Below are 286,569 nucleotides of genomic sequence, written 5' to 3'. Positions count from 1 at the left end.
CTGGTCCTGCCACTTGCAATAGGGACAGACTGGCTGCTTGGAGGTATGCCCATCTGGGGAGAATTGGGTTTCTTTTTCTTTCCAAGTGGCAGCAGGGTCCCTGTGTCAAGCTGTCCCCCTCCCAGCACTGTCTCTTTTCCATTTTATTTTTCTCCATAGTCTGTGTTTCCCTTTGCTTCAGTTATCCGAAATGCACTAAAAAATAAAACCAAGATTAGTGCCTGAACATAGCCATCTTTATCATATTCGTTCACAATTCTTCATTTTGAGCAAGGTTTGTAGGTTAGAGGGGAGGGCGTCAGCCCAGGGTAGCGTGACACCCCCATTCTTCTCTATGTGATGTGGCTATGTGTGGGCTTGGGCTTCCTTTCAACATGGGTCTTGATGTAGCTGGCTTCATTATGAGGTGGCGGCTTTCCCCAGAACACAAAAGCCAGAGCTACCAGCCTTTCTTCAGGCCTAGGTCTGGAGCAGGTATACTGTCAGTTGTGCTGTGTTTCTAGACATCTGGTTGCACACCAGGAGGCCTGGAGACTGTTCTGCCCCAAAAGGTGCTTCTGGAACAACCAGAGGCTCAAAATATATGAACCGTTCTGTTAGACAGCCCTGCGCTGTCAGCCTCCCAACTCTTAACGACCTCATGTGTGACCCAGCCGAGACTCAAAGGCTGCTTCAAGGTCCAAATGCAACAAGAGATTATTAACTACCAAGACCGGTGTGGGGCCAGAGGAGGCTGGGCTTTGGGGTCTTCCCTCCCTGCAGGCCCAGATATCTGACAAGACTTCTGGGGCAGGACCTGGGGTACAGAGGAAAGGCCTGGCTCTGCTTCCTGAGAGGGCTAAGCTGGCCACCATCAGGGACAGTGGACAGAATCCAGCTGGGCACAGGGAGCCAGGGGGCTAAATTTGGTGGAGGGTTTAAAACTTACCAGGGCTTTTCATCTGTGTGTGTGTGTGTGTGTGTGTGTGTGTGTGTGTGTGTGTACGCGTGCGCGCATTAGTGGGATTGAGCCCAGGGGCACTCTACCCCTGAGCCACATCCCTGCCCATTTTATGTTTTGAGACAGGGCCTTGCTAAGTTTCCAGGGCTCTCCAGCTCTTCTGTCATTTCTCATGTGCCCTCAGGCCACTTCTGTAAGGCCAGTGGTACTCTGGCCCCTTCGACAGCTGTCCCCATGGCGACACACATGGCTGACTGACAGCCAGGACTCCAACCTCGGCCTCCTAGCTCCAAACCCCGGGCGCTTTTCCCACAAAGCTGGCTGGCGAGAACTTCTCAGCAGAACACTAGACTTTTCCTTACTGTGAACACTGTCGGCTCTAATTAGATTAATTTTCACTTTTATTTTTTGCCTCTGGGGGTTTTTGAATGATGCAGTCAGATCACAACACTGCTCTGTGAGCAGAGCTGAGGGGGGTGTGTGGGGACTGCCCTGGCCTGCAGCCACTAGGCGCGTGTTCTGGGCATCCTGTGGCCCTCTGAGAGGCTCCCACTGCACCGTCCAGGGGAACCAGCCCCTTGTTCTGGCTCCACTCTCCTGGGACAGTCTCTGCCCTCAGACCAGACCTGGTATTGATGCTCCCAGCCTGGCTCACGTTCCTTTATTAAAAATGGCACTGGGGATTGAACCCAGTGGCATTCTACCTCCAAGCCTACATCCCCAGCCATTTTAATTATTTTTGTTTTGAAACAAGGTCACCTCACCATCCTCCTCGTTCTTGGCAGTTCTATGCTCCAGCCAACGCAAATAGCAAAAATAAGTAGGCGGGAAGCCACCTCGGAACCACGAGTCCCCTCTTTTCCAGATTCACCATGGCAGCTGGGCGGAACTGGTTAATCGCTGACACCGAGTCTCCAGTAAAACCTAATCAAACAGGGTTCCATGGCACCCCACGTGCGGGATGTGTGTGACGAAAGACCAGGAGGCCATGGGTGGGGTTTGGTCTGCTCAGATGCACTTTTTAAAGTTCTTCTGTTTAGACTGTAATTCCCTGTCTCACTTCATAAGCTTGGTGTTTGTCTTTTGTGTGGTTTTCTTGTTTTGTTTCCTGACTTTCTTCATTCAGAGAATATTCTAAGAGGTTGTAATTGCTAATTAGTCTTAAAACCTCGAGCCGAGAGTGTGAAATGTGTGATATTGGAGTGCTGTGTACTGCCGCAGTAGGGAGGCACATGCTGCGCTCCAAAGGGAGTGTGGCAGGGCGGGGAGGGGTGCTGGGTGGAACCCGGGGGCATTCTACCTCCGAGCTACACTCCCAGTCCTATTTTATTTTTACTGGAAACAGGGTTATCACGTCCCTAAGGCTCCGTCCTGCAGAGCCCCAGGAAAGAAGACACAAATGCTGAGTCTGCTGATGATGCTTCCTCTCTCTCAATAATAATGCTGCTTCTTCTTCTTCTTCTTCTTCTTCTTCTTCTTCTTCTTCTTCTTCTGCTAATGCGCACAGCAGGCAAATATATATCAGTCTCATAACCCCTCCCTCATCACTCCACCAACCCCAAGCTTCCCGCAGCTAGGGCATGTGCATTTCTAACCCTCTCATAGGCGGGCTGGTGGTAGCACGAGGCGCTGCGTCACTGATCATCCGTAGGGCGCCTGATAGGGCTCACTGCGCAGGCTCAGGGCACCGCCAGCCTCGTGAGCCTCGTGACTTGGCTGCAAGCCTAGGCGCCATCTTGAGTCCACGCTGGCAACAAGCCTGGATGCCATCTCGGTCTAGCCGAGTGGGCCCCGACATCTCCCCCTTTTTGTTTTATTAAAAATAGGGCTCGGGATCGTGCTGTCTTAGGTTGTCGACCCTCAAGGATCATTCTTGCCCGTCTTTGGGAGAACAATAGCATGATTGTTTCCCTGTCTTAGGTTGATATGATCCCGGGGACGATCTTACCCGTCTTTGACTACCGATCCAGCATATTGAGCCAAACCTGAGGAGATGAGCCAACATCAAGGGCTGCCATAGCTTGCACCAATATGCGCTGTTGTTGCAGTGTGCGTTGTCGAGTTCGCCTGATATATCCAACCAGGAAACAGCATGCTACCACCAGCAAGAATGCCCAGAATGCCATGCCACCCCAATCTTTTAAGAAACCCAGTGTTCCATGTATCAAGTCCATTCATTGTTGTACTGTGGCGACTTCTACATGGGTAGAATTAATTGTAACAATAGATGCTCGAAGCTCAATCGTGGCGTGTTCAAATTCATGGCTCCAAGTTCCTAGAAGCATCTTGCTTAATTGACGAGACAAATTGCCAACAGAGTTAGCAATATCCATTTGTTGCTTGGCATCTTCCATTGGCTCCTGTACATGGCGCACCAGTCTTTCAGGAACCCAAATCGGCGAGTCTTTGTCCTGTGGGAAAACACACACCGACCCTCGACCCCACGTTAGCACTGGATCCGGACCATTCCATGCTCCTGTAAGAATATTTTTCCACATTGCTTGCCCTGCATAGCGCTCATGAGGCCTGTAATGTCTTTCTGCTGCCGTTCGTCCATTGGCATCCAGCGTTAAAAAATTTAGAATAAATAATATAAGATTTAGTTTATCTTTTGGTGTGCTCCATTAAGCCCCTATTCCCCCTTTTTGTTTTATTAAAGCAGACTTAATAGTGGCATGGGCTCGTTCTACTATGCCTTGGCCCTGTGGATTATATGGTAATCCATGATTTAAGTGTATAGCCATTTGGGCACAAAAATGAGAAAAATCTCTGAGAAACATAAGCAGGTCCATTATCAGTTTTAATTTGGTGAGGGATGCCCCAGGCAGCAAAAGCCTGCAAACATTTCCACTGAGGAGTGTTAACATATCCTTCCTCTAAAAACCACAGAGCTACAGTTTTAACTGTGCTAAGAAAATTTTCTAAAGTGGCTGCTTTCACTTTCACTCCCCTCTTAGACAAAATGTTACGAAAGGCCTCTTTAACCTTCATGGTAGCAACCTTAGACCCCATGATAAGTTTTACTTCATCGCAAACTCCTACAAACCTATCGTCGCAAATTCCTGCGAACCTATCGTCGCAAATTCCTGCGAACCTACACAGCGCTGTCCCTCGCTTATCTGCGAGCCTTATCTTATTTTATCACTTACCTGCGAATTTTTTTGCTACGTTTTTTTTTTTCTTTTCTCTCTCCCGGGTCTCGGCACCACTTATCGCGTCCCTAAGGCTCCGTCCTGCAGAGCCCCAGGAAAGAAGACACAAACGCCGAGTCTGCTGATGATGCTTCCTCTCTCTCAATAATGCTGCTGCTGCTGCTGCTGCTGCTGCTGCTGCTGCTGCTGCTGCTGCTGCTTCTGCTAATGCGCACAGCAGGCAAATATATATCAGTCTCATAACCCCTCCCTCATCACTCCACCAACCCCAAGCTTCCCGCAGCTAGGGCATGCGCATTTCTAACCCTCTCAAAGGCGGGCTGGTGGTAGCACGAGGCGCTGCGTCACTGATCATCCGTAGGGCGCCTGATAGGGCTCACTGTGCAGGCTCAGGGCACCGCCAGCCTCGTGAGCCTCGTGACTTGGCTGCAAGCCTAGGCGCCATCTTGAGTCCACGCTGGCAACAAGCCTGGATGCCATCTCGGTCCAGCCAAGTGGGCCCCGACACAGGGTCTTGCTAAGTTGCTGACAGCCTTACTAAGTTGCTGAAGCTGGCTTGAAACTTATGATCCTCCTGTCTCAGCCTCCCAAGTACAGGGTTTACAGGCATGCGCCACCATACCTGGCTCCAAGGGAGTATTTTGAGGGGACTTACTGAAGACAGCTAACCATACCTGCTCAGGAAATGCCACGAATGCACGGATGCAACCAGAGGGACATCTGTGAAGCGTAGGCGGAGGTCACCTGCAGGCATGGCATCGCGGCTATCACGGCCTGTGGCCCCCGGACTGACTCAGAGAGCGGGATCTGCTCGGGACCCTCAGTTGTGGTGTGACACAGAGCTTCCTAAACTGGCCTGGGAAGCAGGCAGACTCCTAGGGACAGGAGGAGAGCACTACACGCAGAGACCGTGGCTCTAGACAAAGGCTGCTTTGGCCACCTGGGGCAGGGTGCGGTGGGATGTGGTCTGAACTGTGTCCCTGCCTCGGGACAGGTGCTAGGGAAGGAGTTCAGGTTTTCAAAGCCATGTCCAGAAGGAAATGGTCTTGTCTGGCCCTATTCTTTCTTTTACCCTAAGAGACATTGGCCCAGAGACAGTGGCTTCTCTTTCTATCTTATTTTAACTAGGACACCAAAGGACATTGTCACAGGCCCTGTGTGGCCCTCACTTCCCTTGCTACCTCTGGAGAGGGCGGTTTCTGAAATATTCACAATATTGTGCACCCAGCACGGCTATCTAACCCCAGGACACCCTTCTCACCTCTCCACCGGCTACATTACTCCCAGTGCTCCCCTGCCTTAGGCGGCCACCAATCTACTTTCTCTATAAGTTTATCTATTCTAAACATTTCATGTACACGGAATTATACAATACGTGGTCTTTTAAGACTGGCTTCTTCTCATTTAGCTTAATAATTCCAAGGTTCATTCATGTTGCAGTAGGTATCAGTATTTTATTACTCTTCGTTGCTGAATAATGTTCTTTTATATGGTGATTCCACATTTTATTTATCTGTGGATGAAAATTTGAGAGTTGGTTTCATATTTTGGCTATCATATGACTATTCTAATACAGGTCTTTATGTGGCTGTATGTTTTTAATTCTCTTAGATATATACCTAACAGTAAGATGGCCGAATCATACGGTTGCTGTATATTTAACCTTTGAGGAACTGGCAGAGCATTTTTTTTAAGTAGTAGCACCACTGGATGTGGTGGCGCACGCTTGTAATCCCCGCGCTTGGGAGGCGGAGACAGGAGGATCGCGCAGGTTCGAAGCCAACCGCGGGCGCTGGCTTAGGAGACCCTGTTTCCAAATAAAAATGTAAAAATAGGTCTGGGAGTGTAGCCCAGAGGTAGAAGGGCTTCCGGGAACCCAGTACCACCAAATAATAATAATAATAAAATAAAATAAAAAAATAAATAGGGTTTCACTAAGTTTCAGAGGGCCTCACTAAGTTGCTGAGGCTGGCAGTGAACCTGCAATCTTCCAGTCTCAGCCTCCCAAGTAATGAGATAACAGTCATGAACCACCATGCCCTGCTCACCCAAGCCCTTTTTAAAAATATTTTATTTTGAGACAGGGTCTCGCTAAATTGCCCAGCCTGGGCTGGAACTTTTGATCCTCCTGTCTCAGACTCCAGGTATCTGGAATTATAGGTATGCACAACCATGCCCGGCTTCTTTATTCTTTAATATTTATTTATTTATTTATTTATTTATTTATTTATTTATTGTAGTACTGAGGGTTGAACCCAGGAACAATCTAGCTCCAAGCTATACCCCCAAGCCTGTTTTTATTTTGTATTTTGAGACACTGTCTCAATAAGTCACTGAGGGCCTTGTTAAGTTGCTGAGGCTGGCCTTGAACTTATTATCCTCCTGTCTCAGCCTCCCAAGTACTGAGATTACCAGTGTGTGCCACCCTATTTGGTACCTTTGTTCTTTAATTGCTTGTGCTTTTAGTGTCATATCTTAAAAAATATTGTCCAATCAAGATCACAACAATTAATTATTATTTTTCTTTTAAAAGATTCATAGGTTTAAAGTGCTCTGACATTTAGGGCCATGGTCCTTTTTGAGTCAAACTTTGTATATGGTGTGAGGTAAAGGTTCAATATTCCTCTTTTGCATGTGGATATCTAGTTGTTCCAGTGCCATTTGTTGAACAGACTATTTTTTCCCCAGTGAGTTGCTTTTTTTCCCTTAGTTGCCTGTTTCCTACTCAAAAATAGCTATACCTTCCCTCCCCCACCCCTAACTCCCCACATCACTGCTACTTGCCCCAAAACGAGGAAGATTCCATACCAGCCCAAGGTCTTGTCCCTAACTCCCAGGATCCCATCTTAGATGGATCTCTGCTTACTTTGAAGTCATGAGAGAGGAGCTACACATGACCCAAACCCTATAATAATGTTATCATTTCATATCTGTATTTATGGCTCCCAAACTAGACAAGCTTTTCCAGGTACAGCTCTCTTGGAACCCCTCCATCCATTTATAAAACATTCACTGACTGGATAATTAAATACAAGAACTGCACCTTCTCTGGTTCACAATGATTCGCTAAAGTTGTCATCCCTCCCTCCCTCTATCCATCCAGGTACTGAGAAAGAAAAGAACTGGCTGCGTGGTCATCTGCTGGCTGGGTTAGAGTTGTGCTAGAGGTCTGTAATAGTGTTATAAGCTCAGGTGTAGACAACCAGTCCACTGGGAGCCAAATAACCAGTAAGCCAGAGTCTGAGGTTCCTGTGGCTGCTGCCATTGGCAGGATGTTTTGTGAGGTGGCATGTTTTTGGTGAATGGGTTGCCTCAGGCGGCCAGTGACATATTTTCAATCTGGAAAGCAAGTTAGAGCAGAGGGACTAACTTGGGGTCCCCTTCCTCTAGTCCAGGGATATTTCTGTCTGGACTGTGATCTCTGCTTATTGGAAAAGAATGGAAGGGGAGGCTCTGAGAAATTCTCACTCTCCTGTGTCCTTTGCAGACCAGCAGCAGTCCGTGATAACATCCTTGGAAACTCTGATTTCATGACATCTTATATCAGGTGCATTCTCTGTGTCCTAAAATTTGGCACAACCTGGACATCTGTGGATCCATGACCCCTTGGTGGGGGCACCTCATTACCTCCCGGGCCCTCGGGTCCTATCTCTCCCGGTGTGCCTTTTCCTATCACGGGGAGTTGTCTCTTGAATTTCTGTCCTCCTGCCCTGCAGTTTGGTCTGTACGTCCACACTCTGCCTCAGGTGTTAGGCTTCTGGCTGAGCCACAGTGGAGTACAAGTCCTTTGGGTGGTTCAGAAGGATGTAGATTCATAGGGAATTGGATATCAATTACCCCACTTGCTGGAGATATCGGAGCCTCACTCAGCTAACACATCCTCTTCTACCTGTAATATTGTCCAGAACTGAGATCTGTCTTGTTTTAGTCAGCTTTTTCATTTAAAGCCATAATCTGACAAGAATTACTTAAAGGAAGAAAGGTTTATTTGGGCTGAGAGTGACCAGTTCATGGTTGGCGGGCTCCAGGGCAGAAACATCATGGTGGACACTAGCTCCTCGATTCATGGTGGAGGAGCCAGAAACAGATGTTGTCCTCCAGGCCACATCCGCCATGCCCCACCGCTGATCTTCCCTGCCCTGGGACCATGGTTTCAACACATGATACTTTGGGGATATATTCCAAACACAAATCCTAGCACTTCTGCACTGTGGTCTTCCAGCCAACTACTTTCTATCAGACAATGTGTCTCCACGGCTTTGCCGGGCCATTTTCCGGGTTGGTCTCTGCACCACCATTCCAGCACTGGATCTCTAGTATCCATTCTTACAGCTTCCCTCTTATGTAAGAGAAGCTATGGCAGCAATAGCCTTAAAACAACAACAACAACAACAACAACAACAACAACAACAACAACAACAACAACAAAAACAAAACTGGACCAATAACTGAGTTTGATTTTTTTTAAATCTAGAAATCTGCCACATCCCAGCATGAGTTGCATAACATACTCTCCCTATGCCCCAAATTACAGTTTGCTTCTTGTATTTTCAAAACAATCCTTGACCTCATCTGAGGTTTCCAGGCTGGCTTGGCCCCAGCCTTGTCTCATCTCCATGTTCCCAGAGCCTTCCTCCTCTCGTCTCCTCCTCATGCTACTGTGCTGGGTTGGATTTGAAGGTTCCCCTCTCTTCCCTGGGCCCTGACAACTGGCATTTCTCTAAATACTAGCACATCCCCTGAGAGAATGAAGGAATTGAGATGGGTCCCCCAGCCATTGCGCCCCTGCGCTCAGCAACCAGGGGCCCCCTTCACCTCATTTCTTCCTTTTTGATGCTGTATTTTGCAGTACTGGGGATGGAACCCAGGGGCATTCTACCTCCAAGCTACACCCCAAGCCCAAATTTTTTATTTTTTATTATGAAATAGGGTCTCACTGAGTTGCAAAGGGGCAACACTAAGTAGCTGAGGCTGGCCGCGAATCTCAGTCCTCCTGTCTCAGCCTCCCAAATGCTGGGATTACAAGTGTGCCCAGCTTCCTTTTTGATTCTTTAAAGTGCTTGAAAGCTGGGGTGGGCATCCATTCTGCAGGTGGTTACTGAGCCCCATGTGCACACCTGGCGCCAGACAGGTGTTACCCCAGATCACTAAGGGAGAGGTAGCACATATCTAGGAGCTGAGACCCCACACAGGGGCAGATGTGATTCAGTGGCAATGGGAGGGTACTGGAAATCAGCACCAGAGGGCAAAGAGGAGGTCCTGCGGGCCACAGCAGGACAGACTTGTGTCAGAGGAAGGTGTGGGGTTTTGAGGGGTGGGTGATATTGGGAGCCGGGTTAGGGGAAGAGGATTTCACTTTTGTTCTCCCTGAAGGACTTTCTGTGTGACTCAGTCTCTGAAAGGCTATGCATTGAGAGGGGACCAGAGTGGAGCTCAGGTCCCAGGAAGCAGGAGATGGGGTTGGGGTGAAGAGTGGGGATGGCCCTTCTGACCAGACTTTACAAAGACAGTGGCCAAGGGCTGTTTGAGGAAGAGTGCTGGGGCCCAAGGGTAGAGGCTCGGAGAGACAGCAAGGGTTAGGAGGGCCATTGAGAGCCGGCCTTCCTGTCTGTGGCAGGGAGGGAGATCACAGTGCGTGGAGGAGGCAAAGCCATCATGGGAACAGAGGGAAAGAGGTGAGACTCGAGAGTCATTTTGCAGATGCCCCCCAGGGCCTGATGGCTTCTGGGGACAAGAGGAGCTGGATGTGGTGCTGAGTCTGTGTAGTTCTCAGGGGGTCTCAGCTGAGGACGCCCCTGCCGCTTGGTAGTGCCTTCCTGCCTCAGGTCCACTCCATGTAGGATGGGCTTCTGAGGCTCATGGGGTCTGTGGACCTGCCCTCTGTGCCCGAGTGTATCTCCACCCAGGGACAGCCGCTTGCCCTCAGGGTCTCCGTGGCAGCATCAGGAAGCAGGTGGAGGGTGCATGGGCACTGGTGCCCTGCCCGGGTAGGGGAGGAAGACACACCCGTGGGGCCCCAGCCTTGAGCGCCAGGCCCCGCGCCCTGGGTCATTCCACCCCTCTCAGAACAGGCCTCCGGGACCCTGGGACCACATCAATTGTACCGTCTCAGAGAGGACAGATGGAGTTGGCACCTGCGCTTCACCAGGGCCTGTGCCACATCCAGCCTCCCGCTTCTGTCTGCCATGGTAGGAAAGAACCAAGGAGAAAGGACCAGGAGAGGGAGGATGCCCACGTGGGAGATGCAGCCGGGCAGCGGCCTCTGCCCAGCCTGGCCCTGGGGAAATGGCCTGACCGCGGCTGGGTGCATGCCCATCTGGCCGCGTGTGGGGCCGACGCTGCAGGAGCTGGCGCGGGACGCCCGTTCTCTGCACTTCCTTGGAGTGTGAAGTGTTCCGGCATCTTGGGGAGGAGGGTGAGAGCTTCCTTCAGCTCGCTGTATTCTTAGATTTCTGGATCGGCGGGGAGGGAGGGAGTGCAACTATTTTTAGAGGGCGCCGTACTAGGTTTGTAATTAACGTGTGCCCTCCGCTACACACTCCTTACTTACCCACACTACTGTAATTAGTGTTTTAATCATCTTTAAACAAGAGCATCAGGTCTGTGAGGGCCAGAAGGGAGCCCGGCTCCTTGCTGGCTGTCCTCTATCCTCTGTGAGGGCCCATGAACCCAGATGGAGGAGCATTCTGTTTGGAGGGCTCGTGGAAAGTGCCCGGGAAGGGGTCAATGCCCAGGGAGAAGTGGTGGGGTCACAGGAGCAGGATGGCCAAGTCATGGAGGGACAGAGGCACGTGGTGTCCGGGGGACAAGCAGTCAAGAGGTGAAGTCAGGGAGTAGTGGAGAGGCAAGACAAGCAGCCTCTTCAGATGTTTTTGTGTTTAGAAGCCTAGGCTGATAAAAACACATGCTCTGTAGAAAGAACACGAATGTTTTCATGACCCTGGTCTTCTTGTAGACTGGGTCTCTACTAGCCCACACAGCACCTTGGTGAGACTTAGGTCGAGACATCTCTTATCTTGGTGGATGAATTTGAAAGAAGCAGCCTCCCCCACTCCCCACCCTAGTGGCTACAGCATCACACAAGGACACATGGTTTAACAAATACATCATGGATACCTTGGGGCAGTATACAAACTGTATATGGCTACCCTCTTTTTTTTTGTGCGGCGGTACTGGGGTTCCTGGAAACCCTTCTACCTCTGGGCTAATATATAAAATTTGGACCTAATATATAAAATTTGGAAACAGGGTCTCTTAAGCCAGCGAGGCTGGCTTTGAACCAGGGCGATCCTCCTCTCTCCACCTCCCAAGTGTGGGGATTACCATGCCTGGCTACCCCCCCCCTTTTTTTTAAAGGTACTGGGGTTGGAACCCAGGGGCATTGTACCTCCGAGCAACACCCCCAGCCCTATTTTTTATTCTTTTTATTTTTGAAACAGGGTCTCACTGAGTTGCGAAGGGCCTCACTAAGTAGCTAAAGCTATCTGTGAACCACGATCTTCTGGTCTCCACCTCTCGAATGCTGGGATTACAAGCATGCGTCACCATGCCCAGCTACACGGCCACCCTTTTGAGATTGAAGGCTGGGTTTAGGCTCCTAATTAGAGGCAATCTAGTATTATTTTTCTTTCAAATTTGGCGCATTGTCACTATACATCATTATTGGAGTAGGGAAAGACAGAAACATTCATGTACGCGACTCTTAAAGCACTCCCCCATCCTGGACATCTTTCCACAGAAATTAAAATCAGAATATTATAGCAATATTTGCATATCCATGTTTGTAGCATCACGATTTACAATAAATTATGGAACCAGCAATCTAATATTAACAACCTTAAGGCAGCATCGCCCTTCCTCTCACACTCAACTTTAATCATCTATTTACACGGCTCTCCAGGTTCTGTGTTGCTCCCCTTCCCACCAAGAACCAGGCACGGTTAACAGCTCTAGGTCAGAACCTGTCTGAGCATAATGTCCACAGTTCCCAAATGCTGGTCTGGACTCTGACCTTTACCATCACCCAAGGATCTTATCCAAATGCAGATGCTTGTGCCCCAGTCTCAGGCTGCGCATAGTTCAGGAGGTGAGCCTGAGTCTAAGCCCAGGAGTCTGTACTTTGCATAAGCTTCCCGGGTAGAAACCATAAATCTAGCCAGTTGACTGATAAGAATACAGAAGCCCAGAAAGGAATGTGATCTGTCCAGGATCATGCAGAGCAGCCCCACTCTGTGGTCCACAGTGCCAGCTTCCCTGTCTCTAATGATTTCCAAGGCCAGGACCCTGGCTCTGTACCAGCTGTGCATATCATGTCCACAGATCATGCTTCCTGGAGCCCTCAGTGGTTATTTTTTTCTGTCTCAATATTAGTATTTTCTTAAGTATAATTTACATAAAATGAACTGCATAAATCTGAAGTGCACCCCCTGAGGGATTTTTAAAATATATATGTATATTTTTATTGGTACATTGTAGTCATGCATCACAATGGAATGCAAGACTTGTGAGGACATACAAGCCCACATCACCCAATTAGCCTTTATCCAATCCCTATCCCATTCCCTTCCCCTCCCTCTATCCCATGCTTGATTGGTGATTAACTTTGATACATTTGTTTATGTACATCATGAGTTTTAAAGAGATTCCATCCTCTCCCATCTCATCCCCTCTGATTGGTCACCTAAATTGCTCCTCTATAGGGCCCTTTCTTCAACTAGATCTCCTATTACCTACTTCTTCCTAGTTTTTGCATATTAGAGAAGGCTTCTGGTTTTTTATTTTCTGTGATATTTCTCTGCGTATGCCACATTGCAAGTTCCGATCCCACTCTTGACAGCCCCGGCACTGGCCTGGCCACCCGGCAGACTCTGATGCGAGCCTCACTGGTTCCAGTACCGGCCTTGCCTCATGGCAGGCCCCAATTCCGGCCTCGCTGGCCCCGGACTAGCCTCTCCCCTCGGCAGGCTCAGATCCCGGCCTCAGGGGCCCCAGCACTGGCATTGCCTCACGGTAGGTTCCAATCCCAGCCTCGCTGGTTCCAGCCCTGGCCTAACCCCTCAGCTGGCTCCAATCCCAGCCTCGGAGGCCCCAACCCAGCCTTGCCTCATGGCAGACTCTGATCCTGGCCTCGCTGGCCCCGGCACTGGCCGCACCCCCCTGAGGCATTTTGACAATGCTTTCCCCTTATACCATTGTTGCCTAGATCAAAGTGAAGATGGTTCCTATTTCCCCTGAGGTTACCGGGGGTCTGAAAGGACATTCGAAAGGCTGCTTTGGCCAGAGACACCTGTTTGGGGACCACCTCCCCTCTGTTTGTTCTCTGTGCACCAGTGTTCCCTGCAATTTTCCTTGGAAGGGTGGAGCTACACATGAGGCAGGGTGGGGGAGCAGCATGAATGGCTTATGGCTGAATCTCTCAGTCCCAGAGCATCTTCACTATAGGGGCAACAGCGCGGAGGATAGAAGTGGTGCATCTACAGCATTAACACGTTTGGAAGGCTGTGTGGGAAAACTGTCTTTACGTTAAAACAGAGGGCTGTGATAGAAAGCAGAATGCAGAAAAGTGCTTTGGAAGCTGGAGACAAACAATTCAGTCACACAAAGTGCCAGCTTGACCTGGGTTTCCCCTAACTTCACCTTTGGGTGCCCGAGGTTCATGCAGTCTTGCTTCTAACTCGCCTCAGCCTTGGGGAAAGTTTGGGAAGGGCCAGAGTGTGATATTGCTGGAAGCACTGAGCAGACCCAGTTGCATTCTTTGTGGCTGGACTGGGGCCTGGAGACTTTGAGCACCCAGCTCTCCTGTCCCTGGGGCAGCCTGCTGGGAAGCAGGCGGATCCCGTTTTCCTGTGGGTTTGACAGGTGCTCGTTTTCCAAGGCTCCCTTTGGAGAGTCCACACTTGCAAGACATAGAGCGGTGGACAGAGACCTGTGGTGCTGTCATCCAGCCCCTATCTGGAGCTGCATCCTAGAGTGGCCATCTCCTTCCACCTGGAGAGGCTCTCTGGGACCCTGCTAAGGGGCTCAACCCCAGCCCCACCTCTCAGAGGTGGAATCAACCTGTTACCCCATCACTGAGAAATCCTTCTACTTCTACCCGCCAATGTCCCTTTCCCGGCCTACACACTCTTCTTTTATACTTTTATTAGTGAATTATAGTCTCACATTATAATGCAAATCATAGTTAGGCTTTCCCCTGGTTTCCTCCCCATTCTCCCCCCTTTCCCATACTGAGTATTCAGATTGACATCGGTGTTATCACATATGTGTATAATGTTGATGGAATAGATTCCTTCACTGATCCTCCCTCTCCCCCTCCCCTTTCTCTAGGCCACCTCTCTGGCTCTACTGAAGTTCCTCCTTCATCATCTAAAGATCCAGTGGTGTCTCGATTACTCCCTAGCTTCCGCATAATAGAAAAAATATATGACCCTTCGCTTTCTTTGACTGGCTAATCTCACTCAAAAGTGTTTTCCAGGTCCTTCCATTTTCCTGCAAATGTCATTAATTTTTTTCTTCTTTATTGCTGAGTAGAATTCCATTATGTGGATATCTCAGACTTTTATAATCCATTTGTCTGTTGATAGACACCTAGGTTGGTTCCATAATTTGGCTGCTGTGAATTGTATTGCTATGATAATGGATATACATATATTACTGTGCTCCTCTGATTTCAGTCCCTTTGGAAAGATGCCCAGAAGTGGTATAGCTGGATCACTGGTGGGTTCATAGTTTTCTGAAGAATCTCCATACTGATCTCCATGGGAGCTGAACTAATTTGCAGTCCCACCAATAGACACTCTCTTTAATGCCTTCTTTTCCTGCCTCAATGTCATAACATTTATACCTGAATCAGGAAGAGAAAACAACAGCAACCTGCAGATGCTGTCCATTTGGGTGAACTCTTGCTTCTAAGCATGATTACGTGGCTGGTATCAACTCTAAGAGGTCAGGTGCCCGAGGACACCTGTCCTGTGGGTAGTGGCCTCTGCTCAAAATTTCATGTAGATATACTTGGAAGTGAACTGTCCAGGCTCCTTTAGATAGTTGCAGGTCATGTGACCACTTAAACAATTTTTTAAGATACTTATGCCAAGCCAGGCACTGGTGGCAAATGCCTGTAATCATAGTATTTGGGAGGTTGAGACAGGAAGATTGCAGGTTCAAGGCCAGATTCAGCAACTTAGCAAGACCCTGTATCAAAATTAAAAGTAAATTAGGGCTGGGAGTATAGCTCAGAGGTAGAATGGCATTATGTTCAATCCCTAGCCAAAAAAAAACAAACACCACCACCAACAACAAAAAAACACAACAACAGTAACAAAACTTATACCAAATGGACCTGCAGAACGTGGGTCGTATGTGTTTTCATTCTCATTCCTAGATTGAAAACACCTTTTTCCCCCACACGGAAAATTTGCATTCCTGCCCATGCTTCCAAATTTGATAAGGGTAAAGTTGCATCAGTTTCCTTCCTGCATTTCTTTGATGACTGGTGAATGCGAAGACTTCAAGAATATCTAGGAGGCTGTGCGTGGTGGCGCACGCTTGTAATCCCAGCATTCAAGAGACTGAGACAGGAGGATGGCGGTTCGTGGGCAGCCTCAGCTACTTAGCGAGGCCCTCTGCAACTCAATGAGACCCTGTTTCAAAATAAAGAATAAAAAATAGGGCTGGGGGTGTAGCTCAGAGGTTGAATGCCTTGGGTTCCATTCCCAGGGCAAAAAAAAAAAAAAAAAAAAGTAGAAAAGAAAAGAAAAAAATCTAGGATGTTTCTATTTCTTCCTTTGTAAATTTGCCTTTTATGCCCTCTGCCCATTGTTCCATTGACATATATTTCTTTTATCTTAGAGTCTCAATGTATAGGCCAAATCATTGGTCTCCAGTTTTATAATAAATACTGACCTCCTCCTAGACCTGGAGGCTTAACATAAATGGAATCCAAAAAGCCGGGCATGGTGGTGCATGCTTGTAATCCCAGCATTCAGGAGGCTGAGACCGGCGGATCATGGTTCATGGACAGCCTCAGCTACTTAGCGAGGCCCTCTGTAAGTCAGTGAGACCCTGTTTCAAAATAAAGAATAAAAAATAGGGCAGGGGGTGTGGCTCGGAGGTAGAATGCCCCTGGGTTCCATCCCAAAACCTGCAAAAAACCAAAAAATGGAATCCAAAGTGGTACCAGGCCACTGTGGACCTGTACAGGCTCTTTGGAAGAGTCAGCAAAGGTGTCCCTTCCCTAGCAGCAGCTTCATTCCTGAGTGTAGGGCATAGTGAGTAGTACACAGGTGGCCTCCAGTCTGTGCTGTGTCCCCAGTACAGAACATAACACACAACCCGTACCACTTGTGCTAGTCAGCTTTTCATCACTCTGACAAATACCTGAGATAATTTATGAAGAGGAAAGCTGACTTTGGCTCACAGTCTCAGAGATTTCAATCTGTGGTTGGTTGGCCCCATTGCTTCTGGGCCTGTGGTGAGGCAGTATACTCTGGTGGGGAGTGTATGGCTGAGCAAACTGCTTATCAGATGGCTAGGAGGTAGATAGATAGATAGATCAATCGATCGATCGATAATGAGAACATGAGGGGCTCAGAATTCCATAAAGGGCTTGACCCAATGATCTGAAACATCCCAGTAGACTCTACTTCTTTTTTGAGTGTGTGTGTGTGGGAATTGTACCCAGAGGCCATCCCCCTGAACTATACCCTCGGCCCTCCTTATCTTATATTCTGAAACAAGTTCTCACTAAGTTGCTGAGGCTGGTGTTAACCTGGGACCCTCCTATCTCAGCCTCCCAAGTCCTGGGATTACAGGTGTGCACCACTTCACCCGACCTAGATCTTCCCTCTTAAAGTTTCTACCACCTCAGTAGCACCACAGGCCAGGCACTGAGCCTTCGAAGGGCGTTCCAGATCCCAGCGAAAGTACCACGTGTGCCACCTCTAAGGGTGTTGTAAAAGTGGAACTGAGCCACTTTTAACAAATAGTAACACACATCCCAAGGCATCGATGGCACAGTGTTTAATATAATAAGCCTCCCATGAGGGACACCACTGTGTTTTGAGTGGAGTCTGAATTCTGCCAGCATCGATTTGGCTTGTGATGCAGGAGCGGCAGTGACAGAAGGGGACCTTGCGGTGGTGCTGAGTAATGGCGTGACTTTGGCTAGCCTGCTAAGTTCCAGACCTCATTTTTCTCAACAGCAAAACAAGAGGCTGCAGCTAGATAAACTTTTAGGTCATTCTCCACTCTAAATCTACATTCTAGCCATATATATTTTTTTTCCTCACGAAAAGCTAATGACATATTTAAGACAGTTTAGCTTCATTTTTTTCTTTCCCTTTAGTATCTGGGTTATATAAAAACAAAAAAAAAATTTTAATTTTGTACATATGCTGTTTTGTATGTCACCGAGTTTCTGCTTGATTTAGTTCTGGTCTGTTTCAAGTGTGTCTGAAAAGAGGAACCCATCCCCATCACCAGCCTCTAATCTGTATTTTGCTAAATGGCATCCTTGGGTCCGTGAAGTGGCTGGGAGATGGCACAGGGGCGCGTGACAATGGGGACTGTGTTTAAATGAATATACTTGCTAACTGGCCTCACCCCTCTTTCCTTTCTTGGTGACTATTTATGGGGTGTCTCCTGGGAAGCTCAGAAGCAACCAAGCCTTTGAGGCCCTGATTGCCTTACAGGGACCCTGAGAGTATGGGACCCTCCTAAGTGCTGACTCAGTGGGCACCTGCCTCGCTCACCCAGCTGTCAGCCTCTCCACGAGGTCACCTCCCTATGACTCTGGTGGCCTTGGGCTCCCCGTCCCCTGGGATCTTCATGCTGGCCAGCCTTCTACCTTCCCTGAGGCCTGTGAGAGATGGGGCACTGGGATCCTAGTCCCAGCCCCTTCTACCCTTTTCCTCTCCCTAGGCCCTGTCATCCCTCAGGTGGCCCTGGCTGGGACGTGAGTACTCACAACAGCCTGGCCTCTGGTCCTAGTCCAGCCTCACAACTGCCTGGGGCACTGGGGCCTCAGGCATCTTGGGCCTTGGATTCCTAAATCCGGCTCCTGATTCTCATCCACGTTCCCCACCCTGGTTGGCTTTCCTGTCACCTCCCTCCAGGTCCATACCACTGGGAGGTACAGATTACCATATTAGGGTGGCTTAAGACAACAGGAATGTGTTATTTTGGTCCTGGAGGCTGAAAGTCCACAACCAAGATTTCATGGGACTGGCCCTTCAGGGAGAGTCCACTGAGGAGCCTCCTCTGGCTTTGGTAGCTGCTGGCAGTCCTCGGCATTCCCCGCTTCCTCCTTCACATGGCCTCCCCCCTCTGTGTGTGTCTGAGAGCTGATTCTCCTTCTCTTTCAAAGACACCAGTCACTGGATCAGGACCCGCCTTATCCGGTATGGCTTCTTCCTCACTGGCTTCCATTGTCCAAGACCCTCATTCCCAAGAAGATCACATTCATGGGTCCCTGGGCTCCAGCACATCGTTTTGGGGTCCACACCTGAACTCATGGTCGCATGCCAGAAGTCACCTGTGTTTGTGCTAGAGAGGAGACACGAGGAGGGCATCACACGGGGTCACCCTTGGGCCTGGCATTTAGGTTGAGAACTCTCATTACTGTCCCGGTAAGCCTGTGATAAACAGTTTGCTAGTCCTGGGACACTCCTGTTACCTGTGTGAGGCTGGAGGACCAAGTCACGAGGGCCTTCTTTAAAGATGTGATTAAACATGTCAGCCCAGAGGAGGGAGAACCGCCCCCACAGAGGCATCGTTTTATTTTTGAACTTTTAGTGTCATTGTTCCCCTTTGGAAAACAGACTGACCCGCACTCTGGCGCTTTGAACTGCTCTCTATTCTCTGCTCACTGAACTGGCAGGCCTGCTCCTATTTTCCTTTAGAGGCAAGTGCCTTATGCTGCTGTTTATTTTTTGATGGCTCTGGAAGTTCATTGTTGCTCGGGCCCTCCTGACCTGCATCCAGCCTTTGCCTGGGAGAGTTTCTGAGTCAGCGTTTTGAGTGAGCCAGAGTGTGGCAGCGTGACAGGCCGTAGCAGCAGAGGTTGGAAACTCTGGGCCTGCAGGTTGGGAGAAGCCTGGCTCTGGGCTCCATGTTTAGTCTGGAATTCACTCCCAGACACTGCTCTGAGGCCACAGTGGGCGCCAGGAAGGATGGAGAACTGGCCCCCATCCGGGGCAGCCATGGTCCTTGCAGCACCGCCAGGGTTTGCAGCCTGCCTGGGGCTCGCCTGCCCTTATGAACAGACATCGCAGAATCACAAGGACTACATCTGAAAAAGTCTGCAGAGATGAAATGATCCAGCGCCCTCTTTCTACAGAAATAGAGACCCAGGTGGCCTAGAACAGAAACTTGCCCAAGATGAAACAGTTAGTTAATAGCACAGCTATTCGATTTGGGTTTCAGGAACCTCAAACCCTTTGCCTCTCCTTGGAGCTGTGCTACTGGGAGGCCACACCATCATCAGGATAAAGTTTCCCCAGCACCAGCCTTACCAGAGACCCAGGAGAGAATGACCAGTATCCCAAACAGTGCCCAAATTGGGGAAAGGCAGACCTCCCTTCCAGATGTCTTCTTGCCTGTGGTTCTGTGCACCTTCCAGTTCCCATGGGCGGCTACCCCTCCTGCCCCTCTGTCCCCCATGTTAAAACAGACTGTTGATCATTTATTCCGCAGTGTGGACACCAGTTCTCAACCCCAGGGAGATCACCAAAGAGTGAGAGTTGGGATCAGACAGATCAGCATTTGGAGGCTTGTTGTAAGGTGCACATGGAAACAAACAGCAGATGCCCTGGGACCCGCTATTTCTCCGCGCGCTCCCGAAGCATCTCAGCTCCCATCCCCCGCCTGATCTGTCCCTTTTGTCCACACCCTGGCTGACTGACAGGCGAGTAAATAAGGTAGCTGGCACCTCGGGTTCCTGCATCGCATGCTTTCCACTACAGCACCGCAGGAGCGTCTGTGGGTTTCAGTAGCAGTTCTCACCTTTGCCCCAATTGACCTAGACGCCAGTGAGTAAATTCTCCTGTGACCCTCCAGCTGCCCGCCATGGGCTTCCAGCGTGGTTTGGAAATAGCTCTCCTGGCGGTTGTTTCCATGTGGGGCCAGGAGCAGATGCGATGGCTAGGCCCTGCACAAGTACAGTGAGTGGATTAATAATTGGTGTGAGCCTGTCACAGAGCCCAGAGCTATCGTTCCTGTGACACGTGGCACTTGTCACTGTTAACAGTTGGAGGCTGTGTGCCACAGAGGGCCCCTGGCGCCGTGGACAGGAGGGCTTGGCCGTGCTTGGGACAGCAATTAGCAGGCCTAATGAAGCCGGCACCCAGCAGAAGCCAGGGCCCACTCATGCGCATCTGCTCCCGGGGCCCCAGGGATGGGGAAAAGAAGTCACCGCCAAGCTTCCTGGGGCATCCCCTTGATCTGGAGGGTTGAGTGCCACAGCATGAGATGGAAGCAACTGGACCTGGAGGGCTCAGAAGAAGGTGACGCCACCTCCAGCTGGCTGACTCCCCTGTGCCACGGCCCACAGCTCTCCTGCAGATGAACCCGCAGTTTGTAAACGACCCCTCTGAAGCCGTCTGCTGTCCCTCCCATCCTGGGAAACCTTAGTTCCAGAAAGACTGGCAGCGTGTTCTGGGTGGGAGTGTGGCACCTCTCAGGGCTGGGGAGGGGCCCTTGGGGCAGTGTGTCCTTGGAAGCAATGCTCACAATGCTCAGGAGACCCTGGGGCGCTGGATGGGGTATCAGCACTGCTCTTGGAGTCACCTGGGAGGTCACAGGAAAGGACAAGTGAGTAGTGTACTTGAAAGGACTTGGTGGATCAAAGCAAAATTATTATCTTTGCCACCTTTATTACTATTAATAATATGCATTTAGAGTTTAGAACTGATTTCCATCTTCTTCAACCTTAGGAGATTAAAAAAAAAAAAAGACTTGTTCTTGACTATAGCTATGGAAAGGAGACCTAACGCTGAAGGCAGTGTGCGCGGGGATGGCGCAAGCAGGCTCTTGCCTCCTGTGTGGCCACGCGGCACCAGCAGCGCCTTCCCATTCTATTCTAAACAGTTGGCAATAAAATTATACTCCATGTGAGCGGGGCGTGGTGGCGCACACTTGTAGTCCCAGCATTCGGGAGGCTGAGACAGGAGGATCGCGGTTCGCGGCCAGCCTCAGCTACTTAGTGAGGCCCTCTGCAACTCAGTGAGACCCTGTTTCAAAAAAAAAAAAAAAAAAAGAATAAAACATAGGGCTGGGGTGTAGCTCAGAGGTAGAATGCCCCTGAGTTTCATTCATCTCCAGTATCACACACACAAAAAAATTATACTCCTTGTGATAGAAGTGCCTGAAAAATTATTGAGGGGACTGGTATCTATCAACCAGGTGATGTGGACCAAAGAGGTTGGTGTTACCTGCCCTGTGTCCCCTGCTTGCCTCCCCCTCTCAAGATGCACTAGGGTCATGGCTGTGATGTGGCCTGTGCTCCCCAGGCCCGCCTGTGCTGCTCACCCAACAGAGGCCCCAGCCCCATGCTGAATGACTTAGTGCCTGGCTGGTCCTGCATAGCTAGTCCTGCTTGCCCCAGGTCCCACAGTTGTTGGGTGTGGGAGGCCCACGTTCCCCATGGCCATGCCTGGAGACTTCCACTGGCCTTGAAACTGTGGAGTAGCCGGCAGAGGCCAAAGCCTGCACGGTGGAGCCAGAGTGATGGCAGCTGCTGGGCAGCTGGGCTGGGCAGCTGAGAAGCTGAAAGAGGCTGAGGGAGAGTTCTGGAATGAGGGCTCACACATTCTCTGACTGCCACTCCCTTCCCTCCTCATCTGGAAAAGCCCAGGTGCCCCTCAGCCATGCTGGCAAAGAGTAAGGGACCAGAAAGCCCCAAGCCCACACATTAGCCATCTTTCTCCCCCGTCCCCAAACTCCCACTGGGGCTGATTTTTTATTTAGTAATTTTTTGTGGTACTGAGGATAGAATCCAGGGCCTTGTGCCTGCTAGCTAAGCACTCTACCACTGAGTTACACCCCCAGCCCAGGAGTGTATTTTTGATGGACAGGGAAGATGACAACTTTTAGAGGAATGAGGACTGTCCCCTTCAGGGGCTCCTCCTCACCTGGCGGGTCAGTCAGGTCAGGCCCGAGCACTTTCAGAAAGCCAGGCTGGGCAAGCTAAGACCTGAGATCAGAATTAGGAATTCTAGATCACGGGGACTGCAGGACTTAGGAAGGGATCGTGGTGGTTCATGTGATCTCCCAAGTGGGGCACAAAATACATTGCAAAAAAGTATTGCAATGCCTATGTATCTATTTAAAACTTTAAAAATTTCTATTTTGGTGGGGTTTTTTTTTGTAATGCAGAGAGTATATTACCAGGGTGAGTATGTGCCAGTGTGTATAGATTGCATATAGTGTGTGTGTGTGTGTGTGTGTGTGTGTAGCCCCAGTTGTGTATTTGTTTGCCAGGCCTGCCATAATAAAGTGGCAACTTTGGTGGCTTCGACAACCACAACATACCAGGTCATATCTTGAGGCTGGAAGTTCGAGGTGCGGGTGGAAGCTGGCTCCTCTGGGCACTGTAGGGAGAGTCCGTCTCCAGCTCTGCCTGGCGCTTTGCTGTTCCTTGGCCCTTGATGCCTTTACTTCTCTTCACCTGGAGTTCTCCTGTGTGCGTCTGCCCAAATGTCCCCTTTTTATTTTTTATTTTATTTATTTATTTATTTATTTTTGCGGGTCTGGGGATGGAACCCAGAGGCATTAGACCTCCGAGCTATATCCCCTGCCCTATTTTTTTTTTATTCTATATTTTGAAACCGGGTCTCACTGAGTTGCAGAAGGCCTCACTTAGTTGCTGAGGCTGTCCGCGAACCGCGTCCTCCAGGTCTCAGCCTCCCGAATGCTGGGACTACAAGCGTGCGCCGCCACACCCAGCTCACATGGAGTTTAATTTTATTGCCAACTGTTTAGAATAGAATGGGAAGGCACTGCTGGTGCCGCGTGGCCACACAGGAGGCAAGAGCCTACTTGTGCCATCCCCGTGCACACCGCCTTCAGTGTTAGGTCTCCTTTCCGTAGCTATAGTCAAGAACAAGTCTAAATGTCCTCTTTTTATAAGAACACCAGTCATACTGGATTAGAGGCCCATCCTGCCCCAGGCTTCCCCATTTTAACTGATCATATCTTCAATTATCCTTCTTCCAAATAGGGTGACACAGTGGGGGCTTTGTGTTGGTCAGGGTTTTCTAGAGAAACATAACCAAGAGAAAACATATATAATTATAAAAGGAGGTATATTAAATTGGCTTGTGGGAGCAGAGGCAGGAGGGACCCACCATGGCTGTCTGTAAGCTGGAGAGCCAGGAAAGCAGTAGCTGCTCAGTCCACGCAGCTGGATGCCTCAGAACACGAGGGACCAGTGATGCGGCCCCAGCCCGAGGCTGAAGGCCAGGATGCTCCCTGGAGAGTGACTGGCGCGAGTCCATGTTCAAGCTGGAGTCTGATGTCCATGGGCAATGGCGGCAGCAAAAAACGCACCTGCTCAAGGAGAATGGCGCTGGGTGTGTGGTGGAGCGCCCCCCCTGCCCCCCGATCTTTGTTCCATCTGGGCCTCTTGGATGGTGCCACCCACATCCAGTTGCTGACCCCCATGCCAATCGCCTTTGGAAATACCCTCTCGGACACACTCGGAAGCGTCCCTTGCCAACTTCCCCAGTGTCTCTAAACCTGGTCAAGTTGCCAACCAAGACTGACCATCGTAGGCTTCAGCATGCGGCTTTTGAGGGGAGACAGTTCAACCAGTCCATGGGCTGGATTAGTAAGCCACCTGCCCCCTGTGGTCAGCTAGCCTTGACCTTGCTCCTGCACCTGTTTGCCCAGCCATCTGGGGTCCTCATTGAGAGCCAGGTCAAGGGGCCATCACAGCAAGAGTCAAACCTGGGCTCGCTGGGGCCTGTAGGCTCATCTGCAAGGACAGGTAGCACTGTGTGAATAGTTGGGGCCCAGAACCAGGCACAGATGAGTGACTTGGCGTCTCCTCACCTGGAAGATCCCATCACAAGGGTCAAAAGAACCAGCACTAAGTGGTCCAAAGCTTAGCAGCTTTTTTTTTTTTTTATTGGTGCACTGTATTCATACATCATAGTGGGATACAAACTTTTGTAGACATACATGCACACATCGCCCAGTCAGCCCCCACCCGATCCCCACCCCATTCTCTCCCCATCCCTCCTTCCCATGCTTGGCTTAGTGGTTGACATCTAGTATTATAGCAATTTATCCAAAATTAAAAATGATAATTTCACATAACAGTTTCATTTGTCTGATACCAAGCTTTTGATGACTTAAAGATAACATTTCAATATTTCTTTTTGCTTTCTTTCTTACCAGAGAATATTTTTTTTCTATTTTTTTAGGTGAAACTATCATATATTTATATATTTATTTTTCAGAAAAAAATCTATCCTAATATGGAATATGGACTCTAGATACCCAAAACGATCTTGAAAAAGAACAAAGCTAGAAGATATATATTTTCTGATTTCAAACCATATAAAGCTACAATAATTGAAACAGTGTAGTACTGTTCTAAAGGCAGATATATAAACCATTGGAGTTAAATACAAGCCTAGAGCTAAATTCTTCCCTATATTGTCAAGTTATTTTTGACAAGGTTTCCACGAACATTTGGTGGTGGAAATAATAATCTTTTAACTAAATATTGTTGAAAAATAATAATTACATGGAAAAGAATAAAATTGGACCCTTACCTAATCCCATATACAAATATTAACTCAAAATAGATAAAAGACCTAAATATAAATCTTAAGACTATAAACTTTTAGAAGAAAATCTGGGTCATAAAACCTCACAACATTGAAATTGGCAGTGATTTCTTGGTTATGATTTCAATGGCACAGGCAACAGAAGAGTATACAAACTCCCTAAAAAATAAAAAAATATTGTATATCCAAAGACAATGTAAACAGAGTTAAAAGTTACTGATAGAATGGGATAAAATATTTCCAAATGCTATATCTGAAAATATATTAATATTCCAACTAGAAATCCTAAAGATTAGCAACAATAAAAGCAAACAATACAATTTAGAGATAGGTAAAAGACTAACATAAATAATGAATCTCCACAGATAACTAATCTTATTTGTCTGTTGGATGGAAAATCTTGTTTCTCTGGTTCTGGTGTGTGTTACCTAATTTTTCTTTGTAGTTAATCTCTTTGAGTATTTTCTCTAGTGCTGGTTTTGAAGACATAAATTCCTTCAGTTTCTGTTTGTCATGGAAGCTTCTTATTTTTCCATCTAATTTGATAGAAAGTTTTGCTGGGTAGAAAATTTTTGGCTGGAAGTTGTTTTCTTTCAGAGTTTGGAATATGTTACTCCAAGCCCTTCTGGCTCTCATGAGTTGGTTTGGGAAGTCTGGAGTGATTCTAATTGGTTTGCCTCTGAATGTCACTTGGCCCTTTGTTTTTGTTGCCTTTAAGATTCTCTGCTTGGCTTCCACATTGGTCATTTTGACAATTATGTGGCATGGGGATCCTCTTCTCCGGTCCTGTCTAAAGGGAGTTCTATAAGTTTCCTGGACCTGTGTATCAACCTCTTGCTCTAAAACAGCACACATTCGCCACCTCATGGTCTAGCTTCTGGGCTCCGCTCAGCTGGGTCCTCCTGCAGGTGTCCCCACTCAGGCCTCTGTTCCTCACTGGCTGTTGGCCAGAGGTTGCCCGCAGTGCCTCGTCACACAGGGCTCTCATCCCGGCAGCTGCATTATCAAATGTGCAAGCCAAGAAGGCAGTGGAGCGTGAGCAAGATGGAAGCCACCACCTCTTGTAACCCAATCTCAGAAGTGACGTATTCTGTTTGTTAGAAGCAAGCCCTAGCACCATACCACACTTGAGGGAGAAGATTATGCAGCAAGCGTGGTTAATGGCTGCCTCAGAAAGCTGCTTACCACAGTGGCGTGTAACAGAAAATCCTTGTAACAGGGGTTTAAACAATACTTATTTATTTCTTTCTCACATTTGCATGCAGGGAGCTTAGAACTGATGTGAAAGACCCATGGTCGTAAGGGGCCCAGAATTTCATCCATCCATCCATCCATCCATCCATCCAGGCTTAATATTATTATTATTATTATTATTATTATTATTACTATTATTACTATTATTATTATTATTTTGGTGGGACTGGGGGTGGAACCCAGAGGCTTTTCTACCTCTGGGCTATACTCCCAGACCTATTTTATATTTTATTTGGAAACAGGGTCTCACTAAGTTGCTGAGAGCCTCACTAAGTAGCTGAGGCTGGCTTCGAACCTGTACGATCCTCTTGTCTCAGCCTCCCAAGTGCTGGGATTACAAGCATACACCACCACGCCCGGGCATCCAGGCCTTTTAAAGAATTTCCCACTCCATAACTTCCCTTTATGTCTCCTTGGCCACTTCTGTGAGAGAGGCTGGGAAATGTAGTTTTTATCCGGGCATATTTCCTCCAGTGTTATAAGGTTCCTGTTAACAAGGAAAAAGGAGAAAATGGATGCTACCTATTCAGCTAGAGGCATCTAGTCTCATGGCTTCACAACCCAAAGGTGGCAGAGCTGAGTCTCCGCCCTCAACTACACTGTGGGACCTGCTCCCAGTTCCTGGTCTCCTGGGAGCTGTGTGGCAGAGTGAGGACCCAGAGTTGGAGGATGCCGTCGAGTGCAATGTAGGCTGAAGCAGGGAGTGAACACACTGGCCTGTCTGCTCCCTCCCATCTATTCGCTGATCTCCTCTTCTGCATCAGGCAGCAGCGAAAGGAGGAAGAAAGAAAATCAAGGGACCCGAGCATCTTAAAGGAGACAAACAGGTGAAGGGATGTGAGCAGTTTATTCACCAGAAACCAGTCCTAGAAGGAGAGCCTGTGGGCTGGGACACGAGGGGTGGCTGGGAGTGAGCTGGGCAGGAGTGGGCTAGGGAGGCTTCCTGTGTGCTGGCCTGCCGCTGCAGCCATGGTTTGAAGGAGGGCCTTGCTGGGGGTGTTCTTCCTCCTCCAGCCTGAGCACTGGGGCTCAGGTGAGGGAGCCAGTGCACAGGACAGCCTCTTCCTGCAGTGGGGCCGGGATATGGTGGAACCTCAGTGCTCTTGCTTTGCTCTTTCAGCCTCTCCAGCCCGCCTTTGGCTTCTGCACCCTGCAACCCAGTCCTTTGCCCTTCAGTGGGCATGTGTTAAGCTCTAGGCCCTGAAACAGTGGTCAGGTGGCCGGGTTGGCCAGGGAAACCCCAATCGAGGGTACCAGGGAGCTAGGGGAGGTTCTGAGGGCCTGATCAGGGTTCTAGATCTTTCCTGTCTAATAATCTAAGGACTGCCACAGGCTTCCTGTAGTTGTCTTTAAATCATAAGAGAACAGTCAAAACTACCTAAATTATGCTGGGCGTGGTGGCACATGCTTGTAAATCCCAGCATTCTAGAGGCTGAGTTAGGAGGATCGTGGTTCAAGGACAGCATCAGCTACTACTTAGTGAGGCCCTTTGCAACTCAGTGAGACTTTGTTTCAAAATAAAGAATAAAAAATAAGGTGGCGCACACTTGTAATACCAGCATTCGGGAGGCTGAGCCCTGAGGATCGAGGTTCACGGACAGCTTCAGCTGCTTAGTGAGGCCCTCTGCAACTTAGTGAGACCCTGTGTCAAAATAAAGAGTAAAAAATAGGCCTGGGGGTATAGCTCGGAGGTCAAATGCCCCTGAGTTCCATCACCAGACCTGCAATAATAATAATAATAATAATAATAATAATAATAATAATAATAGATGATGATGATGATGATGATACGGTATAGCTCAAAGGTAGAATGCCCCTGGGTTCCATCCCCAGTACTAGAAAAAAAAAAAAACAACACCCAAATTAGCCTTTGAATTCCTACTAATTCATGCATTCATGGTTTAAGATGGTTTCAGAGGCTTCGGTGCTAAGGAAGTTAGCAGTGTGGTGTTGTTAGCAAGGAAGGAAGGTGTGGCACCCTTCATCTTATCTCTAGGGCTAAGGAGACACCTTCTGAGGACGCTCAGAAATGCCTGAAGCCCATCTGCCCTCCCTCATCATGCACAGAGCCCCCCAAGCGAGCAGGAGCAGTGGGGCACACGCAGGGCAAGGAGCCGGGGATGAGCTCACGGCACTGCTGTCTGTGCATTGCAAGTTTTATGCTCAGAACTTGAGAACTTATTTCCCGTTGGTGTTTGGCCAGCCAGGAGAACCCACTGCCGTGGGGATGTGGAATGGTGTGGGCAGGTGTGGACAGCACTGTGGTGTGGACAGGCAGGCTCTGGTACTTAGCACAGTGGTAACAGAGCAAACTCTTTAGCAACAGCAAGAGCAAGAACACAGATGACAGAGCCAATAGCAACAGCAGCATTGACTGAGCGGCTGGTGTTACGCATGCGCCCAAAGAGCTTCTTGTGCTTTTCTTCTTATAAGAACCCTGGGAGGCATGCAGTGTTGTTGGAGCCCACCTGCAAGCCCGGGCTTTGTCTTGGGCTGGGGAGGTGGCACCCAGCAGTACCACCTCCCTCCTCCACCCTGGAGGAGCTGAGCTGATTCCAGCTCCTGGTGAGGGAGGCACAGCCTGCTGCTGGCACAGAGGCTGCTCGCCTCTGCACAGAGGATGGCCACCAGCTGTCCCCGCAGGAGGCTCTGAGCAGACACTGCTGGCTCGGCAGTCCTCATGCCTCACAGCGATGGGTGCATCGCCCTTGGAGCCAGTGCCACATCCAAGAGGCGCAGCCCTCGGAGCCCGGTGTCTAGCCAGATGAGCCCTAGCTAGCCTTTCCAATTTTTTTTCTTAAAGTTTGTTTGTTTTTATTCTTGATTATAGAAATGCCAAAATCTCATTTTGGGGAAATAAAATGAAGAAAAATACAGAGAGGGAAAAAGAGGAAAAGTAGTCCCAATGCTGCGTGAGAGCCATCTTTGGATATCCATTGTTTCCAATCCTGCTACACATCCTCATGCAGCTGAGGCCTAGCATAGACAGACAAATACGGTCTTTTTTCCTCCATCACACGGTGCCCTGGACATTTCCAGGTTGACGGCATTCTTCGTGAGTAATTCCGAGGGAATCATTTTGCAAGGAGACAGACCACTGCAGACCTTGTTCCGTTGCCGAGTGTGACGCCGATTCGGGGCCCAGAGTTCTGTCCCCCATGGGCTTCTCCCGGCTCATGGGTCTCTGTCCTGCTGTGGCCACAGGGCTCTGACAGAGCTGGAAGGAGACCTTGTTCTCCCAACATTGCCGCCCCCTCCTGTCAGAGGGAGGAAGGGCAAGTCTGGAGTCCTGGGCAGAGGGACAAGACCCCCAGCATGACACACGATGAGGGTTTCTAGAGTCCTAAAGAAGGTGTCATCGCACCTCCTCACTCAGGCTGTCGGGGGGCTGCCTTGAGCCTGCTCAGCGTCCCCCACAGGCGGTGGCTCTCCGAGCTGCTGGCTAGCTGGCTAGGAGTGCTCTTTTGCCTTGGTTCCCTTACTGTCAGTTGGGGGTAGTGATAGCGGCCATCTGACAGGGCCGTGGGCACTACATGGGATATGTTGTGAATGGTTCCTGGAGCGTGTCCAGATCCACAGGCTCCTGGTAGGTGTGTGCCGTCCCTGTAGCTGCTGGGGAGCCCCCAGCCCAGTTGGCCGGGAGCTGGGACTGGCCAGAAAGTTAAGAGGATGTAGCAGCTGAGGAGACCAAGGCTCAAAGAGGCCAGGACCTTACTGGGGGCCACACGGGAGAGGGGGACGAGCTCTAAAGCCCTTGTTTGTGTCCTCTCCAGTTCTGCTGGGCCAGCTCCGCAAGAGTGCCCGCAGGATCCCATGACGTCCTTGTCATTTTATAGGTGGCCTCCTCCTCGACACCCTGAGTAGTGTCTTCAGGTCTCACTCCCCTTGGGACCCCAGGGTCTAGCACGGTACCGGGTAGGCCCTGAACAAGTGACTGGTGTTTGCCTTGCGTCAAGGACAGAGCCAGTACAAAGGGCACAGGGTGAACTGAGCAGAGCTCTCTGGAGCTGTGACGGTCAGTGTCCCCGGCCCTCTTCTCGGCTCGTCACCGCCTGCCTGCCTGAAATGCTGGCTTTCTCCTGACCACTCTCCTCTGTGATGCAGTGGACAAAGTCTCTGTTATCACTTGCAGAAAAACTGGTCCCCCTCCCCATTCCTGGCCAACCAGAGTGGCCTCCTGCACATCAGTCCCCGTGTGACTTGTCTCATCTAAGTGACATTTTACACAGAGGGCCTCTGGTGAGATGGCGGATCTTGCTGACATCTGAGTGGTGCCTGGTTGGCGCTCTGCTGCGTAGACCCGGGGCTTCTGCAGCCGCTGGTCCCCTCTGTGTTGTGCAGGCACGTGGCCAGTTCAGAGGACTGTCCTTTCAGGCGTGGCCCTGCCTGTAGAGCACGTGCCTCCACTCAGTTGAACCGAGGTCTGCCCTCACCGCTTAGGCTTTAGGCCCGTTCTCTACCCGGCTCTCGGAAAAGAAAAGGGGTTTTGTGAAAGCGACGAGGATCTGGCCGTGTTCATCTGTGTTCGTGTCAAAGGGCCAGCTCTGTAATGCCAGGCTCACAAAAGAAATGTGTTATTACCCGTCTGGAGCCAGCGCCCCTAAGGCAGTTGTACTGCCCCGACACATGCAGCGGGGCGGGCTACTGAGAGTCGATTTCGCGGTCTTTGGAACCTGTGTCTTGATCTTTGGAACCAAAGTCAGGCTCAGTTGGGGTGCAACCAGACTGCTTGCATGCCATCTGGTGGGAATGGTGCTTCTCTCTAAGGGCCCCTCCTCTGAGGAGAGCCATGTGAAATCCCTGGTCAGCCTCATCTCTGAACAAGGGCCAATATGGAGAGGCTGTAGAGGGACGGAGCAACCTGAGGATGTGAACTCCCTTGGGGACTCCCTAGGCATCTAGAAACTAGTGGTCCTGCTCTGCGACTCCCCAGGATGATGTTGAGACAGTTTTCCATCACCCATCTTCACAGCTCACTGGACCAAGACTGGGCAGATATATTACCCTCACAGTGCAGGCTCTAAAAGACTGGTGTGGTTTTTTAAGGGAGAAAGTATAAGAGCCGCTTATAGATGCTGAAGGCAGAGGGAGTGGAAAAGGCATGTATTGGCAGGGATCTTGGGAAGCCAGAGCTTTGGTCCAGGCCCTGCGATACCAGGGCAGCGCATCACAGACCCCGCCTTGTGTTTCCTCACCTTTGATATCATGGCTTGCTGTTTTGTGGATTCTGGGAGGCATGTTCTTCTTATAGCCCAGTATCTCTTAACTCAAGGAGCATCCATCCACACCCTTGCTGTGGCCAGATGGCAAGTATGACAGCACCATCCTTTCCCGAGCCGGTGTGAACATGGTTGTCCTGTCTACACTGCCACCGCCTCAGTTGAACTAGGTGCGTGGTGGGTAACCTAGGTGTGGAGTGTAGCTGCCGTTCAGTGTGTCTTCAGAAAGATCTCACCATGATTTTTTTTTTCAGTACTGGGGATAAACCCCAGGGGCATTCTACCTCTGAGGTACACCCCTGGTCCTATTTTTTAGTCTTTTTAATTTTTTAATTTTTTAATTTTTTAATTTTATTATTATTATAATTATTTTGCAGGTCTGGGGATGGAACCCAGGGGCATTCAACCTCCAAACTACACCCCCTGCCCTATTTTTTATCCTTTATTTTGAAACCGGGTTTCACTGTGTTGCAGAGGGCCTCACTAAGCAGCTGAGGCTGGCCACGAAACACGATCCTCCAGTCTCAGCCTCCCAAATGCTGGGATTACAAGCATGCACCACCAAGCCCAGTTTCTTTTTTATTTTTTGAAACAGGGTCTCACTGAGTTGCTAAGGGCCTCGCTAAATAGCTGAGGCTGTCCATGAACCGTGATACTCCAGTCTCCACCTCCCAAATGCTGGGGTTACAAGCATGCACCACCACTCCCAGCCTCATGATTCATTTTTTAACCACAAAAGTTCCCGTTGTGCAGATGGCCGTGGAGGCAGAGCAGAGGCCACCAGGAGAGAAGCCCATATACACTGTGGGAGGCAAGACTGTAACCTCAGAATTCCTTGCAAAACAACAGAAATTGCCAGGCTCATGCTTGCTAAGTCACACCACCCAAGGTTCCCAAGGTGGGAGAAATCGCCAGCTCTTTCAGAAGGAAGCCACAGCCTCAGAGGCAGCTGGGCCCTGCATGACTGTTCAGTCTGTGGTCAGGGCTGTCCTGAAGGCATGATGGCACTGTTTCATTGCCAGCATTTTTTCTTTTCTTTTCTCACAACCTAATGGTGAGTCTTACCATCTACAACTTTACTCTCTAATGTCTTGTCTGGTTCTAATACCTAAGAGTAGTGTTTGCATTTATCCTGTTAGGTAGAGCAAGCTGATCAAAAACGTGTCCAGTGTTTCTTCTACGTGCCGATGCTGCTCCTCAGGCTCCTTCCCCTGTCCCCTTGGTTCAGGATAGTGGAGCTTCCTCTTTGCTTTTCTTTCCTGTTGCATCCCTGGTGCTAACACCAGGCTTGAGTTGATGCTTATTGAATGGATAGGTGGGTGGATGGGTGGATGGGTGACTGGATGGAGGGATGGAGGGATGTGTGAATGGGTGAGTGGATGGATAGCTATATGGATGGAGGGATGGGTGGGTGGCTACCTGGATGAGTGGATGGATGGATGGATGGATGGATGGATGGATGGATGGATGGATGGATAGCTGGGTGGATGGCTAGATGGCTAGATGGCTGGATGGGTAGGATGGATGGAGGGAGGGAGGGATGATGGATAGCTGGATGGAGGAAGGAATGGGTGGGTGGAGCTGTACCATGGGGTGCCTCCCCATCTTTGTTGGGGCAACAGATTTATTTTAAGGAAGTTGCAAATAGTTCTCCTCCCAGAATCAGTGTGAAACAAGAGTTAATACAATTTTTAGGCTCATCACTGATTTTTTTTTTATTCACTTGGTCTCCATTGTTCTCATACACTCAGTTTTCTCTGGCAAGACTTTTAGGCTACCCAGTCAGAGAGATTAATCCAAGGCAGTGATCCTGGAGACAACCCATGTTGATATATGAATTGTTTAATTGGTCTATTAAGATATAATTCATGTATTATGCAGTTCATATATTTAGATATGATTCATGTATTATGCAGTTCATATATTTAAAGTGTACAAGTAGTTTTCAACATAAGCAGGGATATAGGCAACCATCACCACATTTATCACCTGAAAAAGATCCCGGAGCTTTTAGCTATCACCCCTTGTCCTGTCTCCTTCCTGCCCCAGTCCTAAGCAAATAGCAGTCTTCTTTCTGTCTCTGTAGAATTATTTATTCTGGACATCTTATGGTTGAGGCTCTAAGTTCTGCTAGGTAGACGACACGACTTGCAAATGTCTATGGTTTGAAGAGCTTACCTTTCCCACACGTCTCCAGAAGAAGTCTTTGCAGCTTGTAGGACCTTCTGTCCAATCCCGTCCCTTTCCCCTTCACCCTCTGAGCTCTTGCCCCATCACAGATCAACCTGGTAGGGGTATACAGTGACTCACTGGCTCAGGTCAGAGGCAGTAGGACCCTGTGATATTGCAAATTCTGGGGCTGGACTCAGGATGCCTGGGTTGTCATCCTGCTCTGTCCATCAGGACACACTGCTCCAGTGTCCCCATCCATAAAAGGGAAGTGACCCGTGTTCTTTCTGCCTGCAGCCACAAGGATATGAAGAGCTCATTGGCTGGCAGGATGGTACAGCCCCAGGGCATGAGGCTCAGGGCCACCCAGGAATCCTGGGATGACCCCCATTACCTGGGTAGCTCAGAACAGATGGTAGTTTACTCTGTCACCCCATGCAGGGTCCAAAGTCTGGACCTCCAAGAGTGATCAAAGGGGATGCCGAGCAGGGGCTGGAGCATGGAATGGTGGCACGCCGGGCACCTCACCTCTGTTTAGTCAGAGGAACTGTATTTTGGAGCCATTTTGTGTGGGCTGCAATTCTTCCTCAGCCTCTTACTAGCCAGGTGACTTTGGGTAACCCCGACTGCCTCAGTTTCCTCATTTATACAAGGAGGACAAAAATGGTGCCTGCCTCATGGATTGTCTTGCAGATTAAATTAATCTAGCACAGGGCCTGGCATATATAGTGAATGCTCAGTTAATGAGGGTTGCTGTTACCTTCTTTATGTTTGGAGGGAGTCATTTATTACTTCATTTACAAAAATTAGGATGATGGTTTAGAAATCAGAGATCTATGGGGGACATAATGTTGCTGTTTCGCTTTATTGCTTTAGTGAAAGTCAAAGGGCACCTGCCACAGAGCAGGAGTAGCAGAGGCAGCCAGGGGGGCGCTGCCTCTAGGCCTGGAGGCTGCGCCAGGAATCAGGGGTCCTGGCTCATGCTGCATGGTTCTGTCTCCCTGGGGCTCATAGCAAAGCCAAGGAGACCTATAGGAGCCCAGGACACAGGACTGAGTTAGGGAATCCTGAAATTTCTTTCTAGCAGGCTTCAGGCATCATGTGGGGTATACAAACGCTCCCCAGCAAAAGAGGAGCCTGCCTACAACCAAGCAGTTCAAGCTGGCTCTACCTAAAATGTGCCACATGTCTCAGAAGCAGCCAGCAGCAGCCAGCTTGCTGGTACCACAGAGACAGAGCACCAGTTACCTTTGGACCATTTTCTACTTTCTGCGACCTTACACTCTTAAAGATTAACAGAACATCCATGGTGAGCCCGATCTTGACTCTCTGGGGCCAAGAGTAGGGGCAGACCGCTCCACAGCCGCTACGAGCTGGCCATTCAGTCCACAACAGCAGGGCTGAGCTGGACTGGAGCAGGTATGGGGAGCAGCGAGGCATCCGAGGTCCTTCTTCCCTTCCGGAGACACCCCTACCCCAGAATAGAGCTTGGTGGGTGCTGTCTCCTGGGGTTACATTTTCTTTGGTCCAGCACAGGTCAATCCCAGCAGAGTGACACCGTCCTCTGGTGATAGCTCTGTGGCTCTCTTCCACCAGGATAGGCTGAGTCACTGGTCTGGGAACCTTCCCTTCTTTGTCTGCAATGACTTTGCATCTTTCTGTTTCGGTCAGTCAGGTATTGATGTCACATCATAACTCTAAGGAGACAACCTTTGTTCTTGATTCATTTTCAAGTTCTTAGGGGCACCCCTCATTTTTGTACTCAGAGGCCATCTCTCCCCAGACTCTGGCAGTCTCGAGCTCAGATGCTCCTAAGGTCTAGGCAGAGGGCGTAGTGGGTGAGAGGACCCAGTGAGGGTGATGGCTGTGGGTAGTGGGGAGGTAGGAGGGAAGGCTGGGGTCTGCGGAGTACTGGAGATCAACTACCTGGTCTGAAGCGGTCCTTAGCTGTAGCTGACGGTTTCAGTGTGGGAAGGTGGGCCTATATTGCTGGATCTTTCAATCTTTTTGAGAAAAGCCATAACAGTAGATTTTTACATGAACTCCTTTGATTTACAAGCGTTGGCTGAATGTGTGTGTGTGTGTGTGTGTGTGTGTGTGTGTGTGTGTGGTATTGAGGATGGAACCCAGGGGCTTTCTACCTCCAGGCTACACTTCCAGACCTATTTTATATTTTATTTGGAAACAGGGTATCACTGGGTTGCTGAGAGCCTCACTATGTAACCGAGGCTGGCTTTGAACCCGAGCGATCCTCCTGTCTCAGCCTCCCAAGCGCTGGGATTACAAGCGCACGCCACCACGCCCAGCTGGAAATGTTTTTAAATGCCTCCCCAGACAAACACGTATGATGGTCCAGATGTACCCTAAAAATGGACAGGAGCAATCACTGTTTTGTGGGTGGGCTCCTGGGCAGGCCAAACCTATCACCCAAGGGGCTGGTCTCTGTGTGTGTGTGTATGTGTGCATGCACACACGTGTCCAGTGAATAGCTGCTGCAGCTGTGCTGAGGAACTGCTGGGAGCTGGGGGTCACAGTGGCTCCCAAAAGTTGAGCTTGTGCCGCCCTTGATCCTGAGGGGGGAAGGGGGCGTCACCAGCAAGGAAGGCCCCAGCCCCTCTGAGGGCCAGGCCATGTGAACCTGTTCCAGGCTGTTGACACCCCCACAGGCTTGCAGAGGCACCAGGTACTGTCGCCGATCCAGCTGGACTCTGGTTGAAGACCTGTTGCCAAGAGGGAGAGCTGACTGGGGACCTTGGTTACCCCAGGAGGGATGTTGGAGAGAGTGTCACCTGAGAAGGAGGGCCTGGGGTGCTGGGGCCACCACTCCTGGAGGAGCTCTCTGGCCTTAACCCAAGGTGCTCTCATGGGCACATTGCTGGGTTCAGAGCAGGACACGCTTGGTCCGCCTTTCACATGCCCTGAGTTAGTTTTCACCCTTAGCCAATAACCCAAAAGCGGGTGGTGAGGCCCACCCCCCACCACCCCTGTGGCCTGGGGAGGCGAGAGTGGGTCCCCGTGAGTCCATGCAGGTTGGCAGACGAGGGGTTGGAGCACGGGAGAGGTCAAGCAGGGCAGAGGGAATTCAAAGTGGGAGACATTAGGGAGGGCAGGGTCTGCAGGGAGCTGTTGTGGTCAAGGAGAGCCTTGGGGGAGAAGGGATGTAATTTGGCGAGACAGATGGGAGAGAATGCAGGAGACAGAGGGGGACAGCAGGGTGGGTTGTGAGGATGAGTGATAATTACACCCGGCAACTGCGTGCTTGCTGATGATACCCGGCTGTGCCGAGCACGTTTCTCGTGCGTTATCTTGCTTAATTCCCACCACAGTGCCGAGGAGCGCTTTCATCTTCAGGCTGCTCTAGGGGTAAGGAAGCTGGCCGAGAACTGCCCACAGCCACACAGTTGTTAGCAAGTGGCTCAGGAGGCCCCGGAGCGCAGAGTCAGATCCCACACACCATGTTCTCCTGACTTAGGAGTGGGGACAGCGAGGAAGCCATCTGGCTCCGGTCAGGATGGGGCTGTGCGGTGGCCTGGGGACTGTGACCTGCACGCTTGGTCCATTTCACCTGTGACTTCTCAGGCCTCTGGCTTCTGTGGGGCATGGGATACAGCAGGTGTTCAGACCTTCTTATCTGGGATGAATTGTCTTGAGAAGGCTTGAAATGCTGTGGGAGAATTTGAAGCCCCGGTTCTGGAGGAGATGTTGGGCAGGTGGAGCCCTGCATCCTTCGGCTTTTTTGCGTTAGCTTCTGGGAGGGGTGGGGAGAGCAAGGGGCCCACTCTCAGGTGGGAGTGTGCTGGGGCTGGGGAGCTGTAGGCCAGGCTGTCCATTCTGGGCTTGAGGTAGAGACAGGTACAGCAAAGAGCAGGGCCCTCAAAGTTCACACAGTCCTGTTAAGATACGATAAAAAAAAACAAACAAACATAAAAGCTAGGTGTGGTGGCACACTTGTAATCCCAACATCCCGGAGGCTGAGACAGGAGGATCATGTTCACGGACAGCCTCAGCTATTTGGTGAGGACCTTTGCAACTTACTGAGACCCTGTTTCAAAATAAAGAATTAAAAAAATTTGAGCTGGGAATGTAGCTCGGAGGTAGAATGCCTCTGATTCTGGCTTCTATTCCCAGTACCAAATAAATAAATAAATAAATAAATTTCAAGAGCAGGCCACAGCATGGAGGAGGATGGAGTATCTCGAGAAAACCTGTGCTTGGTTCCGGAGGTTGTGGGTGGTCAGCGCTGAGCCCAGCAGAGGCCCAGGAAGCAGGCAGACCTGGACCACAGAGACATCCATGGATAACACAGGGGCTGGGCCCCCCAGAGCCTGCCCTGGACTCTTGGTTGCCTTGAGCCTAGCTGCTACTGCTGCTAAAACTGCTGTTCCCCCTCTAGGAGGACATGTACTCAGGCCTGGGATCCCAGGAGGCCCCTTGTGGGCCGCTCTGGCCCTCCTCTCAGGACCTCCAAGCTCAGGCCTCTCCTGGTGAAGCTCTGGCCACAGGGGGCACAGCATCTCCCTTGCCTTCCCAGCTCCAGCCCCTTCTCTGCCCTTGCCCTGCAAATGTGTCCAGCTCTCAGACACTCTGACGCCGCTCTCAGGACAGAGTAGTGTGGCCTGGGGCCCCCAGGTCTAATTGCCTTCTCCATGAAGTTGAAAAGGGACTCCAGGGCTTAGTCCAGACTCTGCACAGAACGGGGCTTGAGGAGTGGGGTGTGAGGGTGATATCTTGGGTGTTCTCTGTTATTTAGGAATTTCTGTCCTGTCGCTACTGCCTGATGTTAATGGCTATAACCCAGAGCTACACTAGAGGCAGAGGTTGACGGCGCTGGGGGAGGCAGAGGCAATGCTCAGCAGGGTCTCTGGGATGCCCCTTGTTGAGGGCCTGTGTCCGGGATGGCTCTATTCAGTGGCTCTCAGCCAGTCTGCTCCCTCCTGGGCCTTGGCGTTTGTATCTGCACAGCAAAGAGGCTGGACTCTCAGAGCTCCACTGATGTCGCCTGGCTTGGATTTCAGAAGCCCCCTCCAACTTTCTCAGTCCAGTGTATGGCTCTGAGCCCAAAGCATGGCCCTGCAGGACTCCAAGCAGGTGCTGTTCTATGCCTGCAGCTCTGAGAGCTAGTGTGGAGGTGAAGCCCAGTGTCTACCCAGAGATAATAACTCAGCCTCTGAGGTGTTGTCTGGTGAGCTCTGCCCCCAGCCCTGAGTGGACCATCAAGGTGCGCCCCTCCTCCAGCAAGCTGAGCAGCCAGCTAGATGTCAGGATAAAGCCAGAGCAGGATGGATAACGGATGGGAGGGATGTGAGAGGGATTTGGGGGATCTGGGCTACACCAAGTATGGTCTTCTGACCAATGGTAACAAGCTCACCTGGGAGCTTGTTAGAGTTGGCAGCATCTCAGGCCCCTCCTCTGAGTCACTGACTGAATCTGCACTATAAAGATGCCCTGGGGTTCGCATGTGCCTTGAAGTTTGGGCAACAGTGCGCTGGGCCATTTGATTGCAACTCTCTTGGCCACGCCTCACAGAAAGAAATACATTTTTGCTGGCAGATGAAACAGAGTCTCAGGAAACAATAATTACAGTGTGTGGGACATGCTGATGTGTCTCCAGCTTAGTTAAGCATTTTTTTAATGCTAAGATGGTGGCCCAGGAAATTTGTTTTACAGCCCACTTAATTGCCCAGACATGCAATTTGGATAACACACTGTAAGATGTTTGAGTTTTGACAAAGGGTTAAACTGGTGGTGGCAGTGGTGGGGGAGTCAGATATTTAGACGATAACCAGAGATTTCCAAGAGTGAACATTGTTGATTTCCACCTGTCTCCCTGGCTTGTGCTTCTGAACTTTCCACTTTTCTAGGGATTGGGGACCTGAGTGAGGCTCCTGCAGGCGAGGCCTCAGCAGGACCCTTCTGCTTCCCTTGGGCAAACAGCAATGTGGCTGAATCATCAGGCCAGCACTGGCCAGAGTGGCTGGACATCAGGGGTGCGAATTGTGGTGGGATTAGTGTTCTCTCCAGAGTATGGGCTCCGCAGGGGTGGAGCCTGTGCTGTGCTGTGCTGGGGAGGTGAACAGGCCCCCATGGCTGCGGGCATCTTCAGGAAGCTGTGCCATCTTCCTTCGGGCCACTGCTCCTTCCTTCTCCCACACGCTCTGCAGGCAGCATGGCTTCTGGGCCAGCCCTGTCCTGGGAATGCCTGACAGCTGGCAAAGGAGAATTGCAGCCTGGCTGTTTGCTCCGGGTGCTGTTGCTAGCACTCTGTGGAGACAGCGAGGGAGAAAGAGCTGGCGAGTGCCTCAATATCCAGCAGCCAGCTTTGTGTGTGGCAGGGTCACCAGGAGTAACCTGCTGGCAGAGGGCCCAGGCGCATAGTGCTGTGGGGCAGCAGGCAGTGTAGGAGACCTTGTGCCCAAGGTGGGAAGTGTGGGGTTAACAGGAGGTGAACGGGGGTTTTGCCTGGTCCCCTGCCCACCAGCTCAGAGGCTGCTTAGATGCAGAATTGCCATCCTGCTAGGGTGGGGGACAGACCTGGGAGACCCAAGACTACTGAGCCCAGGAGCACTGAGCAAGGCCCCTGCAGCACCCCTTGGTCATTGCAACTGATTTGGGGTTCAAGGGAAGGTAAGCCCCCTGTAGCAGCCTAAAGCCAAAAAAAAAAAAAAAACAAAGAAACCCTATGAGCTAGAACGCAGACATCAACACCTTCCTTGGCTTCTTTCTGTGTGAGGTCCCAGAAGGGCGTTGTACCGGGGGTTGTCAGTCCGATGCTGCAGAGAAGGAGCCTGAGGAAGTGGGCGGGGCCCTCTGGGTACAAAGGAGCCTGAACCCAGGGCCTAGAACCCTGGGTTAAGGGGAAGGGCTGGCAGGCAGCTGAGCAGACAGGTCTCATCTGGTTTGCAGGTCACTCAGCTCATCCCTGGGGGATTGGAGGGCGGGGTAAAACCTCTAATGCCCGGCTGTTCTTAAAGGGATTGGCTAAATTTACAGCTCCTAATGCCATTTGTCCTGGGCGGGTGGGGAGGATGCTGAGAGTATGGGCGGCTCCAGCTTATTGTCTCTGGATCCTCAGGGCCTCCCTCCTGGCTGCCTTACCTTGTCCTTCAGACCTGGGTCCCTGGAGCTCTGTGGGCCTCTGAGGCTCAGAGCCAGGCAGGGCCTGAGGGTGGAGAGAGAGACAGATATTTGGACAGAAAGCCTTTTTTTTTTTTTTTTTTTTTTTGCAGGTCTAGGGATGGAACCCAGGGGTATTCAACCTCCAAGCTACATCCCCTGCCCTATTATTTATTCTTTATTTTGAAACAGGGTCTCACTAAGTTGCAGAGGGCCTCACTAAGTAGCTGAAGCTTTCCACGAACCGTGATTCTCCAGTCTCAGCCTCCCATTGCTAGGATTACAAGCGTGCGCCACCACGCCCGGCTATGTGCAGGTTTTCTAAGGAATCCACACAGCTCTGGGCCTGCAGTAGCAGCCCGTGGTGGGCTGTACAGGTCTGAGCCGGGGGAGAGGATACCAAATGTGGGAGAAGCACCTTTCATCAGAGAGTTTCTCGTGGGCATGTTTTTTTATTTTTTATTTTTGGTGCATTATGATTTTACAATCTTATCGGGGCACAGAGCATCAGAAAAGGCATGCACACAGCTCTTGGTGCCCTCCCCACCAAGCTCCTTCCCTGCGCATGTCTTTGAGATTGGTTTTATATACATTCATAGCATTATTTCAACTTTTACATTCCTTTTTTTTTTTTTTTTTTTTTTTTTTTTTCCTGGCCTTAAAAATAGGCCACTGGGCTCCTGGGGCTCAAGCACCAAGCGTGATTGGCTGCTGCAGGGGGTGGTGCCCCTGGGCCACAGGGCGGGGCAAGTCCTTTAACACAGAGACTCAGCCCCAGAGGGAGCTTGTGCAGCCCCGTGGGGAAGCTTGATGGTCCTTTTCCCCAGACAGCCACTGATGTGGCCAAGGCTCGCTGTCCACAGCTCTCTCTCAGAATCACAAGCAACCCACCAAGGCCTGTGCCCGCTGGGCCGCCCTCCTGCCTGCAGCCTCAAGGCCTCACACACACCCCTCAGTGCCCCTTACAGAAGCCCCTCATGCCTGGCTCTCAGCCGCAGCTGTTCGGGGATTTCCTCTCAGATCTGATGAAGGAGACCCAGAGCCAGGGTTGACCCCCAGGGCTCAGGCTGCAGGGCAGCAAAACCAGCTTTTGAGAGAGCATCACTTCTCCTGTATCCCCACCAGCCCGAGAGAGTGCCGCTCTGTCCCCCTTCATCCTTCTTCCCTTGTGAGTGTGGTGGGACTTGTAAGTAGACGCCCCAAAGCCTGGGACACAGTGACGCAGACTGATGTTTTTGCACACCCATGTTCACAGCAACATATTCACAAGAGCCAAAGAGGGAATCAGCCCATATGCCTATTCATGGATGAATGAGTCGATAGAGTCCATGGTAAATACATACAGCTTTATTGTGACACTATGTCTTATTGGCCATAAAAGGGCAGGAAATTCTGACACGTGGCGCAGATAAACTTTGAGGATATTATTATTATTATTATTATTATTATTATTATACTGGAAATGGAACCAGGGGCTTTTCCATCTCCGACCTACACTCCCAGACCTATTTTATATGTTATTTGGAAACAGGGTCTCACTAAGTTGCTGAGAACCTCACTAAGTAGCCAAGGCTGGCTTCAAACTTGCGCGATCCTCCTGTCTCAGCCTCCCAAGCACAGGGATTACAAGTGTGCGCCACCACGCCCAGCTGAACTTTGAGCACATTATGCTAAGTGAAATAAGCGTGTCACTAAATGACAAATATCGTCTGTTTCCACTTATACAAAATACCCAGAAGAGACAAGTTGATAGGGACAGAAGAAAGGCCAGTGGTGACCAGGGCTCAGAGGATGAGGAGCCATCGTTCAATAGGTACAGACCTTCTACCTGGGCTGATGAAAGTGTTCTGGAAAAAGATAATGAGGATGGCTTTTTAAACACCGTGAATGTACTTGAAGCCACTGAATTGGACACTTAAAAATGTTTAAAATGATAAGCTTTATGTTACATATATTTTATCATAATAAAAATTCCCTAGGGCTGTACACAAGTGCCCAGGCAGACTTCTAGCCTGAGGCTGTGGCAGGAACCTTCTCATCTCCCCTGCAGAAGAAGGAAAGCCCGGAGCTTTTCTGATGCCCTAAAGGAAGGGCATCAGCTCCCTGTCAGGGACCCATCATAAAATGTGGGGGAGTGGGGACTCCCAGGAATGGGCCTCCCCAGGGAGAATGAGAAGGAGAGGAGGGAGGGCAAGCAAGGGGTGCTGTGGACCAGGTCACTGCCGTGGGCAACTGGGGCTCTATCCACTCCTACACACTGGGGGACCACAAGGAGTGTGCAACAGAATTGTCATCTGAAATCAAAACAAACACAAACCGGCACCGTTGGTCCCAATCAAGGGCTGCCAGTGGGGGGCTAGCTTCTCCCAGCTCCAGGTTGCAGGAGCCAGCTGGGGTCCTGAGGCACTTCATGCCAGGGGAGCCCTGGGCAGGAGGCAGCAGGCCCTGTTTGCCATAGCACACACTGTGTATCTGCTGGGCAGCGGTGACTGGGCTAGGAGGGACTGAGAGGACATGAGGATGCAAGAGGGACTCAGGACAAGGGCCTGTGGCAGGGAGTTCTCTGGGATGGGGCTCAATGCCAGTCCCTGTCTTCAGCGAGCCAGTGTGGGTTTGGGGTTCTTTTCATGCCCAGTCTCCCTTGCAGGACTGTGGTAGAGCCTATGAGATTCACACACTCCCGGGGGGACTCAGCAGCGCGAGCCGGAGGCTACTTCCACAGGCATTTGATCCACCTGGAAACAGGGTTGAGTTCCTGGAAAACCCTTCCTCCGATGGTACCTGTCAGGTGCGCCAGAGCCTTTGATAAGATCTGAAGTCTCTGAGGAATCGTGGGCGTGGCCTGAGGACTGAGTCCGCCTGCAAGTTGCTTTTTTTGTGCCTTCTCTGGGCAGCAATCTTATCATTTCCCATCCAGCTCAGGTGCCACCTGCCCAGGACCGGGCACTGAGCCTGCGTGAGCCGCCCTCCCTGGAGCCTGCACCCAGCTGGAGAGAGAGAAGCGTGGCCACGCACCCATGTACCCATCGCCGCTGAGGAGCTGGGGAGTGGGGGTGGGAGTTGAGAGGCGTCCAGCCTTGCTGTGTGCACTTGGGCAAGCTACTGAACCTTGCTGAACTCCCTTTTCTCTTCCGAGTAGTATAATTATGCCAGCTTCACGCTTCCCAAGGGCTGAGAAGCCTGCCCTGATGCGCCATACGGGTGAAGTAAACATTTGCATTCCTTTTAGTAGTAGAAGTCATGGCATTCGCCTGTAGCCATGGCTGCGTGAATCTTTTGCCTACGAGTCTGCCTTTAGTTAGGCTGCTGCCGATGGCCTCCGAGGCACTTCATAGAAATGAGGACCTCTAGGTTAGGAAGAGGAGAGAAGGGGAAAGGCCCCGGGTCCAGTGCAGTGTGAGCAATAGCACAGAGGCAGGAGCTTCCTGTGTTTGTTTTCTGTTGCTGCATAACAAAATACTATGATCCGTGGCTGCTTAAAATAATACCTGCTTATTATCTCTGGTGTGGTAAGTCTGAAGTCCAGTGGTCCTTTGCCATCTGGGCAGTTCTCCCTCCCCATCCCCAGCACCCTCTGAGCAGGTGGGGAGGGGGAGGAGAGGCCACGCCGTTATCTCCTGGGCCCTGCCCTGGGTCCATTACAGTTACGCCACTCAACCAACCCTTGACTATTAGCAAATAACTGTGTTCCAAAAAAGTGCTTAGGAGCCCAAGGTTTTGAAACTCAAACGTTCCTTTCAATACTGTGGCCTTTGCCTCCCTCACCTGCAGCAGCACCCATGCATTCAGGTGGCTTTGTGCTTGTGCCAGGCGGTGGGGTGGCTCGATGGGAGACCTTTCTCCTTGTTCTGTTGCTGAGCCCCCAGGCATTGTTTTCTCTCCCCGAGTGGGATCTTCCCTGGAGATCACAGTGCTCCAGATAATAAAAGAGACAGGAGACAAGAGTTGGCCCAGCCTGGTTATGGGAGCCGCAGTCATTGATGGGCTTGAGCCAGTATCCCAGGAACAGCTGTTGTGCCTGCTAGGCGCAGCCAGAGAGAGGGTCAAAGGGCTACTGGGGTGGTCACCACCAGAGAGTATCTATGGCTCAGCCACATCCACTCAGACAACCCGCCAAGCCTTTCGCGTTCTGTCAGTAAAAGCCAGTCACATTCCTATAGACTGAATGCCCAGGAGCTGCTCCACCACAAGACTGTAAAGTCACACTGATAACCTGAGGCCTGAGGCTTCCCCTAATTCAAGGGATAGTCTGGTGACCAGAGAGTGGGAAAAAGTCTTTAGAAAAAGGCATGTTCTTGGGGGACCCAGGCCCATCAGATGTTTGCATCTGGGGGTCCCCTGTGTCCCCTGATTTTGGAATCAAGGACATAACAGTCTATGGTCTATTTATTCTGTTTTGTGGTGGGTTTTGTTCAGTCCCAGTGCAGAAGTGGGACTTGGGTGCTGGTCTGGGTTCAGCTACTACTTTTACCTGGGCACGTGCTCACCCGAACACCGCGCAAGCTCCCTTGCTGGCCAGTTAGGCCAGTTACTTGCTTTCTCTGGCCTCAGTTTCCCTCCCACACATTAGGAGTGTAGCATATTCTTTAAGCAGTAGGTGAGCCAGCACCGCACCAACCTCTGGCTACTGGAAGAGTCCACAGTGCTTCCAGGAGTATAGAGTGTTTCTCGAGCGGGCATCGCCCTGGCCTCTGGCAGCATCTCACAAAGCCCGTCTGTCCTCTTTCCCACCAGCCCGCCCCAGGCCCCTGAGTTGGAGGAATGGAGAACTCCTCTGCAGCGTCGGCCTCTTCCGAGGCTGGGAGCAGCCGCTCCCAGGAGATCGAGGAGCTGGAGCGCTTCATCGACAGCTACGTGCTGGAGTACCAGGTGCAGGGCTTGCTGGCTGACAAGACGGAGGGCGACTCTGAGAGCCAGAGAACACAGTCCCACATCGCCCAGGTGAGCACTGGCCTGGGGCGGGGGCCTGGCAAGCTCAAGGGGGGACCCCGATTCCAGGCCGTGTCTGCTCACCTGGCCCTGGATTGGCAAGATGTGCATGTTCCCAACTGGCACGGCACCTGGAATCCTGTAAGAGAAGCGTTGAGATCCAGGCAGGAAGCCCCCCACCCCCCAGCTGGACACGCTCGGCCCCTTGAACCCACCCCCACCCCTTCCTGCCCACGGGCAGCTGAAACTCAGTTGAACTCGTGAGTCTTTGAACACATGTTTGTTGAGCATCTACTATGTGCTAGACTTGTTCCCTGTCTTATACAAGCTTCTGTTCTAGAAGAGATCTGGTGATCATAGCTTGTACACAACGCACACCATCAGAGAACTGTGACATGTGAATGATTTTCTCTGATTTTTTTTATTTTTTGCAGTATTGGGATGGAACTCAGGGGCATTCTGCCTCCAAGCTACACCCTCAGCCCTGTTTATATATATATTCTTTATTTTGAAACAGGTTCTCACTGAGTTGCAAAGGGCCTCACTAAATAATGCCTGAGGCTGTCAGCAAACCACCATCCTCCTGTCTCAGCCTCCCAAATACTGAGATTACAAGCATTCACCACCACACCCCGCCTTTCTCTGATTTTTAATGCAGACAGTTGGCACCCTAAGAAATGAGTCTCCCAGGCTGCTCCCCCAGGGCTCTGTAGGCCCGATGTACTTAGATGCATGAGGCGCTCTAACCAGAGTCCCAGGCTGAGCTTGCCCTTCCTGGACCAGCCTGTGGCCACCCTGACCTTGGATGGGAGGTGACCTCAGCTAAGATCCGAAAGTCTTGAGTTCTCCTGAATAAAGTATGAATGTGTATCGCATGTCTTTGCCCAATACCTACATCCCCGGTAGATACTTTCTAGAGTTGATACCAGATTTGCTTCTAGCTGTCCATGTGACCTTGGGCAACATCCCAGTGTCTCAGAGGCTCAGGGTTTTTTGTTTGTTTTTGTTTTATCCTTCAAAACACATAAGGGCCTTGTTCCTGTCCAAAGGCAGACTTCCAGAGCCCACCTCTTGTCCTTGTCCCCCTTGAGCCGGGGACTCCTGGGACGGGTAGAGCCAGCTGCTAGGGAACCCTGACGTGGAGGAAAGCCGAGGCGGCCACCTGGCCCCTCTCTGGGTGGGGAGAAAATCCAGTCCTCCAGCACATCGAAAGCCAGAAGGAGCCCGGGCCCTTCCCTGTGGGAGGTTTCCTTCATGTCCTTGAAGCTGTGCAATCACAAGCCTGTAACTTGCTCATTGCACAGGCCTCGGGATTACTGAGCATCCACCCTGTGCTGGGTGCTGCTCATAGGACTCAGTATCTGGGGGAACAAAACTGCCCAGAGCCCTGCCCCCGGGACTTTTCCTGTGGAGGGTGGTCATGGTGATGGAGAAAAGGCAAGGAAAGGAAAAGGGGATGGGGATGAGGGTTTGCAATATTCATTCATTCATTCATTCATTCATTTAATGCAGTACTGGGGATTGAACCCAGAAACATTCTGTCCTTAAGGTACACCTCCAGCCCTATTTTTAAATTAATTCTTCATTTTTATTTATTATTTATCCTTTTTTTGCGGTACTAGGGATGGAACCCAGGGGCATTCTACCTCCAAGCTATACTCCCAGCCCTATTTTTATATTTTTATTCTTTCTTTCTCTCTCTCTCTCTCTCTCTCTCTCTCTCTTTCTCTTTCTCTTTCTTTCTTTTTTTTGGGGGGGTACTGGGCTTCCTGAAAGCCCTTCTACCTCCGGGCTACACTCCCAGACCTATTTTTATATTTTTATTTGGAAACAGGGTCTCTTAAGCCAGCGAGGCTGGCTTCGAACCTGCGCGATCCTCCTGTCTCCGTCTCCCAAGTGCGGGATTACAGGCGTGCATCACTACGCCTGGCTTATTCTTTATTATTTTGAAACAAGGTCTCACTGAGTTGCAGAGGGCCTCACTAAATAGCTGAGGCTGGCTGCAAACCGCGATCCTCCTGTCTCAGCCTCCCAAACAAGTGCTCACTAAGTTGAGGAAGGTTTTACTAAGTTGCTGAGGCTGGCTATGAACCTGTGATCCTTCTGTCTCAGCCTCCCAAGTCCTGGAATTACAGGCATGCACCACCATGCCCCAGATGCATTTGCAGTTTTAAAGTGTGGACGAGGACCATATCACTGAAGGAGGGGAAAGGGTGAGCCATGCAGATACCCAGGGGAGAAGCATTCCAGACAGGGAGAGTAACACCTGCCAAAGGCTGGGCTGGAAGAGGATCCAGGGCCAGCCAAGAGGCTGGAGGAGCGTTAGCAACACTAGGAACAGAGGAAGAAAGGAGCCCTGGGAGGAGCCATCCAGAGAGCCCAGGGAGGCTGCAGGAAAGCGGGCCAGAGTGGAGTGCTGGGTTGCCAGGGAGGGAGGCACTCCAGGAAGCGGGGAGAAGGCTGAACAGCCTCAGATGCTGCTGCTGGACCATGCAGGAGGAGGACTGACAGCGACAGAATGAGAGAGCAGTGTGGGCCATCGGTGGCAGTGACGACAGAGGTCCCAGTGGAGCCACAGAGGTGGCGGTCCAGAAAGTGGAAGGATGCTTGGAGGAGATGCTTTGGAGGCAGGGCCTGTTAAGCCACTGTCTGAAAATACTTAGCTGTAAAGAGGAGAGGAGTGTGTTGGCACTGGGGAAAATGAGGTCCAGCGGGATCATGAGCACTGTGGGTTGTGCTCCAGCGGAGAGCAAGGGATCGCTGGAGCAGTGGCCCTCTCTCTGTGTCTCCCAGCGGCTCATCCTATGGCAGGTCGCCTGCAGCACAGCTGTCAGTTTTCTCCAGCTCCTCGCAGCCAGGGCAGGATGGTGCAGTTACAAAGATGACTCAGTCCTAAGCTAGGATGGAGCTTTCCCAGGGGGACAGGATGAAAAGAGGGCAGGGTGGCAGGGAGTGATGATGGTGACCTGCTGGCGACCCAGCCCGGTAGGAAGGAGCAGTACTGGGCAGACAGTGGACAGTCGGCATGGCGGGGCAGGGCGTGGAGATCCCAGTGAGCTGAACACTTGTTGGAGTTCTGGTGCCGCAGGAGTGGGCTGGAAATGGAGGAGGGGTGTCCTGGAGCAGGGTATTTAATGTCACAGGAGGAGGGCTGCAGGAAGTGGCAGGGAAGGGGCTGGTGTGAGTGTAGGGGGAGTGGGGAGAGGGGGTCTTGGACCCAAGGCAGGGTGCTGGAACCATCTCCTGGACCTTCAGATCCCTGAGAAAGGACAAAAGGGTGATGGTGATGGGGGCCTACAATCCAGTAGGAAAGCAGGGGGTGAGGTGGTGGCTGGTGACCTGGTGAGGAGGGTAGTCAGGTCTTATTTGAAGATGCACTGATTTAATTGTGTGGCTTCATTTCTTGATTTAAACCACCCTGTTGTATAGTTCGCAATATTACAACCTGGGTTGAACAGAGGAAGGCAGGCAGGAGACCCTGGGAAATTTCCAAGGAAAGCTTACCTCTGGGTTGACTAGGGCAGTAACTAAGAGAACCAGCTCTCGTGGCCCCTGGAAGTATTTAGAACTGACTGCTCCGGGAGTCGACTTCCCTGGACATGGCCTCTGGTGCTCAGTGGTCTCCTCCATCGAGTGAACCCCTGGCCTCCGGCAGGGCATCCCTGGAGGTTCCTGCAGCCAAAGCAGGCTCCTGAAGCAGGGTCCAAGGGAGCTGTGAAACTGTGCTCCAGCACAAGGTTTGGCCAGAGTAACCATCCGGGAGACCGTTCAGGAAGGAGGGGCCCTGCACCTGCTCCTTGAGTCTGCCGGTGGGACCACTGAGCACCCTGTACTTCTCCATTCTGCTCCCAGCTCAGTGAGACCCGACTCACTCTTTGAGGACACCCAGACCTGGGAGGAAGCCAGGGCAGGACTCCAAAGGGACTTCTAAACAGATGTTTGTATGAGGCAGGCTGTGGGGAACGCCACTTGTAACGCTCAGATGCATTCCTTAAACTTTCTGAATGCTCTGAGGTTCCCCGGGAGAATGCAGACATGCAGCAGGATTTCAGATCAGCCTTCTTCGTGCTGCTGGAGGAGGGGCATTTCTGTCCTGCTCCCACCAAGCCCTGTTCCCCCACGTCCACGGACACATCTGGGTACAGACTCCAGAGCGTAGGCAGCTGTGGCCAGCCCGCGATGATGTCGGGGTTACACACATCGGCCTCAGACACTTCTTTCAAAAAAGAATCTCTATTGACACAGCTTTATGGGAAATAGTTCTGTTAAAGTACTTTGCTTGTTTTTATTTAATCTGATGACTATTTCAAGTGGAAGCCAGAAAAACAAAACAAAACAAAAAAAAGCACTCAAAGAATGTCCCTGTCTGCCTGTCTGTGGCGGTGTTTTGATGTTTCTGGGAGAGGAAATTTGTTAAGAATCTTGGAAAGCTTGAAGGAGGAGAGAAGAATGTTACTCTTCAGTTGATGAGGTCGTTTTTTTAGGCTCTGAGAGATGATGTTGGACTCTCAGGAAGAAAAATACTTGTAGTGCTTATCTAGGGTTCCCCAGTCCCTGATCCAGTGATAATAACAAGAATGAAAAGGTAGCCAGGTGTAGTGAGGTGGCACATACCTGTAATCCTAGTACTTGGGAGGCTGAGACAGTAGGATCGCAGGTTCGAGGCCAGCCTCAGCAACTTAGTGAGAATCTCAGCTACCTAATGAGACTCCGTTTCAAAATGAAAAATTTAAAAGATGTAGCTCAGAGGTAGAATGTCTCTGGGTTCAATCCCCAGTACTACAAAAAGAGAAAGAGAAAGAATGAGAGAAAGCAAGAAAGGGAGACAGAGAGGAAGGAAGGAAGGAAGGAAGGAAGGAGGAAGGAAGGAAGGAAGGAAGGAAGGAAGGAAGGAAGGAAGGAAGGGAAAAGAAGATGGATGGGGGAATGGCTGAACAGACAGACAGATGGACATATAGATGGAGCTCCCCTTCCGTTAGACCAATAGCCAAGAGAAGGTATGCTTGAAGTTTCTAAGCTCATTCCTCACACCACATTTAAAATCATAACCTTAAGTATTGCATTCCAATGAATCCCAAGGCCTCAAGGCCACCTCCTGACACTTGTCCTCACTCTGTCCTTCAGATGGAAGAGAATTGCAAGTCTATTCTGCAGCAGGGAAACTGGGGCACAGATGGAAAATGGCCAAACCACCCTGCTTGGTAGAGCTAGACCCTGAACGGAACCCCTATCTGTACCTTACCTGCTTCTGGTCCCTGCTGACTGTGAGCTGTGACTGATAGGGTGTTGAATGATGTGTGTGTGTGTGTGTGTGTGTGTGTGTGTGTGCATGTGTACGCGTGTGTGCATTTTATAGAAAGAGAATTAGGATTCCAAATTTCAATTGGAATGTCATGGTGGGGAGTATTTGGCACTTTTGATATTAGTGGGTGACCTGGTGAAACATCAGAAAACTTTATTGAGTGTTCCTAACTGGCTGAACAGAATCACTCAGCTCTGTGGAACCTTGATGCACAGGCCCCACCCCAGAGATTCAGTTGAATGGGGAGGGGTCTGGGTGCTGGCACTTTAATAGGCCCTCATGTGACTGATATCCTGCTTAGATTGACACCCTCGTTGGGGCATAGCTGTCTCCTCTCTCCAAGGCCTGCGAGCTCCTGCTCTAATCTTTTGGAGGAGCAGAATGTAGGGATGTAGTAAAAGGCACATTCTTTTTCTATTTTCTTTCTCTTCTTTCTTTCTTTCTTTCTTTCTTTCTTTCTTTCTTTCTTTCTTTCATTTTTTTTTTCAGTACTGGGGGTGAAACCCAGGGGCATTTACCTTCGAGCTACACTCCCAGCCTTATTTTTTATTCTTTATTTTGAAACAGGGACTCACTGAGTTGCAGAGGGCCTCACTAAGTAGCTGAGGCTGGCTGCGAACCACGATCCTCCCATCTCAGCCTCTCAAATGCTGGGATTACAAGCGTGCACCACCACGCCCGGCTTCCTGCCGTCCTTTTCCATGGTACTCAGAAGCCTCCGTTCTTGTCCAAATCTCAAATCGACCTTTAAAAGAGAGATGCAGAAGCCCTACGGGAGGGGTGGAGCGCTCACACTGGCTTGCTGCCGCCTAACGCCGTGTTTTTCCTTCTCTTTCCCTTCATGTTTACCCTGTCATTCTGCTTCCCGTTCACCTGTTCACCATACCTGCATCCCTTCTGCATCCCACCTCTGCGCTTCCTCCCGCCTTGGATCCATTTCCCGCCATCTTTGCTCACAGGAGGAGGCGCTCAATGGTGGACCACCCATGAAGGGCTTAACAGAAGAAGTGAGTGTACAGGAGGACAATGGGGTGGCTGAGCATGGGGGATTCAAGACACACTTTTGCCTCATCTAAAAAAAAAAAATTAGTAGGCTGGGCGTGGTGGCGCACGCTTGTAATCCCTGCGCTTGGGAGGCTGAGACAGGAGGATCGCGCAGGTTCGAAGCCAGCCTCAGCTACTTAGTGAGGCTCTCAGCAACTTAGTGAGACCCTGTTTCCAAAAAATATAAAATAGGTCTGGGAGTAGGGCCCGGAGGTAGAAAAGCCCCTGGGTTCCACCCCCAGAACCACCAAAATAAATAAATAAATTAATTAATTAATTAAATTACTGTAGTACACACGTGCTGTATTATCTGTTGCATAGGACACAGGAATTCAAATATTAATAATAAAATCTCCCTTAGATACTACCCCATTCCACTACATTGCTCCTATCTCCCAGTAAACTAAGCTCCCATCTCTCAGACTGTTGAATTAACTTCACCTTTTTTAAAACACGTTTACTACCATCTATATGACCTACAGAAAATGGCCATTTAAAAATTATGTATCAGCTGGGCACAGTGGCATACACTTGTAATCCCAGTCCTTGGGAATCTGAGAGAAGAGGATCACAGGTTCTTGGACAGCCTCAGTTACTTAGTGAGGCCCTTCGCAACTTAGTGAGACCTTGTTTCAAAATAAAGAATAAAAAATTGGACCAGGGGTGTAGCTTGGAAGTAAATTGTCCCGGGTTCTATCCTCAGTACCACACACACACACAAAAAAAAAAATCACATATTATAGCCCATGGATATGTTGTTCAATGACTCATATTTTTCACCTAACCACATTCCTTCGTATTCTCTGGGTTTGTACGTTGGCGATGTTCTGTGTCCTGGCTGCACAGTAGTTTAGAGTGTAGGTTTATTTAAGCACTCTCTTACTGATGTGCATCCAGTTCACGTCTAAACTTCCCCCTGGAAACACACAAAACCTCACTGCGTACACCTGGACATGCCTTTTTTTGCATGAATGAAAGTGTTTCTTTAGGTAGATGCTTAGAAGTAGAATTTGAATAACTATTGTCAAATTGCTGTTCTGTTCACACTGCCACCAGTGTGTTGGGACATCTTGCTATTTTGATTCACATCATTTTGGTTTTGAGTGAGATGAAGCACTGTTAAATCTGACTGCTAGTCATTTTTAAAAATAGGTTAACTTTTTACTTCTACAATAACAACTGGAAAAACAGAAATAATTGAGAAACAAAAAAAGTCCACCATCATTTTGTGATAAGAACTAATATAATTTTTGTATATTTTATACACCTTTTACAAAGTTGTATTTCTAGCATACATGCAAGTTTTAGCTTGCTTCTTTATTTATTATGAGCTCCTAGACATTCTTGGGTGGTGTTTAGTGTAGTTGTTTAAATCTGCTATTTCTGCTATGCGCTGTTGGCACAGTAGTAAAATAAAATTAGAGCTAGCATCGATTCATTCAGGTACCATAACAGGCTTTAGGGACAAAGCCTATGAAAGTTATGAAAAGAACCAACCATGAGCCCTCTCCCCCTAGTGCCTGCTTTCTGGTGGGATGCAGAGGTTGTTAGGGGGTGAAATATCCGTGGGTGAGGCAGGATTGGAGCAGAGCTGGGCTGTGGGAAGGGAGCTTTGGGAGTATTTGAGGAAGGCACAAGTGAGGCCCCTTGGAATAAGATTTTCCCCGCAGAGGGAATGGCAAAAGCAAAGCTCTGGTGTGGGGCATGACCCACTGAGAGGCAAAGAATGAATCTGGTCTGTCAGGAGCAGGGAGCAGGAGGAGTGTGGGGAGGACTCCGGCCTTTTCTCTAAGGGAGCCAGGGAGACACTGCAGGGTCCCAGCATGTGGGCCTTCAAAATGCCTCCTGGGTGGTTCCTAGGCCTCCTCAGTTAATAAGCCCTGGGTAAGATGAGCTTCTGGATCGTTTTTCATTTTAAAATAATTTAAAATTACATAAAAATCACAATAATAGTACAAGGAATCCCTGCATATCCTTCACTAGAGTCCCCAATTATTAATACCTTTTCCTATTTGTTTTTTTTTCTCTCTCTCTTTACATTTGTCTTTGTCTACACACACACACACACACACACACACACACACACACACACTTTCCTCTGAACCATTTGGGAGTAAGTTGCAGGCATAATACTCCTTTATTTCTAAAAATTTTGGTGTGTATTTCAAAAACAGAATATTCTCTTACATAATTATAATAAGAAAATAAACATTGATATAACACTGTTATTTAAGCTACACATCTTAGATTTTACCAATTTCCCCAGCAAGATGCTTTATAGCAAAAGAAGAAGAAGAAGAAGAAGAAGAAGAAGAAGAAGAAGAAGAAGAAGAAGAAGAAGAAGAAGAGAAAGAAAGAAAAAAAGAAAGAAAATTCTGACTGTGATCCTGGCAGATTCTGAGACTACCCACTGTATTTAGCATCTGTATTTGTTTGTATTTTTGATGCTGTGACCAAAATACTAACAAGAGCCACTTAGTGGAGGAAAGGTTTACTTTGGCTCATGGTTTTGGGGTGTCCGTCCATAGTTGGCCAGCTCCAAGGCAGGCAGAGACATCATGGCAGCAGGACATGGTGGAGAAAAGCTGCCCAACTCAGTGCCCAGAAGCCAAAATAGGAGGGGTTGGGGCAGATTGAGGCCTTCAGGTCAAGCCTACAGGAACTCCCCCTCCAGCTGCACCCCACCCCTGAAACTTGCTGCATTGCCAACACTTGAGCTTTTCTGGGGGACATTCCGTATCCAGTTACAGGATCACTCTTCCTGGCTCATTGGATGTAACCTGCTTACGCCCTCTGCTCATCCTGCCATGTTTGAGCTGTGAAACCTGGAGGAACTATTTAACCACTCTGTGCCTGTCTCCAAGCTGGCCAAGTAGAGAGGTTTGCCAGGTTGGAGTTCCCTCGGAGGGAACCTGAGTAAACAGAGCAGGTTTAGAACAGGCCTGGGGTTAAGAGAGACCTTCGTGTGTTCAGGCCACTAATCCCCAGTTATGTGTTTTAAGCAGCCTCTCACTTGTCTTTTTTGTTTTGATTTCTTCCATTGCATACATAGAAGTGTTTACTGTAGGTGTAGCTCGAACTCCTGCCTTGGATTTTAAACACTTTGTAATGTGTTTTCTACGGAGAGTGCAAGCTGGTTGTCTCAAAACCATGTGCTAATTGATGAGTCTCTCCTTTCCCGTGATTTTAAGGGCTATCCTTATCATGTACTCAGTGCCCATTTGTACATTAATTTGTCCATGGGTGCAGTGTTACTGTCCATCTGTTTCTCTGTTCCTGCACTGATGGACATGGGGCGTGTCTCTAACCATGGCATGGGATCTGATTTGGTGGAGCCAATCCCTGGGGGGATTTTAGATGGGACAGAAAGTGGGCCTGGTTGATCTTCAGCATTGCCGGCCTCCCTGACTCTGAGCTCTGTTCCCCTCCCTCCTCCTCCTCCTCCTCCTCCTCCTCCTCCTCCTCCTCAGTGACACAGGGTCCCCCCATCCTTTCCAAAGTCTGCTCAAAAAATATTGCCCATTCTGGAATGCGAGTGACTGATTTTAATTGTTTTTCATTGTGAAATATTTAAAACCTGCAAATAAGAGCAGAGAATAATGGAATAAACATCCATTCCGAGTTCAGAATAAATACCCCTACTCACACGTTTATTAAAACTTAACTCTGTCCCATTTGCTCCAGGTTTTTAATTAAGACATAAATTATAACAACTATGGTTGGAGCCCTGAAAGCCACTTTTGTGAATTTGATCTGCATTGTTCCCATATTGAAAAATGCTCCTCCTGTCCTGCTCTTTGGTTAGATGAACTTTTCAAGTTAGAAGCTGCCTTTACCCCCAGGGGCGATGAGGCTCCAGGCCCTGAGCCAGTTGGCCTTTGCGAGCAGTGGTCTTGTGTGCGGTGTGTGTGGGACTGAGTGCTGGGAGAGGTGGGGGCCCTGCCCCACTCTAGAACCATCTCATACAGATTGGGGCAGCTTTGGGGGGGGGTCTGTCTGGGGGGTCTTCTAGCCAGAGGCTCTGAGGAGGCAAAGGGAAGGCAGGAGATGGTGGGCAACAGCACAAATCTCTGTACTTGGGAGGCTGAGATGGAGGATACCAGGTTTGAAGCTAGCCTTAGCAACTTAGACCCTCCACAATTTAGTGAGGCCTTGTTTCAAAATAAAAAATAAAAAGGGCTGGGATGTAGCTTAAAGAAAGATTTTCCCTGGTTCAAGGCGCTACACCCCCCACCCCCCCCCCCGCAGAAGGAGGAGGAGGAGGATAAGGAAGAGGAGGAGGAGGGTTCCAACAGAGACCGTGAGGTGCTTTAGAGTGGGGAGGAAGAGCTCCCAGAGGACTTTGAGGACCACAACAGAGACAATGCCCCTTCTGGAGGTGATTCAAGTCATAGCAGCTGTGGAAGCTGGGTGTGGTGGTGCATGCCTGTAATCCTAGTACTTGGGAGGCTGAGACAGGAGGATCGCAGGTTCACAGCCAGCCTCAGCCACTTACAGAGCCCCCCCACCCCCCCGGCAACTTAGTGAGACCTTGTTTCAAAATAAAAAATAACATAGGGCTGAAAGTGTAGCTCATAGGTAGAATGCCCTTGGATTCAATCCCCAGCGTATGCACGCACGCGCACACACACACACACACACACACACACACACACAGTAGTAGCTGTGGTGAGGCTGCCTCTGGGGCTGCTGTTGGGCTTGGCTGTTGGAGGTGGGAGCCCCTCGAGCCTGGTGCGTAGAGCTTGGTGGAATGAGTGTGACGATTCACACTGAACACCTCCCCTGGGGGTCCGGAGACCTGCACAGCCAGGACCACAGCCCCTGCTCCTGCCTGGGGCGCGCCTGTATTCAGGCTTGCTGGATCTAGGAATGGTCTCTGGATGCTTCCCTGGGGTTCTTTATCTGTTCGCCATCCTCTCCACACCACGCTGAGCTATTCCACCTCTTAACTGAGGCACAGGGAGGAGATGGTGTTGCTGGAGCCTCAGGATCGAACCCAGAAGCTTGTTTGGGTGAGGGCTGTAGCCATGGAGGACATCCAGTCACCACCTGAAAGAGAGGAGAGGAGAGGAGAGGGGAGGGGAGGGGAGGAGAGGAGAGGAGAGGGGAACAGAACACAGGAGGGAGACCTCTGCTTCTCTCTTCTCCTGAGCCCAGCAGGAAGCCAGCTGACAAGGATCCGAGGATCCTGGGAGGCTCAACCCCTCTGCCCTATGGCCAGAAGTGGATATAATGTCTTTGCCGTCTCTCTGGAGCCTGGTTATGGGAGAATTCCATGATGGATTCTCTAGCCATTATGGAAGCCCTTGGCTGTGTGTGGCTCTTGAGCACTTGAAATGTGTCTCATCTAAACTGAGACACGCACTGCACGGATTTCAAAACTGAGGATGGAAAGAAGAAAGCAAAAGACCTAATGAGCAACTTTTTATTGACTGCCTATTGAAGTGGTGATATTTGGGGTAGGTTGGGTTAAGTAGAATACACTGTTTAACTCAGTTTTGCCTCTCTTTTTTAAATTGGGCTACTAGCAAATGTAGGTCTGTGGCTTATTTGAGCTTCTCATTTCATTTTGACTGGACAGCCCTGCTCCAAGTCACACTTGAACCTCGCCTACATCATCAGCATCGTACTTAAAGGTTTTCCCTGTTCAAACATTGCGCCCTTGACCCATTGTCAGGAGGATGCGGAGGATGTGCCCAGCCAAGTCCCCCCCCAACACTAAGGATTGAACCTAGGGGCATTATACCTCCAAGCTTTACCTCCAGCTCTATTTTTCATCCTTCCTTCCTTCCTTCCTTCCTTTCTCTTTCTTTCTCTTTTTATTTTGCAGTACTGAGGATGGAACTCAGGGGCATTCTACCTCCAAGCGACACCCAGCCCTATTTTATTTTTTATTTTGAAACAGGGTCTCACTGAGTTGCAAAGGGCCTCCCTAAGAAGCTGAGGCTGGCTTCAAACCTGCGCAATCCTGACTCAGACTCCCAAATGCTGGGATTACAAGCATGCGCCACCACACCCAGCTCTCATTCTTTATTTTGAAGCAGGTTCTCACTAAGTTGCAAAGGGCCTCACTGAGTAACTAAGCCTGTCCGTGAGCCTGTGATCCTCCTGTCTCAGCCTCCCAAGTACTGGGATTACAAGTGTGCACCACTACGCCCAGCTCCCAGCCAAGATTTTAGAAGACGAGGGCTGTATTGACCTGGAGCCATCCACACACAGTTGTGATCAGAAGCCTCAAATGTAGAGATTGGTGCTCTTGCATTTCCTGTATCGCACAGAGTGTAGATCAAAGTCAATGTGCAATCGAACATGAGAGCAGAGACTCCACCGTGCAGCTCCGCTGCTCTTGACAGAGGAGAGCCATCTTGCTCCCGCCATATTGTCTATGCAGTGCTTTATAGCTCTCAAAGGTCCTTCATCTTAACCTGCCAGTTAGCCAGCACTGCTGTCCCCACTTTAGAGATGACACAGCGAAGCCTGAGAAATCCCGTGGTCTCAATGGCTCTCAAGCTTCTGGAGCATTCATTACTTGGAGAGCTGGTCTAAAAGCTGGTCCTTGGGCCCCGGCCTCACAGGTTCCAATTCAGTGGGTGGAAGGCAGGGCCCAGGATCCTCTGTATGGCAGACTTTGGGGACTCTCATACAGGTGGTCACCAACCCACCCTTTGGTATATACTACCTTTCCCAGCTGTCCCAGTTCAAGCCCAGCCTCTGGTGGCCAGCCCAGGCTCTTCCAGGATGCTAAGTCCATTCCCTTTTGGAGTTACGTGCACAGGAACAGTCAGGCCTACTTGCTTTTCCTCTAGTTCTGGCCACACCTTTTGAGCTGGTAGAGCGCCAGCTTGGCTGGAGCCAGGCCTGCCTGTCAATGTGGGGCTGGCTGCCTGAAATTGAAAATAACCTGATGTTGCATCTGCTTGACTCTGGAATGTACTTCCACATCAAGAGGCCACCTTGATGTGGAATTCTGGGAGGCTGCCTTGGGCCTACTGGTGCGGAAAGGTTTGCCCCTGCAGAGTTGGATTTCCTGCGGGTTCTGTTGCAGGGGGCCAGGGGCTTGACAGAGCGAGGTGAGCCTGTCTGTCCTGCTGTCAGTGACACCTCCCTTCTGTTTTGCAGTGGACGGCAGACTGCAGTGAGCAATTGGACAGCGGCCGCTCCTTCTCCCGAGGACGAGGCCCCCCACAGCAGGTAGGAGACCAGCTCCTGCTCCCTCTGGGGTTACTGCAGGCCTTGCCTGTCTGAGTTCCTGGTCTGGCCCACAGAGGCTCCTGAGAGACTGGAAGATGGGGTACACAAGAAGATGAGAGAGGGGAGGGTGTAGTCTGTGCCTCTGGGAAGCCCTCCCTTCATTCCCTGGGCACGGTGAAGCACCCCTTCCCAAAATGTATCAGTTAAGATTTCTTCCAGGAGCTGGATGCACTGGTACATGCGTGTAATCTCAGTATTTGAGAGACTAAGACAGGAGGATTGGAGGTTCAAGGCCAGCCTCAGCAACTTAGTGAGATCTTCAGCAACTTAATGAGACCCTGTTTGAAAATAAAAAATGTCTGCATAGCTCAGAGGTAGAATGCCCCTGGGTTCAATCCCTATGACCACAAAAAAGATTTCTTTTGGGTAGCAGTAGTCTATGTAATAACAAACACCTGTGAACAACCCCGATGTCCACTGAGAGGGGAGTGAAGAAGTAGGCGCTCCGTGACTTATCCTTACAGAGAAATATTATGGGCTAGGCAGATAACTGTCACTGGAATGATAGGCCCCCCAAAGCATGGAAGCTGAGAATTCTGATGCCTTTTGGGCACTTGGCAAGTCACCTCTGCTTCAGGTCTGTAGGAAGGCGGGATCTTGTGGGAGCATCCCTGAGGCCTACCTGTCTCCCCTAGTTACCAGCTGCCCTGGGAGCAGTTTGGAGTCAGCTCCCTGCTCGGGAGGTCTTGAGGTGCTCGGGTGGTCGACATGGAGGGAGGGAAAGAGGAAACTGTTCCTGTAGAGCTGTCCTGGTGACCCCCATCCCCTACACCCTCCAGGGGTCCAAGGATCTTACTGATATTTTATCCCCTTCTCCGGGAGAATGTGGAATTAGAGGTTGGAAGAGCCACTTGCCCCCAGCCTTGGCCCAGCCTCAGACTCTGCCTGTCCAGAACCCCAGATGCCTCAGAGTCTCCGTGGCCCCTGGCCCCGCCGCTTCTGCAGTGACACTGGCCTGGTGCACCGTCCCCTGCACAGGTCAAACCAACCCTTCTCTACTCTGTCCTGAAGATGCTGGGCGGCCTTCTGGTCCATTCGTAGACTGTCTGGCTTTACAGGGTTTGTTTTTATGCATGTTTATTCTGGTCAGGAGGGTGCGGGGGCCCTGGGTTCTGGGTCTTGTTCTACCAGAAACTTGGTGGCCTCTGAAAGTCCTTCTAGCTCCTCCTTGTCATTTGCACAGGAAGAAGCTGGGGCCCATGGAGGTGTAGTGGTGGCCTACATTTAAATGAGATTTTCTGAAATCAAGTGCCTTATTTCAGTGATGAAAAGCCTGATTCTTAGACATCGGGGACTGAATCAATTAGGAACAATATTAGGGTGGCATCTGTAAGACAGGAGTTTATTTCTGTCTTGCTGCCTGCCTGGGTATCTGGGGCTGGCATGGCAGCTCTGCAGTGTTGGCTCAGCCCTCTGTCCTCTCTGAGACGTTGCCTTTGTCCATGACACATGGCAGCTCTTGCCCATGTTGCCCATCCGTGGGAGCTTCCATCTTGAGTTTCATCCCCAGGGGCCGTCGATTTACCCCCGTGGGACAGCTGTCCCCTATGTCCTCTGGGGGAGGCATCAAAGCTGGCTAGCATCCTTGAGTGGCCAAGCCAGCTGGAAAGCCCCGGGAGGCTGACCAGTGGCAGCTCACCTGCTCACACCTGTGCTGCAGGGCCGTCCCACGGAGGGGAGACCCGGGGAGCTGCCCGCTGAACAGTGCACCACTGGGATGCTCTGGCCCACCCATCCTCGCTGTTCCTTCTACCTGGACCTCAGAGGCTAGAGCACAGGACCAGCTCTTGGGAGCAGTGCGTCCTCAGGAGGACACCAGCCTGGGGCGAGGACACCCTCACACTGACTAATGTTGCTGTCATCTGTTCTGTGCACATCTTCCCAGACTCTCTGCCAGCTGCTCGACCATAACGTGGGAGCTGGGGCTGGCTGTATATCCCATCGCCTCTGGCCTAGGGATGAGCATATTTAGATGCCTAATCTAAATGATGCCCAGGGCTGCCCTGAGTGGCCCAGGCCCTGCTTATGTTCATTCTCTAGTGGTCCCTTTCCTTTGGCCACACCAACTCTGGTGAGACCTCTGGGGACGATGGGGTTGCTCTACTAACCCTAACTTACCCACGAGGGAGAATTCATTTCAGGGGGAGACTGAGGCTAGATCAAGATGGGGGTGGCCGGCTGCTCTGGCGCTCCCCCAATTTGGCCACACATGCCTCGGCAAGCTGAGGGTGGCAGGAGGATGCTGGGCTTCTGCACATGGCCCAGGCAGCTCTGTGTGGCGGGCACGGCCCTGACCTGAACCAGCAGCCCCGGCGTAGCACCATGTAGGCTAATCGTGCCCTGGGATTGTTTGCTTATCTGAAGCAGCCTTCCAGCCTCCTTTTGCTATTTCAACTAATGTTTTTTTTTTTTTTAATTACCATCTCTGAATCCTCTTAGGGGCACAAAGTCTGAATAACCTAGGGTAGGTTGAGTCCCATGAGGTAGGAGGAAGGGGATGCAGAGATTCCAGAAAAACAACCCTAAAAGGAGGTTAGAGATAGTTAAAAAAAAAAAAAAAAAAAAAAAAAAGGACTGAACAGTTACTAGAAATTAGGATTTGACTAGCCGGGCGTGGTGGCACACGCTTGTAATTCCCGCACTTGGGAGGCTGAGACAGGAGGATCGCACAGTTCAAAGCCAGTCTCAGCTATGAGTGAGGCTCTCAGCAACTTAGTGAGGCCCTGTTTCCAAATAAAGTATAAAATAGGTCTGGGAGTATAGCCCAGAGGTAGAAGCCCCTGGGTTTTATCCCCGATACCACAAATTAAAAAAAAAAAAAAGAAATTAGGATTTGCCTATATTTGCATTGTTTGGCATCCTCTTCCTAAGAGATCCATCATTTGGTTACAATATTGGGATATTTTCCAGACATTTGTTGTAAAAGATAGAGATGCTTGGGAGGAAAGCTCTGGAAGTGAGTGCGAGCAACCGCAGTGTGTTTAGAGAGCTCGTCAAGGTGCCGGCGGGGGATGCAGAATTCAGGAAAGAAGCTGAAAGCGTGTGAAAGTTGTATGGGGTCAGGAGCGAGCAGCTCTTCTCCACCAAAGGGAGCCGCTTCTGCACCAAGTGCCACCCAAGGAAATAACTGCGCCACAGCAGCAGAGCCTCTAATCAGAGCTGGAGAAGGACTTCCTGGACAAAGGTCTTCCGGGCTGTGTTGGCTGTTGAGCTTGGTGATGGAATCTTGTCTGGGAACCTGATGGATAAGTTTCCTTATCAGGAGTACCTATGAAGCCCTGGGAAAGATGGGTGAGGGTGAGACCTGATGACTTTGATGGTTGGCTCATGGCCTATGAGCCCACCTCTGCTGAACGATAAGTGTAGGGCATTCAGCACTCAACACGGGTGGCCCTACTTGGTCAGGAGAACCAAGCACTGACCCAGGAGTGACACCCATGCCAAGCAGGGTGCCTGCAGGTGGGAGGCTGAGCCACACACACTCCTCTTTATCTGCCTTCTCTGTCTCCATGAAATGGTCGAGTGGGTTTGAATTGTGGCTCAGAGAACCAGCAGGTCTGGATTTTCCTGATCTCTCCACTCCTCTCCCCACACCCATACTTGTGCCAGCCTGCAGGCCAACTATCGGTGGTGCCAAGAACAAGTGTCTTGGAGTGGTGAGTGGCAGGTAAAGGAAAACAACTTCGAATACACTGATGACCTCTGGCCCAAGAGAGAGGGAGCTTCCTGACAGTCATTCTGCTGCCCTCCAGTATCTGTAGGATTTAACTCAGTGCCAATTTAAAAAGAAATCACTAGTATACTTGATGCCTTAGTAAAAGTGCCTAGAAGTTATTTATTTATTTATTTATTTATTTATTTTTGCATACTCTTGATTGAATCCAGGTACCCACAACCCCAACCCTATTTTATTTTTTATTTTTGAAACAGGGTCTCACTAAGTTGCAGGGGGCCTCTGTGAATCTGTGATCCTCTTGTCTCAGCTTCCCAAGTACTGGGATTATAGATGTGCACCACCACACCCTGCAGCGCTTGATTTTTTTTCTCCAGTACTGGGGACAGAACCCAGGGGCATTCTACCTCCAAGCCATGCCCCTAGCCCTATTTTTTATTCTTTATTTTGAAACAGGGTCTTACTGAGTTGCAAAGGGCCTCACTAAGAAGTAGCTGAGGCTGTCCACAAACCATGATCCTCCTGTCTCAGCCTCCCAAATTCTGGGATTACAAGCATGCGCTACCACACCAGCAAAGTGTCTAGATTTTTAAGGAGTTGCCATGGATGTGGAAGAAATTTTGTGTCTATATTCATGAATCTGCTTCTGTTCAGAGCTCAAAAGACCGGCATGAGCTGGAACCTTCAAGATCAGTGTCTATTTGTAGAATAGAGGTTCATTAACAGGGTCAAGACATGCATGTTGAGTTTCCTAAAGAGCTATTGTCTTAGCTACAGGAATTACAATTAAAGAGTGGTCTTGCTGCTCTCGGGGGAAGGTCTTGAGACTGAATCTATACTTTTGAGGATGGGTAGGACATTTGATGAATTGGAAGAAAGGAGAGAAGAAATTAGCAAGGACTTGAGGTCAGGCATCACGTCAGGATGTTAGGACAAGAGTTCAGAGAGAACAAAGCTCGATTAGCTGGCTCGTGTTGGCTGTTCCTGGAGTGGTGGGGAGGAAAGTGGGAATGGAGGAGTGTCCATGTGCTGAGCTGAGTTGTTGAACTGCTGTTCAACCAGCCCCTGTTTGTTGTTCCTATGTGTCTTTTTTTTTCCCCCCTGGTGTTCCACACTGATAGCATCGGTGTCCCTGTATCAGTCAGGATGGGCTGGGTAGTGCCTCAGTGACAAATAATCCTGAATCTCAGTAACTTTAAATAGCCCTGATATCAAGACCCAGATAGAAGGAACAGTTGCCATGTTAACCAACCACCAGGACAGAGGGAAGAGCCCGGCGGACCCTGCATTGTCGAGTCACAGGCCAGAGAGTGAAGTACATGTCACTTCCACTCCCAGCTTGTCCAGAATGAGCCACATGGTCTCCACCAAACACAAGCACACTAAGAAGTACGGCCCTGCTCTGTGTCCAGAACGGGAGGAACCTGAACTACTGAGACTGGCTGGAACAACTGTCACATGCCCCATGTATAGTAGGGCTTCACCAGAGGCCAGGAAGCAATTTTTCCTCCCCCTTCTCCTTCTCCATATCAAGTACAGAGCTAAGCTGTGGGCGTGATGGAGTCTCAGATGGCAAGAAGCTCTGATGCTTCCCACCCTGCATTTAGCAGCCCCTGCCTATGGCTATTGAGCTGCCAGCATTTGTAATAACAGAAGCTCGCAGCTTCAAAAGGCATCCCAAACATTGTTTGGCAGCTCCATTGATGAAAAGTTCTTTCTTTGATTCAGCCCCACCCAAACCACCTTCTTAGAACCCCAGCAATGGGTTGGTTTTACTCCTTTGCCCCCGGCTAGTTAGTCTCTTTCCCAGCGGCCCTACCTGGCAAGCATCTTAAGGGGAAGCATCCTCATTCCTGCAAGAGGAATTTCTTTTGTAATGTTTAGTTCATTCCTTTGCCTGTCTTTGGGCTCTTCTATCTGTTGCTCCAATCAGCAATTATACCAGGGCAGTCTGGGCACTGGGGAGAGGGCACTGGGATGGTAAGGGACACAGGTGTGACTCCTGCTCATGGGGAGGACAGGCCCTTAAGCCACAGTGCTAAGCAGCCTGGGACATGACATGATGGTTCCCAGGTGCCGCCCGGTTCTGGGTCACCTGCACAGGAGGATGCAATGAATGTGTCTTCCAGAACCAAACACAGGCAGCCTCTGCGGCTGGCCAGCACATGAGTCTCTCTTTTCAGAAAATGTCCTCTGACTTCAGCTCACTTGGAGAAACGGGATACAGCACTCACTAGAGTACCGTGGACTGGCTTCTATAGGGAGTGCAATCAGCAACCATCCGCTCCTTCAGCTACTCATTGTGGCCCTCAGCTGCTCTCAGGGGTCAGTCTTCAAGGCAAGCGTATGAATGCAGGGATTGGGGGCCTGGTGTCTGCGAGAGGGCTCGCTTCTGGCAGGGAAGGCTGGATACTACACAGGCAGGAAGTACCTGGCGACGGTGTTGCACAGTGGGCTAGAAGACGTGGTCCCATCCCTGGCTGTGCCTCTCACGACTTAATCATGGATGAGACTCAGCCTCTGTAAAATGGTGAGGCAGACTAGACTGGAGGTCATCTGCCTGTTAAAAATACAGACCTCTGCTTCTGAGAAAATGGAGGAGATGCTCTTTGCTGTCTTCCTTTTACTAAGTACAATTTAAAACCCTGAACATTTTAGAGAACACAAAATCAGAAGACTGAGAGGTGGCGGGGAGAAGGCAGACCGGCTGGGGTCCTCGGGACCTCCGCAATGACACGTCATGACTCGGTTTTCTTTTTGCTTCATATATCCCAGACTTCCCAGACTTGGTGCCCCAAAAGCGAGGGACTCAGAAATGCCTATGGACCCAGACCAAAAACGTCCCAATAAAAATCTGCTTTCTTCAAGTAAAAGACCAGGAAAAGAATAACCTAGCAAGATTAAAAAGTATTTTATATGTTAATTACTCTGCCCCCACCTACCAGCCAACCAGAACCTAGAACAAGCCTGGACTCTACCCCTGCCAGGCCGTGACGGGCGCCCACCCCACCAGGGTAGAGTTGGAGAAGACTGGGTGACTTTTATCCCTGCCAGCTGCTAAAGGCTCCCACCTACACCCCACAGCAGCATCTGAGACCTTTGGGGAGCTGGGCTTGCACCACCTAGGCAGTGTTGATGTGCCACTCCACTCCCTGAGGGGGCTGCTGGAGGCCTGTAGAGAGGGAGGTTTTTGCTGTTACCTAGGGGTAAAGAGGCCAGCCCTACTGCAGGGTCAATGGAGACGATCTGGAACTCTTGCCTCCACCCTGCAGGTACACCCTTCCAGCTTCAGAGAAGGCTGGGTGGAAACATGGCCTTCTACCCTTGCCCAACAGTCTGGAGCTGAGTCCTCTCCCTTTGGTCCCTGCCAAAGTGGTATCACAAAAAGCCAGTTAGTTAAATCAGGGATTTAGTGGGGGCATCATAGTACATGCCTGTAATCCCAGTGTTTTGGGAGACTGAAACAGGAGAATCACAGGGTCAAGGCCAACCTCAGCAACTTAGCAAGACCCTGTTTCAAAATTAAAAGTAATTTAAAACACTGGGGGTATAGCTTAGAGGTAGAATGCCCTTGGTTTAATTCCCAGTGCCAAACAAAACAAAACAAGAAAACAAACAAAACAAGAAATCTAAGAAGACAAACAAGATTCAATCTCAAAACATGAAACCATTCTGGTTTCAATAGGAAGTGGTTTGTCATATACCAAAAACCAGATTTCAGATTGAATGTAAATGACAGTCGATAGATGTCAACACTGAAATTTTAAAAGAAAAATAATATTTGTAAAGCATTTATCTGGTAAAGGACTAGTATGTAAAATACATATAAAGAACTCTCAAAACTCATCATTTAAAATAAAATAGTTAGAAAATGGGTGAGACCAGGTGTGGTGGTGCATGCTTGTAATCCTAGTACTTGGAAGGCTAAGACAGGAGTATCACAGGTTCAAGGACAGCCTCAGTAAGTAGTGAGACTCTCATAAACCTAGTGAGACCCTGTTTCAAAATAAAAAAAAATAAAATAGGGCTGGGGGTGTATCTCAAATGTAGAATGCTCCTAAGTTCAATCCCTAGTACCACAAAAATAAGATCAAGCAAGCAAGCAAGCAAGCAAGCAAGAAAGAAAGAAAGAAAGAAAGAAAAGAAAAGAAAAGAAAAGAAATACATGAAGAGCCCAGGTGGTGGTACATGCTTGTAATCCCAGTATTCAGGAGGCTGAGACAAGGAGGATCATGGTTCATGGCCAGCCTCAACTACTTAGTGAGGCCTTCTGCAACTTAGTAAGACACTGTTTCAAAATAAAGAATTGATAATAGGGCTGGGGGTATAGCTCGGAGGTAGAATGCCCCTGGGTTCCCCAGTATATAAATATGTATATAAAGAAATATTTTTGCTAAAAAGCATATACAGATGGCAAATAATTATGTACACCTATACTGTATCATTAGCTATTAATGAAATACAAATTAAAACCACAATGAAATATTTCTATATACCTATCAGAATGGTTAATATATATATATATAGTATATATTACATAATATGTAACATAACATTATGTTATATTTAATATGTTATTTTATATTACACACTATGGTTTTTTGTGTGTGGTATTGGGGATGGAACCCAGGGGATTTCTACCATCAGGCCACACTCCCAGACCTATTTTGTTTTTATATATTTTATTTGGAAACAGGGTCTCATTAAGTCACTGAGAGCCTCACTAAGCTGCTGAGGCTGGCTTCGAACCTGTGTGATCCTCCTGTCTCAGCCTCCCAAGTACTGGGATTATAAGCGTGCACCACCACACTCGGCTATACATTATGTCAAATATAATGTTATATACCCTAGTCGGACATGGTGGCACATGCTTGTAATCCCAGTTCTTGGGAAGCAGAGAGAGGAGGATCGCAGGTTCACTGCCAGCCTCAGCTATTTAGTAAGGCCCTCCTCAACTTACAAAGAACCTGTTTCAAAATAAAAAGTAAAAAGCTGGGTGTGTTGGTGCATGCTTGTAATCCCTGCACTTAGGAGGCAGAGACAGGAGGATCGTACAGGTTCAAAGCCAGCCTCGCTGGCTTGAGACCCTGTTTCCAAATAAAATATAAAATAGGTCTGGGAGTGTAGCCCAGAGGTAGAAGGATTCCATCCCCAGTACCACCCAAAATAAATAAATAAAATAAAAAGTAAAAATTAGGGCTGGGATGTAACTCAGAGGTAGAATGCCCCCTGGGTTCAATAACCAGTACTGCCAAAAAAATTACATACTATCTTATTTTTAAAATTAATATATATGAATACTGGTGAGAATGCAGAGAAACTGTATTATGCATACAGTGCTAGTGGGGATATAAAATACACAGCCACTCTAGCAAACAGTTTGTCAGTTTCATTAAAAAAAAAAAGAAAGAAACCTGCAAATACCATATGATCCAGCAATTGCACTCCTGGGCATTTATCCCAAAGAAACAGAAACGTATGTTCACACAGAAACCTGTACTAAAATGTTTATAGCAGCTTTGTTTGCAACAGTGGTAAACCGGAAGCCACCCTGATGTTCTTCAACAGGCAAGTGAGGAAGCGCAGTGACACCGTGGTACTTAGTGGTGGAAAAGAACGGCCTGGACAGCCAGCACCCTGCAGCTATCTTTTTTTTTTTTTTTTTTTTTGATAGTAGGGATTGAACCCAGGTGCATTCTACCACCAAGCTAAATCCAGCTATTTATCTATCTATCTATCTATCTATTTATTTATTTATTTATGGTCCTGGGGATGGAACCCAGGGGCATTCTACCTCCAAGCTATACCCCCCGGCCTTATTTTATTCTTTATTGTTTTCATTTTATTTATTTTTAATTTTATTTATTTATTTGTGTGGTTCTGGGGATGAAATCTAGGGGCCTTCTATCTCTGGGCTGCACTCCCAGACCTATTTTATATTTTATTTGGAAACAGGATCTCACTAAGTTGCTGAGAGCCTCACTAAGTAGCTGAGGCTGGCTTTGAACCTGTGTGATCCTCCTGTCTCAGCCTCTCAAGTACTCAGATTACAAGCATACGCCACCACGCCTGGCTCCTATTCTTTATTTTGAAACAGAGTCTCACTGAGTTACAAAGGGCCTCACTAAGTAGCTGAGGCTGTCCATGAACCCCATAGCCGAGGCTGTCCATGAACCGCGATTCTCCTGTCTCAGCTTCTCAAATGCTGGGATTACAAGCCTGAGTCACCACCTCCGGCTCTACCTTGTCTTCTAATAGGTCATTAGCACCTTTTTATTCCAGGGAGCTCCAGTCCATGCCTACAGAACCAGAGTCTTGCTAGGTTGATATGTTGCTAAGGCTGTCCTCAAACCTGCAATCCTCCTGTGTCAGCCTTCCAGGTACTGGGATTACAGGTGTGCACCACCACCCCTGGGCTTGGGTCTATCTCTATTTTATTTTATTTATTTATTTTGTTGGTACTGGGGGTGGAATCCAGAGGCTTTCTACCTCCAGGCTATACTCCCAGGCCTATTTTATATATATATATTTTATTTGGAATTTGGAAACAGGGTCTCACTAAGTTGCTGAGATCCTCACTAAGTAGCTGAGGCTGGCTTTGAACCTGTGTGATCCTCCCGTCTCAGCCTCCCAAGTGCGGGGATTACAAGCGTGCACCACGACGCCCGGCTTGGGTCTATCTCTAGATGATTATGCTTGTGTGAAAAAACTCACCAGTCTTCAAAAGTGACATCTATGCTTCCATTTATATATTGTATTTGAAATGACAAGATTATAGAAATGGGGAGCAAGTTAGTGGTAGCCAGGGATGAGGGATGAGGGAAGGGGCAGAGGCAGAGGCAGGAGGGAGATGGTGTAGTTATGAAAAGGTAACAGGAGAAGCCTTTTGATGATGAAATTGTTCTGTGTCTTGACTATACCAGTGTCAGTATCCTGGATGTGATATTGATTTATACTTTTACAAGTTTTGTCCATGATAAGAAACTGGGCAAAGGGTCCAGTAAATCTATAGTCATCTAAAAATACCTTATTTTTTTTTATATAGGACCTTTCTTTTCTTTCATCAAAATCTTCAGTGGTCTTTCCATGTAGAGACCCTGTGGGGTAGTCCTGCTTGGGGAGAAGAGATGAGAGGACAAGCCCACCTGCTGTCTCCATGCCCACCCTCCTTGTGGCTCTAGATCCTCTCTGTAGGACTCTGAGTCATTCCCCTGACAAGATGGTCCCTCAGAGGGCCCCTTGTCTCAGCAGAGATTGGACAGGCAGCCAGCCAGAAATGGCCTCTGGTGTGGCCCAGTCCAGAGCGGGTGCAGGTAACATGGTCCATTTAAAACCTAAGTCACAGTCCTTGCTAGCAGAGAGAGCAGGCAGGAATAGTTGACTCCCACCTCTCCCTGGCCCTTGTTTTTTGTTTGTTGGTTGGTTGGTTGGTTGGTTGGTTGGTTGGTTTTTAGGTTTTTTTTTTTTTTGCAGTACTGAGTTGCAGAAGGCCTCACTAAGTAGCTGAAGCTGTCTGCGAACTGCGATCCTACTGTCTCAGCCTCCCAAATGCTGGGATTACAAGGGTGTGCCACCATGCCTGGCTTGGCCCTTAGGTTTTAATTTGAAGATAAAGGAGTCTCCGGAGAAAGAGACAGGATGGAGAGAGATGAGAAGTCCCCGAGTGAAAGGAATGGCCTTTCCCTCTCCTGAACTCAACTTTGGTCTTTTCTGTTCTCTGTTCTGCTATTTCCTTGCCTCAAGGGCCCATCCATCTACTGCAGGAAGATTAAAATGTTGGGGGCCCATCTTGCTTTTTCCCATCAACTCTTAGGGCGCTGTCCTTGGTGCTGAACCCCACCCACCCACACATAGAGTCACCCAGACAGGGCTAGGACCTGCTTGGTCCCTTTACCTCCCTCTGTGCTTGTCCCTTAGCCCTCTCTGATGGAGTGCATCCAAGTCACCCTCACAGCCTGCCTCAGTTGTGACCTGTGGGGTTTCAGCTCTGGCCTCCAGGAAGCCCCTGTCTGGGCCCAGGAAATGGCTCTGGGGTCTTTTGGTCCACAAACACTTTGTGTCATGTAAACCTTTCACAGTGTCTGTCCTCTGTCCCACTGCCCCCACCCCGCCAGCTACTCAGGAATCATTCATCTAGTTCAGATGCTCGAGGGACAGATGGGGAAGCATAGGTCCAAGGAGCCAGAAGGACTTGCACGAGGCCCTGGGGAGTGGGCTGCAGCCTAGCACCACTTGAAGGTTTGCCTGCATCTGTCTCCCCTGAAGCCAGCAACTTGGGTGCCAGCATGTTATTACCCGGGTCTTACCATGTGCCATCTTGAACTGCGCTTGGCATGCCTGCAACTCCCCGTGACAGGGCAGGAAACCCAGCCTCAGGCCTATTGTGTCTACACAATGTGTTAATGCACCCATGTGGCTGGGTGATGGGTCAAGGGAGTCTGGAGGACATGCTCAAAGAGAAAGGAGAAGACCTTATCCATGATTTAAATGGATAGCCCTCCAGTTAGCTCCCTTGGACATCCCATGTCCATGATGTAAAGGGTCCACATTCACAGCTGGCGTGCCTCTTGGCCTTGTGACAGAATCTATGGGGCGACCTACTCTGAAAAGGGCCTGTGGACAGCCTGGCCTGCACTCCCTGCTTCTCTCTAGTGTCCAGAGTTGGGCCCCCTTATAGCCCAGCAGCTCTCAGATGGACAGCATGCCAGCTCCTGGGCACTCCAGGCAGGGGCCAGCCCTGAGGTCTGCCACCGGCCTCTGCATTGCCTGCTGCAGCAGACGCCCTGGACAAACCCAGAATTCGCCAGTTAGAACTTCATCCATGACACTCCCAATAGTGGGGACAGTCCCCTGCCATCCCATGACCTGTGCAGCCAGGTTCTGAGCAGTGTTTAAGCACATAGGCCAAAATTGCCTTCTCACCCCACATACATACACACCATCGAGCAAAAATGCCTGTGCAGCTGGACGTTCGCAAGGAAACACCAGCCATGCCGCAGAGTTGGTTGCTTTTCCACTGCTCCTGATGCTGCGTGTCCCTACTCTTACCTGGTCACTCACAGGCATGGAGATCCCGTTCTTCTGCAGGCAACCCCATTTCCCCTTCCCTGTGCTGCAAGCAACATGTTCCCTGCAGCGGCCCTGCCTCCCAGACACGGCAAGCAGAGGTTTGGAGAATCCAAGTATCCACAGGGGATGGGATGTCCTGCTTTGGGGATAGCTCTGTGGCGGGGTCAGGATGCACCTGAGGGGAGCGACTGCATAGTGCCGTGGTTGAGAGCTTGGGCTCCAGGCCTTGCTGTCTGGATTGAGGTTCTAGAAACTGGCCCCATGGATGTGGGTGGGTTCTCTGTGCCTCCATTTTCCCATCAGGAAAGTGGGGGTGACGATGGTGTCATTTGCTGCCTGAGGCTACCGTGAGTGTAAGTGCTGCCACACGCCAAGCGCTGTGTCCACATCTCCTGTCATTGTCATCTGTACTCCTGACCCTTCCGGGCATCTGTCCTCCCCTGAGCTGGGGGAGGCTGTGGGGCACAGCTCTGGGGCTGGGCTTCGTCTCCTGGCCATGGGCAAGCTGTTTGCATTTCTCTTCTGAATGGTTTAAAGTGCTCATTATCCCTCTGTGATCAGCTCTGAGAGCAGCATGGCTCTCCCTGGCATGGGGCCCCCTAATTGCCAGTAAAAGGAGCTGTTGTAAAGGATTCGGCAGTGTTTAAGTGCTAAAAACAACCCGCTAAAAAAGGATGATTGTTTTTGATAAGTCTTCTCAAAGCCTTGGCATTTCAGCCACCTGGAGGCAGGGCTGGGGAGGAGGCTGGGGTCAGAGAGGAGCTGTGGTCCCCAGGGCCAGCCCAGGAATGGCTGACTAAAGAGCACTCTTTAAGAAACCAGCGAGGTTTTTGCCAGGTGTGGCGGTGCATGCCTATAACCCCAATGGTTAGGAGGCTGAGACAGGAGAACTACAGGTTCCAGGCCTTGTTTCAAAATCAAAAATAAAAGTAGGGCTGGGGTTGTAGCTCATAGGTAGAATGCCCCTGGGTTCAATCCCCAGCAGCACACACGAAACAAAAACAAAAACAATAACAGAAAAAGTAAACAAAAAGCTGAGTTCTCAGGGGCTGGCCACCTAGTCTACATTAATACTTAGTGGATGGTTCTGGGTCCAAAAGTTAGGATTGGGGGGTGAATGGGAAGGAAAATACAAGGAAAAAAATGGAAGTCAGAGTTTTACCATGGAGCAGATGACACCAGCTGGGGAAGGGAGACAGCACAGAGCATGTTAAATGACTCTTTCCCAAAGGGGCCCCTGGAGCCCTGCTCCTGTGAACTCTGTGAAATAAAAAGGAAGAGCTGTTTAGATTTCCAGCCAAAAAAGGTTGGGGAATATTACATTCTGTACTTCCACCCACTTGAAGAGAAATTCTGCAGTAAAAATTTAATGCTATAATAATTTATTATGGGGCAAATCTTAACAGTCTTTTAATTCCGTATGTCCCAAACATTTGATTGGGAAAACTTTGAACATCTTCTAACCCTAAAGCTCTTTTCAACATGCAGTGGAATGAGGACCATGTTTCTTTTTTTTTTTTTTTTTTTTTTTTTTGGTGGTACTGGGGTTCCTGGAAGCCCTTCTACCTCTGGGCTACACTCCCAGACCTATTTTTATATTTTTATTTAGAAACAGGGTCTCCTAAGCCAGCGCGCGCGGCTGGCTTCGAACCTGCGCGATCCTCCTGTCTCTGCTTCCCAAGCGCGGGGATTACAAGCGTGCGCCACCATGCCCGGTGAGGACCATGTTTCTCAAAGCATATTCTGGACCACTTTGACTGCAGTAAACGTAAACTGCCGACACTCTCCTGAGCAGTTGCCGATGATTGGGAGCCAGGAGATTCCTGTTTCAAGAGCAGCACCCCAGGAGCTCTGCAGGAGAACGGGGCCATGAGCATATGGGCTCCATGGACTCCAGCATCAGCTGCTGAGGAAGCTGCAGGCAAGATGTCTTGAGCTGGCGCCTACCAGGAAGGACCACTTGTGTGTGGAAAGAACATTAGCTTGTTTCTGAGTCCAGGAAGAACACAGTGGCCCAAAGAGGAACAGAGTTCTATGCCTTCTGCAGTTCCATGTGGCTTAGAACTGTCATAGACAGGATGCAACAGCCCTGCCTGTCACTACTGTGCCAATGGGGAAACTGAGGCTTCTGCAGCCGGAGCTGGAGGGCTGGATTAGAGAGGGCAGGGGGCCAGGTGTGGTGATGCACGCTTGTAATCCCAGCGCTTGGGAGGCTGAGACAGGAGGATCACACAAGTTCGAAGCCAGCCTCAGCTACTTAGTGAGGCTCTCAGCAACTTAGTGAGAGACCCTGTTTCCAAATAAAGTATAAAATAGGTCTGGGAGTATAGCCCGGAAGTAGAAAAGCCCCTGTGTTCCACCCTCAGTACCACCAAAAAAAATTAAAATAGGGCTGTGGAGGTAGAATGCCCCTGGGTTCCACCCCCAGTGCTGAGAGAGAGGCGGGGGGGGGGGGGCTGGGACACACCTAACCCTAGTCACCTTCTTCTCTGTCCTCAGCTTGACAGGCATCTTGTATGGGAGTCCGGGGTGTGTGCAAGGGCTTAGAGTGGTTGGCGAGGGAGGTGGGTCTGGCTCCTGGTGGGAAAGTTCCAGAAATCAGGTCAGCACCTGTCTGGGGTTTGTCTTCAGCACCTGACTTTTCTGGATATTAATGAATTTTGTGGAACAGGTGATTGTATATGTGTATGTATGTGTGTGCATGGTGTGTATATGTGTGGTGTATACGCACTTGCAGTCATGTACCACGTAGTGAGGTTTCAGTCCATCACAAACAACATATTCATGGTGGTCCCCTAAGTTTATAATGGAACTGAAAAGTCTCTGTTGCCTAATGACATCATGGTCCTCATCATGTCGTAGTGCAAAGCATTATCACAGAGGTGTGCTATGCTGATGCGAATGAACCCGCTGTCCTGCTAGTTACAGAAAAGCCTAATCCATACAGTTATGTATAGCATATGATACTTGATCATAATACTAAATGGCTACATTACTGGTTTATGTATCACTTTATTATACTTTTCATTGTTATTTTGGTATGCAGTCTTCCTACCTACAAGTATGTATGAGTGTGTGTATGAGTGTGTGTGTGTGTTTGTGTGTGTGCACGTGCCTCTTTTCTAAAAAGCCTAACTGTAAGAAAACCTTTCATCCCTGCTCAGCAAAGTCCCCGACCTCCTTGGGAAGTGGTCTGGGTTTTGGTCATACCGTGGTGCCCTGAATTGGAGCACAGATCACACTGTATTGTGATTCTTTATGATGTGCGTGTCATCGCATGCCATTTCTATGGGTGGGACTGGACTTCTCCACCTTGGTGTCTTCAGTGTCTGCCTGGACCCAGGCCAATGGAGCAGAGCATGTCTAATGCGGGAGACCGTGCCCTGTCTATGGGGTGGGTCGTGTAGAAAGCACAGGAGGCTGAGGACTGGCAGGTTGGCTTAGCGAGGATTCAGTCGCTGGTGTAGCCCAGGTCAATGGGGCTTCTCAGAAGATGATCCTGAGCTCTAAGTAAATGAATAAGTAAATAAATGCAATTCGTGTGTGGATCGTGCCTGGCTACACAGAGCCCCTGCATGGGGGGAGAAAGCACTGCCCTTGGGCTGGCAGAGATGGTGGTGGCGTATCAATCTCCTGCTAGGTATAGAGAATTTGAGAGAGCTGGGCTGGGGGCAGTAGAAATGTGGACTATTCCTCTACCCAACTGCATCTCTCCATAAAACACCACCGAAAGAGGGCGCTTGCCTAGGGGGAGGCCTGGAGTCCCCAGCAGAGTTCTGCGTCTCATTGGTGCCCTGGCTGACAAACTCACCAGTGGCTCCTCGCAGCCTCTGAGCCACCCAGGGGGCAGGGATGCCTCTGCACCCCACCACGCCAGGCCTCAGCCTTGGGGGGGGGCCTTCTGCCCTCTCATTCTCCATGCCTTGGCCAAGCAAATGATGCCAACCCTCTCCCCCTTCCCTTCCAGAATGGCAGCAAGGACAACTCTCTGGACATGCTGGGCACGGACATCTGGGCTGCCAACACCTTCGATTCCTTCAGGTAATTTCCTCCTGCTCCTCTGCAGTGTGGCTTCAGCTGGGACCCCACTGACTGGTCCTCCTGCCCTGTGGGGGCTGAGTCAGTGTTGGGCTCACGATCGACAGGGAGGTGTGGGAACCAAGAGGCAGAGGAGGAGGAAGGGAAGACAGAGGGCTCCCAGGAAGAAGAGTGAGCGACAGGACTCCAAAGGGGAAGTGAGAGAGTGAAGAGGAAGCAGAGGGAAAAGGGATGAAAGGAAGACAGGGACAGACGGGAGGAGAGGGCCGGAGAGCACAGGAGAGCCACGGAGGTCATGACAGGGAACTGAGTCTGCACACCCCGGGCCGCTGAGAAACCTGGAGGAAGGGCAGGGCTGAGTGCTGCAGACTTTAGAAGCGACCTACATGTCCTCAGGTCCCTGGGAGGGTGCCCCCAAAGGGCTTGCTCAGGACTCTTGCCCTGGAGTCCGTCTGTCATGCCTGGGAGGGAAAGTGACTTTGGGCTGCGGATGGCAGACTCCCTCTGCTCCCCTCTGGTCCCAGAGCTGCCCAACTCTCTGAGTGCCTTCAAGGCACAGTGGGCTCGGGTGCAGGCTGGCCCAGTGAGGAAGCTGCCCTGGGACTGGATTCCGTGGGAGCTGACCCCTGCCTCCCTGGCTCCATCCACCCCAAAGATGCTGTGTCACCGCCTGGAGCTGCTTGCCAGAGGCTCCCCCAACAGGCTCCTGCCCCCTGCTCTCTCCAGCACTCCTCAACTGTAGGCATAAAACAAATCAGAGATGTCGCAGGGAACCTTGGTTGCACAGGCTTCAGGCTTGCATGTGTAACAGGGCTAGGGGCAGGTGTGGGTTGACACCCAGGCTCCATTCTGAGTGTGTGGGGGCGTCTGGCTTCAGCATTCAGAGGACGGGTGCCTATGTGAACCCATCTTGAGATCGATTTCCCCCTGGCTCAGCCTCCTGTCTGCTCCCATAGTAACCGGGCTCTTCTCCCCAATCGCGCATTTCTCGCCCTCTCTCGCCCTCTAGTGGTGCCACCTGGGATCTGCAGCCCGAAAAGCTGGACTTCACCCAGTTCCACCGGAAGCTCAGACACACGCCCAAGCAGCCCCTGCCACACATCGACCGTGAAGGGTAAGAGTGGGGGGTGAGGTTATGCAGGGAAGGATAGAGTGGAGGCTGGGAATAGGGACCTTTGTCCAGCCGCACGGGTACGCACAAGTGGCTAACATCGGGATGTTCTCCCTGTCTGGCTCCAGAAATGCAAGCTCCCTGGCTTTTCTGTAGAATCCTTCCATCCTTCCTGGACCTCTCCAGCCCAGCATGGCTGTTCCTGGCCACTCACGGAGGGCCCACTTCCCCCTACCCCGGGCCAGTGGGTCCTGAACTCTAGCATGCATCCAGATCACCAACATGATTGTTGATTCCATGCCAAGTCTATGTTCCAGTGGTGTAAGGGAGGGGCTGGGAATTTGCATTTCTGACAAGGCCCTGGGGGATACTGATACTGGTCCAGGGACCCCACTCTGGGAACCACTAGTGTGGGGGTCAGCTTCACAGGCTCAACTCCCCTCTGTTGGCTTCATACATTAATGTTATCTCCACATACATTCATATATTAATGTTATCTTAATATCCAAAGATTTCTCATAGCCCAGTGTGGTGGTTAGGCTTGTAATCTCAGTACTTGGGAGGCTGAGACAGTAGGATCACAGGTTCACAGCCAGCCTCAGCTACTTAGTGAGGCCCTCTGCAACTTAGTGAGACGCTGTTTCAAAATAAAGAATAAAATAGGAGCTGGGTGTGGTTGTGCCTGCTTGTAATCCCAGCATTCGGGAAGCTGAGACCAGAGGATTGTGGTTTGCGGATAGCCTCAGCTAATTAATGAGGCCCTCTACAACTTAGTGAGACCCTGTTTCAAAATAAAGAATAAAAAATAGGGAAGGGGATATAGCTCGGAGGTCAAATGCCTCTGGGTTCCATCTCCAGACCTGCAAATAAATAAATAATAAAATAAAATAGGACTAGCGGTATAGCTCAGAGGTAGAATGCCCCTGGGTTCAATCCCCAGTACTACAAAAAAAAAAAAAACAACAACAACAACAACAAAGTGGTCTCACCTGGACATGATGGAACACACCTATAATCCCAATTTTTGAGAGGCTGCAGGTTTGAAGCCAGCCTCTGCAACTTAATGAGAGCCTGTTTCAAAAAAAAATTTTTTTTTAATTGGGCTGGGGTGTATCTCAGGGGTAGAATACCTCTGGGTTCAATCCCCAGTGCCACCACAAAAAAAAGACAATCTCATCTCTGGGCCCAGGCCGCCCTCAGGACCTAAACTTGGCTTCAGCCACGTTTGTGGGGCAGATAGCTGCTGCTCCTAATTTTGTTGAGGTAAGATTCAAATAACATAAAAATAACTATTTTATCTTCTTTTTTTTATGGTACTGGGGATGGAACCTAGGGGCATTCTACTTCTGAGCCACACCCTCAGCCCTATTTTTTATTCTTTATTTTGAAACAGTCTCGCTGAGTTGCAGAGGGCCTCACTAAGTAGCTGAGGCTGTTCGCAAATCATGGTCCTCTTGTCTTAGCCTCCTGAGTGCTGGGATTACAAGCATGGACCACCACGCCCAGCTAAAATTAACTATTTTAAAGTGTGAAGTCCAGTGGCATTTAATATATTTATAATGTTCTGCAACCATCGCTTTCATCTAGTTCCTAAACATTTTTATCACCCTCATAGAAGAGCCCATGCTCATTAAATAATCACAACTCATCCCACCCAGCTACAGACAACCACCAGCCTGCTTTCTGTTTCTATGAATGCACCTATTCTGAATGCTTAGGGGAGTGGATCGTGCATGGTCTTTGGTGTCAGGCTTCTTTTACTTTGCAGAATGTTTTTGAGGTTTATCCACCTCGGAGCAAGTATCAGTACTTCATTCTCCTTTGTGGCTGAATGATATTCCATTGTATGGCTATATCGCCATTTGTCTACCCATTCATCTGTTGGTGGGTATTTGGATATTTACTAAACCCTTTGGATTTAGTAAATAATACTGTTGTGAACATTCACACACAAGTATCTGTTTCAGTTCCTGCTTGTAGTTATGCTGGTAGATATCTAGGAGTGGAATCGCCGTGTCATGTGGTCATTTTATGGTTAGCTTTTGAGGAACTGCCAGATTTTCTAAAGCCGCTGGATTATTTTCCATTCTCACTAGCAATAAAGAAGGGTTAAGGGTTCTGATTCTTTCACATCCTCGCCCTCGCTTATTCTCTGCTTTTTTGGGTGTTTGTTTTTATTATCGTATTGGTGGTTTTTTAAAAAAAACGTTTCCTTCCCCTCTGCCCACCACTGTCTCTCTCTACTTCAGACCTAAACAGAACTGGCATTATTGGACACCTTCGTGCCCCTGGCATGTCCCCCTACTGCTGCGCTTTTCTCCATCCCAATTCTAGAGGCTGATCCTTCTCTTGGCAACACTGGTCCTGTCCTGAGCAGCACCCCAGGGCAAGAGATGGTCTCATCGCCATTTTATTTTAGTTTATTTTTGGTGGTACTGGGGGTGGAAACCAGGGGCTTTTCTACCTCCAGCCTATACTCCCAGACCTATTATATATTTTATTTGGCAACAGGGTCTCTAAGTTGCTGAGAGCCTCACTAAGTAGCTAAAGCTGGCTTCGAACCTGTGCGATCCTCCTGTCTCAGCCTCCCAAGCGCGGGGATTACAAGCATGCGCCACCACACCCCGCTCATCCCCATTTTAGAGATGAGAAAAATGATGCTCAGAGGAGGTTAAAGTAAATACAACAGGGGCCAGGAGGAGATCACTGGGGATGACCCCCTGGGAAAGGCTTTGGGAGAGAGGTGGCATCACCCCGGCAGCTCCAGTCTCTCCCATGTCCCATGGGAGCACACAGCCAGTGAAAGTCATGGGGAAACTGAGGCCCAGGGGAGCAAAGTGGTGGTGTGCCTTTCTTTCTTTTTGTGGGGGGGAGGTGGTACTGGGGTTCCTGGAAACCCTTCTACCTCCGGGCTACACTCCCAGACCTATATTTTATACTTTTTAATTTGGAAACAGGGTCTCTTAAACTATCATGGCTGGCTTCGAATCTGTGAGATCCTCCTGTCTCCACCTCCCAAGCGCAGGGATTACAAGCCGGCGCCACCACACCCGGCAATGGTGTGCCTTTCTGACTGCAGGTGGGGGGATGCACACTGAGCTTTCCAAAGGAGTTGGCACCAGTTCTCGGGATTGGCCATATTTATAACAAATACGCTGTTTGGTCGTAGTGATAAATGACTGTGGAGGAAAGAGCCCCTCGTGCTGAGGGGCGCTGCCCCTTCTGAAGCCGTAGGAATGGGCCACACCTGCTCCCCAGCTACAGACCTGAGTTCCTCCTCTAGCCTCACCCATCCAGCAGGAGCTGGCTAGAGTTGCAGAGAATGGCCTGGCAGCTCCCACTGACACCTGGCTCTGGCCAAATCCTGCCACTCCTGGGAGATGCTGCTGTGTAGCAGCACCCCATGGCCCCCAGGGGCTAAGCCAGGAACTGAGTCCCTTTTAGAGTCCTGCCACATCGGGGACAGACTCCAGGAGTCCAGCCGCCGCAACCTCCTTCAAAGGCAGGGTACCACTCGGTTGCCAAGGCTTCCTGCAGCCTGTGTTTCCATGGAGGGACAGAAATTGGAGCAGGCTGTTGCCTTGGAAACCCCATCAGCAGTAGTGACTCAGCTGATTGGCAGCCACTTCCTACCCTCCACCTTACAGTCTTGAGGGGAGTTTGGAACCTGGGCAGGGTGGTCAGGGACAGCATTGGTCCCCTGTGCACAACCCGCTGCCCACCCCCAGGTTACTAAAAGGCTCTGCCAGAGGCGAGATCAGCTGGAGCCCTGTGATCACTGGCCAGGGGTGTCAGCCATTCTAGTCAGGACCAGGCCCTGGTCCCTAGAACCCTTTCCCCCCTGGCCATGGTGGAGACTACAAGCAGTTGGTGCTTTCATGGGCTAGCCTGTCACTACCTGGCAGATTTATTAGTTTCAAAGATGGTTGGGGTTCAGGCCTTTCCCCTCCTCAACTGTAGCCCAGCCCTTCTTTTGCCCCTCTCCACCCCAGCCCCAGCTGCCCAAGCTGAGGCTGTCCCGGCAGCCCTCTCCTCTCCTGCGTCCAGTGCCCTTGCCTGCCCCCGCTGGCCCAGCCGGCTCTAGCATTGTGATGTGGGGCGTCTCCGTGTGCGGCACTGAGGCTCTCAACTCAACACTCACCCCGCCAGGGGCACGCGCGCAGACACACACACACACACACACACACACACGCACACACGCACACACACCTCACCTCCATCCCAATGCTGCTCCTCTCCCAGCTTCTGCAGTGTCCTACTTGTCTTTGACAAAGCGCTGGCCATTGCGCCACCCGGCTGACTCTCCCACTAGCTTAGGACATTATTTAATCTACATCCCAACTCCTGTCCCAGAGCCTGGCACAGAACTGTTTGGTGGATAAAGAAACAGAGGACCTGCAAGGCATGGTGGCTCACACCTCGAATCCCAGTACCTGGGAGGCTGAGACAGGAGGATTGCAGGTTTGAAGTCAGTCTTGGCAACTTAGTGAGACTCTCATCAGCCTAGGGAGACCTTACTTCAAATATATATATATATATATATGGATGGGGGTGTAGCTCAGTGTTAAAATGCCTCTGGGTTCAATGCCTCTGGGTTCAATCCAGGAAGGAAGGAAGGATGGACGGACCCTAATGGGGCTGAGTTCGTATCCCCATTCTTCCCTTCCACCCCAAGCCTTTGCTGGTTTGGCCACCAGATTCTCCTCTGGATCCCGGCTCCTCCGTCCCTAGGACTTCTGTGACATTTGTCTCATGCTGCCCCCTGCTGGCGCTCAGGCCCACGGCCCCAGTAGGAGAGTCTAGGACTGGCTCTATCAAGCTCTTGGAGTGCAGGGCAGGAATGCATCTGGATCATCTTTGTTGACAGGGCCCAAACCCCGAGATGTTTGGTAAATATATACACCAATTAGCGATCGCTGTGAGACTGAGAGGTGCGTGAACTCTGTGGCTGGACGGTGCTGCCACCAGCCCTGGACCGCCGCACCTCAGTCAGCGAGGGTCACACCAGCTGCTCAGGGTGCCGGTCATCTAAGAGTTATGACTCGCCACAACCCGGGGAGGGGGAGCTGTGGTCTTTCCTCCGACAGGTGGGGAGACAAGACAACCAGAAATGGAGGAATTTGCGTGAGGATGGGGTGGTCCCAGAGTCAGCTCTTAATGAGACACCTTGATGCTGCTATGCCCTGTAATAAGGACAGTAGTTGGAGAAGTAGCCACAGCAGTAGCCACATGTTTACCTTATTGTTTTATTTTATTGTAATTTTATGTAACTTATTATCTGTATTTACCACTTACCTATGAGATATTATGTGTGTGTGTGTATTTGTGTGTGTATGTGTGTGTTTATTACGTGCCAGGCATAGTTCTAAGCACCTTCACACTTAGGTGCATCGAGTAACATAACCTCTGACCACTCTTTGATGTGAGGCATTATTGCTATTTCCATTTTACAAATGAGACATGGAGAACTTAGTGACTCTCACAGGGTCACCTGTTAGCAAGGGATGCCGCTGAGGGTCAAACCCTGCATTTTGGCCCCAGGATCGGCATCCTTAAATATGCAAAAGAACTAGACCTTTGACCATGGCTTGGGGCCACTGTCTCTGGCCTGAGGGTGCTCCCACCCACAGAGGACTTGAAGACACAATATATAATATCTGCGCAAGCTTGCTCAAGGGGTCAGAAGTCAATTCGAGGAGAAAGGGAGCCTTGCTGGGATTTCTGCCAGCCTCTGCCAGCCTGTGTGGCCTTGGGGAAGTTGCCTGGTCTCTCTGTTCACTGAATTTTCCTTTGGTGCAGTAAGGCAAGATGGATGGGCATTTGGGATAGGCTTTGAGATGTCATCAGCCAGGTATCAGGGGCACCCTGGTTCCTCTCTCACCTCCCTGAGGGTTGGATGAGACATTGAGAGAGGGGCCACCAATTCCTGCAGCATCAGGGAGGGCAGGGCCAGGTCTGTCCTGGCTGCCAGTCCCCTCCTGAGGCCAGGCTGGGATATTAGAATGAGTGACCCACCTTCCCAATGCCTTTCATCTTTTTAAAAATGTTTTATTGGTGCATTGTATACATCTTAATGGGATACAAGATGGTGGAGACGTACATGCACACGTCACTCAATTAGCCCGTACCCAACTCCCGCCCCATTCTCCCCCTCTCTCCTCATGTTTGGCTTAGTGTTTGACATTGATATTCCCCATTGCCTTTCTGTCTTTTCCTCCAGGTGTGGAAAGGGGAAACTGGAAGATGGAGACAGCATCAACCTGAACGACATTGAGAAGGTGCTCCCGGCCTGGCAGGTAGGTGAAGGGGCAGCCTCTGAAAGCCTCATCCTGGCCTCATCCCGAGCCCCTGCCCGGCAGGCCCTCTACACTCCTGCTGGACCTGGTGCTGTAAGAGGTGAACCGCATGTACAGCATTGGCAGCCAGGCAGGGCGGTACTCTCCCTGGACCAGCGGGTCCTGCACAGACAGTCTGTGGCAGCTTGCCCTCCACCATGCTGTGGGCATTGATGTCCCCAAGGTGAAACAGGTCCTGCACTGGCAGTTCAGCCAACTCGGAAGTGTTTGCTCCTTGGCTTGAAGCCTCTGTGGGTGGGCATCCCTCGGCCTGCTCAGGCTCACTGTGGGGCGTCCGTGTGGTCAGCGTGGCCTGCTCAGGCTCACTGTGGGGCGTCCGTGTGGTCAGCGTGGTGTGCTCAGGCGCACTGCGGGGCATCCGTGTGGCCAGGGCTATCTTTAAGCTTCTGAAAAGTGGAGTTGTTCTGCCAGCCTCCAGGTGTCCTGTGAGCTTGCTGATTTTGTCACTAATTGGGCGGCTTTCTCTGTATGGGGCCAGGCTCTGGGAAAAAGGATTGGCTCAACAGAGCTGCAGGGAAACCAGGTTCCTGGTACCAAAGTTCTGGGCTTTGGGTGGAAATCGCAGGGATCTGGCTGCTCCCAGGGATTGGGAGGGGCCGCTGCAGGGCAATTAGAGCCATGGGCCCTCTGAAGGAACGGAGTCCACCACTGCTGGTCAACTGCCACTTCTCTCCCCTGGATCATCCTGCTCATCTCGCTCCTGAACTCGTGTGCTGCCTTTCCTGGTCCCTGGCCCATTTCTCATTTCTCTGCTCTTGTCTTGAACCTAGCAGGGAGAGGGGCAGTAGCCCACAGCTCAGCCCCAGCACTTCAATCAGAGCTGTGCCAGTTCTTACTCATTTTTCTTCCTCTTGAGTTTTATTACGTTTCTTAGACCTGGAGGTTAACAGTTTCATCAACTTTGGAAAGTTGTCAGTCATTATTCCTCCTCCCTCCCCCACCCTGGGGTTCCGACTATCTGTATGCTATATGCTAGTCTTCACATTTCCCCACGGCCCACCAAAGCTCTGTTCATCTTTTCAGTCTTTTTCCCCTCTCTCTTTTTTTTTTTTTTTTTTTGGTGCATTGTAGTGGTACACCTTAATGGAGTACAAGGTGGTGGAGGCAGACATGCACACATCACTCATTTGGCCCTCACCCAATTCCCACCCCACTCCCACCCCTCCTTCCTTCTCATGTTTGGCTTAGTGATTGACTCTAGTACATTTGTGAATGTGCATCGTGTACATTAGGGAATTTCCCTCTTCCCCCTCCCATCCCCTCAGTCAGGTCGCCTTATTTGCTCATCTGTAGTTTCTCCTTCTTCCTCTAGAGTCCTCCTATGACCCATTTTCTCCCCAGCTTCCACATATTAAGGAGAGCATCAGATTCTTTTTCATTTAGGATGGTTCCTGTTGCTATCTTTACATGCAGTGTTATGTCTGTTAATCCCATCCAGTATAGTTTTCATTGTAGATATTATTTTTTATCTCTAGAAGTTCTTTTTATGGCCAAAAATGTATTTATTTACTTATCTATATATTTATTTGTATTGGGGCAATAGGATTATATATAATAGTGGTATTCATTGTTACACATTTGTACATACACATAACATAATTTGGTCGATTTCATTCCTCAGTACTATGGAGCTTTTTATTTGTTTTGGTTTGGTTTGTTTGTTTTTGGTGCTAGAGATGGAACCCTGAGGCATTCTACCTCTGACCTACACTACTGGCCCCTTGTTAATTTTTTATTGGAACAAGGTCTCACTAAGTTGCTGAGGCATGCCTTGAACCTACAATCTTCCTGTCTCAGCCTTCCATGTATTGGGATTACCAGGCATTCCCCAGTACTATAACTTCCATTTTTCATGCTTTCTCCTGTCTTCCTGAGCATATGGGACCTATTTCTAATACATGTTTTAATGTCTTTCTCCACTAACATCCATGTCATTTCCATGTGTTTCTATTTATTGATTTTTTTCCCTCCTAGTTGTGGGCATGTTTTTCCTCAAATGCCTGGTAATTTTATATTAGATGCCAGATATTAAAAAGTTTACATTGTCAGGGGCCAAGTCCTGGGGGTTTGTTGGTTGGTGGGTCAGCTGGTGTTCCTTTAAATATTTGGTCTTTTTTCTAGAACACAGTTAAGTTACTTCAAGACATTCCAATCCTTTTAAGACTCATTGTTTAGACTTCTCAGGAGGGCAAATTTTGCTCCACTATTGAATCAACATTTCCTTCTGAGATTGTCGTGCAATGCTCCATATCTTGGGAGGTCTTTTCACCCTGGCCAGAGGAACACAAACTTTCCAGCCCCGTGTGATCTCAGGAGATGAGTCTATTTTTTTTTTTTTTTCCTGGTGGGAGAAGGGGAGTCGGGTTTGGAAGTTTTCTAATACACACACACAAATTAATACACAGCCAGAGAGTCGAGGACCTGCATCTTTTTAGATTTTTCTGTTGTCTGGTTCTCTGCCTTGCAGATTCCAGCTATCTCGGGCTCCCTGGATTTTAAGCTCTACCTTCTTAACTCATTGAGACCACTGCTTATTAGCGCTCAACTCCCTCATTGCAGACTGGAGACTCTGTGCGGCAGACTGGCTTACCTCATTACAAGGGAACTGTGGTAGTTTATGGTGGAGAAAGCTGGCAGGTCCAACTTGACCAGGTGGTGGTGGAGGTTAACATCACTAGTGGTGGATAGATGGGCACCGTGCATCCCTGATGCTCTGCACTGAGAAAATCCGACATCATCTCTGGGGTTTCCCTTCCGAGAAAATACGGCTGGGTATGGTCTCAAGGAAGTAGGCTTAAGGACCATTCTCCAAAACTGCTTGGACATAAAAGACTGAGAAAGCCTTCAGACTATGAGACACTGGAGGTGATGTCTAACTGCACTGCGTGGTTTTTGCTGAAGTCCTGGACAGAAAACGGAAAAGAGACCTTGTTGGGACAGGGAGTGTGAATGGGTCTGCGAGTAGGGCAGTCCTTATACTTCCGGGTCAGTTTCCTGACACCGGTGGCTGTGTGACGGTCATGTGGTTAAGTGCCCTTGTTTTTGAGAAATACACACTAGTATCTTTGAGGGATCCAGGCCTCACTTCTGCGGTTATCTTCAAATAGCTTAAAATAAGACCAGTGATGGGGGTATGTAGATATACAAAGGGACAGAAGAATAACTATGGTGAAATATTAGTAGGCGGAGAATCTGAGTTATTTGTATTGTTCTTGCAACTTTCCTATACATTTGAGAGTTAAAATGACAACAACAACAATAGGGCTTGGCCTTGGTGTGTCGGCCAGAGGAAAGTGTCAGCTCAAGGTCTGTATTAGCCATCGCTGCTAATGGGAAGCCAGCATGGCTCTAAATGTAACAGGATAAATACTGCAAAGTGGTCACCCTCTCAGTCCATTTCCAAATGCCTGCAGCACTTCTTACTAATCAGAAAGGTGCATCTGAAAGAGCGATCGAGGTGAGGAATCAGAGGGCCCCACCCGAGGCGGAATGTGGAGATGGCCTTTGGGCCAGAAGCCTGGATACATCAAGGTCAAGCAGAAACAGGCCTGACCACTTGCTCCTGCTTGATGACCAAGGAGCAGCTCGGAGGCCTCTCTTCCTGTGCAAAAGGGAAAGGAGAGTTGGCAGGGGTGCAAAGGCCACATACTGAGCCCTTGGCCCAGATGTAGATGCCAGGAAGCGTGGCCGGCCACTGACTAGCAGGGTGCCTTAGGCTTGCTCCTTGTTTCGCTCTGCTCCAGTAGCCTCCTGTGTAAGGCAAGGACAACCCTTTCTGCTTCATTGGGTGGTTGGAAAGACTAAGCACTTGAATTCATGGGAGGCACAGGGACAATGTGTGCACACAGTGGGTGCCTGCTGGTTTCTGCTGTCCTTATTCTAAGACTCCAGGCTACAAGTGAAGCCCCACTCCCTGGGAGGAGCAGGCTATGGAGCCCTTTGTTTGGATGTGGGAGAAGGGAGTGATCGATGCCCCGCTCCCTGCCCGGTAGAGCTCCTGGGTGATGAGGGCATTGCTTGCAGGGAACCGCTTGGATGAGGAAACTTGGTTTATCGGCTTTGCCCTCAGTTGCTGCACACTGCCACCAAGGCCACATGTGATTCTGCTTCTGTGTGATACCCAAGCAGGTCAGAAAGGCGGACCAGGATGGGGTTATTCATTTTGAGTCACCCCCTCATGCCATTTTGGCATGGGGCTGTATTTCTATTTTCTGTATTTCTATCTTTCTAATAAACTTCTTTAAAAAAAAAAGAAAGAAAGAAAGAAAGAAAGAAAGAAAGAAAGAAAGAAAGAAAGAAAGGCGGACCAGGATCGAGGGACCCAGATTCTGACGTCTGCCATCGCTGTGTGGCGTGTCCTTCCCCCATAGGCCTTGATTTACTCATCCATAAAGTGATGCAGGTGGGCTGCAGTGGGGTTCACATGCTATGGAGACCTTGGGTTTGTGGGGAGCAGTGGGAAGGCTGGAGAGGCGAGCTCTAGGGACCCCTCGGGCTCACCCAGAACTACTCTAGAGCAGGATCTCCCACAAATAGTTTCATTTTCAGGAATGATTCCACTATGATTCCACTACTAAATAAATTTTGAAAAACAGTAGCCCTCTGAAGGCTCATACCCAGGACCTCTGAGGTTTCATAGTCTAGGGTTTTCTCTCTTCCTTCAAGGAGCAGTGAATCAGCAAGCAGTGTGGCCAGCCCTCCGGGGCACATGGTGCTCAGCTCTTGGGGCTCAGGTCTTGGTCCTGGGCTCTACGTTCAGTCCAGAGCACACAGTGGAAGGACTTTGATGTCCACACACAACACATGCACACACAAACACACATGTGAACATGGACACACATGTAAACAGGTGCATGCTATGTGCACATAAACAGCCACCCAGGTACACACACACCACGCATGTACATGTCGCGTACACACCACACACTACATGTATATACAAGCATATAACACACATTCAACATATGCACACAGCACATGCACACATGGGCATTCATATAAACAGGCACACATAACACATGCAGATACACAGTTACACATATGTGCATATCACACGCCACATGGCTTTACACATGCACATGTGTGCACATATGCCACACACTGTGTATATGAATGCATATACCATGCACATACAACACATGCACACCACACATTTTCATGACAAACGCTTAGGGCCACAGTTTCACATCGGCACTGCTGGGAAAGCTCTCAGACTAGAAAGCTTTTAGCTGTCTGGCTGTTACCCCAGACCCTCTGCACCAGTCACCTATTGCTTTGTAACAAATTGCTCAAAACTTAACTGCTTGAAACAACAAACTTCTTGTCACACACACTTTGGGGTGTAGGGAGGCTTGGTGGCACTGGGCCGGGATCCCTTGTGAGGCTGCCACAGCATCCAGCACAGAAGTGACAGTCCTACAACCTCGGCTCAAAGTGACATGGCCCCACGCCATCAGATGCCTGTACAGACCAACCCTGGTGCAGTGCAGGAAGCTCCACACCTAGGTGTGTGTGCCAGGCAGGCGGGGTCACTGGGGCCATCCTGGAGCCCAGCGACCGCACCCTTGAATCATACACCAGGAACCTGTTGCTTCAAAGCCTGATAGAGAATTCCAGTCAGAAGCAAGCATTGAAACCCTCAAGCTCCCACTGACCTTGCTCATGGCTTGACCGATCCCCGGGGTGTTTGCTTTTCATGTGGGTCCCCTTAGGATGAGGCTAACAGATCTCATGATCCCCAAACACAGGCCTCTGGTGCCACCATCTCAGGTCCTGAAAGAGTGGACTGATCCTACCTTCCCTGAAGCCCTTCATATATAGGGCCAGTGGATCCAGTGTCCAGCCTTGGTTCCTGAGGGTCAGTTATCCTGGCTGTTGGCATTTGAACTGGAACAAATTTTCATTGTCTGGGGCTGTCCAATACAAATAGTATGTTTAGGGGTCCTGGCCTTCACCACTAAATACCACTAAAGAGGGTGTCACCTCACTAAAAAGGATGTCATGGTAACCACCAAAATACCCCCCACTTCCAAATTCACCTAGAGGGTACCATGCACCCAAGTGAAGACCACTGAAGGAGGGAAACCCCCACCCCAGCCTGGAGACCTTCAGCCCTCCCACAGGAGTCTTGGCCTGGACAAAGATGAGCAGGCTTCCTGAGGACCCCCCCAGACAGAAGGTGGGTTTTGAGGAGAAGAGAGAAGCTCAAGGCTGCCCTCTCCTTCCACCTGAGGCAAGATGGAGAGAGGCTGACGCCATTTGGCCTGAGCTGAGCTCACCTGCCCTCCGCCTCTCCTCCAGAAGAAGACGGGCATGAAAAGTTCTACCAGCTCTATCCCCCAACATCTTCTCACCCCATGTAGACCCGGGCCCCCATCTCTGGCCCCTTCTGCCCCAGTTCAAACTCCTCAGCACACAGGAGCCTTTGGGACTTGACCCAGCACACCCGCCTGGCCTCTGTCCTGGGCTCCCCCACCCCGCCCTGTCTCCCCATCGCCCTGGTCTTTCATCTCCTTTGCCTTCTCAAAGCCAGTTCCCTCTGCCCGGAACCCAGCTCGCCCTGTCCCCGCAGAATGGGTCCTGTCCTGCCTCAGGCCCCTCCCGTGATGCCATCTCAGATACGCGGGGTCCCTGCTCCCGCCCCGTCACAGCGCACAGTTCACTAACTGTTAGACTCCCTTCCTAGGCTGTGGCTGCCCAAGGGCCAGGGCTGAGTCTGCTCATCGTTACAGCCCTGCACCAGGCCCTCCTGAGTGAGAACCGTTGAGGAGTATCCTAAATACACGCACTCTTGTGACTGGAGGATCCGAGAGAGAGGATGTTTGTCCATCTTGATATTCATCCTTTCCCTCTGCCTCTGCATTTTTCCTACCATTTTCTAGGACAAGTATATATATATAATTTTATTGGTGCATTATGGTCTTACATCATAATGTAAATCATAATGATAATGACATACATGCACACATGGCGGGCTTTCTAGACAAGTTTAATATTGACCTCATTAGGCTCTCGTTGGTGTATTTCTATGGTACTTTACATATATATATATATATATATATGATTTCCCATCATCTTTATGTTAAGATACTTATGGTACTAAACACATCTCCACATCTCAGTGGTTTTATGCATGGCATTTTATTTCTGCCTTTCTGAAGTTCTGTTGAAGGTCTAACTGCTATTTCTGGCCCTTCGTTGAGGGCTCAGGGGTCCTATTGGATCCCATCTGTGGACCTGCCGCTCAACTGGCCGCAGCATCCAGGGTGGCCTGGCTGGGACACAGAGTGAGCTAGAGCCATGCTCTGGGTCTTCAATGCCTTGGCCGGCAGTGTCCCTTCCACTCATCCTACTGGGCAGGCAGTCATTTAACCATTCCCAGATGCAAAGGGCTGGGAGGAGGGCACACAGCTGCTCAGCAGGCAGTAGATGCCTCGGCCAAATCTTCCTCTTTTCTTCATATGTGCACTTAGCTAATCTTTTTGGGCAAATGCTTTCCTCAGGCCTTTTGGAGAAGAATTGCATAAGACACAGTCCCCAGCAGGGCACAGACTAGTAGAGGAAACGAGACCCGAACACAGATTGCAAGCTAGAAATGCCTGAGCAGATGGTGGTGCCAGACCCAGGCCAGAGTCCTGCAGGGTAAAGTCTGGTCCTTTTTCTGCGTGCCCTTCCTTTGTCCCCAGTGCAGTGCAATTGCTAAAGCCTGGGCTGGAGGACAGAGCAGAGGGCCCAGTGGGCCCCAGGCTTAATGCCTCTTGCAGATCTCCTGGGAGCAATAGTGTATCTCTCACCGGGAGTCACACACAGGCTCCTAGGAGGAGTGCGTGGTTCTAGGGAGTGTTGCCTCCTTTGGGGGTCAGATATATATACCTGGGTATATATATACCTGGGTATCAACCAACACCCTACCGGGCTGTATTTCCACAGTGAATCGTGAACTCAGTGGTGAGTCTCACTGTGGTGCTAACCTCGGGGACCCCCATTGCTGGGCTGTTAGGCCCCCTTTGAGCTGCCCACAGAGCTGGGGGAAGCAGGGCAGCTAGGTGCTCATGTCCCGGGATCATACCTGTACTGCTAAGGACCCCAGCTGCCAGGAATGGTTCCCCACTCGTGAAAGGGCCTAGCAAATTAGTGAGGACTGATGTTGGTGATGTGATGGTGCCTGAGATCTGCCTCCCTGTGGTGGTGGCTGGAGGGGAAGCAGGTGAAGCTGAGACGCAGGCTTTCCCGTGTTTACTTAGCAGCCACAGGCGGCGAGTCAAAGCTGGTGTTTCTCCCCAAAAGCTCTGATCAGTGGAGGGCAGCAGGAGGTGATGTGGATTTGGGGTTCAGTCATGGTCCAGGTGGTGGGGCCAAAAGGTAAGAATGAAGCTAAAACCCAGAGTTGGGCTTATATCGGTTGCTGGGGAAACTTCACCTGCCACCCACAGTGTTGTGGCCTGCCTGCGTCGTTGGTGTGTTCATAGGAGTGGAGGGAGTTGGCCAGCCTGCAGTATTGGCATCGACATGGGTATTCCTGCCCCATCATTTGTAATCCTGGTCCCAGGGTGGCCCCAGGATCTAGAATGGTGGTGGTGTGGCCCCACCAGGACAGACAGCTGCATAGCGGCTGGATGCCACTAGAGGGCGCCAACACACCACTCCCCAGGCTGCACAGTCTAGCGGTTTGCTTTGCAAAGTCCCCTGGTCCCCAGCAGCCAAAGATGTCCTTGCCGACCTACCTCCTTTTCAGTGTCCAGTGTGCAGATTGTCCCCCTAACGACCTCACCCAATGCTCATGCCTTTCCTCCCGAAAATAAAGGAGAGGTGGTAACAGAGGCAGCAAAGGTTTGACCTTCCCGCTGCGGGTGGGGCCTGGGAGTGAGGAAGTGTAGGCTTCCGCCCTGGGGAGGACAGGGGCTGGTGGACAGTGCTAATGGGGACAGATGTATCTCCATGATCCGAGGCAAGGGAAGCTGACTGAGCTCAACGTGAAGGCTGGGGGGAAGCCTCCCCTGGCACACCCTCCTCCTCCCCTCACTGTGCCAGGCCCCCTCCAGGCCTCCTTCCCCATGATGTGTGGGACTCAGAAGCCCCCTCCAGGCTCCAAGCTCCTTCCCCATGATGTGTGGGACTCAGAAGCAGTCTCCCCTCACACTGTGCATTCCGCCTCACCGCCTTGGCCTGGTAAGCATGATCACCATTAGAAAAACCATCCCTCTGCTCCCTGGATGGTCCCAGGGACCCTGAGATTTCCTTGGGTTCCCAAGGGCCCTGCAGAAATGCTCCCTGGTTCCACACGCTGCCCTGGGTGCTATCGTGTCTTAACCCCACATGGGAGGCATTGTCCAGCCACCCAGACGCTTGACCGTAGTTTCCTCGAAGGACATATTTTGATCATTTCTCTTGTTTCCACAGGCAAACATTATGTCTGCTATGTGTTGGCCGACAGTCAGAACCACATAGCCCTGCTAGCTTCTCGTTTTGCCTTTCTGTTAGGAAATTTTGAAGCTACGTTCTGTGTCCATCAGCAATTCATGACAAGTTCACTCTGACCTGGGAAGGCCCGTTAGTCTTGAGCTAGTTTAGGAGAACAGGGTCCACTTTGTGAAGCGGGCCTGGCGCACACTAAACAATGACCATCCCCATGGATGCGCCCAGTGTACACCCTACAGAGAGTCCCAGAAGACCCACAGAAAGCAGGGTGGCTTTGTGACCTTGTGAGAGCATGTTCAAGGCTTGTCTTCACACAGGCTGCAGAGAAAGGACAAGAGACCTGAGGGAGGGAACGTAACTTGGGGTTTAGTACCTCCTTCCCCTGCTTGACCTCAGATATAAAGACAGGGTGAATATTCTACAAACATATGCCACTCCTGAGAAACCTGAGGGGAAAAAAGAGCTTTCCGAATGAAAATCCATGTCTCATGAAAAATAACCAGGGTTTCTCCACCTCCGATGCTCTGAGTAAACATGGTGGCAGAGGCCAGAGCTGCCTCGTGGATCCAGCAGGTGGCGCTGCTGCTGCATGGGAACAGGTGTGATGGGCCCTGGTGCCCGGGGCTGGATGGATGCTGCAAGTGGAGCAGCTAGAGCTGGGTTCCCAGCCCTCCAGATGGGAAAAAGTGACTTTATCATTCCTTAGAGCTACATCAGCTCAGTTGCCAAGTCTTCTGCAAATGCCCAGGATATGCTCACTCACTGGCATAAGGATTATTCAAATATCCTAAGATGCACAGAAACAAGCATATGAATGGGGGCCGGGTGGGGGGGGCATCTCGCACCCCAGCCCATCCTCCTCCTTACGGCCCCATGGGAGGGGTGGTATGACTTCATTCATTCAGTCCATCAGTATCAATTAGACACTTTTGATGGACTGAGTTAAAATACAAGGTGAGGTACATTTCCCATAGACAAAACACGTGGCATTCTCCTGAGGTCCCCTTACTGAGAACCCAGCAGTGACTATAACCCAGTAACGCTGACGCTCGCAGTGTTCACTCTGTGTCCTAGCACCTGCAAAGCTACTTGCTTTTCTTATCTTCTTTGCCCCCCCCAGTCCTGTGCACCCCATATTGTTATCAACCTCATTTTGCAGATGCGACATCTTTGGTCAGACATCACCTTCTTATCCAGGCCTTTTGAACACTCCATCCAGTCCCCACACTCCCTACCCTCCTCCATTTATTCTTCCCACACTGCCCAACACACACATACTTTATAGATTTTGTGTCTCTTCTCCCACTAAAATGTAAGTTCCACAGGGACACATCCAGGGACCCATGAAATGTTGGTCACATGACTAAATGAGCCCTGAGTTGGTCCCGTGGATGGGGGGGGGGGTCTCATACCCAGCTCCCGGGGTCCAGAACCTGGGCCTCCGTGGCAGAGGACAGGAATGACCCGCACGCACGAGGCCCTGTCTGAGTTGTGTTACTGCGTGTTCTGTCTCTAAATTCTCGTAACTTCCCTGTGGAGTGAGCGCTCATCCTGTTATCATGTTACAGACTGGAGAGCCGAGATCGGTTACTATGCCCCAAACTTAGCTTATAAATGGGGGGAGGGCAGGGATTAGAATCCGGCAGCCCAACTCCTCTCAGCAGAGAGGATGAAGAGGAAGAGGTGCTGGGAAAGCGTTTCTGTTCTAGGTGACAGCAGTCACGTACAGCAACTTAGGGGTGAATGCCATTTCCTTAATAAGCAGGAACAAGAAAATGGATATCTTCTCTTTTCTGTCTACTTCTGAAGGCCATAGAAATGGAAAAAGAGAAAAAGAAGAGGAAAGCCTCTGTGGACAGCTTTGAAAGGGGAAGAAATATGATTTTTATTTTCTTTTAGGCATACAGGTTTCCAAGGGCCTCCCCACCCCCGCTGCCCCAAGGCCCCACTTAAGCGATGGAGGAGGGGCATTTACCTAGGAGACCCTCAGGAGCCCCCCTCCCTCAAGTGCTTCCTCCTCAAGACAAAAATAGGCAGCCATACAATAAAAGGGACCAGAAAATTTTCAATTCAGGGTTTCCTGTCTGAGGCTTCCAGGTAGCAAGGCCCATGGGGAACGGGCTACATGCTCTTCGAGACTAGCCTATTGTTATTTTTGTGGCTTGTGAGCCTTTTTTATAGAAATTATTATTTGGGCATTGAAGACTTTTGTTGGTGACAACTAGGAAGGTCCCTTGGGAAGAGGTGACTGACTGGGTCTAGACGGGTTCCTACACGAATCTTCCTTTCCCACCTCCACAGGGACGGGAGACAGGAATCAGAGGTTGCACCTGCTTTCTGGCCTTGGCTCCAATGGGTCCGGAAAAGCTGGCCTCCCTCATAGTAGCCTCAGTGATCCAGAGCACAGCTGGAGTCTTAGGGATTGGCAAACTGCTTCACATGCCCTCCGGGCTGTTTTTGCAAATAAAGTTTTATTGACACACATTTTTCAAGGGCCATGACTGCCTTTGGTCTCAGTGGCGAAACCCAGTGGCTGCAGTGCGGCTCCTTACACTTAGAAAGCCTAAAGTAGTTACTATTTTGCACTTTGCAGGAAAGGTTGACAGACACTGCACTGATCTAAAATATAAGCAAGAGAAGAAAAAAAAAAAAAGGCCCTAAGAGTTGAAAATAAGTGGCAAAAATTCTAAAGTCCAGGAGGGTGGGGGTGGTTCATGCTTGTAATTCCAGCATTCGGGAGGCTGAGACTGGAGGATCGCGTTTCACGGACAGCCTCAGCTACTTAGTGAGGCCCTTTGCAACTCAGTGAGACCCTGTTTCAAAAAATAAAAAGACTAAAAAATAAGGCTCAGAATGTAGCTTGGGGGTACAATGCCCCTGAGTTCCATCCTCAGTACTGCAAAAAAAAAAAAAAAAAAAAAAAAATCTGAAGTCCACCTACAGTACTGGTCAAAAAGCCTTTCAGTCCTATACATATAATGCACCCCTAATAATTCTTTTTGAGCTTTCTTTTCTTCATCTATCAAGTGGGAATTATATAACCCTCTGACTAACATTGCAAAGCTGTACTGTGAGTCTAGTTATAAGCCACAGCCTAGGATGGCAGTTATCCGTAAGCTGAAAACATATTACAGGTGCCAAAGAGCCTCACTAAGGGGCATCGGTACAACAGGAAGCAAGCTGGGTGCTTGAGGAGCCGTCCACCAGGCCCCTTCTGTGAGTTTTTTTGGAGGGGGTGAAGTGGGGACAGAGATTCTGTGGTTTTCCTGCAGCTCCCTCCGAGACTAAGATCTGCCTACCATTTTTTGACTAAGAGAAGCCTGTCTCTAGGGACCTTTTTGCACTCACCCCATTCCTCTTTCCCAGTGTGTCTAGCCCTCTCCCTTCCCCAAATTTCTTCCTCCTCCCTTCCCAGCCCTATTCAGATGTTCCCCCCTCCCAGTGAAGCCCCCCTGGAGAAATAGGGCCAAATATGCCCTCAGAGGTTTCTTGGGCCTTTGAGGGACTTGATTCTGGGCCAGTTTTGAGGTGTATTTGTGCTTCCTGGAGGAGGGAGACCTAAACTTGGCCTTGGGTGGCTGGGAGGTGGAGCTGTGGGTAGATAAGAGAATAGGGCCTTACGGGCTGGGGAAGTCAGTGAGCAGATGGTTCAGAAGGAAAAGAGGCTGCTGAGAATGGGGGTGGGGGCCCAGGAGCCCTTGAGAGATACTTTCATGAGCATGAAGAAGGTGTGATGAAGGCCCTTCAGGCCTTGGGACTTGACCAAATGGGGACCCAACTGATTTTCTTGAGCTGGGAAATAAATGTTGGAAGGAAAACCTAGGAAGCCTAGGGCAAGGATCTGACCAGTCCTCTTGATCACTGGAAGGAATTTTTAGGATTGTCCATATCTGCCTTCAGTGGCCAGGATAGACGTTGTACTACTGTGTTAGGGACAGGCCAGGGTCCCCAGGCTACAGGACTTGCTTCCACTGGAAAGTTTAGCTGGACCACACAGCTCTGCTTGGGGCAGACCTCACCCAAAATCCTTTGCTGAGTGTAAGGCGTCTCCATCAGTCAGATGGGGACCACTCTGTGTCCAGCATGAGACTTAGAAAGCTTGGGGAAGAGCAGGCCCAAGGGAAGCCTCCAGGACCTCAGCTGGGCCAAAAACATGGCCAGTATGCCCTCCCCAGCCCTGCTGGGGAACGAGCAGGCTTGAAGGTACTGGCAGAGGTACCAGGCTCACAGTACTGTGAGCTGGGATGCTGTGTATGATGCTCAGTCAGGCCAGCCTCTCTCATGGCCCAAGATGAGCAGGGCCACCCGGTTGCAGCCCACCTGCCCCTGCCAGGCAGTTCCCAGGAGCTGGTCTAAGCGCCATCACCCTTTCGGTGGTGCTCCTGGTGACTTGGGCCAGTCCTGGTTCATGCACCTGCCTCTGCGCTTTGCCAGCAGACAGAGCCGCCCCGGCAGGGGAAAGAGGAAGGTGTGGCCGGGGGGTGTCGAAGCATCCATTATTCCTTTATTAGCCAACAAGCCGTCTCTGATCACAGTTCTCCTTCCTGGCAGCAGCGAGTTTGGGGGCGGAGAAGCCCGGTTATTTTCGTTTACCCCGACCCGTCACTAGGAGTGGCGGTGGGGGCGGACAGGGCTACGTGCTCTCCAGCAGGCCTTTGTGAATGGTCTGGGCTGTCTGGTCGGCTTGCCGGCAGGCGGCCCCCCCACAACACTCCAACTCTCGCTGGCTGTACGACGTTTTTTCTAACATTGTGGCAGCCCTGCCGGAGGAAGCTTTCTTCTGGCCCAAGAACAATACCAGGGTCAGCCCAGGGACCTCCCTCCTACACCCTCTTCCTTCCATTGTGAGGCCCTGCACAATCCCAGGCCTCTCGCCCTGCTCAGCAGTGGGGGCTGGGGGCGCCAATCTCAGGAGTCATGGGGACACCTCCAGGCACCTGCCTCTACTCCCAGTTGGCCTCGGGCTCTGGAGATGGCGGGTGCGAGACCATGCGTATGTGAGTGGCTGTTAGGTCCCCGTGTTTGTACCCGTGCTACATCCCTGGCTGAGTGGTGCCACCCTCTCCCCCCACCCCATTGAACACAGCATGCCAAAGCTGGGGAACACCTTGAACTTCTGCCCACTGCCCCACTAAACAAACAAGGACACAGGCCTGTTTTACCAAACCTCTAATAGCTCCACTTAAAAATTCTTCACTGATCCCCAAGGCCTATGGAGAACCCCAGATTTGCCTCTGTCCCCCGCACCTGCTGGCCTTACAGGCCTCTCTCCTGTGACTCCCAGCCTGTCTGTGGTCTAGTCTTGGTGGCCAATCTTGGGACTCATGGTCTAGTTGTACCAGTCCCCTGCCTACAAGTCCCTCACATCTGGTCTGCCTGCCTCAGGCTTGTTCTTCAGAGACGACTGGAAGGTCACCTCCTCTGTGAAGCCCTCCCTGGTAACACACTTACCTGTGTCCTGAAGTCTGCTGAATTTCCTGGGCTCCAAAAGCAACTGAATACATGCCTAGAGCAGGGCCAGCCCTCCAGGTCACTGGGGTGCACATCTCTCTCCCACCGTGTGCCCCCGGCGATGTACACAGCAGATCCAGAGCTTAGTCACCCTGCGTCAGGCTCCCCACGTGGCCAGGAGTATCAGAGTCACCTGGAAACTTTCTCCGAATGCACACGGCGGGCCCCACTTCAGTCCTTCTGAAACAGAGCTCTGGAGGCAGGCCCACTGGCCTGCATTTTAACAAGCCTTCCTGCCCGCTGATTCCAAGAAGTGCTAGTTTGATTTTTAAAATTTATTTCTTAGCTATGTGTTTGCAGTACTGGGGATTGGCTACAGGGCTTTGTTAGGCAAGCACTGTACCCCTGAGCTACACCCTCGGCTCCCATAAGATACTTTGAGAACCACCTCCTGGGGACCTACGTGCAGGTGATTGGCTTTTGACAACTTGGAGATAATCCAGTGAGTCGTTGATACCACCTTACTCTATCCCCATGGAGGTGCAGCTGAGATGCTTGGTTAGTTAGGTTTTTTGTTTTGGTTTGGTTGTTGTTTTTTTTCTTTTTTTCTTTTTACCATCACTTTGCTCAACTGAAGGACAAAGAATCTTGCTCTATTTGACAGCCCAGGATAAGAATATGCAAAGGCTTGGGGGACACAGGGATGACGCAGTCACCCAGAGTCCTGTCGCTGGCCAGGCCCAGATGATCCCTGGGCCCCAAAGCCCTTCATGCCAGTCAAGGTAGAAACCTTCGCCACAGGTCAGAGCACCACCTGGGTGGAGATATGGGACAGCCTTGGTGTCTAGATGGGGGGACACGCTGGGCTCACCCTTCTGGAGCTGTCCTTTGGCATTGCTCTCTCTGTGTGGGCAGGCCAGCCATCCTGTATCTGTGTGCTGGAGTGGCTGACGGTCAGAGCCCCAGGCAGCAGCCGGCCATGACCCTGAAGCTTGCGAGGTGTCAAGCAGCGGACATAGAAATAACACAGCAAGCGCAGACTGCTGCCTGCAAAGGGGGTGACCACAAGTTGGCAATACCGAGGCCACGAATGATACCAGTGATGCATGGCAGGCTGAGCTCCGTACTGGAGATGCTAAGCACTTGTATCCAGGGGTCTAACGTGAGCAGAAGACCTGAGGACCGCTGGTCATTTCTGGGCCTGAGCCTGAGCCTGGGCTTCCTAATGTGTAGGGTCGTGGGCTCTACCCTCCTTCTAGGGCTACACCTGTACCTTCCTGCGCCTGCTTTTAGAAGAAAAACTGGTTATAAAAGCATTGTGTGTATCCTTGTGTTCCTCAAAGACTCATTTTCCTCTGGGCCCCCAACCCCAAGGAGGAGGCGCTGGCTGGAGGACACAGCTCTGCGTGGTCCCTGCACCCTCCAGGTGCATGCTCATTACTGGCTGTCACCTTTTGCTGCTGCTGGCTAACACATGTCTGCTTTGGTTTTCCAAGGTGTGCCAGTGCAGGAACCTCATTCTCCGCAGAGACGGGCTGCCATCTCTAGGGCCAGGGCCGGGGTTCCCGGGTGCTCACTGGAGCCCTGCTGCTCCATGAGACCACCGGGTCTATGTCCAGTGGCCACGGGGTGCGCAGGCCGCATCAGCGCACCGCTCCCCAGTGTTCTCTGCAGACAACTTAGGCTATAACTATCCCTGCTGTGCTAGGTTCCGGCTTCCCCTCTATTCCCTTCCTGTCTTCTCAAGGTCGAAATCCCTTTTCTCTTCCTCTGTGCTTTTGTGACTTTATACCTTTGTTTATGAATGGGAGAGACGGAGCTAAAGTTAATGTGCTCTGGTCAACCCACCCACCCCGTAAGTCAGAAATCTAACTTGGTGAGATTTTTTAAACCAGGAAATAATAACAGGAAGAGCTGAGGGTGAGACGGAGCTGAGAGCACTTGTCAGGAGCCGCCAGCGGAGCAGATGCTGCCCCTGTCCTCTGAGTCCAGGCAGGAGGGCTGGCCAGTGGCTAAGGCTTGGATGTGTTTCCACTGTGGCTACAGTCTAAAGGGGGCAGGGGCATATATCTGAATGCCAGTAAGTAGGTCCTTTTCTTCCTTGTTGTTCAAAGAATTCTAGGAAGTCACACACACACACACACACACACACACACACACACACACACGCACGCACGCACACATGCACGCACTCCAGGGAAGGGCAAATAGGAGAGAGTATGAACCCCCAGCCAGCCATCTGAGGGGCCTGGAAGATCTCCCTTTGCATTCAGACTCTGCAAAGGTGCTCAGGGGCCCAGCGATAAGGCCATGTTGTCCTCACCTCCTTGGGATTCTAGCCACTCCCTGCCTGGCTCTGAACTGGACCCCTCCAGAGAGAAACACCACCTGGGTAAGCCTCCAGGGCCCCGAGTGCAGGGCTCTGGTCTGCACCACGTCTGAGGCATCTGTACCCAGGGTTGGCGCTCAGTCCATCATGGGGCCTCCAGTACCTGCCGAGGCTCCATATCGAGTGTGCGGGCCCACTGTGTGCACGGAAGAGCAGAGCTGCCTCACAAGAGCCGCCCTGGAGACTCACAGGGCTCTGCATTGCGGCCTTCCTCTGTGGCCACGGAGCCTCTTCCCTTTGGGGTTACTAGGAAATGTGGCCCCCACTTCTCGCCCAGCGGTAGCCTGGCCCCAGAAGCCTCATATAAAAAGTACAGACTGTCCCAGCCATCTGCCAATTCACATTTCAACAAGCCGTGCATTCTGCAGTTCCTGAAAACCATTTGAATAGAACTTCTGGGAGCTTTAGTCTCCTTTCTTGAGAATTCCTGCTCATTTCTGGAAATATTTAAATAAGCGAGGATCCCCTCCAGACAGACAGGCAGGGCAGGTTTTCCAGCATTGCACATTGCACCCTGGTGGTGAGAGGGGGCAGTGAGCTCATCTGCCGATGGAGGGAGGGTCTGCAAGCTGCACTTAGCTGCTCCCACCTCCAGGTGGCAAAGCCTGCAGGGCAAGGACTCAGAGTGTCCTTTTACCTGAAAGTGCCCCATTTCCAGCCAGCCACTGGCGAGGACTCATCTCTCCCACCGGCACTTTGCCATCTCAGGTACAGCTGGGAGAGGCTTGGGTGAGGGACGCTGAGGATGGGAACCGGGACCCACCAGGGAGAACACGGCAAACTCAGCTGCCTCGTCCTGGTGTTCCAGATAAGGAAGAGCAAGCACTAGATGTGGAACAAAGAGGTGACATTTGTCCCTGGGCATGGCATCGTGACGAGCACCTGCTCACCTTCCACATCACCCTGAACGCGTTATCCTGTCAAGGAAGCTCAGAGCCGAATGAAGGCCGGGCGTGGTGGCACAGGCTTGTAATCTCAGTACGTGGGAGGCTAAGACAGGAGGATCACGCAGCTTCGAAGCCAGCCTCGGCTACTTAGTGAGGCTCTCAGCAACTTAGTGAGACGCAAAATATAAAAAGAGGTCTGAGAGTGTAGCCAGAGGTAGAAGGCCCCTGAGTTCCATCCCCAGTACCACACACACACACACACAAAAAAAGAACCTGATGAAGGCCCGGCCCCAAGGCCACACAGCTACTCCAGCCACGGGCCTGGAGCCCGGGGCCGCAGATCACTGCGTATCCCACACATCCTGCGGTTTCTTTTATACGGATTCCAAATGATGGGTCCTCATGTAAGGATCACAGGACATCTGTTTAATAATTTATTCTAGAATTTCCTGGGGCTCAGCATCAAGTAGGTGTCTTTGAAGAGGCTTCGTCACCAGGGTGTCAGTGCATAAAATGCTCTGTAGAAAGGAAATTAGAAAAAAAAAGGAAAGGAAATTGCAGTGGAGCTGCCTCCCCATTCCTGCACATCACCGCTGCATGGGCCAGAACCACAAGGCTATGAGGCTGCGGGGCAGCCTTGACCCCACGCTGAGGCTCCCTGGGGCCCCTTCCTGCCCCCCCCCATCCAGAAAGATGCAAGGGCTGCTGGCAGGCTGCAGAAATGCCGTAGAGAAAGGACCTTTCTGCACTATACTGCTGGCTGTGCCTTGGCCTCTAGCTGGTCTCTGTCTATATGTTGAACTGGAAGACAGACTTGGGAGTTCTTTTATTATTATTATTATTGAACCCAGAGGCATTCTACCTCTTTTCTAAGCTTCCAGCCCCTCTTTATTTCATATTTCGAAAAGGGCCTCACTGAGATGCTGTGGCTGGCCTCAAACCTGCCATCCTCCTGCCTCAGCCTCCCAAGTACTGGAATTACAGGTGTGCATCACTACATCTGGCTTGGGAGTCATTTGTTAACCCTAAAAAAAAAAAAAAAAAAGGCTTTTAAGCTGGGCATGGAGGATCTGGATTTGTGGCCAGCCTCAGCTACTTAGGGAGGCCCTCTGCAACTTAGTGAGGCCCTTTTTCAAAATAAAGAATAAAAGCCAGGCATGGCAGCGCACGCTTGTAATCCCAGTACTTGAGAAGCTAAGACAGGAAGATCATAGGTTTGAGGCCAGCTTCAGCCACTTAGTGAGGCCCTCTGCAAAACAGAGGCCCTTAGACCCTGTTTCAAAATAAAGAATAAAAAAATCGAGCTAGGGGTGTAGCTTGGAGGTAGAATGCTGCTGGGTTCAACCTCAATTCTGAAAAAAAAATTTTTTAATTAAAAAAATTAAAAATAAAGAATAAACATAAACTGGGGTATAGCTTGGAGGTAGAATACGCCTTTGTTCAATCTTTAGTACTACAAATAAAAAAAGTAAAAAAGACTTTTAATACCTATGCCTGCCCTGCCACTAATCAATATGGCAACTTTGTGCAAATTAGAAAGAATTCACCTTTCCTTAATGCACTCAACAACCTCTGCCTGAGATTGTAGTAAAAATGTTTCCAGAGGCCTGGGGTGTGGCTCTGTGGTCGAGAGCTTGCCCAGCACACATGAGGCCCTGGGTTCCCTCCCCAGCACTGCAAAACCAAACCAAAGAGGATCCCAAGCTTCCACTACAAAGGAGTCGGGCACTCCCAGGCTTGTACAAAGCATCTGTGAGCGCACAGGACCTCGGCCACTAATTTGTTTTCTAGAAGGCCAGACTTGGAGTTGAGAACATTTGCAGCTAAGGAGACCCCCGCCTGTGGAGGATGATACCTGCCAGCCAAGAAGGCGAGGTGCCCGCTCTATTAGGGGAAGGCACGAGATCACAGAGTGTTGTACCGGAAAGGACCCCGCAAGGCCATCTCGTCCCGCTCCTGTCATTCTGCAGGTGGTAGAGTTGAAGCCCAGACAGAACGCCCCCTACTGTGAGCTCAGGATCTCTGCTCTCCCCAGTCAATGCAGAAGAGCTGGCATTTCAAGGCTGTCCTGGCTCAGAGGTCGCATACATGGCGGCCAGGGGTGCCTGCCACCCTCCGGGAGGGGCGAAGTGCATAGGCGATTTTGCAAGGAAGAAAAGGAGCTGCCGGATCCCCCGAAATTCCAGCGGCAACTCAACCCAGGTTTAGGGGGCTACCTTACTCGCCTTCCCAGCTAGCCGGTCTCATCCTCTCAGAAGTAGACTCTTTATGAAACCACAGTCATACTTGATATGCAAGTCAGTAATCTGCGATCCACTTTAAGAAATTCACTGCAAAGGCCTTCCACAAGGTTGGCCATGAGAACTAGACAGCCCGAGACAAAAGCTTCATAGCCCGGCTGATAATCCCGCCCCGCTGAGGTAGAGCCGCTGGTCAGGGGCTGCACGTGTTCTTCCCCTCTTAATGTACACACACACACACACACACACACACACACACACACACACACACACACTGTAAACCCCAAGATCCCATTAAAGTATTTTCCAAATATGCTTAAAATGCTGGGAACAGTTCATTCTCGTTCCTGTGACCTCCAGGGCTGCTCCGTGTCCTCCGGATTATTATTTTGCTTCAAAGTGTGCCCTCCAGGTCAAAGCAGAAATATTTGCTTGGCAAGAAAAGAGAAGATGTTCCTTTATGTGGCCCTTCCTGGCGGCACGAAGAGGGACATTGTTCCAGCAGGCTGGCGTGTGGTGTGGTCAAGGAAACGCATCAGCCCCTGAGCAAGGTCCTTTGAGGACGCCCAAAGAGCGACAGCACTGGTGGCCTGCCACGAGCATCAGCCAGGCCATCCTCGGGAGGAGGCGGCTCTGATTGGTTGAAGATAGAGTGGGACAAGTTGAGCCCATGGATAGGGAGCCAGGGGAAGCTCGTGGGCCCGAGAGAGACCCTCCCTTTACCACAAGCAGGATAACCCAAGACCTCAGTGCCCTCTGAAGGAACAAGCATTAGTTGGAAGTTCTCCCAGTCTTTCCATTTGCGTGGAGTGAAGCCGCAGCTAAGCTAAGACTGCATCTTGGAGACCGCAGCGGCAGCTGGTCCCCTCTGTCCTGGTGATGGGTGCTCATGCCCCACAGCACGCCCGACCCTCTGCCCGCCCTCAGAGAATTAAGTGTGAGTCTCTGGGCAGTGGGACCCGGACCTGGGTCATGTTGAATGTTTCTTGGGTGAACGCAATGTGCAGCTGGAGCCCAGAACTTCTGCCCTAAGGTATTAAGGATTTGCCCTATTCTGTAAGGGGTTTACATCAGAGAAAAATAAGGGGTTAGTCTTATTATTCTAACTTAAAAACATCAGTGCCGTGACCTCTGTCTTGAGGTGAGGCACACCCAGGCCAGAGCAATGCTTCTTAGCTCCTCCCTTCTGTAAGACGGAGGACCCTTCAGATCAGGGACTTATTTGCCCTTGAATTGTAAGGCGATGAGCTGTCCCTGCCTCTGTACCACCCTGTCATCCACCCAAAACAGTAAATTGGATCATTTTTATTTTATTTTGTGTGTGTGTGTGTGTGTGTGTGTGATTCTGGAGATTGAACCCAGAAGCCTTCTACCTCTGAACTACACCTCCGGCTCTATTTTATTTTTATTTTGAAACAGGGCTCACTAGGTGGATGAGAGCCTCACTACTTGCTGAGGCTATCCTCAAATCTGCAAGCATCCTGTCTCTGCCTCCCAAGTACTAGGATTACAGGCATGCACCTCCATGCCTGGCAGATCGTATCAATAAATGTCATAGGCTCACCCTATTTGGTCCCTGATCCTGTGTTAGCCCTCCTTGTCTCCAACCATCATGATGGCCTCCTGACTAGTCAGGCCTCTGTTTAGTTTATATTCCCTTGAATCCACCCACCACACGACCTCCATGTAATCTACATAGGGTGTAAATCTAGTGCTTTAATTCAAGCACTCAAGCCCGTCCCTATCCGCCGTCATACAACCAAGCTCCTGTCAAACGAGGCCTCCCTGGTTTAGCTCCTGCTTTATTTTCAGTCTCGCAGGTCACATTTTCCCTGTGCCACACCTTCTGTCACAGCCACATGAGACCCTGATGGAGCCCTGAATAGAGAAGAGCCCAGAACCATGCGCGTAGCACGGGACTGGCCATAGCAAGCAGACACAGCAGCCCCATCCACCCCACAGCACCGCACCCAGACGGCAGGATCGCGCCCTCCACCTTCCAAGCAGGGTTAACTTATGGAGTACCTTTATTTTTCTGTCCTCAGCTCTACAGTAGGGATAATAAAATGAGCCCCTGCAAGCCACCATCTGTGGCTGAAGGCTGTCATGAGAATCAAGCAAGATGATAATTGAAAAAGTGCTTTGAAACTGCCAGGCGCCAGTCGGGCCCCGGGGCTTCCACGTGGCCATCGCGGCTCCCTGGGCCCGCTGGGAGCCGCTCAGCACTCGGCGCGGTGCACGTGCCTGCGAGCAGGCCGGCGTACTGGCCGCGACACTGGCCTCTTTCCTCGGCATTTTTCTAAAGGGACTCGGGCGAAGGAAATGTCTAGGAATAGACAATCTTCCTAAACTCCCCCGAAATAACTTCAGTGGAAACAATTGTGGTAACGTTCATTCTGCTGTTATTGTTTCTGTCCACGGCAATATGGGAAAAAACCTCCCGGCATTTCCAACTCAACTGGGAATCGGCTGGACTTCCAGAGGCCTGGAAACAAAGGAATTGTGCTTCAGGGCCGCTCTGGGTGTTCATGGCCCGCGAGCTCCGAAGACAATCCCAGGGCTTGTGTAGAGCTCGCTCTTCCTCTCCTTCCCTTTGGGGACATGCTTGCTTGGGGCCTTTGCATTTTCCCATGGATAGCTTTGGGGGTCGTTGGGAAGGGAGCTTTTGTAACTGCACTTGGTATCTAGAGTCCCATGCAGTTCAACACACGGCCCAGAACCTGCAGTAATGCTTTGCCACCCACACCGATGCAGTCTGCACCCTCCGGAAGCCCCGACCACACGTTCCTGGTGCCACCTGCATACAGGTGACCCGTCCCAAGGCCTGGTCATAGGCCCCTCACCTTTCTGCCTCCCTGCTGCTCCTCTTGCTGGTCTGTCCTCTTCAAAGAAATCACAGAGCACCAGCCCCCTGACTCCCGAGGCCCCCAGCAACCCCCGCCGCCCCCCCCAAGGCAAAGTCTGATGCCCTGGACTCTTTCTTTACACCCTCACCTGTTTTCATCATCCTCTACCCCCTAATGAGCGCCTCAAATTTCCCAGGACAACCCTATTTTCCTGTCATTTATCCTTTCAACAGCCTCAGCTTGTGGCTTGTTAATTGTCTGACTAAATGTGACGTGTTTTTTTTTTACTTTTCTAAAACAAAAAACAAAAAACCTGATCGACCCTTTTGTTCCTATGTCTGGCTCACATTACGTGAAGAACAATTTCCTTCTTGCGTCTGCATCCTGCCCTAAGTACCCTCCTCACCACCTCTCTGCTTCTTAAGTTTTTCATCCCTCAGAACCTCTTTCTTTTATGAACCCTTTTTTTCTAAGAAGTGCTCTCAACTCCTCGGCTGGAACATTCTGGAATCCTTGCTTTCTCGGAACATGGTGCCTTGTCTCATTGCTCCTCACACTTGGATGGGCGTAGGAATAGCAGTCGGGTCTGGGTAACATGCAGATTCCAATTTAGGAGGATGAGGGTGAGCCACAGACTTCTCCATCTCCAGTCGGCTCTTGGGGGATGCTGCTGCTGCTGCTGCTCATGGTCTCGGGGCCACACACTGAGTAGTAGGCCCATGACAGGTCCCCAAATTTTGCCGTTTACTGAAATCTCATGAGTGTTTTTAAAGAGATTGATACTACTCTTCCACCCCCAGACCTTCTGATCTTATTGACATGGGGTACAGTCCAGGAACTGGGATTTTTAAAGCCTCCCCTACGTGATTATAATGCATAAAGTGTGGGAACCACTGTGTTACTGTATTTAGCAAATCTAGCTAAGCCTGCTGTTTATTTCGTCTGTGCTTACATTGTCTCCCTTGATAGACCATGGTCCCCTCTCAGGCAGGACCTGGTCAACTTTTGTTTTGTTTTGTTTTGTTTTGTTATTACATTTTTTATTATTATTAATCAACTGACCAGTTGAATTTTAGGACCTTAGATGCTCTTTTGATGGTTAACAAGTTTTAGTACAGCACATATTGCTGACAGGGACCCATAGTAGATGTTGAGGGAAATAAAAATGAGGAGATCTTAGATCTTTTCAGAGCATAGTGAAATCTACCCTGTCCTAGATATGGCTACGGGGGGCCTGTAAGGATGGTTTCTGGAGCTGCGGATATGTTTTCTCGTCTTCTCTGACCCCAAAGAGGAAAAAATTCTTCTGGCTTGCTTATTTTTTTTTTTTTCCTTTTGGTCTGAGGCAGAGTTTCTCAACATGACCATCCTGTAGACTTACCTGGGGAGCTTTTAAAATCTCTGGTGCCGGGCTGTACATCGGGGGCTGGGGGGAGCCGGGGCATCAGGAAGTTCGCAGGCTCTCCACGACAGCCAATGAGTAGCCATAGCTGGGCTGAAAGCCACTGACCTCAGGTTTCTGTTGATTTTAATGTAAATACAATCCACTTCTCCTACAGGGAGAATGAGTTTCCCAGGTCCTTCCCTGAAAGCAGAAGAGGGGAGAGTCTGAGGATACCGAGCACCCCTTGAATGTGAGACACCACCACTGGGTGAGGGAAGGGCCCCGAGGGGAGCTTTCTCCTGCAGAGCACACTTGGCCTCCTAGCAGGTCTCCAGAGCAGGGTCAGCAAACTCCCGACCTGCCACCAAATCCAGCCCTCGGCAGTCTTTATAAATAAAGTTTTATTGGAACACAGCCAGGCTTTGAGAGCTGCTTTTGCTATATGACAGCAAATTGAATGGTTGTGACAAAGACCATCTGACCTGCAGACACTAAAATGTTGAGTATTTGGTCCTTTATAGGAAAATTTTGCCAACCCCTCTTATAGAGGGGAGATCCTGCATCGACTCGTAACTACAGTTTATGTATTGACACTGGGGTTTGAACCCAGTGTCAATTGGGACTGGGGATTGAACCCAGGGTCACGCCACCACTGAGCTACAGCTCAGCCCTTTGTATTTTTTGTTCTGAAACAAGGTCTCTCTAGGTTGCTGAAAGTCTCACTAAGTTGCTGAGGCTGCTTGAGACCATGATCCTCCCATCTCAGCCTTGCAAGTGCTGGGGTCACAGGCGTGTGCTGCCACATCTAACACTGGGCATTATTTAAACCACTTTTTCAACTCTTTGGGGGTTGTGGGGGTGCTTAAAGTAGAATGTCCTGATGAATGTGGAGAATACATCCTGTTTGGGTCAAGATATGGGTCTCCTCACTGAGCCCTTGGGTGGTGGGCGTGGCGGCGCTACTACAGACTGCCGCGTTCTGGTTCCGAGCCGTCTCTCTGGAGTGTGCTACCCCAGTGTGCCACACGTCTAGTATAATCTTCTCTGTGGACCACAGTGTCAGAGGATTGAAAACAAATCATTAAAACCTGATAAACTCAAGGGACAGCTTTACTGAGTTACTAAACTCAAGGGAATGGCTTTATTCCTGCTCAAGGACAAGGGATTCTGGGGAGAGGCAGCAGAAGGCCGGGACTCTGGAGACAGAGAGGAGAGGGGCGGCAGGGGAGCTGCACATGGCAGAGCCAGGGAGGCAGGGAGCAGAGGAGGCCAGAGGCGCCGGGAGGCCAAGCTTCAATATCCTGAGTCCAGGCTCTTGGATTCTCCTCCATTCCTTCTTAAGCCGCCACCGTGGCCCTGAAAGTAGGTCACATCACTGTCTGCTCTGGCGACATGGAGGGAAATAGATACCAAGTAGGTCACGGAGCTGCTGTTGCCTACTGAGCCTGCCCCATTCAAGTCGCTCCATAAAGACCCTTTATGTGAGTTTGAGGCCAGCCTGGTCAACATAGTGACCCCCATCTAAAAAAAATAAATAAGTAAACAGTATAAATAAATAATATCAATAAATGACAGAGAATCCTTAACAGCCTGCATGCGGACCACAGGTCAGCCAGGCTTTCTGGGAATGAGCCAGGTAATTGAATTTCTGAAATGATAGATTTTACTGTAGTCAGAGAGAAAGGTATACCCCATGTTCTTGAAGTATCTGGATTCACTAAAAAAAAAAAAAGAAAATTCAAGTTGGAGGCAGTTATTTCATTTACTAAAGATACTTGAAACAGGAACTTATAATTTCCTAGTACAATAAAACACTGCTCCACGCAGAATTTTTTTTTTTTTTTTGCATGCAAACATCTTTTTAGGAACTAAAAATCTATTGATTTCTTAGCTTTCTTCCTAATTGGAAACTTCCATAAGACCTTATACCATTGATTGATTGATTTAATTTATTTATTTTGAGATGAGATTTCACTATATCGCCTAGGCTATTCTTAAACTCCTGGGCTCAAGCAATCCTCCAACCTCAATCTTCTAAGTAGCTGAGACTAAAGTTGTGTGTGCCACCACACCTGCAGCCAATTTAGATCTTATAATTTTAAATTTCCATAAGTTCCTAATTTTTTTTATTTGGGGGCGGGGACTGGAGATTGAATTTAGGGGCATGCTACTTCTGAGCTATATTCCCAGCCCTTTTTTATTTTTCGGTTTTTGGAACAGTGTTTCCCTGGGTTGCTCAGAGTCTTGCTTTGTTGCTGAGGCTATCCTTGAATCTATGATCCTCCTGTCTCAGCCTCCCAAGTACTGGGATTATGGGTATGTACCATCATACCCTGTTCGTTTTTAAAATTTGGACAACATACTTGCAGGGAGGTCTATTATCTTCCCATACTACTGATTATACTAACATTTGGCCTGACAGCACAGCTATTTGAGTCTTACTTTGGAAGGAGGGAGCCGGAATAAAAAGAGGCCCAGCATAGCCCAGTTATAGTGATAACGGGAACTGATGCTGTTGATGCCATAACTGTCTGTGGAGTGATCGTCCAGTGTGAGTGGGGCTGACCCAGCTCACACCCTGTTTAAAACTGTTGGTCATTCATTCATTCATTTTCTCATTCCATTGACTAGCATTTGTTGAATGCCTGCTATGTGACCTTGCTATGCAAAGTTACAGGCTTGATTTCTTGCCAGAGAAATGGGACTTTGGGGTTTGTGGGCAGGTACTGGTTGGTATTGGGTCTTATAACTGTCCCTCTTAAGAGCTTTGTACAATCGTTCGATCCTGAGCCTCCTGGGAATAGGCTTTGGCATTAGAGGACTCTGAGTTGACACCTCCATTCCAGCCCTTGCTGTATTTCTCTAGACTTGCTGTTTAATCTCTCCAGTACCTCCCCTTTCCTCACCTGTAGTGGATGGATTGTAACAATGCCTTTCAGGACTGCCGTAAGGTTTAAATTAGTTAATGCGTGTGAAGCTCTTAACTTGGTATCTGCCTCTTCAATGGCCATCACCGTTACTGTCACTGTGATAGGTCATATCCATGCAGACATCGTTTAGCTCGTCCTATGGTTGGGAGACTTTCTGGATGTCTTCCAGGAGAGTGGAATTCCTCGCTCAGTAGAAGGGGGTATTTATCGGGCAGGACTGAATGGGAAGGAAGGAGTTTGCCGGCTGGCTTCCCCTCATTGTTGGGCTGGCTCCTCCACATGTGACCCAGCTCTGGGGTGCCTGAACCTTGTATTACCATCTCCTTTTTCTTTATCTTCTTGGCACCCTATGGTGGCCCGGAAGGTAGCTGCTGAAAACAGCCAAGGGGTGTAGCAGGCAGGTTTCATCCAAACTGCTCTTCCTTTTCTTCTCAACTCTCTTTTGTCCATCAGCTGGAAGGTATCCATCAAGCATCCCGTAACATGTGAGGTGACTCCAGAGGTGAAGCTAAGTGCTCTGGCAGGGAAGGTAGGACCCTTTGGAGTTGCTGGAGTCCCAGAGTCTGTGCCCAGGCTTTGGTGCTGGCTGCAACTTGCCTTTATCCCCAGCCCTGCATTCTAGAATCAGTGACCATAATCCACCACTCAGTGGGACCCCGGTTGGTGCCTGACTCCTGGTCCCAGTTTGGGCTAGCCTGCCTCCTTGAACACAGGCACCCAACCATCTCTCTGCACTGCCAGAATGGAACTCCAGGTCTCCCTGCCCTGGCTTCTGTGACCTGCATGATTTCTCCTGACATTCCAGATGTATTCTTCCCCTTGTGGCCACTGACATCCCCACATCCAGTCATCTTAACTTTTCATCCAATAAACAACGAATGGAGACCAATAGTATCTAAGGCACTGGGCTAGACACTGGGACATAGAGGTACAGGAAGAATGGCTCCAAGCTCCTGGAAGTTTGTATGGCTTCGCTGGGGAGAAAAACATAAGCAACTACCCAGACTGTTAGGACCACGGGATGGAGCTCTAAGAAGTTTGTCTGCTGTGCTGTGTAACTAGAGGGCCTCAGCTCTCTGAAGCTGGATACCCTTGGATTCTTCTCTCTGAGAGCTGTCTGGCCTTAAGCACTTCTTGATTTGTGTGCAGTGAATCTGTATTCCAGAACTGGCCAGGTGCGTTCCTATACGTCATCTCCTTCGGTTTCCAACACCTCACCTAATCCTCACAATGAAAGGAAGATATTAGCCTCTCCATTTTAAGCAGAGAAACTGAGGCTTAGCCAGGGGTGGGAGCAGAGCCTTGTCTGCTGCCTTGTGCCTGGGGCTTGCTCAGCAGAAGTGAGCTGTTAGTTACAAACTGAGGAGCCACTGCACAACCGTGGTGTCATTGTCACTGTGCAGGCCAGTGAGCGGCCACCTTGCTTCCCAGAGATCATACAGGCTGGCCATGAACTTCATCTTTTCTGTTTAACTCAAGGAGAAAGAGTGCTAGACATCACTAAGCACTGGGGCTTATGATTAGAGGTTGAGGGGTGATACCACCAGCTTTTTGCAAAGCAGGAGATCATTACCTGGTTGCAGACCATAGACTATAGGTCCCGAGACCCTGGGTCACCTGAGGATGCTCTTGGTCTATAGTGGGTAGAATGACCTGGGATGGCCCAAATCTGGCTTATCCAGGGCCAATGGTCATCTTACCTTTGCACCCAGTAAACAACTGTGGAGCCCAACAGTATCTAATGCTCCATGCCAGACACTGGGACCCAGAGGCACAGGAAAAGTGGCTCTGAGCTCCTGGAAGTTTATGTGGATTGGCTGGGGAGGTAAACATGTAAGCAACTACCCAAACTGTTTAGACCATGGGATGGAGCGCTAAGAAGTTTGCCCCACTGTGCTGCATAACTAAGTAGATTCCTTTGTGTGGGAATCAGGCTCAACTTTGCTGGGCAATACAACTGTGCTAATGGCAAAGACTGGATTTTGGGGTGAACAGAAGTGGGAAGATAGTCCAGGTTGAGGGACAACCTGGAGTGAGGGACATGTGTTTTGGGGAGGGGTGGCAGGCACCAGGAGGCCAGGCGAGCAGCTGACCATTCTCAAGACTCCTCCAAACCCCAGGGCAGGCGCCTGGGCCCTGGCCCCCAGCCCAGCGCTCCTTCTGCTGCATTTCCATAAATAGAAGTTGCAAGTGGTTCTGGAGGCCAGTGGGGGATGGAAGCAGGGCCTGAGCTTTTCCTCTGGGTGGGCTGATTTGGACACAGGCCAGGGGAGGGGCCTGGAGAGAGCCAGAGCTTGCCTTTCCTGCCAGGCAGGCTGTGATCATGCCATGCATCCTGGCCTTCGACTCTGTCACCCCAGCCCTGCTGCGCTGAAGCCCAGGACCTGGTCCCTGAGCCCCAGCGCGAGCACTCTGACCTCCCCAGTCAAGCATAACGCACCAGGAGCCAGGTGGCCATGTAGGGTACTCTCTCCTCTTGAAGGGCAACCTGCAGGAAACTTAGACATTGCAAAAAAGAAAAAGAAAAAAGGAAGAGGAGGCGGAGGAGGAGAGTCACTTCACCTTGTGGGTGAAGGGTACGCCAAGGGCAATGGCCAGATGCAGCTGTCTGGCCTCTGCTGTTTGGGCAGCGGGATGGGTCAGCTGCAGGACCCGTCTCAGGGCAAGGCCGCTGCAGGCTGAGCTGCAGAGGGCCTGGCAGTTGGCACAGGACTTACTTTCCTGTGGCCTGGGAAGGCAATGACAGTGTTAGGAGCGCTGGCAGTGAGGGCCATGTGGTTATGGGTCAATGAGTGGCCACTATTTGGTCACCAAACTGATTATATTTGTGCCAGTTGCCCAAGAAAGGTAACGTAGTGGCCAGAATGGGAGACTTTATGAGCAAACGACTGAAAAATGCCCTGTGCCCTCTTCAAAAGTAAAACCCAACTGAAACCAGTCGTGACTTCACAAGGAGAGAAGGTATTTGGATGTATGTGTATACTTGATGCCAGGAGGTCATGGCTCCTGCCGTGGTCTGTGACTTAGGCCAACACAGCCAAGAGTTTCTCCATGGGTTTGTAGCAAAATGAGAGAAACAGTGGATTCACCTTTGTTTGGCAATTAGATTCAAGGGAAAATGATAACTGCTCGTCAGAATTACTCCTGAGCCGGGCGTGGTGGCGCACACTTGTAATCCCTGCGTTTGGGAGGCGGAGACAGGAGTATCGCACAGGTTCAAAGCCAGCCGCACTGGCTTAAGAGACCCTGTTTCCAAATATAAAAAAAAAAAAAGTATAAAATAGGTCTGGGAGTGTAGCCCGGAGGTAGAAGGGCTCCCAGGAACCCCAGTACCACCAAAAACAAAAACAAAAAAACAAACAAAAGAAAGAACTACTCTGAAACCTCCTCGATTGCCCATGGAGTTCGGCATACTTGCTTTGTGGTACATACTACATGCACACTACATACTACATGTGCTACATGCATGTACATGTATCATGTATGTTCTGTTGTGAGAGAACTTAAGCCCACGTGGAAGCCGCATGGCATTCTTCCCAAAGTCTATGGAGGTGCATCTGAGGAAGTAAGACAAGCAAGTTACCAAGAGACACTGTTAGAGTGTTTCCTGAGATCGTGTAGTGAGTTCTTCCTTGAGCTGAAGTTAATCCATCGAAAAAGATTGCCTTTACTTTTAAGTTATTTCCTTTATGAACCAATAATAATAGGCAATGGGATGTCCTTAGATTAAAAAAAAAACAATTTTCCAGTTTTCATTTTTCTGGTTTATGAAATTTAAAATGTTGGTCTGCTAATCTAGGCCTTTATTTTAAAAAAAAACTATACTTTTTGATTATTGAAATAAACAGAGAAGAAATAATATATTTAATTTTTTTTTCTCAGCCTTGAATCTTTCTGACCTGTTCAACCCAGTCATCCTGGCTTGGCTCAAGTGTCAGGCCTTTTGTTTTGTTTGTTTTGTTTTTTGTTTTTTTGTGGCATTGGGAACTGAATTTAGGAGCATTCTACCTCAAAGATGTACTCTTCAGCCTTATTTTGTTCTTTATTTTGAAACAGGGTCTCACTGATTTGCTGAGGGTGGCCCCAAGTCTGCAATCCTCCTGCCTCTGCCTCCCAAGTTCTAGGATTACAGGCCTGTGCCACCGCTGCACTAGGCATGACAGGCCTCTTCTGATCCTCCCGTCCAAAGCATTATCTGCTTCATTTTTTTCCCTTTTAGCACATTTGTCTCTTTAAATTATCTCTTTCTTTTTCGTTGGATCCTGTTGCCTCTCATCTCCCTCTTATAGAGAGTAGAAGTTCTTTATCTATGGCCCAAGTCACTGTTAAATCCATAGACCCTAAGAGGGCTCCTGGCATCTTGCAAGCCTTAGCAAAAACACGTTGCCTGCATGAACAAAAGCGCCATTGGTCCTTGGCAGGGGATCATATTTTGCCCTCTTGTCTCCCCAGCACTGACACCATTCCTGTTACCATAGGTTCTCAGTCAAGCCTGGAGGAGAATCCTTCTCCTCCAGCCCTTCTTGTCTGTGCTGACACTCAGCTTCCTAAATGCCCTTGAGCTGCCCAGTCCAGCAGCCCAGCCCTGCTGGTCTTTGTAGGTGCATCACTCCCCATTTCTCTTGTGTTAGAAACAGCCCGCCAGCTGAGGATGCTGCCCCCACCCTGGGCATGCAGGGCCTTTTGCTGACCTTCTGCTGTCTAATGGGTTTGCAGAAAGGCCTGCCGATATGGGAGACACCCCCACCCGGCCCCGAGAACCTCTTGCAAATTGCCACTCCATTGGATGGGTGTCCTGAGATGGGAGGAGACATGGGGAGTGTCCAGCCAGGCTGGGGGCTGGAGTTGGTTGTCCAAGTAGAGAAGGCTGAGGTTGCACTGAGCTTTCTTTGATGCCCTTAGAATATTCTACACACACCCTAGGAGTTCAGAAAGCAGTGGTTGGTTGGTTGACACAGGGTGAATGCATTCTAGGATGATGTTTTGAGGGTCTGAAGCTGCTGCTCCTCAGCAGGCTCAGGGGGGACCAAGGACAGAAATGAGGTAGAAGGTTTGGGTTGCAGGGCTCTCCTGTCCTGGAAGTGCCAGTAGCATGGGCTATTCCTGGGCCAGGAAATCAAAGTGCCTCATACATCCAGTCATCTTGTTTACTACTCTTAATAATCCATTGTGATAGGAATTCAGTTCTCCTTTATCATGGCCCTTCTCTTACTGAGGAGTATAGAGGCATAAATAAGGTATCTATCCAGGCACCCACAGTAAGTGGCATTGATGATTTAAACCAAACTGTTTGACTCCCAGTCTCTGCTTGGGCAACCACTAAATCTGCATTGCCCCCAACCCAGGCTTCTATACGTGTGCATGAGCATGCTGAAGGCCACTCATGTGAGGCCTTAGAGAAATCGCCCCCTCCCCAGGGGGCCGCAGCTGGGACTCTAAGCCTGGCCAGCAGTATGGTGTGGCAGAGGGTCCCCCCTTCAGGCCCCCAGATGTCCTACCACTTCCCAAAGCCTGATGACTACTGGTTTCTGTGATGGGCCACATCAAGTATACTCCAAAGGGGCACAATCCAGGCTGTTAAAGTATGCCTCCTTGCCACTGCCCAGGCCCTGCCCCTCTTAGCTGCTGTTCACTTAGGAGCCTCTGTCTGCTTGGAAGAGCAACTGTAGGCACCCCTTCCACATGGCTCCCTGCATCCCGCCTGTGACTTCCTTCAGGGCTCAGGCAGTGAGACCTTTTGGTTCTGCCCTCTCAGGGCCCTATAGACTTCTTTGAGATGAGCAAGGGCCTGTTTTTCGGTGTTGGTGGAACACAGCAGAATCACAAGATGTAGTGGTGTCCCCCAAGTATCTGTGGGCCCCTCTATTGGAGCCAGTTGCTGCTTCTCTTCCTAGGGTGGTCTTTGAGCTTCCCCCAGTACATACGTCTATTCACAAATGTGCCTGCCTCTCAAGGACTGTCATTCTTCCTTGGGGCCAGAGTATAAGTGTCTCTTTGTCCTCTTGAGTTTGTTTCACTGTATTCTCAAGGATTGGGGTCTTTATTACAGATATACCACTCAGTTAGGGACCAGAGAATCCTGGTCATCTGCATTTCAGCTTGCCTGAGCAATTTTGAGGGGCTGATAACAGAAGCTGTCCTTTCCTGTGGTCAGTTATACCTCTCAAATTTCTTGGGTCTCTTTATGCCTCTGGTCTGTAAGCCATTTCCTTATTCAAAAGTGCTTTCAAGACCCATAGAAATGTCTCTTGTGTGGGAATAGAAAGTATCTATTGCCCCAGTCCCATTCCTGTGTGACTGTTCCAGTGAGCCATAGGCATACCATTGGAGGCTGGGTGATGTGTGTGCAGGATACCTCTGGATTGTTGGTCCTGGACTCATTACCTGAACAAAGCCTCAGCCCCTTGATCTCATGTGATCTTCAGCAGAGTCATAGCCAACCCTCCCACACATGTACACACCTCTCCAAACAGCCCTGGTTGCAAAATGGCAGACTGAGAATGGTAGCAGCCACTTACTAATTATCCCCCCTTTTTGTTAACACCATGTAATATAGAAACAACCTCTTAACATTTGCTAATTGATTCTTATTTCCTGTACTTTGCATCAGTAACCTCACCTGTTTATCTGTTTGTTTTTCTGTTCATTCAGAAATTAACAAATAACTATCCTCTGTACAATGGATTCTTCCTGACATGGCTACTCATGGGGGATAGGAAGGAGGGGGTACTGGTTGCTTCTCATGACTTTGTGGAAATGGTATCAGCCACCAAACCTTGAGTTGTATCATGTTGAATTCTTTAGGGCTTTTCTTTTTTGGTCTCAAATGATAGAAACCCAACTAAAAATATCTTAAAGATAAGAGAAGCATTTATTGGCTCATAGTATCAAAGGAAAGCTTCATAGTCCAGTTGAAGGAGCTAGGAAGGGCAAATATTTTCATCCTTATTTTACACAACAACAACAACAACAACAAAAAAAAAGGGCCGCATGAGATAGCTGTCTAGCATTACCCAGGTTCCACAGCAGTCTGGGACCCAGGTCACCTAGAGGGTATGTGTGGTTTATTAGCCAGGACTCTTTTGGCTGTTACAGTAAAACATGAAACCTGAAGAAAAAAAGGGGAGGAAGTATTGCCTTAGAGACTCTGTGTTAATTTCCTTTCCGTTACTGTAACAGTACTAGAAGTGATCAACTGATGAGAAGGTTGGTTGTGGCTTGTGGAATTGGAGGTTTTGACCTATGATGGGTTGGACCTGTCCCTTTCGGGCCTGTGGGATGGCAGCACATCATGGCGGAGGAAGTCCATTCCCCTCACAACGAGGTATGAACAAGGAAAGAAGAAGAGACGTCCCGTCATCCCACTGGACTGCCCTCTTGAAGCCACCTCCTAATAGCACCAAGCTGGAGACCAACCTTTAATACATGGGCCTTTGGGGTCATGCAAGATCCAATACTTGGGCCTTTGGGGACATACAAGATCCAACACTTGGGCCTTTGGGGACATGTAAGATCCCAAAGTATAGCAGCATCCAGGAATGTCTTGTGCATTCCTGTGGCCCAGCTCTGCATGCACAGCCCTGCCTGGACCCTGTGTGGATGCCATGGGCTCTCAACCAGGAGTTTACCAGGTGCAAAATACTCATGTGGCATTTCCAGGGGTCCTGGACTCCACTAAGACCTGTCCAGTGTGCCTGAGTTACTCCCACTTCTGGAAAGCCCTCCCTCTCACTGTGGAGCAAGCATGCAGTTGGTCAAGGGCTAGGCCCACACTGCAGGACACACACTAAGAGAAGGCTGGTGACGGGGCGGGCATCGGAGGTCTCAGAGCAGCCTCTGGGTCTCTTCCCTGTCTTCTTTTATCTGTGTTTTTATATCAGAGCTCCAGCTAAGGTATTGTTTTTTAAAGGGTCTCTGCTGATTAAAAACAAATAAATTAAAAGAAAAATTAGAAAACCATGCATTTTAAACACGGGCGAGCCTGCCTGCCCCCCACCCTTTTTTCTGAAACAGGTCAGTTTCTCTGAATAGCCATGCAGTCTACAGATTCCAGGAATTTTAGAAACATTACCTGTTTATTTCTGCTTGGACGTGACCCGCACATCCTGCCCATGCGGAGGGAGGCTTTGGTAGGATAACTTCTTAGAAGCTATGAAAAAACATGACCCCCAGCAGGAGGAAGCCTCTGCTATTAAGACAAGCTTATCGTCAGAGAAGCTCTGCTAGGTTTTTATGGCCCTTTGAGTTGCCAAGTGCCACGGTTTCTTTGTATCGTTTGCCCCTCGGGATGTCACCTCAAGCTGGGCCAGGGATGGTGGGAGTCTGCGGAGCCCTGACCTGCAGCCTGTGGACTTGGCCTCTGGATCTGCCTCCGCCTGGAAGCATCCCGCTGATTCTTCTGTGCTGGGCTATTTATGAGGCTCTCTATGCCCAGTCACCTGAAAAGTTCTAGAGAGAAGGAAAACGTTAGTGTCATAAGCTGGGCGTGGTGGCGCACGCTTGTAATCCCCGCGCTTGGGAGGCTGAGACAGGAGGATGGTGCAGATTCGAAGCCAGCCTCAGCTAATTAGTGAGGCTCTCAGCAACTTAATGAGACCCTGTTTCCAAATAAAATATAAAAAGGGTCTGGGAGTATAGCCCGGATGTAGAAAGCCTCTGGGTTCCACCCCCAGTACCACACACACACAAAAAAAATATTAGTGTCAATATTTTTTTTAATTTTTTACGGGTACATTGTAACTATGATATTGAGATTCAGTGATACATTCATACATGTACATAGACTTATGTGGTGGTACACACCTGTAATCTCAGTACTTGGGAGGCTAAGACAAGAGGATCACAGGTTCAAGGACAGCCTCAGCAATAGAGAGACTCACAGGAACATAGAAAGACCCTGTTTAAAAGCACCACCAACAAAAAATAAAGTAAAAAGGACTGGGGCTGTAGCTCAGAGGTAGAATGCCCCTTGGTTTAATCCCCAGTACCACAAAAATAAAAATAGTCATTTGATTGGTTTTCTTCCCCAGACTTTCCCTTTCCCTACCCATCTCACTCTCCAGATCCCTCTTCACTACTCTGCTGGTCCCCTAATTTTTATGAAGTTTCTTTCCTCTCCTTTTTTCCTCTCTAGCTTCTACATGTGTGTGTGTGTGGGGGGAATGCTGCCCTTGATTTTTTTGCATCTTGCTAATCTTACTAGCAGGATGTTCTCCAATTCCATCCATTTTCCTGCAAGTCACACAATTATTATTATTGTTGTTATTGTTGTTGTTGTTGTTGTTGTTGTTGTTATTATTATTATTATCATTATTAGGCTGAACCAAAGTCCCCCTTTTTTTTTGGTGGTGGTACTGGGGTTCCTGGAAACCCTTCTACCTCTGGGCTACACTCCCAGACCTATTTTTATACTTTTTAAATTTGAAAACAGGGTCTTTTTTTGTTTGTTTGTTTATTTATTTATTTATTTATTTATTTATTTATTTATTTTGGTGGTACTGGGGTTCCTGGAAGCCCTTCTACCCCTCCGGGCTACACTCCCAGACCTATTTTTATACTATTTTATTTGGAAACAGGTCTCTTAAGCCAGCACGGCTGGCTTCGAACCAGCGCGATTCTCCTGTCTCCGCCTCCCAAGCGCAGGGATTACAAGCGTGCACCACCACGCCCGGCTCAAAGTCCATTTTGTGGCTCTGCCACACATTCTTTATTCCTCTGTTGATGGACACCTAGCCAGATCCCAAAAGTGTCCACTGGATTCGATAGGCATTCTCGAGAGGGACAGGAGCCTGGCAGGGCCCATGCACGCACTCATGAAGGCTAGAGAGGCCAGGGCAGAGTCGCTGGCCGGGTGCGGTGGGGTGTCGGCACGGGCAGAGAAGAGCCAGCCTGGCCCGGCGCCTATCTCGGGCTCCCCCTGCTTCTGCCACTCCCTCTTCTGGGCTGGGATCCTCAGCCCTCTTCTCCAGCCCCAGCATTTCCTGGTCCCACCGTTTGATAATCAAGGCACGTGTTAAATTCCGTTGGTCTGGGAGGAACTTGACACACCAGGAGGAAGACTTTCTTGTATAATGCTTTCTTCCTTTTTCAAAAGCTGGCATGTGGGAAAGAGAAAGATCACAGACGTATGGGAGAGTTGGGCTGGGGTGATTTCTCTTGGACCCAGGTTCATGGCAGCGGCCAGAGGTCAAAGATCATGGGAATACCAGGAAAATCTTCCTTGATGCTTAAGTGGGTGTGGGTTCCATGAAGCTGTAGGCTGGGGACTTGAGCTCTGTGGGGCACTTTTAAACCTCACTGAGGCAAGTGGGAGTGGAATCTGACTGGCTCAGCAGCATGCTCATAGGGCAGAGGGCAGGGTGCTGGGCAGCTGGAGTACACCCTTTAGTGGGGTGGAGGGGGAAGTATCGGGGGTGGGGTAATACCTCATTACTACAGACTCAGCCCCGCCAGGTAATCTGAGCCCAAAGCTATGCTTTGGGGTCCATGAGGTGGGGGGTGGGGGGTCTGTGGCCCCAGCTGAGGCCTAGGAGTTCCTTCAAGGTTGCCACTGCTACTACCACGCCTGCCAATATTTCAGCAGAGCCCTTGTTCAGTAGAGCAGCTCTGGCCCAAAGGAGGCTCTGGTTCCCTCCTTCCCCCTTGCCTTTTCTTCTTTCTCCAGCAAATATTTATCATCTACTATGTGCCAAGAACTCTTCCAATGCTGAGTGGCATCATGGTCAATGAGATCAATGGGTCCTTGACCTCTCGGAACTCATCTCTGGGGGTGGGTAGGGTTGGGGGGCTCCCCTCTCCCCGGTGACCAGGCAACTAGAAGCAGCAGTAGCAGCCTGTGCATCTGCCCAGCCTGGGGTCTGCAGAGCTCAGATGTCTCCGCACTCCCTGTCCCTCCAGCTATGCTGATGTCAGGGCTGGGGTCACAGGCATTGTCCCCAGAGGCAGGTGCGCCCTCTGGGAGCCAGCCTCATACCCTGCCTGCTCTCCAGAGACTCAAGTGCTTTTTCTCAAGTAGGCAGAAGCACCATGAGAGAGGAAGCCTAGACAGCATAGTTAAGTGTTGTGGATTTTATGGGGGACTGTAAGACCACCCACACCAAGCTAAAAGTCTCTGGCATGAGCCTGGCATCCAGTTTCTGGGGGTAAAACCTCAAGGTTCTGCTGAAGTATACATGGGAGCTGGTAGCACTTGCTTACTAAGGACTATCAGGCAGACTCAGGGCAACCCATGTATTACCCATGTATCAGGGCTCCAAAGGGCCACCTGGAGTCAGTGGGTGGTGTGAACGGCACCGGTGGGGGCTGCAGAGGGTGGCAGTTTGGCAGACGCAGGGCCATGAACCCGTGTGAGAAGGAATGGGGAAACGAGGTGCATGTGATCTCCCAGGGCTGCCAGAACAAGTTACCACAACTGAGTGGCTTAAGGCCACACAAATGTGTTGTCTCTCAATGGAGGAGGCTAGAACCATCGAGATGTCCCAAGCTCTAGGGGAGACTCCTTCCTGACTCTGGCCAGCATCGGGTGGCTCCAGCAGCCCCAGGAGTTCTTGGTATTCCAGTCTCTGCCACCATTGTCCCGGGGCCTTCTCCCTCCACATCTACTGTCTATCTGTCTGCCTGTCTGTCTGTCTATCTCTCTCTGAAACTCCTTCTTCTAATGTCACTAGTCATTGAATTGAGGGCCCAACCTAGTCTCACTCGATCTCTTCTTGATTCCATTCTCAAAGACTCAGTTTCCAAAGAAAATCAGAGTCACGGGTACCAGGGATTAGGACCTCCATAGATCTTTGTGGAGGATACAATTCTACCTACTGCGATTCTCCTTACTGGAGAGGGCTAGGAATATGGCCCAGCTTAGGCCCCCAGAACACCTGGTCCTCCTGCTCCCCCATGGTGCAGGCAGGCCTTTGTGAGTGGCCATGACAGTGACAGCCTTGGATGACAGCTGAAGGTTGTAGCACCCTCTCCTCCTCTTTCTTGCCCCTGCAGAATGCCGGAGGGCTCAGCTCAGGCATCATGTCCTCCATGAAGCCTCCCTGGTGTCTCCCAAGCAGACCTTCCAGGTCCTTCCTCTCTGCTGTTCAACTTCTACAATGGCAGGCACATGGCACGCTTCAGCTTCTTCTGTGTAGCCTTGAGCCCTTCTGGAGCGGGGACTAGGCCTTACTCACACCGTCTCCATCGAATGCACTGGCACACGCCCGGCCCTCAGTATTTGTTGAGTGAAGAACAACCAAGGACGGAGGGACGGGTGGATGGATGGTAACAATTACTTTAGCACAGAGTACTTCCTGACCACCCACCCTGCCCCTGCTTCTCTCCTCCCCGGCCCTGCCTTGTTTTGGTATTATAAACATTACTCTTTGTCGCAGAGACTTGTGTGCTTATTGGCCCTCTCCCTCCCCTAGAATGTGCGCTCTATGGGAACAGGCACTTTGCCTCCTTTTTCAGTACTGTATTCACACAGTGGGTAGATGCATGGACGGTGGGTGGCTATTGGGATGGGTGGAGGGTGCGCTGATGGATGATGGGTGTGTATCCGGGGCCAATGGAGATTTGCTGCCGTATCACGGCGGCAGCTGGTCTCAAAGCCACCAGCACATCTGCTCCCTGCTAGGTATGTTTGCTTTGTCCTCTCTTCCCCTACTTAATGCCCGGAGACTTGCAATTTATTTTCTCTAGCTGCCATCTTAGGACAGGGCCCTTGCACTCCCAGCCTGAGATGATTAACTGTCTGGAGCTGAAGTTCTAGAGCCAGAGCTCTGCGGGGGGCTGCCCTTAATCCCTGGGAAACACCCACCGCACCAGGCTGTGAGATCGGGCTGTGAGATCGCAGCCTCGGCCTGCCCCAGCACAGGCTGATTTCACGCTACAGGCGTCTGCAACCAGAGCAATCGTGCGCTGCCCTCGGTGCTGCATGTCCACCTGCGTGGACCTCGGTGTGTGCCGGTGCGTGCGCATCTCACGTGAGCTCTGCCAGCACAGCACGTAGGAGGAGCATTCTCCCTCCTCCCTGGAGAGCCTTGGTTTATAGAATCTACTTGTCTCCCACTTAGTTAGAGAAAGTGGTCAGAGGTTAGATAGGGGGGGAACTGCTGTCAGGTCTCAGAGCCAAGGGGAGAATAGTCTCCTCTCAGAGAGGAGCAGGCAGGGCCTGGTGGCAGTCCAGGGTGGTGACCATAGGCACCAGGAGCCACAGGGAAGGGGGCTCCTACCTGGACTGCCACCCTTATGGGTGCTTTCTGAGCAGAAAGTGGGCAGATTTATTGAGCAAAGAATTAGAACTAAGACTACTGGACACTCTTAAAGGATGATTCTGATGAGTTGGTTAATCCCCCACTGTCCACTGGAGGGATAGATCCTGTCTGAAAGGTGGGAGGGCCTGTGGTCTAAAGCTGAATGCCATCTGCTCTGACCAGCCCACCAGGAGCACTGCTGAGGCTTCCTTCTAGATTCCTTTTTAGTTACTCTTGCTGTGGGGGACCCTAGTCTGGGACGTGTGACCCTGCCAGCCCTGGCTTACAGGTCACATTTGAGGATAACTGTTTGCTGGAGATGAAATGAGTGACCAGAGGTACTTCTCATTGTGGTTGAATGATCTCTTCTGAGTTCCGGGGGCAAGTTATGGTCTGTGCTGACCTGTGCCTGGAGGGCAGTTCCCCACTGCAGTGGGGGAGGGTCCAGGATGTGGGTCAGAGCCCAGGACTCTGAGGCCAGGACCAAGGAGGCTGGCACCTCCCGGCTCATGTTGTGCCAAGTTCTGCGGGCAGCTCGGTCTGTCCAGTCTCAGAGCTGAGATCCCGGTCTGCGCCAGCCAGCTCGGGAGGGAGCCTCGGCTTCCTGTCCATTGTCTACTTGGGGCACACCCAGTGTGTTCCTGAAGTGACCTGGAGAGGTTGGGAGGGAGGGAAAGAGGGAGGGAGGGAGGGAGGGAGGGAAGGGGGCCAGCCGGGAGCTTGGTCAGGGTGGGAGAGGGGAAATGAGAAGGGAAGACTTGGTGTTTTTCCTTGTTTGTGTTTTGTATTAAGGAAAACAAATAATATCCTTTGAGAAAACCATTAAACAAAGCATATCCCAAGGCGCCAGAGGCCCATTGTGGCTGCCTGGAGCCCGGAATTCATTCATGGCTTTTTGGCCAGATCGTTGGAGGCAAGAAAGACGGAGGTAGAAGGGAAGGATTGTCATTACAATATAGCTTGAATCTTTCCCTCCCTAGACTCAATAGGTATCTGGACCAAGTGGCCAAAACTCCATGGTCCCTGTGTCCTTCTTACCTGTGACCCTCCCATTATCCTGCTGAGAAACTCTCCCAAACTGGCCAGTCCCAGCAATGTCCCCACCCCTCTCTGGGTTAGGGGCCAAACCCTGTGAAGACAGGCCATGGGGCCCTTACTTTGGAGTGCTAATTTAGAGGGCTGGCGTGCCCCTCACGGGGGTCAGGGCTGCAGCCCACAGATCTGCCGTCTCTAGTTCACTGCATGGCCTCTCTGGGCCCTGCTCTCCCTGCCTGCAAAGTGAGGGTTGGACCGTAAAGGAGACCCGCTGACCGCTCTCTAGCAGTCCCAGCTCTGTGGCTCCTCTTTTATCCTGGAGCCATACCAGGCTTATGGGATCTGCATCAGGGTCTGTGCTCAGGTATCTCAGGCTCAGGCCAGACCAGAGACCTGGGGACCCTTTATTCCACCCCAGGAATGGTACGGCTCTGCCGTGTCCCACCACAACAGGTTCTCGCAGTGTTAGGGGAGGCAGTGAGAAGGCAGAAAGAACAGAACTGCCCATCACCCCAGTTTTTGCAAATCATTCTGCCAGGACCTGGCATTTGGCAGGATCACCCCTGCCTTATAGGTAGAGGGTCTCTCTCCAACCTTGATATCGGTGTATAAATAGTTGTCATGAGGACAGTGTGTCAAAGACCATCCTTCGGATCTTCCCCATGCCCCTTTTGGAGTTTAAAAAGGAATGAAGTTATTTGTATGTTTTTCCTAATATTTCCCAAGCTATATAAGAAGAAGAGCTGGGGTAAAAAAAAAAATCATACAGGAGAGCCTGGTTTAGGATTAGGAGACACTTTTCCTCTGGTCAAGACTCAGAGTAGACCTGCTTCATCTCCTGGTTCTCTCAACAATCCAGAGCAAAAGGTAGTAACATTCCCCTTTTGTTAGGAAATTGGAGAGTGAAGAATGAGCCGTCGCCATCCTCTAGCCAGTAACTTTGTACCTGGTTTCTCTGGGGGCCGGGGGGCACGCTCAGCCCCATGGATCTGCCCCCAAGCACGGGCTAGGTGGGGGGCTGACAACCCTGCCTTCACCGCTTGCTTTTTGCAAAAACTTGAAATGTTCTCTCAGCTCTCTGGACCTGAGCATCGTCACCTGTACTTGGGGACTTGGATATAATGAATTCTAAGGTTCCCTTGGTTCCCCCTGTTTGAATCTGGAATTCCAGCATCCTCACCTGGTGAGAAACTCATTACACCTAAGCCTTGTGTTTCCTGGTTTGGTGGCCAGTGTCTGGTCGCTCCCCTCTTCCAGTTAGCACTGACCCAGACATTCTCTGCTGTCCTGCAGAAGTATTCACACCTTCCTCTCTCCCATGTCACAGGGCTACCACCCGATGCCCCATGAAGTGGAGATTGCGCACACCAAGAAGCTGTTCCGGAGGAGGAGAAATGATCGGAGGTAGGAGAGACCACTGTGAGCATCTTCGTTTCCTGCGTTGGCGCCTGTGGCTACACGGTCACCGGCTGAGCCCTACGAGTTGAGATTGGCGGCATGGTGGGCCTGGGTGCCAGCCGGGGATTCCCTTATGGCATCAGCGATTCCATTCCTGTCCTTGGCCCAGGGACTGGGTCCCTGTGGGCATCCAGCAGAGGGCCCACCGCCCCACTTTTCTTCTTGGGGGCAGGCAGTGCCGAGGCTGTGCAAGTCACAAGTTCTCATTCCAGCTGCTCAAGGCACAGGACCAGCTAGTTGTGTGTTTTGGGACGTGGCCTCCAGGAGGCTCCCGGAGCTCACGTGTCTGAAGGTTTCCATCTTACCCTCTCCCTGTCCTCTGGGAGTTATCCCTGTGAGCGTTGCCTGTGCTTTGACAGACAAGCACAGGTCAGCAACGGCATATGCTGTAGCTCCCGATGCCTGGGGAAGAGAACCAGGCTCTCCCTTGGAGCTTAGAGTCCTGGGTGATAACCAGAGGACAGGAAAGGAATGGCGAGGCGGCCCTGGATAGGAACAAGCAACTGGGACTGGCCATCCAGGAAATGCATGCATGTATTATCCACACGGCTTTCTTATATGCAAAGGCCTTCCTGATTGAGTTTAAGGGAGACAATCCAGGTGTAGAACAATATTTGTCATGTGCGACCATTTGTGCAAAAGGGTGAGTCAGAGAGTGTATTTTTTTGCTCGAATGTGCATAAATTATTTCTGGATGGGAATCCAAAAAAAGAAAGAAAGAACAAAAAGGCTTATGCCTGAGGAATTAAAATGATGTGTTCCCCTGTATGGAATTTATTCTTAGATAAAGGAGATGGCTCGTGGTTTTACCTTTAATGAACAGAGAATGTTCTCTGAGAGACAAGAAACAGCCAGCTGACATCCCTGACTCAGAAAACTAGGAGTGTTGCCCTCAAGCTACACAACCACCTCCTGCAGGCTGGGTGCTGGGGCGTCTATGACCCTTGTCGATACGAGCAGCATGAGGTCGCAGCCACAACGCTCCGAGTGGGTGGAGGACGGCAGTCAGGATGCTTGTCATCCAACAATGGATTTACTGGGTCTAAAAACATTCATGAGGACACAAAACATCCAACTAGCCGGGCGGCAGGCAGTTCTGGCTTAGGATTCGGAACCGCCAGGCACTTTATGTGGAACCACCAGGCATCAAAAGGGAAATCTGAGCCGGTAGAGTTGGACCAAGCCCTGTTCCTGCTGTGGCCAGAGGATGGCTAATTGCATCGAGTGTGCGGCCTCTCTGCTGTGCTGGATTCGGGGTTTCTGGGGGGAGGAAGGATCAGGGAGCACCCTCTGAAGGAGGAATGGCGTGCACAGGGGCTTGGGGATGTGTCATGGGGAGCAGAGGGTGTGTGCTCCTCCTCCCCTGCCCCAGAGTGTGTGTCTGAGAGGCAGGGAGAGCCCTCAAGCGTCTTCTGGCCCAGGCAATGGCAGCCAGGTCCAGCCCACATGCCCCTTTCTGGGCCAGGTCGCCTTGCTCTACAAGTGTACCCTGGACAAGGGACAGGCCTCCGGAAAGCAGCAGCTTGACCCAGGAATGTAGGAAGCAGCGCATGCATGACACACAGGCAGGGAAGCCGAACTTCCACCCAAGCCGTGCTCGTGGTAGCCAGTGCCCGGCTAGGTCAGCACACCTCACAAAGGATGAGGACTGGGCCGGCCGCCAAAGCGAGGCAATAAAGATGATTAAAGGGACGGAAAGTATGTCCTGCGAGGAGCGCGGCTGCAGGGCTGGAGCCAGAGAGGAGGAAAGAACATCCACGCCGTGAAACTCGGGAAAGATTTACATGGAGGGGCAGGGTGGGGGGCGGCCGCCTCCGCGCTCCCCAGAACCCAGGCTTAGAGGAAGGCAGCAGAAATGGAAGAAGAGAATTTTCAGCTGGACTAAGGGCAGACTCGAGGCGTGAATGTTTTGGCCAGTAGGGTCAGACTGCATTTCAGGGTAGCTGTTGCATACCGGCTGAGCCAAAGCTGATCAGGGCTCTCACCCTCGTTCCCTTCCTGGAATCCGTCACTCACAGTCTGGAGCCACCGTGGAGTCCCCAGAGTGACAGAGACTTTCAGGAAAAGAGGAGGCAGCCAGGTAGTTTAAAAACCTCATTCAGCCGGGCGTGGTGGCGCACGCTTGTAATCCCAGCGTTTGGAAGGCTGAGACTGGAGGATCGCAGTTCTTGGACAGCCCCAGCTACTTAGTGAGGCCCTTTGCAAACTAGTGAGACTCTGTTTCAAAATAAAGAATACAAAATAGGAAAGGAGGTGTACTTTGGAGGTCAAATGCCCCAGAGTTCCATCCCCAAACCCACAAAAAAAAAAGAACCTTATTTTTTCTAAAAGTGCCCCCCCCGCCCCCGCAGCAGGGGCATGGTGACACATGCCTGTAATTCTAGTACTTGGGAGGGGGAGACAGGAGGACCACAAGTTTGGGGACAGCCTTAGCAACTTAGAAAGACTTTTAGCAATTCAGTGAGATCCGGTTTCAATATTAAAAAAGAAAATTAAAAGGGCTGGAGGTATAGCTTAGAAGTAGAACGCCCTTGGGTTCACTCTCTAGTACCAAATAAATGAATGAATAAATGAATAAATAAATAAATAAAAGCAGGGTCCAACCTCCACCCCCCAGCCCATCCTTGGAAACCCCTGTGATTCTGGCCCTCAGAGAGAGGCTGTAGAATATCATGAGGCCACCCCTTGCCATCCCAACTGATGAGCCTTACCGATGGCCTTGCTGAATCTGTGTATTTGATTTTTTGATAGTTAAGACTCCTGTGTGGCAGGTTAACCTTCCTAATAGTTTGAGCTTATCCATGTCAAGAAGGGCTTGCATTCCCTGGGCACACCGGGGGCAAAGGAGGGGGTGGTGTCAGGTTTGGTGACAGAGCCAACGTCTGTACCTTGTCTTTGGTCTAGCCCTCTGAGGGGAAGTGGCCAGCTGTGTCCCCCTAGTGTTTCTCTGGCTCCCTTTGGTTGCCTCCCATCTCTGGCCCACTGTCTCCCTGCACTGTGAGGAGTCGGGGTCTGATGGCTGCAAACTCCATGTAGCACGGGCACACAACTGAGCATGACAGTGTGGGGCTCTCCTGAACCTGGTGCAGGGATCCTCAAACTGGGGCCTAGAATCCTGGTCTTCAAAGAAGCCTGCATCCATCTCAGTCCCAGCTGACGCTCTGGGTGTTTCTGTGCACCCTGACTGCCTTTATCTTCCACTTGGGGAAGTCAGAGGTTGCTAGGGACTGGACCATGTAGCAGTGACAGCTCACATCCCAGAGTCAGAGACTGGGTGTGCATCCCAGCTCCTCTACTCACCAGCGGGGATGTTGGCAAGTGACTTTGTATCCTGAAGGTCTGCCCCCGCTTTTGTAGAATGTGACCACTAATGGAGAGGTTTGAAGAAGCTCATTCTTATAAAGCACCCGGGAATGGCTGGCCCACTGCTCAGATTAGAGGGAACCCAGGTGCCTAGCAAGCATTTCCAGGTAGTGTACAGAGGAGATGTCTACAGTGTGGGCTGAGCTCCCCGCCACCCCAGAAGTGTACCAGGTTTGCTTGTAAACCAGGAAGCCTGGCCCCATGCTCCCTCCAGGGTCAGGGCACCGGATCACTTATTCCTTCTCCTGGATCAACTTGGAGATCTCTGTCTCCATGGTCACAACCTCCCCAAGCCCAGCAGGCAGGCCAGGAGAACCCAAGAGATGGTAGCTGCCATCTCTAGGATCTGTACCTCCTTTCTCTTTGGGCTGTTTTGAGGGGTTCTGTGATTAAACTTGAGTTGATGATATCTTTCCTCCATTTTGCAGGAGAAAAAAATTAAGGTTCAAAGATTTTCTCCTTCAGAACATCTTGAAATTTGGAAAACCTAATAAAAGACAACAGATTTTAGACAAAATTATGCATTTTATGATATAAATGTAATAAATGAGTATTCAGTTCATTCCCCTAAAACATAGCATGGCTTTTACTGCTCTGTCCATTGAGAGAGTTGGAGACCTGCTGCTTGGAAGAAAGACTGCTGAGGTGTTGCTCCCCCCCACCCCCCAAAAAAAATAAAGAAACAAAACAAAACAAAACAAAAAAGTTTCTTGCCCAGGGCAGAGGAGCAAATTCACTGCAGGGATGAAGTCCTGACCCACCATCCCCGCTTACCTTGGCATCCTCTGGTGGGTGATAAGGATGTTTTTCAATTCCTACCCCGACTCCTGCCTCCAGCTCTACTTTAAGAAATGCACAAACTGAGGCAGTGAAGAAATGTTGTAGTCTCTGTTGCCTGGGAAACAGGTTCTGGGGTGGAGATGAGCTTTTTAAGGGGTGCCCTTGAGACCTATCTTTATAAGGAAAGGGGAGGGAGGCGGCAGGGTTGGGCAGGAGAAGTCGAGCTGCACCATGGTCTCAGCGGAAAGTTCTGACCCTGCAGGGAGTTCTGCAGTTAGGACTCTTTAGCATTGCCCAAGTGATAGGACAGGCCTTTCTTCAGATGGGGACTGCTGGGGAAGGGGCGTGACCTCAGGATGGGCAACTCTCTTGGCCCAGGGCAGTTTCTGTAGGGGGAGGCAGGAGTGTGCTTCCTTCCTGAAGGGGATGAGGGTAGCCAGTCCTGTAATAAAGCCCCATGGACCTCTCCAAATGGGACTGAGCGAGCTGTCCTGGGTGTTGCATTTTGTCCTTGGAAAGCATGGGCGTGCAAGGCGTGGTACCTGATCTTGAGGCCTGGGGTGGGGCTTGTTCCACTGTGAGCTACGGTGTTGTACTTGCCTGCGCAGCTTCTGGATGCATTAATATGGCAGCTCAGAGAAAGGCGCCATCGTGGACGGCGGTTCTGGAATACATCCTGAAGGAGGTGGTGATTGAATCCCAGCGAGCCTGGCGGAGGATTGAGAAGGGAAATGGAGGGCAAAGGATGAGAGGAGCATGAATTCCACAGTTACACAGGTGCTGGGGCCAGGGATCCCTCCCCTCCCAGAGGCTGCCCCCCATAGCTCCCTGAAAAGAGGCAGACAGGTGGAGCTCACTAGCTGCACTCAGATAAAGAGGGAGAGGCTGAAGCCTGCTGGCTCTGATGATCCCCTGCCTGGGCGTTAGGAGTCTCAATAGACCTGCAGGCTCCAAAGCCCAGCCTCTTAGCAATTAGAGTGGGGTGGCTAATGGAGGCATTAGCGGTCCATCACGTGACGTCCGCCCGTGTGGCCAGGGAGACTAGAGAGCTGTTCTTCAAATTAATTTGCTTCATTAAGTGAGGTCTCAGAATGGTTAATTTACTCCATGTGCAAAGCAGATGGAAAAGATGAAGAGAAGAATACCCCAGCCATCCCAGCTAGTGCCAGACAGCTCTGCTGGGTGAGAGACAGGGCGAGTGTCCCCCTGGGGTACAGAGTGGGGCCAGCCTCTGTCCTACCACCGACCATGACTATGGCTCAGTGTCTTCTAGTTGTAGAACCAGTTTAAAATCTGTCCCTTTCTCTCTTCCTCTGCCAACGCATGCTCAAACCCTCACTATTGACCATCGGATTTGATTTGGCAAGCTCTGTGATATCGTCTTAAGTCACTGATAAAAACATATAGGACTCATGTGGGATTAGTAGGGCTGGGTATGCAACTTTGAAAATATACTACAAATAACTGAATCCTATGCTTCAAAAGATTGAGTTTTGTGACACATGAATTATATCTTAATTTTAAACATTTTTATGAACAAGGTAGGTCTCAGGATGGAATGATGGGGTGAGCCCCTTGAGACTTCTCTTTAATGTTCTTCAAATTAAAGAACATTAATGGGGCTTCCTTAAAAAAATTAATCGATTCCCTTTTAGGGGGCTCCCTTAAAAAAGTTAATCGATTCATTAACCTTTACAAAAAAAGATGCAGATCTGGCCTGGCCATGATTTGGTTTGTGAGCCTGTGTCAGCAACTAGTGACCACTTTTTTTCTTCCAAACAGATGTGTTTGGGAGTCTCTTTGGGAGAGAGAATATCTATATCTCTATATTTTTTTAAAATTGGAACTATATATACATAGTCTTTACAGAGAGTGTGATTGATTGATTGATTGATTGATTGACTGACTGATTATGGAAATCGGCTCATGAGATTGTGGAGGCCAAGACTTCCCACAGTCAGCGCTGCGCTGCAGGCATCACTGTGTGATTCAGTCTGAACCCAAAGGTGGAGAACCAGCAGCTTCAGCGTCTTTAAGATTCTATTCAGGCCCTCAACAGATTCAAAATGTGAATCTCTCCAGGAAACACCCTCAGGGACACACTCGGAAATCATGTCTCACCAGCTATCTGGGCATCCCTTAGTCCAGTCCAGTTGACACCTAAAATATACCATTCCATCCATTTTCCAGGATTCCACAGACAGGGCCAGAGGCCATTTATGACCTTGCATGGAGAATTCTTTTCTCAGAACAAATATTATTGCCCCATCGTCTGGTGAGAAGGAGAGGACTCCAGGCCCAGCCACTGTCCTGTGGCCACCCCCTGGGCCCCAGCACATGTGCCAGCTGAGTCTGCTTTTTCTGGGTCAAGATTTGCTCTCTCCTGGAAGGCAAGCTTGATGTTCAACAGCTCTGCTTTCTTTTACGGGCCCCTTCATTCTCCTCCTCCATTCTATCGGTGGCCTGCGATGTCCTCTGCCTGCTCACATTAAAATACAAATATATCATTTTAGGGTTGTTGCTCCTATGTTTCAGCCTTTCTCCTTGAGACTCTGCCCCAGGCTCAAATGGTCACAACTGATATGGGATCCCCTTCATTCTCTTCAGAATTCATCCTCTTTTTCACATCTGAGCTCCTGGGTGAGGCCTTTGGGGGGGGGGTGCTTCCTAAAACCCCCTCAAGTTACACTTGCCACTCCCCGTCACACCTCAGCATCCTCCATCAGCTGTGAGGTCCTTCATCCCACAGAGGCGACTAAGTCCCCCAGACCTTGCCCAGCAGAAGCTGATCAGGAATTAACCAGTCAGCCCTGCGTGTTTATCCATCAGCTCATTCACACGAGCTGTCTGGTATCCTTTCAGAAATACAATCCATCCAGGCATGGTGGCGCACGCTTGTAATCCCCGCGCTTGGGAGGCGGAGGCAAGAGGATTGCGCTGGTTCGGAGCCAGCCTCGCTGGCTTAAGAGACCCTGTTTCCAAATAAAAAAGTATATATAAAATAGGTCTGGGAGTATAGCCCAGAGGTAGAAGGGCTTCCAGGAACCCCAGTACCACCAAAAAAAAAAAAAAGAAAGAAATACAATCCATCCTCATTATTGCAAAGTCGTGCACTTGCTAAAACGTATGTGTAACACCAAAATCAATACCCATGATGTTCTTGCCATCCTCTGCTGTCGGGCAGAACAGTGAATAATTAGGGTGGACGGTACACAGGATCCCAGCTAAGATCAGAGGCCTTCTGCCTCGACTCTCCTAGAATCAACAAGCATCCTTGTCATGGTCTGTTTAGTGCCACGTCTTCCACACACGTGTGCTCTTTGTTGCTGAATTTGTTGTCTAATGTGGCCCCCAAGAACAGTGCTGAAGCGCTGTGTACCGTCTCTACGCACAGCAAGGCTGCAATGTGCCGTAGAGAGAAAACACGAGTGTTAGATAAGCTTCACTCAGGCAGCAGTTGTAATGCTGCTGGCTGTGAGTTCCATGTTAACAGGTCATCGATAAATATTAAGTTGGAGGCCTATCATCAGAAACACGCAGAAAATGAGGCTGGTGAAAAGATGACCGGAGACCTGCTCCCATATTTCCCCCGGGAATAAGAGTCCAGCATTCACTGATTCGGTATTTGCGGTAGCATTATAGAATGTATCTATCATGAGTAATGAGAATCAGCTGTCCTGCTCTTTAAACCAGGGTAGGGAGATACCAAAGATGACGGAGTGGGTGGTGAGTGATGGGGTTGTGGGCCTGAGCGATGTGTCTCGTTTGTGTGGTGGTGGGAGTAGAGTGGGGAGGTTAAGAGGGACCTGGGGGATGCCTCCTCCCTCCTCCCATGGCCCTGCTCAGTCTCACTGCGCCTGCCTGTGCTTCATTCGTACCATCTTGAGATGGCATCATCTCTGAAGCCCTCGCAGACAGCTCAGCCCCGGAGTGACTGTCACTGCCATCCTGTCACCGGGAGCTCAGGGACCGCGAGACAGATCCATGCTCACATTGCCCACGGTTTCTCTTTCTATCCCAGCAAGGAAATTGCCCTCATTAAGTCCCTGCTAAAGATAGATAAGAAAATGGGACAGGCAAACCCCCACCTGGCAGGCAGCCCTGTCAGATTCTGAGCAAAATGAGTCAGATAGGAATTATTTTTAGGCTCCTCTCCTCCTCCTCCCTCACGCCCACCCCCAAGCAGGCTCTGTTGGAAAGGAGAGTGGCTCATTTCTTCATGCCACGTGTCCAGGTCCACGTTGCATGGAAGCGGAGCCACGGACACAGCTAGAGAAGACCCTGGGCTTTGTGCAAGTTGTGAAGGTCCTCATAATCCTGTGTGTAGCACAGCCACCTCCTGGCGCTCCTGAGCAGAGCAAGTGACAACCCTATCCAGGCTCCCGCCAGCAATGAGCCTTCTCCAGGGCCCCTTTCCTGCCCCTCTTTCCCGGTGCATGCTCTGAGCTCAGGACCGGCTCTCAGCACCACACTCCGTGAAAATGCAAGGCCACGGGGATGCTCGCCCATGAGAGGGCCAGGGTATCTCCGGCCCAGGAGCCACATCCACATTGAGGCCATTTAGGCACCAAGGTGGCCTGCTGTGCATTTTGGCAGAGCCCCTCGGTGCCAGCTCTGAGCACCAGCAGCAGGCGTCTCTCAGCTCTGGGAGCTGAGCATCACTCTTGGTCATTTGCTGTCATCCCCTTTTCTCAGCTGTCAGATTTTATTCAGAGCCTGTAAGCACCAAAGGGTCAAGGAAGGCAACTGAAGAGAAGACAGGGATGCAGGCATGGGGGCCTGCTGAACAGGACACTGGCCATAGATTAATGCCATCCTCACGTTGTCTGTGCCCAGAACAGGACAGAGAATGGACACAGGAGGAACCAGCCAGCGAGGTGGTTTAATCACTTCATCTCGTGGGTCTTCATCTTTTTCTGAAACGCTGAGCCTTTGTGGATTGGCTCACAAGTGCTAATCCCCAACCTTTCCGTCTCCCCTGAAGGCCCAAATGCCTGGGCCTCTAGCACCAAGTCCACACCGCCTCCCACGGGTACAGGGTGTATGATGCGTAGTCCAGCCCTGAGCGAGGCTCACCAGGCTTCAAGGCCACCTCACAGCCCAGTACAGTGGCACACGCCTATAATTCCAGTACTTGGGAGGCTGAGACAGGAAGATTACAGGTTCAAGGCCAATCACATCAACTTAGTGAGAGCCTTGGCAACTTAGTAAGACCCTGTTTCAATATTTTTTTAAAAGTACAATTAGGGTCTCGTTCAGAGATAGAACACCCCTGGATTCAATCCCAATACCAAAAAGAAACACACACACACACAAACACACACACACACACACACACACACACACACACAACCTGGTCATCTCTCAGCAGCCAGGGGCTCTGGGAAAAATAAGGACCCTCACCAAAGGCTTTCTTTTTTTGGTCTCCAAGGACAAGGTTAGATTGCATTTGAGGGCAGGTATATGGGAAGCCCGACTCTCTAAGAACACACTCAGGAAACATGAGTACCCTCTTTTTCCTCCAAGGACCCCTGCCCCAGCCTGTGTGCAGAGGAAAATAAAAGGACCCTGGACCAGGAGCTGCAGAGTCTGGGGTTCCATCCATGCGCCTGGCCCAGAGCAATTCCCTTGTGCTATGGGAGTATAGCAAGCCCTCGGCCTCTTCAGACCAGCCGGGAAGTGCAGTGTACTTCCGGGGACTCATACATAGAACACTCCTTTGAGCCTTAAACAACTCTTAATTCATATGCTCTTCCCAACATCTCAAGGAAGGATATGGTATGTGGGGAGATCTGGCCTCCTGCCTGAAACTTCCCCTCCTGGTCCTTCACTGCCTTCTACATAGACCCCTGATAAACCGACCACCCGGCTGACTCATATGCATGGGGTGTTCAAGATAGCCTGGTCCTCTTGGAAAGTAGGGCCTGCTCTTTTCAAATGGGTAAGGGGAAGGCTACTGCATAATTCAAAGGAATGAATGAATGAATGAATGAATGAATGAATGAATGATGAGACTTCAAACCAGACCCCATCAAATTGGGTCGTCCATTATCTTTCTCCTATAGTAGGTAGATCGTGACCGTAGACTCCTTCCCTCAGCTCGATGATTCATGAGTAGAAGTATTAGGGAAGTTCCTGCAGTGGCCAGAGAATTCCCAGGTTGTTCCTGGTGAGAGGCTGGGGGAGGGTGGCTGCGTTCCCAGGGAGCAGGCAGCTCTCAGGAGAGGGCCTCCTCCAGTTGCCGGCTCCCCCGGTCCCAGGAGGAGACCCCAGAGCACAAGGGAGCCTTCCACTCACTGAGGCTCCCCAACGGTGGCGGAGCACAGGTTTTAAATACACCAAGGAGCCTTCCTGCCTGGGTCAGCATATACCCTGAGCTCCGCGAGTTATTTCTGAGTCTTCCCAGTAACTTAATTTTAGCCATTGATTCCGGTGTGTGTGTTTGGGGAAGCCAAGGTGGCTGTGTTATGATTCGGAGTATTTTGAGGCCCTGGTTTCCAGAAGTGATGCAGGGGCTCAATTAGGCAAGATGCTGGCAAACAAATGAAATAGTTCAGAAAGACAGACAGGCACTTGGGTCCCCAGAGGCGATGGCTGTGTGCGGCACCCAAGGGAGAGGCTTTCCTGGGTGCCGGCAGGGGTCTCCTGGGTGCCAGCAGCGTTTTCCCCCTGAAGTGACAGCTTCTGACACCTGCTCTCAGTGCACCTGCAGGGATCTGACTGCCCTTCAAAATGTGGGTGGGCGGGGAGTGTGAATATAGGCCTGTGATCCCAGTACCTGCGAGGCTGAGACAGGAGGATCGCAGATTTGAGGCCTGCCTCAGCAACATAGTGAGATCCTGTTTCAAAATAAAAATAAGAAGAGCTGGGGGTATAGCTTGATGGTAGAATACCCCTGGATTCAACCACCAGTACTAAAAACTATGTATATTTTTTGAGAAGCTGGATGAAGCCACCATTCTTTCACAGTGGGCCTGGACAGACAGCCCAGCTCTGGGAGCAGACAGACCCAGACTAAGGGCAGGCTCTGTGGTCCCTGTTATAGGTAAACACTCAAGTTCACCAGTTTTAGGGGAGCTTAAAAGTCCCCGGTACCAGCTCATTAGCAGCATAGAGGTTTCTGAAAACAGTTTGTAAGCTTTCAAAGAGGCCTTGGTAGGGGCTACAGGGCACCCACCACCAGCCCCCATGATCCCTGTGGACACAGCCTGCTCTACCTGCCCACATCTCCCTCCCAGAACAGCCCCAACTGGCTGGCCTCTCTGTCCAGGACGCCCTCGCCCTGGCTGACCCAGCTCCCCCTGCCCCCTTCCCACTGCCCTCAGTGTTCATCTGTTCCCTAGTCCTCTCCCCTCCTCCCCGTACTCAGGTCAGCCCAGGCCGAGGGAGGTTTCACCGCTGCCTGGCTCACCTGGAGCAGGTATGGCAGCTGAGGTTTGGGGTGGGCAGGAGGCCCAAGAGCAGACAGGTCACCCACCCTTTGTGTCTGGGAGGGCGGGTCCCTGCATTTCTGAGTCACCTCTCCAGGTGACAGAAGAGCCCAGAACAAAAAAAGGTCCTCGCCAGCACTGCCTGCATTGACCCCTCCCTCAGGAACCCCACTGCCCTTCAGCTGACTTCAAACTGTCTTTCAACTTCCAAGGGGGAGGGTTTGGGGGACAAAGGATCTAGTTTCAGGTTTTCCCTTGTTGGGCTGACACTAAACTCAGAAAAGGTCATGTGTGTGGAGTCAAAACAGATGAGAAATGTTTTTAGAAAGAAGATCTACAACACTGGGCCGCGCGTGCCTTTGGCCTGGTGGCCCCAGTGGCCCCAGCAAGCACAAGTACCAGCTCTGCATGGCAGGTTGCCAATGGCCCAGCCTTGATCGCCTTGAGCAGGAAACCCCATGCCTTTGAACCTGAGCCGCAGCCGTGGTGCAGAGGCCAGGTGCGGGTACAAGGGGACAGGCAGAGCACAGGGTCTGGCTTTGTCTCATATTCCAGAGGGCTGAGATGCTCGGGAAGAAGTGAGATGGGGAACGTAGCCATTAGGACCCTCTAGGCAGAGCCACCATCGGGCCCGCCGCCCCTCTGAGGACATGGGTCTGTCTCGGGCCCCTTGCCTGCCGGTTCTGGGGTGTTTTGACTGTGCTTCCTACAAAGAACAGAGGACAACCACCTGCCTCCTCACCCACCCCACTGACAAGAATGAGAGTGAGCCCCTCCCCCATGCCAGTGGCCCCAGATTCACCACTCCTGCATCTTTCTTGTGAACTGGGATGCCCATGGTTGATCTGGTCACACTGGGTAATCCAGAAAGGTCCCTGCCTTTTCACACCAACCAGCATTGAGAGTTCAGAAAATGACCTGGTTTCCTCACCCTGAGAAGCTCCTGAGAGTGGGAGGTTAGGTAGGACTGGATGGCATAACTTTTAAAGGCAGCTGCTAGCTCCTGAAAGCCTAAAGGCATCTCATGTGGCTCAAACATCCATTTTGCTGGTACCTTCATTGCCTGGAAGTCACATAACCTGAGCCATCGCAGGGCCCACGTTCCAGCCAAGTGTGTAGGTGGCCCCTTGAGCCTGCTGTGTCATCTAGACTTGATTTGAGTCTTGTTACTAGAGGTGTAGCCTCCAGGCATCGCTTCACCCGATGGAGGCATGTATCTCATCTCTAATATAGCACATCTTCTTTGTGTCTTTGCTTGGTAGTTCAAGGCAGGCTAACATGCCAAGGGCTACACAAACATAGGAAGTTAGTGCCTGGGTTTGTGTTTGTATTATACACGTGTCTGTTTTTGTAGTTGTGTGTAAGCATGTCTGTATATGTGTGCGACTGCTTTAGAAGCTCTGCCAGTCATCATTGCCAATGAGAATTTGCTGGAAATAGAGGTTGGTCTGGATGTTTGTATTGGTCAACTATTGCTGCATAACAAATTATCCCACAACTTAGTCCTAAAACAACAAACATGGATAATCTCACACAATTCCCAGTGGTTAAGAGTCTAGAAAGAGCTGAACTGGATGTTTTTGGCTCAGGATCTTTCTTTGAAATCATAGTCAGCCGGAGACTCACCTGGAGTTGGACAGACCGCCACACCTGAAGATCCACTTCCAAGCTCATGCATCAGGTCGTAGGTCCCAGTTCCTCACTAGATGTTGGTCTCAAGGTGGGCCTCTTTATAGACATGCTTATGACTGCAGCTAACTCCTCCAAGAGAGGAACCCAAGAGAGGAACAGATGGGAAGACAGGCAGATCGACACCCAAATGGAAGATGCAGTGTTTTTTACAACCTAATCTTAGAAATGACACGCCATCACTTCTACCATATTCTGTTGGAAACAGTCTAACCTTGGTACAGTGCGAGAGGAAGCTCTCCAAGGGTGTGAATACCAGGAGGTGAGGGTCGTCGGGGACTGTCTTGAAGGCTGGCCAGCACAGCCCACCTGCTTGCCCCCAGTGACTTCCCTCTCTCCATGCAGAATGTCCCTGCCCCTCCCACCATCTCATATGACGATAGCATCAGCTCAGAGTCCAGAGCCTCATCATCTAAATCCTGCTCAGATGCAGATGAGGCTCTTCAATATAGTTCCTCAAGTTGAGTTTCTTTCTGATCTGTAGGCCAGTAACTCAAGGGGATATATTAGAGCATGTGTGCAGCTTACACACAACACACACACACACACACACACACACACACACACACACATACACACCACTTGTGGATCAGACAGAGAGTGACTGCCATCAAGAAGGGAGGAAGTAAGTAGTTCATAAAGTCCTACATCCACAGCAGTTCTGAAATCCAGCCAGGCAAACACCAGAAATGCCTTAAGAAGAACTCAGCCCCACCCTGCCCAGGAGTTCCCCTGCGTGGCTCTGTCTCCACCCTCCTCTGCTTTCAGGTCTCTTCTGTGATTACAACCAAGTCATGGGCCCAGTGAGTCTTCTGTCACCTGGTTCTGCCTCGGAGTCACCCTCCCTGTCTAGGAAGGGCACTGGGTATTTGCATCTGGGTGGTTTACTCAGATAGCTTCCTGCCAGTAGATTTTGGGGGGTCCAACAGCTTCTTTTCGTTCTGTAGTCCAGCCCCTTCCAGTCCAAGTTGCTCATGTTTCCACTGACATAATTCTTTGAAAAACTTTGTAGGTCTTCTGTGAATACTAGTGGGTTCTGTGGCACTAAATGAAAGCCTCTTCGAAACCATCTCTTCCCTGCCTTGGGCTTCTGTGGAGGGATGATGCCCTTCAGCCTCTCAGAAGCTTCCGCGTTTGAGGAGATCTGAGAGTCGCACCTTTACAGTCTTTGCGGACGTTTTTGTCTGACTGAATAATACTCCGAGGTACCACCTTTGATCTTTCTAAGAGCTGGGCAAAGAATGTCACATCCACACCCTCCCCCTTGTCTTTGGACCATACTTTCATGAGAGCGCCTGGATTTGATCTTTACTCAGAAGTCATTTCCTGATTTTAGCATCGTCTGCCATCTGGAAAGTCTGGGGATTTCAAAACTAGCAGGTTCTTCTTTTAACTTGTCTCTCTCCTTTCACATTTGTACAATACCCAGCAAGGAGAAACCAGGCTGGTACTTCCAACACTGGCTGGAAATCACTAGGCAAAGTCATACAAGTATTCTCTTCTTTCTGCCTCAATGCAGGGGACATCGTTGCTGCTGCAGAGCAGGAATCCCCTCCTCCTGTTCCTGTGACTTGCTGCTGGCTTCCTTTGAAGCCCTCACCAGTAGTCACCTCGGACCATCTTTCTGCTTACCGTGTCTGTATGGCACTTGGGGTTTTCACTAACACTCACCTGCAAAGCCTTCCCATTCCTGCTGATTCCCAGGCCCAAAGCCACACTCACATTTTGGATTTTGCTGTGGCAACACTCTTCTTCCAAGCACCCAAAGCCGTACTGGTTATCTTATGCTGTGTAACAAGTTAGCCCCAGATCCACAGTTGACATACAAGTATTTATTATCTAGCCCAGTTTCAGGAGCCCAGAAGGACTTTAGCTGGGTGGCTGTGGTTTTCTCGTGACCCTAGAGTCACACTGTTGGCTGGGACCGCTATCATCCGAAGGCTTGGTTCAGATGTGTCTAGATGGCCCACTTGCACATTAACTGAAGTGGTTGTTGGCAGGCCTGGCTTCTCTTTGGCTGTTGGCTAGAGGCTTCATTTTCTTGCAGTTGGGCATCTCTGTAGGATGCTCGGGACAGTGAGGGAACAGAGAGAGCCACACAGAGACAGATAGAGATGGAAGGAAAGAGGGGTCTCTTGTAACCTTATCTCAAAGGCAACATGCCATCCTTTCGCCATATTGCACTGATTCCACAAACTAACCTTGGATGAGCCAGGAAGGGACTAAACAAGGGGTAAGTGCCAGGGGATGAGGGCGATAGGTGGTCACCTTGATCTCTTTAGAGTCCACTCCCATATAATTATGCTTTTTTTCTAACTTTAAATGATCTAGGGAGAGCCAACCAACAGCTTTGAACAGGTTGAAGATTTTTATGTTTGCCCTTTTTTCTGGTTCAACTTCAAATCCTTCCAAGAACGTCCTGCTTGTCCTGTTCTCTGCTGTCAACTCCCCCACCCCGCTGTCCACAGCGCTCTCTATGATGGAGCATGAGCGAGGACTTTTCCTCCCTGGGGAAGGTTCCCAGCCAGTGGACGAGCTGCGGAACATATTTGTCCCCTGGGGCCCAGAGATGGTTCCAGGAAGAGGGAACTTTCCAAGCTGTGAGTATGTGCGCGTGTGTGCACACACGCTTTCCTTATTCTTTTTTTTTTGGGGGGGGGGGTGGTACTGGGGTTCCTGGAAACCCTTCTACCTCCGGGTTACACTCCCAGACCTATTTTTATACTTTTTTATTTGGAAACAGGGTCTCTTAAGCCAGCACAGGTGCGGCTGGCTTCGAACCTGAGCGATCCTCCTGTCTCCGCCTCCCAAGCGCGGGGATTACAAGCATGCGCCACCACGCCCGCACACGCTTTCCTTTAAGCTCTATAACCTCAATGATTATGAAAAGTTGGGCATATTAGAAGCATCTGAAATATTGGAATCTTTCAGACCCTGACAGGGAAGACTTCCATGGGTGGGTGGAAAAACATTCAAAAATTAATAACACAAATGAAGATGTCCTGACAGCCTTTCACTGAGCGCCCACAGTGGGCCTGGAAGGCGCACAGGAGTGCCAGCATCCCCATTGTGAGGGTCCCTAAATGAGACCCAGAAAGGCTCAGTGACTTCCTCAAGGCCTTGCAGAGCCCTCTGGACATCCAAGGCCCTTTTCACAGGGTTCCAGAACATTGGCCCTGTGCAGGGAGACACGCACTTTTTTTTTTTTTTTTTTTTTTTTTGGTGGTGGTGGTGGTGCTGGGCATTATTCTACTTCTGAGCTACACATCCCCTAGCCTGATTTTGTATTTTTTATTTTGAAACAGGATCGCACAAAGTTGCAGAGGGCCCTCACTAAGTAGATGAGGCTGGCCACGAGCCCAGATCCTCCAATCTCAGCCTCCCAAGTACTGGGATTACAAGTGTGCGCCACCACGCCCAGCCAGACATGCGCTTCTTTGCGTGCCTTTAGAGGCAGTGACAATCTGGAGTGATGTGCCTCTCTGGGTGGGTGGTTGCGCCTACGATGGAAAACCAGATATGGGAGGGTTCAGAGTTTGGGAAGAGGAAAGAAGGAGCCCTTCAGAACCAGAAGTGTTTGGGCAGGCTTGTGAAAGATTGTGAGCTACACAGAGTGCTGGGCAATGGCAAAGTACCACAAAAAGACTCTTCAATCAGCCCTTGCCAATCCCCCCAAATGCCCTCCCCCCACTTTGAAGGCTTCCCTGGGAGAAGTAGTTCCAGAGACTCTGTCTCCAGAAATGCAGTGATAATAAACCCCTTTTGTGTTGCCCAGTGCAGCTGCAGCCGTTTGTCACAATCTTAGTTTATCCAAATGAGCTAAATTTCGAATCTTCAGTCACACTGGCCACAAGTACGAAGTGGCCCCTGCAGTGGACAGGGCCAGCATAAAACATTGTCATCATCACCGAAAGTTCTGGGTGTTTTGCAGATAAAGGTTTATGTCTGTCTGGCCTGTCCCTCACTCATTTCTGTATCCTTACGGCTACTTCTGTGCTAGCCTGGCAAAGTGGAGTAGTTCTGACAAGAGATCCAGTGGCCCACAAAAACTAAGAGATGTGCTTGATGGTTTTTCCCTGTGAAAACTCTCCCAGGTCCCCAAAGAGCCAGGCATCACCGGGCAGTTGGGGTAGGGAAAGAAAAGTGACATTCTAGAAGGATCTAGAAGCCAGCGTAGTGTAGAAGGTCTGGTAGGAGGAAGAGGGGCTGAGAAACAGAAGGCTGCTCATCAAGCAGGCTGCAGCCTCCATAGTGGCTCAGGAAGTATCTGCTCCTCTTAAGCTGAGACTGGGGTGGGGGATGGGGGACAGTGCCCACCCTGCTGGGGGCCCAAAGCCCACCAGGGCACCTTCTGTGGTACCCCTGTTCCTATCCCACTTCATGGGCCACCAGGGCACCCCAGAGCTGGGCATTCTCCCCCAGACAGAGCAGATATGTCACTAAGAGATCTGAGTGGCAAGCTGTCCTTGTGAGTGACACAGCTAAGTCCTTTGGAATGAGAGAGGCTCTTGGGGGCTCCGGGCAGTGAAGGCCCTCTACACTGGAGCGGGGCCCCACTGACCCTCGTTCCTAGAGAAGCTAGCCGCAGCCACGTCCCCGGTGGTGTCTTCCTGGGGCCCACCCAGCTCTGCTCAGGGACTAGTAATGGTTTGGTTTATTTTTGGTAAGTGAAGGGATGGATAACTAGATGGAGTTTCTTCAAAGAAAATCTTATGTGGAAACTAACCACATAAGCCAATAAAAGAAGACGTCCTTCATTTTAATCAGGTGGGGACCAGAAAGCCAGCATGTCCTTACCACCAGTCTCCTTATTCCCACTTTTCCCACTTATTATAATAGTAATTACTGAAATGACGCTCTGTGTGTGTGTGTGTGTGTGTGTGTGTGTGTGTGTGTGTGTGTTACTGGGGATAGAACCCAAAGGCATTCTACCTCTGAGTTACGCCCCAGCCCTAATTTTTTTTTTTTAATTTTGAAAAAGAGTTGATGAGAGTTTCCCTGCTTTCTCAGGCTGTCCTTGAACACGTTGTGATCCTCCTGTCTCCGCCTCCCGAGCACTGGCATTACGAGCGTGCACCACCATGCCCATAAAAGTGACTCCTCATGGAACATCTCTTATGCTGGGCACCCTCCCCGAGCCAAGGGCCAGCACACTTCGTAAAGAACCAGGGAGTAAATCTTTTAGTCTTTGTGGCTGCAGGGTCTGTCACGACTGCTCCCCTCTGCCACTACCATGCAAAAGCAGACATAAGGATACTGAAATGAATGAGTGACTGTGTTCCAATAAAACTTTATTTGTAAAAACAAGTGGTGGTTGGCCTTGGCCGATGGGTCACAGTTGGCCATTCCCTTTTCTAGATTTTCCCTTCCCTAAAGAGAACACACATCCCCCACCCCCACACACACAGAGTTGAGGAGATGGTGGAGTTTGAGGGCTCCTTCCTGGCTGCGTGTTCTGAAGCAGGCCCAGGCCTGTCTGGCAGGAGCACCTGTTCCCTGGACTGTGTTTTGATGCGGAGGCTGCAGAAGGCTCTGCCCCTGGCTGCCATGAGACGCCTAAAGATTCAGGGTCCCCAGAGAAGGCAGTGATGCCCAAGGGGCAGCACTAAACTTGAAAGGCTGTTGGAAGGGACATTTGTATCTCCTGTCCTCCCTGAGGTTAAAACAGAGCAAGGGAAGGGGAGGGGCCCATTAACAGCACACAGAGAGGAGGCTGGCCTCCCCTGAACGGCGCTGGCCAGCTCGTACACCCAACCCTCACATGCCTGCTGCAGACAGCCATTGCCAACAGCTTCCCCCTGCAGAAGCCGCTTGTTGCAAAGCCTCAGCAGGAGCTATCCCTAAGTACCCAGCCTGGAGCTAAAACCACAGCCCAGAGCATCTGTAGGCACGGGAGGGGCGCTTGCTTTTAGAAGCCCAGCCTTTCCCGGCCCCTGCTGAAATAGACTGCTCCTCCACCCTTCTCCAGTCTTTCAGACTGTAGCCTTGCCTCTCCTTCAAACAGACGTGGCCCAGCCAGCATGGCCCTATTTATATGTGCCATCCATGCCTACCCAGCTGTCCTGGGACAGACAGGGATGCCCAGCTCTTTGCCAACTGTTGTTCCTTGGGGAAATTGTAGACTGTGGAGCTGGGAGTGGGGTCTTGGGGACACTGGTAGAGCTGGCCCAAGCCCCAGGGAGCATATGTCTCCAGGGAGGAATAAGGGAATGTACTGTCAGGCAGGGTCTCAACTCCCCATCGTCTCTGACTGCCAGGGAGGAGGCATACCATTTTCAGCAAGCTGATTCTGGTGGGTATTTAGAAGGCATCCAGGGGCCTAAGTTGACACATTCTACCTCAGAGCACTTGGACCCTTGAGGATCAAGAAGAGAATTCCCTCAGCGTCACCCAAGGTTTTTTGCTTGGTCAGAACAAGAGTTGAGCAGCATTGTGAAAAAGAGTCACCTTGCTGATTTCTTTTAGACCCGACCTGGAGCTACCCTTCAGCCTCTGCTTGGCCCAACAAACCCCCTGCTCATCTCGGAGTGCTGGCCCCTAACTGTAACCAGCCTAGTCCTTCAAGTCCCTGGGGCTGGCTCTCAGAGCCATGCTAACACCTTGCTTCCCATCCTAAGAGTCCTCTGGACATTAGCAGAATCTTTCTTCTGATGGAGGTGGATCACAATCTGAGGTCCAGTAGAAGTATCCCCCAGCAGAGACATTTGGCAAAACCACTAAGAATGGTGGATCCTTCTTATTCTATAGGCCTACCCTGTGAGCCCAGGCTCAAATCCAAGATGGGAGTGGCCAACAGGTATGGGGACTGGGCTCACTGAAAGAGAGGCCTCAGGGCCCCACCTGCATCCTCAGGAACACAGAGAGGGGGACCCTCAGGCCTGCAGCTTCTGGCATCGATTGCCCACCAGAAACAGGCCAGCATTGCTATGGGCAGAGAGGAAGTCTAACAAAGTTGTCTGCATCCCAGGATGCCCTGGGCTTCTCCTGCAGCCTGTTGGCCACTGGGGGCCCCATGCTGGGGGAAAAAGGAAAGTTTACTTTCAGAAGCTGAGAACCTCACAGGATTGGCCTCACCCCCTCGTGATCCCCAGGGTAGTGGGAGCAATTCCCTGCACCAACCCCATGGCAAGTCCAGGTTGGCGAGGGCTACTTTGGTCAGGAAGGGAATCTCAATGAATGTTTCTCACGGACCTAGGTCTGGGCCAGGCAATCAAGGAGCTTACAGTGTTCACACTTAATAGCATGTTGCTGTGTGTTTGCTCATATATGCATGTATGTGTGTGGTATATGTGTATGTACATGTTTATTTTGTTTTGCACTGCTGGGGATGGAACCCAGGGACATTCTACCTCCGAGCTACAGCCCCAGTCCTATTATTTTATTCTTTATTTTGAAACAGGGTCTCACTAAGTTGCAAAGGGCCTTACTAAGTAGCTGAGGCTGTCTGTGAACCATGATCCTCCTGCTCAGCCTCCTAAATGCTGAGATTACAAGTGTGTGCCACCATGCCCGGCTTGTTTTTATATGCTGTATAAATCATGTATGTGTATCCACATAGTTGTGTGTATTTGTTATGCATCTACATATATGCCACTGTATATGTGTGGACTGGTATGTATGTGCAATTTATATGAATGTATGCATGTGTGTGCATGCATGTGTGTGCATGTATGTGTGTACATGAGGTGTGTGTGTGTGTGTGTGTGTGTGTGTGTGTGTGTGTAATAGTACAATGAGCACCATCAGGCCCTGGACTTCAAGGAAAGAAAAGGTGAAAAGGTGTCTGGGATTTAGCATGGCCAAGAAGTCTTCCTAGTGGGCTTGGGACTTGGTCTGTCCCTTTAATGGGCTGGGCAGAGCTAGGGAAGAGCATTCCTGGTAACTGACTGGTCAGAGGCGAAGGTGCAGAGAGGGGACCTGCCTGCCCTGTGATTGGGGACAGCAGGCAGGCTGGCCTGGCTTGGAGGACACTTTGAGGGCTACAGAGAGAGAGCAGGCCAGGGAGGCGGGGCTCTGCCGAGGGCCTGCAAAGCCAGCTGCCCTGGTGTAGCAAGCTGCAGAGGCGCTGTGGGTGCCTGGCGTGCAGACACATGGGCAGCAGGGGGACGGGTGGTCACTGGAAGGCCAGCATGTGCCAGGGCTAGAAGCCCGTGGCCTTGGAGCACACAGAGGAGGGCAGCCCTGCTAGAGACCAGAGGCAGAAGAGACTGGAGGCTGCACGTGGACGGTGGCAGGGGGGAGGAACGCCGGAAAGTGAGGACAGAGAACCTGGACAGGCTCTGCATCCACAACTATGTGGAGAGTCTCGGGTTTTTGTCTGATGTCCCAGACCCCCCACTCTTTCCTGTGAGGCTAGAGTCTACAGAATGCTTGATAGCAATTAAGTTTTCCCAGTCAAAATAGATGGTGATCAGAATCACCGGGCACTTAGGTTTGACGGGGAGGGTGGTGCTCCCCTCCCATCTGCGGTCCTCCCGGGAGCTCCTGCCTGTCGATCCAGGGCAGAGCTAGTAAACACTCCACAAGTGTTTGTGGAGGGCAGAACCAGTGAGGGCCCGGCTGGTTGTGATCCCGGATGTCGTGGGAAGCGGAGGAGTTGGAAAGGGCGCACCAGGGTGGTCTGGTAGTTGGGATGGCTTCGTTCCTGGGAAGGGTTGCCACGAAGCATTTTCCCTGGCTTCTCCATAGCAGCAACTGTTCCTTCCCGGAGTGTTATAGAAACCTGCAATTACCGAGCCGCCTCTGGGTGGGAGCGTCCAGACCTCCCCTTCTGTCTTCCAAGATACACTGAGTCAAGTCCCGGTCAGTGCAGAAAGGGGCCCGCCCCATCCCACACTCCACGGGGCTGTGCTTAAGGAAGGTGAAAGGGATTGGACAGAAGCCTCTCCAGGCTCCAAAGGCAGCCTCCTCCTGTGCTCCGCCAGCCTGGGGCCACTTGGCAGATCCCACAGGTCTCTGGAGTTTGGGCCCTTTCTTCTTCCAGCTGCTCCAAGGAAGCCGGTGCTGTGAATGGAAGCTTGGGAGAGGCTCAAGCAGGAGTGTGCTTAGTGGAAAGCTCTCAGGCCGCCACATGGGGATGGCCCATTCTTTCCTTTTCTCCCAATGATTTTTTTATTTTCCTTGGGGCACATTCATTTCCTGGCTTCTCAATTTTACTTGTGTGAGTTGTCGGAGACACCGAGAGGAGAGGAAAAAGGGAAATCATATAGAGCCAGATGTGGTGGCACACGCCTGGAATCTCTGTACTTGGGAGGCTGAGACAGGAGGATCACAGGGTCAAAGCCAGCTTCAGCAACTTAGTAAGGCCGCTCAGCAACTTAGCAAGACCCTGTTTTCAAATAAAAAACAAAACAAGCCTGGGGGTATATCCCAGAGGTAGAAGGCCCCTGGGTTCCATCTCCAGTACCAAAAAGAAAAAAGAAAGAGCCGGGCGTGGTGGCACACCCTTGTAATCCCAGCATTTGGGAGTCTGAGGCAGGAGGATCGTGTTTTGCGGACAGCCTCTGCTACTTAGTGAGGCCCCCTGCAACTCAGTGAGACTCGTTTTCAAAAAAAGAATAAAAAATAGGGCCGGGGGTGTAGCTTGGAGGTAGAATGCATCTGGGTTCCATCCCTAGTACCATTAAAAGTAAAAAAGAAGGAAAGAAGGAAAGGAAGGAAGGAAGGAATCATAAAGAAGGGTGGCTGCACATCTGAACTGTTCACAGTAGAACAAAGAATAAAAGCTGTTCTCTGGGTCAGGACCTGCCCCGCACTGGCTGGTGAGCCCAGACAGTCGGCCCTCTGGGGAATCTGACTGGCCCATCCTCGGGCAGGAAGTGGTGAGGAGCACCTGGCAGGGTCTCCCAGGCCTCCAGATTTGGCCTCCTCATCTGACCAGTCGCCAAGGCACTTGTGCTGTGCACACATTCAGCCACCTGCATGCTCCTGAGAATCATATTTGCTCAGCTTCCCGCCGACTCTGAGTTATGGGCCCACCTCGTCTCCATGACCCATCTCGTGGCCCTGTGTCCCCAGCAGCCTAGTGCCTCTCCCCGTGAGGAAAGCCCGGGACTGATGGCCACACAGGGAAACTCCTGCCTTTACCTCCCGCCCTAAAGAAGTTGGCTCCTTCTGTGACTTGACCAGGAAGACACTGGAGACACATGTTTCTTCTATTGACCATGACTCCTAGTTTTGTAGGAGCGGGGCTCCCCAAGGTTGAACGCTTACCCTCGGTACAGCTGGACTGCAGCCCGGGTCTCTAGTCCTGTCCCTGGTCTTGCAGCTCTTGACAAGGCCCCATCATGTCTGTCACCAAGACACAGGGGGGGTCTTTGTGTGTGTGTGTGATGCTGGGGATTGAACCCAGGGGCATTCTACCTCTGAGCTACACCCCCAGCCCTATTTTTTTTTTTTTTTATTTTGAAACAGGGTCCCACTAAGTTGCAGAGAGCCTCACTAAGTTGCTGAGGCTGGCTGTGAACCTTGATCTTCCTGTCTCAGCCTCCCAAGTACTGGGATTACAAGCCTGCACCACCACACCCAGCTTGGGGGAGTTCTAATGTGGAGAACAGGAAGACACTGCACATGGCCTCTTGTGAGCTGTGGGACTATTTTCCTCTTTCTCAAATCTTTGACTTTACCCTCTCCCCCACCTTGTCCAGACCATCAGGGATTCTAGACAGTCCCACTTCAAACAAATCAGAATCCGCTGCATCTTACTACCTCTGCCCCTGCCCCTCTGGACCAAGGCACGTTGGCTCTCATGGAGATAATCCCTATAACCTTACTGGTTTCTTTGATTCTCTCTTTTATTGTTATTATTTATATGTGTGCGCTAGAGATTGAACCCAGGGGCATTCTACTTCTGCGTTACCCTCCAGCCCTTCTTATTTTTAATTTGGAAAGTCTCACTAATTTTCCAAGGGTCTTGCTAAGGCCTGTCTTAGCCACTCTACCTAAAGTCCAATCCTACCAGGGGTTCCCCCCACTGTGCATCAGCACCCCGCTCCTCCTTCCTGCCTTCTTAGTCCCATAGACTGTAACAAATCCTGACACTCTGCATGGCGTGTTAGCTCTGTTGATTGTGTCTCTCCCCACTAAGTGATGCGCTCCATGGGGCGGGCCCTGTTATCAGATTGTTGATCACGCTCAGTGCAACACCTGCAGCACATGCTCAGGAAACATTGGTTGAGTGAATGAACAAACCAGAAGGCAGCTAGCCCTGCTCAAAGCCGATTCCTGGATCCTCTCAGGCCTTTCGGCTCTGCGATTGCAGCCCCGCCCTCTGTGGACAATCTCCCTCCTGGCCTCTCCACCTCTGCCCAGACATAAGTTGGTTAGATGGAGAAGTTCCAGGATCAGAGATTCAAAGCAGGTTGGCATCTCAGTTCCCACTGTCCACTCTGGGTGGGCGGTCACTCTGTCTCCAAGGCTCCTGCTACCTCCTGCCCTAACCGTGGGGTTCATGACTCTGAAATCCTGAGTGTCACCCTGGTGATGTTCATTACTCCTCATCCCAACCCCCTCCCCATACCTGTAAGATAGACGTGGCTCCTCCAGGCTCTGGAGCCTTCCAACCAGCATGGAGGGATTGATGGACAGGTAGTGGAGGCTCTAGAGGGAAACTGGGGTGCTTGAGGGCTGAGCTGAACCCCTGAGCTGGGTGCTTTGTGGCCAATTGACACCTTTGTAAAAAACAGAATCTCTGCCCAATGGGTCCCTGGGAAGTGTCTGGCTGGCCTTGAAGGCCTTGTACTCTGCCGGGCAGAGGCCGTGGAGGAAGTAGGACTGATCGTGGGAATATTGACCTGTTTCTTGCCCTCTGCCTCCACTTCCTTCTCCCCAGGCACCTGGGTGGCCCCCATTACCTCTTGCAGGGCTCTGCCAGGCCTATTAACTGTATTTTTTTTTTTTTTTTTTTTTTTTTGGTGGTGGTACTGAGGTTTCTGGAAGCCCTTTTACCTCCAGGCTACACTCGCAGACCTATTATATATTTTTTTTTATTTGGAAACAGGGTCTCTTAAGCCAGCATGTCTGGCTTCGAACCTGCCCAATCCTCCTGTCTCCGCCTCCCAAGCACGGGGATTACAAGTCTGCGCCACCACGCCTGGCCTCTACCCACTGTATTTTATAAATTCCTAGAGAGCCAGACAGGATGGTGCATGCAGGTAATCCCAGACTGAGACAGGAGGATCGCAGGTTTGCGGCCAGCCTCAGCTACTTAATGAGGCCCTCTACAGATTAGTGAGACTCTGTTCCAAAATAAAGAATAAAACAGCTGGGCATGGTGGTGCATGCTTGCAATCCCAGAGCTCGGGAGGCTGAGACAGGAGGATCTTACAGGTTCAAAGCCAGCCTCAGCTACTTAGTGAGGCTCTTAGCTACTTAGTGAGACCCTGTTTCCAGTATAAAGTAGGTCTGGGAGTATAGCCTGGAGGTAGAAGGTCCTGGGTTCTACCCCCAGTGCCACAAAAAAAAAAAAAGAGAATAAAAAATAGGGCTGAGAGTATAGCTCAGAGGTAGAATGCCCTGGGTCCAATCCCCAGTACCATCCCCCCAAAATAAAATCTCTGATAAGTTTAGAAATATTCTAGTGTTGTATTCTAGTGCCATGCTGAGGAGTGTGGGCTCTCTTAGCTTCCTGCTTCCTCGCTATATGACCAGGAGAAAGTTACTTAACTTCTCTATACCAGTTTCATCAACTGCAGAATCAGGATAAATATGTTGCTGTCTACCCCATAGAGTTTGTATTCTTGGGAAAGCGCAGTGCCATCCAGGTGGCTGTCATTGTCCTGGTACTCGTTATCATCATCATCATCATCATCATCATCATCATCATCATCATCATCGCAAGAGGACCTGGGGCTCCTGGGGGGCATCTTCAATACCCCAGTGATGCAACAGCTGGTCACCACAAGTTGGCGGCCCGCCTCTCCGCAGGCATGCCTGTTACTTACCCCCTCTCTTGTGCACATTGCCAGGAAGGGCTTCTCAGGGCAAAGGAGCACCAGGCCCTCAGGCCAAAGTGAGAAACACATCTCCCAGCCCAGCCCCATAGCTCTGCCTGCACCGGCCCATTTCCCCTCCTGACCAGGCCATATTTAGAGGCCTGCCTTGGTTTCCCACCAGAAAAAAATAGGCCAGCTGGCTGCTCCAAGAGGCCGTCCCCTCTGCTGTCCTCACCTCACCCTGGTGTTCCCTCAGGGCCATGCTCAGCACAGGAAGGGACATGCTGCTCCCTCCCGGGGACAGAGCCAGGGAAAGCTGCTGAGACCCATGGCCCTAAGGCCTGAATTCCAGGCTCCAAGATGCCAGCTCAGAACCTCTTCCTGCAGGACCCCAGACATCCGTTTTCAGGTAGCCTGGTCCTGCCTGGAGCCTGATGTGGTCCCTGCCCTCAGGATAAGTGGTGGGCACAGGCCACCAACTTGTAGATGTTGACTGTTGACACCAGGAAGATGGGCTGGGGAGACCAGGGCAGTGTCCAGGAGGAGCTGAGACCCTCAGTCTCTGAGAAGTGGTCTTGGTGACTGTCCCCAGGAAGCTGTACCTGAGGCCACCTGGAGAAGGCAGAGCCTGCCACAGGAGCCACGGGGATGCCAGGGGAGGTGCCTCTGGGCTCCAGCCTCCAGATTCACCAGAGGAAGCAAGATTACTGTGCCAGCCGGGCGTGGAGGCGCACGCTTGTAATCCCAGCATTTGGGAGGCTGCGACAGGAGGATTGCGGTTCGCAGATAGCCTCAGCTACTTAGTGAGGCCCTTTGCAACTCGGTGAAATTCTGTTTCAAAATAAAGAATAAAAAAATAGGGCGGGGGGGCTGTAGCTCAGAGGTAGAATGCCCCTGGGTTTCATCCCCAGTACCACACACACACAAAAAAAGAGCATTGTCCCTGGGGCACTGTGCCACTACTATGCCCCAGTGAGGCAGAGGTAGGAGCTACTTATTCATCCCTGTTCTGCATCAGGCACAGCCTAGAGACAGCTCATTCAACCCCCAGAACCTTAAACAAAGCTTTTAGCATCCTTATTCCCCCATTTCACTAATGGGGAAACTGAGGCACAAGCCAGTAGGAGCTTTGCCCAGGGGCATGCGTGGTCTGAACCCAGGCTGGGCCCCTGCAGTCTGGCTCTCCGCCCTAGGGGCACTCTTCACCTTCAGGACAGCTCGGCCTTAGGCCCACCGTGCCGAGAGCTTCGGGGCCTGAAGGAGGTTACAGGCCCACCCGAGACTCAGCCCCTCCACAGCTCCGAGAACCACTCTAGTGGTTTCAACCATTAGGCACTTTTAAATTATTTTCATTCTTAGTTAAATATTTAATTTTTACCCATAATGGATATCTGGTTAAAGGCAGGAAGCATTAAAGAGCACCGATATTAAAAGGTTGGTCCGAGAGGAACATGCAAGGGGTAATAATCCTGCCTCGGTGCCCGCGGAGACCGCGAGGCCCGCGCATCTGGTCAGACTTCTCTGTCTGCGGCCGGCAGAGCTCAGCGGCTCAGGAGAGCCGGGCGCAGGACGCGCCTCGCTGTTCTCAGGGGTCCCGGCCCTCCTCTCCCAGGAGCTGCTGGGATGGAAGGGGTTGCGAGGTGCTTCCTGAAGATTCTTGGTCTCATCATTTGGAAACAAAGCAGAGTATTACAAAAACAAACTCGTGGATTTTTATTTTAAAGGCATAAACTTCAAAAATTCCAAAACAGTGGGCCACGAAATCATTTCTGCTTTTTGTTTCTTCTATGCCTTATATAGTCACACTTTTGCCTACGGTTTCGTGGGTGTCTAGTGCCCAAAAAAAGCCACGAGGTAATGGGAATATGTCATTTAGAAATTTCCTTGGAGACAATCGTGCTTTTGCTTTCATAACTCATTTACAATGAACGAAGGAGGAGGCATCATTTGATAAACAGAAGAAGGTTCCATTTTGCCTCTGTGCCTAAGTATTATTAATGATGTATTAGCTGGGCGCTGTAGTACACACCTGTAATCTCAGTACTTTAGAGACTGAGAAAGGAAAAGTGCAGGTTTGGGGGCAGCCTCAGCCTCAGCAACTTTGTGAGGCCCTCAGTAACTCAGTGAGACCCTGTTTCAAAGTAAAAAAATATATAAAAATATGAAAAGACCTGGGGTGTATCTTGGAGGTAAAAGGCCCCTTAGTTCAATCCCCAGTACCAAAAAAAGCCAGGTGTCGTGGCGCACACTTGTAATCCCAGCTTTTGTGAGGCTGAGACAGGAAGAACGTGGTTTGCGGACAGCCTCAGCTATTTAGTGAGTCCCTTTACAACTCAGTAAGACCCTCTTTCAAAATAAAGAATAAAAAATAGGGCCGGGGGTATAGCTCGGAGGTTGAATGCCCCTGGGTTCCATCCCCAGTAGCACAAAAAAGGTTATTCTAAATTAAAAATTTATAATTCATTTTTATTAACATACCAATCTAAAAACATATATTGATCATTAACTTCTTTATATTGTATATATATATATATATTTTTTGCAGTACTTGGTGTACCACCAAGCCCGCTTTACATATTATTTTTTTTTATTCTTGAGGGTGTTTCCAAGATAATTTATTACAATAAGATGAGTTCTCAAGTCTAAAAGACCTGAGCAGAGTCCGTCTGAGGCAGCCCACTAAATTGCCTCAGTTTCCACACAGGTAAAGACAGAAATAATAAAAATCTATTCTTTTCCCCACCGCTAGGGAGCAGGTCTCCTGATAGCTGACATATAGGCCCACCCTGAGAAACAGGTATTGCTTGGGGAAATTTGACTTTGCTAGTGTTTTGTAGTAGACTTTTGTAGCAGACTTGTTGCGAGGGTGTTGGTGCACAGAATCCTTCACCCACTTTAGCCTGCGCCCCGACACTCATCCTGTTAAGGCCTCTGTGGGGCTGGCATACCCAGATGCATGGGGCTGTCCAGCACTGGTAGCACCACCCCTGTGATAAGGGGTCTCTATGCTCTTACTTCTGCCCACTGGTTGATTTTATTGTGTTTTATTTGGCTGAGACTGGAGGATGGCAGTTTGCGGACAGCCTCAGCTAGTTAGTGAGACTCTCTGCAACTCAGTGAGACCCTGTTTCAAAATAAATAATTAAAAAAATAGGGCAGGGGGTGTAGCTCGGAGGTCGAATGCCCCTGGGTTCCATCTCCAGACCCGCAAATAAATAAATAAATAAATAAATAAATAAATAAATAAATAAAATTTAAAGATTAAAAATAAGTTAGAAAAGAAGCACTGGGTATAATTAAACTATATTTCAAGTTTAGACAACATTTAATAGTAGTTCAATTCCAAAGTACAATTTATTGTAGGTAAACCTATGAAATTCTCCTAACACTTGATTTTAATCTGTTGTATTAATTTTCGAAAACAACCTGAGGAACCAATATTTACAGTAGACGGAATACTTATGAAAAACCTGTCATCAGGTATCTGTGTGTGTATATATTTAGAGAAAGAGAAGCCAACGTCATGTGTAACTAGGAAACGGAGGTTGGGTATCATGTCTTAAAGCAGAACTAGCAAACAGTGAGACTAGGGTTTACAAATGCTCTTCAAAGCATGGAGTCTGGAAAAGGAACAGACATCTTTTTTCAAAACCTGAAGTCTTCTCAGGATTAAGTCAAAATCATAACTGCCACTTTACCTATCCATGTGCACCAGAGTCAAACATCCCTGAGACGGGAACCAGCGCCATGCAGAGGGAACGGCGGGTCCTCCCGAAGGAGGATTGTTGCTTAGTTAGATGACCCTGTCACCCGTTGTAAACTTTGCATTTCTCTACTTAATGTTGGCAGCACCAAGGCATTTCAGTAATGATTCATAATAAGCCCAGCATCCTCCATCTTCATGGAATACCCTTGTCTCCCATGAAATTTCCTTCTTCCTTTCTCGGGCTTCAACACTTTGTCTTTCTCCAGGTCTCTGCTTAGCTTCGGTTGCTACACTGATGTCTCTAGCTTTTCAATTGAACGTGACTTCCTTCCAAAGGCAGCGGGATTCATACTCATCCCGATCTTCCAACTTCCTTTCTTTTTTCTTGATTATAGGCAAAGTCTGGTATCTGCAAAGACCATATTTTTCCCTGTTGCATATTTTGCGTATTTTGCACACTTTAAACCATTCCGCTCTCCTTCGACTGGGTAAAAAGACATCTTGTAATTTAGAGCATAGAATCCCAGCCATGATTCTGTGCTTCTTGTCCCCATAGAAGGGCTCGGTGTGGAAGACGATCTTTGCACTGTAGCCCATTTTGGAACAATTAATAATGCATCCTCCTCCTTGTTTCACCCAGGGCACTGTCAAGATAGACACTGGGGAACGTGAGGATATAATGTTCATCATAGCCAACATCTTTTTGTTAAAACACTCAGCATAAAAGGCTGAAATGGGCAGACGATGAAGAGCCCACTCAGCCACGAACGCTACACTGTTTTTGGATACCCAGGAGACTGGTCTTTCTGAAACTAGCCCTCTCTTCTCTTCAGTGTCTTCGGGTAGTATCCAGTGACACTGAAAGATCTTGCCAAAGATGGGGTCCACGGCTTTTTGGCAACCAACCCCTTCCTTCCTGCATGGAAGGCAGAGAGGTAACCACTACACAACCTGAACCATTCAAACCCTAGGATCTTTCTGGTCACTGATGCTCACGAACAGGTCCAGATGCACAGAGACGTCTACATATATGTCTAGCCCTATGTTGTATACCCCAATTGACGTTCTAAGAAATTTTTAAAAAGATATCTAGCCGGGCATATTGGCACATGCTTATAATCCCAGTGCTTGGGAGGTGAGGACGGGAGGATCTTGCAGGTTCGAAGCCAGCCTCAGCTACTTAGTGAGGCTCTCAGCAACTTAGTGAGACCTTGTTTCCAAATAAAATATAAAATAGGTCTGGGAGTATAGCCCAGAGGTAGAAAAGCCCCCGAATTCCATTCCCAGTACCACAAAAAAGAAAAAGAAGGAGAAGATGATGAAGGAGGAGAAGAAATGAAAGAAAGGAAGGAAGGAAGGAAGAAAACAAGCCAGGTGTGGTGGCGCACACTTGTAATCCCAGGACTTGGGAGGCTGAGACAGGAGGATCACAAATTCACAGCCAGACTCAGCAACTTAGTGAGGACCTCTGCAACCAAGTGAGACGCTGTTTCAAAATAAAGAATAAAAATCAGGCTGGGGGTATAGCTCAGAGGTAGAATGTCCGTGGGTTCAATCCCTAGCACAACAACAACAACAACAAAAGAACGATAAAATATTGAACTGAGGGTATATTTCAGGAGGAGAATGTCCCTGGTTCAATCTCCAGTACTATTAAAATGTAAAATAGAAATAAAAGAGATCTTTCAAGAGTAAATGTTGAAAGAAGCACCTTAATAGAATCCATTCCAAGCCTGGCCTGTGACAAGAAGCAAGATAACAGTCCTGCACCCTCCCACTGACCCGCCTTCCCGCCATCATCTCTGTCATCACAGGAATGAAAAAGGTCAGCATCGCTTGTCCCATTGGACATGGAAGAATTCAGTGACTCTGTGATATCTAGGCTCTTAGGGCCATTTTCTGAGCTGCTGTGTGCCAGGACTGAGACAGGTCTAGAAAGGCTATTAAACGCCTTGGGGATGAGCAACTTTGATGGAATTCATCTGTGTCATAGATGACACAAGCGTGGTGGACCAATACTTGGGAAGTAATCTCAGTACTTGGAAGCTGAGACAGGAAAATCGCAGGTTCAAAGCCAGCCTCAGCAGCTTAGTGAGGCTCTCAACAACTTAGTGAGACCCCATTTAAAAATAAAATATAAAATGGGTCTGAGGGTGTAGCCCAGAGGTAGAAGGCCCCTCGATTCCATCCCCAGTGCCACAAAAAAATTTTTTTTTAAAATACGTTTTGTAGGTAAGCATCTGTCTCTGTCAGTGTCATATCAAAGTCTTGGACACTAAGGAACAAATCCTGAATTCAGACCTCCAGGGGACAGCGGAACGGAGGCAGAGAGAAGGTGACATTTGTGCCTCAGCCTAGCCCAGGCCTGTAGCAGGGACCCTGGGGATTCCAGGATGGGGTCTGGCCCCTCTTCCAGACCCTGGAAGTCTACTTCCTCCACAAGTAGCCAGCAAGAAAGACATCAGCCCAGGCCCCACCCGCCCTCTGCACCTCCTGGAGGGAGAGAAGGAGGGAGGGGGCCTTTCAAGAGCTGGTCATGGTGATGCATGCTTGTAATTCCAGTACTTAGGAGGCTGAGACAGTAGGATCCTGATTCACCGCCAGCCTCAGCTACTTAGTGAGGTCCTCCACAACTTAGTGAGACCCTGTTTCAAAATAAAGAATAAAAAATTTAGGCTGAGCCAGGCATGGTGGTGCACGCTTATAATCCCAGCATTTGAGAGGCTAACACAGGAGGATTGCTGTTCATGGACAGCCTCAGCTACTTAGTGAGGCCTTCTGCAACTCAGTGAGACCGTGTTTCACAATAAAAGAATGAAAAATAGGTATAAGGCTGTGTTTCTTCGTGAGCCTAGGTGTACTTAATAGTCATGCCTCTTTGGTGTCTTTCTGGGTGTGATTATGTGTGTGTGTGGTGCTAGGGATTGAAATCAGGTTTCGAGCATGCTAGACAAACTCTCTACCACTGAGATACCTCCCCAGCCCTTTTTATTTTATTTTGAGACAGGATCTTGCTAAATTGCCAAAGCTGGCCTCAAATGGGTGATCAGCCTCCCGAGTAGGTGGGATTACAAGTATGTGCCACCACACCCAGCTCTTTGGTATCTTTTAACCTGTGAAATTCTGAAGTCTGTTCTTTGTGACATTGACTTTGTTTTTAAGAATGGTAATTTTCTAGACAGGCCCTCTTCGTGGCTTTCTCTGGCATTGCCTCGTGATTGGACTCAGGTTAGACATGTTGAGGGGAATGTGTTCCGCATGCATCTTATCAGGAGGTACACATTCTTTCCTTCCATGACTGGCAAACTCAGTTCTGACTACCTGCTTCAAGTGGTATCTGTCCTTTTCCTGTAAAATTGTGAGTTTGTCTTTCATCATTAAGAAATATCTCACAGGGAGACCATCTGAAACTATGCCAGTATTCTGTTTGTCCCCAAACTCTCACCCCTTGACCTCTACAGGTGACTCTTACCTAAAACCATCATTACTATCGTGGTTGCTAAAAGACTTTCTAATTCTGTCAGTCCTCCTAAATTTACTAGTTAGATTTCTCTAGGAGAATGTCTTTGGGTATTTTTATTTTATTTTATTTTTGTACTGGGGATTGAACCCAGGAGCATTTCACCTCTGAGCCATTCCCTCAGCCTATTTTATTTTTTTATTTTGTAACAGGGTCTCACTAAGTTGCTGAGGATCTTAATAAGTTGCTGAGACTGGCCTCAAACCTGCAATCCTTCTGTCTCAGCCTCCCAAGCACTAGGATTACAAGCATGTGCCACCAAGCCCATGTTGGCTAATTTTAAATTCACTATTCCAAGCCTCAGAACCCCAGCATTTGAGAGTCAGGGAAAAGAAGTCCTTGTCACCTGCCTAAATGTCTAAGAACACATGCATCCAAGCCTGGCTGAGTGGCCATTCAGAGTGAAGGTCATCAACACCCTCATACAAGACATTGTGTTTTCTTGGTGTTTTGGTTTTTTGTTTTGTTTTGTTTGTGGTACTGTGAATTGGACTGGGGGCATTCTACTTTGAACTACATCCCCCGACCTACTTTTACTTTTACTTTTTATTTATTTATTTTTATTTATTTTTTATTTTTGGGTGGTACTGGGGTTCCTGGAAACCCTTCTACCTCCAGGCTACACTCCCAGACCTATTTTTTACTTTTTTATTTGGAAACAAGGTCTCTGAAGCCAGCACGGCTGGCTCTGAACCTGCACAATCCTCCTGTCTCTGCCTCCCAAGCGTGGGGATTACAAGCGTGCGCCACCACACCCGGCTATTTTTTTATTTTTATTTTTTTGGTGGTACAGGGGGTGGAACCCAGAGGCTTTCTACCTCTGGGCTATACTCCCAGACCTACTTTATAATTGATTTTGAAACAGGGTCTCACTAAGTTGCTGAGAGCCTCACTAAGTAGCTGAGGCTGTCTTCAAACCTGTACAATCCTCCTATCTCAGACTCCCAAGCGCAGGGATTACAAGCATGAGCCACCACACCCAGCTTACTTTTTAGTTTGAAATCGGGTGAGGGCCTCATTAAGTAGCTAAGGCTGGCCATGAACTTATAATCCTCCTGTCTCAGCATCCCAAGTACTGCAATTACAAGCTTGCACTACCATGCCCAGCTACTAACCCTTGTATTTTGGGGAAAAAACAAAACAAAACAAAAAAAAAAACGGTCCTTCCAAAAACCATTTGGAAGAACTGTGGCCTCTGAGAAGCCTTGTCCGGATCTGGCCGGGCCGAGGCCGGGAGATCATGCATGAAGCTCTTTGTGGCGCCTCCCGTGCTGTAAAGTCTCCCCAAGGACACATCGGTCCTGGGTTGAAAAATGTGACCCAAGGGAGGTCCACCTCCCGCCAACTCCATCTCACATTCCCTCTTCTTCCCAGGATGGAGCAAACAGCCCTTCAGGGACAGCAAACCTGTCAGTAATGAAGTGAGAGGCGGAGGCTGCTGGGGGAGGTGGCAATGGCAGAGGCTAATGGACTGAGCCGGTGGCCGTGGCCTTCCCCGGGAAGCCTGGCTATGCTCACTGCCCAGAGAGCCCAACCAGCTCAGGGGCTGCCCTGGGCTCCCCTTCTTCCCCTCGATCAGGACCATGATTGCTTCACCTGGGGGCCTGCCCCAGAGCCCCCCAAGGCTAGTTGGAAACGCTGCAGGTCCTCTCCAGGGTTGGCGTGAGCAGAGCCGTGTGGGCAATGTCTGTTCAACTTGTGGTCAGCTCTTTCAGCTCCCAGCCCTGTGACTACCCAGTCCCGGGCATAGTCCCAGACACCTGCCTGCCCGTGGGCCCCAGACGCCAGACTTCCCTCCTGAATGCAGCTCCCCTGTGCCTGACTTGTTAGGAGCACTCACGGTTGGGATCCCAGGGGCCACCACAGCTTGCTTAACTCATAAAATATGTTCAGATAACTAGAAAGCTCTGAAGCTAGCTTGCCTTTCCTTCCTACGTTCCTCCCCCTCCTCTCTCTCTCCCTCCCTCCCTTCCCCCCTCCTTCCCTCCCTCCCTCCCTCTCTCCCTCCTTCCCCTCTCTCAAAATGTGCACAGGGACTGGAACAAGAGAGGGTGATGGCAGGAAGTCCAGGTGCCTGCAGGAGCAGATACGGGGCCTGCCTCTCCATCTCGCCTGGGCAACAGGGAGGAGGGCCAGGCTTGCAGGAGGGTACAGGAGAGGAGGAAGGGAATATTTCAGAGTAGACAGTAGGTCACCCATGGTAAGATGACAGTCATGGTCACACGGATGGTGGGTAAAGGAGTGACCTGTGTGTGGCCGGTGGTCATCACATCCAGACACGGGAGCTGAGAGACCTAGCTGCAGTTCCTGGCCCTGGCCCGTGGCTGACTTGCCATTCCTCTGCAGAACTTGGGGTGACTCTCCCATCCCTACTTATCTCCACCCTATACCCCACTGCCAACCACTGTGGGGTCTCCTCTCCTCTCCCTCTGGAGTTTTTCTCCCTGTTCTGTGGTCTTTCTGGCACTCTGCCTCCTCCAGGAAGCCCTCTCTGACCTCGCTCTCTGGACTCAGCAGACAGGTCTTGCCTCACTGTGCTCGTGGCTATGTTGCGTGACTCTGCAGTGCTGCCCCTAGATGTTAAGGTCCCTAGGGCAGGATCCTGGCTCGCAGCACCTGGGCCCCTGCACGGAACAGATACCTGGAATCTGATAACCCGAGCTTAGGGCCTAGGGCTGAATAGGAAGGCTCCACCCAGATTTCAGGCCAGGAAGCAGGAACCTGGTCTCTCCCTTGTCTTCCTTTATTCCCTGAATCAAGTGCAGTTGTAAATGACTAACAAAATGTTGGAGGGCGCTGGGCATGGTGGCGCACGCTTGTAATCCCTGCACTTGGGAGGCTGAGACAGGAGGATCGCACAGGTTCGAAGCCAGCCTCAGCTACTTAGTGAGGCTCTCCGCAACTTAATGAGACCCTGTTTCCAAATAAAGTATAGAGTAGGTCTGGGAGTATAGCCCGGAGGTAGAAAGCCCCCAGATTCCATCCCCAGTACCACAAACAACAACAAAAAATGTCGGAGGGGAAAGCTCCTGAGCCCAGCTTGCCAGCCAGTGCCCAGCTCTGACACCTTACATCCTTGCCTCAGCAAGCTCCACAGTGGGTTCCTGTGACTGGAAAACTCGGGGACCCCATGCACAAGGCTCCCAGGAGGAGCAGAGGTGCGTGGGGCCTGGGCTGGCAGGTGGCAGACCCATCATCCCAGAGATGCTTGAGCTGCTCTATTGCACGCCCAGGCCTCAAAGTGAACTCTCTAATTTGGAAAGTCTGGGAGAAAAGAAATTGACTTGTCAAGAAGTTTTTGCTTTCCCTAACTCGCCTTCACTGGCTGCGGACTTTTCTACCAGTTGCAAGACCAGCTTTGGTGAATGGAAATGCTCAGCCCCGTGCACCCTTCCTGTCACTGTGGGTTGGTTTCAGGGAGTGGAGAGAACTTCTCCTTGAAGAGTGCACGTGGGTCAGGCACTCAGTCAATGCACAGGTCCCAGAGGCACAAGACCGGGGTTCAGACCCGGGCCCTGGAGAGGCTCCCTGCTCCACCTCTCAGTGTGAAAGGCTCCCCCAGTGTTGCTGGGAAGAGTAAATGGGAACACGAGTGTCCCGACACGTAGAAACTGCTCAACATGTCCATTAAATCTGGGTACAGTCTTCCCCTTTGTCATGGAGGACAAGTTCCAAGAGCCCCACCCCGACCCCGAGGATGCCTGAAACTGCAGATAGTACTAAATGCTACATCTACTATGGTTTTTTGTACAATAAATTTTAATTTATAAATTAGGCAAGGAGATTAACAACGATCACTAATAAAAATATTAACCAATTATAACAGTATACTCTAATAAAAAGTATATGAATACAGTCTCTCACTCTCAAAATAATCTCAGCCTTCTGTGCTTTGGGGAGTGAGGCGGTGCCCTCCCCACGAGATTATCTGAGGTGAGCGACCGAGCACTTACCCCACTGTACACCCAGCTCCGCACATGGAGGTAGAACAACAGACCTAGCACAGATCTCTTTTCTTTTTCATGACTTCACAGATGGAAGATTTATTCTTAGTTTAGATCTTAGCAACCTCGGCATTCCGCTCCTTTCTTTCTTTACTAATTCAAGAACGTTCACCTTTTTGCTTAACAGAAGCACTTTACAGCTCCTTTTTGGCATCGCCGAGGTGCTGGCATCACTAACTACTCTTGCGCTTTGGGACTGTCGCTAAGTAAACTGTAGGTTACTTGAACACAAACACTACACTATCATGGCCGTCAAGCCGATAACCCAGACAGTCGCTAATGACTAACAGGAGGGTAGCACATACAGCATGGATACCCTGGACAAAGGGAGGTTTCATATTCTAAGCAGGATGGAGCAGAAGGGTGTGAGAGTCCATCACGCTACTCAGAACAGCATGCAATTTAAGACTCGTGAGTTGTTTATTTCTAGGATTTTCCATTTTATATTTTGGAACCATAATTGATGTGGAAAATTGAAACCACAGAGATCCAAACTGCATATAAGGTGAGATTACTATTCTGTGAGGGAGTGAGCCAGGCATAAGGGACAGTGGTAAGTTCAGTATCCTTACAACATGTTGAGATACCTGTTCTGTTCACATGGCTGTATCTGCTTCCCCTTTACTCCAGCTCTGAGAGTGAAAGTGAAGGCGGAGAGCCCTAGAAATGTGGACCAGCATAGAGGGGGGTGGGGAGGCTGGAATGAGGGGCCGAGGCCAGGCACCCCCAAGGACCAGCCTACCTGGTCACCGTGAGCAGAGTTGTTGGGACAGCCATTTGTTGAGAGGGTACCAGAGGGAAAGAGGTTGGGTCACTTGTCGAACCGCCTGACCAGTCGGGGAAACCGGAGGTGAACCCAGGAGCACCCATTCCCAAGCTGCCACCGCACCCTATGGCCTCTGACACTGAGGATTCCCTGGAGGGCCCCTGAGACCCCCGGGGGCTTCCTGGCCAGAGTGATGTTCACAGACCAGCCAGGTTAGGAAGGGACATCATGGTGGCTCCTGGTGACGCGAGGCTGTGAGCTCACTGCGTTCCCACGCGGGCTTCCCCGACCCCTCGAGGGCCCCAGGAGACTCCTGTGCCTCCTCCACTGGCCACTTCCCCCACCCTCCTCTTTCAGAGAGCTCACAGTTGGTCACACTCGGGGCCTGTCTCTCCCTCCCCCTTCCTCTCTGCCCTAGCTGCTCCTGAGTGGAGGCCTCTCCAGTGGAGCTGGTGGGATTAAAATAGGCAGAGAATGAAACAGGAGGATCGCAGGTTCGAGGCCAGCCTCAGCAACCTAGTGAGACCCTGTTTCAAAATTAAAAGGTCTGGGCGTATAGCCAGAGGTAGATGCCTGTGGGTTCAATCCCCAATACAAATATATATATGCACACACGTATATGTGTATATATGTATACGTTTATCCATATATATGTAGTATGTATATATACATACATACAAATGTGTATATATGGAAATGTACATCTATACACACATATATACAAATATATATAATATATATACAATTATATTGAAAAGTGGGGTCCTCGAGTCACCTAAAGACAATCAATTCACGGTGTGGTGGGCACTGGGGAAGGAGCCCACTGAGTGTGCCTCCTGCCAAACCCTTGGGCAGTATTTCCCTGAGGGGATGGTGGGGGAGGTGCTTAGTGATGAAAAAAGTTTTGGTAGAAAACTATGTCCAAAGGGCAGCACTTTGAGGCCAGAAATAGGACAGGAGCCAGAGCTGGACATCCTGTTGACTTGAGATGGCCTCGGCCCCCCGACCTGTACTTTGGGTGCAGAGCGTACATCTGTAGGATTCGTGTTATTTGTGGGGCTTGGAAACCCCACTATATGATATTATCCCAAGGAAACACTAATATAGCGCATATATCAACAACTCCTCTAAAACTCACGAGAACCCAGTGGTGACGAATTTTCTATCTGTCCCCATTTTATAGATGACGAAGCTAAGGCCCAGAAAGGTTAAGGAACTAGCCCAAAGTTCCACAGCTAGAGGAACAGTAGCAAGACTTGGATTCTGGGGGTCTGGCGCCAGTGTCCATCCTTTTAGCTACTTTGTAACTCGAAGGGTTTGGGGGATGCCCAGACCCGCCAGCAGGCTGCAGTGGGGGTCCACAGTCTGGGCCTGGGAGACTGCGGGGCTTGGCTGGGCCGAGCGGAAGGGCGAGGGCCTTCCCCTGGAACCACGCCACCAGGTTCACGTGGAGCCGCCGACTCCCGGGGGCCGCGCGCTCTTCCCATGACGTAACGCTGCCTCTGAACTTGGAGGCCGAGGATTCTTGGAATGCCTGATTCACCCTGGAACAAAAATAAGACTTGGTATTTATAATGTGCCTTTGTCCCCAAAGGCTTTCCCGGGCTTTATTTCACTGTGAGCTCAGGCCGGGCCCCGTGGTCCAGGCAGGAATCATGGGCGAGGCGGGAACCTACCCTAGGGAACACCGGGAGTGGGGAGCGGTATCCCCATTCCTCAGCCCGGAACACTGAGACATCGGGAGGTTTTGCCAGAGTCGACCCACAAATCAATGTTGGGCAAAGCGGTTTGAGCGGGAGGCCCCATCAACAATGCCTCAGCAGTGAGCGAGGTCAGAGCCCCCACCTAGTATCCCCAAGACACCCACTTGCTTTCCCTCGGCCTTCAGGCAGCAGTCTGCAGCTCTTCCTCCCACCTCCCCGGTGCAGCGGGCAGCGGAGGGGCCACCCCAAAACCCAGCCCCAGCCCTGCCTTGCAGGTCCCAGCCACAGGCAGGGGCAGACTGTGGTGGGGGAAGGATCATTCCCAGCACATGAGGAAACCCGGGGGCCACACATGGCTTCTGTGGTTTGCCCCAGACTCAGAGGAGCCGGGGCTGGAGGGCCCGCTTCCAAACACCCTTCCCTATCTCTCTCCCCGGCGCCCAGCATCCCCGTGCCCAGGGGGTCCTGCTCAGCCCCCACCCTGCCATCCACCTACCTGGCCCATGCTTCTGGCACCCATCTGCACAGGACAGCCCCCAGCCCACACCGCTGTGCCTTTGGCCAAGGTCTGAGGTCCTCTGGATTTGGTTTCAGTGGCTCAGCAATAGTGTGTGGGCTACACCAGGCCCTCAGGACCCTGGAGCAGCCTCAGAACCTTGAAGCAGGAAAGCACGGTAGCCGAGGGCACTCAAGCTAGAGCCAAACTCCCCAAGTTCAAACCCAAGCTAGACCACTTGCAAATTGTGTGGCTTTTGGCCAGTTACCTACCCTTTCTGTGCCTTACTGACTTCTCTGTAAAAGGAGGTAAACAAGCTGGGCTCAGAGTGGGTACCTGTGGTCCCAGTACTGAGACCAGAGGCTGAGACAAGAGGACACCAGGTTGGCAGCCAGCCTCAACAACTTAGTGAGATCCCTTATTTCAAAATAATAAAATATAAAATAGGGCCATAGGGGCCGGGCATGGTGGTCCATGCTTGTAATCCCAGCATTTAGGAGTCTGAGACTGGAAGATTGTTGTTCAGGGACAGCCTCAGCTACTTGGCGAGGCCCTTCGCAACTCAGACTCTGTTTCAAAATAAAGAATTAAACATAGAGCTGGGGGTGTAGTTCAGAGGTAGAATGCCCCTGGTTTCCATCCCCAGTACTGTAAAAAAAAAAAAAAATAGGGCTAGAGGCAAAATGGCCCTGGGTTCAATCCCTAGTAACACACACACACACACACACACACACACACACACACACACACACACACACACTGGGGTAAATAGCATCTCTCTCTTAGGGGTAGGTAAAAACCATGCCTTGCTCACGGGAAGTGCTTCACATGTGTTAGCTATTTTTAATCACTATTACCCTTCACCCGTATAATCTCAGGACCAGTCCTTTTACCTCGAGGCAGGCCTGGCTCCATGGGTGTGTAGACTCTGCACACATACAGGGCCCCATTTTCAGAAGGGCCCATGCTGGGTTTAATGCTCTGATACAACTGTCTTGAACTTTTCAATAGTTTGTGTGTGGGAGAGGGGGCGTACTGGGGAGAAAACCGAGGGGCTTTCTACCTCTAAGCTACACTCCCAGGCCTATTTTATATTTCATTTGGAAGCAGAGTCTCATTAAATTGCTGAGAGCCTCACTAAGTAGCTGAGGCTGGCTTTGAACCTGTGCGATCCTCCTGTCTCAGCCTCCCAAGTACTGGGATTACAAGCACGCGCCACTGCTCCCAGCTTATCAATAGTTTTTTAACTCAAGGCTCAGATTTTTTTTTCCCCCACTGGATTCTGCACCTCATATGGCCGGTCCTCCTCTGGGTCCCCAGAGCAGGACAGAAGCTTGTGCTATTATTCTTGCTTTCCTTCTTTTACTCCTTTTATCTCTGTTTGTAGCTGGATCCCCATTTCTTTTATTTATTTTTATTATTATTATTATTTATTTATTTTTTTTTTTTTTTTTAGTGGTACTGGGGGTGGAACCCAGGAGCTTTTCTACCTCCAGCGTTATACTCCCAGACCTAATTTTTATACTTTATTTGGAAACAGGGTTCCAAATAAGGGTCTCACTAAGTTGCTGAGAGCCTCACTCCATAGCTGAGGCTGGCTTCGAACCTGTGCGATTCTCCTGTCTCCGCCTCCCAAGCGCGGGGATTACAAGCGTGCGCCACCACACCCAGCTGGATGCCTGTGTCTACGGGCAGGTCAGCATCGATTCTCCACCTGGATTCTGAGATCTGTGCGGGTGGCAGCCCTGTGCATTGGAGGAGATTCAGAACGGGTTCTCATCATCTGCAGGAGGGGGTGCTTTTGAGGGCAGATCAGAGGAGCAGAGGGGACAGTCTGGCGGCAGGGACTGATGTGCGTGGGCAGGTTCAGACTGCACTTGCGGTCTGGGTCTGGAGGATTGGGGGCAGGATTCTGGGCAGATCTGAAGCCCAATGGGATTCGGGGAGTGGTGAGAAGCTTCCCAGGGACAGCGGAACTGTTTTCATCATACACACAGCCCCCAGCTTCTGTCAGAGTGTTCCAGGAGCTTTGTGGCCTTGGGAGAGCCCACTGACATCTCCTGTTTACCCCAGGTCAGGCAAAATCTCAAAGCAAGTGTAATTAATGGAATGATAACTGTACCTACCAGCCCTTTCCTTCACCCTGCATTCATTTGTTCACTCTACAGTTGAGAAGAAAAGTCTTCTCTGCCTTCAGGGTGCAGAGGAGCCAGTTGGACCTTTGCATCTCTGTCTGGGGCATCCCATTGGCCAGGTGGGGTGATGGACTGATGCTTCAATCCTGTGACGAAATAACAAATTGCTTGTGAGACCTGCTCTGGCTGGCAGAGTCCTCCATCTTGAACTCTTCCTTACCCAACTCTGAGCTGCACACCTCGATGTGTGGGAGATCCTGTAGCAGGGGTGTTCCTGACACCCCTAGCCCTCTCCCTGGGGTCACCAGGAGCCCCGATAGGTGGGCTTGCTGCAGGGGGAGCATCCAGTGCTGCTGTTGCTCCATAATGATGATGGCCCTGGCAGTTATGGGGCCACTCAGTTGACTACATTTTTCAGTGATGCCTATGGTCTCCAAAGAGCACTAAGATCTCATCCGAGTGCTTGTTAAGTGCAACCAGAGAGCGTGTGTGTGTGTGTGTGTGTGTGTGTGTGTACACTACTGGGGATGGAACTCAGAAGCATTCTACCATAGCCTTACACCCCCAGCCCGATTTTATTTCTTACTCGGAAACAACATCTCAGTAGGTTGATGAGAGGCTCACTACTTGTTAAGGCTGTCTTGAACCTGTGATCTTCCTTTCTCCACCTCCCAAGTACTGGGATTATAGGCATGAGCCACCATGCCCAGCTTACCAGATAGCTTGTGTGCCTATGTGTGTGTGTGTGTGTGTGTGTGTGTTTGTGTGTGTGTGTGTGTGTGTGGTGGTGGTGGTGGTGGTGGTGCTACTGGGGGTAGAACCCAGGAGCTTTCTACCTCCAGGCTATACTCCCAGACCTATTTTATACTTTATCTGAAAACAGGGTCTCACTAAGTTGCTGAGAGCTTCACTAAGTAGCTGAGGCTGGCTTCAAACCTATGTGATCCTCCTGTCTCAGTCTCCCAAGTGCTGGGATTACAAGCGTGCACCACCACGCCCGGCACCAGATAGCATTTTAGACAGCAAGTCAGAGCAAAAGCACAAAGCGGAGTTCCAGTGCAGGCCTTGCCACTAACTCACCAGGCAACCCCAGGGAAACAAAGCAACCTCGCTGAACATTGGTGTTCTTTCTCATCTCTAAAACTGTGGGGTAATCCTCGGAACACTCCCCCAACCCTGCCGAGGCAGAGACAGACATCAGTGAGAACAGAAAGGTGAAATCAGCCAGGCCACACACCTATGAGTGGCCAACGCAGGCTTTGAGCAGGTGACGGTCTCCTAGACAGACCTGGGAACAGACCCCATGGACTTCCATCCTGTAATCCAGCCCCAAGTGACAAGTAGGTGCTCAGCTAATACAGCCGCTGTGATTTTTGCTTATCCCAAGCTAATGGCATGGCCCCATCCTTTGGCTCCCTCAAGAGGGAAAACATCTCCCCGGTGCTTTTCCTCTGTATTCTGTATCCGAGGCCAGTGAGAGTGGCCTCCTTTGCTCCTGGGCTCCACTGCCAATGAGAGGCTGAGCAGCCCTGGCTGCAGAGGAGCACCTGGAAGCCTGCCTCTAAGACACATCAGAGTGCTCGCTTTGCCCCCGCAGCTGGGGAGGGAAGACGGGAGCCCATGCAGGGCTTGTGGAGGTGGGCACGACTAGAGAAGCCCACGCTGGTAATGAGCAGTCATCACTTTTCCTGAAGTAAGAAATATGAGCCTGTGCATAGCTTCAAAACCACTTGCCCTAGGAATGTTGCTTTCAGAAATCTTTAAGCAGACCTACAAATTATGTGGTAAAGTGTCCGACATTGCGAGAACCATAATAAGCCAGTGGCCCTCGGAATATCTAGTTGGGAACGATTATGCAATAAAAAACGAACAGAGACACGTTTGTCTCCCTTCGGACTGCTGTTAAAACCATCTTTAAAACAAAACAAAAAAAAAACCCCTTGAAGTTATTGTCTCTATGCCCACCTCCCAAAATGCAGCTGTGGTGTTCCGGAGCTTTATTTTATTTTATTTTATTTTTATAAAAGAGAGCAGACTTAGAGTAAAACGAGACATCTGGTTTCAGAACCCAATGGAGAAAATACGCTCAATGAATGATGGAAAAATCATAAACTGACAGTTTCCATTCTCAACCCGAACCCTCACTAAACAAGAGAGATATGACTGCAGTCATAGCAGGTGTTACCAGTAGCTCGTGGAATATTACTCCTATCTTCTTAGCTGCCCTCCTCAACGAGACAAGACCTCCCCAAGAGGGAGAGTCAGGAGCACAGTGCTGCCAAGCCAGTGTCCAGCTTGTCTCCCGCCCCTGGAGCCACTCGCGCATGCGTCCAGGGTGATATGCAGCCTCCTCGCCCAGCTGCTGGGGACAAGAGCGGCTCATTCCCATGAAGCCAACCCCAAACCCACAGGTCTCATGGGGAGGAGCCAGCTGGCCCTTGAGAAGGTATCGATGAAACTTAGTGCCAGCAAACTCAGGAGAGCGGGGAGCTGGTTCTGGCCAGTTCAGCCAACCACCGCTGACAAATATTTGTGAATGACCAGAGTAGGGAAGCCAGGTCGCTTTTGTCAGGGAATAAGACCTAGCCTAGACCAAACCTGTTCCAGTGGTTCCAGCAGTCATCTTGGCTTCTTCCCAGGCAAAGGATGTGGGCATCATCAAGAGGTCTCAGCCCTGCTTTCCTGAGGGGCTGGAGGTCGAGGAAAATGGGAGTCGGGAGGTGGCTGCTGGGCCCCTGATTGTGGACAGGCTCAGCCCACTCCAGACGCCTCTGGAAGAGCCTGTGTTGTGGGACTTTGCCCCTCTGAGCCTCAGTTGATTTATCGAAAACTGGAAAGAAAGGTAATAGCCTGTCTACACCCAGAGGCCAATCCCAGGAATCACTTCCCTGAGAAATAAGCAAAGCTTTGTGTAGTAAGAGAAAAAAAGGGAGAGGGGAGAGAGGGTCTGTGCCCCTGGCTGTAGTTCCTCCCTCTCTGGCCGGGGTCCTCCAGCAGAGCTCATCTGCCGAGTGTCTCCGTACCCAAACATGCTTTTGAATCCAATAGTCTTGCCTGCCCAGGTGGGCTCCCTGGTTTCCCCTCACCTACAGACAGCCCTGCACACGTGCAGAGTGAGCCCAAGGACACCCACTAATGCCCAGTGAGGTGCCATTCTTGGCCACCGCTGGATTGGCAGCTCTAAGGCCTTTTGAATCAGAAAGACATAGGATTCCAGCTCACCCAAATTTCCAGGGGCAAGCAGCAGGAACTTTGTATGACCTAGCAGCTTTCTTTCTGGAAGCCCTGACCACCAGCCATCTAAAAATTGCTTCCTTCCTCTGCCAGGTGAAGTTTTATTATTTTCTTTTTTCTTTTCTTTTGTGTGTGCGGGCGCCACTGGCCAGAGAGAGGGAAATCCCTGAGATAGTGAGTGGGAAACTAGACACTGTCAAGACAGATGCTGGGAAGGGCTTGGTCAACCATCCTTTAGGGACATTTCTTGGGCCATAGCTACGGGCGCCACAAAAATTCTAAATAAGGCTAACAAAAGTTATGAGAACCGAACACTATTTGCCAGGGAGTTTCCAATGTTTCCCTCTGGGCTGGAAAAATAACCTATATTCAAAGTACAAAGGGAGTGGACAGTGAAAGGACCAGTTAGTTAAAATTAATTAAAAAATTAGGCCAGGCGTGGTGGTGCGCACTTGCAATCCCAGTACTTGGGAGGCTGAGACCGGAGGATCACAGGTTCACAGCCAGCCTCAGCTACTTAGTGAGGCCCTCTGCAACTTAGTGAGACCCTGCTTCAAAATAAAGAATAAAAAGTACAGCTAGGGGTGCAGCATGGAGGTAGAATGCCCCTGTGTTCAATCCCCAGTACCACAAAATAAAATAATTGAAAAATTAGAGGAAGAAAAGTCACAAAATGTCACAGGCGTGTGGCACCTTGGGAAGCCATCTGTGAACCCTGGAGGGGAGGGGATATGAATGTGTGTGTGTGTTCTTCCTGTCTATCTGTCTACCTGCCTTCTTTCCTTCCTTCCTTCCTTTCTTTCATATTGAATCCATAGATATTCTGCCTCCAAGCCACACACCCCCACACCCCCAGCCCTTTTTATTTTTTATTTTGAAACAGGGTCTCGCTAAGTTGCTGAGGCTGGCCTCAAACCTGCAATCCTCCTGTTTCTGCCTCGCAAGTACTAGAATTACAGGTGTGTGTGACCACACCCATCTTCTTTCCCTCCCTCCCTTTCTTCGCAGTGTTGGGGGTGGAACCCAGGGCCTCGTGCACACTAAGCAAGCACTCTACCACTGGACTGCACCCCAGGCCTCCTAGCGTTGCTTCTGCTCTCCCAGGGCGGGTTGGCCCATGCTCCCCAGAATGAGTGCGCAGCCTTCGGAGCTGACTTGGGCGTCTACATGCAGCTCTGAACAACCTGGAGGCTGGTTGGCAATGGAGTCGCTTGAAGGAGCCTGACTCAATGCCCCCACTCCACCCCAGCCCAGCCAATGAGGCCCGGCTTTCCCAGGACACCAGTGCCTGTGGTCTTGACCCTGATATCACCCCTCAGGTTGAGATGGAATATTTTAGACATGCCCAGGTATGTGCAAGGGTGCTTTGGGATAGAGATGCTGCCTCTTCTGCCCAGGGTCAGAGCAGCGAAGCCCTAGCCCAGGCATGTCTGTCAGAACCCATGAAATGGGACTTGGATAAGAAAAATGAAACACCATGCAGGGCTCCCAAAGGGCCCAGGACAGGGCAGGTCAGCAGGATTCAGTTCAGTGCCCCAGACTTTCACTGAGATTTTTATAATGACTCTTAAATTATTAAAATAAGTGAAGATAAGCTGGGCGTGGTGACCCATGCTTGTAATCCCAGTGCCTGGGAGGCTGAAACAGGAGGATCTGGGTTCGCAGCCAGCCTCAGCTACTTAGTGAGGCACTTCACAACTTAGTGAGACCCTGTTTCAAAATAAAGAATGAAAAATCGGGCTGGGGGTTTAGCTCGGTAGTAGAATGATGCTGGGTTCAATCCCCAGCACCACAAAAAAATAATAATAAAAATAAAAATAAGTGGAGACAACTAAAAAACCTTGCACACTACATATATTAAGAGAGGAGGAGGAGGAGGAGGAGGAGGAGGAGGAGGAGGAGGAGGGCAGACAGGCCAAGAGCCTAGGGGCCTAAGGGATGACACTGTGGTGGGTCCTAGAAATTTTTTCTTGGCTTCATACATTCCAGTCTTAGAACTAATGAAACTGGAAATCTAGAAATGCCAGGAGGTGTGGGCAGACAACAGAAACCCCAACAAAAGCCAGCTCACTCTAGCCAAACGACCAGAGAAGGTCCCAGAAGCCTGGCAAGACTTCTCTACTCCAACCTAAGCCCCAGAAGAAACAATAGCCCAGTGGAAGCCTGTGGAGGGGCCTCGCCCTCCTCCTCCATCACACCCTGATGAGGTATGCCACCCCTCCACTAAGGTGCTTCTAGAGGCCAAGCAGAAGCTGGATTTTTATCCCTGCGCGGTGACAAGCATCTCTCCCTCCGTCCCTGGAGGCTGCTTGGGGACTTGAGAATTCTCTCCCGACCCAGCAGGAAGGAGGTGCCCCCGTCCGGTGGACAGCCAGGACTCCATCCCCACCCAGCAGTGACAGCCTCTGGGCCCCTGGTGTGGGTGGAGGCCTAGTGGAGAGCAGAAGCCCACCCCTGCCCAGTGGTAACGAGGAGCCCTTGGGGTGTCACAGAAGGTCTGGAGGGGACTGTGGACTTCTCCCGCTGGGCAGTAACAAGGTCACACCTTCCTTTGCACAGTGACCCAGCAGCACAGGTCAGAGGAGACCAGCTGAGACAGAAGGCTGAACTAAGGCCAGAGCCTCCACGGAATACCCCATCTCAGTCACACAGTGCTTGTCATACCAAAAGCCAGAACGTTCTTATATTGAATGAAAAAAAAAAAGAAAATTAATAGATACCAAAGCCAAGATGATAGACATGTTAGAATGATCTGGTAAAGATTTTAAAGCAGCCATCATTTTAAAAAATGCTTCCAAGAGCAACTAGGAATATGTTTGAGATGTGAAAACACAGGTCTTAGCTAAGAAATAGAAGAACCACTGGAAACTTAAGAGTTAAATCTGAGTGGGCACAGCCATAAAATGAAGGGGACAGAAGAAAGAACCAGTGAACTGGAAAAGGGCACAGTAGAAATTACCCAAACTGAGCACCAGAGAGAAAAATAACCGGAAGAGAAGAAACTTAGCTTCAGGGGCCCATGGGACAGTGATCAAAAGTCTAACATCTGTTCCATTGAAACCCCGAAGATAGGAGAAAAAGAACGGGGCTCAAAGGTCACTCAAAGAAATAGTGGCTGGAGGGAAATATACCAAGTGATTGTGTATGTATGTATCACTGTGGATCTCACTATGATGTATAATTACATTACACCAATAATGGTGGAAGATAGGGAGGGAGGGAGGGAGGGAGGGAAGGAAGGAAGGAAGGAAGGAAGGAAGGAAGGAAGGAAGGAAGGAAGGAAGGAAGGAAGGAAAGGGAAGGCAGGCAGGCAGGCAGGCAGGCCAGCCGGCCCTAATCCCTCCTGCATTGCTGGTGGGAAGATGGGATGGTACAGCCTTCTAGAAAAGTGTTTGAGATTTTCTTTAAACACCAGATGTGCATACCAGGTGTAGCAGCAAACACTTGTAATCCCAGTACTTAGGAGGCTGAGACAGAAAGATTGCAGGTTCAAGGACAGCCTCAGCAAGTAGTGAGATTCTCAACAACCTAGCGAGACCCTGTTTCAAAATAACAATAAAAAATATGACTGGGAGTGTAGCTCAGAGGTGGAATACCCCTGAGCTCAATCTCCAGTGCTACACACACACACACACACACACACACACACACACACACACAACTGCCATAGGTCCCAGCAGTGGCTCTGCTGGGCATTTGTCCCAGGGAAGTGAAAACTACCTTCACACAAAGACCAGAGCTGTTCTATGCATGAAAACCCCAAACCAGAGCAGACGTCCTCCCTCAGCTGAATGAGCACAGCGCCGCATTCACACCAGGGACCCCCACGAGCCATAGAAGGGCACCAACATGACCCAGGTGACCTGGGCACATCTCCAGGGAATTGTGCCGAGTGAAAAAGACTAGTCCCAAAATTGTATGATTCCATTTCTACAACTCCTTCCAAAGGACAACGTTATAGAAATGGAGAATGGATGAGAGGCTGCCAGGGGCTAAGGCTGGTGGAGGTGGAAGGGGAGTGGGTGTCGCTATGAAAGGGCAACAGGAGAGGCCTTGTGGCGCTGGAAATATTCTGTATCTGGGCCGTGTCAATGTCAGTCTCCTGGTTGTGATATTTTGTGATGGTTTTGCAAGATGTTAACCCGAGGACAAACTGGGTAAACAGTGTAAAGTTCTCTATATTATTCCTTACAATGGATGTAACTCTATAATTGCCTCGTGATAAAAAGTTTATTTTTAAAGAATGAAATCATGTTCATTTAGAAAAACACATATAAAAAGAAAAATTCGTGTCCCATCTCCCACAGATAGCCACTATTAGCATTTTTAGAGCGTATCCTTCCAGATTTTCTGTGCATGCGAGTACTTGCCTTAAATGACACCACACTTGAGCACAGTGAACCCTTACCATGTCCTTCCTTCATCCGTATTTGGCATTTGCTGTGATGAACATCTTTGTGCTCAAATCCTCATGCACATCTTTAGCTCCTTTGGAAACAAGAGAATGAGGTACAGTTGCAAGTTCAGCTGGTTACATGTTTTAGCAGCTTTCAAAACAAAGTGCCCCATTTACCTCCAGAAAGACTATACTAATTTCTACCCCTAACATACAATGCGCTGTAAATAATTGTTTGTGTGGAAATTAAAGAAAACTATGCACTGCCCCTCACTTAACTATTTTAATTCCTCTGAAACCATGCTGCTAAGTGAAAAGTTTTGCAATAAAATAATGTTTTCATTAATTTTATTGGGAAAGAAATAATGCATTTAACTCCAACCCAAAATACTCCTAGTTTTTCACAGATAAAAATGTATCAAGTCGGACATGGTAGCCCACGCTTGTAATCCCAGCATTCGGGAGGTGGAGACCAGAGGATCGTGGTTTGCAGACAGCCTTGGCTCCTTAGCGAGGCCCTTCACAATTCAGTGAGAACTTGTTTCAAAAGTAAAATGACTAAAAAAGTAGGGATGGGGGTGCAGCTCAGAGGTAGAATGCCCTTGGACTCCATCCCCAGCACTAACAAAGAAAAACTTATCAAGCCAAGTGTGGTGGTACACACCTGTAATCCCAGTATTTGGAAGGCTAAGACAGGAGGATCACAGGTTTGAGGACAGCCTTCGCAATGTAATGAGACTCTCGTCTACCTAATAAGACCGTTTTAAAACAAAAAATAAGCTAAGCATGGTGGTGCATGCTTGTAATCCCAGTATTTGTGAGGCTGATACAGGAAGACTGCAGATTCCTAGCCAGCCTCAGGTACTTACTGAGGCCCTCTGCAACTTAGTGAGACCCTGTTTCAAAGATAAAGAATAAAAAATAGGGCTGGGGGTGGAGTTTGGAGGCAAAATGCCCCTGGGTTCAATCCTTGGTGCTAAAAAAAAAAAAGATTGGGGGTGCCACTCAGAGGTAGAGTGCCACTGAGTTCAATCCCCAGAACCCTCCCCACCCACACACATCAGGTGCATTGAAATTAAATTTATATAAGAATTAAGAAATTTCTTAATAAATAAATGTACTTTGCTTATAAAAATGCAATTGCAATGGAGGTATGTGGTGCCTGAGATAGGTCACTGAGGAGGTATGGATTCATTTTTGAGAAGGTAACATCTTTCCCTGAATTTCTTCGCCGCTTCACATCTATTGATGGGCTCGTGGCTATCTAGTTCCCCAGCCACACTTCCAGTGAAGTTACGATGGCATGGAACAGGCCAAGAGGGAGACAGAGACTGAGCGCCAGCGCTGTGAGTGGCAGGCACAGAGTTGGCGCAGGCCCGGAGGTCATGAGACCTCGCTTGCCTTCCATCCACAAACCTGAAAGTTTGCAGGTGGCCCAGGTGCACAGCTCACATTTGTCCCGTGTACTGCTTCCTGCTTGGAAAGCATGGTCAAGCAGTTGGGAGCCTGTCTTTGCCTAAAACCGTGGCGTTCAGTGGCATTTCTGTATTCACGTGTTAGGGCAGCCATAACAAAGCACCACCGACTGCGTGATGTAAACAACCTATGTTTATTTCCTCGTGTTTCTGGAGGCTGGACCCCAAGACCAAGGTTTGGCAGGGCCGGTTTCTTGAAGCCTCTGCCCTGGCTTGCAGATATCCACCTTCTCCCTGCAATACACATGGTCTTTCCTCTCTGTGCATGGCATCCTGGGGTGTGCCCAAATTTCATCTTGTTTAAAGGACACCAGTTAAGTTGGATTAGAGCATACCCTGATAAGTTTCTTTTTTTTTTTTTACATTCATTAACTGTATCACACACATAAATTCATTTATTTACTATGTTTCAGACCTCTGTCACTATATCCTAATAGTAATAGTGGGTGTGACAGTGAAATATAATATGTCACATATTGTGTGAAACTGAGAATAATACAAATATATGAATATCCACTAAATATATCTATGAACAGAGAGACGGTGTCAAAAAAAGCAAAATTAAGTCTAGAGATAAATAAACAGAGTGAATAGCCTTGCAACGATGCAGTAAGACTCACAGTAAGTTTTCACATAGGGCCTAGATGATTCTGGAGGAGGAAATGGCAATGTCATAATTATTCGATTCAGAACAGAAATATAATGTTGCCTAAGGAAGTGGGAAAGACTTCACCAAGAACATCCAATTTTTATTTCATTTTATTTTTTAATTTTTTATTGGTGCACTGTAGTCACACATCTTAATAGAGTACAAGATGGTAGAGGCATGCAGGCACACATCATTCATTTAGTCCTTCCCAATTCTATGCATGGCATCCAGGTGTGTGCCCAAATGTCTTCTTGTTTTAAGGACACCAATTGAGTTGGATTAGGGTATACCCTGACAATTTTCTTTTTTTTTTTTTTTCTTTTTCTTTTTTTCTTTCTTTCTTTCTTTCTTTCTTTCTTTCTTTCTTTCTTTCTTTCTTTCTTTTTGTGTGTGTGGTACTAGGAATTGAGCCCAATGGCATTCTACCTCCAAGCTACACCCCTATCCCTATTTTTATTTTTATTTTAGAACAGGGTCTCATTAAGCTGTGGAGGACCTCACTAAGTTGCTGAGGCTGGCCTCAAAACTGCCATCCTGAGCCGGGCATGGTGGCTCAGGCTTGCAATACCAGCATTGGGAGGCTGAGACAGGAGGATCGTGGTTCGAGGACAGCCTCAGCTACTTAGTGAGGCCCTTTGCAACTCAGTGAGACCCTGTTTCAAAATAAAAAATAATAATAAAAAATAGGGCTAGGGGTGTAGGTCAGAGGTTCCATCCCCAGTACCAAAAAACAAAAAACAAACAAACAAAAAACAAACAAACAAAAAAAAAAACTGCGATGCTCCTGTTTCAGGCCTCCCGAGTACTGGGATAACAGCGTGTGTCAGCACGCCCAGATCCACAGCCTCCCCTTAACTTGATCACCTCTTAAAAGGCCCTCTCTCTAGAGAGTCACAGTCTGAAGAATGGGGGAGGAAGTAGGGCTTCACACGTGAATATTCTCAGGCTGCCCTGCCTCTAGAGGACCTGACGGGGCTGGGACAGAGGCAGATCCCCTGATTGGATAGTCCAGAGCCTGTCCCCTAGATTCATGCATATTCTAGTGAGTGAATAAAGTATGTATTTAAAGTGAAGGACTAATTTAAATCCACTTGATGCCAGAGACCCGTCTGTCCGTCCTCTGTCACTGAGCCTGAGGCATAGGAGTGTTTGTTTGAATGAATGAATGAATGAATGAATGAATGAATGAATGAATAGATGGACAGGACACCGACTCCCTGTCCTGTCACTCAGCTGCCGGGACCCTGCCTGGCCCGTCCAGTGACAAAGTCTGTCTTTACACCTCCACAGACGGCAGCAGAGACCTCCAGGAGGGAACAAACCTCAACAGCACGGTGACCACCAGCCAGGCAGTGCCAAACACAACAGGGACCACCAGAAATCCTACCAGGGCGGCTCGGCGCCCCACCCCTCAGGGAGGCCCACCCACCATGGCTACAGCCAGAACCGACGCTGGCACCACGGCAGCTCGAAGCACCCGCCCTGCGACAAAGGGGAGGCAGGCGCCCACCGCAATGCCAAAGAGCCCGCGGCCGTCGAGAGCCCCAAACCTGAGGACGCCCCAGGGGATGCTGGGCCCAGTTGCCTTGAGCCCCCCCGCAGCCCAGATGCCCCTGCCCCTACAGCTCCTGAGAGGCTGCCCCCACAGCCGCCAGGGGGACCAGAGGCCGAGACAAAACGTAAAGACAGTATTATTTCCGAGTGCACCGGGGAGCGGCCCAAAATTACCCTGCTCCAGTCTTCCAAAGACAGACTGCGGCGAAGGCTAAAAGAAAAGGTACCGGTAAATGAATTTTTGTTGTTCTCTTGCATTTGGGAGGACTGCGGAGAGGTAGGCACTCTGGTAGGTGGGCTTGGGGTGGAGCCTCGGGGTTGGAGGGTCAGGGGGCTGTGTGGAAGGAAGCAGGAGCCTCCGTGACTGCCTGGACCCAGCGTGCCAGCCACGCTCCATGGACCACCCTAGGGTACGCCTCTGGCCAGCTCTGCATGCACCCCTCCGCACATCCCCGCTCCCCCATGAGGCCCAGAATGCACTTGGCTCCAGCTGAGGGGAAGGGAGGGGAGGGAGAGACACAGGCCTGGGGGGGATGGGAGGGCTGTGGGAGTGGCTTCTGGGGTCAGATGCTGCCCTGTTGGTGCCAAGGGGCATTTGGTAAAATGTGGAGCATGTGAAAGAAGAATAGACGCTTGTCACAGCCCAGGTCTCCCGCAGGCTTGGTCCTCGCCAGGACAGAGGGTGAAGGTGTGGGCTGGCAGTATGAGCTGGCCTCAGCCTCTTCCAGAAGCCAGAGAGGGTTCACAGGTGCAATGGTCAGGGTGCCACTCCATGCAGACAGGGCCCAAGAGCAAGGGCACCTCTGCTTGCTCCCAGGAGCCTGTCCTTCCTCTCCCTGGCTCTGGCCCCATCTCTAGAACCAGGCCCATAGATGCCCCAAGTCACCAGAGAAGGGGAGGGGATTTGTCCCTGGAACATTAAGCGCACTGTTCTCACCCAGCACCATGCCTAGCCCCTCCTGCCCATGAGGGCACAGGTGAGGGGATCATGGGGAGGAACTGTACCCAGGAAGGTGACCCGTCTGCAGCCACCCACACAGCGGGCAGAGCCAATGAAGGTTCCCTTCTGGGGCGTCCTCAGGGCTGCAGGTGGAGGCTTCTCCATCTCCCCCAGCACCTTCTCTTCTCAACCTTCTCACCAGAGGCCAGGCTCAAGGCCACCCTCAGGCAGGATAAGGCAGAGTACCCTAGCAGATCTTCCTAGCCGACAGCCAGTGGATGGCTCTGCCCGGAGAGCCCCGAGTTGGGTTGCTAGAACCTGAGGGTGCGGATCGCTGAGTTCTCTAGAGTTGGACCCAAAGGGAGCTGCAGCACAGCACAGGGCTGGAATCAGCCTCCAGGGGATCAGCTCAGTCCTCACTCTGCTCTGCCTGAGGCTTGCCCACAGCCACCCAGCCTCTCTAGGCCAATCTTGCTCTATGAAGTGGGTGTAATACTGCCCCCCTTGCAGACAGACTGTGAAGATTAAATAGCATGTCAAGACCCTTGTGGGATTATTCTATACCCAGATCACTGTCCCTGTCATGGAGGCCAGATGGTCAGGGTGGGGAGGGGCTGGGGCTGGAATAGATAAGGTAGACCCATGGCACTCTTGGATTGGGGTAGAGGAAGCCTTAGGGGAGGCTTCCTGGGCCGCAAGGACATAGCTTTGGCTCCAGCTAGGTAACTCCCCACTGCTGGCTGAGCCCATAAAAGGTCAAGCCTTGGGACAGGGCAGCCTCCAGACCCTCCTAAACAAAGTAACACCTCTCTTCTCCCTTTGAGACATGGGCAAAGAGTTAGGTGCCCGTACGGTGGGGCATTGTGTCTTGCTGATCCAGCTCAGGGAGTCGGGCCAGCCTTCCTTGAAGAGGCAGGTGGATCCCCAGAGTTCTAGCCTAATGCCCAGCTGGCTTCCCAAGTGGGAGACCAGCTGTCCTGGGAACTTGCCCCCACACGGCAGGGCTCTAGCAAAGCTTCACACCTCCTCACTGAGCATCACCATGTTACCCCTGAGGCTCAGAGAGAGACAGACCACGCTCTGAGCCCCCAGCCCAGAGCTCTTGTCTTGAGAACAGGGGCAAGTGTGGGAGAGAGCTCACTGTGTGATCCAGTCCTGCCCTTCAACAGAGAATTCTCACATCCCACAACGGAGTCGGTCATATTCTTGGCCACTGGTCTGTTGTGTTTCAGTACACACTTTGGAGATAGATGCCATTTTATTCCTTCCCAGCCCCTGGTCTGGTCTTAGTTACTATGTAGCCTCACAAGGGTGCAGGGGCTTTGTCCTAGAAGCACCAACCATTCTGGCAACATGTTGAAAGATTCCTTGGTGTGTAATTTCTGTGTGTAGCTAGCACACTGTCCATAGGATGCAAAGCCAGGGTGGTGTCCAAGGGGAGCTCTGTTCCATCTTTGGGCATCTGGAGCAGAGGGTGAGGACGTCACGTGTGGCCACCCCAGGCCACCTCTTTTTTTTTTTTTTTTTTTTTTTTTTTTGGTGGTACTGGAGTTCCTGGAAGCCCTTCTACCTCCGGGCTACACTCCCAGACCTAGTTTTACATTTTTATTTGGAAACAGGGTCTCCTAAGTCAGCGCACACGGCTGGCTTCGAACCTGCGCGATCCTCCTGTCTCTGCCTCTCAAGCGCGGGGATTACAAGCGTGTGCTACCACTCCCGGCCGCCAGGCCACCTCTTAACACCACTGCAGGCATCGGGAGCCACTCATCCTCCTGCTTTGGTCTTCCTATCTGCGTTTTCTCTTTGACCCAATTTCTTCTTGTTGTCATTGACCTCCTCCTCCTCCTCCTCCTCCTCCTCCTCTTCCTCCTCCTCTTTCTCTTCCTTCTCCTCCTTTTCTTCCTCTTCTTCTTCTTCTTCCTCCTCCTCCTTCTTTTTCTTCTTCACAACTGACATTGAACCCAGAGGCATTCTACCTCTGAGCCACACCCCCAGCCCAATTTTGTTATTTTTATTTTTATATTTATTTTTGTGGCACGGGGGGGTTGAACCTAGGGGCGTTCTAGCTCTGAGCTACACCCCCAGCCCTTTTTTAGTTTTTACTCTCTCTAGGTTGATGAGAGTCTCACTACTTGCTGAGGCTGTCTTCAAACCTGTGATCTTCCTGTCTCAGTCTCCCAAGTACTGGGATGAAGGACATGAGCCAATGCACCTGGTTTATTTTTTATTTTGAAACAGTTTTACTAAGTTGCTGAGAGCCTTGTTAAATTGTTGAAGCTGGCCTGGGACCTACCATCTCCTGTCTCAGCCTCCCAAGTACTGGGATTACAGGCACACACCACTACACTAAGTTTATTTCTTCTTTTATAAGCCCCAGAGTAAGACATCTGACAGATGTATGTGTGAATCTGGGGTAGGGGCTAGAACTCACAAGAAATGTCAACCCACGTTGTCACAGAGGACAAGAACATTTTCACCAAAGAGCCCCTGGGGCAGGAGGGTCCTGGCGAGGTAAGCGGTCCCAAAGGTTGCAAGTGTCAGGTCCTTTCTGGGGGCGGCAGCCCTCACTGCCCCGGGCCACCCTCAGGCACACTGGGTTTGTCTCCCACGTCCCCAGGATGAAGTGACCGTGGAGCCCACCAGCCCTCAGCAGAACACAATGGACAAGCTGACCGAGATCCTGAACAGCATGCGGAACAACAGCAGCGACGTGGACGCCAAGCTGACCACCTTCATGGAGGAGGCGCAGAACTCCACCAACTCGGAGGAGATGCTGGGGGAGATCGTGCGCACCATCTACCAGAAGGCCGTGTCTGACCGCAGCTTCGCCTTCACGGCCGCCAAGCTCTGCGACAAGATGGCTCTCTTCATGGTGGAGGGCACCAAGTTCCGGAGCCTGCTCCTCAACATGCTCCAGGTAACCGGACACCAACAGCTGCTGCCCACGCCCCCTGCCCCTCCGCCGTGGTTATTACTAGAGAGAAGGCTGCCGCTGAACTCCACCCAGGTCCCTTCCTCCCTTGCCTGATTAATTATAGAAAATCAGAAGGCAGTCAAGAGGCAAAGGAGGAGCGGCCGGATTTATGTGTGTTTGTGCTCCATGGTTACCAAGGACCAATATAATTTTATAGGTGCTTTTTGTTCAACCAGCCTTCCCCTCTTTCTATTTTCATGATAAGAGGGCTGGCTATTGGCTCTGGGCTTTGACCTCTGCACATCTGAGCAGATATGAACTTGCTGGGGACCTCTCTCTTCCGACCCCCCAACCCAGGGCAGCCCCTCGGAGCGGGGCGGCTGTGCAGTGGCTGTAGCCAGAACTGAGACAGGTTTGAGCAGAGCTTAACAGGGACCCTCTGTCAGCTGAATCACTAGTGGGGCTGTGCCGAGGGAAAGTATTAGCAGCTTGAGATGCCCGTCCCGTTGGTACTTTTCCACTTGATACGCCTTTATTTCCAGAGAGCTAAGCCCCAGCCTTCATTCCTGCCTCCACGGAGACCGTGGCTTTACGGGTGTGTGTAGTGGACGTGGCTTTGTGCACTGAGAGTGAGCCCAGCACGGTCTCATCTCACGAGTACCCCTCTCTTGTTATGGGCGGCTACAAGTGGCGTGGTGGCATCGAGGGCGGATGGCAGGGTGCGTGGCATTGCGACCTCCCCGGAGACACCCTTGGAGACAGGAGCTATCACTCCTGCTACTGTGTGCTTTGGAGATGTAGTTGCTGGTCTAGGCAAAGTATGGCAGTAGGGTTACTGTGCTAGAGACTGCCTGCAGGTCGGTGGCAATTAAAGTGCCGGGTCACCCAAACTCCCACCCTCTGAGAGTCAAAGCAGCTCCATTCACAATCTACCTAGACAACAAATGTGAACAAGGGCATGTGGCCACCTGGTTCATGCTTTACTGTCTTTTCCCTAAAAGCAAGAGGCAGCCGCTGCTAGGCCCATCCACCTGTGACCTACAGGGCCATGCCTGCCTGCCCGCCCTCCCCTCTTGTGTGTGTCTCGCTCGCTGCAACATGAGCCCTCCCTGGCCAGCCCGGGCTGCTTCGCTCCAGCTCCAGCCCTGATCAGGTTCCCATTCCTGGATCGCCCACGCTCCCCTGGTGATGAATTCCTGCATTACCTGAGGGATTTGCACATCGGGCATGTTCCTCGCGGGCCGGAATGTCCTGGGAGAGGGGAGAGGGTGACGGCAGGGAGAGGCCCGTCTACCATGTACGACCAGGCACAGGGGAGTCGGGGACAGGATGGGCCTTGGACTTGGCTTGGGGATTTTTTTTTTCCCAGACAAGGGCCAGGATGGGGCGAGAGTTCTATACCATGGTGCCTGCTCCAAGTAACCCAGTCTCCATGTGTAGACACAGGATACAGGGCCACCAGGGTACAGGGCAACTGACTGCAAGGGCCCCCAATGTCAAGGCTTTTAGAGCCACTTATGGTAAGAGCTGCCCTGTGCACAGGTGTCCAGCAGAGAATCCACCCTGGGAAAGGAGACTCAGTGAACCCCGCACCCACCTCTGGACCAGCCTCAAAGCACCCTGGCTCCAGATGGGCTCCCGCGCCCCGCAGAAGGGAACCAGCTGGGCTGGGTTTGACTCCCTGAAGTCTTGTCTGTATCCCCAGCTAGCAATTTCTTGTGCTGAGATGCAGCTGGGCAAACCCTGCGGGGGTGGGGGAGGAGGAGCACTCAGCTACTAGAGGAAAAGGAGGTGCCAGACCTGGCTCTGGAGGCGGCAGTCGGAGCCCCTGCTGGGTGCGCTGCTGGGCGCCCTTGGTGGCGCGCCGTATGGTTCTGCCTTGCTAGAGATGAGTCGGGCCACGGGACGGGTTTGAATGTGATCTCTCCCTTTCTCACTGTCCGGGGTCCTGGCCACTGGATGACACGGTTCTGGGTCCCCTATCCCTCACAAACTGCCTTTGTGACATCTGATGGGTCTGCTGTGAGTGACATGTGACAGGCCACAGAGGCCCACCCAACCGATGCCACCTCGTGTCAGGGCAGAGGAGAGCTGGCACTCCCACACCTGGTTTTTGCTGCCCTGCCGCTGTACCTAGGTGGACACAGTCCCACCCAACTAAAATTCTCTTGCCCTCACATCCCAAGTATCCAGCCCTTTGCCAGGGTGAGACCCATGCTCAGGTGGCCCTTGGGCAGGGCTCCCCAGGAAGCCCGGGATACCACCCATTCCCCCGCAGCACCCTGCCCTTCTCCTGTTCCGGCACCTGTCGCCCTGTAGCCACAAACATCTAGCCACCTGACTAGCATTGACCGAGTTTCTGTGTGTGCCAGGCACCAGCCCCGGGCTGAGGATACAGTGGGCAGGACACAAAGGCGGCTTTGTCCTTTGGAGATGTACAGAAAAGGGGCAGAACTTTGCCCAGTGACCACATGACCACCCAGTGACAAGCAGGTGCCTGCGGGCATCGCCCATCTCCCCCCGGGCTCTGGGAGGCAGGGACCACCTCTGCTGTGTTTGTCTCTATAGCCCAGTGTCTATGCAGCACCTGGTGCTGGCGGCCCTTGGAGATCATAGAGAAATGGATGTTGACAGGGGAAGATGCTAGAAGGTCCCTTCTCTCTTCTTCCAGCACTGTCCCCAGCCACAAGGGAACCCCATAGGCAGACATGACTCACATTCTGAGCTCTGGGGTTTCTGAGCTATTAGAGGGAAAGGAGATTCTGTTCCCTACAGTGGCGAAACGGGCAACCAAATGCCTGGGTGGTACCTAGGTGTCTCGTCCCCATAGGCCACCACTGACCTCTCTGCCGCCCACAGCCTCCCTTTCACGTGTGCTGAGAAGGGACCCCTTGAAGGATGTGACCAGAGGCTTCTCCTGGGGCTCCAGGTTGCTGGTCAAGGCCCTTGTGGCTGCCATGGAAAGTCCGCTGGCCCTGCTGCCATGAGGCTGCTCCGATTACCCAGCCCGGAGGACGCCCGCCTGTCTGACTGGCCTCCTCTCCTCGGCCCCGCTGCGCCTCTCTGCAGCCAAGGAAGCGGCTGTTTGGAGCAGGGCCTTTTGGGCAGCATAATTCATGGCTGCTCGCCACCCAAGCAGAGAAAAGAGCAGGCACAGCATCCAGCCACAGGGACGTCCTCTTCCACCTGCTTAAATTTTCTGACAAATCTGTGTGTAGCCCTCTCCCGGCAGACAGTCCTAGATTGGCCCCCAGCACCCTGCCCTCCCCGCGTGTTCTCTCTCTCTCTCTCTCTCTCTCTCTCTCTCTCTCTCTCTCTCTCGTTCCTGCTCCACTTGGCTGGGTCTCCAACCAGCCCCTGATTCAGTTAGCCCTTTGAGCTGGCCCTCAGGTGGCCAGGTCTGGCTGCCACCTCCATGCACTGGTTCTGAGACTCAGCTCAGTGGTGCTGGCTGCAAAGAGGCCAAGGTGTGAAGTGTTCTGTGAGCGGCGCTCCCAGCAGCTGTCTTTGGACGCTGCCCTTCCTGGCCGACTGCTCCTACTGCCTGGGCTCCTGTGGTGGAAACCAGCAGTGTGGAGGGGAGCCGGCAGTCTCTGATGCGGGAGACACTCGGTAGCAGAGATCCAAGGGATGCCTGCCAAGCTGGGGTGCAGCCCCCATAGAGCAGGAAATGGAGTGGAGGAGGTCAAAGGTCCTTTGGTCCTTCCTAGCTTCCTTGGCATCATAATCCCAGGGAATGCGCTGAGCCATGGCAGTCCCAGAGACCCTGAGATCTCAGTGGACCCCTGTCACCAATTAAAGCTCATAGCCTTCAGTTCTTACATCCCAATTGACTCTAGTTGTTTGGTCTTCGATGTGGCCCTTTTCTCAGTCATCTTCTTACAAGTACAGTTAGATTTATCAAGCAGACAGTTCTTAAGTGACTCTTATGTGCCAAGGATGTAGTCTTCATTAGATCCGTGGTTCTCAGTCTTGAAGGTGTGTATGAATTACATGGGATTGTGTTAAAATGCAGACTCTGCTACAGCAGGTGTGGGATGGGACCTGAGATTATGAATTTCTAACAAACTCCCAGGTGATGCCAGTGAAGCTGGTCCAGGACCACGCTTTGAAGTAGCAAGGCGTTGCTTGAATGCCTAATGGTTTGTAGATGATATGTCAGCTTCATAGATGGGTAAACTGAAGTAGAACCTCTTGTCAGTGTGACTGACCACAGCAGGGTTCGAGCCTGAGCACACTGCATTTCAGACACCAGCTGCCTCTTTAAGTTGACGGCTATTAGCTGCTGTCTGTGAAAATCACATGGAGAGCTTTTACACAAGCTCGCCCCGGATGCTCCCCACCTCAGTTGAATTAGGTTCTTCAGGGAAGCTAATTGTTTATAAAAAAAAAAAAAAACTCCTTGGGCAATTCTGGCATGCAAACACGGCTGAACACCACTGCTACGGGGTGGTGTGGAGACAGCAGGACTGTCCCGCCATTGTCAATTACAGACCAGTTGGCTCTGCTCATCACACCGTAATCAAAGACTACCTGTCAGGTGGTGGGCTCTTTGCTGAGGGATGCGAAAGACTTAGAGACTGAGCCGATAGGAGAATAAGAAGGGAGACCCCAACTGCTGAGACATTGCCTTCTGAGACTCGGCCTCAGTTTCCCCTCTTGCAGTGAGGGAGCTGGGCTCCCCTTTCTCATATATCTCCATCGTTATCCTGAGATTCCTCCCCAAAGAGGTGTGAGCTGCCTCTCCTCTTCCCTGGGCCTGTCTCTTTTCCCACCGTATTTTCCTTTCTTGGCCTCAGCTATTTGGAATGGCCATCATGTGATTTAGGAAAAGGGCTTCGCTTTCACCCCCGTTACTGGCCTGGGCCAGAGGCCAGGCCACCAGTCAAGCCGGAGAAGTAATTAGCTGCTGCGTAGCTCGGTCTGCTCCACCCCACCCCTTCCCACTGAGGCTCCCAGCTTGCCCAGGACTGCAGTTCCCTACTAACTGGGCAAAGTGCATTGATTGCTTCCGACTTCCAGGAGACCGTGAGCTGCCCAGGGCAGAAGTAACTCAAAGTCTCCCTTGATTCTCATCAGAGAATTGCGCTGCGGTCCTGGGGAAGAGGCAGGCTCCGGTTTCACGGAGAAGTGAAGAATGAGTGTGCCTCTTTTTATGGGACCTTTGGAATGACAGGAATTGGAGGCCTGAGCCCCCTCCGCCCAGCAGTGTCCCGTCACCGCCCAGCCCTTCCCCTCTGGCCTGGGGAGTGCTCCGAGATGTGCTTGAGTAGTACAAGTTCAAGCCCTCCTCTGTTGAAATGTGTGCCCTGTTTAGCCAAGAGGTGTCTGCATCTGAGCTATGCACAGCAATGTATTATTAGAGCCGGCATCAGTGTGTCTGTAACTGAACCCAGCTCTCCTTAGCAACCGTTGCCAACAACACATCTAACAGAAGGATGCGATACCTTTTTTTGAAAAAAAAAAAAATTCATCTTGACCGAGTCGTAAACACAGCGGGGGTACTGTGAAAAGACAACACAGAATCAGAAACTGACATGTGACCAGGTTTCAAAATAAATTGCTCTCTGCCAGTACCTTCTAGAAGACAGCCTCTTAAAAAGCTGACCTCCAGCTAGAGAATGGACAAACTCTTAGAGTTTCTCTCTGGGTCGTCATTAAGCTCTGTGCTTGGGGGTTTTGGTATATAGAAGCTCGATATGGGGTAGCTCCATGGGGGTCTCTGGGAATGATTTTATCCCCAGGAGGGCCACTTAGATTTTCTGAACTGGCTGCCCTTAACAGTAAATCAAAATATGTCTCAAGCCCCAAATGTGTATTCTTACCTTATCTTAGATTTGTGTGTACCCCAACTCCTACTCCTCCATATTTCACCCCCTCTCCTGGTCCCACATTTCACAAGTGGGCAGAGAAACTGGGCCATTTCTCCAACTCTGTTCATAAGGGGAAAGGTCTCCTTGCTTCTCTCAAAGTTTCTAGAAATCCAAAAACTGCTTTCTGCCAGGCATGGTGGTGAAGGCCTATAATCCCAGTGCTTGGGAGGTTGAGACAGAAGGATCACAGGTTGTTGAGGCCAGTCTCAACAACTTAATAGACCCTCAGCAACTTAGCAAGACCATTTCAAAACAAATAAATAAATAAATAAATAAATAAATAAATAAGTCTGGGGTACAGCTCAGAGATAGCATACCCTGGGCTCAATCGAAAGGAAGGAAGACGTAGAGGGAAAGTTGCTGTCCAATACCAGAGGCCTTGAGTTGCTACGGCTCATCTTCTACAGGGGATGAGAGGAGAGGGGCTGGCGTTGATTCTTGGGGTCCTATGCAACTCCAAGTTGTCGGCTCCTCAAGGACGGGAATCCTGGCTGAGGTACTGCCTGTCCCTGGCTCCTGGCATCACAACTCATGCAGAGCAGGTGCCCAATAAATGCCCGTGGAAGGGAGGGACAGAGCCCTCGGCTTGGGGCACTAGCACCTTCCTGCATATATTCGAGTTGGGTCCTGGACAAGGATCCTTCTCAGGTTTCCAGATGGGGAAAGTAGCTCAGTGAGACCACAAGGTCACCCAAAGTCATACCACGAGCCAGGCTTCTGGCTCCCATGCCATTTCCCAGGGAGGATCAAGGGGGCCGAGGAGCACCACTCTCTCTGTGCCCGGTCCATGCAAACCACGCCGGCTGGCTCCAGGTCCCTAGCTCCTCGCGCCCTCCCCCTCTACCCAGACATCCCGCCTTGCCCCTGCACACCCCCAGCCCACGTGTACCCTAGGCTTGGAATCCAGTTCTAATGTTGGCCCAAACCAGGCGTGCCCAGGGATGGGAGCCTAGCAACATACATACACACTCCCCTACCCAGGCAGCAAAGAACCAAGAGAGACGGAGCAGAGGGCTGGCGGGCAGGCCACCCAGGGTCGTTCCAAGTTTCCCAAAGATCTCTTTATCTCAAAATAGCTAGTGCCTGAGCCCGTGTGCCCAGGCTGCAGGTGGGAGCTTGGGAGGGGCATGTAGAGCCGCACTCATGTTCCCCCAGGTGGGCACTGGCGGCCTTCCACAGGCTCATCTCTCGTGTCACAGGAGCCTGAACTTCCCCAAAGACTAGCAGACTGAGGCCCAGCCAGGAGAGGTGATGCCTGGCCGCCTGGCCGATGCTCAGGAACCCCGGGCAGAGCTGAGCGGTAGGAGCCCTGTGCCCGGCAAGTTGCCTACACTTGCTTTGTGTGTGTGTGTTTGTGTGTGTGTGTGTGTGTGTGTGTGTGTGTGTGTGTGTGTGTGTGTGTGTGTTACTGGGAATTGAACCCAGTGCCATTCTACCTCCCCTGGGGTCAGGGGTTAATCCTCCACCACCAAGTCCCTGGCCAGGCCATGTCCCCATCCCTGCACACCCTCACCCCCCACCCACGGCTTCATTTTCCCGGCTCAGTCCCCTGAGGGCGCTTCCCTGTCTGAGGCTGCCACGCAGGAGCGGCCCCCGCGAAGGCTGATCTTGGGCATTCATGCATTCATTTTTGTGGTGCCCGGTGGACCCAGGGCTTGCACACGCTAGGCAAGTGCCCTACCACTGAGCTACACCTTCTGTCTCTGATTTTGAGCATTTAAAATGTGCCTCGCCGGGCGTGACTTGTAATCCCAGCATTTGGGAGGCCAAGACAGGAGGATCCCTGTTCACTGCCAGCCCCAGCAACTTAGGCCCCTGGCAACTCAGTGAGACCCTGTTTCAAAGTAAAGAATAAAAAATAGGGCTGGGGGTGTCGCTCGGAGGTAGAATGCCCCGAGTTCCATCCCAGTACTGGAATAAACTAAAATAAAAACATGTCTCTGCACCGCAGTTTCTGTCCGGGTTGGAGATTAAATGGGCTGAGGCCCCTACTGCCCCCATCCTAGAGCCAGGCCCTCCAGATCGCCACTCCATCCTGTGATCCCTGCCGTGGTGGCAGATCTGGGGGATGAACAGGGAGCCCTGACACTCTCAGTCCACATCACAGATCCCTCAAAGTCACCCTTTGTCTGGGTCTTGAAGCAACACCTCCCCCTCCCCAGCTGATTTTGTCTGGGGCAGGGAGGCGGGAAAGAGTGCTGTGGAGCACTGAGGCAGATCTGGGAGTTGACAGGTGAGCTTCTTCCCCTGTCCTACCTCATCTGGGCAGCCAACCCTGGTCTCCCAGCCCAGAAACCTCTCCTTGCCCTGATCCTTTAACAGCGACTGTGTTTAAGCTTTGCCTCTCTGGGGCTTGCACCCCACCTGTGTTGGATGTAAAGCACGTGTCCATGTCAACTTTGTGTCCCCTCCCAAACTGGCACATCGTAGACAGTAAGCAAGATGAGTTGACTCGTTCCAAGAACTTCAGTCCAGGGGGACAGAGGAGCCTTTGAGTGGACAGAGTGGGTGACTGCACAAGCTGCGGTGCAGAGGGGGACAGCACGGTGTCCGGCTCCCGGCTCCCTGGGGCCAGGGGTTAATCCTCCACCACCAAGTCCCTGGCCAGGCTGTGTCCCCGTCCCTGCACACCCTCACCCCCAACCCGCGGCTTCATTTTCCTGGCTCAGTCCCCTGAGAGAACTTGGCCGGGCGCTTCCCTGTCTGAGGCTGCCACGCCGAAACGGCCCCTGCAGATAAATGGGTTATCAGAGAAGGCCAGCTCGGGTGTCCCGGGCCCCAGCGAGTCACCCCGGGCTGGCAGGCAGTTCACCCCCAGCACCTCCTCCTCCCTGCTGGAGCCAGGCAGGCAGGAGACAGCAGATCCCTTCCCACAGCTCGGCGAGTGGCGGGCCCCCAGCCGCCACCGGGAATCTGAGCTATGCTAAGCGGCTCCAGATCGCAGGATCTCCGCCCTGCCCGGGCACAGCAGGCCCAGACAGGGCGCCTCTACCTGCCGGCCCCACTGCAGAGCTGGCACGGCCTGGCCCCATGGAAAAAATCTCCCTGTGGGTTATGTAACTGCTCCCCGCCCTGGCTCCCAGGCCACCTCCCCAGACACCACCAAGGCAGAGCTGCCCTGGCCGGGAAGGGACTGCGGAGGGTCACTCTTTCCAAAGGAAGAAAACAGCATTATTATCGCAGGACCTCTGGACCCAGCCTGTACTGAGCCCTAAATAGACTGAAACTGCTAGAGGGGCCCAGAGGCCTGGCCCAGCAGGGTCTGGGGAAGTCTGCCCAGGGAGCAGACCCTGCTCAGGTCAGGGGTTAGGAAGGAGAAGGAAGGACAGTTTTGTTGTGGCCTTTCTACTTACTTTCTTTCTTTCTTTCTTTCTTTCTTTCTTTCTTCCTTTCTTTCTTGTTTTGCATGTATTTATTTATTTATTTACTTATTTATTTGGTACTGGGGATTGAACCCAGGAGCATTCTACCTCCGAGCTATACCCCCTAGCCCTATTTTACTTTTATTTGGAAACAGGCTCTCACTAGGTTGGTGAGAGTCTCACTACTTGTTGAGGCTGTCCTTCCAACCCACAGTCCTCCTGTCTCAGCCTCCCAATACTGGGATTACAGGCGTGCAACACCACACCCAGTGGCATTTTTTTTAATTGCCACATACAACATAAAACTTGCCATTTTGTCCATTTTTAAGGCACATCTCAGTAGCACCGAGGACAATCACAATGTGAGGCAACCACCATATTCCTACCCCACCTCTGAGTTCCCACATTACCCCACACCGAAACCCTTTACCCCAAAACAATACCTGTCCTTCCCCAGCCACTTCCACTCTAACTTCTGTCCCAGGAACTAGTACACTCTTGGTGACGCATACAAGTGGAATTATACCGTGTTTTTCTTTATTTGTCCGGTTTGTTTCACTTAGCAAAATGGTTTTAAGGTTTATCTATGGGATAACATGTCAGACCTTCCTATCTTTTTCATGGCTGAATGGTATTCCATTGTGTGCATGCACCATATTTTCTTCACCCATCTGTCCATCGATCCACCAATGGGCACCTGAGATCTTTGTACCTCTGACTTTGGTGAATCATGCTGCTGTGAGCATGATGTACAAGTAGCTATTTGAGTCGCTTCTAGGTATATCCCTAGAAGTGAAATTGCCCGATCGTATAGAAATTTTATGTCTAACTTTTTGAGGAACTGCCAAACTGTTCTCTGGAAGAATGTTTTAATAAGGGAAAGACACTGAGATGACACAAGCCAGGGACAGTGAGGGCACTGCCTTACCCAGAATCTCAGACCCTCTGAGAGTTGGAGGAAGTCTGTACGATAGGCCGACCAGGGGCTAGAGAAACAAAAGGGTTTGGACTTTATAAAGTAGGACCTGGGGAGCCATTGTGGGCTCTTGAGTGTAGAGTTCCAGAGTTCATTAAAAAACAAGACCTGGAGAAAGGCTTTATAAATGATCTAGTGCAACAATATATTATGGATGAGAAACTAGATGTCCAGAGAGGTTGACGGGCACTGTGTTTTAGGAGGCTGTGATGGGTTATAGTGTTACTCATAGAAGCGTCTTACCATAGAGAGCCAGGGGTGTCGAGTAGTGGCGGTTTCTGTTCTGTAAAGGTACAGATTCCAGCCTGCCCGTCCCAGATGTGCACTGCCAGCCCCCACCCCCCAGCAGCCTGCCTCTGGCCTGCGTGTAGAACAGCAGCATTCCGCCCCACAAGCCAGAGGCGGGAGGCTGGGGTGGCCCACCACGGGGACAGTAGGCCAGTGCGGGAGATGCGCCCTCTCCCTCTGTTCCCCCACGTCAGCAAGAGCCACGGTGGGTCCTGAGAGCTCGTAGAAGGAGGCCTTGTCTCTGGACTCTGGCGCCCTTAATTAGAGGCTCCCAGCCGAGGTCCCGAGTGGCTGAGACCCTCTGAGAGCGGGACCCTCACAGCTCCCCAGCAGCCAGCCTGATGGCTGCGTCCTGAACGCCTGGAGTGGCTGGCTGGGAGGGGCTTAGCAGGGAGGCCTGGGCGGGTGGGGGAGGGGAGGAGGGACTGGGCAGAGGGGACCATGGGACAACTATTTCAAGGCCGGCAAGAATGACACTCTTCTCTTGAATGTGCTTCACTGAGGGTGTTGATAACTATCTCTTTCGGGGCAGCCAGGTTCTGTCTCCCCTAGATAAATAATACCCCGTTGGGTGGACAGAGGTCTCCCGGCTCCCCTCCAGAGGGCCATTGGGAGGTCAGGAGCAGGACAGGCAGGCCCAAGCGCAGTGCAGAGTCTGGAGGCGATGCTGAGCACGGCGTCATCCTCACCTTGACCCCTGCACAGGCCAGCACTGTGAGAGTGACCCAAACCCGGGTCATTTCTTCTTACCTAGACTTGCCTGTTGAGGGGCACCTCTGTCCAGGAAAGGGGCTGACACGTAACCAGGAAGCAGAGCTCCAACACAGGAGCCTGTATGGTGCTGACTCAACCCTGATCTGCCTTGGGAACCCCATGTTCAGGATCAGGGCTCCCCAGACACCCATAGGGTCCACACCCTTGCTGCCTCGGACCCAGAGTCCAATTATTTTTTATTTAATTATTTATTTTGGTGGGGAGTACTGGGGATTAAACCCAGCCAGAGGCATTCTACCTCTAGCCCAATTTTATTTCTATTTTGAAACAGAGTCTTGCTAGGCTTACCGGCTGAGGCTGTCCTCAAACCTGTGATCCTCCTGTCTCAGCCACCCAAGTACTGGGGTTACAGGTGTGCACCCCCACGCCCGGTTTAGAGCTCAGGTTTAAAGCTCTTCTAGGGTACCAGGGCCCAGAGTCTTTAGGGAGAAATAGTCCCGGCATCTTCTTTCCCTATCTCTGCCTCAGTTTCAGCTGGAGAGGGTGGGCTCCTCTTGGCGGGAGCAAGAAACAACCTGCAAGGATCAGCCTTCGCTTAACTCTTTGGTGGTCCTTCCAGATCCTCAGAATAGACTCAGCTCACAGAGTGACAGCTTCAGGCCACACTGAAAGGGGACAGACATGTTCTGGCATGAGTGGTCCCCTCCTGGGATGGCCATCCAGCTCTCCCTCTGGGGAAGCCCTGGCCCAGCAGATCTCCCATCCTTGACCGGGTGTGTTCCAGGGGAGTCTGCACACACCCAGATCACGCACACACTCTCTATGAAGCAGAGGGCCGGAGGGCCACCACATCGTTCTCTGCCCCACCCCATCCACGGAGCAAAGGGACGCCATGCAGGAGTGACTTAGGTGGCCTTTGGAGATAGCCAGACTTCAGCCAAAGTCTCTGGGCATAGTTCATCTTTTTTTCAAGCTAGGGATTGAACTCAGGGACATTGCACCTCCAAACTACACCCCCAGCCCTTTTTACTTTTTATTTTCAAACAGGGTCTTTCTAAGTTGCTGAGGCCAGCCTTGAACCTATGATCCCCCTGTTAGTCTCTGGAGTACTGGGATTTCAGGCATGAGCCATCACACCCAGCTAAGTGCATCCTTGATTAGTTGAATCCGGCTCCATGTACTGGATTCACCTACTGAGGACCCCGTAACACAGCAATAGTTTCATTACTCTGAATGTTAAAAAAATATCTGAGCCAGATATGGTGGCACACACTTGTAATCCCAGTACTTGGGAGACTGAGACAGGAGGATCACAGATTCCCAGTCTGCCTCAGCAATTTAGTAAGGCCCTCCGCAACTTAGTGAGACCCTATTTCAAAATAAATAAAGCCAGGTGTGGTGGTGCATGCTTGTAATCCCCGTGCTTGGGAGGCTAAGACAGGAGAATGGTGTAGGTTCGAAGCCAGCCTCAGCTACTGAGTGAGGCTCTCAGCAACTTAGTGAGTCCCTGTTTCCAAATAAAATATAAAATAGGGCTGGGAGTATAGCCCAGAGGTAGAAAGCCTCTGGGTTCCACCCCCAGTACCACAAAAAATAAATAAATAAATAAATAAAAAGTAGGGAGCCAGGTATGGTGGTGCACTCTTGTAATCCCAGCATTTGGGAGGCTGAGACAGGAGCATCGGGGTTCGAGGACAGCTCAGCCACTTAGTGAACCCCTTTGCAACTCAGTGAGACCCTGTTTCAAAATAAAGAGTAAAAATAGGGCTGGGGATGTAGCTTAGAAGTAGAATGCCCCTGGGTTCCATCCCCAGTACCGCAAAAATAGTAATAAATAAATAAATAAATAAATAAAGGGCTAGGGGGGTGTAGCTCCGAGGTAGAATGCCCCCAGGTTCAATCCCTAGTACCACACACACACACACACACACACACACACACACACACAGCAATCTGATTAGAGGACGAGGATCTCTAAAGTGATTCAGAAGCGGAGTCCTAGAATTCAGCTTATCAGGCCACAGGGTCTTCCTTTTAATAACCTACGTACGACCTTGGGGTATAAGAAATCATTGGAGCAGACAGGAGTCAGCCACCCACCTCTGGCCCCAGTCTGGCACCTGTCAGCTGGGTGACTTTGGGCAGAGCCCACCATCTGGCAGCCTTCTGCTTACTCTTGTGTTAATTGGGTGGTAATACCTGCCTCCTGCACCTGCTTCCTCCACGGCCACGACAGTGAAAATCCACTAAAACTCCTGCATGTGGTGTGTGTCCTGAGATGCCGCATCCAGGACAGATTCTGTTTGTCTAACAGTGTGCTCTTCCTGGGCCCTGGATCCCTCCCATCCATGCAGGCTCCTGGGAGAGGCTTTCCATAGAGAAGACGCTCAGAAGTGCTTGGGAACTTTCTTCCGCAGCCTCAGCCCCCGCCCCAGGCACACTAGGGCATGGATGCTGGGTGCCACACAGTGGGCGGCCCCGGGATCCAGCCACTGCAAAGCCCCAGGAGGGGGCCCAGAGCAGGTGCTTTGGGCTTGGCAGTGCTCCAATCGAAACAGTTAAACCCTTAAGATACAGGGGCCTCTGGCCTCCACCAAGTGTGTAGAGGCCAACTGGACCAGAAAGCAGTGTGGAACATCAGGGAAGGCGGGAGGAGAGGGAAAGCTTCCTGGAGGAGGCAGGATTTGAGTGGACAGAAGAAAGTGGGGGGAATATCTAAGTGAAGGCTTTGGGGGGAAGAGACCATGGGGTGTGGAGATGCACAGGAGGGTGGAGGGGAGGAGGAGGTCCAGTATCACCATCCTGGCCAAGGGTGTCAGGCAGCAGGGCCTCCTCAAGTGTCAGCCAGCCAGGCTGTGACCCCGGGTCACGGTAACCACACCAGCTTGTTCGTCCTGCTGGCGCCAGCTTCTCACCATTTCAGGCCAACACCATCTTTTCATCCAAAACTAAAACTTCTACCTCAAGGGTTGTGAGCTTCCTGCCAGCGTGAGGCGTCTGGCAGTCTTGGGCAGGAGGCGGGGAGGGCAGCTGCGTCTGGAGCCCAGGCCAGCCTGCAGGGTGAGGGGCACATCCCCGGGTTTCACTGAGGCGGGAGTGTGGTAAGGTCTGGCATCTCAGGCCGGGAGACCTGCCTGTCTTCCCTTCCAGGTGAGCTCAAGGCCTCCCAGGAGAGGGGGAAGGTGCAGGTGGCCACCGCTTGTGGCCCAGGCTCATCCAGGCCCAGGGAAGCAGAGGTGTTGTATGACCCTCCCTCCTACAGCACCCGTCAGCCCTGCAGGGAACTAGGCAGGCTGTGCGGAGGCTGTGGGCAGGACAGGCCCACCTAGAAACCCTCACTCGCACCTCAGCTCCTCTGCAGAACCCCTCGCTCCTCCTCAGCACCAGTGTCCTGGCCCCGCTCCAGGAGGACTGAGAGTCGGGACCCTGCCTAGCTCCACCCCACCAGGCCTCAGTGTCCCCACAGGAAGACCACAGCACTGGGGCGGTGTTGCCGGTGGGCACTAGGCCCTCGCCCACATCTCAGTCCCCAGGAGCCTTGAGCTCCTGGAGGTTGATTGGCTGTCCAGGGCTGGGGCAAGCCTGGAACACATGGGGGTGGGGACTGAGTGGAAAGAGCAAGGCGGGGGGCTACTCAGTCTGTGCCTAGCACATGTTTAGAAGTAGGGTTTAGCTGGGCGTGGTGGCGCATGCTTGTAATCCCAGCACTTGGGAGGCTGAGACAGGAGGATAGCACAGGTTTGAAGCCAGCCTCAGCTACTTAGTGAGGCTCTCAGCAACTTAGTGAGACCCTGTTTCCAAATAAAGTATAAAATAGGTCTGGGAGTATAGCCCGGAGGTAGAAAAGCCCCTGGGTTCCACCCCAGTACAAAGGAGGAAGAGGAGGAGGAGGAGGAGGAGGAGGAGCAGGAGGAGGAGGAGGAGGAGGAGGAGGAAGAGGAGGAGGAGGAGGGGTTTAACGACTCTGTAGCTGGATGCACTCCTGTAATCTCAATATTTGGGAGATGACACAAGAGGATTGCAGATTTGAGGCTAGCCTCAGCAATTTAGGAAGACTGTCACAACCTAGAGAGACCCTATTTCAAAATAAATAAAAAAATAATGGCTGGTCATGTAGCTTGGAGGTAGAATGGCCCTGGATTTGACCCCCGGTTTCAATAAAATATCTTCAGTGTAGGAAGAAACTCCCTGGCCTGCAGGATGCCCCAGGTTCTAGGCCCAGCCTACCTTTCTGTGAGGACTGAGGTTCCCTGGGTCCATTGTCCCACCCTTCAAGTGGCTTCCTCACCCATAAAGTAAGGGGGTTAGCCGGCTTGTAATCCCAGCATTTAGGAGGCTGAGACCGAAGGATCGCAGGTTCAGGATCACAGGTTGGAGGACAGCCTCAGCAAGTGAGACTCTCACCAACCTAGGAAGACCCTGTTTCAAAATAAAAATGAAGCCGGGCGTGGTGGTGCACACTTGTAACCCCAGCCTTTGGGAGGCTGAGACAAGAGGATTGAGGTTCGCGGACAGCCTCAGCTACTTAGTGAGGCCCTCTGCAACTTAGTTAGACTGTTTCAAAATAAATAATAAAAAATAGGGCTGGAGGTGTAGCCCAGAGGTAGAATGCCCCTGGGTTCTAGTCCCAGTACCACCAAAAAAAAAAAAAAATAGGGCTGGGGATGTAGCTCAAAGGTAGAATGCTACAAACGGGGATAGGGGCGGTTTGGAAGTGTTTCTAGCTCTTTATTTTTCCAGAGCAGATGTGCTGGGCGTACTGAGATTCCTGTTAAATGTCCACTGTTAACTTGCTGGTGGGCGGCTTGGTGGGTAAGGAACGGACCCAATCTGGATTCTCCCCAGCTGGGCCCTTGGCCATCCTGGCTCCTCCTGGCCCCACCCGCAGAGTCCTCAGTTGGCACCTGATGGGTGGGCCAAGCAGCCTGCAGGGGGCCCCAGCATGCAAGGCGGCCTCACCTGCCTGCAGACAGGCCAGCATGTTGGCGACTTGTTGACGGTAACCACCACCAGGCCACCTGCTTGTATGCAACCCTCAGCCCCTCTAGCGCCCGAAGACTGAGTCCAGAAACCTCGGGCTGGGGGTTAGGTGCACTCCCATTTATACCCCAAGGCTACTGATGCTCCTGGGGCCAGAGAGGTCACAGGCAGTCCAGAAGGGTGGAGCATGGTCCCAGGAGTGGTGCCTGTCCTGAGCTGCCCCTCCCTCCTTCAGGAGGATTTACAAGTTCAGCTGAGCCTTCCTTCCTTTCTTTTTTCCTTCCTTCCTTCATTTCTTATTTATTTATTTATTTATTTATTTATTTCAGTGGTATTGTGGTTCTTGGAAACCCTTCTACCTCCGGGCTTCACTCCCAGACCTATCTTTATATTTTTATTTGGAAACAGGGTCTCCTAAGCCAGCACGGCTGGTTTCCAGCCTGCGTGATCCTCCTGTCTCCGCCTCCCAAGCACGGGGATTACAAGCGTGCGCCACCACACCCAGCCTTCCTTCATTTCTTGATGTGTGTTGGGGGTTAGAGAGTACTGGAGATTGAACCCCAGGGGCATTCTAAAGAACTTTTTTTTCAATACTGTGGATGGAACCCAGGGGCATTCTACCTCCAAGGTACACCCCCAGCCCTAATTTTTATTCTTTATTTATTTTTGTGGTACTGGGAATGGAACCCAGGGGACTTCCACCTTTGGGCTACATTCCCAGACCTATTTTATACTTTATTTGGAAACAGGGTCTCAATAAGTTGCTGAGAGCCTTACTAAGTATCTGAGGCTGGCTTTGAACCTGTGCTATCCTCCTGTCTCAGCCTCCCATGCACTGGGATTACAAGCGTGCGCCACCACACTCGGTTTTGTTATTCTTTATTTTGAAACAGGGTCTCACTGAGTTGCATAGGGCCTCACTAAGTAGCTAAGGCTGTCCTCGAACCACGAGCCTCCTGTCTCAACCTCCCAAATGCTGGGATTACAAGCATGCAACACCACGCCTGGCTTCCAGACCTTTTAAATTTGTTTTTGAAACAGGATTGCACGAGGTTATTGAGAGTCTCACTACATTGCTGAGGCTGTCCTTCAATCTGTGATCCTCTTGTCTCAGCCTCCCAAGTACTGGGATTACAGGTGTGCACCACCACACCTGGTTCATTTCTAGCACTCTTTATTTTTCTGCTTGGGCAGCAGGAGTTGTGAGGTCGCCCTTGCTCAGCAGGCCTCCCCACTGTCATGGGAGAATGGCCTCTGAGAGATAGGGGGACTTCTTTGGGAGAGCAGCTCCCTACTCTGCACCCCATTATCCTCAGGCCTCCCTATGTAGATTGGCAAGCACAACCCTCCTCCACACAGGCCTGGACCCTTAAACCAGTAGGCCTTGCCGGGCGTGGTGGTGCACGCTTGTGATCCCCGCACTTGGGAGCAGAGACAGGAGGATAGCGCAGGTTCGAAGCCAGCCACGCTGGCTTAGGAGACCCTGTTTCCAAATAAAAATGTAAAATAGGTCTGGGAGTGTTGCCCGGAGGTAGAAGGGTTTCCAGGAACCCCAGTACCACCAAAAAAAAAAAAAAACAGTAGGCCTTAGGTCACTAACAGGCATCTCTGGGATCACTGTGGAATTTTTTTTTCTAGTTCTTAGATGGAACCCAGAGGTATTCTACCTCTGAGCAATACCTCCAGCCCTACTTTTTATTCTTTATTTTGAAACAGAGTCTCACTAAATTGCAGAGGGACTCCCTAAGTAGCTGAGGCTGGCTGTGAACTTGCAATCCTTCTGTTTAAGGCTCCCAAGCACTGGATTATTATGTGTGCCATCATGCCTGGCTGATCACTGTGTTTTAATACCACCAGCTTGGTACTGAAGCCCCTTTTTGGCTGCTGTAGGATTATTTTCAGCAGCTCCCTTGTTAGGATAATTTAAAGTAGACAGCAAACAGGCCACAAGCCCCACAATTCTAGAAAAAGCATCTCTGAGCTTCGTGGGAACCTAGGTCAGGAGGGCAATTCTCAGCCTGTCTTCTAAGGAACTCACACAGCCAGGTAAAAAAAAAGGGGGGGGGGTCCGTTTCTTTGTAGATAGTAACTCATTTTAGCTGTTCATTCAGAGTGTTCACTCTTCAAGGGCCACATCGTTTATCAGTCAGGGAGCAGGCCCCGGGTCTGTAGAGCACAGAGAAGCCGTGCAGCCATTCACGAGCCAACCCAAAACACACAATTAATCCCCAGCAAGTGCGCGGGGAAGGCCACAGGCACCAGGCAGAAGAGGTTCCTGGCATGTGTTCACTGTGGTCCCTCTCAGCCCAGGTTAGAATGCAGAACCCCAAAAGAGGGCCCAACGTAGAGGGGGGCCTGGGGGGGCTCTGGGCACACTGAGAGAAAGGATTGTTTTGTGGCTGGCCCTGGGCATTCTGATTCTCTACTTCTGAGCCAAGAAGATCTCTCCTGCCACCCACAGCGGCCTGTGAGGCTGGAGGCAGGTGTGGCTGTGGCTGGGGGGTCCCAGGCAGGCCAGAGATGAAGGTGAGGGTAGACACTGAGCCCCGCCCCCCCCAGCAGCCAGGGAAGGATGGTGTGCAGCCAGGAGGCCAGCAGCTGGAGTGTGCGGGGCCCCTGAAGCCCAGACCCTCCCAAGGGTGCCCTCAGGAGGATGCTCTCATTCCCAGCAGGCAGGGATGCTTCAGCCCAGCGGATGGCACCAGGCCCAGGAGAACCTGGAGCCGGCTGGCAGCTGGAAAGCAGGTAGGTCCAGAGGCACTGACTGAGAACACAGGACCTGGACCTCCCCCATGGAATCCTAACTCGGGTGCTTCCCAGCCGCGTAGACCTCAACAAGGTGTTTTGCCTCCCTGGGCCTCATTTCCTCTTCTGAAAAGTGGCGTAGATGATAGTCGCCTTGTTGGAGTGGATGAGGCTTAAACAGGGGTGACTGACGGAGACCAGTGTCCAGTGTCACACATATCTGGTTCCTGTCAGCATCTGGATGCTGGCAGGGAGCACGATTTACTCCTCTGGTGCAGCGGGGCACACGCCGCAGGCACTTATTAGATACCAGCTGTGTGCAAAAACCATAGACCATGAGACTGGTGAGGTGTGTGTTTCTGTCCCGTTTTTGTTGTTGTTTGCGGTACTGGGGATGGAACCCAGGGTCGTTGTACCTCCAAGCTGCACCCACAGCCCTATTGTTTATTCTTTATTTTGAAACAGGGTCTCACTGAGTTGCAAAGGGCCTCACTAAGTAGCTGAGGCTGGCCGCGAACCCTGATCCTCCTGTCTCAGCCTCCCAAGTACTGGGATTACAAGCGTGCACCACCACACCCTGCTTAGTCCCATTTTATAGAAGGGGAACCGTGCGTGAAGTTGCACAGCTGGCCAGCGACAGCAGAGCTGGGGCCACACCCTAGCGCCCAGGTCCTGCCTTCTCCCAGTACAGGGCCACCTGAGTGGTCAGACGTGCAGGGCGGCAGCGAGCAGGTACAGACGGATGACAGGTGGCCGGGAGGAGAGATAAGAGGCCATGGGAGGAGAGATAAGAGTTGAGATGCCAGAGTTGTTAGAGCCTCCTCCCCACAGACTAAACAGCGCCCGTTCTTCCCAGTCATCTCATCTCGTGACCAAAAGAATTTGAAGAAGCTTCCAGAGCTGTGCTCAGGAAGGGAGGGGGGTTAGGGTGGGATCTGCTCTTCCCTTCCTATCTTATTGGGAGTTAGGGTAGAGGGAAGGCTTCTCTAAAGCTACAGAGGCCCCAGCAGCACCATAGCTCCAGTGGTTCCCAGCCCACTGCCCTGGGCCATGATTCTTAAATTCAAATAAAAGGAAACAGGTTTGTAGGGCTCCAGCCTTGGTGGCCCGGGGGCTGGAGGCTGCAGCTCTGGGTCAGAGGGTTAGGTCCTGGTTTGTGAGCCCGCCAGGGCCCAGGGCGTCTGGCCATCGGCAAGTCCCTCTGTATACAGCCCCGGCGGTCAGGGCAGGCTGAGTCTCCTGCAACAGAAGCAGATCAGGTCTGGGGTTAGACTGTGTCTTCCGGTGCCTGTCTGGGCCAGAGGAAGGGTGGTGTCACCTTTAACAGGTCCCTTCCTCGCTGCTGAAGCCTGACGGTAAAAATGAGAAACCATAAGACACAGACAGACAGAGAGACAGAGCATGAGAGCCACGTGCTCCGTGGTTAAGTGAGGACTCTGGGACGTGCACCGACCCAGCCAGGGGTCCTCGATCCTGAAGGAACCCTCCTAAGTTTCCCCGGCACACAGCCCAGAGCGTCACCAGAACAAAGAGCCGCCTTGTGAAAAGCCTTCTCCACCACGGGGGCTGTGCCTTTTATTTTGAAACACCCCCATGCAATGTGATTATGGTGACCCCCACGCACTGCAGCGCCTGGGACTGCATTTCAGAATGGGGTTAAGTAGCTCCCAGCTCAAAACTGGAAAGGTCGGAGGCGGGCCGCGGGAGGGCGAGGGACACTTAATACGGCGCGTTCCATGTGCTGCCCTGCAGCAGAGGTTCCTGTGTGTCCTCTCCCAGGGAACTTGGCCGGCGCCGAAGACGCCTTCGCTCCTCCACCTTAGGAAGGGGAAGCTGGCGGGCAGGCGGGCGGGCACTCCAACCTACGCAATGGCGATGGCGTGTGTGTATTAAGCCATTGCAGCCGCCCCCCCCCCGCCCCACTCCCTCTCCTTCCAGCCTGCAGGGAAGAGGCAGTTAGGAGCTGTTTGGAAGGACTGACCCCAGACCCCAGATGGCCAGAAGCCAATTCAAACTCACAAGCACCTATTGAACACCCTCTGTGTACCTAGAACAGCGGAGTGTTGATGTAGGGGTTGAGGGGGGAGGGGGATGCAGATGGGCTCCTAGACCCCATCTGTCCTTTTCTCCTCTCCCGGGCCCCCCTCTGTCATCCTACCCCTTCCTGAATGGTACAGCTTTTTCTCTGCTGGGTCACAGAAAGCTGACCTGTCCAAAACTATTCTCCAGGGGAAGTCTCTGAAGGTAAAGACCCCCCCCATCCCTGCCTTCGCGGGGCTTACCCCCCTTTTCTTGTTTGCAGTCTCCCCAGTGACCCCAGAGGGCTTGCTTGCAAAAGTTTGTTCTCTGGACTTTGTGTTTTCCCCCATCTGCCCTCCCAGCGCCTGCTGGCTCCAGCCCCAGCGCCAGCCCCTGTCTGTCCCCGTGAACACAAGTCAGCTGTGTGTGCAGACAAAGCCTGCATTACAGCGGGGGCTGGGCCCGCAGAAGGGACATTTCCAGGGAACTCTGGGGGCGGCGGCTGGGAGGGCAGAGGCGACCGTCTGATTAGCAGGGACTCGGCGTCACAGTCTAGGGCAGAAAGGGTGCGGGGACCTTGGCTGCGCCCCAGGGGCCAGTGGCTGTGGGTGGTGACCAGGGGAGGCGGCCAGGCTGGAAGAAATCTGCTGTTTGAGAAGTGGAGGAAACCGGCTGGAGAGGAGAGATAACAGCGCGTTCTCTGTGTGTCTGTGTGCCTCCGCGTCTGCCGGCCAGGGCGGCTGGAGCCAGGCGGTCTGAGGCCGTATCTACTGAGATTTTTGTTCTGGGTTGTGAAAGTGACCCATGGAGCCAGCAGCAGGGTTCAGGGCCTGGGAGAGAGGACACGTGGCCCCCCTGCTCCCCTCCCCCGCCTCGGGTTGGCGCTTAGGGCTATGGAAAGGGTAGAAAAGGCCTGGGTTTCTGTCCTGATTGTACCGCTACTTTGACATATGAACTCGGATATGCCCCTTATATTTCTAGCTGTCTCAGCCTCCTTGATTGTAAAATGGAGATTATTTTTATCATCTTTTCTGCATAACCCATGGAGTGGTTGGAAAGATCTTATGAAATAAGGACATAAAAGGAGTTTATAAACTATAGAGTGCCATATAAATGTAAAAGGTTGTAAGCAGTAAAAAAAAAAAAAAAAAAAAAAAAAAAAGCGCTCTGTGTCTGCTAGGGCTGCTTAATAAAGACCTGGGCTAGAGGGCCTGGGCGCTGAGGGATGGGGAGGAGGAACGGACGGGGGCCCAACAAAGACTTGGAGCTGTAGGAGGTTCCTGGGGGTGCAGCCAAGTGAGCCCCACAGTAACCTGGCCCCAGAGCTGGAAGCAAGTCTCCCCCTGGGTGGGCTTTCATCTCTGGCTTGCCGGCTCTTGGAGAAGGTTGACTGGGTTAAGCATAGACTTCTGGGGCGGGGCTTGGGGGGGGCAAGGCAAACTCTGTGAAGCCCCTCAGCTATCAGGGTGCAGGCAGGGCCTCTGCTGGCCTGAAGACCAAATCCAACTTGGTCTTGGACTTGATTGCAGAGGCCAGGAGTAGCATCTTGCAATCCCCCCTAAACCTCTACTGCCCGAGGAAGCCAGGTCATCCTGCCCCCCCCCCCAACCTCCTCCCCATCCTGACCTGGAAATCAGCCATCTCTGATGTGGAAACTCAGGAAGGAGCTGGCAGGGGCCACGGGACTGTGAGGCCGCAAGAAGCTGAGCTATTTAAAGCGTGCGGCACCCAGGGGGCACGAATGCCACCCACCCCTGAGGCTCTCAGCAGTCAACTTGCCCTGCCTTGGCCCAGATCTCTGCCCTTGGGGCACCCGCAGGGCCTCGGGTCAGGAGCCAGGGACTCTGGGAAGCCTCAAGCTGATAGGTCCTGGGGCTGCCACAGCAGGGTGGCTCTGCCTGGCCTCGGGCTTGGGTCCCTTTCTCTGAGCCTGCGGGCTGAATTGGCCAGACATACATGCTTCTTGGCACTCTGTGCTTTAGAAAAAGGGCCGGTTGTCTATGGGGTGCTTAGAGAAGGTCCCTCCTGTGGAGTCCCCCTCCCCACCTTAGCCCACACCCCCCAGACTCAGAGGACCCGTGAAGCAGGGCAGGAAGTGGAACCTTGCCTGGTGGCCTTCCGGCCCAGACCAGCCTTCCCTGCACAGCACAGACTCCAGATGTTCTCCTGCATCCCAGGAGCATCACTCGTCCCGGGCCCTAAGCAGTCAGTGAGTGGTACCACACACCATCTCTCCTCTCCTGTCTGGGAGACCAAAAGAGTGACTGTAAAGTGGGCCCGTTAGGACACAGGGGCCACGCAGGCCCCTGCACATTCAGACCGGCTGAGCAGCCTGGCATTTGGCTTCCCAGGCGCCAGAGTACAGGCCGAAGCCAGTCTATGCTGCAAGCTGCCCCCGCATGCTATATGTGTAGGGTGGCTTCAACAGTCTCCCATTACATTTTCTGGAAAGGGCTGGGCCTTACTCTCAGATTTTGCCTCCTCCCCACTGTCTTGGCATTAAATTATCTTTTCTTTCAGAAAATGATGGATGGATGGATACTTTTTAAAAAGGCATTCTTAGCAAAATAAAATGTTGGCAACCCTCAGATTTTACCAGTCCAAGACTGGAGGCCAGGACTCTGGTTCCCAGAATAGCACAGTTTACCCCTGCACCCGCCTATCCAGGGCGATGGAGGGGTCCCAGGGTAACAGGGTTGCCAAGGGAGAGGGGTACAACTTGGGTAGCTAGAGCCCAGACCCCCAAACCTTTTTCCCTTCCTTCCTTCCTCCTTTTCTCCCACCCTCTCTTTCATGAAAGAAAGAAAAAAAAAGCCGGGCGTGGTGGCGCAGGCTTGTAATCCCCGTGCTTGAGAGGCTGAGACAGGAGGATCACAGGGGTTTGAAGCCAGCCTCAGCTACTTAGTGAGGCTTTCAGCAACTTAGTGAGACCCTGTTTCCAAATAAAATATAAAAAAGGTCTGGGAGTATAGCCCGGAGGTAGAAAGCCCCTGGGTTCCACCCCCAGTACCACCAAAAAAAAAAAGGAAAGAAAGAAAAAAATAGCTCACAGACAGGCAGGAGCTACGTAGACAACTGATGCTTCTGACTCTTGCAGGCTCCAAACCCAAACTCAGCCATAGTTGTTGTAAGTGACCAAAGTTAGAAGAAAAAAAAAAAATCTTGTAAGAATGAAGCCGACCTTTGGGATGCCCTTTCACAAGTCCTCTAGATCCCCTTCCTGTGTCACAAAGCCGCTGCCACTGCCCCCTGCATCCCTGGAGCTCCTCACGCCTCCAGCTGAGGATGCACTTTGCCCTTGTACACACATCCCCTACCAGGTTATGCGGACACCTGCCCACCTGAAGGCAGCCCACCTTCCCCTTTAAGATGGGCGGAGGAACCAGGGCCCAGGCACAAAGCCAGCAGGGAGGGCCAGAGGCCTTCAAAACTGAGAAGCCCCTGAGAAAGGGATTTGGGGTTTTCAAAGAGATGCCTCAGGAGTCAGCATCAGGCTGTGGCCTTGGTTTGGGGCTAAACTAGCTTTGACCTTGGGGTCAAACACCATCAACAGCTGCCACTTACCAAATTTCTAGCATGTACCTTGGCTGCACCTGTGGAGCTTTGGAAACATCCAGTGGGCAGGCCACACCCCAGGCCAGCGAGCACTGTCTCAGGGCCATCCGCCCTGTCCAGAGCTTTCTGGGTGAACTCAACATGCAACCAGAGCAGGAACACACACACACACACACACACACACACACACACGCACGCACGCACGCACGCACACACACACACACACACACACACACACATTTGGCCCAGGATTTCTTTATTCTTACAGTGAGCATGCCAGGCTTTGGGAATGAGGAAGCTGAGACTGGAGAGCTGGAGTAACTTAGCTTAGCTCCTCCAGGCTCTTCCTCCTCCCAAAGCCCATTACTCTTTCTCCTTTGCAAGGCTGAATAGAGACTCCCTGGGGTCGAGTCTCTATCCAGAGGGAACAGGTAAGGGAGCCGGGGTGGAGTAGAGCTGCAGGGAGACAGGAAATGGGGCTGGCGGAGCCTTCCAGGGCAGGAGTGGGTTCCCATCCTGGAGAATGAAGGACCATTTGCCTCAACTTGAACCTGAGCCTCATTCAGCTGATACTATTTCTATCTGTCTGAGCCTAGAGGGGAGCAGCACAAGGGCCTGGGCTCAGAGACACACTCCCGCGCAGGTTCAAATCCCAGCTCTGCCACTTAGAAGCCACTTTGTGACTTTGGCCCAGTGACCGGTTCCTTCTGTGCTGAGTTTCCTCATCTACCTGCTGAGAAGCCTGCAGAGTTGACAGTGCATGTAAAACAGCACCCGGCACAGAGTGAGCACGCAATAAACCCCAGGCTCTCTAACAGTTCCCATTGTCATCATGCCGTTACTCAGCACTAAGCAGACACCGGGAAGGGAAGGTGGCCATCCTGCCCAGTGACCATTTGCCCTTGGAGCTGCTACCTGCTCTCTGCTAGAAGATCAGGTCTCCCGGGGGCACAGAGTCCACACCTGGAACCCCCAACGGAAGGGAAGGACTCAGGCTGCACCCTAGCCCAGCCCATGGGGCCTTCCTCCTCTCCCACCAAAGTCATTGCCACCCCTCCCCCACCAGCCAGACTCCAGCAGCTCAGAAAACCCTTCTGCCCACCCAGGCAGGGGGTGCACTAGATGACCTCGGAGCCCCAGGTCAGCAGTAAATCTCCCTTCCCTAGTCCTGTCACTCAGCCTGTGCACTGCTGGGGACCTCGGCCTAGCCATATGGTACAGCTGGTAGCCCGAGAGGGGGCCCTAGGACTGGAACTTTGTTTGGGGTCTCCACACCATTGAGGCCGGGGCGGGGCTGGGTTTAGGACAAAAGCTGTGCCTTTCACCAACCCTAGGAGCAGCTGTGCGGGGCTGGGCTGGGGGCGGGAGGGGGGCAGGTGACTGAGCTCTACCCATCCTATACTTGTGAGGGATGGCAGGGGAGGGGCCGGCCATGAATGACTGGGACCGTGTTGTGTCCCATGTTAAGTATCAAAAGAAGAAAGAAAGGAAAGGGAAGGCACAGGAGGAGGGAAAGGGTGAGAGAAGTGTGTAGCCAGCCACCCCAGAAGGGATGAAGGAAAGAGGGAGAGGGAAGGGACCGCTCAAGAGAGACACCCGCAGCCCCCTGGAGGACTCCACCGCCCCTGTTCTGGGACCTTAAATACTGTTGCCTCCAAAGCAGAAATCACAGCGAAGCCATGACAAGCCCCCGCACTGACCCCCTGGATCACCCCAGCCCCTTGCTCCTGGGAAGGCAGAGGGCAGTGTGTTCATGTCTGTGCACAAGCAGGACCTCATTGCCTGGTGGCATGTTTCATCGTGTGTGTGAGTGTGAGTGTGAGTATGTGTGCGCGCGTGCATGCGTGCATCTGACAGGCAGTGCTGTCTGCCTTTCTTCCAAAGGACAGTTTGTAGTTCAGATTAATGGCTCCGGGCTACAAATGGTATGGTCTCGCCCCACTGCACCTCCCCCACAACGCTGCGCTGCTCCCAACAGTTTCTCCATGCCCTGAAGGGGCCCAGCAAAGAGGAAAGGCTTGGTAAAGCTGCTGGCTGTGGTCCATGGTGCTCAGGGCTGTGTAGCCTGCCAGGCCCATGCATTTGGTGTCTCTGCTGAGGATGGCATTGCAGGGCCTCAGCAGGAGTTGAAGGTGGAGCCACACACTTCTGCCCAGAAAATACTGCTTTCAAAGTCTCCAAGAGTGGACTGGGGGTGTTGTTCAGTGGTAGAGCGCTTGCCTGACATGCACGTAGGCCTTGGGTTCACCTCTATCACCACATAAAACAAAGTCTCAAAGTGATAACTCCAACATGGGACATGTGGGGTGGATGGCTCTCTGACGGGGTTAACTCATCCTTACCCTGGAGGTGCAGGCCACCTGCAATCCCAAATGCCATTAGGACATGATGATGTCATAGCAGGGTATGGTGGAGTCCTGTGAGTGATGGCCAGAATTGCCCACGCCACCTCCCCGAAGCAAGCCCTGAGGGCCGGGGATACCCAAGGAAGACTCAGGAGAATGCATGCCGTGCTAAGCCTGGGGAGATGGCAGACAGTAGGTGGGTCCAGCAGCACCCACCACATTCCTGGGCTGCATACCCTCCTCTCTTAGCACCATCCCTCCCAACCATCACACCATTGCTGCCTTAGCAGGAAGTGCTGGACCACAGAGGGGCGCTCAGCCATTTTCTTTGGATATTTGGATATACTTGCTGATCTATACTTTTCTACAATGTGGTGAGCAATAGCAGACCTGGGTTCAAATCCCAGCTCTGTTATGTACAAAGTATGTGATCTTGGATACATTTCTTACTCTTCCCAAGCCTCAGTTTCCTCACTGATAAAGTAGGAGTGATAATAATACTTTAAAGGGTTGCTGTGGAGATTAAATGAGATTATGTAAAGGGCTTAGAACATCACTGGCCATTAGTAAACACTTATACTGCTGGCAATGATTCAATTGGATTTTTACTTGTGATCATAATGGGACAAAATTTCAATTTAGTTTGATTCATCAGATATGCACTAGTTAGTAATGTGGACCTAGTCCTGTGTGAAGCCCGGAGGAGATACAGTCAGATATAAATCAGGGACATACTATGTTCATGGACTAGAAGACTCAAGATTGTTAAAATGTCAGTTCTTCCTAAAATGATCTGTAAATCCAGCTCTTAAGAAGTTCAAGGATAAGCCAGGTGTGGTGGCACAGGCTTGTAATCCCAGCATTTGGGAGGCTGAGACTGGAGGAATGCGGTTCATGGACAGAATCAGCTACTTAGTGAGGCCCTCTGCAACTCAGAGACCCAGTTTCTAAATAAAGAATAAAAAATAAGGCAGGGGGTATAGCTCGGAGGTCAAATGCCCCTGGGTTCCATTCCCAGACCTGCAGAAGAAGAAGAAGAAGGAGAAGGAGAAGGGGAAGGGGAGGGGAAGAGGAAGAGGAAGAGGAAGAGGGGGAGGGGAGGGGGAGGGGATGAGGAGGAAGAAGAGGAGGAGGAGAAGAAGAGAAGAAGGAGAAGAAGGAGAAGAAGAAGAAGAAGAAGAAGAAGAAGAAGAAGAAGGAGGAGGAGGAGGAGGAGGAGGAGGAGGAGGAGAAGAAGAAGAAGGAGGAAGAGGAGGAGGAGGAGAAGCAGCTGCTGCTCAAGGCTCTGTTGGGCAGACTGGACATCATAGTGAGAGACTGTCACATATTGTTCCCCAGGAATGCCAACTAATGGCTAAGAATGTGGATGCTAGAACCCTAGCTTTGAATATCATCTTCACTATCCACCAGATCATAACCTTGGACAAGGTACCTTTCACTCCTCAGTGCCCCAGGTCTCTCTTTTATAGAATGGGATGATCACCTGCCATTGAGGCTCTTGCAAAGAGTAAACAGGTTAATCTCCTGACAAGGTATACTCCACAGACGGAACACCAAGATCCGTCTTATTGCTTGGGTTAAGTTAGAACTTCTCACCTAGTGATTAAAAATAAGACATGTCTTCAGATGGCAGTATTTGGTGGCAGCCATGTGACCAGGACACTCAGTAATACTCAAAGGAATTCAGAGGCCAGAGGACCTTGGAATGGTTTGGGAGGAGACTGCTTGGAAAAAGTAAAACCAAATACAGTTGCATGTAGGAGACATCCTCAGCGCCCAAGGCTGTCCGCGAATGTCAGAGAGGGGATAGAGACGAAATGGGGACAGAGCTCCTGCCCCCAGGCAGCATGTCCTATGCAAGTGCGAACTGCCTGTCCCTGTGGGAGGAATGCTGCGCTGAGGGCCCCAGGTCCAGCTCCTCCTTCTCAAAGCCCCAGACTGGGAAGTTGCTTGCCCAGAGTCACTTGACCGAAGGTTAAACACAAAGGAAGTTTCCAGCAGACAGGGAGTGAGTAAAGATGCAATAGCCAGGAGCTGGGAGATGCTGCCTGGGGCCTTAGAAGGCTGTTTCTGGAGTGCTGCATTCCAGGGGCCTGGCGGGTAGGGGACATCACCAGCGTGAGTCACCCAGGGGCTGGCTGCCAAGTTTGACAGGATGCCCCGCAGAGCCCTTTGGCCGGCGCCCAGCTCCGCAGCCCCCTTCCCACCCCCCGGACACACGTACCCCACCAGGCCTGGAGACATTTCCTGAAAGACTAAGAAAGCGCCAGGAGCTGGAGGGGCTGGGGCCAGGTCTCTCATGGAGTAGCAGACGTGCAAGAGGAGGACGTGACCGGCAGCTTTCATTCTCAGAGGCCGGGGATTTCAGAGGAACACAGCCAACTCCGGCTCTGAAGTTCCCACTTCAGACCCCGCCCGGCCGGAGCCAAGGGCGCCAGCAGTCACCACCTTAGAAATCAGAGAAGCGCGTCACAGGCCGGCTGTGTAGGGAAACACGTCCTCCCTCTCCGGTGGCTTCTGGGGCTGGCTCACCTCCTGGTGTTCCTGAATATACCTTCTCCCTCTGCAGGGCCTGGGATTCCTCTACCTGCCTCCTACCCCCATTCCTCCCGTCCCGTCTCCACACCTGTCTGCCTTCTTACACCATCCGCCCAGGAGGATCTTAGCTCCTGGAATAGACCTCCTTAGGATGTCACCTCTCTACCTTGGCAGGGCAGTCATGAGCAGCCCCGGGGTGAAAAGAGAGGCACCGTGCCAAGCCTAAAAAATGGCTCAAGCTCAAGGGAGGAACCCAGGGAAACAAGGACTCCTGTCCCCAGGTCTCCATAGGCCTCCTGCATCGTCCACCAATCAGACTGAGAGCCGCACTCTGGCCACATGTGGAGACAGGCCTGAGAGGGGACACAGTGTGCCCAAGGCCCTGTGGTGGACAAAACCAGAGGAGGGTCTAAGGCCTGGGGTGCCGTAGCCCCACACTCAAACCATTTTTAGTGGTTTTACTGTTTTCTTCTTTTTTTTTTTTTTTTTTTTGTGGGTCTGGGAGTGGAATCCAGGAGCATTCAACCTCTGAGCTACACCCCCTGCCCTATTTTTTATTCTTTATTTTGAAACAGGGTCTCACTAAGTTGCAGAGGGCCTCACTAAGTAGCTGAGGCTGTCCGCGAACCGCGATCCTCCGGTCTCAGCCTCCCGAATGCTGGGATTACAGACGTGTGCCACCACGCCTAGCTTCTCTTTTCTCCTTTCTATAAGAGGAGACAAGCTCTGGACGGCAGCCTGGGCTGAGGCCACCAGAGACCAGAGAAAAGAGGAAAGCAAGCTTTGGCCCACCCCAGCCCCCAAGCTGGGGCACTGCTCCTCCACCCGCCCGCCCAGCCCCGCGGCCCTGTCCTCCTCTTAGTGGGAGCAAACAGTTCCCAGACGCAGGAATGCGCCTGTGGCTGCCAGAGAACAGAGGACCAGCACTCTAATCACCCCATGCTCCAGCGCCCAGGCCACCGCCCCATGGTTTTTATCATTCTCCTCCAGGCTCCCCCATCTCTGTCTTCCCTGGGTGCCAGGAGCCTGTTGGCACCCCGCATCTGCCCGGGTTCCTCTGCCTGGAGCCGTCCCTGATCACCTGCACTGCCCTCATTCGTCCGTGTGCATATGGGACACTCAGCTGTTGCTGCCGCGGCTGTTCCTAGTCTCCTCTTGGGCTCTGTTTCTGTCTCTCGAGCTACAGGCAGCTCCCTTCCAGGCAACATTCCACAAATTATGTGTTGTGGACCTACTGTGTGCCCGGCCTGGCTTTGGAGGGATTCTGCAAAACAAACCAAAGGACTCGCCCAGGTGGACTTTGCATTCTTTTGAGTAACAGGTGCAATGAACAGGAAGGCAATGGATGAATGAGTAAGTCTGTTTGGGCAAGTCTGCAGAGCACGGACACAGCTCTGGGGAACATCCAGTGCAAAGGTCCTGAGGCCGTGTGCCTGCCCCAGGGAGGAGCAGCCAGATTCCAGAGGCCACAGTAGGAGGACAATGGTCCTGGGGGCAGGATCTGCAGGCTGCCAGGAGGATTTGGTAGCTCTGAGAGAGACAGACTGCCTCAGGGTTTGAGTCAGGGAAGGCCAGATCTGACTTGGATTTTAATAGGATCACTTGGCTGCCAGGTTGAGAGTAGTTAGAAAGTATGGGGTGGATGCAGAGGAACTGGCGTGGAGGATTTAGGTAGAGTCTGGGTGCAGGGTGCTGGGGGACTGATCAACATGGGGACAGATCAGAGATTGGTCTACGTGGAAGGGACGGCTGGGGGAGTGGGCTACAGGGTTGGATATAGGTATGACAGCATGCTGGAATCAAGGATGACCCAAGATTTGGGGCCTGGACAATAGGAAGAGGGGGTTGCTACTGAGATGGGGACCATGGTGAGGGAGGAGCAGGCTGCAGAGGTAAGACCAGAAGCTCATTATTTGCACACCATGCACAAAACATAGAGTACAGCTGAGTGTGGTGGTGCACACCTGTAATTCCAGCACTTAGGAGGTCGAAACACGAGGACCACAGGTTCAAAGCCAGCCTCGGCCATTTAGTGAGACTCTCAACAACTTAGCGAGACAGACCCTGTTTCCAGATAAAAAATAAAGTAGAGCCGGAGATGTAGCTCAGAGATAGACTGCCTCTGGGTCCAATCCCCAGCACCACAAAACAACAACAACAAAACACACAGAAAGTGGACACGCTGGGTCACCAGTTGGAGCCTGGCATTCAGAGGGGTGGTTCGGGTAGAAATAAAGCCCTGGGAGCTGTGAGGTGGCATTTCAAGCCTGGAGACTAGGTGAGATCTCTGAAGGATGATGGGGGATGAGAAGGCCAGTCGCTGGGGCACAGGAGCTGTGTTTTCAGGGGTCAGCATTTCTGAATGGATGGCCCATGACCTAGGCTGATCGCACCCTGCCACAGCAGACATGGGAAGAAAGACTGGGGGCCCCACCCTTGCCCAGGACTCCCTTCCAGGATGGCCCCAGGGAGAGTACACAGAAGGCAGCTCATTACTCTGAGAAGTGGAGAGGCTTCTCCTGTGGACACACAGGGGAGGAGGGGTGCAGCCCCACCGCCTCCAAGCCTCTTGACATTTCATGGGAAATGGTGTCATCTTATCATTTTATTCCTTGGTGAGGCTTAAATTTCAGCATCCGGAAAACTGTCAGAGAGGATAGGCTAGGCGCCTCGGGCTATCTTTGCTCCCCGTGTCTTTATATAACTCAGACCTCTCCCCCAGCCATTTACAACTCTGGCTTCTGTCACATGGTGCCAATAAGATTAAGTATTTCACACCCACTATATTTTATGCTCTGTATTTCTGACAAAACGCTTCCTGCCTCCACGGTATCTCAGAAAACAGAATATAGTTGGCTTTCCGGATCCTCGGGGTCCACATCCTTGGGTTCTGCATCTGCAGATTTGACTAACCACAGATCAAAAATACTTAGAAAGAAAAAATTCCAGGGTGTTCCAAAGAAGCAAAACTTAAATTTACCATGCATGGAATATTATGTTGAATCCATGCGATGAAGGGATGTATAGGCATTAGATTAGGTATTGTAGGAACCTAGAGATGATATGCAAATACTACATCATTTTATATAAAAGGTGTGAGCATCAGCAGATTTGGGTAGCTGCAAAGGTTCCTGAAACCCGTGCCCCCGGATACTCAGGGAGGACTGTACCTTAAAGGGAGGTGGCGTGCTGGGTGGTCATAGGTTCCAAGGAGCTACTTATATGTCTACTTTTCTCTTTTCTTCTTTTTAATAATTATTCCAACTGAAGTTCATCTTTATTTATTTACTTTCCCCTAAAAATTACTCTCAAACATTTCTTTGAGGTCACCGTGCAAATACCTGAGCCAGAAAAATTGAGTCCTTCAAAGCGGCAGCCCCTAACCCCACTTTGACTTGATGGGGGTGCCGTTTCCCTGGGGAAATGAGGAAGGCCTTTTTAGAAGATCCCTAAGCTGGGCGTGGTGGCACACACTTGTAATCCCCGTGCTTGGGAGGCTGAGACAGGAGGATCGCACAAGTTCAAAGCCAGACTCAGCAACTTACTGAGACAGACCCTGTTTCCAAATAAAAAATATAAAAAATAGGTCTGGGAGTATAGCCTGGAGGTAGAAAGCCCCTGGGTTCCACCTCCAGTACCACAAAAAAAAAAAAAAGAAAAAAAAAAAAGAAGATCCCTATTCCCAAAAACAGCACACGAACTCTGTTTTTTAGGCCAGGTTTATAAAGAGATCCTGCGTGGCGGGGGGGTCTCCCAGCCACATTTACCTGCACAGAGCTGACAATAAGATGCCAAAAATTAGAGCAACATGGCGTTGGGGGTGCCCTCTGTCTCCTGCCCTGCCCATCTCCACAGAGGAGAGGAGACACCTGTACCACTCAGGATCTTTGGGATCTACTGACTAGTGGCCCAAAGGTTATCTGTTGCCCCCCCCAAGGAAGAGCCACAAAACCATCCTGCCTGTTTACCCCATTCTGACCCCTAGATACTCCGTCACCAGATTCACTCCTCCCAACCAGGTACGAAGCTGCAGGCAAGGGCGAGCTGTGAATAGGGCTGCATCACACTGGGCAAGGAATTCATGAGCATTCAGCAACAGCCAAGATGGAAAGACGGGGGCAGAGAAAGCACCAGACCTAAGGGCCACCGAGACTCAGAGTGGAAACCTTCTGCCAAACTCCCACCCAGCAAAGCAGACTTCCACAGAGCCTGGGGTGGGAGGTCTTAGGACCAAGAGAGGGTAGGTTTGGCCAAGGCCCCCAGAGACAGGTGGCTCTAGCTGAACGAGGGGTTCACCCATTCAGTAGCAGGTGGAGGGAAAAACAGAAGCAGGGGAAAGTTTGGGAATATTCTTCCCAGAATAGCTTTAAAAATAGGATAGTTTTACAAACCCTGTAGGATGATTGAAGGCAGGCAGGATTGAAGCAGATGCCCTCTGGAGACACCTGTCAGACCCAAGTTTGTCAGAACTCTGGAGTTTTTCCTGATTGTTCAGCACATCTCTGGATGCAGCTTAGGATGTTGCTTCCCCCAGGCCCCTTGTGTATATTACATTAGAGTCAGCACCTGACAGAGGATCTGTGGACGAAGGGAGGGAGGAAGGGGTGATGGTGTGTGAGGGGTATGGGGGTAGCTGTTGGCTGGCTGGGTAGATGGATGCTTGTAGACTCCAGATGAACTAGCTACAGTCCTGTGCAGGGATCCGTCAAAAGCATGGACTCACGAGTGTCTGGTTTTGCTTTGCTTTTTGTATTAATAGACATTACCATTAGCTTAGGAAGACGAAAGCAGGTGGTGTTACTCCTGGCCAGGTATTTGGGTCCTCAGCTGGCAAAGTTACCTTTTCTTTGCAGAACAGACTGTCAAACCACGACTTGAGTCCTGGTGAGCACCTCATGATAGCCCAGATTCTGTCCCCAGAAACTATGTGACCACTGTCCTTCCCCCCACATCCCTGGGCCCCTCCAGCATCCCCTGCACCCTCCCCAACACTTCCCCTGCACTTCTCCCCAACCTGCTTTCTCTGAGGTCACACTTATCTAGGGTTATGCTGCTTGTGAGCATTGAGAAATGGGCAGTCTCATGGGCTAATACACATGGGAGCCTGGACATCACCTTTTTGTGTAGCCAGAGATGTCTTAAGAGAGTCCCAAGATTAAAGGAAGCCCATGGTGAGTTCTTCCATTTAATGAAGAGGGAAGATGCCTGTTGGGAGAGGGAGGAATCCTTTTTTAGTGTTATCTTATTTTATTTTGATTTCTTAAAATGGCTTGTAAAAGCCAGGCATGGTGATGCATGCTTGTAATCCCAGTACTTGGGAGACTGAGACTGGAGGGTCATAGATTTGAAGCCAGGTTCAACAACTTGGTGAGGCTTTCAGCTATTTAATGAGACACTGTTTCAAAAAAAAAAAAACAGGGCAGGAGTGGGGGTGTGGCTCAGAGGTGGAAGGCACCTTGGCTCCATACCCAGTACAGAAAGAAAGGGATGAGAACAGAAAAGAAAAAAAAAGGAAAGAAAGAGAGAGAGATTGTAAAGAGGTGCCTAGATTCCATGGGCTCTTTCAGATAGTGGTCCTAATTTCCCGAAGAGCATATTCATCTAAGAAATAGAATTAGACTGCTTCCTCTGAATCCTCAGAATCAGACTCAACACATGGGTGGGCCTTTATTTTGAGGAATGAACCCAGAGGCATTGTAACTCCAAGTTATAACCCCCAGTGCCTTGCTTCTTTCTTTATTTCTTTTTTGGAAACAGAGTCTCAAAACAAGTTGCTAAGAGCCTCACTAAATTGCCAAGACTCTCTTTGAACCTGCTATCCTCCTGTCTCAGCCTCCCAAGTACTGGGATTATAAACAAGTGCCACCATGCCCAGCTATGAAGACTTCTGTGGAAAGAATTTCAGACCCTTAAGAGAATCCCTATTTCTTTGTATAAGAATTTGCTGTTTATAGATCATGGGTTTCCCCGCCCCCAACACCTCAGCCATCCGTGCCTGGGGCAAGCCAAGCCAGCTGGTGTCTAAGCTCTCAGTCAGGTGCCATCTTTCACACGCTGGCAGTAAGGACAGGAGGTATGGGCTTAGGGCAGAGCCAGGAAATGACCCCTGAAAGCCCAGTTTTGAAAATGGCAAACGCTTCACTACTCTGCATGATTTGGGGTCAGTGTGGGTCAGTTGCAGGAAGAAGGGGTCAGCTGGGGCATTTATAGCAGAAAGCAGCTGACCGACATGGACAAGAAAGTGGCCATCTGACCTTCTGTAGATACCCCCATGCACCCCTGCTCTGTAAGCTCCAACACGTGCACCCCATAGCCACCCCACAGCCACCCCAAGCTCACCGGGAGAGAAGCATTAGCACAGGTGCACCTCTTTATGCACTCGTAGCTTCTGGAATATTTGTTAGCATACTCCTTCCTGAGACCCTTGGGGTTGCTGATGTGAGGAGATGTCTCCCTAATCTTGCTTCTTGCTTCTTGGGAAGTTAAGTTGGAGACCTACAGTTTCATTAGACTACCCTCCCCCCCCCTCTCTCTCTTTCCCTCTCTCATACTGGCAATAGAACCTAGGGGCTTTCTATCTCTGAAATACAACCCCATCCCTATTTCATTTTTTTTATTTGAAACAGGGTCTCACTAAGGTGCTGAGGCTCAAGTGTGTGCCTACCATAGACCACTCCTTTCTTGTTTTTATCTTGTTTTGGGGGGGATGGAACACAGGGGCATTCTACCTATGAGCTACACCCCCTGCCCTGTTTTATTTTTTGTTTGGAAACAGGGTCTCACTAGGTTGCTGAGAGTTTCGCTATGTTGCTGAGATTGTCATCAAACCTATGATTCTCCTGACATACCCACTTTAGATGGCTGGAGTCAGATGTTCCCAGCCCAAACAAAATGATCTTTGTATCCTTGTCAAAGTGGTTCAGGACTCTGAGGCCTCCTGTGATCAGCCCTCTGTTGGTTTCTCATAGCGAACCCCAGGAATGTCTATACTAGCCCCAGTTTTCTTCCTTTAAACCCCACCAGTTCTCCTTTTCTCATACAAGGGCAGGTTTCTGATCCTCTGAGTGGTGCCAGTTGATTTCTTCTGTTGTTTGACTGGAGACCAGGAGAAACAAAGCCTCCTCCTAGCAAGGTGGGGCTAACTGGTCAACCTCAGGCTCTGTGGCTTTCCAGGGTGGGGGATGCTCCCAGGCAGAGGGGTGCCCTTCTGGATCACTCCTCTGAAAATGCACTTGTGGACCTACATCCCCTCCTCCCTGAAGGACAGGAATCAGGCATTTAAATCTCATGGTACCTGTGAGAGGTGGCCGGGCACATCTAATGACTCCATTCTCCAGATGGGACTCAGGAAGACAGGTGCCTGCCCAAGCACCCCTGGTACTCTCTGCACGGTCTTTGGATGGGCACCCAGGAAGCAGAGGCGGCTGTGGTGGCCAGAGCTGGTGGAGGGAGGCAGTGCCAGCCTCTCTGCTCCTCTGTCCAGTCAGAGCATCCTTGTCACCTGGTGGCACTTCCTCTGCCTGCAGCAGAGACAGCGTCAGCAGGAGCAGGCAGGCAGGCTGGGAGGCGACAGACACATCTGATCCCTCCAGCTTCCTGGCCCTTCCTTCCCCAGACCTGTGAGGGAGCTGGTGTTATTTTTAATCTGGGGACACTGGCGTGGGAGGGATTTGTCAGCATCATCTGGTAAGCACAGTTGAATTATCTGCTATCCAAGGCAACCCCCAAATAAGCAACGCTAGGCTTGCTAAGCTGTTCACATTTAAAACTGCAGGCAGACTGGATGTCAGTGGTTTCTGCACGGCGCTGACATCACAGTCGAGGCGCAGAACTGTCAGATCCCGGCCCCGGCTTGATTTTTACACTCTTGGGTTTGGGCTTCATCACATATAAGTACTCAGGTCTTCCTTTTCACCGTAATTCTGTGTCTGTCACCCATGTGGGGAAAACAGTCAGAGTCTGTGGATTGAATAATGGTTATCTACGTTCAGTACCAGGTGTGTATTGTGTCCAATGAGAAGCTGCTGAGTGTGCTTCAAATAGAAGGGCCTGTTGCAATGGAGATGCCTGCTCAGATGGAGCTGATGCAAACATCGCCCCTTTATGTCTTCGCAGAAAATGACAGGCATGACAATCCGGTCTGCGTCTCTGTCCTCATGCAATCCCCAGAGGCAGAGCACGAGCCGGCATCCTCAGTTCACAGATGCGCACAGTGACCTTCTCCAAGCCAATGGGCTTCGCGCCCTCCTCTTCCCAGCGTCCCCCGGCTGTTCCTCTCTGCGCCTCGCCCGTGCTTGTTGCTAAACGTCATGCAGGGAACACTTTGGGATAGGGCTAAGCAATGATGTGCACACCCCCGCTGCGGTTTCCTTGAGGGATGACATCCTATAAATGTTAACGTGACTTTTGAAGACATCCTCTGTGGCACAGTTCAGAGTCACCGGTGGACTGGGGCTTCAGGCTGAGTCACTCCGGAATCCCCAGTATAGGCCAAATCTTTTCGTGACTATTTCGAGGGGTTTTCTCTAATTCCTTAAATAGTTTAATAATGCCTGCGTAATCATCTATTTTTAATGCCAGCCTTCCCAGCAATTTCAGGGGTAATTGGGCTGCTCATCGAATGTGGGATTTCAAAAGTCCTTCAGTTTCCAGCGGCTTTAGAGCATGGCCTGTGCGCCCAGCCCAGAGCCCACACAGTATTTCTGTGTGGAGTTGGGAACACGACCTTCTGCGTAGAACCTGGTTCCGGCAAAACTCTGCAAGTAGACTCTAGGAAGCACCAAAACACTGGATAAGCTGGGCTCTGGCCTCAGTTCACAGTTCCTTACACAGGAACCCTGGATAGGACGTTTTCCTGCTGTGTAACTTGGTTTCTCACACTGCAGAACACAGGCGTAGTAAAGGCTTTTCTATTTAAGGAGGGTTTCTACATCTGTTTCATGACTCCATCACCTCATTGACTCTGGCTGCAAGTTAAATGGTCTTTTTCCATCTTACAGATGTGGATCCAGAGGCACAGACAGCATTTGGCTAGCCTTGTTGCCTTCATTTTGCAATTGGTCTGCTCCTCAAGCTGAGGCCAGAGTGAGAATGCACACACACACACACACACACACACACACACACACACACTCACACACCACGTCCCCAGAGAGAGCCCTGCATAATGACTACCACGCACCCGTACTGGGGCAAGCCCAGGTAGATACCTGTCTCCAAGCCCTCGGCCCCTCTCCTAGCAGAGTGGCAGCCAGCCAGGGAGGAATCCCTATTCTACAAACAGATTCCCCATTCCCTCCCAGGGAATCTGGAGGGACACGCAGGACAGAGGTGGCTGGCTATCATGTCTGTGTGAGGGGCCCTTTCCAGCAGGATGCTTTTTAGAGGCAGAGAGAGCATCAGAAGCAGAAACAGAAACCAAGGTTCCAACCCGGTCAACCTCAGAAGTAGGTGAGACCCAGGGTGCCCACGCTTCAATAAGACGCCGTGGGGTAGAGCCATAGAGCCCAGGAAGCATGTGGTGTGGATGCACAGAGAGACACTGATTGATACGAGGCAGGCGGAGGATGAGAGCGGGCTGCCCTGTGTCTGAACCCTGAGCTGCCTTTAGGTCGACCTCAGCCTACCCCGACCCACCCACCCGGGCTGGAGAGGTGCACCTGTGTCCTCCCCAGCCCAAGCCTGAGGACTTCCTGGTATGCCCTGCTATTCCTTGCCTGTCCCAGTGCCGTCCTCCCTCCCCGCTCAGCTGAAAGGAAAACTTCCAGCCCTTTCTGAGGGTTTCTTGAGGCCACAGCCACAGCAGGTGCTGGCTCCCTTGCCTGAGAATGAGGCTTCACGCCTGCATAAGTGTGAGACAGAATTCCCACTGAATCAGCTTCCCCCGGCACCCTGCACCGCTCCCGCCCGCTCTGTGGATGATGCGGATGAGTGGGGCTCAGCCTACCTGACCTGATTTTGCCAACAGAAATATTCTAGGTGCTCACAGCCTGGGGAGCTTGGAATGTGTCTCGAGAATGATCTAGATTTAACTAGAAGTAGCTGATGGCAGCTTCCAGCCACAGTGAGAGCACTCTGCCTAAAGCCAAGTGCTAGGGCGAAAGTAACCCCAGCCCTAGTGGCATGAGCCATCAGCCACAGAGGCGATCCCCAGTCATTATTAATAATGATTAAAGGGCAGGCATTTGGGGCATGATTTGTGTGTCTATTCTTATTTTTTGTTTACTGTGGGGAGGTGCTGGAGATTAAACCCAGGGGCATTCTGTTTCCAAGCTACACCCCAAGCCCTGTTTTTCATTCTTTGTTTTGAAACAGGGTCTCACTAAGTTGAGGAGGGCCTCACTAACTAGCTGAGGCTGGCCTCGAACCTGTGAGATCCTCCTGTCTCAGCCTCCCAAGTACTGGGATTACAAGTGTGCCCCACCATGCCCAGCTCAGGAGCATTCTATGATGTCACTCTTCATTCTTTTGTGGGGCACAGAAAGAACAGCAGGCAGACAGGCATGCAGGAGATTTGGCAGGGTGCTTGGGAGAATTTAGGCTTGAGCAGCAGCCGCCTGATGGTCCCAGGCAGGGGCCATGTTTGCAGCTGGGCAGCATCGCCTCTGTCTTCAGTCAAGGGATCTTCAGGGCCCACAGAGCCCAGTACACAATGGCTACATGACCTGGGCCGGCCAGTCAGGGAACCCCATCTCCACAGTCACAGTGACTGGTCTGCAGGACAGTCCTGTGGTGCGTAGGGCCAGTTACAATCCTTCCATTATCCCTGAGGGTTAGATACTAGGAAAGAGGGGCTCTGTCTTCCTTCTGGCTCTCAAACTATTATGAGAGGGGCTGGGAACATCTGACAGCCGCCTCCGCCATGTCAGAGGGACGCCCTGCCCATGGCAGGAGAGAGAGTGGTCAGATGTGAGTCAAAGGCCAGGCAGGGAGAGGCAGAGAGAGGACATCGCCCTGAGCCCTGTGCGCCCTGTGGCCGTGCCCTCGGGTTTCCTGTCGCGTCCAACAGTCCGGGCCCTGAGCGCCCAAGCTAGTTTGAGGGGGCTTCTGTTTTTGGCAACCACGAATCCCAAGTGTCTAGGGGCAGAGCAGGTTGAAACCCTGGGGTAACCCCATTGGATGGGGTTAGCGATTGGATGGGTCGTGAGCCAGGGAGGTCAGAGATACTCAGGGAAAGAGCCAAGCCTGCAGTGACGAAGCACACACCCAACCCCAGGCAGTGGCTCAGGACCCAGCCGGCATCAGAACTCAAGGTGAGCAACTGGCCCTGGGGCGGAGCCCGCGCTCACTATCCTTCTCCCCAGACAGGATGCGCAGCCATGGCAGATGACCGCCAGATTCCACGCTCACACAATGGCCTGCCAGTCAGAATCAGAGTTAGGCGTGGTAGAGCCCCAGGGCCCAGCCTCGGCCCAGCGGGAATGAATCAAGCCTGGCAGCTGTGGCCAGGAGGCAGCCATGGGGGCCAGCAGTGCGTGCAGCCCAGCGGACGCATCCTTTGGCTGGGGCTGAACTCACAGCTCGACAGAGGAGGGGCAGCCACCCCAGGGCAGACTTCAGTGGACAGAGTGACTCAGGAGACAACTACCTACCGGAGGTCTCCCTGCTGCTCGTACACCTCCTGTGCGCCAGGTCCAGTGCACATGTGACTCATGGAAGCCAAGGCGATCTGCCTGACCCGGTCAGACTGACGCCAAGGCCTGGGCGGTCCTTCCCAGAAGCTGCCCTGAGTGGGCATGTCAGAGGCCTGAGGAGGCCCAGGAGCTTGCCAGTGCCCTCCTTCAGCCTCCTCCACTCCCACACCCTGCTGGAAGCACTGCCCCCCAGCCCCAGCCTCTCCCCTCCCTCCCCTTTCCCAGCCCCAGCCCCCTACAGGGCGCAGGAACCCATGCTCCATCACAGAGGAGGAGACATTTGCTGCACTGATTGGTTCTCTTTTGGTCCTAAGTCACAGAAACCAACTGGAGGTTGTTTGCCATCCCTGAATCCTTTTTCACAAGGATTCCCAGGTGTTTCGTGAGGCCCAGAGGTCCCAGGAAAGGGCAGCAAATGGAACATTCAAGGTCCTGTCTGGGGCCAAAAGTGGCCCGCTGGTGTCCCCAGCTCCGTAGTCCAGAGAAGCTCTAGGCTTGGGGACTCCCCCCACCCCACACCCTGGGCTCACCGCTGATGCAAAGCCAAGCCAAGAAAGGACAGCCTTGCCTGCTTTGGGAATAAGCCTCCTGAAGTGTTGTGTGCATCTACGTTACTATCACTATGATTTACATCATGACGTGAGACTATACGTCCTGCAATAAAAGTATATTAAATAATAAAACAAACCACACGAAAAAGAATGAGGCTCCTGTGCTGGGATCCTCCCAAGTGATAGTGACTCTGGTGGGGCAGGAACCTTCCGGGGATACCCAGGGTCAGTTCGGCCGCAAATTAGAAGAAAGCTGAAACATACTACTGCTCTACTCTCAAGTCTTAGACATAAAAGAAGGGCGGGAGCCAGGTGCAATGGCACACACCTGGAATCCTAGAACTTGGGAGACTGAGACAGGAGGATCACAGGTTTAAGGACAGCCTCAGTAACATAGTGAGACTCTCGGCAACCTAGGGAGATGCTGTTTCAAAGCAAAAAATAAAATTGATAGCTTAGAGGTAGAATACCCATGGGTACCACAAAAAGGAGGAGAAGGAGCAGCGGCAGCAGCACAGGCCTTTTAGAGAAGAGGTACCTGATCACTTATGGAGTATTTATCCATCTGGTCCTCATACATTGAACACCTGCTGTAAGCCAGGTCTCATTCCAGGGAAGAGCAATGGATACCACAGACAAGATCCCTACCTACCCTTCTGAAATTCCTCCTGGTGAAGCATCAGATCATCAACAAATATAGGCCCCAATATCGGGTCATAAGGGCTAGGAGGGGGAGTAAGAGGAGCCAGGGCATGGTAGTGTGTGCCTATAATTGTGGTACTTCAGAGGCTGAGACAGGAGGATCACAGGTTCAAGGCTAGCCTTAGCAATATAGCAAGACCTTCAGCAACATAGTGAGATCTTGTTTCAAAATAAAAAACAAAATAGGGCCAGGGGTCTAAGTCAGAGGTAAGATACCTCTGAGTTCAATTCCTACTACCCTCCCCCCAAAAAGTAGTCACAGGGCCTCTCTGAAGAAGTGATATTGAAGCAGAACTTTGAAGGGAGGGAAGATTTAGCCAAATAAACAAAAAAAGCATCTTTGATTTGAAGATTATTTTCCTCTTGCCAGTATAAAGAATCCTATCCAATACTTCTTTTAAGCCCCCAACTAATTGGCAGGGAGAAGAATATCTGGGCCCACTGTAGCTGGGCTGTCCCCAGTGCCCCGCAGCCTACCTCACCCACCGTGCATCCCAGCTTCTCAAGGAGAAAATAAACCTCCTGCCAGCAGTAACTGAAAGTGCGCGTACCCCAGGGAGAGGACAACCGTGCCCACTTCTTTAGACAGGAACAGACCACAGTCCCTGGGGAGGTTGAGTTTCGATGGACAGATTTCCCTTGGTCATTTATTTTAAAAGAGGAAGAGTATAATGACAGTGAATTTGCAGGGATTGGAGGTGGGGGTGCCCATCGACCTCAGGAAGTGTCAAAATACACTGTGGTCCTTGTGCCTTAGCCCCTCCCTCCTCTCCGCAGCAGCATCTCCCTGCTGTGGCTGCCCACAGGGCCACAGGGGCTGGGGAGAGGGTGTTTTTCCCCCCTCTGCCTGAACACAGCTGTTTTTGGCTTGGCCACAGGTCTTCACCACGCCAGAGTTCATGTGGTTATCCAGAGTGGGAAGAATTTCCCAGAATGCTTTGAGAAACCTGAGACACTGAATGGCTTTCAGGGCTTATTGATGTGGCCGGTGCAGGAAATAGCAGTACGTCAATAAATAGTTTTAGGCAGGAAACAGGGCTTAAATGGTAGCCTTAAAGTTTGGGGAAAGGCAGTAGGGGTTACTGGGAGGGAGCCTGCCAGTCAGATGAGAACCTAGAGCCAAATACCAGACTTTGAAATGGCTGCCATGGAGCTGAGGCCCCTTGCTGCTTTTGGATACAAGAGGCTGAGGTTGGGGGCAGAGTCGGAGACCCAAGGAATGGCTAGTTTCAGTTGGCAGAAAGAGGCTCCTTGTTCAGGAGGGAAAGCTGGCAACCTCTAACTCATGCATCAAGAGGAGACACGCAGGCTGGGTCTGGTGGCCTCCAGGGCAGCCATGTTCACACCCCATTTCACCACACTTCTAGTGCAAATCGCTGCTAGCTGCCAGATCTTCCCTTTTACCAAGAGTTCCACTGTCCGGCTCAGAAAAAGCAAGGAAGGGGGTCACAATAGTCAACAGTTGTTTTTCTGATTATAAGAAGAAATGGTTATGGAAATAATTTCCTATATTTTCTATTGGTTGTAGGAATAATTTTCTATTAGAAAATTATTCTAATTTCTAATGGTTATAGAAATAATTTTCTATTAGAGAAACCCAAAAATTAATAAAGAGAATAATGATCATAGTTCCACTATTAAGTAATAATTACTATTAAATACTTTTAAATTTTCTCAGCCAGGCGTGGTGGCGCACACTTGTAATCCCAGCGCTTGGGAGGCTGAGACAGGAGGATCGCACAGGTTCAAAGCCAGCCTCAGCTACTTAGTGAGACCCTGTTTCCAAATAAAATATAAAATAGGTCTGGGAGTATAGCCTGGAGGTAGAAAGCCTCTGGGTTCCACCCCAGTACCACCAAAAAAAAAAATTTTTTTTCTCATTTTTTTCTTTAAGGATATTTTATTTTATCCATGGATAAAAGATATTATTGGGTACTGTTTGGGTTTACTTTATTTTCTTATTTAGCATGATGTAAGTATTTCCAATGCTACTATAAACATTTCATAAACATAATTTTCAGCGAGGCTATGGATCATCATCTGTTCAATCATTCCCCTGTTGTTAGAGGTATAGGTTGTTGAATTTTTATGTGCATTAAACTTATATTTCTTGTTACTTTTCATTATTTCTTTATGATAATTACCCAGAGGTACAATTAATAGATCAAACAATTAAAAAAACACTTTTAAGCCTTAGATTAAGGTTTTGCAGGAAAGTCGTACCAGTGCAAACTGCCCATATATGAGAGAGCCTGTCTCACTGCATCCTTACCAGCATTAAAAATTACTGTGTTTTAAATTTTTGCTAGTCGGGCATGGTGGTGCACACTTGTAATCCCAGCACTTGGGAGGCTGAGACAGGAGAAGCGCACAGGTTGAAAGCCAGCCTCAGCTACTTAGTGAGGCTCTCAGCATCTTAGGGAGACCCTGTTCCCAAATAAAATATACAATAGATCTAGGAGTATAGCGTGGAGGTAAAAAGGCCCTGGGTTCCACCCCCAGTACCACCAAAAAAAAAAAAAAAAATTCTTTTTGCTAATATAGCAGATGGAAAAAGAAAGATATTTTCATTCATTTAATTGCTACTGGTATTTATTTATTTATTTATTTATTTATTTATTTATTAGCAATATATGTTTTGACATATAGTTTTACCTTTTAATGTTCTTTCTGCACTTGTCCATAAGGGATTTAGTACTTTCATTACAAATTTGAACACACTGTTTATATATTAGGACCATTACCCTTGGTCACATTTATTGCAGATATTTTCCCAACATATCAATTGCCTTTTAAGTGTGTTTATAATATTCTGATTCATTCCTCTATTGTTTTAATGTAGAAAGCCCTTTCCTATCCAGAAATTTGATACTCAATTTCATTTTCTTCAAGTTTTTATGGTTTGTCTTTTGTTAAAAAAAATGCCTCTTTATTCCATCTGGAATTCATTTCAGAGCCCAGTATGAAGTGGGACTGTAAATTATTTTCCTCCCAATATTAGACAGCTGTCCCTGCAACGCTGCTCAAGTGAACAATGCTTCTGATTTGTGGTCCTCCTGGGATCATGTGATAAGCCCTTATGGATGCCAAATTTGTTTCTGAGCTATCTGATCTAGCTGTCCATTGTCTGTCAGTCCCATAGTCTTTTAATTATTAAAGCTTTAGAATAGGTTAAAAGTAATATAACTCCTTCCAATCTTGTTTTGTTTTGATGTTAGTTATTTCCCTTGTTATTCTTTCAAATTACTTTTAGGATATTTTTTTTCAAGTCTCTATACCCTCTTCCCTCTTAAAAAAAAAAAAAAAGTTCATGACAGGATATGAAGTACAAATTGGAATGAAACCGATGCAAAGGAAACTACCATCCTTACAATGCTGCCTCGCCATTAGAAATAGTAGGTGTTTTTTCACTTGTTCAGGACAGTTTCTCAAGTCCTTCAGCTTAGATTTTCATTTTCTTCATAGAAATCTTGTATATTTCTTAATAATATTACCTCATTTTTTGTTGCTTTAATAATGGTCTTTGGTGCATGAAAATTAGCTCACTTGTAAATTCTGTCATAAAAGACAGCCATGAAGCTGTCTTTTTTTTTTTTTTTTTTGTAATCCCAGCACTTAGGAGGCTGAGACAGGAGGATCACAGGTCACAGCCAGCCTCAGCTACTGAGTGAGGCCCTCTGCAACTTAGTGAGACCCTATTTCAAAATAAAGAATAAAAAAATAGGACTAGGTGTATAGCTCAGAGGTAGGATGCTCCAGTGTTCAGTCCCCACTAGACCAAAAAACAAATTAACAAATAAAAAAATTCTTATTAATTATTTACTAAACTCCATCCAATTCTAATCTGTTGTTGTTGTTGTACTGGTGGTTGAACCCAGAGATGGTCTACTCTTAACTATACTCCCAGCCCTATTTTATTTTTTAGTTTAAAACAGGGTCTCACTAAGTTGCTGAGATTGGTTCAAACCTGTGATCCTTCTGTCTCAGCCTTCCAAGTACTAGGATAAAAGCGGTGCCACCATGCCCACCTAATTCTAATCTTTATCAGAGGGTTCTCTTTGATTTTAAATATACATAATTTAATAAATTTGTTTCCTCCTTTACAAAGGTTTTTTAATGTTCCTGTTTTTTAATCAGGACTATTGATGTCATGTGTTACATTAATACATGATACTAAATCATCTTTAATTTACCAAATTATCTTTGATACTGAATTATCTTTGCCTTCACAGGATAAAAATCTACTTAATTATAATGGATCTGTTTGCTAGTGTTTCACTGAGAACTTTCTCGTCTATTCACATGAGAGAGAGTAGCCTATACATTTCCTTGTTTATATTTTACTATCAGTATGATTTGGGTTAGGGAACTGGTGGGAAGGCTTATCTTTCCTTGTGTTTTAGATCAGTATCCAAAGGAGAAGAGTTATCTAATTTTTTGCAAGTTTGAATGAACTTACCTATAAAAGTCCATTTTAAAGACCTTACAAAGGGAATTCTTTCATAACTTTTCATTTTATTTTATGGCTTTTCATCTCGTCTGGCTTTTATTTCTTTTCTAAAATTTGGAGAGCCAGGCTTGGTGGCAAATGCCTATAATACCAGTACTCGGAATTAGATTTTTTTTTAGTTTTATTTATTTATTTATTTTTAGATTTAATTTATTTTTTATTGGTGCACTGTATTCATACATCATAGTGGGATACAAACTTTTGTAGGCATACATGCACACATCGCCCAGTCAGCCCCCACCCAATCCCCACCCCATTCTCTCCCCATCCCTCCTTCCCATGCTTGGCTTAGTGGTTGACATCTAGTATTATAGATTATAGTATTATAATTTTATCCAAAATTAAAAATGATAATTTCACATAACAGTTTCATTTGTCTGATACCAAGTTTTGATGACTTAAAGATAACATTTCAATATTTCTTTTTGCTTTCTTTCTTACCAGAGAATTTTTTTTTCTATTTTTTTAGGTGAAACTATCATATATTTATATATTTTTCAGGAAAAAAAATCTATCCTAATATGGAATATGGACTCTAGATACCCAAAACAATCTTGAAAAAGAACAAAGCTAGAAGATATATATTTTCTGATTTCAAACCATATAAAGCTACAATAATTGAAACAGTGTAGTACTATTCTAAAGGCAGATATATAAACCATTGGAGTTAAATAAAAGCCTAGAGCTAAATTCTTCCCTATATTGTCAAGTTATTTTTGACAAGGTTTCCACGAACATTTGGTGGTGGAAATAATAATCTTTTAACTAAATATTGTTGAAAAATAATAATTACATGGAAAAAGAATAAAATTGGACCCTTACCTAATCCCATATACAAATATTAACTCAAAATAGGCAAAAGACCTAAATATAAATCTTAAGACTATAAACTTTTAGAAGAAAATCTGGGTCATAAAACCTCACAACATTGAAATTGGCAGTGATTTCTTGGATATGATTTCTATGGCACAGGCAACAGAAGAGTATACAAACTCCCTAAAAAATAAAAAATATTGTATATCCAAAGACAATGTAAACAGAGTTAAAAGTTACTAAAAAATGGGATAAAATATTTCCAAATGCTATAACTGAAGGTATATTAATATTCCAACTAGACATCCTAAAAATTAACAACAATAAAGGCAAACAATACAATTTAGAGATAGGTAAAAGACTAACATAAATAATGAATCTCCACAGATAACCAATCTCAGTTGTGTGTTGGATGGAAAATCTTGTTTCTCTGGTTCTGGTGTGTGTTACCTATTTCTTCTTTGTAGTTAATCTCTTTGAGTATTTTCTCTAGTGCTGGTTTTGAAGACATAAATTCCTTCAGTTTCTGTTTGTCATGGAAGCTTCTTATTTTTCCATCTAATTTGATAGAAAGTTTTGCTGGGTAGGAAATTTTTGGCTGGAAGTTGTTTTCTTTCAGAGTTTGGAATATGTTACTCCAAGCCCTTCTGGCTCTCATGACTTGGTTTGGGAAGTCTGGAGTGATTCTAATTGGTTTGCCTCTGAATGTCACTTGGCCCTTTGTTTTTGTTGCCTTTAAGATTCTCTGCTTGGCTTCCACATTGGTCATTTTGACAATTATGTGGCGTGGGGATCCTCTTCTCCGATCCTGTCTGAAGGGAGTTCTATAAGTTTCCTGGACCTGTGTATTAACCTCTTGCTCTATGTTTGGAAAATTTTCTGCTATTACTTCCTTGAAGAGATTGTTGATCCCTTTGGTTTCACTTTCTTTTCCCTCCTCTATTCCAATTATTCTTAGGTTAGCTCTCTTAAAATGGGCCCATATTTCTTCAATGTCAGATTCCTGCTGTCAGATATTTTTTTCTAGATTAGAAACTATGCGTTCATTTTTGGAATGATCATCTTCTAAGAGCGAGATTCTGTTCTCCATGTGGTCTAATCGGTTGTTTGTGCTTTGAATTGAGGCCTTTTACTTCATTAATTGCATCCTTTATCTCTTTTTGGCTCTCTCTGAGTTCTTTTCAAAGCACCTCTATTATTTCTACAGTTATTTTCCTGATTTGATCTTCTAGAAATCTCTGATTTTCTGTTTTATCGGGTTCTGATGTTGTGGGGTTGTGGGCATTCATTGCTCCAGTGTTATTCCTCTTTCCCATGATTTCGGAAGTTTGTGCCTTCTCTGGGTTCTTCCCTTGGGTCACTATGACTTCACTTAAGGTGATCTGGATCTCGAGTCTGTAGTATCTCAGACCCCACTACTCCTTTACTGGGTTGTATCACAGAGTCTCCGACCCAGGGAGTCGATAGAGGCTGCTTTAGACTATGGGGGGTGCCAGGTTGCACGTTCTCCTATGGTGTGATATCTCTGCCACCACCACTCCCCCACTGGGTCAAGTCCCAGGGAGTGCAGTACTGGGATTTCTCCTCTGTGGCCCGCAATTTGACTCACTGTTCTTGAGTATGCAGATGTAGCTGTACTGGACTCGGTGAATTCGTTGCTGCTGCCACTGGTGGCAATATGGTGCCGCTGCTATGCCCTTGGCCTTGAGGCTGGCGTATTTCTTCTTGGTTTTGAGTTCCACTCTGAGTTCCTGCAGTGTGTGCTGAGCTCAGCCACTGGGAGCTTTAGATGCTCCCTGCGCTGAAAGATCCCACCTGGCTGTTCGCAGTGGCTCACCTCGGCTTGCTGTAGCCGTCCGGTGAATTCGCTGCTGCCGCCGGCAGTATGGCGCTGCTGCCGCGTCCTCGGGAATGAGGCCGGTGTATCTCCTCTGTGGCTCTGAGCTCTGTTCTCAGTCCGCTTTCTCTCTGGAGCCTGATGATTTTTTTGTTTCTCTGGTGATGGTGTTTTCTGGCTATGAAAGGCGCTGATTTTGTGGTAATGGAGATTGGTTGTTAGCAGGGCTCTTAAGCCCCGCTTTTCTCGGTCGCCATCTTCCCGGAAGTTCAGATTTTTTTTTTATTATTTTTATATTTTTATGGAACTGGGAATTGAATCCTCCAAGCTACACCCCCAGCCCTAGTTTTTATTCTTTATTTTGAAACAGAGTCTCACTAAATTGCAGAGGGCCTCACTAAGTAGCTGAGGCTGGCTGTAATCTTTTGTCCTCTGTCTCAGCCTCCCAAGTACTAGGATTATAAGTATGCACCACCATGACCGGCTAGAAAACTAAGTTTAGATCATACATTTTCTTTCTTTATCTAATAGCCAAAATATAGTTAAGATTGTAAGTTAACATCTTGTGGTAGCTTTGGGAGGCTGAAACAGGAGGATAGCATGTTTTCAACCAGCCTCAACAATTTAGTTGTTGTAGCTTTGACCACATCCCACAAGTTTTTATAGCTCTTTAGTTCCTAAAAATATATTTTTATTAGTGCATTGTATTTATACATCATAATGGGATAAAAAAAATTGTGTAGATATAAATGCACACATCACCCAGCCAGCCCCCACCCAGTCCCCACCCCACTCCCTCCCCATCCCTCCCTCCCATGCTTGGTTTAGTGGTTGACTTCGATATGAATAAGTACATCATGCGCCTTAAAGAGTTTCCTTCTCCCCCTCCCATCCCCACAGTTAGGCTGCCTTATTTGCTCCTCTATAGGATCTCCTTTTTCACCTGGAGTTCCTCCTATGACCCCTTTCACCCTAGCTTTCACATATTAGGGAAATTAGCGACTGACTAATCTCCCTTAGCTTAATGTCCTCAAGATCCATCCATTTCCCTGTAAATACCACAATAGTATTTTTTTATGGCTGAGTAAAATTCCATTGTGTACCTATCCCACAGTTTTGTAATCCATTCATCTGTTGATGGACATCTTGGCTGGTTCCATAGTTTGGCTACGGTGAATTGTGCAGCTATGAACATAGATACACATGCATTAGTTTGGTAGTTTGGTTTCCTTTCTTTGGGGTAGATACCCAGAAGTGGTATTGCTGGATCGAATGGTAGATTTGTTTCCATTCTTCCTCCATACCATTTTCCAAAGTGGTTGCACTAATTTGCAATCCCACCAACAATGTTTTAGAGTTCCCACTTCTCCACACCCTCGCCAGCATTGGTTGTTGTTTGTGTTTTGAATGATTGCCATTCTAGTTGGAGTTAGGTGGAGTATCAGGGTAGTTTCGATTTGCATCTCTCTGATTGACAATGATATTGAGCATTTTTTTCATGCATTTATTGGCCATTTGAATTTCTTCTTTTGTGAAGTGTCTACTTAGTTCGTTTGCCCGTTTTTTGATTGGATTATTTGTTTTTAAAGTGTTAAGTTTCTTGTGTTCTCTGTATATTCTAGATATTAGTCCTCTATCGGTGGTGTAGGTGGCAAAAATCGTCTCCCATTCTGTTGGCTCTCGATTGAGGTTCTTGACAGTTTCCTTTGCTGAACAGAAGCTCTTCAGTTTCACAAGTATATAACAGCCATTACTAATTTAATCTAGGATTATTAAGTCAGTACTACTCTAAAATTCTCATTTAAGTTACTTTTAAAAATTAAATACCAGCCAGGCCTGATGGTACACACCTATAGTCCCAGTACATGAAAGGCTGAGGCAGGCTGGTCACTTACAACTTCTAGACCAGTCTTCATAGCATAGATAGACCCTGTCTCAGAAAAATTGAATTAAAATAAATTAAAAAGTGAAATGAATTTTAAAAATAAAAATTTAGGGGTTTTTTTGAGTATGTGTGTATGTGTGTGTGGTACTGGGGATTGAACCCAGAGGCATTCTACCTCCGAGCAATACCCCCACCCCCATTTTATTTTTTATTTGGAAACAGGGTCTTGCTAAGTTGCCAGTCTCTCTAAATTGCTGAGGCCACAAACCTGTGATCCTCTCCTTTCAACCTTCCAAGTACTGGGATTATAGGCATGCTCTACCACACCTGGCTAAAATTAAGTATCTTTCAAGGATTACTTTGACTCTTGTTTCACTCTTATAACCAAAATATACTTATTTTGACATAACTTCATGAGTCTACCTGGTTTGGGTTTCAGTTTTCCCTTTCTATTCTTCAATACCAAGACTCCTCAGAGTTGAATCAAAAATTATATTGGATGGGAAATGCATTCGAGAATGTTTTTATTTTTTAATTTAAAAACAACCAAATTTACCTCTTCTATGAACTTCAAATGAACCTTTTCTAGTTCAGTAATGTTAACTATATTCACATTGCTATGTAAAACCAAACTCTAAAACTTCATCATCCTGCAAAACTGCAACTCTATACCATTAAATGATTCCCCGTGTCCTCCGCTCCCAGACCCTGGCAACCACCATTCTACTTTGTGTTCTGAGTTTGACTATTCTAGATACTTGTCCCCATATAAGGATCTGAACCTCTTGGGGGCCCTAGTTTTCAGTTCAGAATAATACCTCCTACCTCTGGGTTCCCTAAGTCACTTAATTTACTGGAACCCCCTGGATGCTTCGAATACCATCTCTCTTATATCATAGTTAAGAGGGAATTTACCTTATCCTACCCCCAATATAGTGTCTGGCAAACAGCACAATAATATTCCTAAGGAGGAAAAAAATGAATAAATGAAGGAATGAATGGATGGATGGATGGATGAGTGTACTTGTGTTTCTATCCCAGTGCCCAGGCGAGGACAGACCCGGGTGGCCAAACGCTGACCCAGTGCAGGCAGGCAGTGATTTGGTTACCCTACCTGAGAGAGCCTGTAACCTGGGAATTAGCCAAAGAGGACAGGTTAGCCACAGGGAGCTGAGTGACCGAGGTGATTCTGGGGAGGGCGCCAGCCCCCATTCCATCCACCCTCCTCGGGGTTGGCTGAGTGCCTCTGGGAAGGAGGGCTGGGGAATGCCCAGAGGATGGGGAGCTGTGCCCACACCCCAGAGACACCTGGAGAGTCTGCGTCCAGAATCATCCAGGGCGTCCTGCTGCCCCCAGTGAGCACCGGGTTACCCGCCCCGTCTCATCTAACACCTGGGGTCTGCCTGCTGCGCGGGGCCAGCCCTTGGACAGTGGGTAGGCGGCACAGCAGGTAGTGCCCGGGCCCCCTCCCCAGCCCAGGCAAGGCTGACACCATCTCTTGTGCCTCTACAGAAGGACTTCACGGTGCGCGAAGAGCTACAGCAGCAGGACGTGGAGCGCTGGCTGGGCTTCATCACCTTCCTGTGCGAGGTGTTCGGAACCATGCGCAGTAGCACCGGCGAGCCCTTCCGCGTGCTCGTGTGCCCCATCTACACGTGCCTCAGGGAGGTAAGAGAGCGCTTGGGCCCCACGCAGGCCTGGCCCCGCCCCGTCCAGGCCCCGCCCCGTTCAGGCCCCGCCCTCGGCCCCAAAGAAATGGAAGTTGGGCGCAGAAACACTCCAAAGCTACAAGGTTGGCCAGCTTATAAAGGGATCGATCCTTTGGTAAAGAAAAAATGCAATTCCCCATGCTTGTACTTGGAAAACCAGGTTTTTATTTATTGAGTTTATATAAAGTGAAACTATTTTTAGCCCAGACGTCAGTCATTTCTAATCTAGAACACTGACTACAGAGAGAGGCCTAGGAGGGTATTATTTCAATGAACAGATCTCTGGATTGGATTAGTGCACCATTGAATTGTTTTATAAGGAACATATTTGCTTCTAAGTTTCATCTGAAAAAAAGAATTAATAAGAAGAAACAGGGCTGGGGGTAGTAACTCCGTGGTAGAGCATAGTCTAGGATGTGCACTGCCCTGGGCTCCATCCCCCAAATGGGGGAGGGAGCAAGAAATTTTGGAGAAGCAAGAACTCCATGGGGTCCTTGCCTTACCAGATATTATAACACCTTTTCAGACAGGTGTGGTGGCACACACATGTTGTCTTAGTACTTGGAAGGGTGAGACAGGAGGATCACAGGTTTGAGGACAGCCTCAGCAAGCAGTGAGACCCATCAACCTAAAGAGACCCTGTTTCAAAATAAAATAGGACTAGGGGTATAGCTGGGAGGTAGAGTGTCCCTGGGTTCAATCCTCAGTACCAAAACAATATAAGCCCCAACACTTTCTAAGGTTACTCTGGCTGCTCTTGGGATAGAATTAAAAGGGGACAAAAGTGGGAGCTGGGAGCGCCTGGAATGTGTTGGTATCTCTCAGGGGGAGGTTGGTGGCTGGGAATAGAGCCACAGGAGCAAGGAGGGAGAGGGGTGTTTGCATTCCAGTTGTATTTGAGTTGGAGTCCACAGGGTGTGCTGATAAGGATGGAGAACGTGAAGGTGCCCCCTTTTACCAGCCTGGTGACAGTATTCCCGAGGATAGCAAATGCTGGACGAGAAAGTGTGGGAAGGAGAACCAGGAATTGGTTCCGGGACATTCTATTGGATTACCTATTGACCATCATTGGGAAGCTGTCCCAAGACAACTGCGACAGCCCTGGTTAACAGAAGCATCTAAACTCCCGGAAGGTCACATGGGGCTGGGGACTCACCTGGTGCTGGAGGCTGGGGATGGGATGGGAGCAAGGAGGAGCAGAGGGGGCACAGGACCCGGGTCAAGGGATATATTTGTGTGTTTGAATGAGAGAAGATAATACAATTTAAGCAAAAAGAGGATGTCTTTGTAAGTTTCCTGGAGCCTCCATTTGTAAGACAATAACATGCACATTTCAGCCTAATGTAGAGTGTGCGGGCCTCTCCCGGGCGCTTGGGGAACCCGCAAGCCTCTGCCACTCCGTATGCGGACAAACCTTGCTTCTTCTCAAACGTGCCTGAATCTGTCTCTCAGATTCAACCAACCGCCTTTCCCCAGGTTACTTCACCATCCAGGGCCTTGGCTCGGTGTGCAGCTTCAAGAGGCCGGTGGCTTTGGTTTGGCAGCCCTCTGGATTCAGTTAAAGGCAGCGTGGGCCCTGAGACCCTCCCATCCTTGCCCTTCATGCCCAGGGCCCCGCCAAGCCACCTCAAGACAGGACATCCGCCGTCGCAGGGTGGTGGCCTGAACTGCCGCTGCGCATTCCCCCTGCATGCTCTGGACCCCTCCTGCTGGTGTTGTCTGTCTGTCTGTCTGTCTTGTCTGTCTGTCTGTCTGTCTGTCTGTCTCTCTCTCTCTCTCTCTCTCTCTCTCTCTCTCACACACACACACACACACACACACACACACACACACACACACACACACACCTGCCCCTAGTATGCAGGGTTATAGCTGGCCTTGGCTGCTAAAACACTTTCACACCACATGAGGTAGTGCAAACTCTCTGATGTGCGATCTGGAAGGTGCCAGGAGATCTGCACAGACCCAGAGAGCCTTCCTAGTGTTCACTGGTTGGGTATGTTCAGCTTTGGGGACAGTTTGACAGATGCAGACCCATCTAGGTTCAAGGTAAACTTGAAGAGTAAATACATCTGCTCTGGTGTTCACCAGTTCATCAAAGAAGAAATCAGAGCCCCAGGCCAGAGCAGCATCCTGGGCCAGCCTACTGCTTGGGTTCAAGTTGGGCTCTGCTGAGTTTTTTTTTTAGCTGTGCCATCTTAGAGGAGAGTCGGTGTACTCTGAGCTTTGCACATCTGCAAAGGGGGCTCATTCTGCTTTCTCTGTAAGGGTTTAGGAGGCCGGCAGGATGTGAAGAGGGAGCTGAGTGCACTTGAGCAGCTGGGATGGAGCACGGAAATAAGGGCCCAGAAGCCTCATTCCAGGGCCCTTGGCTTTCAGCGAGCTGGTGTCCTCCAGCTGATGGAACTTGGAGCTCAGCACGTGCCTAATCTTAAAGAGGATATGACTAGGCACCCTGCCCAGAGATATACAACAAAACCTTCCAGTGCCGACCTGGAGCTCCTAAACTCCCAATCCAGGGCCTTTCCCAGGAGAGAACTCAGCTTCTCCAAAATGGGGCCTTAAGATAAGATGAGGATGCCGGATATGACAGTGCACACCTGTAATCCCAGTACTTGGGAGGCTGAGTCAGGAGGAGCACAGGTTTGAGGACAGCCTCAGCTAGTAGTAAGACTCTCATCAACCTAGTGAGACCCTGTTTCCAAATAAAAATTAAAAAACAGGGCTGGGGCTGTAGCTTGAGGTAGAATGCTGTCAGATTCAATCCCCAGTCTCACACACACACACACACACACACACACACACACACACACACACACACACACACTAAGATGGGGATATAAAGAGGTCCTATTCCTTTGGAGAAACTTCCCTGCTGGCAAATGGGAGCCCCTTTCTTCTCCACCTTCCCTCTATCCCATCAATGCTCTGGAGAGCCTTTCCCAGCTCCCTGGAGACCCCGAATTCTTAGACTCGGCCTTATCCCACACACACTCATACCCAGGCCTGACCACCAGCCCTAGAACATCTGGAGCCAACTCCTGGGGGTTTCAGGGCCAGCACCCCTGCTGCTGCCTACCCCTGCTGGAGAAACGGGACTGCTCCCCTGGGCCATGCAGCTAGCTGACCTCAGATCTGCAGCACCTACCCTGCCTACTCAGCTCAGAACCAGCCCTAGACCCCATTTCCAGCTGCCTACTGGAGGGTCCCAGGTCTTGTCTCCCCTCCGGCTCCTCCAGCAAGGTGGGGGATCTATGCTCCAACGCCCCCTTGCTTGGGCCAGGCCTTCTTGTGAGTCCAGACACACCCCTTTCTGCCTTTTTGCAGCCAGGCAACAGGCCCCAAACTTGCCCAGTGACCTTTTTTCCCTCCATTGGCCGCAGGCTCGGCCAGGACCTCTGTGCTGTCCCACCTCAGCAGCCCCTGCTCTTCCTCCCCCTCCGCCCCTGAATCCAACTTAGTCCTATTCACCATTACTACCTGCTCTCTGCCCTCGCCAGCTTGAAACGTTGGTCCTCCCTGTGCCTGTCTTCCTGGGCCCCACGCTTTCTCAAAGTCTCAGCCAAAGTCACCTTTTCTGTGAGGCTCCCCTGAGCCAGTCCAGCAGCCCAGCACCCAAGGGGCTCCCTCCTGAGGAGCGAGGAGCAGGACGGGGCCCTCCAGCCTTACTGCCCCGCCCTGGCTGCATGCTTTCACGCTGCCTGATAATCGAGTCTAGTTACGCTAACAGCACAGGTCACCCTGTGGAAGGGCCACCCAAAGCACTTTGGGCGTTCCTTTCTCTTTTCACTTGTGCAGCGCCCTGCAGATCATCACCCCCATTTTCTAGTGCAAACAAAATGGTCAGGCAACTGGCTCAGGACCACACAGCCACCAAGTGGTAGAGTGACCATCGGAATCTCTGACCCCTCCGCACCCGCCCCTAACCGTCCTACTTCACTTCAGAGCAGAGCTTACTGGGTTCACGTCCCCAGCCCACAGCCCAGCATCTGCCGCACAGTGGGAACCCAGGAGATCTTTATGGAATTGGTTCTGGTTTTGCCATCAATAATACGTACCAACCAGAGATCTTTCTCGGAGGAACGGAGGGGAATAATGTTCAGTGAGCTTTTTTATTGCTTAATAACAAATCATTTCTGCCAAGATGGCTGAAGAGTTTATTGATCAGCCAAAGCTGTGTGAGTCTCCCTGCCCTCCTGTTTATACCTGCTGTTTGCTAAGCAAGCACTTTTTCATTTTTGTCTTTTGCCCCTTTATTTTTAAGAATTTACTAGAGTAAGAACACTCAAAAAAAGCTGGGCATGGTGGTGCACACCTGTAATCCCGGTACTTGGGAGGCTGAGACAGGAGGATCGCAGGCTTGCGGCCAGCTCAGCTATTCAGTGAGGCCCTTCGCAACTTAGTGAGGCCCTGTTTTCAATTAAAGAATAAAAAAATAGGGCTGAGGGTGTAGCTTAGAGAGAGAATGCCCCTGGGCTCAATCCCTAGTATCACACACACAAGAAAATGAAGACAAAAAGAGATCCAGCCTCTTACTAGGTTTTTTTTTTGTTTTATTTTGTTTTGTTTTTGGTGGTACTGGGAGTGGAACCCAGAGGCTTCCTACCTCCGGGCTATACTCCCAGACCTTTTTTATATTTTATTTGGAAACAGGGTCTCACTAAGTTGCTGAGAGCCTCACTAAGTAGCTGAGGCTGGCTTCGAACCCGTGCGATCCTCTTGTCTCAGCCTCCCAAGCGCGGGGATTACAAGCGTGCGCCACCACTCCTGGCTGTCTTACCAGGTTTTTAAGTGTGAATATGGGGCTGATACCTATGAGCACGATGTTGCACAGCTGATCTATAGAATTTTTACATCTTGCTTAACTGAAATTTTATACCTCTTGTGTTCCTCTTTTCCCAGCCCCATTCCAGCCTCTGAAAACCACTATTGCATTCTTTTTCTCAATAACAGTATTTTTGTCTTAGTAACTATTTTAGATACCTAATATATTACTCTTATTCTCTGATTTCCTTTTCTCCTCCGTGTGTGTGTGTGTGTGTGTGTGTGTGTGTGTGTGTGTGTTTGGCTATTGTTGTTATTGTTTATGGTATTAGGGATGGGACCCAGGGCCTTTCACATGCTAGACAAACACTCTGCCACTCAGCTGCACCAACCCAGGCCTGCTCTTTTTTCTTCTAATTTTTTTAGTAAAAATAAGAAGAGGCTGGATCTCTTTGAGTCTTCCCTTTTTTGAACCCTGGGTCATTCTACCTCAGAGCTACACCCCCAGCCCTACTTTGCTCTTTATTTTGAAACAGGGTCTCACTAAGTTGCAGAGGGCCTCACCAAGTTGCTGAGGCTGGCTGCGAACCTGAAATGCTCCTGTCTCAGCCTCCCAGTACTTGGATCAAGGCATGTGCCACCATGCCCGGCTCAGGCCTGCTCTTTTTATATAACCCATTCTCTCAGGAACAGGCTCCAGAGGCCAGCATTAATCCCTTCTGAGGGCATCAAACCCCAATGACCTAAACACCTCCCAATAGGCCCCGCCTCTTAAAGGTCCCACACCACCTCCCAACGCTGCACACTGGGGACCAGGCTTCCAACACATGAGTCCTTGGGGAACTAATCACATCCAAACCCTAACACCTCACATAAGCAGAAGGAGGTAGTGTTTGTCCTGTGACTGGCTTATGTCATTTAGCTCACATTGTGGCATATTGCAGATTTGAGGTTTTTTTAAAGCCTGAATAATATGCTGTCCTGCATATCTTGACTATCATTCAGTGGCTTTGAGCTCACGTCTTCAGTTCTTTTGAATAAATACCCAGAAGTGAGCCAGCTAGATCCCATGGTTGATCTATTTTTAATTTGTTGAAGAACTTTCGCACTGCTCTCCACAGGGATGCATCGTTGTACATTCCAATCAGAATCATATAGGGCTCCCAGTTTTTCTACATCCTCACTAACAATTGCTGTCTTTCATCTTTTCTTTTTTTTATAACAGACACCCTAATAGGTGTGAAATGATATTTCATTGTGGTTGTTTGTTTGTAACACTGGGAACTGAACCCAGGGGCACTCTTCCTCTGAGCTACACTCCCAGCCTTTTTTTTTTTTTTTTTTGGTACTGGGGATTGAACCCAGGGGCATTCTACCTCCAAGCTACACCCACCCTCATCCATATTTTTATGTTTTTGTTTTTGTTTTGCAGTACTAGAGATGGAACCCAGGGGCATTCTACCTGCAAGCTACACCCCCAAAATAAAGAATTTTTTATTCTTTATTTTGAAACATGAAAACTAAGTTAAGTTACTAAGTTACTTTAGTTAAGTAACTAAGTCACTTACTGAGGCCCTTTGCAACTCAGTGAGACCCTGTTTCAAAATAAAGAATAAAAAATAGGGCTGGGGGGTGTAGCTCAGAGGCAGAATGTCCTGGGCTCCATCCCCAGTGCCAGAAAAAAACAAATCAGGGGCATTGAGCATCTTTCCCTGTAACCGCTGGTCACTGCCTGTCTTCTTTGGAGAAATATCTGTTTATATCAGAAAAATCACATGTTCAAGGCTAGTCTCGGTGACTTAATAAAATTGTTTCAAAATAAAAAGGAAGCCGGGCATGGTGGCCCATGCTTTTAGTCCCAGTACTTGGGAGGCTGAAATAGGAGGATCTCAGGTTCTGGCGGGCCTCAGCTACTTAGGCCCTCTGCAACTTAGTGAGACCTTGTTTCAAAATAAAGAATAAAAATAGGGCTGAGAGTGTAGCTCAGAGGTAGAATCCCCCTGGGTTCAACTCCCAGTACCGGAAAAAAAGAAAAAAGCTTTTTCTCTATGTCTCTAGTAGTTGTAAGGTTTCTAGTCTTGTGTTTAAGACTTCACTTCAGTTTGAGTTGAGTTTTGAATGTGGTGTGGGATAAGGGTCCAATTTTACTCCTTGCATGTGGCTACCCAGCGTTCTCCACAACGTCTACTGAACAGACTGTCTCTTCTGTGTGGTCTGTTCTTGGCACCCTTGCGGAAGATCAGTTATCACTACATTTCTTGGCTCTCCATTCTGTTCTGAAAATCTTTAAGGCTGTTTTCAATGCCACTAGGATACTTTTTTGATTACTGTAGCTTTGTAATATATTTTGAAATCTAGACGTGTGATGCTTCCTACTCTTCTCTGCTCATGACTGCTTGAGTATTTGGGGTCTTTTGCAGTTTCCAGATGAATTGTGGAATGCTCTAGCATTTCAATAAAAATATGCCAGAGTATTATTGTAAGGATTGCATTGAATCTGTAGAGCACTTTGGGCAGTGTAAACATTTTTACAGTATCGAGTCTTCCAGTCCAAGATTAGGAGCAAATCAAGGGTGCCTGCTCATGCCGCCCTAATTCAACATAGTTCTGGAAGTCCTAACCCAAGGATTAGGCATGAAGAAGAAATAGAAGACATCCAAATCAGAAAGGAAGAATTAAAATTGTCTCTTCCTAGGTTGGGCGTGGTGGCGCACGCTTGTAATCCCAGCATTCAGGAGGCTGAGACTGGAGGATCGCGGTTCGCGGACAGCCTCAGCTACTTAGTGAGGCCTTCTGCAACTCAGTGAGACCCAGTTTCAAAATAAAATAAAATTGTCCCTTTCTGCAGATTACATGATTTTATATGTAAAAAATTCTAAAGATTCCCTTCTAAAAAGGTGTTACAATTAGATTCAATAAAGTCTCAAGGAGCCGGTCATGGTGGCACATGCCTATAATCTCAGTAGTGGGGAGGCTGAGGCAGACAGACATCAGGTTCGAGGCCAATTTCAACAACTTATTGAGGCCCTCAGTAATTTAATGACACCTGTGTCCAAATAAAAAATAAAACAGAGCCGGGCGTGGTGGCACACACTTGTAATCCCAGCATTCTGGTGGCTGAGACAGGAGGATCGCGGTTCGCAGACAGCCTCAGCTACTTAGTGAGGCCCTCTGCAACATAGTGAGACCCCATTTCAAAATAGAGAATAAAATAAAATAGGGCAGGGGGTGTAGCTCGGAGGTCAAATGCCTCTGGGTTCCATCCCCAGACCCATAAAAATAAGTATATAAATAAATAAATTAATTAATTAATTAATTAATTAATTAAAAAATAGGGCTGGAGATGTAGCTGAGAGGTAGAATGCTTCTGAGTTTAATCCCCAGTACCACACACAAAAAAAGTCTCAGGACATAAAAATTAGTTGCAGTTGGACGTACTAATATAGACTATCCAAAGAGGAAACTAGGAACACAGTCCCATTTTACAATAGGATCAAAAAATAAAGTGCTCAGGGACAATTTAACCAAGGAAGTAAAGATGTGTACACTAAAAACTGCAAAACACAAAAGAAAGAAATGAAAGACACACACAATTAAAGACATCCTGTGAACTCTTTTTTTTTTTTGGTACTGGGGATTGAACCCAAGAGGATTCTACCTCCAGGCTATTCCTCATCCTATTATTATTATTATTATTATTATTATTATTATTATTATTATTATTATTTTGCAGTGGGGATTGAACCCAGGGCCATTCTACCTCCAAACTATACCCCCAGCCCTATTTTTTTATTCTTTTTTTAAAAACAAGGTCTCAATAAGTTGCAGAGGGCCTCACTCAGTAGCTCACACTGTCCTCAAACCTACCATCCTCCTGTCTCGGCCTCCCAAGTACTGGGATTCCAGGCATGCACAGCCATGTCTGACGTTGTGAACTCTCAATAACATTCTCAGGATGCCTCTGTCCTGCCCAGGTCCTCAGCCCAACTGTCCCTTCTCCCTATCACAGCTGGCTTCTCTGGACCTCCGGGCCTGGTTGCCCAGCACCCTCGTTTCCTGACCCTACAGAGCTCTCCACTCCTGTTACCTCTGAGGCCCAGGGACATTTCTGCTAGGCCCCTGGGCCCTCATTAAAAGCCTTGCTTTGGGCCCCTTTCTCTAAGAGCTTTGTTGAACATCCCTCTGGCAGGGGAATTCTCCACAAAGCTCTGTGGGCCCGTTTCTCTCTCCTCCTCCCTTCCCTCCAACATCCTACCTTCCCTTTCACCATCTTTCCCCCCAGCCCATCTCTACCCATAATTCACCTCCAGTCCTGATCAGAGTCTGGCAGCCCAAGCCAGAGGTCAGGAGTAGATCAAAGGAGGAAAGGGGGTGCTTTCTGCCAGGAAGCTCTCAACCCTCTGCACCCACCTTCTGACCCCCACCAACCTCTCCTTACCCTCCCCTCCGGCCCCAGGAATCCCATCTGCACCTCCCAGAGGTGGCTTTTAGGGGTGCCTCCCTCCCAGGGCGTCCCCGGGCTGGGCTTCTGGAGGAGGCCGGGCTGGGGAGGAGAACCCAGAGGCCAGCATGTCAGGCTCCTCAGGAAATGAAATTGCTCTGCTCAACAATGAGTGAGCCACTTTTTTAACTTTTTTTTTTTTTTTTTTTTTTTTTTTTTTTTGCGTGAGCGTGCATTCAATTGCTCACATTGTTTTGGCTGGGTGGGGGGGGGGGAATCTGACCTCCGAAAAAAGACTGAGATGAAGTGGGTGTGGGTGGACAGCCTCTCCGTTCTGCAGAACATTCTTTAAGGGTGCCTTTGCAGGGGGGACCGCTCCTGCCTTCCCCAGAGCAGGGGCTGGGGCTGCCTTCCGCTGGGGCCAAAAGAGGCAGATGTGGGCTGGGCCCCGGGCAGCCAGGACTCCAAGGGGAATGGAGATTTGCTGGCTGCATCCATGGGAAATGATCCTCAACCCTGCACCTCTGGAAGCTTTTATAAAATTACAAATTCCCCAGCACACCCCCCCTCCTTCAGCCAATAAACCAAACTTCCTGGGGATGGGGCTGGGCAGCAGCGGGCGGATGTAAACTTTCCAAGTGATTCTAGCCAGCAGCCAAGGTCAAGTAACTGGAGCCGAAAGCCCATTTTAGGTGCGTTTACAGAGTGTCCATTGACCAGCCGAACGCACTGTGGCAGGGGCCGGGCTGGGAGCCGAGGCCCGAGTTTGAATCCCAGCGGTGCCACTTACCGGCTGTGGGACTTTAACCTGATTGTGTCATCTTTCTGAACCTCCAGTTTCTTTTCTGCAGCATGGGAAGAATATTCACCCCATGTGGGTTTGTTAAAGGCTTAAAATAAGTGAGCCGATCGCGATCGCAGGGAGCAGGGGGCCCGCGGCAACCCTGCAGTGAGCGGTCATATCCTGTGGCTGTCAGTGCACACTGTCCCAAACAGGGCTGGAGAGAAGCATCACATCCCAGGAGGCCCCAGAAAGGATGGTCCATTTTCCTAACTGGACATCTAATGTCCCCACCCTCAAAGACAATCGCAGGCAGCCAGACTGTTCCAGATGTATTCCTAAGGGCAGCCTTGCCCTCCTCCTGCCCAGAGCAATCTTCCTCCTCCGGCTGCCTGACTCCCTCACTACCCGCCCTGATTCACTCCTCCTGGAGCTGGCTGCAGGAGCAGGGGCCACTCAGAGACACCAGCATCTGTTCTCCTGACCTGTCCTCCGCTGATGCCTTGTGAGCCCTTCCTGATGGCGCTAACATTTCACTCTTTCACTGGTTCCCGGTATAAGCTGTGTCTCATTTATCTCGGCTGCATTTTGCTGAGGATTCTGGGCTCGTTCCTTTCTTTTCTTTTTTTTTGTAGTACTGGAGACCGAACGCTAAGCTCCACTCCCAGCCCCTGTGATTTTTATTTTGAGACAAGGTTTTGCTAGGTTGCCGAGGAGGCTGGCCTTGAACTCGGGATCCTTCTGCCTCAGTCTCCCAACTATCTGGATGACAGACAGGTATGCACCACCCCACCGGGGGCCTGTGCTGCTCATTCTTGAGACAGTCAATGCTTGCTTCCTTCCTGTCGAACTGCAAAGTTTTCTAGTCATACTACAAGAAGGGAGCGCTAAGTTGTGATCATCACCCATACCCTCATCCATAGGAATTACATACCATGAACACAGGGTGGATTGCGAGCTGGATGAATTGGGGCAGTTGCCAGGGCCTAGGGGGAAGCAGGCAAGGACAGGCACCGAGGGGGAGGGGAGCCTCCAGGGAGAAGGTTTGGGTCTCAGTGCAGGGCAGTGAGGGTCCCCTTCTTGTGAAGGAGGGCCTGACCCGTGAGTCCAGGCCCAGCTCTGGGTCCCACCAGAGCCATTCTGTGATGGATGCAGGACACACCAAGAGCATCTGAAAGTGTTTAAGCCAGAAAGCACCCAGCATTTGGGAGGCTGAGACAGGAGTATTGCGGCTCAAGAACAGCCTTAGCTACTACTTAGTGAGGCCCTTTGCAACACAGTAAGCCCCTGTTTCAAAATAAGGAATAAAATATAGGGCTGGGGGTGTAACTCAGAGGTAGAATGCCCCTGGGTTCCACCCCCAGTACCGCAAAGAGAAAGGAAGGAAGGAAGGAAGGAAGGAAGGAAGGAAGGAAGGAAGGAAGGAAGGAGAGAGAGAGAAAGAAAAGTAAGAAAGAAACCGCCATGGAAGGCATACAGGATCGCTTATATATTCATTCAACTTACAGAAAAACAATGCTACTTCATTGAACTGAAAAGTCTACCAGACACATTTCTCGCTAGGAGAGTGCAGACATAACAAAGTTACCTAATTCTGGAGTCAGAGACTCTGGGGTAAACTCATACGCTGTGGAAAGAACAATGCTCCAAATTGGGGTGGGGGTAGGAAGAGGGAAGAGGGGGCCGAGGGCCATTTTAGCAAAGAACAACTCCTGCTTGTATTTCAATTTCTTCTTACTGTAACAGCCAAACAAAAAGATTTAGCAGGATATGAAGGGCTGAAACAAAGCTTGAAAAATCGGGCCGCCCTTTCTCCGCGAACAGTTTCTTCCAGCCCTAATCTTAGGCAAAGACCCCACCCAAATTGTTCTGCACGTGTGTGGGGGGCCAGGTACCAGGCCGAGGGCCTGGTTTTAGTACCGGAGTCCATGCGGGTTCCCCTGGCGATTCTGTATACACACACACACACACACACACACACACACACACACACACACACACACACCGGCTCCAGCAACCATTCCTGTGACTCCGTTGAAATAACTCATATGTTTAGTCCTCTCCTGAGCTCTGTTCCCTCCTCGCTTAGAGCAGGCAACTGATCACATAGTGGGGTTGAAGCCGACCTGCTTGGGGGTGGGGGCTTCCCCCGCACACATGCACACAGGTACACATGCACACAGGTACACACGCACACCCGAGACTGCTGGGATCCTCCATCTCCTCCACAAGATAAAGCCCCCACGCCCCGACCCTCTCCCCGCCCCCACCGAAACAGCACTGCTGCTCCTTTAGCCAGACTCCCGCACTGAAATGTGAAATTCGAAGCCAGTGTTCCCCGTAGCAACCATGGTAACACAGGATCTGATAGAGAGCCTGGAGTTATAAAAATACCAGCTTCTACCAGACACTGGTTTCCAAAGGGAAACCAGCCTCCAAGCCAGAACCATGTTTAAACAGTCTTAAAACGCAAGAGATTGCCAAGCCACTCTCTGCGGGCTCCACGGGACGTTCTCCCCAGGTCTCTTCTGGAAGGTGATGTGGGCACAGGCTCTGGGTGTCTTCTCTAAATTAGAGATTCAGGACGCCTGTGAACCGGAGACTCCGCCCACAAAGCACAGACAGGAGAGAGGCAGTTTTTCCTAATAAACACCAACTATCTGGATTTTTAAGTTAGATTGCAGGGGAAGCCCCAGTGAACCCCCCTCCAGTTCCCTCCCAGGAAATCCTCAGCTCCATCTCTCCCTAGTCAGAGCCGGGGAATGACTTGGCCTTACTCCCCTTTGCCAGCACAATTTTAACTCGCATAACCATTGTACCTTTAAATTGTACACTTAAAGCCTCGGGTTGGAAGGTAAGGGGTGGAGTCATTGAGACTTTTCCGCTCAGGAACCACAAGAAAAGCCCAGCATTCCATTGCCAGCCCTGGCCTCGCCCCCAGCCTCCACCCGCCTCCCTCCCGCTGCCCTGGTGGGGGCCCCTCCTCCCACCTCTTATCTCCTGGGGCCAGGCCTTGTAATTTTGAAAAATATTCTAACTCGGTAATTAATGTCTGAACTTCAAGAGGCCCCTGCTTCTGCAGGGCTGGACTGAAAGCCGGTGGGGACAGGGAGAGGGAGGAGCTGAACGGGGAGGCGGTGTGTGCAGGTTTTTAAGCAAATATCCCGCATACAGACACATACTGCTGTCTAGATGTTTCGGTCCTTTGGGGTCCACAGCCACACACAATTGAACTCCTCCCTTGCCGCTCACATAGCCACATCCAGCCGGGTCCAGCTCAGCTAACTTCAGGATACTAGGAAGCCAAACAGGAGCACTTTCTGAGGGCAGGTGGGGTAGAGAGATTGGCTGGGAGGGAGAGTGACCTCTGTGTTTAAAGATAATAAACCTGTTGAGGCTGGCCCCGAACCTATGATCTTCCTGTTTTAGCTTCTCAAATACTGGGATTACAGGCATGAGCCACTATGCCTGGCTTTAATTTAATTTTAAAATATTTGTCTTACTTGTTTAGTTCTCCATTCATTAAAAAAAAAGATAATAAACCAAGCAGGCTGGGATGGTGCCTCTAATTCCTGCTACTTGGGAGGCTGAGGTACTAGGATCACAAGTTCAAGGCCAGCCCCAGAAATTTAGCAAGACCCTGTCTCAATAAAAAGGGCTGGAAATATAGTTCAGTGGTAGAGTACTGGGCTAGCATATGTGAGGGTCTGACTTCAATCCCTGGTACCACAAAAAAAGAGGAAAAAAATGTTGGTTGGAGCCGGGCGTGGTGGCGGACTCTTGTAATCCCCATGCTTAGGAGGCTGAGACAGGAGGATCACACAGGTTCGAAGCCAGGCTCAGCTATCTAGTGAGGATTTCAGCAACTTAGCGAAACCCTGTTTCCAAATAAAATATATCTGGGAGTATAGCCTGGAGGTAGAAGGCCCCAGGGTTCCACCCCCAGTACCACCAAAAAAAGGAAAAAGAAAAAAGAAAAGAAAAAAAAAGTTGGTTGGGCACGGTGTTGCACACCTATAATCCCAGTACTTAGGAGGCTGAGACCAGAGGATCACAGGTTCAAAGACAGCCTCAGCAACTTAGTGAGGCTCTCAGATACTAGCAAGATCACTTTTCAAAATAAAAAAATAATCCCAGTAATTGGGAGGCTGCGACAGGAGGATCGCACAGGTTCAAAGCCAGCCTCAGCTACTTAGTGAGGCTCTCAGCAACTTAGTGAGACCCTGTTTCCAAATAAAGTATAAAATGGGTCTGGGAGTATAACCCAGAGGTAGAAAAGCCCCTGGGTTCCACCCCCAGTACTACAAAAATAAAAAAATAAAAAATAAATTGGGGCTAGAGGTGTAACTCAGGGGTAGAATGCCCCTGGGTTCAATCTCCAGTATCACACAGGATAAAAAGGGCTGGGGGGATAGCTCAGAGGTAGAATGTCCTTAGGGTCAATCCCTAGTACCACAAAAAGAAAAAAAGAAAAAGAAACAAATATTTGTTTCCCAGGAGTGGGGAGGCTGAAAGTGGCCCCAGCCACTCCCCAAGATCTCCCCCTCCCACCCAGCCTTCATCCTCCATCTAGGGACCCCCCCCCCACCAAGTAATTGGGGGAAGGAGAGGAGGAAGCCGTGCTCTGCGCTGGGCTAGAGGCACCTGCAGCACATAAGACTCTCCCTAACCCGAGATGATCTTTCTTCTTCAACCTGCTGTGGCTTTGAGAACCTACAGTTCAAATTTAGCTCAAGTTGACGATACTTCCCTTGCTGCGGTTCCCACGGTCAGATGTAAATAACGTCTGGAGGGCACCTGTCCCAAGCGGGCGCGATGCAGTGGGAACTGCTTTTTCTCCTCTCTTCTGTACACCTCAAGACCCAGCTAGAATCCATTCCTTAGCTATGGTTCTGTTACCATTGCTCCCGGCACTGATAAGTAAGTAACAGCTGGTTTGGTCCAGGCCCTGTAGGAGGAAATCTCCAGGACCGGCCCTGAAGGATGCTGGGGGAGGAAGGCCAACTTTGGAAGTGACACTCTGAGGTGGCTGGGCCTCTCTGGTCCTCAGGTGCCTAGTCAGGTTGAGTGCAAAATGGATATCACTTGGTAGATTTGCTCATTGCAAACCGACTTCTTTCCCTGTAGCTCTCTGAGGAACACACCACATCTTAAAAACAAAAATCTGAGATCAGGCATGGTGGTACTTGCCTGTAATCCCAATACTTGGGAGACTGAAACAGGAGGATCACAGGTTCAAAGCCAACCTCGGCAACTTAGTGAGATTCTGTTTCCAAATAAAGAGTTGGGGGTATAGACTGGAGGTAGAATGCCCCTCAGTTTGCTCCCCAGTATGAAAGGGAGAGAGGGAGAAAAGGAGAGAGAGAGAGAGAGAGAGAGGAAATATTAAAGTGATCCGTCAGCAACATATTTAATTACATAAAACGTGCTTCTTAATGAGAAAAAAATGTGAAAGACCCAGTAAAATGAGACTCGGGGCTTTGCACCTGCTCGAGGGAAATGCCCTTTTTCTAGATCTACTGCTTACTGCTCAGGTGCAGTCCCTCAGAAGGCCCTTCCTGACCACACCCACCCCCGGTTTCACTCGCCCCCTCAGTTCTTTCTCTGCATTGCTGTACTAATACCTGACATTACTTCAGAGTTTTCGTTATGAATCTGCTCTCTGTCTGCACAGCTAACACTGGAAATTCTCTAGAGGCAGGGAATGTGTCTCTTCACAGCTATCTAGAATGGTGCCTGACGCACAGTACGTGCTCAATAAATACTTGTCAGATAAATTAATGAAATGGTGCCTAGACTGAGCAGAACAAGAGATAATCTACAGCCCTTCTAAAATTAATCTGGAAGCCAGGCAGGATGGTGCATGCTTGAAATCTCAGTACTTAGGAGGCTGAGACAGGAGGATCCACGTTTGAGGCTAGCCTCAAACTGAGTGAGGCCCTGTTTCAAATATAAAAAAATAAAAAGGGCCGAGGATGTAGCTCGGAGGTGGAACACTCCTGGGTTCAATCCCTAGTTAAAAAACAAAAAACAAAAAAACAAGCAAACATAAAGAAACTAAAATAAAATTAACCTGGGAAGGTTACTCAGAAGGCCAACCTAGAACCCTCGCAGAGGCAAAGTGAGCTGGAGGTGGCAGGTGGGGCTGGCCGGAGTGGTCTCTGGAGACCCTCTGAGAACCCAAGAGGGAGAGAACACGCCCCAGATCAGCGGTTTGTGCCCACGCGCTAGTGAGCCAGGGCACAGGTGCTCTCAGCCGCGAGTTGCCTGGATTCTGGCTCAGTTTGTCTCTGGTTTGGTGGCCTTTTCCCAACCTCAGTCCACCAAGCTTCATAGCAGATTTAATTCATCTGTCAAAAGTCAGGAACCCAAAAAAATAAAAAATAAAATAAAATAAAATAAAAGTCAGGAGCCCGCCACAAACCACAACCGGCAAGAGAAGCAAGGGCTTCGAGCAAAGCTTCTTGGACCAGGAATCCAGGGGGAGAGTAGCAGAGGGGACATTGATTGAGCACCTGCTGTATGCCAGCACCATCCATTGAGCCTGGGAATGCAGGGGAGTCACGGGGCCCAGGATCCTGCAGCTTTAGTGAAGAGAACGGAGGAAGGGCGCCCTGGGGGGTCAAGGCGGGGAACCTCAGCTCAGGAGGTTTAGAGTGGGACCACAAGGCAGGGACACACTGAAACCTTCTGGCCCTCGCAGATTACAGCACAATCTCAGCCATGGAGATTCGAGTCCAGGAGCAGGATAATGTGAGCCACATTTGCCATTTAAAATGTTATGGCAGAGCCGGGCGTGGTGGCGCACGCTTGTAATCCCCGCGCTTGGGAGGCAGAGACAGGAGGATCGCGCAGGTTCGAAGCCAGCCGCGCGCGCTGGCTTAGGAGACCCTGTTTCCAAATAAAAATGTAAAAATAGGTCTGGGAGTGTAGCCCAGAGGTAGAAGGGCTTCCAGGAACCCCAGTACTACAAAAAAAAAATAATAATAATAAATAAATAAAATGTTCTGGCGGGGCAGAGTAGCGCACACCTGTAATCCCAGTACTTGGGAGGCTGAGATAGGGGCAGGTTCAAAGCCAGCCACTTAGTGAGGCCCTCTGCAACCAAGTGAGACCCTGTTTCAAAATAAAAATAAAGCCGGGCGTGGTGGCTCACGCTTGTAATCCCGGCGCTTGGGAGGCTGAGACAGGAGGTTTGAAGCCAGCCTCAGCTACTTAGTGAGGCTCTCAGCAACTTAGTGAGACCCTGTTTCCAAATAAAGTATAATAAAATAGGTCTGGGAGTTTAGCCCAGAGGTAGAAAAGCCCCTGGGTTCCAACCTCAGTACCATCAATCAATCAATCAATCAATAAAAATAAAGTAGAGTTGGGGATGTAACTTAGATCAAAGGCCCCTGGGTTCAATCCTCACCACCACCACCAAAAAAAAATTGGTAGTCACTTTTTTTTTTTTTTGTGGGTCTGGGGGTCAAAACCAGGGGCATTCTACCTCTAAGCTACACCCCCAGCCCTATTTTTTATTCTTTATTTTGAAACAGTCTCACTGAGTTGCAAAGGGCCTAAGTAGTAGCTGAGGCTGTCTGTGAACTGGGATCCTCCTGTCTCGGCCTCCCAAATGCTGGGATTACAAGCATGTGCCATTATGCCCGGCTGCTAGTCACATGCCCGGCTGCTAGTCACATTTTATTTATTTAGTTAGTTTTTTATTTTTATTTTTATTTTTATTTTTATTTTTTTGCGGGTTTGGGGATGGAACCCAGGGGCATTTGACCTCCGAGCCACACCCCCTGCCCTATTTATTTTTTTTATTCTTTATTTTTGAAACAGGGTCTCACTGAGTTGCAGAGAGCCTCACTAAGTAGCTGAGGCTGTCCACGAACTGCGATCCTCCGGTCTCAGCCTCCCGAATGATGGGATTACAAGCGTGTGCCACCACGCCCAGCTCTGATAGTCACATTTTAAAGAAAATGGACAGCCAAGAGTGGTGGTGCACACTTGTAATCTCAGGACTTGGGAGGCTGAGACAGGAAGATCACACAGGTTCAAAGCTACTTAGTGCCCAGGCGTGGTGGCACACGCTTGTAGTCCCTGCGCTTGGGAGGCTGAGACAGGAGGATTGCATGGGTTCGAAGCCAGGCTCAGCTACTTAGTGAGGCTTTCAGCAACTTAGTGAGACCCTGTTTCCAAATAAAATATATATATATTTTTTAAAAGGGTCTGGGAGTATAGCCCAGAGGTAGAAAACCTCTGGGTTCCACCCCCAGTACCACCAAAGCTACTTAGTGAGGCTCTCAGCAATTTAGTCAGACCCTGTTACCAAATAAAATATAAGTCTGGGAGTATAGCCCAGAGATAGAAGGCCCCTGAGTTCCATCCCTAGTACCACAAAAAAAAAGAAAAGTGAAATTAATTTTGTATTATATACTATATCCAAATGATTGTCATTTCAACATGTAACTCATTTTTGTGTGTGGGAGGGTGTCTAGGAATGGAACCCAGGGGCATTCTACCTCCGAGTGATACCCCCAGCCCTATTTTTTATTCTTTATTTTGAAACAGGGTCTCACTAAGTTGCAGAGGGCCATACTAAATAGCTGAGGCTGTCCGCAAACTGCAATCCTCCAGTCTCAGCCTCCCGAATGCTGGGATTACAAGCGTGCGCCACCATGCCCAGCTCTGTAACTAATATTAAAAAGTATCAATGGGATATTTTTTATATTCTTTTTTTCTTCTTTTGTTTTTCTCCTGGCACTAGGAACTGAATGCATTCAACCTTTGAGCTACACCTCCAGCCTCTTTTATATTTTATTTTTTGTTTGGAAACAGGATCTTGCTAGGTTGATGAGATCTCACTCCTTGCTGAGGCTATCCTCAAACCTGTGATCCTCCCCACCCAAGCACTGGAACTACAGGCTTGCGCCACCACACCCAGCTTCTTTTCTTTTCTTTTCTTTCTTTCTTTCTTTCTTTCTTTCTTTCTTTCTTTCTTTTTCTTTATTTTTCCAATGGATTGAACCCAGGACATTCTACCTCTGAGCTATACCCCTAGCCCTATTTATTTTTATTTTGAAACGGGCTCTCACTAGGTTGATGAGAGTCTTACTACTTCTTGAGACTGTCCTTGAACCTACAAACCTCCTGTCTCAGCCTCCCAAGTACTGGGATTGTAGGCGTGCGCCATTATGATCGTGGTTCACAGAACTTTTTTCACTAAGTCTTTTGAAATCCAGCGAGTATGAGTACTTCACGCTGCAGACCCCTCTCAATGGGAACTGGGGGCACTGCAGGTACCCAAGACCACAGGTGGCTGCTGGCTGAGACAGCACAGGTCTGGAGGCTAGCTCCCAGAATCGCAGGCTTTGCAATAATTGTGGATTCCCAATGTCAAAAACGTACTTTTCATACTTTCCCTGTCTCTGAGCTCCCAACTGTAAAGGGAAGCCCACAGCCAGTGTGCTAGGGTGGCCGGTTGGCAGAGCTCCCTGGCAGGGTCTGAAAAGGTCATCCTTTTGGCCCCAGAATGAACAAAGATGGAGAAAAGGTAAGAAGGGAGAACAGTGTTGAAAGGGAAAAGAAGGGTAGTGGCTGAGGTGGCCAAGTGCAGGAGAGTGATATGGACGGAGCCCAGGGCCGGGGAGCTGCGCCGGGCAGGGCGGCCAGCTGCGGCTGCTCCTCACAATGGCCAAACAGAAATCGGGGCCCAGTGCGGGGAAGGCACAATTAGCTCATTCTTTCCTTGCCCTTTTGATTACACAGGACTACCACTTCTGAAATTAAGACCTTCTCCCTTACTCAGAGGTATGGAAACATAAAAGTATTTGCTGAATCCGGTTTCCCAGGGTTAAAAGCCAGACTTAGAAAATGCAAACACACTTGTGGAAATGCAAACACACATGCAGTAACTAATTATCCTTAATGAAGGCCGGAGCCCTGCTTAAAACAATTAGCTCTGGGACTTGAACAGTAGGTTCGGCTCGACTTTTTGCTAAGTGTCCTCCCCTGATGGCTGGGATGTGAACAGTCTTGGGGGAAGGGGCTAGGAGGGGGATGAATTAGCCTGCTGCTCTGGGTCTGCACTGGACTGCGTTCCGCTTGGTTTGGAAATGTTAGTCAGAGGAGAGTTTGAGGTGTGCGGAAGGGCAAGGAGGATGTGGTTTGGGCAAGGGGAGGCGAGAGGCTGCCCCAGGCTTGGCCGGGTGCCATGGGAAGTCTCCGAAGCTACTGCTAGCCACACCGAGGTGGCTTGCTGGCTGGGGCTGAGGGCGTGGGCCAAGGATTAGTTGACTGGAAAGCAATTAGATGAGGTGGGGCTGGCTGGGAAAATACCTGGAATCCAGAGTCAAGCCTTGCTTGGCAGGCATGGCAGGCAGAGGTTTGTGGGGTCTGGAGTCAGGGTGGCCCCGTGGGCCCCACGTTGCTGATGGGATTGTACTGTGAGGCTCGGGCTCCAGCAGGTCTGGGAAGCAGCCTTTCCCTCTGGATCACCATTTCTTTCTTCCTCTCTCTCTCTCTCTCTCTCTCTCTCTCTCTCTCTGCCTCCCCTACCTGTCCCACACTCTTGCTCAGACTCTGTGCACTTTTTTTTTTTATGTGTGTGGTACCCAGTAACATTCTACCTTCAGGCTACACCCCCCAGCCCTATTTTGTATTCTTTATTTTGAAAAAGGGTCTCAATGAATTGCAAAAGGCCTCGCTTAGTAGCTGAAGCTGTCCGCGAACTGCGATCCTCCTGTCTCAGCCTCCCAAATGCTGGGATTACAAGCGTGTGCCACCACGCCGGGTTCTCTGTGGACTTTTCTAAGGCCTATCCCAGAGAGCTGCCCCTGTTCTGGATGGAAGGGATGTATAAGTACCACACTACTATCCTGGGATTTTCACATGGCTCAGAGGCACCTTTCACATTACCCTCAAAGCGGTTGTATAAGGGTGCCAAGCACAGGCCCAGCCCAGAGCAGGACTCCCTCGGATTCCAGCAGCCCCGGCAGCTCATTTTCCCCCTTCCTCTCCTCACTCCTCACTCCCACCTTCTTCTCTCCGTACATCATTGTCAGCAACTTCTTCTATCAAGGGCCAGATAGTAAATATTTTAGGCTTTGCAAGCCAACGGGCAAAAGCAAGGGTAACCACATCCCCGCGCCTCGGAGCAGCAGCGCCAGGTCATGAGAGCAGTTTCTGTGCAGACGGCTCAACTCTGCCCCGGTGCGCAGCCGAGACCATATGCAAATGAACGCGGCTGTGCTCTGGCAGGACCTTATTTATGGATACGGAAATGCGAATTTCGTATCATTTGTGCATGTCACAATATAGTCTGCTTTTCCTTCTTCCCCCAACTATTTAAAAATGTAAAAAAACGTTCTTAGCTCATGGGCTGTCAGAAACAAGCCGGGGCCAGATCTCGGAGCACTGTGTGTTCTCCGACCCCTGATCTAGATCTGTGATTCGCAACTGGGAAATTCCCCTCCAGATGATTGTGATACACATTGAAGTCTGAGAATTGCCGTCATCAGGGAGAATTTGCAGGTTCCCAGGAGATGCTGACGCAGCCAGGAGGGGGAGCAGACGCTGAGTATCGCAATCGAGCCTCCCCTCCACCACATCCACCCCACCCCCACCCCTGCATATACAAAACCCAGGCCCGAGGTGACCCAGCTCTGTCCAGTGAACACAAGCAGAGGCTTCTTCGTCTCAGGACGCAGATCTGAGTGGTTTTCTATCTCTTGCTGCCTGAGGAGATCTGCCTGCCAGCTCACACCGCCTGGGGCTTTAGCTGAGACAGCAGGAAGCCTGTCTGTGTCCCCTGGAGCCCCAGAGCAGCAGGACTCCAGTGAATCACTTCCCACCAGTGGGTCGGTGCTCACTGAGCCATCTTTCCACAGAGCTGAAAGGAGAGAGAAGCTGAAGGCCCCCTCCAGGGACAGAACAGGGGAAAGAATGAGGAGTGGGACCTCCAACACCACTGACAGTACTGGCGAGGACTTGGGACAAGCTCCATACACCTTGAGCCCCAGTTTCCATCAGTAAAATGAGAAAGCAGCCCTTACCTCCACCTGGTTGTCATAGAGACTAGAGAAGGAACCTGTTGAGGGTCAGGCACATGGTAAAGAATTTTTCCCCTTTCAATGCACTACTGGGCATTGAACCCAGGCCTCATACATGCTAGACAAGTTTCCTATCATTGAGCTTTTTATTTATTTATTTATTTATTTATTATTTTGTGGTATTGGGAATGAAACCCAGGGGCCTTCTTCCTCCAAGCTATACCCCCAGCCCTATTTTTTATTTTTTATTTTTATTTCTTATTTTTGCAGTACTAGAGAGGAATCCCAGAGGCATTCTACCTCCAAGCTGCACCTCCAGCCCTATTTTTTATTTTTTATTTTGAAACTGGGTCTCACTGAGTTGCAAAGGGCTTCACTAAGTAGCTGAGGCTGTTCGTGAACCGCAATCCTCTGGTCTCAGCCTCCCAAATGCTGGGATTACAAGTACGTGCCACTACACCTGGCCATTTTTTATTTTTTATATGGAAACAGGGTCTTATTAAGGTGCTGAGAGCCTCACTAAGTTGCTGAGGCTAGCTTCGAACCTATGATGCTCCTGTCTCAGCCTCCCAAGTACTGAAATTACAAGCATGCACTGCCACACCCAATTTTTATTTTTTATTTTGAGACAGGGTATCATTAAGTTGCCAAGGCTAGCCTTGAACTCACAATCCTCCTGACCCAGCCTCCTCAATCACTGGGATTACAGGCAAACACCACTGTGCCTCCCCTATGGTAAAAAATGCTTTTATGGTATCTTTACTGGCCACGCTGGCCTTACACCCTAACCCTGGCCGTGGTTAGCCACACAACCTGAGCAGCCACGGTAGAAGGCAGACACTAGACTGTGGCTAGATTGACCACCTAGTGGAGATAGGCACCATTCCCACTGATGACTTAGGTTGGGATGTATGAGCCCCACATACCTGGAGCTGTTGGGTGGGCTTCAGGGTCTGAGAACCCACTGAAATTGGATACAAACATTAGTGAGCCTGTATGATGTGTACTTTTCTGGAAGAGGTGCCAGAGATTCATCAGATTTTCGAAGGAGTTTACGCTTTCAAGAAAATCAAACACAGGGCTGGGGGCGTAGATCAGTGGTAGAGCTCCTGCCCAGCATGCACGAGGTCCTGAGTTCCATCCTCAGCACCAAAAATAAAAAGGTCACACAGAAGGAGTGAGAGGGTGAAGGAACATCAGATGTCTGATTTCTGAGTTTGGGCATCAGCTTCCTGGCCCCCGTGTGTGCCCTTGGGCACAATGGAGAGCATCTCATTCCGATCTGGACCGCTGTCCTCAGCCAGAAAGACAAGTGGCTGGCATTCCTGCCCCACCCATCAGTGCCCAGAATCTGATGATGCTTCTTGAGGGAAACACCGGAGTACAGCAGCCAAGAACAGGTGGGGCTCTCAAAGGTGCTACCAGGGGAGCAAAAGAACTTAAAAGAGACCCTGAAACATCAAGTCTGTTTCAGATTTCAGTAAGGTAGTGGAGGTTTAACAGAGGTGAAACCCGATCTGGTGTTAGCAGAATGGTGGCGACCTAGGGAGAGTTAGTGAAAGGAAGGGGCCCCAGAGGACTCCAGCATGCAACTAGGATTCTATTTCTAAACCTAGCATTGGTGACCTGAGAGCATCCCTCTGTGAAAATTCAGCTAGATAAGTACAACTTAGATGCTTTTTTTTTTTCTTTTGAGGTACCAGGGATTGAAGCCAGGGGCATTCTACTTCCGAGCTATACCCCTAGCCCTATTTTTTATTTTGAAACAGGGTCTCATTAAATTTTGGAGGGCCTTTCTAAGTAGCTGAGACTGGCTGAGAACCTGTGATCCTCCTGTCTCAGCCTCCCAAGTCCTGGGATTACAGGAGTACACCACCATACCTGGCTTGGACACGCCTTTTTTCATATATTTCACTTCAATCAAAAGTTTTCTCAAAAAATGTTCAACTGAGCCTGACACAGTGGTACACGCCTGTAATCCCAGTATTTGGGAGGCTGAGATAGGAGGATCGTGGTTCAAAGCCAGCCTCAGCAATTTAGCAAGATCCCGTTTCCAAATAAGAAATAAAATCAGGCTGAAGCTGTAGTTTGGAGGTAGAATGCCTCTGGGTCTATTCCCAAGACAAAAAAAAAAAAAAAAAATTGAACCTGGTGCATGCCTGTAATCCCAGTATTAGGAAGGCTGAGACAGGAGGATCACGGGTTCAAAGCCAGCCTTAACAACTCAGCAAGGTCCTTAGGAATTTAGCAAGACCCTGTTTACAAAATAAAAAAAATAAAATAGGGCTGGGGGTGTGACTCAGAGATAGAACACCCCTCAGCTCACTCCCTAGCAACACACACACACAAACAGACGTTTGAGAAAAGTAGAACGAAGATATAAAATCACCCCCTTGCCTGGGTGATTTCTATATAATTTTGCAACAAAGTTAGCACACAGCTTGAAGAAAGAGCCATTTATATAAACACAAATAATAGAGTAAGATTTTAAAATAATCCTCAGGCCAGATTTAAGTATCTTTCTTCTCTACCCAAGCTGCTATCTAAGTCTGCGGACATAACCTGGGCTCACTTTAATTATCTCACCGGCCTGCAGACTGTCCGGCTGCTTCAGAACTACAGTGGACATGCCTTGGTCTGGCCTATTTTGGGCATACTGTCCACCAGGGTGGTGGCTCTGCTCCACCATCCTGATTCCCAAATTGACAGAGCCTTTCCCCCTCTCTAGTTTTAGCCTCATCAGTACATTGTTGGGGGGAAATTACCCCTTGGCCTCCCTTTCCCCTCTGGAAACTACTTCATTTCTCTCTTCGTTTAGAGCCAGGATTTTTATTTTATTTTATTTTAATTTTATTTATTTTTGTGGTACTGGGGGTGGAACCAGGGACTTTTCTACCTCCGGGCTATACTCCCAGACCTATTTTATACTTTATTTGGAAACAGGGTCTCACTAAGTTGCTGAGAGCCTCACTAAGTAGCTGAGGCTGGCTTCGAACCTGTGAGATCCTCCTGTCTCAGCCTCCCAAGCGCGGGGATTACAAGCGTGCGCCATCACGCCCAGCTTTAGGATTTTCAAAAGAATGGTCTCCGCACCCCCTGTTTGCCTGGGTGGTTTCTGCCTCAACAAGCCAACAGCCAGGTCCCTGTCTAGACCGACACAGGAGTTAAGCAACCCTGATCTAAAAATCTGCAATCCATAGCACTCCAAAATCCAACATTTTTTCAGTGCCCACATGACACCACAAGTGGAAATTTCCATGCCATAAAACTGTTTTTTGTTTTGTTTTTGTTTGTTCTGTTTTTGTGGCACTGGGGATTGACCGCAGTGGCATTCTAACTCTGAGCTACACCCCGAGCCCTGTTTTATTTTTTTATTTGGAAATAAGGTCTCTCCAGGTTGGTGAGAGTCTCACTCCTTGCTCAGACTGTCCTCAAACTTGTGATCCTCCTGTCTCAGCCTCCCAAGTACTGGGACTTTAGGCGGGCACCACACCCAGCTGGAAACTTTTTTATGCACAATTTTTATGCGCATTTTTAAAAATAACCATCAGGTTATGAGCATAAGACCTATGTGAAACATAAATTAATTTCATGAAAGATTCCCAAATCCAAAAAAATGGCTGAAATCTGAAATACTTCTGACTCCAAGCATTTCAGATAAAGGATATTTCATCTGTATTAACACTCATAGCTTCCCAGGTCTCAGCTCCACAGTCTGGCTCAAAAGCAGCTGTAAATAATATGTAAATGAATGACAGTAACTGTTCTAACAACAACAGTTTTTTTTTTTCTGGTACTGGGAATTGAAACCAGGCACATTCTACCTCTGCCCTATTTTATGTTTTATTTGGAAACAGGGTCTCACTCAGTTGCTGAGGGCCTAAGTTGCTGACGCTGGCCTCGAGCCTGCAATCCTCCTGTCTCAGCTTCCCAAGTAGGGATTCTAGACATGTGCCACCATGTCCAGCTCCAACCAAATTTTTGTAGACACTTGAAATTTGAGTTTCACGTCTTTTTTTTTTCTTTGCAGTACTGGGGATAGAACCCAGGGGCATTCTATCTCCGAGTTATACCCTCGAGCCCTATTTTTTATTCTTTATTTTGAAACAGGGTCTCACTGAGTTGCTGAGTGCCTCACTAAGTAGCTGAGGCTGACTTCGAACCTACCGCGATCCTCCTGTCTCAGCCTCCCAAGCACTGGGATTACAAGCATGAGCCACCATGCCCGGCTCACATCATTTTTATATGTCACTAAATATTGTTCTTCTTTTGCATTTTTTCCAACCATTTAAAAATGTAAAAAAAAAAAAAATCAAACCATGAGTGAGTGGGTTGTGGTTACTGACTCCCCCCCATGCAAAGCAGGGCTCTCGGCTGGGACATTAGTTACGTCTGGAGACATTTTGGATTGGCACTGCTGAAGGAGTTCTACTGGGGTCCATCCAATGGGTAGAAATCAGGGATACGGTCTGATATCTTATCTCCTAGGATGAAGACTCATGTGCACAAAGTGTCAACCTTCCTGAGGCTGAGCAATCTGCTCTCATGACCTCATCGGGCCTCCAGGCCTTCGGTACCCTCGGCACTGAGACCTGTCAGACGCCCGCTCTAGCCAGGGCCACTTCCCTGAGCTCCAGCCTCAAGTGGCCAAGCCTGGCCTTCCTCCAGCCAGCCTCAGTGTGGTGGATGAAACCTCTGTCCACCCAGTTTTGTTCAGGCCAGAAATCTGGCTGTTATCCCTTACTCCTCCCTCCCAACTCCCCACCTGACCTCCAGTCTGTCTGTACTCACTGAGACTGGAAGAAATAAGATTGGTTAGCTCACACTTGTAATATCCCAGCATTTGGGAGGCTGAGACTGGAGGATCATGGTTCCCCGACAGCCTTGGCTACTTAGTGAGGTCCTTTGCAACTTAGTGAGACCCTGTTTGAAAATAAAGAATAAAAAATAGGGCTGAGGATGTAGCTCGGAGGTAGAATGCCCCTGGGTTCCATTCCCAGTACCGCAAAAAAAAATAAAAATAAAAATAAAAAAGAAAGAAGATTGATTAGTGTGTGTCCTTTCCCCAACCCCTGCCCCCCCAAAAAATAGTCTCCTTTCTAGTCACATTTTATATGAAGCCTATAGGCAACGTGTATACGGGTGTGTAGATTTCCACACTCACAACCTCAGGGCTGACATAGAGCTCAGTCTAAAGGCCTTCACCAGAGGCAAGGAGTCGGTGACTGATTGACCAAAGAGCAGGCAACCACAGCTGCAGAGAGCCAGAGGTGCTGGCCCCTGAGCCTTGCATTGGTTGGATTTAAACTTGATGTGCAAAGCCAGGCGTGGTGGCACACACTTGTAATGCCAGTACTTGGGAGGCTGATACAGGAGGACTGCAGGTTCGGGGCCAGCCACAGCTACTTACTGAGGCCCTCCACAACTTAGTGAGACCCTGTTTCAAAATCAAGAATAAAAAATAGGACTTGGGGAGTAGCTCAGAGGTAGAATGCCACTGAGTTCCATGCCCACTACTGCAAAAAATATATATATCAAGATTAAAAAAAATCAAAGCCCGGTGTGGTGGCGCACGCTTATAATCCCGGCGCTTGGGAGGTTGAGACAGGAGGATCGCACAGGTTCGAAGCCAGCCTCAGCTACTTAGTGAGGCTCTCAGCAACTTAGTGAGACCCTGTTTCCAAATAAAATATAAAAATGGTCTGAAAGTATAGCCTGGAGGTAGAAAGCCCCTGGGTTCCACCCCCAGTACCAACAAAATAAATAAATAAATAAATAAACAAATAAACAAACAATGCGCAAAAACTCCAGATCTGCACCTGCAGGCCTGAGCACATCTCTCTGATACCTCTCCCCCAACACACACACACACACACACACACACACACCTCAGACTGCCAGTGGGTCCCACCTCCTGCTCCCCAAACTTGCTCCTCCTCCCAGAAGGACCATGCTCCTCCAGGCCATGTGGCTAAGACCCAAGGCCATCCCTGACTGGCTTCCTCACCACCAACCCACCCTGCCAGTCCACAGGGACCGTGGCCAGCTCTTGTGGATTGCTTGAGTCTGGCCATCACTCTTCTACTTCTCCAGGACTGGGTCACCTTCACCTGAATTGCCCACCAGCCTCCCAGCTAAGCTCTTCCCTTTCTCAGCCCTGCCCCACCGCCTCCCTCTGAACTCTGCAGGCTCACGGGATGTGAGGCTGATCCTGCCCCCAGCCTGGAATGTCCTCCTCACCCTCCTCCTCATCCCTCTGCTTCCAGGCTCCACTTTACCAAGGACTTCCCTAGGAAGCCTCCTCTCCCCACACAACTGAAAAGAGTTCCTCCTGTCACCAGCTCTCAGCACCCTCGTCCTGTGCCACAGGCAGCCCACTTAGAAAGAACTACCTCGGACAGGCCAGATGCTGTTCTGAATGTGTCACATAGATTTTCTCTCCCCATCCTTGCGGCAACCCTCAAAGAGGCAGTCTCACCATGCCCACATTACAGATGAAGAAACTGAGGCCCCGAGAGGTCGCCCCTGCTTTCCATGATGTTATGAGTGGGTGGCTGAGTCAGGCCAGTTGCCTTTACAGCCTCAGTCCCAAAGGTTCATCTGTGCGTGCGTTCATCTTCCCTGCTAGACTAATTGAGTTCTAAGCTGGGATCTGAGCCGAATGGATGGATGGATGGATGGATGGATGGATGGATGGATGGATGGGTAAATGGCTGTTACTACCTCTGGAGGAGTAGAGCCCAGGACCTCTGATTGCTCTTTAGCTCTTTAGTTTTATCCCAGGGAACAGAGGTCATAAGTGGCCTCCCCCCCAACCAGAGAATGCTATCCTTCTAACCTGTCTCTAGGTCTTCAGAGAGGGCCAGCTGGACATAGCAAACAGCGTGACACAAAAAGCTAGACTAGAAGCCGGGCAGGTGGCGCACACTTGTAATCCCAGCATTTGGGAGGCTGAGACAGGATGATCGCAGTTCACAGACAGCCCTCTGCAACTCAGTGAGACCCTGTTTTAAAATAAAGAATAAAAAAAATAAATAAATAAAGGGTGTGTCTCTGGGTTCCAACCCCAGAATCCCCCCCCCAAAAAAAATAAACTAGACAAGGTAGGTGCTGGATGAGACCCAAAACTAGGTAGTCCCCCAGATTTGCCCCGGGGCCCTGTGAGTAGCAAGCCTTCAGGCCATGGAGCTGGAGGAGGCGCCAGAGGGCCGGGGTGGGCTTGCAGTTGGGCTTGAGGGATCCAGGAAGTGAAGCAAAGATGACAAAAGGCAGGCCCAGGAGGGAGAATGGCAGGCAAGAGTTGGAGAACGGGACAGCTCTGTCGACCTGAGAACCGATGAGCCCCGCTGCACCGGAGTTCTGGAGAGAGAGGGAGGAGGGCCTAGGGCCGGTGGACGCGGGCCAGCGGGCAGGAATGCCAGGCTAAGCACTTTATCTCCTTGCCGCTGGGTCAGTTAACACAGGAAGAATGCTTGGGGAAGGCAAAACATTGATCCACATTCTCATTCATCCAAAAAGATCATCTCAATTTAGAATGAGTTGCCCATTATTAAAATTTATATATTCTGCTAAGGGTAAAGCTCTAAAGCCAAACAAACTTCCAGGTGCCAATTAAATATTCTTATCTCCAAGTCACTTAGACTTGGCAAAGACTGCTTTCCAAATCCCTCCTGATATCCCCAAGCAGCCCCAAGCCCTTTTCTCAGCCCAGGCCTGTCTGCCCCTGTGTTGGGTGGCTGCCACTCTGAGCACAATGCTAATCATGCCTTTAGCTCGGCCCTATTATTCTCAGAAAACTCACAGAGCTTACTTGTCCCGGGCCCAGCTGTCCCTGCCCGGTTGGTCCTCAGTTACTGCCTTGCACGAGCCCACCAGGAATCCATTGCGTTCCCTCAGGCCTGCAGTCCGGCCCCTATAGTGTGGCTTCGTGTTCCGCCTCCTAACCCCCACCCCCGGAACATGGCACCTGGACGCAGACTGCCGCAGGCATCTGTTCTTAAACTCGGCATGCCACGGCTGTCATGGTTTAAGCGAAGGCTTCTTCGGAATTCCATGCTCAGTGGTAAAACAACTATGTCTTCTCTAACTCTTCAAGGGCCCTTGCTGGTCACGTCACCGCCCCCCAGACTCTCACTCACTCCCTGTAGGGTCTGAAATTGATAACAACCTCCTGTATCCTGGTGTTAACATAAGAATACCATAAAGAGCCGGGCATGGTGGCACACGCTTGTAATCCCAGTACTTGGGGGGGAATCACGGGTTCACAGGTTTGTGTGGACAGCCTCAGCTACTTAGGCCTCTGCACCTTAGTGAGACCCTATTTCAAAATCAAGAATAAAAAATGGGGCTGGGAGTATAGCTCAGAGGTAGAATGCCCCCGGGTTCAATCCCCAGTACTACAAAAATAAATAAATAAATAAATAAATAAATAAATAAATAAATAAACAAACAAACAAACCACAAAGAACAGCAGAAAAGCTTCTTCCCAGCAGGGCATGGAAGAATATACACCTGTAATCCCAGTACTTGGGAGGCTTAGACAAGAGGATTGGAGGCTCGAGGCCGTGCTCAGCAACCTAGCCAGACCCTCAGCAACTTAGCAAAACTTAGCAAAATAAAATAGGGCCAGGGGTGTAGCTCAGAGGTAGAACACCCCTGGGTTCAATCTCCAGTACAGGGAAGGAAGGGAGGTAGGGAGACTTCTTCTCAAGTGGCTCAGGAAAGGTGGGTGGGCACGCCCTTGCAGACCCCCTCGTGCCTCACCCCTGAGCAGGGTGGGCGGTGAGGGGCGCTCTGGGCACAGGAAGCTTCTTCCTTCACTCTGGATGGGTGGCCTCTGTGCTGCAGCCCCTCAACATCCCTTCTAAGACTGCAGAGAAGTCACCCCTCTGCCCCCAGTTGCTTCCCCGCCATCCTTCTTTCTAATTAAATCCATCTGTCTTCCTGGGAGCGAACTCGTGGCACAGCAGGAAGCCTCCCGGCTCCCCTGAGCCGCCCACCATATTGGATGGACTGAAACAAGGAAGGACGCAGGAAGGCAGCAGGGCGGGCGGGTGTGTGGGGAGGCCTGGGCAGCGCCCCGGAGGCCCAGGGGACTCGGTGGCTAGACAGCAGCACAGCCGCCTCCAGGAAAGCTCACCCAGGGGAGGACGGTTTCGCAAGCGAGGCTGGGCCTTGTGAGCTGGCCCGCTGGCCCCTGGCACAGGGCTGGGCCTGTTAGGAAATCTGGGAGACACTCTGTCTCCCTCCACTTGCCACGGACCCCGCTCAGCTCAGGTGCTGACTACGGGCCAGGCTGGCGCCCCCACCACAGGCCCAGAGCCCAGGAAGTGCCCGTTCTGCCCAGCTAATGTTTTCCCAGGGTCCCAGCCCGCTGATAAGGCCGGCGGCTATCAGTGGCCATCGGGCAGGAGGGCAGGGTGACGCTCAGGGAAGGATTCCAGACTGTTTCCTTCTGGGCTGGAGCTCCAACGCCCTTATCTCCTTTCCTGCCAGGCCGGGACTCCTCACCGCTGACACCCAAGACACAACCCCCTGCCTCCTGAAGGTGGAGGGCTTGCCTCTGGCTCTGGGCAGTTAGAAGGGCGCATTGAGCAGCTATTTTAATAGTGCATATTTGGTCCTGCAAAAGGGCCGGGGCAGGGAAAAGAGGAGGTGGAGCCACCTTGCTGGGGGCTCTGGAGGCTCCTGGGCCTGTCAGTCAAATAAATAAGTTGGTTCTCAGAGGAAAAACAACCAGGGATGGGCCAAGTCCCATCACAGGATTTGGGGTCATCGGAGTAGCCACTGAGTAGAACAAGGGGACGTGAAGAAGGGTCAGCAGGCGTGGCGCGGCCCCTTCCGGTGTTCTGCGGCCTGCAAGGCAGGCAGGCCTTTCTGAGTGTGACTCCCATTTCACAGAATACAGAACTAATAGAGGGAATCTGGGAAATGAGAAAAAGGGGCAGGCGACTCCTCCAGAGGTTAGCTGGTCCCAAGGCCCCCGCCTGTTAGCACCAAAAGCAGAAGCCCTGGTCTGAAACCTACTGGCCTCCATGTTCGCCTCCAAAGAAGAGAGTTCTACCCCAAGACATTGGGACTCCCGGGGCTGATGACTTTCCTGGAGGGGAGGCAGGGGGCTGGCCTCGTTGACCCCTCAAGGCCTTGTTCCAGCCAGGCAGTCACTGATTCTACAGTCAAGTTGCTATGGGAACTATAACCTTGAATTTCCTGGCTCTGCGGCTGTGAAAATCACAACCTGAACCTTCCGTTGATGTGGGTTTTTCGATTAATTTCCTGTTTGATTGTTTACTTTAGAGAGCGGAAAATGCCTTTGCAGGCCGCTAGTTCCCTCTACCAAAGGCTTGTCACACCAGCCCCCCCCAAAGCCAGCGAGGTCAAGTCCAGGCCTCAGGCAGTGGAGGGGGCAGGGGCCATGGGCAGGGAGTTCCAGCATGGCAGAGGGCCAGCACCTCCCTTCTCCTCGCTGCCCTGGATCCCTGCCTTCCTCCACCGTCCCCACTGCATTCCCCCCAGCCCTGTGAGGGGAGCTGCCCACCCCCCCAGAGCCCCAGGCTCAGCCCCAGCCAGCTCTACCCTCATTCTTCAGGGACCTATTTTGTGCTGAGTCAGACAAAAACTGTAGTCATTCCTTCCTTCAGAAGTGGCCTGGAGGCTGCACTGGCGCGGGTGCCCTGGGCCGGCACTCCTGGCAGAGCGCCTGGCAGGAGCTTGGGAGAGTGGCGGCTTTCCCATCCATCCCTCTGTCAGTCAGTGGGGTCTCCAGCAGGGAGCAGCAGACAATGTGCCAGCTCCATGATTCCATCCTGCCCCTTGGTGGGCAGAGGCTGGCAGGCTCAGGTGTGGCCGGCGGCACAGGTGTCTGGATATCCTGTGAGGACCAGGGTGCTGGGCAGCCCCAGGGCCCTCCTCACGCCCTACCTGCTTGGCCCTCAGAGGAGGAGTGCTTCGTAGGTGGGGACTGTGAGGTCCGGAAGGAGAAGTAGTGTAGGCTCCAGGGCCACCGACTGACCGCAGCAGGTCGGGAGGGTTCTCGACCGCCCAGGGGCCCGCCCCGTCTAGGTGATCGTATAACACACTGACCAAACATGGGTCATCTTGAGAATGGAAGAGGCACTGTTACTACTTCCCCGTGACAGGTGAAAGCCAGGGCTGTCCCAGGAGAACCAGATGCACAGTTCCTGTCCACGAACTCCCCTCCAGCTCAATGTCGGGGGAAGCAATAAGCCGCTTTGACTCTGAAACCGGGCTAGACCTGGGTTTGAATCCTGGTGTTGCCCCTACTTGGGTGCTCATGGGAAAGTCACTTGCTCTGCACCCAGCTGATGCTATTCTAGCAGGGACAGAGGTGGTAGCTCATCAGATGGTCTGGTATGTGGTCAAATGGACATGGGGTGGGGATATTGGGAATTGAACCCACGGACATTCTACCTGTGAGCTACACCCCCCAGCCGTAGTTTTTATCCTTTCTTTTTTGTTTGTTTGGTGTTGGATTTTGTTGTTTTTGCAGTACTGGGGATGGAACCCACAGGCATTTTACCTCCGAGGTACACCTCCAGCCCTATTTTTTATTTTTATTTTGAAACAAGGTCTCACTAAGTTGTGAAGGGCCTCACTAAGTGGCTAAGGCTAGCCGGGAACCTGCCATCCTCCTGTCTCAGGTAATGGAGCAACACCACGCCCCGCTTCAAATGGATTTTAAAGCGCACAGAAAGCACCTATAGCAAGTAATAGCTGTAAGGCAGGTGCTGTGCGGGCCTCCAGAGACCCGCTCGGAGAAGGGGAAGCCCTAGAGCTGTCTCGGGGATCTAGAAGGGACAGGAAGGACACTATAGGAGAAGTGGGAGTTGTTGGCCACGACGCAGCCAACTTCCCTTGTGTTTCATCCCAACCCCAGGGTCCTAGGAGTTCATGGCCACAGCGATTGAACTGAATTCCCCTCCCCGTGGCCGGGACTCTGACGGGAGCTTGACGGGAGCTTGGCTCCCAGCGGAGTCGCTGCTGGGCCCTGTCCTCTGGCTCTGGCATCTGCCGAAGGATTCAGAGTATGCTCTGAGACCCAGATTACATTTCCACTCCCGGAGGCCAGCTGTGGATGAAGCATCCCCCCGTGTGACATTTACTGCCGCCACTTTGTACAGGGCAGTTTGCAAGCTCTGCGGGAAGGAGGCTAATTATTCCCTCTGGGGCGCCTGGCTCACAGTCAGGGTACCTGCCCGCCTGCTGCCTCAGTTGGGAGGGCGGCAGCCAGGCCTAGCTCACAAGCTTCTGCTGAAGGCCAGGTTGGAACGATGCATCTCCTGGCATCTGACCCACTACCAGGACTCCTTGATAGACTCGTGGAAAAGTGACATTTTGGGGCAAATCCCCCTCTCTGCAAGGCAGGCAGGCACAGAGAGAGCGTAGACGAGCCTTTCCACAGTCCCTGCATCCACAACCCCCAGCCCCAGCCTCGCGCTCAGAGGGGCAGCATCTCTTCTCTTGTTTCTCACACTTGATCCTCCCCTCCCCTGGCGCTGCCCCGTCCTTCCACCTGTATAGCCTTGAAACAGGCTCCAGACTCCCCCGCCTCGATGAGCGAGCCCGTTGACCCCATGCCAGTCTCTTTCTCTTGGCATCCTCCCCTGCTCCTCTTCCATGGGCAAGTTCCAGAAAGAAGAGAGAGAAAGATGGGGAGAAAGAGAGAGACTCAAAGACAAAGAAAGCAAGGGTGTTCCCTTTCTGTCTATACCCTGACCTCTGTCCCACTCTCCAGACCCTGGTCCGCCGGCTTCCACCTGCCCTGCCCAGGCACTGAAGTCACCATGGCAGAGGTCATCTCCCTCTTCTAATCACCAACTCCAGGGCACTTTGGTCTTTGTTCATGACCTCCCTGAGCATTGGACACTGTTGACCTTATACTTCCTGGAGCCTGCTAACCTTCCATGACCCCGCTTCCCCTGCTGGACCTATCTCTCTGACCATCCTTCTCTTCCTCCTCCAAGGTCCCCCACCTCGCTCACCCTTCAGACATTGCTGTTTCCAGGGCTGGAGCCCTGACCCCCTTCTCTCTTCATTACCTGTATTTTCCAGAACACCTCAATCACACCTATGGCTTGACCAATCCCTGGCCACTGAGGACCCCAGATAGTCCTCTTCCCTGACCTTCCCGAAGGATCATGGACTTAGTCTTTTCTTTCTCTCTCTCTCTCTTTCTTCTTTTTTTATTTTGAAACAGGGTCTCATTGAGTTGCAAAGAGCCTCACTAAGTAGTAGCTAAGGCTATCAGTGAACCATGATCCTCCTGTCTCAGCCTCCCAAATGCTGGGATTATAAGTGTGCACCACCATGCCTGGCTGACTCGCTCGCTATTCCTAACACTAAACTCATTTGCTTTCCCCCAAACCAACCGCTCCTGTCCTTTCAGTACCATTGATGACATCCCCATTATCCAGTTAACAAGTTTCTGTGTTGCCCCTTACTCATGCTTCGGTGTCTCTCTCTCTCTCTCTCTCTCTCTCTCTCTCTCTCTCTCTCTCTCTCTCTCTCTCCCTCTGTGTGTGTGTGTGTGTGTGTGTGTGTGTGTGTGTGTGTATATATATATATATATATATATATTCTGCTTGTTGAACATGTCCCTACCTTTGTGCCCACTTTAATGTAAACCACCATCATTTTATACCACAGCCTCCTTCCTGGGGTCCCTGCCTCCAGTCCCAATACCCCTCTTCTAGCTCCACTGTGCTCTCCACTCTGTGTAAGAAAGGAGGTTTTTTTTTTTTTGTTTTGTTTTTTTTGGTACTGGGGTTCCTGGAAACCCTTCTACTTCCAGGCTACACTCTCAGACCTATTTATATTTTTATTTGGAAACAGGGTCTCTGAAGCCCGCATGGCTGGCTTCGAACCTGCGCGATCCTCCTGTCTCCGCCTCCCAAGCGCGGGGATTACAAGTGTGCACCACCACACCCGGCAGAAAGGAGCTTTCTAAAATGCAAATATGATATTGCTACTCTCTAGTTTAAAATCCTTCAGTGGAGCCAGACATAGTGGCGCACACTTGTAATCCCAGCATTTGGGAGGCTGAGACAGGAGGATCTGGGTTCACGGACAGCCTCAGCTACTTAGTGAGGCCCTTTGCAACTCAATGAAACCCTGTTTCAAAATAAAGAATAAAAAATAGGGCTGGAGATATAGCTCAGAGGTAGAATGTCTCTGGGTTCTATCCCCATTACCGCAATAAATAAATAAATAAATAAATAAATAAATAAATAAATTAGGCTGGGAGTATATCTTGGAGGTAGAGCACCCTGAGTTCAATCCCCAGTACAAAAAAAAAAAAAAAAAATCTTTGAATGGCTCTTCAATCCTGTGGGACAAAAACCAAATTCAAGGTGGGCACAGTGGTCCATGCCTGTAATTCCAGCTACTTAGGAGGCTAAGGTGGAGGATTGCAAGTTCAAAGCCCGCCTGGGCAACTTAGGAAGATCTTGTCTCAAAATAAAAAACAAGAAAGGCTGGAGTGTAGATCCAAAATAAAAAATAATATGAAAGGCTGGAGTATAGATCCACCATCGAGTGCTTGCCTAGCTTGTGTGAGGTCCTGGGTTGATTCCCATAACTGGGGGGGAAATAAGTCCAGCCTCATTAGCATGACAGCCAGAGCCCTTTGCAATGTGGCCCTCACCTTCTTTATCATCATATTCTTCCCCTCCCCCACCCAGCACCATATATTTTAGGCATCCTCAAGTACTTGTGCATTCTGCTTGCTCACATTTTTAGCTTGTGCTCATTCTTCTTATGTCATACACCTGGAGTGTTCTCCACCACCGTAACTCCACCCCGTGCTCCAACCTCATATGCCTAGCAAAAGACTCTTGATTTCTCCCTATGAGACTGTAAGGTATATCTTCTTGTTCTTTTTACCCTGTATTTATACCATGTTTAGCATAGGATAGGTGTTCCATAAATGTTAAAAGGATAGAGAGATGGATGGATGGATGGATGGATGGATGGATGGATGGATGGATGGATGGATTATAACCAGCCCAGACAAAGAATAGGTAAAATCCATTCAATTTTGTGGAGACCTACATTGACTATTGTCACCAGTCAACCAAACTGAGAATTATGAGTGCCAGCCAGCAAAATAAGGTTTAGCTAATCTGAGAGAAATTAAAATCATTCTCCATGAAAGAGTATGCTGACCCAGGACTCTCGAGCTCCTAATTCTGCTCAGACTCGCTGTCTGTCTGGCTTGTGCAAGCCACTTAACTACTGAGCCTCGGGTTTTCTGTCTATTAAGGAGAGATAATGATGCCTGTGGCCTTTGCCTGTCTCCACAAGAGTGTCATGAGGGTAAATGGGATGGCGCATAAAAAGTGTGTTGAGATCCGCAGGGAAGATAAATGTCTATAAAGATATAAGTGTAATAACAGTAATAACACCTTGCATTTGAATCGGGCTTTGCACTTTTTAAAGCTCTTTCACATATATTATCTTGGTTGACTCTCAAAACAGTTCTAGGCAGGTATTATCCCCCTTCTCAGGTGAGGAAACCGAGGTGCAGTGTGATTAAGGGCATGCCCAGGTTTACTCTTGGTGAGGAGCAGGTCTTCTGGCTCCAAGCGCGCTGCCTGTGTTTGATGATAACCTTTCTTGGGTAGATTATCTCCTTCCCTGAATCCCTGGACACAGAGCCAGACATAATTGAGCCTATTCTTGATGACTCAAGGTCATTAGCATGAGCCTCGGTTCCTGTGCTGTCTTCTAGGCTTGGCTGTGGTGCAGGTCCAGAGTGAGCAGGGTGGAGGGGCCCGGACTGCACTGAGATGCAGGTGTCCATGTGCAGCCCCACTCCGGGCCCTGAGCCATGCCCCCTGTCTTCTCGGATGCCACCTCTACTTTCTCTCCCCTGTCAGTGATTGTGCCCATCTCTGTGGCTTCATCCCCCTCCTACTCTCTGCTCTTCCTTTTTTCCCTCCTCGGCCTTTGCCTTCCACACATTCAACTTGTCCTGCCAAGCACTGACCCTTCCAGCCACCTGGGCAGCCAATCAGAGCACTCTGGTGGGCTTTGTTCTCCAACAAGCAGCCAATCAGGAGTGCTCTGTAAACCACCTTCTGCTCCCTCTCTGGGATCCAGTCCACCCTCACCCCCACCAAAGCAGGAGGCTCCTGAAGGCAGGGCCAAGGCTAAGCCTTTACTGTGGAAGTCAACCCCGGGCAGCCTGTCCTACCACGCCTGTGGGATGTGCTGTTGGAGAGCCAGGGTATCCAGGAAGGGCTGGCCTTGAGTGACAGCCTTCCCTCGTAAGGCACGAAGCTGTGATCTCCAGCTCATCCCTGCCTGCACAGCAAGGTGGCCCTCGGGTTCTTCCATCAGCACCTCCTTTCCCTCCCTGACGGGTGGCATCCCAAACAGCCAGCTTGGTTCTATCCTGGGCATGCCTTGGGCAGCATGCCCGTGCCCCGTGGCCCTGTCCCTGGGACTCTGGGATGCTCTTTCTCCCTACTTGCTGTCGGGCCTCCCACGGCCCAACAAGAAGAGCACCTTGGCTTCTCCCTGAGGGAGGATATGATGGGTGTGCCCACAACAAGTCTCCGGCAGAGACAATAGGACTGGAATGCGTGCGCTTCCGAACAAACACTGTGTGGGCTCGCACAATTGCCTTGGATTCTCATCCAAGAAACACATTTCGCTGTGCGAGGGCGCGGGTGGCTTGCCTGCCCCAGCCCGCCCACATCCCTCCCTGTGCCAGAGACGAGACGCAGATGAAGGGGCCTCCCCTCCCCCGCCCCAGCCTTCAGTCTCCAGGGTGGGCAGCCTCTGTGCCCCCTCGTACAGCCCTGCTGAAGAGCGGTGGTGTGAAAGAGGGAAAGTCTTGCCCACCCAAAGGACACCCATTTCTGCCAGTCCTTTTGTTTGTTTCCTGCAATACTGGGGATCAAACCCAGGGGTGCTCTACAACCGAGCTACATCCCCAACCCTGTTTGTTTATTTATTTAGAGACAGGTTTTTGCAATTCTCTTGCCTCAGCCTTCCAAGTACCGGGGATTATAGGTATGCACCACCATGCCCAACTCACTTTTTTTTATTTTTTATTTTTTGGTACTAGGGATTGAACCCAGAGACTCTCTACCTCTAAGCTACACTCCCAGCCAGATTTTATTTCTTATTTAGAAACAGGTTCTTACTAGGTAGCTGAGAGCCTCACCTCACTAAATTGCAGAGACTGACGTGGAACCTGCTATCCTCCTGTCTCAGTCTCCCAAGTACTGGGATTACAAGCATGCGCAACCACACCTGGCTACTATTGTTTTTTATAACCATTATTTATAGTGATAAAATATGTATAACATAAAATAAATCATAAACGGTTTCTAAGTACACATGTCTGTGGAATGAAGTCCATTCATAAAAGCCGGGCATGGTGGTGCACTCTTGTAATCCCCGCGCTTGGGAGGCTGAGACAGGAGGATCGCACAGGTTCTAAGTCAGCCTCAGCTACTTAGGCTCTCAGCAACTTAGTGAGACCCTGTTTCCAAATAAAGTATAAAATAGGTCTGGGAGTATAGCCCAGAGGTAGAAAAGGCCCTGGTTCCACCCCCAGTAAAACACACACACACACACACACACACACACACACACACACCTGTATTGTTACGTAGCCATCCTCACCATCCATCTCCTGAAATTCTTCATCTTCCCCAACTAAAACTGGGCCCATTAAACTCAAACTTTTCATCCCTCTTCCCAGCTCCTACCAACCACCATTCACCTTCTGTTTCTATGAATTTGACAATTCTAAGTATCTGATATAAGTGCAAGTATTCAGGTTTTTGTCATTTTGTGCCTGGCTTAGTTCCTTTAGCATGGTATCTTGAAGTTTCACCCACCTTTTGGCTGTTATCAATAATGCAGGTATGAGCATATGTATACAAGTGCGTGTTTGTTTAAATGGCCACGTGTGTGTGTGTGTGTGTGTGTGTGTGTGTGTGTGGCATTAGGGACTGAACTCAGGGACGTTCCACCTCTGAGCTACATCCCCAGCCCTATTTTATTTTCTATTTTGTAAAAGGATCTCCCTAAGTTGGTTGCTGGAGCTGCTTTTGAATCTATGATTCTCCCATCTCAGCTTGCAAGTACTGGAATTACAGGCTTGTACCACCACGCCCAACTTGATGGTCACTTCTTTTTGCAACTGGTCTTTGAGTTAAAGGAAGCAAAGGTCTCCTGAAGATCCCTAGTGCAGCATTCATAAGTGAGAGGGCCACTGGCCTCAACATGCCAGCATGAGTTCACTTATCCAAAAACTGGCTGGCTGTCCCTTAGAAAAATAGAGCCCTTGGGTTGGGGCTCTGATTAGGTTAAGTTAGCTCAGTTGGTCACTTGCCTAGCATACACAAGGCCCTGATTTTCATCCCTAGCACTGCAAAGTGAATGAATGAATGAATGAATGAATGAATGAGCAGACAGAGCCCTGAAGAACTGGGATACAGAACAGGAAGTCCAGGCCAGGGTGGGAGAGTGGAAAGGCTATGTGTTTGAGGCAATGCCCACAAAGAGCAAATCCAACCGAGAGTCCCAGGAAGCCGCTGACTGATGCACCAGAGGCTGGGAGCCTGGTGTGTGTATGTTGGGAACGGGGCTGGATGGGGTCCTTTGGAGGGAGCCCCTGTGAAGTAGTATCAAGGATCCCTGGGTGAGGGCAGGCCAGCCTCTTGCTACACATTCAGTACAGCAGGTGGGACTTCCTGGCTGTGCACCCAGGGCCAGCGAGGTTCCGTCAGGGGTCAGAGGAGGCTGAAGGAGCCCCCGCCACAGCACCGTCAGCGCTGGAGGGCTGAGTCCTCAGAGGCTAGGAGGACAAGTTTGTCCTTGATGGAAGGACAAGACATGCATGGTCTGCAGCCACTGGTCGCCTCCCGTGCTCTCCATCCCTGAAACCGGGAGGGGAAAGAAAAATGAAAACCTGCCAGCCCTCACTGGCTTCCTCAAGAAAGCCCAGCAGGCCATGCGCGTGAGAGCACAGTGTGATTTTTGGCTTAATACCGACTCTCCCAAACAACCCAGGGAGAGATAAGGTTGGAGCAGGAACCTGCCCACAGCTTTACTTGAGAGCTCTGGGCAGTCTGTCCCCTGTTCTGGCAGTCAGGGACCCAGGGCCCTGCCAGGGACAGAGCAGGGGCAGTGGACTCAGGAGTGTGCCTGGGAAGAGTTTGGAGGGGACATAATGCAGCCACAAAGATGGGGGAAAGTAGCCGAACGTGGTGGCTCATGATTGAAATCCCAGTACTTGGGAGGCTGAAACAGGAGGATCGCAGGTTCGCAGCCAGCCTCAGCTAGTTAGTGAGGCCCTCTTTAACTTAGTGATACCCTGTTTTAAAATAAACACTAAAAAAATAGGGCTGTGGGCATAGCTCAGTAGCAGAATGCCCCTGGGTTCAACACCCAGTGCCACAAAAAAAAAAAAAAAAAAGAAGGAAAGACAAAAGGAAGAATATGAACCCACAGGGAGCCTCGCAGGCCTTGGGCAAGGGCAGAGATGAGGAGCCAGACACACTGGCTGGTCCAGGCGAAGCTCCCTGTGGACCAAGGCTCTTCACGCAGCCCTGACAGAAGCCTGAAGGGTCGCTTTTCAGCAGAAGAGACTACCCATCCTACAGCAACAGCTTTTGGAAATTCGAGGACTTTCCCCTCATTCTGCCCCATTCGTCCCTACACCTCAGAACCTGGGAAGCCACAGAGGAGGTACGTGAGCCCCTCGAGGGCTGATCTCAGGACAGAGCACGGCCCAGGCGCACCCCCACTGGCCAAGGGAAGAATGGACTGAGCTGCTGCCCTGTGCTGGCCAGGGGCCAGATGTACCTGAAAGCCCTTCCCACCAGCTCGGGGCCTCTCCTTCTCCAGCCAGCTGCCACCCCACCCCTCGAGAGTTCCCTCCCCGAGATACATCGCCTTCCCTCTTTCTTATGATTCCTACCGCCAAAAACTTTTATTTTAAGGATTTTTTTTTCCTTGTAAGCCCCAGGGGTTAACGTGAGAGATAATTTGCGATAGCAGCAGTTCCAGCAGACTGCACTGAGCGCTCCTAAAACTAGGCCCCATCTTGCCTGTGAGTAAGCAGAGCCAGGGCACCATCCCTCCGTCCCCTCCCTGTCAGCCACAGGACCACTCAGGCCTTGGACCCAGACCCCCCAGAGTGGTTGAGTGGACGCTGGCCCAAGGTGACCCAACCCCACCCCCAGCCTTTTCCAGAACTTGCTTTCTGGTCTTCATTCCAGTCTCCAGAAGAAAGAGACCATTCCCTGCAGCCCCAGAACTCTCCCCAGGTACCACCTGGGGTGCAAGCCTCCCATGGTTTTCCTTAAGGATCTGTAGCTCTGGGACTAGAGATAAGAAAGCTCCAGAAGCAAACGTGTGTGTGTGTGTGTGTGTGTGTGTGTGTGTGTGTGTGTGTGTGTGTGTGTTGTGGCATGTGCAAGAGAAATTCCTAGAAGTTACGTTGCTGGGTCGGAGGAAATGTATACTTGCGATGCTGGTACTGATCACCAAGCTCCTGACCCAGTGACTACAACCCCCGATACACAGGGGAGTCGCCAAGTGGACATCTTTAAGCTAATTCCATTTCCCTCCATTCCACTTGGTCGCCCCGTCTTCCACCTACTCAAAGCCCAGTGGAGAAATCATGGCTTCCTGGTGTGCGTTTCTCTCTGCCTCTGGCTTTTGTGGGCGCGTGCTCCAGCGGTCCCTTGGAGACGCTTGTCACCAGCTACAGCAGGACCGGGCCTGGAGCGACCAGGGCAGGGCTGCCATCTTTACGTCCTAAGCGGTTTCCTTTCTGACCCTCTTCTGCAGCTCTTGCAGTCTCAGGATGTGAAGGAAGACGCTGTCCTGTGCTGCTCCATGGAGGTGAGTGGGGGGCTTGGATGTCCCAGCCTCACACTGGGGGGTGCGAGGGTCATTGGATACATTGGTTGAGACGAATTTGTGAGTGCGCATGGACCTCTGCACCCAGAGTTGTCCACCCTAAGCCAGTAATTGTTGACGGTGACAGCAGCCGGCAACGGGCAGGAGGGAGAGGGACCTGCTAGAGGGACAGACAGACAGCCAAAGCCGTCCACTTCCCCTGCTCCAGGACGCCCTGCACCTGGGGTCAGATCTGCCATGCTAGGCTTAAGAGACTAGACAACCCGCTGCCCCCAAATCTCCCTTGGCTCTGGAGGCTTGGGGTTGGAGAAAGGTGCCCCCCGCCCTGTGTCTGCTCAGCCCCCCTGGGAGGTGCCACTGCAGCTCCCAAGGTGGAGCTACAGCTCCCTGAAACACTTCTCCTGGGATCTCCCTTCTGAGACTGGCTCTGATCCTGTGCCTGGGGCAGACCTTTGCCCTCTGCAAATAACCCAGATTCGCTCAGAATAGAGCAGGGAGGAAGGGGCTCCCAGCCTGGCAGCGCTAATGAGCGACCTCTCAGGTGACTCTACCAGGCTACAGAGGCCATGCCCAAGGAGCTCGGAGGCCAGGAGTGCTGGGAGCCCAGACTTGGGTTGAACGATCACTCAGTTTATGAGTTGGGTCCTGCCGGGTGTGGTGGAGCACACTTGTAATCCTAGTACTTGGGAGGCGGAGACAGGAGGATCACAGGTTTGAGGCCAACCTCTACTACTTAGTGAGGCCATCTTCAGCTTGGTGAGACCCTGTTTCAAAATTAATAATAATAATAATAATAATAATAATAATAATAATAGGGCTGGGAGTATAGCTTGGAGGTAGAATGCCCCTGGGTGCAATCCCCAGTTCTGCAAAATAAATAAACAAATAAACAAACAAATAAATAAAGAGTTGGGTCCCAGCTGGGCACCTACAGGGTGCTTGGGGACATGGTGGGGGAGGCGTGGTCCAGGGCTGGTGAGGGATGGACACGCTGTGGCTGGGGCAGTGGGCGGGCACAGAGCACATCCCTGAGAGGTCAGGGGAGGCTGGGGAGGCTGCCCAGGAGGTCAAGGCTGGGGTGGGGAGGTGCCGGGGACCGAGGTTGTTATCCAGCGGCCTCTGCCCCAGTTCATGTCGCTTTCTTCCCTCCCTCAGTCACAAGTGTGGGCAGAGATCAGTGCTGAGGCTGGGAGGTGGGCTCCGGGCAGTGGAGAAAGGGAAAAAGAAATAGGATACCTCCTCCTTGCTCTCCGGTTCCACGTGGACGTGTGTGCAGGTATTGATGACGAAGCTGGTTTCCACAGGGATACCCCGGCGAGTGGAAATTAACACGGCACCTCCTGATCACCCCAGGGAGCAGGTCATGGGGCCACTCCAGGGTGTGGTGTAGTCAGGGAAGGCTTCCCGTAGGAAGGGAGATTCTTGGGCAAAAGGGACGAGCGACATGTTCAGGTGAGAATGCTTTCAGGTCTCGCAGCAGGGGAGAGTCTGTTCAGTCCTGCTGGCAGATGGTTGGTAAATGTGGGATCTCACAGTTGGCTGGTCCTGCCTGGCCCCAGGACCATCCGGCTATGCCTTGTTCCTGCCCCCAGCCCACCCACCCAAGGTGGCCAGGGTGGGGAGGGGGATATTGAGGGTCCGCAGTCCTGCCCTAACTCCCCTTCTCTGACTGCAGCTGCAGAGTACAGGCCGGCTGCTGGAGGACCAGCTGCCCGAGATGATGGCCGAGCTCCTGGCCAGCGCCCGAGATAAGATGCTGTGCCCCTCGGAGTCCATGCTGACCCGGTCACTGCTCCTAGAGGTCATCGAGCTCCACGCCAACAGCTGGAACCCTCTGACGCCCCCCATCACGCAGTACTACAACAGAACCATCCAGAAACTGACAGCCTGACAGCCAGGGGGTCTGGCGGGCAGCCCGCGGGCAGCTGGGGCCCTGGTGCGCAGGGCCAGATGGACAGGCGGGAGGACAGGGGTGGCCCTGGCGGGAGAAAGAAACGGGCAGGAAGGCAGGCAGAGTCGGTGGCCGGTCTGGAGCCAGCCAGGGAAGGAATCAAATCCCTGAGAGGAGCGCCCCGCCCCCACCGCCCCGCCCCCAGCCCGAGCATGCGGCAGCCCACGCCAATAAGGGAAGCATGTTTTTTTTTTTTTAACGGTGGCCCTGGCCCTGGCCCTTCCTCGCTCCTGTCCCGCCCCCACCCCTGCCATCCAACCCCTCTCCCACTCCCCCAAGCCCCCCACCCCCCCAGCTCTGTGCAAGGGTCTCTGCCACTCCTCAGAATCCCTGGCAGCCTCGCACACCAGGGCACCGCTTGGGTCCGAAAAGACCTCAGAAAGCTGAAAAAGTGGGTCGAGATGGGCTCACATTGTTCCGTCAGGCACAGTCACCAACTGGCAGCAGGCGACGTGTAGCAGATGTCGGGAGGACAAAGGCAGGCACGGTCCCCACCAGCCGCCCGTAATTGAGGGCCTTTGTCAGCCGCAGCCGCGGTGGAGGGAGAAGAAGTGGGGTTTTTTTCCTTTTCCTCCAACCTTTCCGTGCTCCACCTCCCAACTTGGGTTCCTCCTGCCTTCAGCCCCCAGCCCCAGGCCTCTGGGGCCGGCGTCGGGGAGGGGAGCTGGAGCCTGCAGCTCAGCTTGCACCCTTTTATTTTATTGTGTTTTATTTTTCAAAAGTCGGTGGCTTTGAAGTCTCTGCTCTCAATGAAATGCCCTCGGATGTGATCACACAGTCAGCCTGCGAGGACCCCCTGATTAGTGGGAGATCAAACCCGGCCCCCTCTGGAAGGATTCTAGCCACCGACAGCTTGCCAGTAGCCAATTAGAGTAATTGGAAACTTCTGCCCCGGCGGGGGTCCCCACTGGATTCCTGCTCCTCAGCCCCTGGCCTGCAGGGCCTGACTCTGCCCTCCATTTTAGCTGCTGTCTCTCGAAGGGCTGATACTGTCTCTGCTGGACGGCATGAGACCCAGTCCTGTCTGGGGGGGCCTTGTGGTGGAGGGCACCTGGAACAATCCGGCCAACTAAAACCAAAGTCTCATCCCAAGCTCCTGCTGGGGGGAAGAGTGAGGTGGGGGTGCCCGGCTCCCCAGGACTTGGAGTCTGGCTCATGGGCTGTGTGGCTGCCTTAGTCTCCTCCCAGCCAGGATCCAGGAGCCCAGCCCTCCCAAACTCTTGGGAAGAGGGGGATTGATTGAGTCACAATAGGGACACTCAGGTGACCAGGAAGGGCTGCTGGGTGGTGCTTTCCAGACTGGAAACAAGGCCGAAGTTCCTCGAAAGGCCCCAGTCCTTAAGAGTAGCCCCTCTGTGATGGCTGGAGAGGAGGAGGACAGGGTCAAGCTCCGGGAGACTGGCCTTGGAATCATTACTGCTGTTCACATCGCTCCAGCTCTGGGGTCTGGAGCTCACGCCTTGATATCCCACAGCAAATGCCGCAGATCCAGCAGCATCTGACCTGCTGTCCTGCCCTCTCTCACGCTGGAGGCCCTGTGTGGGCTGCTGGCCCCAGTCAGACTGGATGGGAGGTGAAGGACAGGCCAGGCTTCTCTTTGGTTCTGAAACTAGGCCCCCACAGTCAGGGTAGGTCGTTAGACATTCTCCAGTTCTCCCTGGCTTGCCCCACTAAAATCCGCCTTGCAGTTCCAGGACAGAAGCCTATGCCAGTCCCCAAAAAGAGCCTTATGGAGGCACACGTTTTCCTGAAACAGGTCAGTGGCCTCTTCTAAGAAGCCCGTGCTGCGCCTGGCCCTCGCCTTCTTCCTCCCACGGCTCCTTCCCAAGCCTTCTCTGGCTGCTTCTTACCACCTGGTCTCGCGTGCCAGTCCTTAGGCCCCGCCTGGGGCCCAGGGACACCAGAAGCCACACAGGAGATTTCCAGGAAAGAGCTGGGCTGGTGCTGAGATGCTCGGAGAGGGCACCGGGGAAATCATGCTCTGGCGGAGGCCAGTGGCCCCAGGCAGGCAAGCAGCTGTTCCCTGCAGCTGCAGAGAGCGTCACCTGTGCTCAGCCGGCCCTCGCTTCCCTCAGGTGTGGTTGTGTGTGTGTGTGTGTGTGTGTGTGTGTGTGTGCGCGCGCGCACGCGTGTGTGTGTGTGTATGTGTGCATGCATCTGCTAAGAACGAAGCAAGGCCATGAAGGAAAGAGAGGCCGGGAGTGGGGGCTCGGGGCACCTAGCTTCCTAAAAGGGGCTCCCTAGCACTGTGACGAGGGGCTGGACTCCCGCAGATGTAGAGACGGGCACTGTGCGTGCCGCGGGCCTAGGGCACGTCACGTCCCTCCGAGTGGGCTGCTAGGGCCTGCCCCTCCTTGGCTGTGAGGACCAGCGCGAAGAAGTGAGATATAAATATGTATACATATATAAATATATTTTTAATTACGTGTCGTGTCACAGTGGCTCCAGACGTATGGATTGCCTCGTTTATTCCATTGCTTGACAGAGCCTCCTGGCCAATCCGAATAACACTTTCAGCTGTTTTTTTAAATGCAGGTTGCTACTACTTTTTCAGACATGGAAGGAAAACATTTAAAAAAATTTTTTTTTTAAAGAAACAACAGTAAAGCCTAACATTTAAGAGCCTGGGGTAGCTTCCCACAAGAGACTATTCAGACAGGAACTGGGGGGCAGCAGTGGGTACCCCACAGGCCCCTGCCGCTCCTAGACCAGGTCCCCCCCGTGCTAGAAGAGGAAGGTCACATCCCAGCTGGCCTCAGAATGTATTGACCGGAGGCAGAACTGGATCTCGCGCGGCCAAGGCTGTGTTGGTCCCGCTCGCCCGCGGTTCTTGGCTCGCGGAGGCGGCCGGCGTGGCCTTCTGATGTCCATCCTTCTCGGTCTCCCCCCTCCTGTCAGGATGAGTTAGACGTTGCTTGCCTCCCAGACGGCCTACTTGCCACTCCCCACGGCCTAGTGGCTTTGCTCTGGGACCGCAAGCCCTAGCAGGGCTCCCCACCGTCCCCGGACAAGGCCAGGAGTCCCGATCTCCTCCACCAGGAACGTGCGCCCCCAAATCCAGCTCCATCTGTTTGTCCTTCCGAAACCAGTCTGTAAATCTTTACCGTTTAGAGATGTTCCTGTCCCTCTGTGTAAATGTAAGTGTTGACCCAGTTGGTATTTATTCTCATTTTTATTTTATTTTATTTTCTCTGAGGGGTAGGGGGGTGGGAACTGTACCGCTGATCACGCCCTGGGCAGCTGGAGGGGCGGGGTCCCAGATGGCGTGGCCGCCAAGAGGAGCAGCCTCCTGGGGCCACCCCAGACAGCGGCCCGCAGGAAGCCCATCCCAGACTCTTATCTGGCGTCAGAAGCAGGCCAGTGTTCCTTGTCCCACAAACTGGGCCAGCCATGGCGCGGCATCTCGCGGCTGCAGGGCACTTTGTTGAGCAACCTCTGGCTGGGCCTTTGAGGACGCAGACCAGAGAGAAGATGACTCTGTGCTCAGGACACTGATGCAGAAGGGCTGGCCGCTTCACCTAAGCCAGCTGGGAAGGACGGCAGGACCTACCTCCCTGGAGCGGGAGCCGGGGGCTTCCCGCCAAAGCTGCAGTGGAATCCTGCTCTAGCCCCACCTTCCCTCTAGCCGTATGTCCTGCTTACCAGCCGAACCCAAACTACGAGTGGGTTTAAAAAAATAAACAATACCAAAAACCAGAACTGCCCCCGAGTCTCTGTTCTCTGATCAGCAGATGAAACCTTTCCCCAAAGCTCTGCGCCCCAGCCGAGCCAGCAAGACCCTGGAGGAGACACTGCTGGCCACTGAGCTCATGAGACGCGGCCCCGCGTTGTGGCCACCGTGGGGAGCAGGGGTCGGCCCGGAGCCTGGCGACAGTCATGAGAGTTGGCCCAGGAAAACATGGGTGGAGACTTCTGCCCCCAAAAGCTAGGCACTGCGGCCTATCCAACGTGATAGAATTTCCTGGAGAAAAATGGCTTTCACAATACAGCTTTGGCTGGCTGCATGTTTAACCACCCCCCAAACCTACCCCTTTCCCAGGAAATGGCCCCGTGGCATTTGGCAATGACTCATGTTAAGAAGCTGGGACTCAGGGCCTAGCAGTTTCCAGAAGTCCGCAGCGAGTGGCCGTCCAGCTCCGACTGGCCGGATAAGTCTTTCACCAAAGGGTCCCCCAAGGGCCCAGTGATGGCACCTTCCTCCTTTTGCACACTCTCTCCCAAGGCAAAGTGGCACACTACCCCCGTGACACCACCCCAAGGGGGTTCTTTGTGGCTAGGCCTGCCA

General features: G+C 50.5%; 1 protein-coding gene across 5 annotated transcripts; it reads left to right on the top strand.

Annotated features, from left to right (window-relative positions):
- Window positions 1–45,397: 45,397 nt before the first annotated feature.
- CTIF (cap binding complex dependent translation initiation factor) lies at window positions 45,398–282,224 on the top strand (the record flags this gene model as incomplete). Of its 5 annotated transcripts, XM_080714530.1 has the most annotated exons (12): window positions 45,398–45,577; window positions 51,827–51,874; window positions 59,031–59,102; window positions 75,872–75,945; window positions 76,952–77,056; window positions 83,274–83,349; window positions 126,551–126,627; window positions 180,250–180,742; window positions 184,071–184,370; window positions 237,206–237,361; window positions 280,262–280,315; window positions 282,009–282,224. In XM_080714530.1, the coding sequence occupies 12 exons, from the start codon at window positions 45,398–45,400 to the stop codon at window positions 282,222–282,224; spliced, it is 1,851 nt and encodes a 616-aa protein (XP_080570656.1). The 5 variants fall into 5 exon arrangements, with proteins under 5 accessions (XP_080570656.1, XP_080570660.1, XP_080570659.1 ...); XM_080714534.1 differs by lacking the exon at window positions 51,827–51,874 and having other exon boundaries at window positions 180,250–180,736; XM_080714533.1 differs by lacking the exon at window positions 51,827–51,874.
- Window positions 282,225–286,569: the final 4,345 nt, after the last annotated feature.

The sequence above is a fragment of the Muscardinus avellanarius genome, assembly GCF_963383645.1.
Source record: "Muscardinus avellanarius genome assembly, chromosome: 17".
NCBI lineage: Eukaryota > Metazoa > Chordata > Mammalia > Rodentia > Gliridae > Muscardinus > Muscardinus avellanarius.
This window is presented reverse-complemented; position numbering and strand designations above follow the sequence as displayed.